Source organism: Doryrhamphus excisus, linkage group LG17 (genome assembly GCF_037039965.1).
Source record: "Doryrhamphus excisus strain RoL-2023G ecotype Guam linkage group LG17, RoL_Dexc_Guam_v1.1, whole genome shotgun sequence".
In the NCBI taxonomy this organism is placed as follows: Eukaryota; Metazoa; Chordata; class Actinopteri; order Syngnathiformes; family Syngnathidae; genus Doryrhamphus; species Doryrhamphus excisus.
This window is the reverse complement of record NC_136373.1, coordinates 6,647,680-6,852,636: the sequence shown is the minus strand read 5'-3', so window position 1 is coordinate 6,852,636 and position 204,957 is coordinate 6,647,680. Positions and strand designations below refer to the sequence as shown.

The following is a 204,957-nucleotide window of genomic DNA, read 5'->3' as shown; positions in this document are numbered from 1 at the left end:
ATGCTTGAAGAGGACTTATTTGCAAATGAGATCACGGTTTTTGATCCTGAAGCTCAACCTGACCGAGTGTCATCAATGGACATAAAACCCTCTATGTCAGATATTGAGAACCTATTTGGAACATTTTCTGAAGAACTTGTGGAGACTTCAGCTGGTAGAGAAATCCATTTTGAATCAGTATCACCACACATAGATAATGAGCGTTTATCAGGTTTAGTTCCATCACGATCATCACCAGAGAAACATTCTCTGGTGATCTCTGGAGCGCAGCCTTATGTGTGGGATGCTGAAAACTTATATGGCCAAATTCCACAAAGGCATGCAGATATCACTGTGTGTGATGCAGACCCCATAATTGAATCCGGACCATCTGCACAACCAGAAACCCTTGTATGTGATATAGATCTCAGTGCGCTGGTATTGTCACCAAAGGAAAATATAATACAGGAGGAGATATCTGGACCAGGCCCAATGCCATCTCTTGTCCAAAAGTCTGTCAAATCACCATCATCTGATGATGAAGTACATACTGAGGGCCTGCCTGTACCGGCAACACCACCCAAGAGACCAATATCTCCACATGAGGAATTCAAACAATCTCCATACCAAGAGACCGCTGTATCAATGTCAGCGTCACTCCTAAATAGCGAAGAAATATCTGAGGATTTAGCTGGACTTCTGTCGATGTCAGTACAAGGAACCTCTGTGTGCAATATTGTGGATCTATCCAGACCAGTATCACTATATGGAAATATTACTGACTGTGACATAGAAGAACTCTGTGAATCAGTGCCATATCTATCCCCAGTCAACAGTATAACTGAACCAATATCATCAATACACATCATAACCAATGCATCTGATCTCGAGGAGCCACCATTGTTACCATTCCAAAAGGGCACTATGCCTGATACAGATGACCTACTTGAGCCTTATGGAATGAGAACTGAATCTGATACAGAGGACCATTCTAAAAAAGTCCAAGATACAAAGAACGCATCTGCCCAAGTACCATCACCTCGGCTAAAGACTATTCTGTCTGATACAGAGGACTTACCTAAACCAGATACAAAAGATGCATCAGTCCAAGTACCTTCACCAAGAGTAGTGATTATTCCAACTTATACAGAGAACCTGTTTCAACCAGGACCAAATACAAATGACGTATCTGTACAAGTACCAACACCACAAGAAGTGATTGATGCAGAGGACTTATCTGAACCGGGACCAAATACAAAGGATGTATCTGTCCAAGTGGCATTGTCACACAAAGACAGAGGTGGATTATCCGGAACTATTTTATCAGCAGAGCTGAAGTATGTGGCATCAGATTCAGAAGACACGTTGGGGCTTGTCTCAGAGGACTTATCTGAACTTCTGCTTTCTGCTGACACGTCATCAGATACAGTGAACCTAGGTAGACTAGTTCCACGTATTCAGATCCCTGAATCTGATTCAGAATACCCGTATAAATCAATAAACAGAACTGTATGTGGGACTGAGGACTTATCCAGACCAAGAACTGCATTTGGGTATTTAATTGATTCATCGTCAGTGAAGGAAACCTCAGCATCTGATTCTGATGACCTCTTTCATCCAGTGTCACGAGCTGAAAGAAAGACCCATTTGTCATTCTGCAAAAAATTTCCGACACCACTCCGAAAAAAGACAACCATGTACGATACAGACAGCAGTTTTGAACAAGCCCAAAAACTGGATGGCATTTCTTCGCCATCCTCATACAAGGAGACTCTAGAGTCAGATACTGAGTATATTTCTAGTCCTGTGCTATTCCAACCACGCAAAAGGACCAGGGTATATGATAGTGACAAGCTTTATGACACAATATCAACTGAAGATTATTTCTATGATTCTATAACATCATCATCATCCAAAGACACATTAGGGTCCGATAAAGAGGACTTACCAGGACCTGCCCCACTACCGCAAAGACCTGTTTTTCATATTCCACGACCAGACACAATGCCACCACCACAAGATGAGAGGAGAAAGAAAAGACGGGCATTTTGTCTTAGGGTCCCCAATCAAAAGGAAGTAAAACACCAGTTGAGTTTTCAACCATTCCTGTGCAAAGGTCCTCAGGCACCAAACCTTAAAAAAGGTTTTTGTGATGAGTTGTTGAAAATGGAAAGCAAAGGGACACAGATTCCTGAAAAACCAGACCCGCTTACTTTGTCTAAAGCCTATTCACAAAAACAATCGAAGGGGAAGCTACCAAAAATGATCAGTTCTACTTCCCCCCCAAATGATCTCTTGTATCCTAAACCGAAGAAGAAGCATCAGAGTATTAAAATCGAGACAAGTCCTATGTGTGGATTAAGCCCTCCTTGCAGGCTCAGAAGAAGGCAGTTTGTTGCTCAACAACTAACATCATCCTCGACAAAATCATCGAAGTCATCAACAGACTACCCACAAGCCAAACAAGGAACAAGTATACAACCTGCATCAAGCCCAGTGGCTGTGCTACATGAAAAGATCTTTCTATCTTCTATACCTCGACCAGAGCGACCAAATCATAATCGAAAACTCACAAGACGGGCTTTTACCTACAGGATCCCTAGTAAGGAGACGATAATTTCTCCATATGCTGTGAGGTCAGTCGTTTTACCGTTTCTGCACAAAGCCCCAAAGGTACCAAAATCAGGGAACGTCAACAGAGATAAACATTTTGACTATTATGGGCCTTTACCGCCAAATACTCAATTTGGGCCAATGCCACCAGCACATCGAGAAAGAAAAAAAACAACACGACCATCATTTTCACTCAAGATCCCCGAAAATTCACTAGTCGCACGGGTCCAAGGGTCTCAAACCTTTGACCAGTCTCGTTCAACACATTACCCTGTTCTGCACCAAACTTCACAATCACCATTTGAAAGTGTCCACTTTCCACCCATCGGCAATCTATACCATAAAAAGAAGTCTGTTGGTAAAAAATCAGACCAGCCCATAAACCAAACACGGACTAGAGCAGGCTGGTGCTCGGATACCAGAATGACAGAACTAAAGCCATTGCCCAAGACCCATCCACTGTCTCCATATAAGACCAGAGGAGCTGTTCGAGAGTTCAGGAGACCAAAGGTAGAGACCAAGACTGTGGGCATTAATGCACAAGCAAGGGAAGGACTTTATGTTGGTCAAGACCTCATTCCTCTCAAAACAAAAACAGGATCAAGGAGTCTGGGATTTGCAAAAAAGGAAGTAGCGTATGGATCTGACAAACGTAGTCAGTACAATCCCAAAGGAGGCGTGATAATTGATAGAGAACTCATATCACTGAGACCTAAGAGAGAACCAACACAACATATGGGAGGGTCTGACTTTCGGGCTGCATTCAGGACCAGAGGAGAAGTTGTTGATCAAGACATAATTCGACTGAGAGCTAGCAGTTTGCGGGTAGCAAAAGAGGTCGGACCAGGATCTGAACTACAAGCTCCACACACAAGTTTTGATCCCATGAGATTTAAGGCAGAATGCAGGCGTCAAGGAAGAAAAACTGAGGCAAAATCTGTGATACATCCGTACAGATACAGGGAAGGAATGCCTGCCGATAATACCATGCCACTGAGACATAAGGCAGAGTTCTTGACAAGTAGGACTACACCATCAGGGAGACCCATACTTGGCACTGGCAGCGGTAGAAACGCACCTTTGCCAGAAGCTAAGAAAACTTCAGATATGGAAAAAGTAGGTCTTGAGTCCTCAATGATCATGTGCTCCAACTGTGGCCATACTGCCTCTATGACTCAGTGCACACATGTGATGATGGGATGTCCAAAACGCGGTACAGGGACGCCTCAGGAATGCGTGGGTCCATTAAATAGCGAGAATGCTGCTAGGCAGACACTGAAATCCAAATCCACGTTCCCCACCCCTCACAAAATGTTAACACACAAAGTGGGTTCAGTGGAAAGTGACACATTCAAGCAACTTAAGTACACACATTGAACTGTGCAACGACTGAACCCTCAAAAGCACAAACGCCAAATACCACATACCTCATTTAGAACTGTTTTGAAAGGTGATATTATTTATTTTCTGATATGCATCCTTTTTTTGTATCATTTAGAGATTGTTGCTGTGCAAATAACCACATTTACACAATGTGTTGATAGAATATTTCCATATGTGCTGGACATGTTAAAACCAATTTTGCATTTTTTTATTGTCAATAAAGTGTCATGATTATTGTTTCATATTTTGACTGGAACTGATTTAATTTGGCCTCGGATTAGGAGGTGCTGAGTCAGGATCTCATATCAATGTTAATGGTAATGGTTTTATTTCATTTGAACATGCATCAGATTACAATTGTGTGCATCACATAATCAGTTCACAGTTCCACATGTCCAAAAGGAGTAGGAAGAAGCAAAGCTTATTAAATCCTACCCCTCCATCTGGTACTGTTACATTTGTTCACTTCCTGCTTTCCTAATATGTTTGTTATTTTTTGTTTTGTTTTTTTTTGTCACGTACCGAAGTACGAGGTGATATGACCATCCAATGACATAATGGGTACCATAGTAAGTGTCAATATAGTGATATATATAGCACATCATGACTGGTTCAAGACTCTTCATCCTTGTATTTAGCAAAGTTATTTTAGCAAAGTTATATCCTTGTATTTAGTATTGTTTCTTGAATTGGCGCATTGTTTGAGTTCCTTACTTAATCCATTCCATAGTTTGATTCCACATACTGAAATGCTATGGCTTTTTAACGTAGTCCTAGCATATAAGTGTTTCAAATGTACTTCTTCCCTGAGATCATATTTCTCCTCTCTTGTAGAGAAGTATTGGATGACATTTTTAAGGAATTGGTTATTTTTAGCCATATGCATTACTTTAGCTGTTTGAAGATGAACTATATCAGCAAGTTGAAGTATTTGTGATTTTAGAAATAAGGAGTTAGTATGTTCTCTGTAGGCGGCATTATGAATTATCCTTACTGACCTTTTTTGCAGTACATTTAGCGAGTGAAGATTGCTTTTATAGTTATTACCCCATATTACCACACGATCAACAAATAACTAAATTAGTACAAAATTTAAGTCCAGACTCTCATCTTTAATTTAAATCTACCATTGAGGAATTACAGCCATATAATCTCCACTTCTTCATGGGAGGCGGTTGTAAACAGAACAATCACATGGGCCGACATGTGGGGGATCAGGGCAACTATGACTGTCATTTTACTCTTAGCATATTTCCACAGCCTTTCAGTCAAGCTTCAGCTTCCATGTTCAGCTCCTGTGTTCATTCTAAATTTTGATTTTTGTACTGTTTCAAAACATCATTTTGAAATGTTGGAAAATATAGCTTTATTCATTCATTCATTTTCTACCGCTTATCCTCACAAGGGTGCTGGAGCCTATCCCAGCTGTCTTCGGGCGAGAGGCGGGGGTACACCCTGGACTGGTCGCCAGCCAATCACAGGGCACATATAGACAAACAACCATTCACACTCACATTCATACCTATGGACAATTTGGAGTCGCCAATTAACCTAGCATGTTTTTGGAATGTGGGAGGAAACCGGAGTACCCGGAGAAAACCCACGCATGCACGGGGAGTACATGCAAACTCCACACAGAGATGGCCGAGGGTGGGATTGAACTCGGGTATCCTTGCTGTGATGTCCGCACGCTAACCACTTGACCGCCGTGCAGCCGTAGCTTTAATTAAAAATACATTAATTTAACATGAAAAAATGACATTACTTCACTGGCTTGACATTCCTATTGCTTGTTTAAATAATAGCGTCAGAGAGAGAGAGAGAGGCAACCTAGGTCATTGTGTGTGTGTGTTTGCGTGTGTGTGCGTATGTTAGACCGAGTACTTTAGGTTGATCCCAAAACAGTCACTGGCCTCAGTGTGCCCTTGCTGAGTGCACAGAAAGGAGCATCCACAAGGAGCGGGACAAAAGAGGCGGACCAGGACAAGAGAGGATCCGAAAAGAAGCTTCTACTTCGCCGCAGACTCTCCACCTCAGGTTCGGTCTTGTTTCTATCATCTCCACGTTTTCACAAAACTTATATCCACGTTGCATGTGCGTGCTTTCATCTTGTTGTGGACTTTTATACCATTATGACGACAAGACACAAAAATCACCCCCCCCCCCAGTGCACTTGTTGTGCCGCAATGGTGCCGTGCGCGCATCCTTGCAAGTGCAGACGCTAAAGCAGCCTGCCATCATGTCTTGCACGGTGCGTGGAGGTGGAACATGTCGAACTCCTGCCAAGGTATGATGCGCTTGCTGGGACTGACAGCAAATAAACGAGATCAGTGTACGATTGCGCGTTGTTTTAATCAAGTAAAAATAAAAAAAAAATCGTTTTAAAAAAATACTCGCCATGAGTAGTTCACGGACAACCTGGTTTAGGGAGTACCAATATTAGGGCTTGCATGTAATCCGATCATATTCCAGATAGGAATAGCTTCACTGCGAGCTATTTTTAACCACCACGTTGTTCTCCTACATTGTTGTGTAGTCAGTGTAACACTATGGACGTGTCAATGTATGTCAGTTGACATGCTGCATCATTGGAGCCCTGACACAACACACATATAGACATCCGTGTACTTGTTTATGTTTTTGTATTGGAAATTACCAATACTAATATTTACGCTTTTTGGTTTGTTATGTTTGGGGTAGCTGTATATGAGTGATTAGTGGTGAGACCTGCTGGGGGAGGTTACCAGGATCGATGCTCCTATCGGTAAGGGCATTTGCACTCATGCCCTTAAGCAAGGCACCCACATTAGGTACTGGTTTACTTAATGTTATTAGCAGTGATGCATTACTTGTGTTGTAAATTCGCCTGTGGAGTTGTCATGTCATGCCCAAATCTAAACTTTTTAATGATTTTAGATTAAAATAGCGTTTTTCTTTTTTGTTGCTTGTAGATCATGTGAGGGGGGATGGAGCACATATGGTCTTGTGACGTACGTTAGTCGTTGCAGTGTGTGCGTTAGGATTATGATCAAGGCGAGCCTCCATTTAAAGTGAACACAAGCCTTTTATTTTCGCCTCCACGGAGACCAACTAAAACATCCACGGGGCGATGAACGCCTTGACCGCCGCGACCTGCGTGCTCGCAGCTGGCCTCGGTTGCTTCCTGTACCGCAGCGATGTCTTACTGTGGCTGCTCTCTCCGACAGAGCCCCCCCTTTCCTCCATGCCCGAGCCGGGAGCTTCTCCCCGGCGGAGTCCGCAGGGAGTTCCATACAGCGACCTCCAGCATATCGTCAACGCCGATGGATTGCACCTGTTCTGCCGCTCCTGGGAGCCCACCGGCCCGCCAAGGTTGGTCAGTCAGTGGAGGTTGAAAGAGGAGGGGCGAACGTGTTGCCTTGGTGTCGTCTTGCATAAATGCAACGCTTTGATGTCTTTTTATATGTGCCTTTTATCTCATTTGTGGTGGTGCAGAACACAGGTCACAGTTTGTTTGGAATAATTTGTGCATAATTTGATGTCAACATGGTAAAAAAAAAAGCATCTATCTTATAGTTGTCTTATTTGTAGATTGTAGAAAGGTATATTTCTTCTCTATGTAGAGTATTTGTGTAATTTACCAACATCCTGACAATGATATCTGTATGTATAGCTATCTATCTACCCAATATGATCCAAGATGGAGCTCTTGATTTATACCTATCTTGTCAGGAAGTTGGTATCATTGTATCATACTGTATCATCAATCAACCAATACATAGATCTTATACCAATCCAGTCGCATAGCTAGTAAAAGAATGGTAAGACAACCGTGTAATCATAACATTGGGAAAATATAATTCTCTTTGAAGTTCCAAGACACATTTTACATTTTGCCAACTTTGGAAGCATCTGACAGGCCGGATTCAAACACTCTATGGGTCGGATGTGGCCCCCAGGCCCCAGTTTGCATATACCTGATCTAAACAGACAGCACACCTGTGTAATCATAACATTGGGAAAATAGAATTCTCTTTGACGTTCCTAGACACATTTTACATTTTGCCAACTTTGGAAGCATCTTACAGGCCGGAATCAAACACTATATTGGTCGGATGTGGCCCCCAGGCCCCAGTTTGCCTATCCCTGACCTAAACAGACAGCACACCCGTGTAATTATAACATTGGGAAAATATAATTCTCTTTGACGTTCCTAGACACATTTTACATTTTGCCAACTTTGGAAGCATCTGACAGGCCGGATTCAAACCCTTCATGGGTCGGATGTGGCCCCCAGGCTCCAGTTTGCCTATCCTTGACCTAAACAGACAGCACACCCGTGTAATCATAACATTGGGAAAATAGAATTCTCTTTGACTTTCCAAGACACATTTTACATTTTGCCAACTTTGGAAGCATCTGACAGGCCGGATTCAAACACTCTATGGGTCGGATGTGGCCCCCAGGCCCCAGTTTGCCTATCCCCGGTCTAAACTTGTGCACATGGCTCACACAATGCATTTGACCACACTCAAGAAAACCATGTGACCACCACTTGTAATAGATTAATGTTTCTAATCTGTCAACCCAAATTACTGCAGTTGCCCTTTTTGCCCAAGTGTGCATATGGCTGCTGTGGCAGGAAAAAGGAAACACAGATGTCGTACATAAACTCATGTCATTAAATGCGGTGTGACAGCACAGAAGATATGACAGAATGTGAAGGCCCACAAAACATCTGGAGTCAAGAAGATATGCAGAATCTTTTTTTTTTTTTCCCACCGCCTCAGCACATTGTTGACTCATCAGCTGAAATGATGTCTGGGTAATTACATCATCAAGCATGGTGTTTGCATGTGTGGGTTCATTCTGCTGACGTATAGATAATACACCAATATAACATACAGTACCTACTCTATGTCTTTATGTTGGAGTGCAGATTCTGTAAGCTCAAATAGAAACAATCTGTTCCATTGTTAATTATTGTTATAGAACCATAATTAGCTGGTTTGCATGGGATAATATTGTATTTTTTAATATTAGTTTTAAATAAATGCATATTGATCAAATTTGACTAAATGAAACATTTTCAAGCATAATAATGATTAAATGACCTCATTTATTCATTCATTTTCTACCGCTTATCCTCACGAGGGTTGCGGATGTGCTGGAACTTATCCCAGCTGTCTTGGGGCAAGAGGCGGGGTACACCCTGGACTGGTGGCCAGCCAATCACAGGGCACATATAGACAAACAACCATTCACACTCACATTCATACCTATGGACAATTTGGAGTCACCAATTAACCTAGCATGTTTTTGGAATGTGGGAGGAAACCGGAGTACCCGGAGAAAACTCACACATGTACGGGGAGAACATGCAAACTCCACACAGAGATGGCCAAGGGTGGAATTGAACCCTGGTCTCCTAGCTGTGAGGTCTGCGTGCTAACCACTCAACCGCCGTGCAGCCTGATTAAATGAGCTAAAATACAAATAGTTTAAGGGATGAAAGAATGGTGATGTAAGTGTAACCTACATTGGCCATACCGGACTTGATTGTAGGGGGGGTACTGTTGCGGACCTATTCCAGGTAAAAGTCAACTCTGAATCACCGGCGTCACTTTTTCTGTAATAATATTAAAAAACATATGTAGAAAGTCGTAAACTATTAAAATTTTTTTGATTTCTTAATTCATCACGGTCGTGTCTGGAACCAATTAATCGTGATTAACTATAGTTGTTTATTCTTCGCCCAAAGTCAGCTGAGATAGGGTCCAGCATACCCCTGCGACTAATGAGGTGTTATATCTTGCAAACTAACCAGCAATACAATGAATGTCAATTCCCCCACCCCCCCGTTGGCAGCAAACATTTGATTCCCAGGAAGCTTAAAATAACTAAATGCCTTAGATGCCAATTCACTTTCATGCAAGCATGCAAGTCAAAACTGTTAGATGTCCTTCGTTTATTGCGGTCAATTGTTTCCAGGCCAGTGGTGTATCAATATTGCTGAAAGCAGTAGCCCTGTTTACTTCTGCTTATGCATTCTTTTGTCTCCTTTCTGTGTGTGTGTGTGTGTGTGTTATCCAACACTGCTTTAGAGAGTATATTGATTCTCCCATTGGGCGCTTTAGTCAGCATGTAAGGAAATTCTCAGCTAACCATCAAAGGTTTTAAATACAGAACCGGTTTTTAAACAAAACAGAAGCTATGCAGTCAAATTTCACCCTCAGTTCCACCCTTACCACTTCCAGGTGTGTGAGTGTATTTTGAATATATTTCGATATATTTTTCGAATATATAGAATAATAGGGTTAACTCGCGAATACATGAACCGTAATATGCATTTGTCATTTTTCGACACTGAGATTTCAGTACGGTACAGAGGCGTACCGAGTTCCCATGCCGAAAACATTCATAATGAAGTTAGAGCTGCAATGATTAATCGATTAATTGATAATTCATCATCATCCAATTAATCAACCATTTTGGTAATGAATTATACTGTAAATATGCTGATTTCAGCCTCTCAAATCTTACCAGTTTCTAATTTCCGTAGTCATTCTTCATGTTTCAGGGAAAACCAAAACAGTCACACACATCAGCTTTGACTTTGGAAAAGAGCAATCAACATTCTTGCCTCTGTCTGATATCCTGCAAGGCAAACCACTGCAACCCGCCAAGTGTTATAAAGTCCGGCCCACTACTTGCTTCCACAATCCACAGTTTAATAACCTTGAACATACAAGCTGGCATGTGACACACAACCTAACCTACCCACGCATGATCTTAAAAATACGATTCATGCTGGAAAAACCCTCCAGTGTGGCTGAATTACAACAATTCTGCAAAGATGAGCGAACCCAAATCCCTCCTCAGCACTGTAGAAAACTCATTGTATGTTATCCCAAATGCTTGATTGCAGTTGTTGCACACACGTCTTAATTGTTTCATTATTATCTTCAACACTAAAATTGTAATGAGATGTGCTGGTAAGTGGTTATAGGGTGCAATTTTTAGATCACTGCCATCCGCTAGTTATCCTATACGCTTGATTGCAGTTGTTGCACACACGTCTTGATTGTTTCATTATTATCTTCAACACTAAATTTGTAATGAGATGTGCTGGTAAATGGTGATAGGGTGCAATTTTTAGATCATTGCCACCCGCTAGTTATCCCAAACGCTTGATTGCAGTTGTTGCACACACGTCTTGATTGTTTCATTATTATCTTCAACACTAAAATTGTAATGAGATGTGCTGGTAAGTGGTGATGGGGGGCAATTTTTAGATCCCTGCCATCCGCTACTTATCCCAAACGCTTGATTGCAGTTGTTGCACATGTCTTGATGTGCTGGTAAGTGGTGATAGGGTGCAATTTTTAGATCACTGCCATCCGCTTCTAAATGCGATCCAAGCTGTAAGAGAAACCAACCAGTCAGGGTAATGAATTGTTCTGTCCAACAACAATTAGGGAAATTGGAACTGTCACAGCACATCTAATTGTGTAAACGTCACATACTATATTTGTACTGTTTTGGTGGCAGGCATATATTTTGTTCCGTATCAATGCACACTTGGACTCAAGAGTGTATGCAGGTCAAATACTGACGTGTGTGGAGTGTAAATATTTTTCAGCTGAGTGTAGCAATGGACATGTGCTGAATGTTCAACACACAATGGCAGCACGCTATCAAGATGTACGTATGGGTGCCATGTTTTAACCTACTTTTTTGAAAACATAGTTTTTTTGTTATTTGGCTACATTTTCCCTCTTATGATATGGATTATGTTTAGGATTTTTTTGTGGTGTCTGTAGGAGGGTTATACTTAGCAGGGACAACAAGCAGAAATATGAACACATAATGCTTATTTTACTGTGATGCACCTGGATTCATTTCACATATAAACACTGAAAATTGCCTATTTTCAATCCAAAGCCACTGTTACACTTGGATTTGGGCTGGACCCCAGATGCAGAGGAAGGAGGCGGGTCTGTAGGTAAAATGCAGTCTTTTGGGGGCTAAACAACAAAACGATATAGGTGCAGAGAGGGTTGCCAAGTCTGCTGGTCTCACCACAGTTTTGTATACATGTTGATGCATGCCTTATAGACGTTTTATATATTATGAACATAATCTATGTATAACTACTCTCTAGTTTACAAGTTTAAAGGTTCATTCAAGAATTCTCACAAATTGAAGTATGCTTCAATGTTTTTGTCTCTCGTTGTTTGACTTGTTCACACCTTAAATAGACACGAGTGGTTAAAATCTTGTTAAAGCAGCGTGTCACTTGAAGGACATAACAATAACATAACGAAAAGCTGCTGCATTGATTTCATTCCAACGATACCTCATGAAGACCAGAACAAAAACCATGGTATTATGTTATCATCTTTGAAAAACATACATAAAACCGGTTGAATGAGATAAGTGTTGTAGGTCACCAACCTCTGAAAGGCCTCTTTCACGAGAACCAGGAAGTGGGTCAAAGGTACCAAGCTGGAGGGGGAGGAGCCTGAGCAATGATTGACAGAGCCACTAACAGATGTCCAACTGAGACTTTGAAGTGGTACGTAGTGTGGTCAACAAGTCATATGTGCACGTCTAGCGCGTCTAGCTCATGGTGTGTAAAGGGGTCAATTCTTATGCTGACTGACTGACTGGGGTTAACTTCCTTCCCTGTTTTGAGTTTGTGTTCCCCCCCTGCTTGTTTTACTCTTTAAAGAGTATGGCCTCCACAAGGTGCAGGCCAGTGGATGAAGAAGACAAGATGATTTGTGTTTTTTACAACTGCAGCCGCAGTATTGGGTGAATGTCTCACTTTACTGCAGTATGTTTTCTAAAAATTATTTACTTTTGTGCATGACACTAAGCAGACAAAGATGTGGGTGAGCTTCTCTGTACCTGGGAGACATGAGGGAGGAGTTTGTCAATGTTATGGTGCTAGAAGAAGCCCTAAACAGTTATTGAGGTGATAGATGTGGAGTGAAGCTGCTGCATACTTGTTGTTGATATGTGCACTCGGCCCTGAGGGACCCCACAAGTGACTTAACGGGATTTAGTGGCTCTTTCCGTGAAATCAGTGAAACCATTATGTGTGACATCAGATGTGATCGGACAATAAATACAAAAATGTACATGCCGGTTCAGATGGTTACATTAAATAGTGGTTGCTGGTTGCATTGAAATGTGTCTGACACTCCGAAAAAGCTGCCTTTGAGGTTTTGGTGACGTGTCTGCACTGTGCACCTGCCAGGCAATTTACCACCGTGCAGGGTGCGCTTCGCCTGCGCCAAGAATAGACCAGGTCGGATTTTTGGCGTGCTGAAAATACGGACACCATGCCCATCTCGGCGCAGTCCAGTCTACCAAATTGGCTGTGCTGGACAATGAGTGACAAGGTGACAATGTGTATGATGAGTAACTTCCTGCGTGTATTTTTCTTTTTTTTTGTGCATTCCCAAGTCATCTTCAGGCAGCCTGCAGAATTAGGTTTCAGTCTGTGCTTGTTTGGACTTGCTTTGCATTGAGGAGATGCCAGCGGGTGACCGGTCTCTGTCGTTGTTTTAACAAGGCTTTTTATACACAGTGCTCTTGGGCAATGTAAACATTATCAGACACCAGTGGAGTGGAAAGTCATTGTTCTGGAAACAGGCACTTCTTTCTATAGCGTGTGAATGGGTGTGAAAAATCAGACCACTGTGACATGTTGCTTATCTGCTGTAATCCAACCCAACCAACCTGATAGACCTGACAGGATCATCCGGGTACCAACGCTTGATGGACTGTCGCAGCAGCGGTCAGGTGACCGGTCTGAAGAAGACTGAATATAGCGGTTTAAACATTCATTCATTTTCTACTGCTTATCCTCACGAGGGTCGCGGGGGTGCTGGAGTCTATCCCAGCTGTCTTCGGGCGAGAGGCGGGGTACACCCTGGACTGGTCGCCAGCCAATCACAGGGCACATATAGACAAACAACCATTCACACTCACATTCATACCTATGGACAATTTGGAGTCGCCAATTAACCTAGCATGTTTTTGGAATGTGGGAGGAAACCGAAGTACCAGGAGAAAACCCACGCATGCACGGGGTGAACATGCAAAAGTCCACACAGAGATGGCCGAGGGTGGAATTGAACCCTGGTCTCCTAGCTATGGGGTCTGTTAGCTAACCACTCGACGACCGTGCAGCCCCCAGTTGAAACATGTTAAATAATAACATGTTTATAATAATGTATAATAATAAAAAAACAATGAATATCACAGATTGAATACATATTCATGAATCAGACAAAATGAACTTATTCAAACTATTGTTTTCTAAGAAAAAACAGAATTGTATTTAACTGTATTTGACTCACCATCCATACTGTACATACTTCCTCCCATCAGCACCCCACAACACTTTCACCCTGTTTTGGTGTGTTCCCTTAATGCTGTTGCTGAATGCATTTCAGCTAATTGCTCACTGATTGAGACTCCAAATGTTTTCTTCTCTGCACTTTGGGGTTTTATTTTAGAGTGGAGGAACGTTCAGGCAATTCACAGCTTTTCGGCTCTTTATTATGCACTGGCAAAGTAAGACTTTGAAAAACCTTGTTTCAGAGCTGCTGGAGTTTGCATTAATTAGTGAACTTTTAAAGGGGACCTATTATGCTTTTTCCACTTTTCTAAGCTATAAATGTAGTTAGAATGTTGTATTCTCGTGTTAAACGATGCTAAAGTTTCAGATAATGAGGTTTGTGCATTTGGAATCGAAGTTTGGGATGGCTCAAAACGCTTGGTTTCAAAAGGTGTCATAAAACTGTCTCTTTGTGATGTCACAGAGAGGCTTACCTCCTTATATGGGCATGTCTGTAAGCAGATAAGCACTCTACCCTCCCCAATAATTGCCCATACAGTTGCAATGCTTAATAAGATTATATTCTGTATTTATACGCAACAATTGACCCCATTCTTGAATGTATTTTATTCTCTCCTTTCAGGGCGCTGGTGTTCATCGCCCACGGGGCTGGGGAACACTGTGGTCCCTATGACGAGATTGCAGAGACACTAAAGAAGGAGATGTCCCTGCTGGTCTTTGCACACGACCACGGTGAGCCACTAATTAGTGTACTGTACTGTTCTGTTCATTCTTGCATATATTTACACCTACACTCACACCCAGGCACAAATACACCATGACGAGCCTCCATGACGTGTGCTTACATTCCAGGGAAACACAGCTATCTCCTAGTTGGGTAGGATAGTCCACATTTTTCCCTTGGTCTCATACTTTATAGCAGTGAGTTTAAGCATGTAAGGCGGGCCTAAAAAATTCAGGGGAGGTGCTGCAGCTTGAGAAAAAAAAGAAAAACATAATTTTCCAACATAATACATTCCATGATGTCTGTGGCATGATGCCGTTCACTGGACTAACAATGCTGGCCTTTTTTAGGCCTGTGTGTAGGCCTCCAAATCAAATCCTCAAATTATGCAGACACCCACTGACTATTGCACAATGTGTATTTGGTCCGCTTTAGCACATAGACCAAGCCATGTGCAATGAACTATGACAACATGACAACTAGTTATTATCTCAACTACCCGAGCGCATGAGCACCCGAGCAGTCAATAATAAATCCACAAGGTATAATTACAACCCTCCTACAAGTAGAAATATGCTTACATTTCTACCTCAAACTTTCCATTGACTGTCGGTGTATTTGCATTTGATAATTTTAGCCATCTTTGGCATGGTTGCTCTTAAAAAAACTTTGCTAGTATGAATATTTTTTTTTTGGTCCATAAACGTCACATGACTCCACTTTTTGATTCGTTTGTTCACGAAAGCTCAAACAATAGCATTCATTCATTAATTTTCTACTGCTTGTCCTCACGAGGGTCGCGGGGGGTGCTGGAGCCTATCCCAGCACCCCTTCGGGTGAGAGGCGGGGTACACCCTGGACTGGTCGCCAGCCAATCACAGGGCACATATAGACAAACAACCATTCACACTCACATTCATACCTATGGACAATTTGGAGTCGCCAATTAACCTAGCATGTTTATGGAATGTGGGAGGAAACCGGAGTACCCGGAGAAAACCCACACAGAAATGGGGGTGGAATTGAACTCATGTCTCTTAGCTGTGAGGCCTACATGCTAACCACTCGGTCACCGTGCAGCCTCAAACAATAGCAAATTTGACAGAAAACAACTTTCTGGTGACGTTGCTATGATACTGGAGAAGAATGTCATGTCATTATCATTAACGAATAATGCCCACTCACACTCGGAGAAGAAAATAGTGTTAACCTTTTTATTGAAAGCCTGTCAAACCTAACTTCCCTTTTCTATTTCGCTGTCAAGCAACATCATTTATTAAAGCCTGCAGCATGCACGCGCTACAAAACAAAAGCGCATTTTTCATCGAGGTCTGCGAGTAGAAAATAATGGGTAATCACTGCAGCTGCGGATTGATATTGATTGGTGCGGATTGACGTAAGGAGCGTTGTACGCATTAAAAGCACACAAGATGAAGAAGGTGTCAGATGCATGTGATGAGAATGTGAGCTCACTGGTGTAACTGGATCATGGGTTGCCATGGCAACCGGCATCACCCCTCAGTTTCTTCTGCTGCATGTGCCTCTCTACCATGTATGCATGCACACATACCTTCATACAGGTCCGTGTGCACACTTTTTAGTGCATATGTACCATATAGTATATCGACCCCATTAATTGATGGGTATGTCGATTAATAGTTTTTTGTTTGTTTGTTTTTGGTAATGGCAATCCCTGCAAATAAACAAAGCTCATATGAGACTTTTTCTTCAGAGATGTACAGTCGTCAGTCCTGAATAGCATTGTCCGTTTTCCTTTCAACGTCTGGAAAAATTAGCCTCTTTTCTTTTAAGAGGTGTTTCCTTGCCTCAGTCACCAAAGCTCATGACGAGTCTCGCACATGTGCGTTGACATATGACATCTGGGAATTGGTGCTACAAAAACGATACTGACTTGCCTTGTTTTTTTTTTGCTGCCGCAGTCGGCCACGGTCAGAGTGAAGGAGACAGGATGAACGTCAAGGACTTCCAGGTCTACATCCGAGACTCATTGCAACACATCGACCTGATGAGGTCTCGTCACCCTGACCTGCCTGTATTCATTGTGGGCCATTCCATGGTAAGGGGCATGTTTTTCTACACTTTAGTGGGGTATATCTAAAGCAGGGGTCTCAAACTAGCGGCCCGCGGGCCAAATGCGGCCCGTGAGATGCTAGTTTGAGGCCCCCACTTGATACCAAAGTTTAATGTTGAAATGACAGCTTAAAGCTGTGTGCACACCGGACACAATTAACATGATTTTGCCCCGCCCATACTGTTACCCTACCCTGTTACCCCGCCCTGTTTTGCTTTGGATTAGCAATGAAGCTAAAGGCTTGTGACGCTGGGTACAAATAAATGCAGGAAATGATTTGGAATAAAACGGAAAATACACGTCAAGATAAAGCATCTCATCAAACATGTTAAAGTTATGACGCTGCTCCCAGATGGAACTGAGTACGATGCTAACTTGCTAATTGGGTAAAATTATTAATTTTCATTAATGTTCATGTTAAAGGTTAAATAACTGTTACTACTGTACATTTGAATCTGAAAAAAATAATTTCTCTACCAACTGTATGTGGTTTCTTACGTTTTTCTTAAGTTTTATTATTATTTTACTTATTAATGATTGATTGATTTATTGTCTTTATTCTTAATTTGTTTATTTATTTTTTTATCTTATTTTGTGTATAGAAAAATAAAAATTAAGATATTTGAGAACAGTGGAATGTTTTATCGGATATTTTGGTGTAGAAAACCGGAACCAAAGTACTGAAAAAGTGTAGGGTATAGCAGAAGCAAAAGCATTGAAGATAGTTTTTTTCTTGATTTTTTTCCCAGTTTTTAATAAATGCGTTTTGGTTTTTTTTGAAAACCTGATGCGGCCCGGCTTCACCCAGAACCTAGCTCCGGTGGCCCACAGGTAAATTGATTTTGAGACCCCTGATCTGAAGTATATCCAAGTTTACTCATGACATTGCAACCAGTCTCGCCTCAGTTTTCCGCATTTCAATCCCATTCCTTTGAAACCAAAGTTGACCAGGCCATATTCAAGGCTACTTCATTGTTGCTGTAGTGTTTTAATAACAGGCTTCATATTCTTCCAGCTTCCAACTGTTTGTCTGTGCTCTGTATCCTGTTCCTGTTATCTCAGACTGTTTTGATGTATTTCTTTTCATCAACATGACACACACAATAGAGGACAATGAAAAAACACCTGTGGAGTTCAGCAGAATGTTTGCAGAGATAACGCTGATGGGATTTTTCCTCACACGGCTGCTATTCACTTCAGTTAAGGAACTTCTCATTAAAAGCAGGTGGAGAACCGCACTGTATATGTATTACAGCAAGCAAACATGACTATACATGAGCAAACAAGCGTGGGGTGTCCCAGCTTTGTTGACCGCTTACAGACAAGAGACAAACACAGAGGTTGGTAGTATGACAGAGTAATGCATACAGTAATAGTGGTACAGAACAAATAGTAGCGTATATACAGAGGAACCTAAAAAGCTGAAAGCCACGAGGTTGTGCAAATCCAATGCAGATGTCAGGTCCTTTGCATGAGTTTAATGAGGTGTCATGTTGGTTAAATGGGCTGAAATTAACATCAAACCGTGTTTTATCCACAATGCTGTTTCTTGTGTTTTGATATTCAACCTCAATATACCGGGATATGAGTTTTTGATTCATATCACCCAGCCCTAGTAGCCACTAGAAGAATAAATGGCTGAATACAGTACAATATATTACAGCATTGCTCAGCTGTCAGTACTGAGCCTAAGTAGCAAAGCAGCAATCTACCAGGGGGTGTGCCCCCACTGGTGTGCCCCCACTGGTGTGCCCCCACAGGTGTGCCCCCACTGGTGTGCCCCCACTGGTGTGCCCCCACAGGTGTGCCCCTACAGGTGTGTCCTCACAGGCGTGCCCCACAGGTGTGCCCCCACAGTTGTGCCCCCACAGGTGTGCCCCAACTGGTGTGCCCCCACAGGCGTGCCCCACAGGTGTGCCCCTACAGGTGTGCCCCCACTGGTGTGCCCCTACAGGTGTGCCCCTACAGGTGTGCCCCTACAGGTGTGTCCTCACAGGCGTGCCCCACAGGTGTGCCCCCACAGTTGTGCCCCCACAGGTGTGCCCCAACTGGTGTGCCATTACAGGTGTGACCCCACAGGTGTGCTCCTACTGCTGTGCCCTCATAGGTGTGCCCCCACTGGTGTGCTCCCACTGGTGTGCCCCCACTGGTGTGCCCCCACTGGTGTGGACCCCCACAGTTGTGCCCCCACTGGTATGCCCCTACAGGTGTGCCCCCACAGGTGTGCCCCCACAGGTGGTCCCCCACAGGTGTGCCCCCACAGTTGTGCCCCTACTGGTGTGCCCCCACAGGTGTGCCCCCACTGGTATGCCCCCACAGGTGTGCCCCCACAGGTGTGCCCCCACTGGTGTGCCCCCACTGATGTGCCCCCACTGATGTGCCCCCACAGGTGTTCCCCCACAGGTGTGCCCCCACAGGTGTGCCCCCACTGATGTGCCCCCACTGATGTGCCCCCACAGGTGTTCCCCCACAGGTGTGCCCCCACAGGTGTGCCCCCACTGATGTGCCCCCACAGGTGTGCCCCCACAGGTGTGACCCCACAGGTGTGACCCCACAGGTGTGCTCAATGCCACTGCCTCCTGCCACAATATGGACAGAAAAAGCACAGGAGCAAATGGCAGGAACAAAACAATAGGAAGAGCAGGGAGAACTTGTAAAATGATACCTGTTTTGTGGCTTGTTATTACTAAAAGAACATGCATATTTAAGCAAATTTAAAGCATTCAGAAGACACATTCAAACACATGTAAAAATGGCTCCATCAAGTAGGAATGGCAATTCCCAACTCATTAATCATTCTGATCTTGTCGCCTATTGATCAGCCAGCAAGCAAGGCTTTTCCATGAACCATATTGTGCGTGTGCGTGCATGTGTTTGTGTTTTCAGTGATTGCCAAGATTGGCATGCAAGCAAGCAGACCTGTGAGTGTTTGCTGCCTGCATCTTTACCAAGTGAGAATTTCTGGCGAGAACTACTTAGCTGCTCTTTTCAGTGAGAGAGAGAGAGCAAGCTTGTCACTGGCAGCCCAGCCTGATGAATATTCATACAAGTGACAAAGACTCACATAAACAAAAGTTGCAGCCAATTAGTGTCTAGAAGGAGAGAGCTGGAGATGTTTGCACCTACATAAAACCATAATGGTGTCAATCAACGAGGACTGCCATAGCTCTCCATCTCACCATGGGTGTATCCCTTGTATCCTGTGGCTCTCTTTACATTGCTCCAATTCTCTATAGACCAAGCGCTGCAAAAAAGAAAAAAAAAACACACAGCAGGATGGAAATTCCCACCCACCTCAACAAAAGCCGGATTGTTTTATGATCCTGTTGGCCTCTCAGTCGTTTTCCCACTGCTCATCAGAACCTCTCACCTACTTTGCTTCCCACTCTTATTAGAGAACTTCCTTTCCTGTCTGTCACAGTGGAGGCTCTTATCATCTGGCTGTCTCTTTCAATCACAGTCTTTGTTCCATATTTAACTCCCCAAATGCTATGCTCAGTATGGCTTTTTCTCCTCATTTCATACCGCTCTATGCAAGTATTTCATGTGATATTGAATGAAACACATGCTGGGTTATATGAATAAGTATATGAAAGGCTGTTTATTGAGTGCCAAAAAGTCCAAAGTCCAGTCCCTGAGCCATTTTTAGCCCACGTTGCAGGTGCATACATCACATGCATTGTTTAAATTTCATGGGGGAGGCAATATTGTAAATCCTTGCATGTCAAAATGGCGGAGGAGGGGAGGGGAGTTAAATCCTTAAATCATAGATTGTGTTCTTTGGCTGCTTTTCCACTGCACTTTTTGTTTTTTTTCACTTTTTGGAGAAAATCTGGAACCAGAAGTGAGTCAGATTATGAATTATGAATGATAATACAATACTATGTAGTCGTATCAGTGTTTTCATTTGTGACCTTCATGCGTGAAGTGCCTTGAGGTAAATAAATTGTTGTGATGTGGTGCTTTATAAATAAATCACATTATCATTGTCGAACTTGACCCGAGTTCAATTCCACCCTCGGCCATCTCTGTGTGGAGTTTGCATATTCTCCCCGTGCATGTGTGGGTTTTCCGGTTTCCTCCCACATTCCAAAAACATGCTAGGTTAATTGGCGACTCCAGATTGTCCATAGGTATGAATGTGAGTGTGAATGGTTGTTTGTCTATATGTGCCCTGTGATTGGCTGGCCACCAGTCCAGGGTGTACCCCGCCTCTCGCCTGAAGACAGCTGGGATAGGCTCCAGCATTCCTCGTGACCTTTGTGAGGATAAGCGGTATAAAATGAATGAATGAATGAATAAGCCAAACACGTTTTATGGTTTTATATACAGGCTGTGACTATGTAGTAATAGGCCCATTCCTGACAACATGTAATGCTTACGAGTGTTTTGCGTTATTTTGGTCATTTTAAGAATTACCCGAACTTCTATTCATGTGTCATTGTGGATAATGAGAAAAATCCCCCCCAAAAAAGTGCAGTTTCCTTGAAAAGGGACCTACTGTGGACTTTTCGGACACATAAATGTTGTTATAATGTGGTATTCTGAGTTAAGCAATGCCAAATTGTCAGACAATGAGGTTTGTGCATTTTGAAGTGAGCCCTGAAAGAAGTTTTGGATGCCTCTGCACACTTATATGGCCTGCAGAATGCCTGCACTCAGTAAACGCGAACCTACGTATCCGGAAGTCCTCGGGAGTGCTTGGGCGTGTGACCAATCACAGCACAGTGTTCTTACCTAGCGGAGGGCCCAGGGGTTGAGTAAATTAAACAGACCGTTTGGGACGGAAGTAAGAAGTCCATGGAAACGCTGCAGAAGAAGTACAGAATCTGGAAGATCTAGAAAGCTTTCTGGTCAGTTATAGCGGGTTATAGGGTGTGTAGCTGCTTATAGGGAGTCCGTGGTTTTGCAGGGTTGTAAATTTGTATTCGTGCCGTTCAACTGCCTTGCAAAGTTGATGGTGACTTTGATATGATGGAACTTATTAAGTGATAAAGATCCTCATAGACTTCCTACGGTGGGAGTCAACGGTAAAGACGGTTGAAGGCTTTAAAACAACAGTCAAATATAGGAGATAAACAGAAGGTAAAAGTAAGATTACACCATGAAGAATAGATGAAGGGGGGTATTATTAGGCTCCAGGGCATCCTTAATCACAGTGGTTCTATCTTTTAGTATCACAGTGCAACATCAGTATAAAGGTGGTCTGGAAGCTGCATAAGCCCCTCCACAATGCAATAAGACAACCAAGAAGGCAACACCAGATCCATTTTGCCTTGCTTAAGCTACCGTTAAGTTATCAGTTACCTGTTTTTTTCCTGTACTTTATGATAGTCTGTGACAGTTGAGCTACTGTGGATTTTTTCAGTATAGGGTTTTTTTTTGTACACAGGGTGGAGCAATATCCATCCTTGTTGCCTGCGAGAGACCTACTGATTTTACTGGAGTGGTTCTGATTGCCCCGATGGTCCAAATGAACCCAGACTCAGCCACGCCCTTCAAGGTATGCTTTATTTTCCATTCTCAGTAAGATTCATGTTCATTGTAATCTGTTTTTCACAGTACTGACTATGTTGCTGTCTTATTCAGTTGTGCTAAAATAACATTGTGAGGTGTGAAAAAAACAAACAAACGAGAAACAGGTTAACTCAGGTTAAAAAAAACGTGTTCTCCCAGTCTGCACATCCCTCATGGGCCTGTTAAAAATACTGCAAATGAATTGAATCATTTCTTTGTTGTGTTGTTGTTTATTCGCTGTCTGCAGGTTTTCCTGGCCAAGATTCTGAACCATATGCTGCCTAGCTTGACTCTCGGTTCCATTGAGTCCAAATGGGTCTCACGGGACAAGAAGCAGGTGGGACATAAACAAGACGACAAGCCAGACGAATTGTTGTCTCTTGCAGCAATGACAAGTACACGGACATTGGAACACAATGGATTTGAGAAGGTCTCCTGTGGGTTTGGGGGTCATTTCTGTGTCCTGTGGACCTGTGAACTACAGAAAGGAAGAGACCACCCTGACCCCCGCATGACACAGTGAAGTCCGTCATCCTACTGTAAATGCTCTAATTATAGCTGGACATTTATTTACCTAAACTTCAAAGAGGATGGTGCATTAAAAGAAACGAGGAACTCAGCTCTGTGGGGGAGTGGTTAGCATGGAGGCCACACCCACATCCTAAAGTCCTATTTTATGTTCTTAGTCTTTAGCTTTTAACTCCAGTGTTTCCTCAGGGCGGGGGTCCTCCACACTGGGGGCACGCAGACCTCACAGCTAGGAGACCAGGGTTCAATTCCACCCTCGGCCATCTCTGTGTGGAGTTTGCATGTTCTCCCCGTGCATGCGTGGGTTTTCTCCGGGTACTCCGGTTTCCTCCCACATTCCAAAAACATGCTAGGTTAATTAGCGACTCCAAATTGTCCATAGGTATGAATGTGAGTGTGAATGGTTGTTTGTCTATATGTGCCCTGTGATTGGCTGGCGACCAGTCTGGGGTGTACCCTGCCTCTCGCCCGAAGACAGCTGTGATGGATTATTTTTATAGGAGTAAATAAATAGGTTGACGGAGTCTGTTCATGTCTTTTAAGGTGGAGGCCTACGACACGGACGAACTGAACTTCCACGGTGGGCTCCGCATATCGTTCGGCATGCAGCTGATGGGGGCGGCGGCTCGCATCGAGAGGGCCGTCACATCCGTCAGCTGGCCCTTCCTGCTGCTGCATGGTGACGCCGACAAGCTCTGCGACATCCGAGGCTCCAAGATGATGTTTGAAAAAGCTCCCAGTTCCGACAAGAAACTCAAGGTGGGAACGCTGTTTGTGTGCTTATGGACCGTTTTTTGTTATTCTAACGTGTGTGGTTCCCCGCCAGGTGTACGAAGGCGGCTACCATGCTCTTCACCACGACTTGCCTGATGTTGTGGAGTCCGTACTGAAGGAGGTAACCAGCTGGATTCGAGAGCGCCTTCCCGATACCACATTGCCGTCATCACAAGGCTTGTAGACTTAACAACCATGAAGGAAACTGACCACCACAGCTAAGCTAAAACAATACTAGAACGTTCTCCTCTTTCGGGGAGAATACTCCACTCTGTTTGCCTCTTTATAGCTCATATTTTCTAGTTGTTTCTTACGAATACTTAGTTAACTGAGTTAATCAGCTAGACTGGTTGAAAATGAGTTCACAAGTAAGTTGAAGTTGTAGTATGCTCAGGTTCGTCGTGCAATAATGACGTTTCACATCTCATTCTCCCCAAAATGATGTGAAAGAATGTTTCACCATAACATTAGACACTGCCAGCACACAAATATCATTTGTATTATAATAGCTCTAAATGAAAATGTTACCACTTTCACACAGAGATCCCGCTGCAACAAACGTAACAATAAATCCGCCTGTGCCTTTTACACAGGCAACACAGCCAATCAAAGAGGCCAAAGTTCAAGAGTTGAAAAGTGCTCCCCATTGTGTTCTTTCACCTTTAGGGTCAAACTTTAAGCACAGGCCCATATTTCTTGTGTAAAAAAAATATATATATTGCCCCCATGACTGCTGCGGACAATAGAGTTAGCTAGTTCACACGCTATCAACCTTACTCACGGTGCAGTGGTTAAGTATCTACAGGACAGACTGAGATATGCTAAGTGTTGCATGGAAGATTAGACATCTGTGTGACAGGTGCCCCATTCGCAATGTCACATGTCTTCTATTTCATATACGACTCCATGCCACTCCATGTTTTGTTTTTTTTTTAACACACTGTTGTTGTTTACAGAAAGTGCCATTGCCAGCATAGATGGCATGAGGGCATTTTACTGCACAACATTCGCATTAGGGTGCAGGATGATGGAGGAAAAGGGCAGGAAAGAGAACGAACGATGCACTGGCTGTAACCATGGCAGCACCTTTTATGTTTTTTTTTTCTTTTTAAATGTATTCCAATAATTGTGGAGCATGTGAAACAGCATGCTGTTATTGGGGCCTGATCTGTCCTAAGTTATAAATCTACATTTCTGACTCCCAAAAAGATGCACACATGTCTGATCTCGGTCTGTAATCAGCTACCGTGTCATGTATTTGCTGGTCATCAGCTGTTGCTAAGCAGAATTAGTGGGTCTCAGTTAACTAGGTAGCAGGCGGCAGCATCAAAGAAATCATTGGTCACATATCTAAATGGTCACTTGTTGCTAGGCAGATTTTGTGGGGCACAATGAGCTAGCGAGCAGGCGTAGGTGTATGGCGGTGGTATGGCGGAGTATTAGTGCCACATTGAGATTAATAATAATCTGAGATTTTGACAATGAAGTTGTGAATTTACGAGAACATACGTAAATGTTACAAGAATAAATATGTAAATTTACGATAATAACATCCTAACATAAAGTCCGTACATTCTGAAGAAAAAACTCACATGTATGAAGTCATAAATTTACAACTTTATCCTTTTCAATTTACGTCTTTATTCTCGTTAAAAAAAAAAAAAAACTTGTAAAATTCCGAGAATAAAGTCCAAAATTTCACAGGAATAAAGTTGTAAATTTACGAGAAAAATGTCATCTTTCCTCTTGCTTCAGGCAAGCTTTTATTTATAACGTGGCAGCAAAACGGAGTAGTTGAGCACATTATCATTCTCATAATATCAATACTTTTTTTCTTGTAAATTTATGACTTAATCACGTAATATCAATACTTTTTCCTTGTACATTTCCAACTATATTCTCATAATATTAAGATTTTTTTGTCATAAATTTACGACTTTATTCTCATGTTATGAGTAAATGTACAACTTTATTGTCATAAATTTCTGACTCTCGAAATCTCCGATTTTTTTGTGGCCCTAATACTCAATATACAAAATAATGCATATTTGTATGGTCATTTTTTTAGGCAGCGCTGCAGCAATATGGGATAAAAATGAAGGTTGCATATTGTGAGCCACAATTAATTACCTTTTGCAAGTGGGCAGAGGAACAGAGAAAGAAATTCATGTCACAGTTTGGTATACACACGAGTTGCTAGGCGGAATTCATGTGGTGTCATCATTGGGCCATGCAAGATTACTATTGCAACAACACACCAAAAGTAGAGTAAAAATAATCAATCTCACAACGTTCAATTTGAATATTTACATATTCTATTCAAGTACCAAGAGATGTTTCTTTTTTGGACCACAGCACCATCTGTTGGCTAGGTTGCGGCACTGCTCCACTTAATTCATGTAAGATCACTACTGCAATGTTGACATCCAATGTAATACTACTGTATACTTTTTACAAGCATGCTCTATTTGCAGTTTGCTGTGCATCTATATATTTATATATAAGTTTGTATATAGATAGAGCACACAATTCCATACAATAATCAGCATGACTGTTACTATCTATATTTAGATTCCAACAGTAGGTAAGAAACGTTTTAAGTGGGTGGGGGAAATGTTGAATGGTGCAGATTTTTTCTTTTTATTTAAATCACCATGACTTTACGACTGTTCCTTAAAAAAAAGAATGATGGACCTTGATGTGTTTGTAAATGTATTCAACTGATCTAGGCTGTGAAATTTTATTAATTCCTGTATTTCTCCGAGAATCTAAAAATGTACAATAATTTAGCATCTCCAATGAGGCATTTATGAAGCCTTTTTTGACATTATTTCTATATAGTGAGTGATTTTTGAAAGCATATAATAAAATATTGTACTATATAGCATTGCTTATGAAGAATATGGGCTGTTGGAGTTACAAATGTACATAACGTGATGTATACTGAACACACATTCAGGACAATGAACTTTTTTATACCTTATTATATCACTTGTAACTTTTTAACATGGGTTCAAAGTTAGTTACAGTCCCAAAAATGGAAAAGCTTCTCTTGTGAGTTTATTGTAACAACACTGTGTCGAATTAATCATAACATTTTGCATTTTATGATTAAAAACAATATATGTTTCTGTCCCTGGCATGTTTACCAGCATTTTGGGACATCGTAAGGATACTTTCTGTTATCTCCACTGCATGTATATGATGATGTATAGGGTATAGGCCGCTGATTGGGCCTCACTAGATTCCTGAAAATAGTTTATATATTTTCTAACATGCCTACCTGCTGTATGTTAACATGGGCCTTATATTGTATTGTTTTGTTTGGAGATTGTAGTATCTATATCGTGTTGTTTGTGCCTTATTGATATGACGCCATAACCAAGAGTGGGAGCTGGTTGGTGCAATAACATGTGGGACTCCATCAGGGTGACCAACATTGTAGAGTTAATAAAGAATAGAGTTAATAATTGGTTTGTCTGTCTGTTGAATAAACAGAACTTTTACTCAAAATATTTTGAATTGTGTTATTTTTTTGAGACAGCTACAGTGGTAAAAAAAAAAAAAAAACAACGGTAGGAATTTGGTGAGGTGTTGAAGTAGCACATGTTTTCCAGTAGGTGGTGGTGTTGCGCCGTACACTATATGAAGAGCTTGCAGGTTCTATGAATAGGAGGGCATACAGCAGCATTTCCACATGTCTACACACATAAACATGAATGAACCTAGTGATCCGCTGGAAAAGGAACAGGAAACAGCTCGCTTTTCAATTTAAAGGTTTTCATTACATTCGCTAAAAATCTATTTAAGACACTGGGGGGCATATTAGTGCGGTATGATGTATGAAAAGGCATTACTTTGTCATTCTGTTCATAGTTTGACAATGCAATTGTTTTTAAAAAAAATCAATACTGTCCTCACAAGACATATATTCAAACGTCTCGAGCTGTTTGCTGAAAACAAAAGATCAACACAAAAAACCTGTTATAAGAATTACATCCGGGCCTGTGTGTGTGTGCGTGAGTGCGCGCGCGTGTGGCCATGGCAACAGCTTTTTCCTCATTGAGTGCTGTAGAATGGGAGGATGCTAAACTGACTGTGTTGGTGCTTATATAAAAGAGAGAAGCATACATAGAATCATCAGGCACCAATAGATGCTACGGTGTCTGTCTGTCTGTCTGTAGCTAGCTAGCTAGCGCTACATTACATAAAATTTAATTAGCAGTGCAGTAAATGCATGTTGAATTGTAATAAACAAAATAGGTTCACTGTTTTTTGCATAGAATAAAAGTAAAACATTCATGATTTCTTTGTAACGACAAATAGGTTGAGATATTAAACAAACAAAAACAATTAAATTGAATTAATCATATTGGGTAACTTAAGTCAAATGTATTTATCACTGCCAATAAATAAATAAAAAGAATATTTAGCAAACGTTACAGAAGTTTTATTTTAAGTACGGTTCTACAATGATTTGTGTGCCAGTTATTTGTTCTTATTAATAGAACATTTTTTAATTCTTTTGCATGACATTCCCATTCAAATTGACAGCCATTTATCTGCGGGTGGGTCTTTGCTCTGTGCCCCGCCTTTTCTTATATACTTGTCATGTGATTGGCCCAACTGTGTGTCAGTCAATGTAGTAACGCTTCCGAGACCACGCCCACCACGCTCCCTGATGGTCTTGTAAGTAGTGGTGTACGATACCGCTAGATTTGGTATCGATTTGATACCAACTATGTCAGGAAGTATCGCCCACACTTTTTAAAATTAATGTGGCATCATAGATCTGAATCAATCAATACATTTGTATGACTTTTTTGTGATTTGCCTGTATTATCATTAATCAGTTAAAATTCAGGAAATAATTTGGCCAGAGTTTACAAGTCTATGTAATTCAATAGGACAATAATTACCTTGTCGGAAACAGCAAAAAACACAAAATCACTTGAGAACATTTCACTTCTTTGTGTTTTTTTCTGAAATCAACAAAGCCCACAAAATGATCCCTCGTTTTACTTTGGTATTGACCAATATTGATACCAACGTTGATCCATATCATCGATATTTGGATCTATCCGCCCACTACTACTGGGATGGTTCATTCGTGCATTGACAAGCTGTGGAGAGTATCTTCTCTTCAGGGAAGCATCTTCCCATTAGAAGCGAGACTTTATTTTCGCTCTAAAGCGATTGGTTTTGTGTTTTTTTTGTTTTATTCTGAAAGCTCACCACTTTGTGTCGGGTTCAATACATGTAGTAACTAACAAGCTGTTAGCAAATTAGCCTGATAGCTTGTTGGCTAGCCAGCGCTCTCCCAAGTCCCACCCTCCAACAGAGTGCGTGGTCGTCGTGCGCTCGTGCGAAACTGCCGCCGACAAGCAGTACTTTTCTTTCTTTTTTTCCCTCTCTCTTTCCCCTCAACTCGATCAGCATCATCGCACATTTGCTGTAAAGCTAAACTAATACGTTAGCAAAGGTGACGCTAGCGACATTGTGGGCGCTACGTGGGGAGACGTGTCTTCTGACAGGAGGGATACGTTCGTTTTTCGCCCCCTCTGGCTGAGAGCTTGGGCTTGGAGAAGGAAGACGACGCGGTGAAGGAGGGGACTGGCTACTTTATAGCCAGTGAGCTTGATTTGCACGTAAGTTTTCTTGCAGTAGCCCCTTTTTTAACCACTAATGTTTGCTTAAACTTCTATGACCGGCGCTCGAGTGTTAAGCTAACGGTAAACCCTTGAAGGACTAGTTAGCATAGAGCTAATGTCTTGATGGATGGAACCACCACACAAACAATACACCCGCTTTCTCACTAAATCACCTCCCTGATTTCTCCATCACTATAACAAACTTTAGATAACTCTTGTCTTTTTTTCTGAAAGATACCGTCGCCTTAAACGAATTGTCACGAGTATTAGCCTCTTTGCTAGCCAGCCAGCCACCCTTCCAAATGGAAAGCTCAGGTGTCAACTGACGGTCCGGGGGCCTAATGTGGCCGGTGAATAACTTCAAACTGACCGTCTTGCATTTTTGGGAATGTAAATCTTTGTGATAGACAATTCGATTTGAATCTGAATACACATACAATTGCTTCTGTCGCCAACCTGGTGCATGTCTCCACAGTCGATTAATCTAAAGATTTATGGCTGGTTCTAATCAATACAGGATGCTGCCACCGGTGCAGCCAAATCGTTTGCTCGTCAAACCAAATATCCGGTTGCATTAGTTTGGTTTGTCATTCACAATCCTAGTTTTTACTTATAGCATGGTGCTCCTGTCATATGCAGGTCCATCTCTTATGAGTATTGTGCAGAAATTGATAGCTTTCAGAGTTTAATTGAGACAAATTAAAGGCTCAGACAGTTTTGGCAGTTCATTTGCTTGGACCAGCAGTTTACAATATTGAACTATTTTACAAAAATGTAAAATTGTGTTAAGTTTATTAACTGTAACCTATAAACATTAAAATATATATATATTTGAAATATTACACTTATAGGATATACGTTTCACTTTGAATTGAACTAATTCATTGAGTTGCACCTGTTGAAGGACTTTGACTCATGTTTTTGTAGAAGGTCCATAAAAAACCCAATGTACTCTCATTAGGATGGTTGTGTCTTCCAGCACACCTGTGCTCCAGTCCTCAGGTGAAAATGCTGACCGGAAACGTGCATCTTGTTGAGTCTTTGTAGCGAAATTGACCGCTAGGTATCCGCTCTTCCATCTCTTCTGTCTGTGAGTGACTCTTGAGATGAGCAGCTGGCAGAATATAGTTTTTCGTGTTAGCTGCTACAATAACAATATTGCTGTAGCTTGGTTAATAAAGTCATTTATGTGAATGGAATACTGCTGGTGTTTTTTGTTAGGGCTTGAGTGTCAAAATAGGTACAGTTTAAAATGATAGTAGTTTAAGATGAGTAACAGGTTTTTTCGGTGAGGAAATTTTTGGTGGAAATAATATTACTACATTGCAAATAAATTACCCGTTGAAAAACCAACACAGCCAACATTCATAATTTGCATGCTCCTGAATCTTTGTCATTGACTAACTGATTGAAAGGGGTGTGTTCAAAAATAATAGCTTGGAGTTCAATTAATGAGGTCGCTCATTCTGTGAAGAAAGATAGACCAGTGCAATACACAACAAAGATGCAGAACACAGTGCGTGTTCATAAAAAAAAACATGCAAAATTGCACTGGCAATATTTGCGAAACCGAAAAATAACCACTGACCCTAGATATCTGATGTACCACCCCTGCCCTTCAATAGTTAGTCTCATATCTAGCCAATGCAGCTTTGAGAACCCTGATCCCTCGCTCAAGTTCTAGATAAAGTGGCCGCTCCGTCAATGTCATGGCATTGCACTCGCCATCTTGCATTCTTAACTGTTCAGTTGCTGATTACTCCTGTGGTTAACTGACACTTACAGTATACATCCTGTCATCATCCACTCAAGAGTCCATAAGCCCAGGGTGACCTCAGCATTGCAAACCATGTAACTTATCACCTCTGTCCTTTTCCTCCTGCAGATTGACAACAAGCTCTGCCACTGAGCCACACACACACACACACGTACACACAACCATGAGTATTGAGATACCGGTGGGATTGACAGAACTGCTGCAAGGGTACACTGTGGAGGTGCTGCGGCAACGGCCGTCGGATCTGGTGGACTTCGCCATACAATACTTCACCCGCTTGCGGGACACTAGGAGTCAAGATGGCGCCAGTGAAGGCGGCAAGACTGGGAAGGGGGTGATGTTTGACGGTGAGCCGATGCAGACAGAGTCCAACGGAGATGAAGACGAAGATGATGACTCTGACTTTGAGCGTAAGTTTTTGATTTGTTTCTGCCGTCATTTTTCTATTTAATTATAAATAAAATGTGTCCTATTCTATTTGCATTAATATAATTTTTATTCAAATAGTAGTCCAGTCATGGGTGTTTATTTACTCTGCAGAAGCGACCAGGTGTCTATTTAAAGAAAGACACACAAAAGATTGGAAGCCTTCATTACATGAAGCATGGATGTTGAGTGGCGTGGGAACATTATTTCAGCCATGGGAATGATGTAAACTTCGGGACGCATCAGTAGTATAACTTTTTAATCAGTAGGTATTTCGGCCTTTCAACACTAGACACACTCATCAAAGGCAGTCAGCTACAAGGTGATGAAGCCTATGCCTGTGTTCCATTTCCAATCATGAGTTGGGGTACATGCATTTCATTAATGGACATTTTATTCACTAACCCCAAAAGCACGCACTCTCTGCTGGTAAAATAAGTTGAAATGGTAATAAAACTGGATTCTAAAAAATTAAATAACTTTGGGGAAAAATGATAGGGCCCCAGTTTCTATCACATCGTTTCTGTCCTGCATTACTAAATCAAAGCTACACACGCTGCATTACCTCTTTACTTCTGTGAGTGTTTTGCAGACTTGCAGAAGATGCAAGCCGTGTTGCAAGGCAGCATGACCTACATCACATCAGTGCACTGTACAGCCAGAGGATATTTTGTCAATGGGGCTCCTGCACTGTTTTCTCAATGGGTTGATCCTCTGTAATGGGCTGTGGAGTTTTTGTTTTTTGGTAAAGAGTTGAATTTCCGAGTGCTGCAAAATGCTAATATAAAATGCAGTAACTGAATTGATGATTCCAAATTGGATTGTTTAAAGGGGAACTATTTTGCTTTTCACACTTTTCTGACCTATACATGGAGTTAGTTGTATTGTAGTGTTAAACTATGCTACATTTAGCTTTTTGGGATGGCTAAAAATGCTCGGGTGTTGCAAAACTGTTCCTTTGTACTGTCACAGACGAGCGGAAGTCCTTCTAAGCACTCGGGAGTGTGACCAACCACGGCAGAGTGGGCCTTCCTGGAGGCCGGCTGTGGTTGGAATACATTAAAACAGACCATTTTTGCCGGAAGCACGAAATCCAAAGAAATACAGCTGAATAGGTAATTCTGAAAGAACCACAACGCTTTCTGTGCTAGTTATGTAGCTGCTCTATAGGAGTCCACAATTCAATATAAAGGGCCGAAAAATTAGCATAATAGATCCCCTTTAAATGTATTTTTGTTTTTTGATGACTCAGTTGTCATTTAGAATTTGAGTCTGTTTGCTTAATATGTGAGGACATGCATTATGCCCCTTATGTAAGCGAATATTGGTCATCTCTAGATTTGTACAAAAAGGTTCGGGGATGGGTAAAAGCGGGATTACACTTTTTCTCTCTGCTCACACAAGTTGGATTTGGTTGCTGTCAGACAGCTGTGAGTGCCTCACGTGTGTGTGTGTGTGTGTGTGTGTGTGTGTCAGTCATTGTTGGTGGATGTGCAGCATGTGCCAACAGACCTGTTACTATTTCCCACCATTCCCAATCCAACCAAGTCTACCGCATACTCATTAGAATCATTTTCTACATTTGAGGCTTTTTCAATCCAGTGTATCAATACTCGGGTACACAGAGCTTGAAAGTGTTGTGCTTTTGCACGAATGCTGTTGGGTCACACGTACAGTATGACATTCATGGCATGACTTATTCAGCCACACAGCCCCAGGGCACATTTCAGAGGCCAGGGTAACAACACAGGCCTGTACAGTGAAACACTTCATGTGCTCTTTCCTGCTGCTGTTATAGCCTGTAGATAAAACGCAACACATGCTCGTTCAGTAATGTGCTGCAACAAATTAACTTTAAAATTAGCTCTAAAGTCACAACTACTAGTCCCCCAAAATTGGTTAAATTGAAAGGTCAATGTAAAGCAATGATTTAATGGATTTGCACCTATGCACCCAGCCTGGAGGGCTGCACTATCAAAGATCTGCTGTGATGTTTTAGTCCTCAATTAGTTTCTTTGCTATGCTAAAAGGACTGCGCTTATTTATATAAAGGCATGTATTGTATGGACCCCCCTGCATGTGTGCTGTGGATTAATATGCTACTTGCATGTTAGCGTGTTCAAGCCTCAGGTTAAGGGTATGACCTCTTTCTGTCTACTCCCCTGACTTGTCATCTCATGCATTTCCTCCTATGTAGATACCATACTTGGTCTTGTCACACAGACTCAATCACCACCTGCGTCTTGTTTTAGTGTTGCACTAATACAGTGTTTCACTACACGCACGTGTGCCAAGGGTTGAATGCCAGAGTGGAAGAGTGTTAGTTTGCCCTTAAGTCCATCTGTTTTCTACCGCTTATCTTGTTCGTCCTAGCTAACGAAAGGCAGACAGGCGTGCATGAAAATTCAGAATGACTTGAAGTTTTGCCACTGGTTGTCATTAATGATTATGATATTATTTATTATTTCTAATTTTTGAGCTGTTTCCTCCACCACCAACCCTTGCCCCGCATACTTTAGCTTTGTGGAAAAAAGATGGCCGGGACAATGTAGTTGAGTAGCCCTGCACTTCACTATCACTGACACTATCACAATGGATGTAGCCATCAAATGTACATTATACAGTGTGCCTATAGACCACTCCTATTTAGTACAATTGTCATGGATGAGATATCCTTATTCAGTATCTGGGGAGCTCCCATGTGTAATTAGAAATGAGAGCCAAATACCTATCGCTGCAGAGTGGACATTGTTAGGTCCTTTTATCAGTGTGTGCAACAGGTGACCTCATTAGCAGGCAGCATTTGTGTATCATATGCTTTTCAGCCGCCAGGCATGTCTTACACAGTATTGTCTCCCTTCAGGGACTTGTCAGCCTGTCTTAACTGACACCGCTAAGTGGAAGAGCCCTCAGAAAGCTCATACTACTCAGTCTGGCTGCCTGAGCTTATGCACACCTCAGTGACTGTACCTGTCTGCCTGTCACCATTTGTCTTTGGGATTTACTTGGCAATGTAGGCATTACCTGGAAATGCGTTTTAAATGCAAGTCTCATATTGCTTATTGTAGCTCCCTGTGTAGAAAGAAGTCACTGACTACTGCAGTGTTTATCATTGTTTTGGTGTGGTGCTCTGTGATATGACATAAGTTGGACTCTTTCATTCTATTGTTTTTACTCATTTAAATGTCAGAACACCATTTTTCTTAAACTATGTGTCTTAAACTGGTGTGCTGCATCTTTTGTTTGGTGGAAGAAAATCAGAAAATCCACTTTCAATTTCAGACAACCCGGTTTACTTGCATTTACAGATTACATAGTTTGACCTTTGGCACTTCCTCATTCTCTTTCCCACTCGGTTATCTTCAGTGGCACCGTAGACACACGAGGAAGCGGCTGGTTTAGCTTTTTTTGGTACTTTTTTTTTTTTTGGTACATCCTCCCTTGTTTGGAATTCACACGGCCCCTTGCTCCCAACACATGTACACAAACACTCGATTGTGACATTTGAAAATTACCTTTCACCTCAGTTGACATTGACAACGTCTTTGTTTTTCTCACTGTATATCAGTTCAAGTCATCTGCTTTGGAAGGTCATGTGATGTGATGTGATGCAGGAATATAATTCAAATAACTTGCTATAACTAGTTAGTATGGACTTCTGTTGAGCAAAAAAAAGACCCTATTTCTTTAGTTTGATGCCATGGAATTGAATTTGAAGAAATTATGTCTGCATTGAAGTGCTCTGTTTTTGCATGCAGAATATACCAAGTAGGGTGGGGAGGTATTTTTTTTATGTCCCGGGATAGATTAGGATAGACACCTAGCCTTTTATGGCAGCGCTAATAAACACATAACAGGCTTGTGAAGGTCTGCTCCCACGGTGAATACTTTGCTGTTCGTGACCACTTGTATTCGCTTGTACCTAACAGGTACCACCAAACCCATTCGTGGCGGCTCCAAGTCATTAGTGGCAAGCCACCACAAATACATGAATGTCTGGGAAACACTGATCTTTAATTGGCAATAATTTCCTAACCAGCCAGCTCGACTTAATAGTGAGTTGGTTATATTATATTCATTAAGTCTAATTTTCAAATGTTATATTTTTTTTGTTTTTTTTTGCCAACTGACATTAAACAAATCATCTCATTGTGTGAAAGATGTGATATTTTTCCCATCTTCCCACCTGTGCTTCGTTCTCTTAACTGTTTGCTCTTCCTGATTCATTTACAATCACGCTCTCGCCGTGTCTGCTTTAGTCTACATGTGTTGACCTGGATATACAAGACCAATCTCATTAGATGAGTTGGCTTACAGAGAGAAGGGGTTGTTAGAGGGTTTAGCACAACTGTCTTTGCCATGCTAAGAAAGAGACGTAACATCGGGGTTGGAGGTAGGAGACTGCAGGGACAAGGACGAACATGAATGGGATGAAGCTACTCAATGAAATTATATATATTTGTTCAGAAATAAACAATACTATAAAACTCAAAAACGTTCTTTACATTAAAGCCGAACACAATGTGGTGAAAATATACTCACCGAGCCCAAGTCGCACACAGACACAACTACACGAGCATACGAAATTTGCTTATCCCTGCTACCTTCCATTCAGCCAACGTTCGCCTGCTTTGGTCCATGTTTGTAACGATTTTGTGCCACGATTGAGGTGTCAGCTGAGTACATACTTTCACACAGAATGTTCCCTCTCATGTTGACAGCATTTAATTCATCTTATGTGCGCCGTGGCTTGTTAATGTTTGTTTTATATCGGCTAAATAATTGTCTTGTCATTGCAAGAAACTATTCGTTAAAAAAGCGGCAACAGTACATAGTTTTTCCTTTGAGGGAGACTCTACCATTGTCTACCATCCTTTATATAAGTCTCATTTGCACATTGTGAACAAATGTGCTATGACTACCGTACATTTCCCATGCTGGGCGCTACAGTTTTCAGAGCACATGATGATAAGCGGTGTAGAAATGGATGGATGGATTTATTTACTGGTAACAAACTGGCGGACTTTTCTAATGGGATGTCAGCCTCTGCCGTGGCCCCCAGGCTGCACTTTGGACACCCATGGTCTCAATAATTCACCTCTCCTTATTTAGAGTTAATTTGAGACCTGTAGATTGTGTGTTTGGCACAGTCCTCATAACTGGTAGAGCCACAGTTGCCATAGAAACTACTGGCCTCGTGCAGCTCAGAGCCAGTCACTCCCCGTATATGACAGCGATAGGCAGTGGCCTTGTTTCGTATTGAGTCAGGAGGTCATGGCTACTCCCCTCTTAAAATAAATAAATCATTATGAAAGGAAAACCACACTTTTTTATTTTGCCCATCACCCTTATGTAACAATTAACACGCGTTTTCTCCTTCCTGCGAGTTATAAAAATATTTTAAAAAACTGCTGAAAAGATGCAGCCCATTACAGCATGTAATAGGATACATTTATGACACTTAAAAAGACCACTATTAAAATATTAAAACACCTCTAAAGACCTCCAAGTTTTTATGTCCATGCTGTGACCATAGGCCTGCAACGATTATTCTATTATTATTATGAAGTATCCATGAGTTTTTCAATGTAACAAAGTATGCAGCCAGAGAGAAAGCAATTTCATTTAATGACTCAACTGTAAACATCAACATCAGTATGAGGTTGAGGAGGTTTGGACTTCTTTTGTGACTGTAAATGGTCATGTAATTGGAGACCAGCCTCGCCTTGTTTATGTTTCATCCCGGTGGTTTGGTGAGAGCTTGTTGCAATTTCCTACCCACTGACGGTTCACTCATGTTTTTCCTGCAGTCACACATGACTTCTATTGGTCAGGTCTTGTGCTGTGCTGATATATGTGCAGTGGTTTCCTCTTGAAGAACAATACATTTGTTTTTATTGCCTGATAATCACAGAACTTTATTATGTCATGCTAAATACTGATCAGTGTCTGTACGGGTGGATTATCATTTTACCTATGAATTCACTGAGGTCTTTGTTTGAGCGAGTGTGTCGTAGATTTTGACTTTGCAGATTATTTTGGAGTCCTCCAATTGATATGGTATATTTTATTAATTGGGACGGTTATCATATACTATTGTCTAGTGATGCTAGAAAAATAGCTATGCTAAACCTGGTGTTTGTGTGTCAAAATTGCCCCCTTTCTTTCCATTACCTGCCCCCACAAAGTTGTAAATCAGCGCTTCCCATTTATTTTCACCCACCCTCCAGGGGACAGACATTTTTCCACCCCCTCGTTGATTTGAAATAATACTGAGAACCTTATTATTGCTCCTTTTAAAAGGCTTAGAAAGACAAATCTTTATTATTAGTAGTATCAACATTTCAGTCTTATGGTTTTTGCTCTTCCTATGAACAAGTCATATATGCACAGGAAAATTATGTTCTACATGCCGACCAACCGCAGCCTTTATGGCCCGCACTCTACAAGAAATGATGGTACACTGGTGCCTCAACACAGAAGCATTGTTCAGGTTTCATAGGCTCCAGCAAAATGAAACAAAATGTGCTCCTGGAGAGTAGATAACGGTACCCCTAGAAACACAGTCTCGTTGTATCGTGATACATCCCCAAAATATTGTGATATATGCTAAGGTCCATATCACCCCAACCCTACTTGGCTGTTTCACAGAGAGCACAGTAAAGCAACTGTCATACAGAGATCTCGCAAAAGCACCACATGAGAGCTATTGGAGTAAATTTAGCATATACGGTATTTATTTGTGCCTTTTATACAGAACAAGTGAGTATATTTTGTGCATTTTCACACATCAACATGCCAACCTACAATCAGGCTGAGAACATCTGATGTGACATATAAAATACTTACATTTATATTTATTATACGGGGAGAAGTGACTGTTACAGCTTCTGCCTGAGTATGAATATTTCATTTTATTCCTTGCCTGTGCCTTTCATAAAGTACAATGACACAGGAAAAAAAGGAGCCCAACCAATGATATCAGATCTAAAATACTCAATGTGTTTGCTTAGGTCAAAGGTCACATTGAGTTGTCTATTTCCTGAGTGTGGTGGTGGTTGTGGTGAGACGATGGGAAAGCAAATGAATGTGATATGTGAATCAGTGGAAAAAAGAATCAGAGGGGGCAGAAGAACCAATGTGTAGATGGGAAAGTAAAGTGAAGCAGAGTAAACAGGAGGGAATGTCTCCCACTATTATTCATCCCTGGAACCGTCAGTTCCATAGTGGCAACCATATAAATCTTGTTTAAGACGCCTGTGCTATACCATTACATCCCTTCACTGCTTTGTATAATTCCCAGAAAAAAAAGAGCTTGGGGCCAGAATGAGTGCATCCTAAAGGCCCTAAGATAGTGTTATGAGATGTCATGTTATGGTGTGACGTCACATTAGTCTGTTTTGTGTTGTTTTTTTTTCATGTGGTTTGTGAACAGCTGATGCAGAGCTTGGCAACAGTCTTTCAAAGTAACTCCTCTGTACTGCGTATTTAGCTTTAGGCCACCCTGCCATATTCTCTCCAGTCTGTTTTATGATTTTAACTGTTAAAAATGTCTGCAACCTCTGTCCTATTGCCTCCCACACCACCATGCAGTATTTCCTGACAGTCGGCTCGTTCTTATTTGGCTGTCTCATATGATACAAACAGCTGCCCAAAAGAGTTGCTTATTGTGCTGCAGAAATTGTCTCAATGATATAAAAGAAAAATTATTAATGTGTTGTGTCCATTAGGCAGGCTTGAATTTGCTGGGGTAATAAATGACACACAGCTTGTACAGTATACTAGCTAAACTAGCTCTTATTTGTTTCTCCTGTAGATTATTATGTCAGGGTTTCCGCTACATATAATTTTTTTCTGTATTTTTTTCTCTATTTATTTAAAAAGGAACCAAAAAAAGAGGGACAGTGCATATTCATGAACACTTGCGTGTAAATATGCCAGAATTAGCCCCAACGCTATTAAGGTCAAATAACAACATACAACAGTAAAATGAAGCATCATAATAAAATGAGTGGTCAGAGATCTGGCTCCTCTGAAGCCTAATGGTGGCGTCTTTAGTAATTGTAAACAAATGTGGCTAATATGGCGCAACATAAACACAGAAGCAAAGCTTGGGGGAGGGCAGAGCCTACAGCCACACTCATAAGGAAACCCACTCCTCTGTGACATCACAAAGAAACAGTTTTGCAACACCCTCCGAATCCGAGTGTTTTGAGCCATTCCACATTTCTTTCAGGGCTCACTTCCAAATTTGCAAACCTCATTATCTGAAACTTTGGCGTGGTTTAACACGAGAATACAACATTTTAACTGCATTTATAGGTCGGAAAAGTGGGAAAAGCATAATAGGTCCTCTTTAAATCAATTATTATTCCCATACCGAGTCACCACTAATGTTTGTTTTGATTCTCCAAGGGTGGGAAAAACCGTTGAGGCTTTTAGTATCTGAAAGATGTCTAATTGCATTCATAAGCAAAACAGATCTTCATGCATAGGGGAGATATATGAAGGGGGGGTGTGGGTTGTAATGAGAGTACAGAGAGGAGATGATTGTTTGCCATTAAACTAGCTCCATATAAAGTGTATTACAAGTTAAGCCTGGTATGAGTGTTCTTACACTGTTCTCCCTTGTTCCCATTATTCACACATTCTTTGCCCCCCCCCCCCCCCCCCTCCCAGTTTACATTACCATGCTGTGCAACTCTTTATCCCCTCTCTTTTCTGCCGGCTTACTACAGTTCATGTCTACCATCTTACTGCTTACTGCTCTCATGTCCATTTTCCATATTTACAGAGACTCCCCACACGCAGACACACATCCTTACTCTTTATCATTTTTCCCCTCCCTCCTTTCCTTTCCATCCAACAGTTTCGTTATGGCACTGTGTGGGTGTAGATGGAGGGAAGGGTAGCGATAGCGAAAGCCTGTGAGAGGGTTGTTGGTGGTGGGGGGGTGAGCTGCCACTTGTTACCAGCTAGATAGAGGAGAAGGGAGGTGAGTGTGGTTGTGGAAGGGACAGGGTAGAGGGGGTGTATAGGGTGGTGTTGTTATGGCAATGAGAACCTCTTTGTGTTAGGTTGCCAGGGCAACTTCAGGCTTACACTTAATACAGTCACCAGCACCACCCAAACACACGACTAAGGGGAGAGCACACACTTCACGATTTGGACAAACAGACTCCTGCACCGACACGACTGATAACACACTCAAGCACGTGATCATGCATATTTTCTGGATGCTATCTGCGTGAGATAGCACACGATGTAAGTTCAACACAAGGCCTGGACATAGTGGTGTGTCAGGTGACTTATTTGGAAGGTGCACTAATTCCTACTTTCATCTGTCCATGTATCGTTCCTGATTGCTTTGAGAATGCTAATGGTACGGTCTCACTGACATGCTACAATACTAAGTGTGTATTCACACTAGGCCATCATACCATACTTGGGCCCACTTCACACCTAGTCCGGCACATTTGGCTGACGTTAGTGCTCTGATCCGTGCTCAAGTTTGCCTTCCGATTGAAAGAGGTGAGCCAAGGAAGGGCGCAATCACACACTCGCCCATGCAACGCAGTCAAGTCATATAATGACTGGAATGTCATTGCTGCTTGCTGGTTACTGCATATAACTGCCACCTTTTAAAGTATAATTAAATAGACTTGAAATAAACCAAGTCAGGAAAACATCAATAATAAAGATTTATAAAAGTCATAAAAGACTATCATGAATGCTCAGTGTGTACGAACACTAGAATAATGAGACAGAATTTTTAAAAAAATCCACCGAGGTTAGTGTTGAAGTAGTTTGTAGTAATTCACTTGTTTTTGCACTTGTAAGGTAAAAAAATGATGCCACCATGGCTATATGACATTCTAATTATGGTGAATCTTGTTACTGTCATACATGTTGAGTGATAACATTGTGAAGAATTGTCGAGGGGAGCGTGTGTCTCCACAGGAGACGGGAAAGTAACGTGTATGTGAGATTATCTATCAGTCCCTCAGCTTCACAGTCCAGATCTAATGGGTTCTGACAGGCTGGTAATAAGGTGGCAGGACACTCTTAATATGTGTCTGTGTGTAGTGTGTAGTAATACCCCACACTAGCTTGCAACAGTCTCGGCCTTATCAACTCGGTGTTCGTTTACCTTGGATGTGTGTAAATTACCAGCCCTACATATACGTAAACAAGCCAATTTAAAAACACAAAAAAGAGCACTGAAATGTACTGTAAATGCAAGACAAATCTGTACACTTCTACATGTAAGCTTGCTATACACACACACACACACACACACTAGACTAGCCTCTTTATTATTCCTGATGCATATTCATTTCCAACAGTGTCCGCTCCAGGCATCTGTGTGCTATCAGGAGTGCATCAATTAAAGGGGACCTATTATGCTCATTTTTCGGCTCTTTGTATTGATTGTGGAGTCATAGAGCAGCTACACGCGATAATGCACAGAAAGCTTTCTAGATCTTCCAGAATCTGCACCTATTCCAGCTGTATTTTCTTGGCTTTCCAAAATGGTCTGTTTTAATTTATTCCACCCACGGCCCGCCTCCGGGCATGCCATTCCTCTGTGATTGGTAACACTCTCAAGTGCTCCCGAAGACTTCCAGACTACTGCCGAACCCCACTTTCTAATTGTGTCGATATAGGAGTTGATAATGAATGAACAAACCCTTTGGAGAGCTACTTGTAAAGTGGCTAGGAGCTACTGGCAGCTCATGAGACCCCTGACTAACCATGTATGAACTCAAAAGAGCGATAATGTAGGCACCACCTCTGCTCATTGTCCAACACACTTTGTCAGAGGCACTGCTGGTGCTGTGGAGCTCACAAGCCAGGCGTGAGGGCACTGTGCCTGAATCTGAAACTCCAATCACTTCTGCTCGCCTCTTTTTGTTAGCTGTTCTTCAAACCTGAAGAAATATTTCCTGAAGCGTTACCTTGCTCCATGGTAACACTGAAATCAGAGCAGCGAAAAAGTGCAGGAGAGCAGGGAGTGGGGATCTGCAGCTCGTACCTGGGCACGCCCATATATTGTAAGGAAGTTTGGAGCTTTGTGACAAATATTTTTTGATAACTGATTGTGTGTGGCAAACAACGGCTGGTCGTTTTATTGTAGACAGCCGACATACCCACAGCCGAGTGGGTGTGCCTGGAGGCGGGCCGTGGGTGGAATACATCAAAACGGACCGCTTTCGCTGGAAGCACGAAATCCAAAAAAACACAGTTGAATTGGTGAACTAGAAAGCTTTCTGTGCTGGTTATTGTGTGTACCTGCTCTATAGGAGTCCACAACAACACAAACAGCCGAAAAATTATCATAATAGGTCCGCTTTAAAAAGAGACCGCCAAGAGCAACACAAATGTTACAAATCAATTGCATTGTTCTTTCATTGTGTACACTCAATAATGCTAATTTCGCCTCTCCCTCTTGTTTGTCTCTTTGCAGCCCCACCGCCAAGCCGATTCAACAGAAGAGTGTCAGGTGAGAGTCGTGTGCTTGTGTTTGTGTGCGCTTGCATTCGCTACTGTGCGTTTGACGTCAAGGCCTTTAAGTGCAATCGCACACTGACGACTGTATTGCACACGTCATTGCGTAAGAGGCTCCATTGTGGCGTGAGAGCGCCATTGTGTTAACCATGCATGTCAAACACAATAGCTGATACTTCACTGACTATCTCCATCACCCGTTACTGTTGTGATGCAATATGTCTCCATGGGTAGGACCAAGTCTGTATGAATTGATAGCATTAATAAGTGCCAGTGCACTGAGTTCAGGGTTTTGTGTGTCTTTGCTCTCTATTTCAGTCTGTGTCGGTTGCTGCGTGTGTTCTTGCATTTCATTTTACCTGTCTGGTGTTTACATATGAGTAATTAACTGTTGTCATCCTTCATGGAGAGCTGCACTTTAATTATGCTGTCATCTGATGTTTATCTTTATGGCTGTCTCACGATCACTGTTGACCCTGCTGTCTATTCGTCAGCATTATAGAGGCTCATTGTGTGCGGTTTTAATTGGTCTATTAAACCTTCTGTTGACCACACTTGATAGACACAACGGAAAGTCAGATGTGCTAGAAGGGATGTCACAAGTAAAAGTAACTAAAAAAATTCCCACAGAAGTTTTGTTGGGCATGCCACCTGTGCCGTGAACCTCGGGGCCCGGTGTCTGCTGTGCCACGCCCCCAAGCAATGTCATGTGTTGATTGTAGACATGAGCAAAAAGCTAACATGCTAACTGGTAGAATGCTAGCACCCAGCAAGATGGCACTGTATGGCGAAAGTGTCAAGGCTGTGCGATAATGTTGTGCCGTGTGATCCGAATGCTAATATACTAACAATTAGCATGGTAGTACTAAGCAAGACAACACTAAGCAGCCTGACTTAGAGGTTTGTTTAACATAAACAAACAATATTGTTGGTCATGCTGTGTAGTTTAAAAAAAAAAACAAAAACTCAGCAATACCCTGTAATTTTGTAGCATTATTTTTAATGTTTTGACTATTCAATTCCACATTTTTTGTTTGTATTGGTATTGGATCAGCAAGACTAGGCCTAGATCCTGTTATCTTTTCTCTTGGAGCAAATGATATTGTGTATTCCAGTGACACCTCATCGAATGTTTTTATTTCCTGCCCTCAGTGTGTGCGGAGGCGTTCAACCCAGATGAGGATGACGAGGACACAGAGCCCAGAGTGGTTCATCCAAAAACAGATGAACAGCGCTGTAGACTGCAGGAGGCCTGTCGGGACATCCTTCTCTTCAAAACACTGGATCAGGTAAAATAATGCAAAGTACGCTGAGAAACCGATAGCCCTTCTTAGCCTATGAACGCAGGCTCTCATTGTGTCCTCCATCATCGATGCCAGAGTGAATCCTTTGGGATCCGACTATGTGTGGGATTTTCCACAAATCCCAGAAAAGCCACTGCCCTTGATTTATTCACCAATGAGATTTCCTTTTCCCAATTTGAAGCGCAGTGGCATCACAATGATACATTTCTGACATGTTGAACTTGCACCCAAGGGGCAGCACGGTTCTCTTGAGATGGAGATATTCTTATGAAACATCAAGTGGTTTATATCTGTTCCCTTACACACTTCCCTCTCTGGGATCAGCTAGTTTTAGCTCGCCTACTTTCAGGAACCTTCCTTTCATGATGCCATTTTCAGCTTCTTCTTCAACTCCACCGTTGCTGCTTGTTCTTTGACATTCTACCTTCTTCCGTCCCCCGATCCAGGAGCAGTTTTCTGAGGTGCTGGATGCAATGTTTGAATTATTGGTGCAGCCCCAAGAGCATGTGATCGACCAGGGAGACGATGGGGACAACTTCTATGTCATTGAGCGGTAAAGTGCATGTTTTTCCATGAATATTCTTACTAGGGATGCCCTGTTGCAATTTGTTACTTCTGATATGATACTGATATTGCAACCCTGAGTATTGTCCGAAATCAATCCGATCAGATACAGTCGCAAATCAGAGCAGGGGAAACCTCCCTAAAATAGAAATAAAATGTCCAAAAAAGGACTCGGTAATGAGTAGCTGCACCTATAAAAAAATGTGTTAGTTGAGATATTTCAAGCCTGAGCCATTCAGTTATATTTAGAAGTTCTGGTATCCAATTCAATGATTATGCTAATGTACCGGGTTCTTGTTAGCTCTCAGGCCAAATAAGGTTAATAGTGTTCACTTGAGCTTTTGGCCTGATTAGATGAATGACAAGTCCTTTTTAATGTGCATGAATTGATTTGATGATTCGTTCACTCTGCAGAGGCATCTATGACATCGTGGTGTCGGGAACATGCGTGGGTCAATATGATAATAAGGGCAGCTTCGGCGAGCTGGCACTCATGTACAACACACCTCGTGCCGCTACTATCATCGCCACCCAGGAGGGGGCTCTGTGGGGGCTGGTAAGAACATCTTAATACACAAGCATCCTATATAAACACCCATTGGAGTCTTAGGATCATGTTGTCAGCACATTAGCTGCTGTTAGTGCTATTAGCATCAAAACAGAATGCTGACTGAAATGTCTGAAATGAAGAATGAACTTCCAATTCTCCATGAATGGAGGTCCTGCTCTGCTCGACTGCTCCCTCCAGTGGCCAAACAACGGAAGATACTTTCATAATCCACTTCTGGAAATGTAATTTTTTGTCTTTGTTTTTAGGATCGTGCCACATTCCGTAGACTCATTGTGAAGAACAATGCAAAGAAGAGGAGGATGTACGAGTCATTCATTGAGTCTGTGCCCTTGCTCAAATCCTTGGAGGTTTGTTCAATGTTTGCAAGACACTGGACCAAAAATTGCCACATCTCTTTATTTGTCCACTCTCACTTAATTTCTGTGCAGGCCACAGAGAGGATGAAGATAGTGGATGTATTAGGGGCAAAGCAGTTCTCAGATGGGGAACGCATCATCACACAGGTAACCCTTTCAACAAACACTAGTAAGCAACTGACCCCACTATAGCATAAAGATGATGGCCATGTGGTTTCAGTGGAGATCTGCCTGGTAAATTATGTACTTTAGCGTATGAAGTATCATTTTATTCTGTATTTCAAAACTCTGACATTTTGAATTGTCACATCTGTCGGAAAACTGTAATGAAATATTTCCAGAAATGTGATGGGTGTACTCACTTTTGTGACATACTGTACCACATACAACATCGCTGCAGTATTACCGATATTGCAGTACATGAATGCTGTTCTTTCCTGACAGGGAGACAGTGCTGACTGCTTCTACATTGTTGAATCCGGGGAGGTGAAGATCATGATGAAGAGTAAAGTAAGTGAATGATCCTCTTATGATGATCCTCTATGTAACATACATCGCATTTTTTTAGTATCAACATGTGTCAATTCAATGCATTTGTGCATACTTGAGTGCATGAAGATACAATGTGGATTTGAGCACTTTAGCTCATTATTGGCATGTAGTTTTGACAACCCACACTCCCCATTAAAAGGTTTTGCCTAGCAACAGGAGTTAATCACGGCAGTCGGCTCAGCTTCCTAGTGGCTGTTTCGCTGTGTGTGTGTGTGAGGGGGGTGGGGGGGGTGGAAATGATGCGCTCACTGGCTGCTAACCTTTCATCCTCTCCTGAACACCCTGCAGACGAAGGCAGACCATGCAGACAATGCAGAGGTGGAGATAGCACGCTGTAGCAGGGGTCAGTACTTCGGGGAGCTGGCCTTGGTCACTAACAAGCCCCGGGCTGCTTCAGCCTACGCGGTGGGGAATGTGAAATGTTTGGGTAAGATCAAACACACTCCTCCTACTCCTGACTTTTTGTTTGTCCGTGGTGGTCCCCTTCAAGTGTTTCTGTTAATGGACTCGACTTTTTCCATGTTTCTTTCTGCATATTATATCTATTATCTATATAGTGGGCCAAAAGTAGGGTTAGTTACTTTATTATCTGTTTCAGCTTAACAATCACGTTTGGGGCTATGTTCACAGTTCAGGTCAATTCCGATTTCTTTGTATGCGACCTGACCTCTGTGTGAACAAGACAATTACCATTATTATAGTTATTATTACCATTTTGTGTATGAGTAGCACCAAACAGTCTGTTTTGAGGGAAATAAACATTGAGGTTCAACACATTAAACCTTATCAGTCAGGTGAAATCATCATCGCTGCGTCGCCTAGAGCTTGTTCCTATCGCCGCGGCGTATGAAAAGTGCGAAAAAGTTTACCAGAGTCGACCCAAAGGATAAAGCGACTCTGATTTCATCATGAAAATGATGGCTGGATGACCAGCCCCTCATCATATAGTGAAGATACTAGCATTCTATGTATGGCTAGTGGTTTCAGAACAGCAAAGCGCTCCAGTCTTTGGCTGCACGGTTGGTCCTTAAAAGCAGCATAGCGCTGTTGGTAGATTTATTATCTTTGACTCGTAACATTTTTGGGCCCCGGTCAAGATCTTGACTCAGCACAAACAGTCAATCCTATGAATGAAAGACAAACAAATAGAAAGTTACCAAAAATAAATGGCCAACATGAGCTCTTGTGTGTGTGTGTGTGCTTGTAGTGTTACGGTACCATGTGATGTGTCCAAGCAACATGAGTCGATGATACCCCGCTGACACGTGACGTAACCTATCTTACAGTAATAGACGTGCAAGCGTTTGAGCGCCTCCTGGGCTCCTGTAAAGAGATCATGAAGAGGAACATCGCCCACTATGAAGAGCAGCTGGTGGCCCTGTTCGGCTCGAGCATGGACTTGAGAGACTGAGCCTCCAACTCCACCCTCTGTGCCTTCAATTACACACACACACACACACACACACACATACAGGGGCAACTCATCATAAGCTTTACCCAGATCGTCCAAACGTTATGAGAAATTGTTTGTTCCACATTTAATTATTTTCTTATGCATACACACACAGACATGCACACACACACTGTTAGCTTTAGGCCGTAAACCTTATTTTTCCATGCCATCATGAAGCTTTCAGTAAGAACCGCATTGACCTGTATACAAGTAAGCACGCACACACACACACACACACACACACACACACACACACACACACCGATAATGGTGTTTTATAAACACATGGTCATGCTTGGTAAGACAGTCTTCACATTCACATGAGCGCTTCATAGCTCGTATGTTGCCTCAGCCAAGGACACTTCCTCACACACACACACACACACACACAGTGGGTACACAACATGAACACAAACTGCATTTGCAAAAAGTCATTCTTGTAAAATGGAGCTGACAAACAAACAAAAAAACTCTTGAGGAAAATGCAAAAAAAACAAAAAAGTTTAACAAAGAAAAGTTTTAGAAACATTTTATGAAGATACACAACAGAAGCTTTGATAAAATATTATTTAAATAAGATTTCTTCCTCGACTGTTGTTGAGTTGAGTTAGTGCTGGTGATTATTGCCGTACCACAGAAGAAGCAGCAGTCAAAACAACATCATCCCTCATTTCCCGGGACTTTGTTATGCTGTTGTTGTACACTTCATTGTATTGAAATAATTATTAATGTACTGCTATCATATATTCATTTATTATTTCATTCTATTTTATTTTGACCAAATTGATAATTTCACCTTTCACCTCCCAACACGAAATGTAAAAACAGAAACAGTTAATAAACAAAAAAATGTTAGTGCTTATTTCTCATTGATTAACCAACAATGATTTGTCCTGGATTAAAAAAAACAAAACAAAAAAAACTTTAAAAAAAGTAACAAAAAATAAAGCAAACACTTTGTTAAAACATGACTCGTTGATATCTTTGAATAAAGTGATTGTTAGTTGTTCTTAGTTGTGTGTTCATATATGAAGAGGAGATCTAAAAAAACTAACGTTGCATGGTTTGATATAGTACATCCTATTATTGGATTATTATATTTTATTTTTATTTTATTTATTTATTATATTAGATATTAACACATACACTGATAACATGTAATAGTTGTAGTTGGTCATTTAAAACACTACCAATACTTCTGCATTTATGCTAAGTAATATGACACATCGCTAACCGTCATTGACAGATGCAAGAATGAATACCTAGCTCTCCATTTCGCTACAAAGACTCAGCAAGATGCTTGTTTGCATTCAGCATTTTTTGCCTGAGGACTGGAACACAAGTCGTGTGCTGGAAGACACAGCCATGCCAGTGAGAGTAGAAATTGTATATTTATATGCAGCATGCTGCTGTTGCACCGTGAAAAAAGAAGTTTTCGTAGTGTTTTAAATCAAAACACGGCAACATACTGCAACTATTGTTAACTATGTTATCATCAGTGTGATCTTTATGAATTGGTATGAATGTGAGTGTGAATGGTTGTCTATATGTGCCCTGCCAAGGAAGCTGAAGAGCTGGAAGTTGCACTGTCGTGTATTATGAATTACTGAAGTAAATCCCAAACCATCGTGCAAGTGGACAATTTAAAAGCCCTATTTTCTTGGTTCCACCAATGATTTTACATTTTATTCGCAACTGAGAAAAAAATATTTACAAAAAGCATTTGCAAAGTATGCAGCTATGTTTAGATGAATAGTATTTCTCCTTTACAAAAAACTCGAGCTGACTCCTAAAGCATAGACTATGCGCTTTGCTTATGGTTGTTTTAAATTCAAATATAACTGCATTCAAAATGTGTTTTTTTTCTAATTTATGTTTGTTAGACTTTGCTAGAACCGGATATGAGATTTACGTCTGTGCTACGTACATTGTGTAACTTTTTTACGATAGAAACATCCACATGCACAGGCACAACTCTTTTAATAGTCACTAAAAAACACCCCCAATATATTATATATACACATATGTATATAAGTACGGTTATTTACTTTGTGTTCATAAATGTAAAAAAAAATTACCACAGCACGTGACGTCGAAGAAGCGAACGTTTCCTTAAAAAAAGAAGTGACGTAGTCCTCGCGCATGCGTGTGGCATCATATAAGCTTCCGGACTAAACAGGTTGAAATGGAGATAAACACCGTGGAAAGTTGGCGGAATGTTGCAACATGAATGGGAGCTAGCGCGTTAGCTTAGTTTAGCATGCTAGTGTGGTTGAATGATTATATCTTGGGGAATGGCGGGTGAAGCTTTATGAAGTTTTCATTCAAATTGTACCGGAACAGATTCGGAGCTTTGATGCATCAGTGAAAAGCAACACTGGCGACATCTTGTGGAACAGTGAAGTCAAAGCAATCTATGTCACATTGTACCGGAACAGATTCGGAATTTTGAAAAGCAACATTGGCGACATCTTGTGGAAGAGTCAAGTCAAAGCAATCTGTCACAGAAATCTGTGTAACACAGGCCGCCATTACAAACTTGCCAAAGTTCTTTTTACAAGCCAACGTAGTTCAATTGCTTGGTGATATGATATACACAAATTAGCCAGTTTGTTACTGATAAAGAAATGTGACGAAACACCAAAAGCGGGAGTCTGAGACGGAGTGTTGAATGCGGGAGCAAACTTTATTTTCTTCAACATGAACTTAAGCGCAAGGAGAATTAACAATGAATGATGATGATGAATTTAAATTATATGTTTTAAATTGTCATTATACAATATATGATATATGCTAAGGTCCATATCAGCCAACCTAACAAAATAAGGCACTGTAATATAATAAGCAGTACAGTATTGTATGGGTACTTTTATTTTCTTTGTCATTTTGTAAAAACAAAAGGCCACACAGACAAGGAAAAAATACACAAATTCTGCGAATATAAAGTAATAATATAAGAATATTTGTTTTTTTTAGAAAACATTATTTAAATAATTATTTTATTAGTATTTAGTATTTTCATTAAAAACAAATATTGTAAAATTATAAAATTTATATTAATAGTAATTCATCCTATTACAGCCATCCCTCATTTATCGCGGTTAATTGGTTCCAGAACTTTTAACATGAATAGAGCCCTGAAGACTTGAAATAACACCCCTATAGTCACTTTTTCACACTGTTATTGTTCTTTGTTTACATCGATATTGCTCATGTTACGGGATCGCTGCAGGGTCATAACAGACAGGCTGCTGCTAGCATAGCCTCTCCTTTCAAATGGAGTGAGGAAGAAGGACAAAGTAGCCAAAAATACTTACCACTTCCACACGTAATCAGAGGAGAAGTTATTTCATGAAGCGTAATTTTTTTTTTTTTTTTACAAAAAACGCGATGTAGTAAGGGACAATTATTTGTTATTTCTTTTCAAAGCGGCCATAACATTCCTTCATATTTCAAAACTCCAGCTAGGTGAAAAGTTTTGGTTATTCTTATCTTCTTTGGCATAGCTTTGTTAGGAAATTGAAAAAAATATGAACCTGGTCTCTGTTTCCTTTAAATACGTAAAATAAAATGAAAAAAAAACTTCTGTAATAATTATAGTGTAACAGTGGTTTCTTTGCACGAATATATTTGGACATGTTGACGTCTGTAAATTAAATTATACATATATTCTTGATAGTACAGTACACACATTTACAATTCCACTGATAAGCAATACAACTTGCATTACGTTCACCTTTTATCAGTATGTTCCTCTTATGAAATGTTCTTCATGCAGTACAGTAGTAGTACAGTAGTAGTACAGCAAAGTACTACTACTGGCATGTGTTGTAGATCTGGATCTGTTTGTTAATGTCATTGAGGATGGCTTTCATCTTGTCTTCCAAGCCATCCAGCTGACGAGCTTTCCCTTCCAGCCTTCTCTGGTTCTCCTCATAGTTCTTTTCCAGCTCTGTGGAAACAAAACACACCATGTTAATTACCACACTAGTTGGGTATTAGCATTTCAAGTCAAGTAGCAGTACCTGCTAGTCTCTTTAGCTTATTCTGGGCGTCCTGCAGGAGCTGTTTTGCTTCATCCCGAAGCATCTCTGCTTTAGTCTTTGCATCTTGTACAGCTTTGGCCTTGGTGCTGACTCGCTGCTTCACCTCATGATACTTATCTGTCAGTTGCCCGTCTAGAATCTGGACATCCAATTGATGATTTGAGTCAGTATGGCGGCAAGGTCAATACACGACCTTGATTTGTGAACACACAATATGACCTGCTTGGCTTCGTTTGCTTTGTCTCTGGCCATGGTGGCCGTCTCTTCGGCCCGGGCTGCTGCCATGCTGTTGTTGGCACGCTTGGTCTTCAGCACACTGATCTCTCGGCCCAACGTGCCCAAACGCACCATGGCCTCGCTAAGTTCCCTCTCACCGTTCGATGTCTCTGATTCAATCTGAGGAGATGATATAATAGATACAAATGTATTTTATTTAGTGTTTTGGGGGCATGCCACCTCTTTGCTAACAATATCAATGACAACTAAAAAAGCATTGCAGAGCTCCGCCAAGCGCCAAAACTAGCATGCTAACATTAGCATGCTAACACCTTACATGGAAGGTTAAATATCCAGTAGTTTGAGAATTTTTGTACTGTGGCTAATAGCATAAATGTCCTGACTTTGTTGAATGAAGTGAATCGGTTGAGAAATGTGGAATAGTGGTCGGTATGGAAAATTTTGAATTTGGGGAAAATTTTCAATTCCCAAACATTTCATGCAAATTTGTGAACAAACCCACATACATATACCGGGGTCAGGCAAAATGATCTGACACATTTGTAGGTTAAATAAAAGGTAAATAAAGTAAAGAAACAAAAGTGTGGAAGTAGTGGTACGTATGGAAAATTTTGAATTTGGGGAAAATGTATTTATTTATTTATTTAATTCATTCATTCATTTTAAATTCCCGAACATTTAATCCAAATCCGTGAACACACCCACATACATACATATACAGGGTCAGACAAAATGATCTGACACATTTGTAGGTTAAATAAAAGGCAAATAAAGTAAAGAAACAAAAGTGTGGAAGTAGTGGTAGGTATGGAAAATTTTGAATTTGGGGAAATTTTTAATTTATTAAAAATGTATTAATTTTTTTAATTTATATTAATTTATTTAATGAAAATTATTTCAGGGTCAGGCAAAATGATCCGACACATTTGTAGGTTAAATAAAAGGCAAATAAAGTAAAACAAAAAAGTGTTTTTGTTTTTGAAAAGTACATATAATGCAATTTTTTTCCCCCTATGCCATTTTGCTTTATTTCCTTATAATTCTAAAATTTTGAATTTGGGGAAAATGTATTTAATTATTAAATTAATTATATTCATTTATTTAATTAAAATTATTTCATGAATAATTTTAAAGTCCCGAACATTTCATCCAAATCCGTGATCACACCCGCATACATACATATACAGGGTCAGGCAAAATGATCTGACACATTTGACACATTTGTAGGTTAAATAAAAGGCAAATAAAGTAAAACAAAAAAGTGTTTTTATTTTCGAAAAGTACATATAATGCCATTTTTTTTCATATAATGCCATTTTGCTTTGTTTCTTTATAATGCCATTGTTTTGCGTTTCTTTGTCAGTTGCTGCCATGAATTGAACTGGTGAGAATCGCGCTTTTATTGTGAAAAGGTTTATCAAAACGAATCACAACCAGCGTTCCGTTTGCACGTCAATCTTAGTAGACATGATCCCATAATGATCTCAAAACACCATTTTTTTCAGAGCTACTTAATCTGCATTAAAACCAAAATTTTAGTTTCTTTACTTTATTTGCGTTTTATTTAACCTACAACTATTTCATATCATTTTGCCTGACGCTGTATATACAGTATGTATAAAGTATACACTATAAGTACAAGGTTCGGGTGCTTTGTATTTCGTCACCTGTGCCAAGCGAGTCTCGGTGTCATCGATGTCCACTCTGGCTCTGGCGATTGCCTTTTCTGCAGATGTCTGAGCAGTCTTGGCGTCCACCAAGGCCTGCTTCACCGTCTCTGCTGTGGTCTTCACGCCTTCAGCATGATGCCTTCACGACACACATACAGTATGGGAGAGAGCGTTATCCAACTGTCTCCCAATCCTCCCATAATGATTATAATACCTCGCTCTCTTGGCATCCAGCAGCAGTTTTTCTGCCTTGCGCACATCATCTTGCGTCTGCGCCAAGATGGCGTCCACATTGGAGAGGCTTTGAACACGTTCCTTGATCTCGTCTGCCAGCTGTCTGATTTGGAGCGGGGAAGCTGGGATGGACAGCTCCAACACGCGGTTTGCCACCGCCTCGATGTGGTCAGGGTCCGCCCCATCCTCTGAAACAAAAAAACGTCACATTCTGTTGTACCGCTTGAGGCTACGTAGGATTAAATAAGCTCTGCTTCATTCTACTCCTGTTCGGACTCACGCATGAGGAAGTCCCTGATCTGCTTGATGAGGTCTCTTAAGTCGTTGTTGGAGCGTTCCACTTTGTTTTTGGTGACTTTCGCTTTGTCCAGTGCTGCTTGAGCTTTACCCTTGGCCTCCTCCGCTTTTGTCTTTGCCTCCGCCACCTGAGCGAGGTACCACAATCAACTCGCTGTAAAAACATCTGCTAATATTTCATTCCAGAGGAGCTATATAGATGGCGTCCGTACCTTGATGAAGAGCCCCTCCACTTCTCCCATGGCTTTGTTCAGCTGCTTCTCGGCGTGTTTGGCTCTCTCCAGGGCGTTATCGGCCGCCGCTACAGCGCCGTTACAGTTCAGGCCGCCGCAGTGACGCTTTCCCTCGTCGTCACGGCAACCTACACCACCGCAGGGGCTCTCTTCACATGGAGCGTCACCGGCAGCACCGCACACCTTTTTGTGGGACAGGTACAGTGGTATGACAAAGTTTTGTAATCTGGTCATTTTCCATATTTTCCTTTTATAAATCACTGGTTGTTTAGATCAGCAATCATTCATTCATTTTCTCGGGTTGCGGGGGGTGCTGGAGCCTATTCCAGCTGTCTTCCGGTGAGAGGTGGGGTACACCCTGGACTGGTGGCCAGCCAATCACAGGCCACATATAGACATGTTTGGATCAGCAATTCCAGTTAAATATATCATATAGCCAATTGTTCAACATCATGGTCTAGGGCAGTGATTCCCAAAGTGTGGGCCGCGGCCCCCTTGTGGGCCGTGGTGGTACTGCAGGTGGGCCATAAGAGGTAATTAAAAATATGATTTATTTTTGCAAAAATATTCATTCATTTTCTATTGCTTTTCCTCACGAGGGTTACAGGGGGTGCTGGAGCCTATCCCAGCTGTCTTCGGACAAGAGGCGGGGTACACCCTGGACTGGTGGCCAGCCAATCACAGGGCACATATAGACAAACAACCATTCACACTCACATTCATACCTATGGACAATTTGGAGTGCATTATGTTCTAAACTAAATCTGACCTTCTCGTTGATCTTCTGCACGTCCAGGCCGTTAACTTTGGTCTTGAGCTCGCTCAGCGAACGCTTGTTGCCGCCATTTTTGCGGTTAAAGTCATCCTTCTTGGAAGCAATGATGCGCTCAGCGCGACGGCGGGTGTCCGCCGAGAGGCTGACTGTGCTGGGCCTGGTCACCGTCGACTCGTTGGCGCGCCGCTCCGCATGCCGAGACGTGTTGTAAGACGTACGAATGCTGTCATACGCGCCTTTGGACGAAATGGAGGAGATCAATTGACATTTAGGGTGAAAATAAAAAATGAAAGAAGGACGACTCACCTAGAAAATTAGAGTTTTTGAGAATATCCAGCTGGTGATGGAGCTGCTCTGAAGTCAGGTTCAGTTCTTTGGCTTCTCGCTCTAATGAACTCAGATCCTTGCTTGCTTCCGAGTTGCTGTCCTGGACGACGGTCAGATCTCCTTCCAGACGGTTCAGTGTGTCAGTGGTGTCACCCACCTGAGTTCTGTGGAGATATTATCCGGTTTTTAACCTGTTCTGTAACTTATTAATGCTGAGTACTACAAGTAATAAGTAGTATGCACCTGAGCTCTTCAATAAGCTCCATCAGAGTAGTAATGGCAGCAGCGGTTGCGTTCCGTGAGTTGACGATGCCTTGAGCTTGGGCCAGTTTCTCCTCTAGATCCCTGAAAGCCTTTTCATAGACTCCAGTCAGCCCGGTGGTTTGAATCTCATGGGCGCGCTCGGCCAGAGATCTTGTTCGCACCGCCAAGTCCTGGTGGAGAAGAAACCGAGATTAGGAACTGAGGATCAGACCTCGATAGTAGATGAGATCCTGCACCTGGACGATGCGATCCCAGTCCCCAAAGCACTGATGGCAGGGCTGGCAGTTGGGGAAGATGCCGGAGAACCCTCGGGCACACTGGTCACAGCGGACCCCTGAGACCCCCTGCTGGCAGACGCAGTGACCTGTCGCACGGTTGCACTGAGACGTCTCGATGCCTCGCCAGTCGCAGTCACAAGCTGGAACCAGGAGGAAGGAAGTCAACATGGAGGTAATCTATACTACTAATCTATACTTATTCTAAACAGTAATAATATGAGAAATGTTTCGAATCTCGGGTCTGTTGCTGTGTTTGCCCGTGTTGCTGACCTCTGCACTGTGTCCTGGGGTCTCCCCAGTAGTTCTCTTGACAGTCCGTGCACGTCTTCCCACCAAATCCATCACGGCATTGACACTGGCCACTAAACTGCATCAACACATGTAGAAAAGTTTTAATGTCCTCTAAAGGAAAAAGGTACCCTTATTTATGATGTACATTAATACAAAAACAGTGGAACCGCTAAAGTTCAACGTCCCTAAGATTGTGCAATATGTAATGCCGCAAAAATGTTACTTTTAAAGTGTGCATAGAACTTTTTTTCGGCTGTTTGTGCCTATTTAGGTGGTGACAAATAGCTTTTGTCAGACCTTTTACTTCCCATACACTCAAGACCTGCCGGCATCAAGCATTCATTCATTTTCTAGCGCTTATCCTCACAAGGGTCACGGGGGTGCTGGAGCCTATCCCAGCTGTCTTCGGGCGAAAGGAGGGGTACACCTTGGACTGGTCGCCAGCCAGCCAATCACAGGGCACATATAGACAAACAACCATTCACACTCACATTCATACCTATGGACAATTTGGAGTCGCCAATTAACCTAGCATGTTTTTGGAATGTGGGAGGAAACCGGAGTACCCGGAGAAAACCCACTTATGCACAGAGAGAACATGCAAACTCCACATAGAGATGGCTGAGGGTGGAACTGAACTCAGGTCTCTGCCGTGCAGCCCCCGGCATCAAGCAAATATAGAAAAAATATGACACCCCTCTCAATACTTGCTCTCAATAATGCACCTTGCACTTTTTCGTTTCATAACGTAAACGGTGCATATTTTTATTCAAGACAGCGGGAACGATCGTGCATCAGTCACTGACTAAAAAAATTCAACACAATCCCTCATTGCGTATAATCACGTGATTTAAAGTGTGATTCAAATGTTCTACTATTAAAGGGACTCGCATCAGACAAATTAAACTTGTGTGGAATGTTTTAGCTTGACTGACATATTCAGTTCATTTGGAGCTCTTAATACATACAAATATATATCATAATTTATCTTTCTATTCACCTGAGTTCAATTCCACCCTCGGCCATCTCTGTGTGGAGTTTGCATGTTCTCCCCGTGCATGCGTGGGTTTTCTCCGGGTATTCCGGTTTCCTCCCACATTCCAAAAACATGCTAGGTTAATTGGCGACTCCAAATTGTCCATAGGTATGAATGTGAGTGTGAATGGTTGTTTGTCTATATGTGCCCTGTGATTGGCTGGCGACCAGTCCAGGGTGTACCCCGCCTCTCGCCCGAAGACAAGCTGGGATAGGCTCCAGCCCCCCCAGCGACCCTCGTGAGGATAAGCACTAGAAAATGAATGAATGAATCTTTCTGTTCATTAAATACAGTAAAAGTGGTGATTAACCATGATTAATTAGTTAAAAATCTGTGTTTAATCGGATTATAATTTTTTTTATCATTTGCCAGCCCTATTTAATATTCATTTTACACTTGAATGCCACTTCGGAAAATTAATATAACACTTTCCTCCACAAAAATTGTTTTTATGATGGTGACAGTTTGACCTTGGAACTGATTATTTTATCAATTTCCAATGGTGCATATAAAATCCAGAGTCTGACCTTAGTGGTTCTACTGTACAAATAAATAAATACTGTATAGACAAACAGGAAGTTACGTATGCATTTGAGAGTCCAATCAAATCATGCTAACAATCAGGGTTTGGTTATGCTACCTCGTTACACAACGACGTGAGTGAGTTGTGGGGGTCACAGCCACATTGATCACAGCCTTTGCCGCTAGCCAGGTTCCAGTGTCCAGGGGCGCAGTGGTCACATGTCAGCCCAATTACGTTTGGGAGACACTGGCATTGGCCTGTGGATCGCTGGCACACACAGTCTTCCCGATCCATACACTGGCTCCGGTCCGTGCCCAGGAAATTACAGATGCATTCTAAAGGGATGGGAACACCAACATGTCAACATTGTACTTTTACCAAGTCAACAAGGGACTCACTTCTGCAGTTGCGCCTGGAAGCGTCTCCAAAATAGCCGCTTCTGCAGATGCCGCAATCGGGTCCTTCCGTGTTGTAAAGGCACTTCCTGCACTCTCCGGTGCGCCTGTCGCACGAGTCCGCATCTGACATGTCTATGTTGTTGTTGCACTGGCACGGCTGACAGCGCCCACCGGGCTGGGAGGGGTTGCCATAGTGACCGGGGGCACATTCCTCACACCGGGCACCTGAAGTGAGAGATCAGTCAGTATTCCACGACTACCTTTATTGTTAAAACCAAAACGTCGACTGTATATAGTACACTATACCCAAACAACATTAAAAATAATTTCTTTTTTATAGTTTTCTAAAAAGTTTTACTTCACTTCCAATCTAATATCTCCCCTCACTCCAAGAGTTGCAACACAATTACATGCCACACGGTGCTGCGTTTTGTGTGTGTGTGTGTAACCAGTGCCAAATACTTGACATATTTGAGTCTGGTAGAAAAGGAGTACAGGAGGAAATTAGAGAAGGTGGGGAAAGATGACAGACCTCTGAGGAGAAAGGAGGGAAGTTGGACCAAGGACAGTTCGATTCTTCAATGGAAAACGGACAGGTTCAAATGTGGGTGTAGAGAACTACAATATATCCCACTGGACATCGTCTGGATATATTTATTTTTCTTAAAACTTTCCAATACAAAACTGACTCTCCCTTGTGGTAGAGTTTTATTTACCATCCAACCATGTCAGTGGGGTACAATGGCATGAATATGTTGTGCTGAGGTTCAGAAGGTGGTCTGGAGATCCTTAAAGGGACAGTCCATGTTACTACATAGTGCTTAACACGGCCAATCATAGATGAGAGAAGCTGACTTTGCCATGCGTGATATAAACTGGTGATAGTGGTGATCCACTTACGCTTACAAATGGTCAACCTGGAGCGTTTAACAATCCCTGTACCGATAATATAAGGGAGGGAGGAAACGATGACAGGTTACCACCAGCTTAGTGAGGTTTAGTTACATTCCTGTATTCCCAGGTCACAAAACTACCCACATTGTCAGAAATCATCATAAAAAAAGTTTACCTGTGTATCCCTGCTTACAGTTGCAGACAATTTGCCGGTTGCGGTTGTCTTGGTAACAAGAAGCAGCAAAATGGCGCCCACTGGTGGGGCTGTCCGGACAGGGGCATGGGCGACACGAGCTACTGCCACCAGGTGCTACCCCCAGAATTGGGTTACCATAGTAACCGTTGGCACACCTACGGACACAACAAAATCGATATAAGAAGACTCAACTTTCCAACATTCCATTAACAGCTCTTGGAATCAAAACGCTTCATTCAACAAAAAAAAAGACATTTCCTGTGACCTCCAAGCCGGATCACGGTAACTCCCGGTTTATCGGTTCGCATACTGTATATTCCCGATTTCCAGTAAGAGATCACCTGTCACATTTGTCTCCTCCGGTGTTGTCCCTGCAGTTAACGCAAGCGCCGCTCCTCTGGTCGCACTCATCAGCGTGGCCGTTGCACTGGCAAGGTCGGCAGTTAGGGAAGCCCCAGTGACCCGCTTGGCATCTGTCACACTGCTGCCCAAACGCTCCGGGGCGACACTGGCACTGTCCCGTGTACGTGTCACACAGTCGGGTCACCGAACCTTCCAGGCTGCAACCACAGGCTGCACAGCGGGAGAACGAGGCGGGCTTAATGGCAATGGTTTAATTTCATTTGAACATGCATCAGATTACAATTGAATGCATCACATAATCAGTTCACAGTTCCACATGTCCAAAAGGAGTAGGAAGAAGCAAAGCTTATTAAATCCTACCCCTCCATCTGGTACTTTTACAATCAGTAACTGTTACATTTGTTCACTTCCTGCTTTCCTAAAATAGCTTAAGTTTTTTTTTTTTTTTTTCTCCCCCGTACCGAAGTACGAGGTGATATGACCATCCAATGACATAATGGGTACCATAGTAAGTGTCAATATAGTGATATATATAGCACATCATGACTGGTTCAAGACTCTTCATCCTTGTATTTAGCAAACATCAACTGCTTGTATTGTTTCTTGAATTGGCTCATCGTTGTGCATTGTTTGACTTCCTTACTCAATCCATTCCATAGTTTGATTCCACATACTGAAATGCTATGGCTTTTTAACGTAGTCCTAGCAAATGAGTGAGTATAGGATGCATGATGGAGAAATATTTGCTTTGACTCACCAATGCAGCCTGAGGGTCCGAAACCGTATGTCCCAAAAGCACACTGCTCGCAGCGTAGACCGATGACATTGGGTCTGCAGCGACACTGACCTCCGCGGACATCGCACACAGAGCTGATGGATCCCTGTGGGTGGCAGTTACAGGCTGTCGGGGGAAAAAAGGCGGCGACATCAGATAACTAAACTACAGTGCGTACTAAGTACAATATACAAAATAAGTCAAGTAAGCGATTTTTCACTTACGCAAAGCTCCGTCGTTAATAACAGCCGACATGCTAGTGATCAACTTAGCGCAGGTGTCGCTCATGGGGGGGCGAGTCACACTCTTGGCCCCCTCGTGACAGCGATACCGCTCGTACATCTGCTTTCTTGTGTTAGATGCCAGATCCCCGGCATTGAACATCTCCAAAGAGGAATGACGAGGCATCAAGGCAATCTGGAGAGCCAAGAGAAGAGTAATTAGCACAAAGGACAGACTGAAAGGAAAGGGAGGGGGGGTGGAATTATCCTCACAGAGTCCACCAGGAGGACAGCGTTGGCCGCGCCGTTAAGGACATTGTTGGCGTCCTGATAACGTCTGAAGTCAAAGCGGATGGTGTAGGTCACACCTCTCTCCAGACAGACAGTCTGAGAAGGGACCACGAATCTGAAGGACAAAAATAGGACAACGACTAATTCCCTGATATTTATGATATTATTTTTTTGTGACAGTTATACCATTCATAGTTACATTATTACTATTATAATCATAACTGTTATGCACCATAATCTCTAGACAACCTACGTATTATTCTAATTTTTTGGCTCTTTGTATTGAGTTGTGGTCTCCTATACAGCAGCTACAAGCGTTCTAGTGTTTCCAGAATCTGCACCTATTCAGCTGTATTTCTTTGAATTCTGTGGTTCCCGCGAAAACGATTTGTTTTAATGTATTCCACCCACGGCCCGCCTCCAGGCACTCTGCTGTGGTTGGTCACTCTGTTGAGTGCATAGAAAGACTTCCGGTTTGTGCCGCCAACTTTATAGGAGTTGATAAACGCCAATTTATCTTTTTTCAAATGTCCTCTTTTAACATGCAGCCGTATGTGTTGGATCCCGTATCCGATCCGGAAGTGGAGACGGTACAATCCAATCCAATCCATTTTATTTATTTAGCACATTTTATAAACAGAGTTTCCAAAGTGCTGCACAGACTAGTAACATAAAAAGTTAAAATAAAATACAATAAATAAAGGTACAAATTGAATTTAATCCAGAACTAAAAGATCAAATAAAATGATAAATAATAAAATAGTAAAATAGATGTTAAAATATTAAAAACAAGAAGCAAAGCAAAAAAGTTTAAAAAATAAAGCCAATTAGTTAGAAAATTAAAAGCCAGAGAATAAAAGTGGGTTTTAAGACTTTAAGAGACTTAAAGCTTTCGATGTTGGGGGCCTTTTTTACTTGGGAGGGGAGAGAGTTCCATAACCACAGAAAAGGCTCGGTCCCCCCTGGTCTTAAGTCTCGTCTTGGGCACCACAAGTTGGAGCTGGCCCTCGGACCTCAGTGACCGCGCTGGAGAGTAAATTTGAATGAGGTCCGAGATGTATTTGAGGACCAGCCCCTTCAACGCCTTAAAAAAAACAATAAAATCTTAAAATCAATCCTAAAGCGAACAGGCAACCAATGCAGGGAGGCCAGAATTGAGGTGATGTGCTCCCCCTTTTTGGTTCCTGTTAAAAGCCGTGCCGCAGAGTTCTGGACTAACTGTAAGCAGGAAAAGGACTTTTGGCTAATTCCAGAGTAAAGTGCATTTTAGTAGTCCAGACGTGATGAAATAAAAGCGTGCATGACTGGCTCAAAGTGTCGCAAAGATAAAAAAGATTTAATTTTAGATAAAAGCCTAAGATGATAAAAACAGGATTTTATAACTGCATTAATTTGTTTATTGAGTTTACAGTCCGATGTTTCTCAAGAAAAGAGGTTACTTCAAGATGTCTCGCAACAGTAAGATTTAGCATTTTAGCATTGGTAACATATAATGTGTTTTGCAGGACTGTGTGTAAAAAAAAAAGTCGTGTAGAGCCACTAATTGTGGTGGGAAAAGGCTATTAGCAACCCCGCGTCCTCTATGCTATAATGCTACACAGACTAGCGCTATTTCTCCATGACTTCAACAATTGTGGCCCATTTTCACAAACCTTGCTCCAGCCGGCAAAGAGACAACAAGTTTGTCGTCATCGGGAATAGTGTTCCCACAAGGGCTGCTGGTGGGGATTGGTCCTGGTCGAATCACGGTTATCCGTACCTCTTCCCAGTCTCTTGGCATCTGGAATAGGGATGAATGTGAAAAGAAGGCATGGTTGGCATTTGGAACTTTCTACAAGGAGTGAAGCATGCATACCTGTGATTCATAGCGGATGACTAGGTCGTATTCCATGGAATAAGCAATGTTATTAATGAGGAAGTCCAAAGTGCCTCCTTCTGGTACTCGAGCAAACCCAGAAGCTGTCCATGTAGCTGGGCGGCCTGCCTGGTGCTCCCTGGTCTCCAGTGTGCAGCCCTGATACGTACATCAAATCTAAATACTGTATATTCTGTCATAAATATCATTATATTTGTCGGAAAACTCACCTGACCCATTTTGGCCAACTCAGCTTCATATAAAAAGTGGTCCAGAGCCATGAAAAAATACCCAGACTCCACCTGTGTGCATTGGCGTCCTGTCATGTGACTACGGCAGCGACATTGGCCACTCTCCATGGAGCATCTATGGTGAACGTTTTACATAACGTTTTTACATTGACTTTCCAAAACCACTATTCACTTATTTTCCAACAATCACTCCACCAATAATGTCACTTTAGATTAGAAACATCTGGAGATTATAAAACTAAAAATGCCAAAATGTTCCACCACACAATTTTATTATGCATTCCAATACCCATCCATTCATTTTCTATGCCGGTCTTCCAATGTATAAACATCACTCACTGATTATCCAAAGCTGCTCCGATGTCACATTCACAGCCTCTGCAGCCATTCAGGTCCAGGCTCAGACCCCAGTGTTCTGGCTAGGATGGATAAATATATAAATAAACGGATGGTAATGGTTATGGTTTAATTTCATTTGAACATGCATCAGATTACAATTGAATGCATCACATAATCAGTTCACAGTTCCACATGTCCAAAAGGAGTAGGAAGAAGCAAAGCTTATTAAATCCTACCCCTCCATCTGGTACTTTTACAATCAGTAACTGTTACATTTGTTCACTTCCTGCTTTCCATAATACAGTTTAAGGTTTTTTTTTGTTTTTTTAATATTTTTTTTAATAATGCACCTTGTACCAAAGTAGGAGGTGATATGACCATCCAATGACATAATGGGTACCATAGTAAGTGTCAATATAGTGATATATATAGCACATCATGACTGGTTCAAGACTCTTCATCCTTGTATTTAGCAAACATCAACTGCTTGTATTGTTTCTTGAATTGGCTCATTGTTGTGCATTGTTTGAGTTCCTTACTCAATCCATTCCATAGTTTGATTCCACATACTGAAATGCTATGGCTTTTTAACGTAGTCCTAGCATAGAAGTGTTTCAAATGTAGTTCTTCCCTGAGATCATATTTCTCTTCTCTTGTAGAGAAGTATTGGATGACATTTTTAGGGAATTGGTTATTTTTAGCCTTATGCATTATTTTAGCTGTTTGAAGATTAACTATATCAGCAAGTTTAAGTATTTGTGATTTTAGAAATAAGGAGTTAGTATGTTCTCTGTAGGCGGCATTATGAATTATCCTTACTGACCTTTTTTGCAGTACATTCAGCGAGTGAAGATTGCTTTTATAGTTATTAGCCCATATTTCCACACAATAAGTAAGATATGGTAGAACCAGAGAGTCCATTTGTATTTGCTGGTGCGTGTCCTTTCTGTTGTTACCAAACAGCATGATTTTAGTTTTACTTAGTTTCAAGGACAATCTATTATCATCAAACCATCTTTTTAGTGTGACCATTTCTTCTCTGACCTTTCAAATGATTTCATCTGTACTCCCTCCGGAACAGATAGAAAACAGATAAAAAAGAAGAGAAAGCATGAGCACCATGACAACATGAAGCCTCATCTCTTAATAAAAGACGAAAACATGAGTCACACCACTGAAGTCAACCCTGTAATCTGAAAAGCTAACATTGACAGCATTGTGGTCTATCATCACTGTCTGCTTCCTGTTATTTGACACCGTCATGGTGGATGATGCAGTAACAACACTTTATTGTGTGTGTGCAACTACTTTAACTTTTGCACAAGATTTTATACATTCTACTTTTCCGACCCGGGTCGGGGCCTGCCCATTTTTAGACCGGCAGAAACCCACACCAAGCAGAAAAGCTTCAAATCCGTGCACTAAATTTAGACCCAGGCAGAAGCTCACATTCCTGCCTGGACTATTCCTGGTTAAGTGGGACAAGACGGACAGCGAGACAATCAGGACTGTGTGTTGTCCGTCAGTAAGGATGAGGTTCTCACCAGACATTGGTCACAGCTGCGTCCGGTAACAAGACGCTTGCAGAAGCAGTCTCCGCTGACGGGGTCGCACTGGGTGTTGCCTGACACCGTTCCTCTGTGGTCACAGTGGCAGGCTGGGGGAGGGAAAAATAAGGCAATTATTTCACACAATAAATGAAAGATGTAACCATCAATAATCCTTTTGAAAAAAACAAATATGCTCATATTCCCATTTTTAAAAACCCAAATATTACCCCTGGGTTACTCTTTTTCTAACCAGAATATTCAAAAGTAATTGTGGGTCTTTGACAGGCAGGGCTCTAATTTTGGCAGGCGTGGCGCCAATGGAGTGTGGCCGGCACACTTTGCAATTTTCGTGAGCAGCGCAGTTTGGCGCACCCACGCCTCTATCACTCCCACCAAGTGGCAAAGAAGGAGAAGAAAAGGCATAACAACCAGATGACCATTGATCTCATGGTTACGTTCATGGTAATTCCAGTTGTTAAATGAAGTGAAATATAAACCACAGAACATGTAGTGTAACTCAGTGCTGCATTTGTGTGTGTTATTTATGTATATACTCACGTTGGCAGCCCTGAGGGTTGTCGGCACTCAGGCCAAAATATCCTGTCTTACATTTGTCACAGCGTTGGCCCTCAACGTTGGCCTTGCAGCGACACTGACCGGCCACCATGCCCAGTGATGGCTCTGTGTGGCTGTCGCACATGCCGCCATTCTCCGAACCGTCTGGGTCACAATCGCAGGCTGTGGGATACACAACCAATGCATTTAATAATACACAGAAGAGGGTTTTAGACATATGTACAGTATATAGTACTGTATACACTCACATATGCAGACTCGAGGGTCCCGGATGTCTTTGAAGGGGTCTTTGTAGTGAAATGGTTTACATGTTTCACAGTTTCTTCCCATGGTGTTGTGTTGACAGTCATCGCACACTCCTCCGCTGATGCTGCCAGTGGCCAAATACACCGCCATGTCAAAATGGCACACTGAAGAGTGGCTATTGCAGTTACACTCTATGGAGAAAAAAAAAAGACATAAACGGCAACTGCTTGTATTGTTTCTTGAAATGTCTCAATTTAGCGCAATGTTTACCGTATTTCTTTTTTTTTTTTTTTTTAGTTTGTGGCAATTTTTTTAATGTTTCAGTATTTGTTTTGAGCTATTTGCCAATACTAAGTGAATGTAGATATAGGTTTTCATTCATTCATTTTCTACCGCTTATCCTCACGAGGGTCGTGGGGGTGCTGGAGCCTATCCCAGCTGTCTTCGGGTGAGAGGCGGGGTACACCCTGGACTGGTAGCCAGCCAATCACAGGGCACATATAGACAAACAACCATTCACACTCACATTCATACCTATGGACAATTTGGAGTCGCCAATTAACCTAGCATGTTTTTGGAATGTGGGAGGCACAGGGAGAACATGCAAACTCCACACAGAGATGGCCGAGGGTGGGATTGAACCCAGGTCTTCGAGCTGTGAGGTCTGCGCGCTAACCATTCGACCGCCGTGCAGCCCTATAGGTTTTCAATAGCTCGTAAATATGACTAAACACACACAAAATAGTGTAAAATAATACAAATAAAATGAATTTGTAGCGGCACGGCGGTCAAGTGGTTAGCACGCAGACCTCACAGCTAGGAGACCAGGGTTCAATTCCACCCTCGGCCATCTCTGTGTGGAGTTTGCATGTTCTCCCTGTGCATGCGTGGGTTTTCTCCGCGTACTCCGGTTTCTTCCCACATTCCAAAAACATGCTAGGTTAATTGGCGACTCCAAATTGTCCATAGGTATGAACGTGAGTGTGAATGGTTGTTTGTTTATAGTATGTGCCCTGTGATTGGCTGGCAGTCCAGGGTGTACCCTGCCTTTGGCCCAAAGACAGCTGGGATAGGCTCCAGCACCCCCCGCAACCCTCGTGAGGAAAAGCGGTAGAAAATGAATGAATGAATGAATTTGTTCAGTAAAAATAAAACAATGTAACAGTTCCGTATGTTGAGTACACTGACTTTTGCAAGCATTGGTGTTGCGTCCCTCAGCAGGTCTCCACGGCATGTCGTTGTAGAAGTCGTCACAGCGCTCACAGTTTAAACCCTTGGTGTTGTGGTTGCACACACACTTGCCATGAACCTGAAAAAGAGATGGATTGACTTAGGTTAAAGCCTACAGAATGAATGTATGCACACCTTGGGAAGAAAACATGAATCGTGCCTGACCATGCCTTCTATATCACCCCTGATGCCATCGATGGGGGCGCACTCGGAGGCGTGTCCGTAGCAGAAGCAGTTTCCACGTACTACCAGCTCATAGATGGCGTAGTAGTACTTCTCTTTGATTTCAGGTCTGGGGTCCAGCAGGTTATCTCCCAGTGTGTGAAGCTTGGTGAAGTTCACCCTTAAATTGGTTATTTTCAACTGGTCTGTTCAAGACAAAAAAAACACTATTATTATAAGGCCCCTATATGACAGATAATGTAAACACATGAATGCTCAATAACCCCCATTGTGGCCGGGAGGGGGGGGGGGGGTCAGGGCCAACAGAGCATGACGGAGCTGAGTGTGTGGCATTTGGACAACAAGTTAATCATCTGCTGAGGCCTTTAAAGTTAAACTAGAGTTCAAATCCCAAATTAGATGTCAAATTGTTTCCACATTGTCAGCAACAAGCCCAGCCCAAGACATTGTTTTAGAATATTCCATAAATAAAGTAAATAATAAAGTAAACCATTGAAAGAAAATTGTACCTTGACTCAGGATGTCCGATATTGGCTTTTATTTTTTTTTGCCAAAAACGATATTGTCCAACTCTCAATTTCCGATACCGATATCAGCCGATACGTCTAACATGACATATCTCCTGCGGTAGAATGAACACATATGTGTTGTATACAGGACTTTTTTAATATCGTTTTTTATGATCGTGAAAAATCAGATACCGATATGAACCAATATTGCATTTTTATGCTGATATCGAGCTGATAATTATGGGTACCAATATTTATACCCTTTGACTTCAACTCATCACACTTAGAAACTACAGTAAAGTCTTGTTATATCGATATTCTCGGGAGTCGGAAAAAATACTGATATAACCGGACTATCCATATATCCGATCCTGCGCCGAACTGCATTAAAAGTGGGCAATAATGCACTCGACATTGTTCTATACTATAGAACAATGTCGAGCAGCTTAAATCAATCTTTGCTTAAGGATTTCAATACCAAAAAAGAAATCGGCGAACGGCTGCTTCCAGTCAACTTTATTTTTCACACTTCCACCACCAGAGCACAGCACACACACCGATTCCCGCACTTCCTGGTTCACAGGTCATGCTCAACCCGCCCCACATAGCTGGCCAAACACATGCCTGCAACAGAAGAACCAACTGCAGCATGTACATATGAAAAACAGTGATTATTGCAAGCGATAAAAAGATATCTGAATACAACACAATTAAATACATGTATTTGTACGCTTGTGTCTTCGTTGAAATAGGTGTGTATGCTATGTCAGTTGGTTCTTCTGTTGCAGGCATGTGTTTGGCCAGCTATGTGGGGCGGGTTGAGCATGACCTGTGAACCAGGAAGTGCGGGAATCGGTGTGTGTGCTGCGCTCTGGTGGTGGAAGTGTGAAAAATAAAGTTGACTGGAAGCAGCAGTTCGCCGTGTTCTTTTTTGGTATTGAAATCCTTAAGCAAAGATTGATTTAAGCTGCTTTTGTATCGATATAAGCAGACCAAATTGGTTGGCGGGAGATGAAAAGGGCATCGTAGTAACCGGATTATCATAATAACCGGGTATCATACTAACGGAACTAATTATATCATAAAAGACTAGAAATTTGCCGGGAAATGAAAATAGTATCGTAATAAGTAGTAATTCGTTATAACCGATATCAATATAACGAGACTTTACTGTATATGGACAAATTATTGGGATGGACACGGGACTTCCAAACTGGTCCCATAACATTGGCAGCAATATTGTTCAAAATGTCTTGCTAAGACTAAATAATTTTAGGAATAATTGTTTTTTGTTTTTTTTTTAATGTTCCCAGTTGTGCAAAATGTCCTGTTTAATGATCATCAAACAGTGATGTATGTTCTTACGTATGAGTACGAGTATGTATGAGTGCAAAACGTAAGAGTAGAAAAAATATGTAACATTTTAAGCAGGGACTGAAGGGTCAGGGGTCACTTGTTGCCAGATATTTGCCAAGGAGACAGATGCAGCTCATGTGCAGGCTCTGAGTGTTAAGTTAACAACACATCTTTGTGGGAGTCAAACAGCTGCTTTTACCATCTGTGCACGGAGGATGCTGTGTGTGTGTGTGTGTGTGTGTCTTATTGATGTGTACTAATAATGTGACATTATGTTTCATAGCTGGATAGACGAACAGACAAATGAAATCGATGACCTACTCTGGATGTTTGGACTGTATGGATCCTCAATCCTTATAGCTGGATCCAACACTCTGTAGATGACCTAGACATGCAGAAACCAAATATATAAAGTTTAGATCAATAATCACCTTAACCCTTAGATGCACGAGTGACTGGACCCCACACTCTTCCATAAGTGGGTCAAAAATAACCCATACAAGAACCAGGCCCCGACCAGCCCTGGGACCCGAGTGATACGCCTCCGCCTGAGAGTGGGGGTGACGAGGCGGACCCATCCAACCGTGCAATACTAGCCGCTATCGCTAGCCTGCGGAATGAAGTCGCACAGATTAAAAGCGATATATGTGCCTCTATAGAGGCACGTATACAAGTTGTCTACGCCGAAGTCAGGGAGGAACTGGCTACGATTAAAAAGGAAAACCACGCGTCCATCACAACACTGGAAAGAGCTGCGGCCTCCCGCGAGAGGACTGTTAAGGAGCTGGAGAAGACGGCTACGCTCCACTCCGACGATATCACTAATCTCCAGCGCCAGGTAACACGACTCAATTCTGAGGTGGGGAAACTAGCTGGAAAATGCGAGGACTTGGAAAGCAGGTCTCGAAGGCACAACATCAGAATTGTCGGGGTTCCCGAAGGGGGCGAAGGATCCAGGCCTCGAGACTTCGTAGCCGGGATGCTAAAAGACATGCTAGGGCTGGATGAGAAACCACTCATCGATCGAGCACACCGGGCCCTCCGGAGAAACGCCGACCCACGAGAGCCGCCTAGACCCTTCATCCTGAGGCTACACTATTTTCATGAGCTTGAGGACATCCTACGGAGAGCTAGAACGGCGAAACAACTTCATTTCCAAGGCAAGAAGATCCAAATATTCCCCGACTATCCGCCCACCGTGGCTAAGCGGAGGGCGCTGTTCAATCGAGCCAGGGAGCTACTACGCGACAAGCCCGGCGTCAGGTATGGCCTGCTATATCCTGCACGACTCCTGGTCACATACAACGGCACACAGACTTCCTACATTGACCCTAAAAAAGCTGAAGAATACGCGGAGTGTCTGTCCGGACCAGGGCCATCGGCTGCTGCGGAGGACAGATAAATCGTGGGCCTCAGGAATACCTTAGTTAGCTTTGATAGCTGACATTAGCACGGTACCTGATGCCGGGAGAAAATGACTCAAGATAAACATGCACACAAGCATTGCTGATGTTTCACTACATGATGGTAAGAAGAAGCACTGTGTGCAAAGATGAAAGACTTGGTCTACTGTGCTGCACTAGATATCCTCAGGCATGTATAGCAAGAATGTATCCTGGTGTTATTGCTGGCTCCCTTTCATATGTTTAACTGCATTTATTATTATTTCTACTAAGTTTCAGAGCTGGCAGAGCATTTTAAGTTATTAACAGGCCACCAATAGATGTGGAAGTAACTTTAGTTATTAGTTTTTTCTGTTTTAACTTCCCTAAGAAGACTCGCGCCATTCATTTTGAATTGGCTAGAGTAGTTTCTTTTGTTTTTGTTGTTAATATGGTGTTCAGGTTGACCTGGGGAGGGATAGTAGCTTGGGAAGGGCAAGAGGACCTACTTTCTGAAAAAAGTTTACTGATAGGAGTGACATGAATGACAATACTAAGGGTAAAAAGACCCTTACCTTTTGCAGCTGGAATGTACGGGGAGTTAATAACCCAGTTAAAAGAGGGAAGGTTCTGTCTCATCTGAAAACACTGACCTCGGATATTGTGTTTTTACAGGAGACCCATTTGAATAATAAATCACACGGCAGACTCAGAGCAAAGTGGATAGGCGAGATTTACCATTCGACTTTTTCTTCCAAAGCAAGGGGGACAGCAATCGTAATTAGGAAAGGCACACCCTTTGTGCAGAAAAAAACAATAGCTGATAGAGAGGGACGCTATGTTATAGTGATTGGAGAGATTCGGAATACCCCATTCACTCTGGTAAATATATACGCGCCTAACATAGATAACCCGATATTCTTTCAGAAAGTCTTTGCGTTGATACCAGATATTTCACAGACTAATCTTATAATTGGAGGAGATTTTAACACCGTTTTAGATACATATCTAGACAGATCCTCAACAAAAAAGTCTCCCAAAAATGCTTCAAGTGAATTCCTAAACACATATATAATTAATACTAATATTCTAGATATTTGGAGGATGATGAACCCCTCAGGCCGGGATTTTTCTTTCTACTCATCAGTGCATAATTCTTATAGTAGAATAGACTACTTTCTGGTCGATGCCAAACTGGCACCTTATACAGTGGATGCTCGGTATCACAGCATTGTGATCTCAGATCACAGTCCACTCTCCTTCTCAGTCTGCTTAGACCATATGGATAAGCCACACACTTCTTGGAGGCTGAATCCTTATTTGCTTACAGATAAAAAATTCCGAGAGTACTTAAAGGACCAAGTTTCATTGTACTTTGAGATGAATGATCTCCCAGAGACATCTCCCTCTATTCTGTGGGAGGCATTTAAAGCCTATATTAGAGGTAGCATAATTTCATTTGAAGCTTCAAGGAGAAAAGAAAACATATCCAAATTAAAAGATCTAGAAGAACAGATCAAAACGTTGGACCAGGAAAATGCGCGTTCTCCATCTGCATCATTACACAGAAAAATAACAACATTAAAGTATGAATATAATCAAATTATGTCTGTGAAAGTAAGCAAAGCATTCCTGTACACTAGACAAAGGTTTTTTGAATTTGGTGATAAACCACATAAATTATTAGCTCGGCAACTCCGGAAAATGGAAAGTGATAGGACAATTCATAAAGTAAAGGCCCGTGATAACACTATCCTTACAAAACCCAAAGATATTAATAACAGGTTTCTTGACTTTTATACTGATTTGTACACTTCTAAATCCGCGTCAGAATCTGAAATCATGAATAAATTTTTAGACGAATGTGAGCTGCCGAGGTTGACAGCTAAAGATTGTGAATCTTTGAACGCAGAACTTACAATCAAAGAGGTCCAAACTGCTATTGCCTCATTAAAAAGTAATAAAACACCAGGTCCTGATGGCCTCCCTGGAGAATTATATAAAACATATAAGGAAAAGCTATCCCCTTACTTATTAAAAGTATTCCAACATGCTCAAGAAAGCGGTGATTTGCCTCCAACACAAACTGAAGCTGTAATCACCGTAATTCATAAAAAGGGAAAAGACCCTCATGAGGTTGGTGCTTATCGCCCTATTTCACTCTTAAATGTGGACGGGAAGTTATTTGCCAAAATACTAGCAAACAGACTAGGCCCCCTGCTGGGGAGGTTAATCCACCCAGACCAAACGGGTTTCATACCAAACAGACACTCCACTTTCAATTTGAGACGCCTGTTTAATATCCTTTATACAGAGAGACTACCACACACTGACCTAGTCGTTATTTCGCTAGATGCCGAAAAGGCTTTTGACCAGATTGAATGGCAATATCTATTCGAAGTTCTCAAGAGATTTAATCTCGGAGATAGATTCTTGTCACTGATTAATCTGATTTATAAAAGTCCTACAGCACAAATCCTAACTAATAAAACATTATCCTCCTCATTTAAGTTGCATAGGGGGACGAGACAGGGTTGCCCCCTCTCCCCCCTAATCTTCGCCCTTGCTATTGAACCACTAGCGCAAAGCATTAGGCTTGATGCTCGGATACATGGATACACAGTTAAAGAAACAACTAGTAAAATATCACTATATGCGGACGATATCCTTCTTTACTTAACTCATCCTCAGGAATCTATTCCAATACTCCTAGATAAAATTAATCTGTTTGGTACTTTTGCAGGATATCGGATCAACTGGACAAAAAGTGTTTTAATGCCGGCTCGTACAGATGTTCTGACGTCCCTGTCTAATCTCCCATTCAAAATCTCCCTAGATAAACTCACCTACTTGGGGATCGAGGTGACAAGAGAACACACCTCTCTCTTCCAAGAGAACTTTCCGCCCTTAATTGAGAGTCTGCGCTCTAGATTGCTCTTTTGGGATGCACTTCCAATCTCAATGATCGGAAGAATAAATGCAATCAAGATGGTCTTTCTCCCACAGATATTATACCTGTTCCAAAACATTCCAATATTCCTTAAAAAATCTTTTTTTAAACAATTAGACTCCATAATTACACCCTTTTTGTGGGGACATAAATCCCCTAGAATCGGTAGGAAATATCTCTACAGACTGAAATCTGAAGGAGGATTAGCTCTCCCAAATTTTCTGTTTTATTACTGGGCCTCAACACTCAAGAATTTTATTGTTTGTCTAAACACCACGGAATCCCCACCCAATTGGCTAATGATGGAACAGGGAGACTGCCATCCACATTCACTAGCCGCAATTCTTTTAGCACCAACCCCGATCAGTAGATCATTGTACAACAATAACCCCCTTATCCACAGCATGATTCGCATTTGGAAACAAATTAAAGCCAGTTATAACCTCAATTCTATATCCCCTGCCCTACCCATAGATAGAAATCCCACTTTTGCCCCATCTGGTCTGGGAGGAAGCTTTGCTAAATGGAGTCAGAAAGGTATAAAATGTGTTGGAGATCTATATATACAGGGTATCTTTGCCTCATTCTCTCAACTACAGCATAAATTTGGATTGGAAAATAATTCTTTCTTTCAGTATCTGCAAATTAGGGATTACATACGTAAACATATGGAGGACTTTCGGAATGAGTCAAAAACATTAATAAATGATTGCCTGAAATTGACAATAGATGAACCAAAATTGATAACACGCATCTACAAAGCCCTCCTGTCAATGACTCCCTCTCCAGCTCATATACATAAGCATAAATGGGAAAAAGAACTTGGCGAATCGATTACAGATGATCTCTGGGATAGTGCACTTGAAAAAATTAATACATGCTCGCATAATGCCAGACATTGCCTTATTCAATTTAAAATTATATACATGCTCCATTTTTCAAAGGTAAAACTACATAATATATACCCAGATGTCTCGCCTGTCTGTGACAAGTGCAAATCTTCGGAGGCAACTCATCTTCATAGTTATGCACTTTGCCCCAAAATATACTCTTTTTGGTCTGGTGTTTTTGATATAATGTCCAAGGTTTTGGGGATTGTGTTAAAGCCAGAACCTCTGCTCATCATCCTTGGAGTTTCTGAATCCTTCCAAATGCTAAATGAGGCACAACAATGTTTCATTTCATATGGTCTCATTATAGCGAAAAAACTGATTTTAATGCTGTGGAAAAGTGTAAATGTACCATCAACTAAGATGTGGCTAGATGAGCTGACGAACACACTCCATCTGGAAAGAATAAGGTATATCTTGAAAGACAGACTTCAACATTTTGAAACATCGTGGCAACCTTTTGTTAAATATCTGGTAAATACAAATCAAGCTCAATGATGAATGTAACATGCACTTCAAGATTCAAGTGAGGTTTTATATAGGTCCTCAACAGGGATAGGGGGTGGGTGGGCTGGCAACCTGCTTTGTTGTATTGATGTTATGTTTGTATATTATGTTTTATGTTCTGAGTTTGTATTTTGTATATTTGTGTTAAAAAAAAAAGAAAAACCCAATAAACATACATGGGAAAAAAAAAAAAAAAATAACCCATACTAGAATCAATGTGTTTTTAAGCCAATTTTGCCATTTTGGTTAGGAATAATCACTTGTATGATATTTAGCATCATATTTAGAACCACACAAAAATGATTTCATGTTAGAAACCTCTTAATTTTTCACTTTTTTCCATCTTTGAAAAAGAAAATGACCCCGTACAACAATAGAAAATGTGAGGATCCATTGTGTGTTGCATAAAGGTAAGTTAAAAATGTGAATGTCATGATATCAAAAACATGTTTTTTGAGGAATACCTGGAATATGAAATGATAACAATTTTTCATTACAAAGATATTTCAAGAAAACAACCTGACTGGGTCATTTTTGACCCACTTATGGAAGGTTGGGGTAGTAACACAAAAACAAAAAATTCTTAAAATGTATAAAAGGTAAGTTAAAAATGTGAACGGCATGATATCAAACATGTGTTTTTTGAGGAATACCTGGAATATGAAATGATAAAAAATTGTCATTACGAAGATATTTCAAGAAAACAACCTGACCGGGTCATTTTTGACCCACTTATGGAAGGTTGGGGTAGTAACACAAAAACAAAAAATTCTTAAAATGTATAAAAGGTAATTTAAAAATGTGAACGGCATGATATCAAAAACATGTTTTTTGAGGAATACCTGGAATATGAAATGATAAATTACGAAGATGTTTCAAGGAAAACAACCTGACCGGGTCATTTTTGACCCACTTATGCATCTAAGGGTTAATGTAACGCAAACTAGTATGAAAAATGCTAAGGTACTCAGCACTGACCTCTCCCTCTGTGGACGGCTCGATGTCGGAGTACCGCGTCTCACAGATGACATCGTTGATGCTATGCAAAGGACCCTGTGGTACGTCGGGAAAGTTGGCGGCGCAGTCGTGGGAAAAGTAGCGGTAGATCTGCCAGGTCCGCCCAAAGTCGGCAGACCGCTCGATCAACATGGCTGCTGGACGGAACGTCTGCAAAAAAACAATTATTCGAGCAATTTTTTGGCACGGTTCAATACAATTTTAAATAGTTTTGAAGCTATGTACCTTGAAGGTCATGATGAGGTGAGTGAAATGAAACTCCGCCTCCAGGTCCAGCTGGAGATACACATTTGACTTTCCTGTAACACAGTGGGTAGAGATACGGCTGTGACAAAACACGCTGCCGTTGACCGTTGCTAAAATGCTAAAAACAACAATGCTGCGTGAGTTGTTACAAAACACGCTGCCGTTGACCGTTGCTAAAATGCTAAAAACAACAATGCTACGTGAGTTGTTACAAAACACGCTGCCGTTGACCGTTGCTAAAATGCTAAAAACAACAATGCTGCGTGAGCTGTTACAAAACACGCTGCCGTTGACCGTTGCTAAAATGCTAAAAACAACAATGCTACGTGAGTTGTTACAAAACACGCTGCCGTTGACCGTTGCTAAAATGCTAAAAACAACAATGCTATGTGAGTTGTTACAAAACACGCTGCCGTTGACCGTTGCTAAAATGCTAAAAACAACAATGCTACGTGAGTTGTTACAAAACACGCTGCCGTTGACCGTTGCTAAAATGCTAAAAACAACAATGCTATGTGAGTTGTTACAAAACACGCTGCCGTTGACCGTTGCTAAAATGCTAAAAACAACAATGCTATGTGAGTTGTTACAAAACACGCTGCCGTTGACTGTTGCTAAAATGCTAAAAACAACAATGCTACATGAATTGGTATTCTCTTTATTATTAGCCTTGCATGCTAACACAGTCAGTGACCTTTCCAGTCAATACATTTCTAAGTCAGATATTACTGCGACTAAAAATAACCACAATTGCTCTTCTCTACTTTCTTCCAGTGCGTGCCAGTGATGAAGACAACACAATGATGTTCTTCATGTCCGTCTTACCATTCTCCGACTGCCACCACGACTTCTTGCGGTGAGGTTTGAAAGTGGTGATCACGTTCTCCATGCGGTGATTGATGGTGTTGTAGACAGGGTCGTAAGGCCGCCGTGAATCACAGTCGAAACACTTCTTTTCGTCCTGTTTAGCAAGAAATGTTAAGGTCTTCTGGGGTCAATGAGGAGGTAAGAATAACAAAATGTGGCAAACAGGACACTGGTGCTAATTCAGTAATTTGTCTAGTAAGAAACTTCTTCCAGGTAGTAGTAATTATAGTAATACATTATTTGTATATACTATACATAATAGTATATAGACAAGCTAATATTAGCATGCTAGCAATGCAAACATGCTAACATTAGCATACAAACACATACCATAAACACTTATGGTATGTGTTTGTATGCTAATGTTAGCATATAGTTGACATATACAGTATGTCTAGCTATGAAAATGTCTAAAAATGCTACTATGCTAATGTTAGCATTCATTTAAAAAGGCTTTTTTAATTGGTAGTACTTCATTTTGACATTGTTTCTTAAATGGGACCTATTGTGCTAATTTTCGGTCCTTTGTATTAAGCCCTGGACTTCTATAGAGCAGCTACACGCGATAACCCACACAGAAAACTTTCTAGATGTTCCAGAATATGCACCTATTCCAGCTGTATTTCCTTGGATTTCCAAAATGGTCTCTTTTAATATATTCCACCCCACGCCCACTCCACTGTGATTGGTTCCTGGGTACAGCTTGTACCCGGGCACGCCCATACAAGAAAGTCACCAGCTGGATGAAGCCGATTGACTTCTCAGAAGGCTCACTGTGACATCACAGTGGCTACCACAAACTTCTTTCAGGGCTCTCCTCCGCTTGTACAAACCTCATTATCTGAACCTTTGGCATACTTTAACACAATAATGCAACATTCTAACATTTGTAGGTCAAAAAAGTATAACAGGCATAATAATAATAATAATAAATGTGCATCAGAATGCTCTTGACCTGACCTGCAAGTGACTGACGATGCAGTAGGGCTCCTTCCTCCTCATCCCACACGTGGACGAGGCCTTCAGGTTCTTCTCTCGTCCGACCAGAAGGTCCCCCGTTGCCGGGTAACAGCTGCCATGGGCACAGCCGTGGCTGTGGTCAGGTTCCTGGCTGGTGGCCACAGCCAAGACTGGAGGTGGAAGGGAGACAGGAAATGAATCAGAGTGAACAGGAAGCAGCGGTGCAAAACCTGATTAGCTGATAGCGGCCAATATACCTCTATAGTAAACACCCTTTCCAGTTAAGGAAGAGAAAAAAAACACTAAACACTCTGAGAAAGTTAAAAAAATGCGGTATTCCTTTTGTTATGGAAAAGCGAGCTGTTGCAATGTGTTTCCTCGTCGAGCATCACAGTAACATTTTTGCGTCTAGAGTGAACACGTAATGTCGACAGGATTAGAAACACCTGCTGTGGACTTGACAGAAGCACCCGTGGGTCTGCACTTTCCTCACAGCACATTTCCTCATAAAAACATCATGCAGACATACTTGACACAGCTGGACTGTGTCGCGCCTGCTGTCGGTTGTCATGAACGTTTTATTTTAGAGGTTTTATTTTACTGCAACACATAGAATTAAACTGTAAAATGAACCTAAATGTTTGCCACATCAATTATCAATGATTGAAAGTTTTTTTTCGGAATAGAACGACATAAAACCTACAATGCAAACCTATAAAGTCCAACACAATACGCGCCGTGATTATGGTTCACTTCCCAATTCTTCTAATTTCATATTAATTTTCCCACAGGAAGTAATGTAAAATCCGTTACATGAATTGAACTGTACAGGCAAGGGTTCAAATAGAACGCTTATATCACGTTTTGACATAGAGTGATCATGTTTTGAGCTGCATGTGACTTAACATTTGATCCAATTTAAGTAAGTTTGATGAAGTGTAAAGTTACTACAGCTTCTTCTTGGACATTGTACCGCAACAGATGTTCGAACTCCGATAAAAAAAAATAAAAATAAAAAAAACACTTGACAAATGACGCTGGGAACACCAAGGTACATTGGATTGCAAGGTGTATAGTGCGCATAGAGCACTTAATGTGCACAATGTGCATGTGTCCTTTCGAGAAGACAAAGGTTGTCATGTTTTCGCATTAATGATCTCGTCACACGAAAAAGAGTAAACCAGCACCCGACTGTGACTTTGTGGCCAAAATGCTAACCACTTGTCCACCGTCTCAATAGTTTTGTCCACATATTTGACTCTCAGTGTTGCTCCATGTCAGATTTCACTATGTTTTGGAAATAGATGAATGATGTCATGTTTTTTTTTTTTTTTTTTATAGAACAAGCCAGCCCGTCACCTGCTTGGCAGAACCGAAATCACTTCTAGTGTGTATTTAAAAGTAGCCCGCAGATAAGTGCTGCATGCAGTGTGAAAAGGTTGTGCAAAGTCTACGTGTGATGGCCTGATTGACAGAAGTGATCTAAGGAGATCCTCTCATACAGACACAGCGGCTCCTCTCTTTCTCAGCTGTCATCAAACATTCCTCCTTGCCTTCACGCCATTTATGGTGGCAGAGAGTACCTCATCCAAAATACTTTCATTATTATTGTTCACACAGTGGCACTGAGTTCGGATTAACCTTCCTAAACTTGATTAAACTCCACAACTCCATCAATCCAGTAAAGACCTTAAATATATTTTTAATTAATTTAAATTTAGCAAATTAATTTATAGGGTTTATTTTGCTTCATATTGTTGCTTAATTCCTTTATAATTGTTTAATTTAATACATGTTTGGTCCACTTTCCTGCCTAAACAGAAAAAAAAATCATTAGAATTAACCATGTGACATTAGGGAGGTCTTTCCATAATTACAGACAGGAGTGTTTTGAGATAAAAGTGACAAGATACACTATACACAACATCTGCTTCATTCCCCAGTCTCCCTCCTCACACACACACACACACACACACACTTGAATGGATATCAGTAGATAGCAGAACAGATGTCAAGTCACTTCCTTACAAGAGCCTTGTCTGCTCAGTTCCAACGCACTAGTATCACCGTGTAACGCACCATCTGCGTCTATACCTTTAAAACCAGCGCACTGACCAGCCAGTGTCGCTTTACAAATGTCAGCTTTAAATAGATTCTAAATCTCACTACCGGGCAACAGGAAGGATTGGTGTCAGAAAGGCTTTTCTATTTTTTATTACGACTTCCATCAAGGATCTCATATCAGTTTTTGGTTTATTTGCCTACTACGCTCTATCACAGTTTTGTGGCATATTTAAGTTAATGTTACTTTTTTAAAATTTAATTTAGCTTTTTTTCCCAAAAATAACTAAAATACAAATATAAGGTATTCCAAAGATGCATTTAAAGATGTTGATGTAGTATTTGACACTCGACACTAGGTGTCAGTAATGTTAATGTTACTTTTTAAAATTTAATTTAGCTTTTTTTCTCAAAAGAATTAAAATACAAATATAAGGCATTCCAAAGATGCATTCAAAGATGTTGATGTAGTATTTGACACTCGACACTAGGTGTCAGTAATGTTAATGTTACTTTTTTTTAATTTAATTTAGCTTTTTTTCCAAAAGAACTAAAATACAAATATAGGGCATTCCAAAGATGCATTCAAAGATGTTGATGTAGTATTTGACACTCGACACTAGGTATCAGTAATGTTACTGTAATGTTTGTAAAGACACACAGGTTTAACTACGAAAATATTACATTTTGAAAGTAATGCTGGCTGCACGGTTAGAGTGTGGTTAGCATGTTGGCCACACAGTCAGAAGATCAGGAAGATCTGGGTTCGAATCTCTGCTTGGGCATCCCTGTGTGTTCTCCCTGTGTGTGCGTAGGTTTTCTCCGTGTACTCCGGTTTCCTCCCACATTCCAAAAATGTGTGTCCATGGGTTGAAGGAGAGAGGATGTGGCGTCAACATGACACATTCCACTATTACCAGCCAAGCAAAAGACAAGGAAGCAATCAGTCAGCCAACTAATGAAGGTAAATAAAGTGACTATTTATCTCTTGAATATAAAGCCCTCGCCATCAAGTAGCTACTTTTCAAGCCAAGCATGGAAAAGTCAACATCCCCCTGCTGTTCCCTAATTAACGTACATGCCTCTTTGCTCAGATGGACAACCGCCCAAGTGAGCAAAACAAACAACCAGTCATGCTCTACTCCCATCTCATTGTCTTCATTATACTACCGGTTTCTCTTCCATTTCTGCCCCCTTGTTCACCATTTTCATTTCTGTCGTCCTCCTCACTTATAACGATTATCATCTACTTTAAAGCTTTTCAACAATCTTGCAGATGCAGGAACCTGTTGCTAGGCAGAATTCATAGGGCTCAGTCATAATCATCCCAATAGTAAATTGTAATACAACAAACCAAGACATTAACAGGAAGTAATAGAAATACACACACTAAGGATCCAAAAAACTCCCAAAACAGCACTACAAGATTACATCATCATATTCTAAACAACAAAAATGTGTACAAATGTATAAGACAAACTTAGGACTGTAAACACAACAGGATCATTGCATCCCGAAGACCACAATCTGGCACCTCATGGACACCACTTTGTTGTTTTGTCATCATTTCTGTTATTTCTTTCAAATCATATTTCTCACCTTCTTTATGTGCCACTTGCAATTTTTTTGGTTTCCATTGAGTTCATCTGAGTTGCAGTATTGAGGTGAATAACACTATTGAATTTAAGAAACTGCTCATGTCAAAACAGGAAGGTGGTCATGGTTGATGCAACAATAATTGACTTTGGGGACAGTCAGAGTTATCCCTTTAATTTGTCATTTATATACATTTATTACAATTGTAATACTATATAAATGTATTTTTGGCTGTCTGGGACGGATTAAGCATCAAACAGGCACATCAGTACTGCTCACTTAGTATATGCAACCACTTATTTGCGACTACTAGCCATACTGCATTGCTTGGACAATTGATCAAATTTCATTCATTCATTAATTTTCTACTGTTTATCTTCACAAGAGTCGCGGGGGTGCTGGTGCCTATCCCAGCTGTCTTCAGGCAAGAGGTGGGGTACACCCTGGACTGGTCGCCAGCCAATCACAGGGCACATAAAGACAAACAACCATTCACACTCACATTCATACCTATGGACAATTTGGAGTCGCCAATTAACCTAGCATGTTTTTGGAATGTGGGAGGAAACCGGAGTACCCAGAGAAAACCCACGCATGCACGGGGAGAACATGCAAACTCCACACAGAGATGGCCGAGGGTGGAATTGAACTCGTGTCTCCTAGCTGGGAGGTCTGCATGCTAACCACTCGCTCACCGTGCAGCCCTGATCATTAATTTAACAAGACAAAATGTATTGATGTAGTTTTTTTACATTACAGAAATTACAGAAATGTCAAAAAAAATATCAGTGTCCTATGGTACAAAAGCAAATAACTGCAAAAAAAACATTGGCGCCAACTGTGGCTGTAAGCAACCTCTTGATGTCTCATTTGAAACACCTTTTAGACAGCCTGCTAAAGCACTTTTTCCTCCAGGTGATTATTCCTGATTAATGTCACTGACCCAGAATGGCAAAATTGTTTGCTAATGTTTTGCCGTAGGAGAAGCGGTAAAATGCACAGCAAGGTGCCAGCAATGGCACACTGGTTCTCAGAAATGAGTGAGTCATTTTACATTACCGGTTTTAGTAATAGTTACATCACTAGTATGTATCTTAGGTCCAAAGTGAGCAGGATAAACAGTCAAGATGTTTAGTTTATCAGAGCTCTACTCCGCTCTGTCCACCTGTTGCATGATCCCATGTTTCCTCTCAGACGTCTCCACCGTGACACAGGAATGCGGCTCTCATTCAGCTGTCTATCTCGTGCCTCGTCTTGTTAATGTAACACAGCATGTAACTGGGCAGACTCACTGACATGCTCTGTTAGACAGATGGACGCCGTCAAACTCACTAACAGCTGAGCGGAGCCAGAGTCCATGTCAGACCGGAACTTCATGTCTGATAAATGACATTCAAAACCAGCTTTTGATTAGGGTGGAACTTCTATAATGGAGCAGGACACTGCACAGCAATGTTGTAATGACGCTAACGAGCAAAATGCTCAGCCAGCCTTAATAGCGCAGATTAATTCATTCATTGCAAACAACGGTACGGCAAGTGTAGTTAATTGTAGTTAAATGTATCAAATGTTCCACTTGAACTGATTTTTAATCACAACCTTGCTGTGCATTTTACCGCTTCTCTTATGGCAAAACATTAGCCAACAATTTTGTCTCCCATTCTGGGTCAGTGACATTAATCAGGAATAGTCACCTGGAGAAAAAAGTGGTTTAGCAGGCTGTTTAAAAGGTATTTCAAATTTTAAAATGGATTTTTTTGCAGTTATATTTTTTTACATTTCTGTAATGTTTTACTGAAAAAAAAACTACATAAATACATTTTATCTTGTTAAATTACTGATCAGCGCTGCACAATGGTCGAATGTTTAGCACGCAGACCTCACAGCTAGACCCGAGTTCCATTCCACTCTCTGTGTTTCAAACGAGACATCAAGAGGTTGCCTACAGCCACAGTTGGGTTTTTTTGCAGTTATTTGCTTTTGTCCCATAGGACACTGAGATTTTTTTTACATTTCTATAATGTTTTACTTGAAAAAAAATACATAAATACATTTTATCTTGTTAAATTACTGATCAGCGCTGCACGATGGTTGAGTGTTTAGCACGCAGACCTCACAGCTAGACACGAGTTCAATTCCACTCTCGGCCATCTCTGTGTGGAGTTTGCATGTTCTCCCCGTGTATGCGTGGGTTTTCTCCGGGTACTCCGGTTTCCTCCCACATTCCAAAAACATGCTAGGTTAATTGGCGACTCCAAATTGTCCATAGGTATGAATGTGAGTGTGAATGGTTGTTTGTCTATATGTGCCCTGTGATTGGCTGGCGACCAGTCCAGGGTGTACCCCGCCTCTCGCCTGAAGACAGCTGGGATAGGCTCCAGCACCCACCCGCGACCCTCATGAGAATAAGCGGTAGAAAATTAATGAATGAATGATCAACTGTCCAAGCTATGTTAAATGTTGTTCCCCTCCAGTCCTCAGGGAGGCAGTAATGAGCATTACAAACGTAAAGTTTGCCACTCACAGTATCAATTTCCCCGAGGACAAGCTGACCACTGTCTTGAAACGTGACATTATCCTAGCGACTGTTATCATGCTTAACAATAACCTTTGCGTGGCAATCAATGGAAATGAAGCATGCTACTTCAAGTACACACTATACTCCACTGTTAGAATAAATGACACAAAGGCTTTCAAGAATTCACATGTCAACATCATTCAAATATAGATGACCTTACACAAAACTGACAGCTGGCCGGTGTTTACAAGTCAAGACTTTATTAGACCTCGTGTGTGTGTGTGTGTGTGTGTGTGTGTGTGTGTGTGTGATTTCATTCCCATGTCAGTATCACACTGTAATTGCTGCTACTCTGTGATGAGATAATTGCAAGTCTCCAGGTGTTTAAAGGCAGCCTGTCATTAGCTTTGACCTCTGGCTGACAGCAGTAAAAAAAGGTCGGAAAACAAAATGTCAGCGACAGAGAGCTGGAAAGAGTTTTTCAATGAGATCAGATCCATTTTTCATTTCATCCCCCCCAACCACTTTAAACTCCTTCTTTTCAGCCACAAAAGCTCCTGCCAACAAAATCCCAACTCACCGTCCCTTTTCATACAAACCAACCTGTTCTGTTCCCTCCCTCTTGCACCCCCCACGCCTAAAGCATCCCCCCCTCCACTTATTCTTTATCCCACAGCCTTTCTTGGCTCTCTCTCTCTCTCTCTCTCTGCCCATAGACACTGCTTTAGTGGGCTTTGCTGCACCATTGTTCTGCTAGCTACACATTTCCGGAGGCTGCCGCTTTACAAAGGGCCTCTGGGACACACTCACCTGATAACACCCCTTGCTAAATGCCAACCTTCACCTGCACACACACACACACACACACACACACAAACCTGCAGGAAATATGAATTAGTGAGGATTTGCTTTGCCTCAAATAGACTTGGATCTGCACATCCCAGAGAAACGAAGTGAAAATAAAAAGAGGAGCTGCATTGTGCCACTAATACACACACACACACACACACACACACAATCAGACCGACACACACCAATGAACCATCTCTGACCCCCAGGGTTTGGGAATGACCTGTGACCTTTTAGCTTGTCCTCTAGACGCATCTGAAGTCTGAAAGTGCATCTAATAGCAGTGTGGGAGGTTTAGACTTTTCAGAGCAGGGGTGGGCAAACTATGGCCCGGTGGCCACTTACGGCCCACCAAGCGTTTGAATCCGGCCCGCCAGTTGCTTTGCAAGTATTTCAACTTTTATCATACAAACTGGCAACATGACTTGTAAGTCTTATTTAGTAAAAAAAAAAAAAAAATCAACAACAAAAATGTTCTCAGCCTTACTCTAGAGCAGCGGTGGGCAAACTACGGCCCGGGGGCCACATGCGGCCCACTAAGCGTTTGAATCCGGCCCACCAGTTGCTTTCTAAGTATTTAAACTTTTAACATACAAACTGGCAACATGACTTGCAAGTATTATTTAGTAAAAAAAAAATAACAAAACTGTTCTCAGCCTTACTCTAGAGCAGGGGTCGGCAACCTTTACTATGAAAAGAGCCATTTTACCCAATGCCCACTGAAGAAAAATAGCCTGGAGCCGCAAAACATATAGTATGTTTAAAACAACATTGGAGGGAATTTGGGGGTATCAAAGTAGTTCAGATAAGAAAAGACGAGTTGGAGTACTCTTGCTAGTTTTGGAGATAAACTTACATAAATGTATGTGTAAACTACTGTAAACGTAAAAACAAGTTCCCATGCCGCTGTTTTTAAATTATCTCGAATTTATTTTTTAGATTTGTAGGTAAGTATTACTTGTTTTTCTTCATGTACTGAACTGGATAGCAGTCAGAACTCACTCAGGATGCATTCATGGTCTCAGACAAAGTTGGATTTTTTAAAACTCATTACAAAAGATGTGCATTTTCTCCACTCGGGTGTTAAAAATATTCAAGCATCGCAAAGGGAGCCACAATAAAGAGGCTGAAGAGCCACATGCGGCTCTGGAGCCGCAGGTTGCTGACCCCTGCCCTAGAGCAGCGGTGAGCAAACTACGGCCGGGGGCCACATGCGGCCCACTAAGCGTTTGAATCCGGCCCACCAGTTGCTTTCTCAGTATTTCAACTTTTAACATACAAACTGGCAACATGACTTGCAAGTCTTATTTAGTTACAAAAAACTGTTCAACAAAAATTATAAGCATAAAATAGTGTGTGTGTGTGCATGTTAAATATATGTTGGCCACCCAGGACAATTTTGTCAATGCGGCCCACGAGTCAAAATATTTGCCCACCCCTGCTCTAGAGCGTCACAGCAGCGGTAGGCATACATTTTCTTTTATTTCCAAAACTATTCTAAAAAGTACTAATAAAGCTAATAATGACCAGAATGCTTTAAAAAAAATTCAGCAGGGAACTGGTCCGGTCCTGGTGCTTTCTTATTGGGCATCTGCTGTAGAGCATCATGAAGATCCGTTAAAGAAATGGGTAAGTCTACGTTTGTCACCTGTTGTTTTAGTTTGAGGTGTATATATTTTTTTTCTAATAGTCCCTGAAGACAGAATTAATTCTTCCAGGAGGTTTAAACTGCTTTTAAATTAATTGTACATTTTTTTCCCAACTGTAGAAATTTTTTTATGGAAAATCCTACTAAATATCTGCACATTTATTTGATTACTGTCTATATTTAAATGAGACGACTAAGTACTAAAACTACTTATTGTATACAGTTTATGTATATTACCACAGTTTATATTACCAGCATACACACACACACAAACAGCAGCATTGTAGGCAATGCGTACAGTGAGTGTCTCTATTTGTGGACCCAGCTGAGCTCTTTTTAGAGGCCCATAAACAGAAGGTAACGCCACCCACAGACAGCGAGGGGCGACCCGCAGACCTGCAGGCTACCAAAGGCCCTAAAAAAGAAACATGGGCCATCTTATCTTCATCTTTGCAAGGTCAATGAAGCGTAAATGTTGCTGGATATCCTTAAGGAGCAATGTGACTCTAAAATAACCTTGAACTCTTTTGATTCTAATTTGTTGACTTTTGGGGAGTCACAGCAGCTTGAGAAAAGTTAAGACTTTTTTTTTCAACTTTCAAAACTGCGACGTTAACTTCAGATACAATTACGATTTCAAATTTTAATGTGATTCCTTAAAGTAGCCAACCACAGGCAAAAAATGATGTATATTTACAGACATAGCTTCATGTTATTATTAATTTTTTGCTGTGTTTGTTTAATTATGGGCCCGCCAGTGTTAGCCTGTTTGAAACCTAGTTTTGATTAAGTATTTGATAAGTATTGTTGAATAAACACATTATTTCATGCTGCCAGGATAACCACCTGCTGCAGTCAATGAAGTCGATGTGTTAAAAATTCCAAAATACATTCAACACTGTTGGCTTGTTTTTGTACAGACAACGTAAAAAGACTTGCCTCCAAGCAAAGTCAGTGACCTGGAGACAATCATTAATGTCTCCACTGAATGGATGACTTCTAAGCATTTGTTAAGGACCAGTAAATATGGATGGACTTCAAAAGGGTGTGCGTACACACTACAGTGAACTCACCGCACAGCAAGACGAAGAATGACGCTTGCATCCTTGTAGCGGCACACAAAACCTGTAGAAAGTTAGAAAACTTACTAATCCACGCTTAACACCAAAAATTATTATACATTAATGATTACAATTCAAACTTAGCTTCTTGTGCTCTTTTAATGCGCAACTAGTGTTCAAAGTGGCGGCACTCACCGCTTGGTTCCCCCCCTCAGATGGTAGCTCCCGTGTCCGAGCTTGCTGCTCCCTGTCCGGATCCACTTGCCGAGCTGCGGGCAGACACAACAACAGGAACCGGGTAGTGTATTTCCAAGCAAGTCTCCGCCGAGTGTACGTAACCCGGACCGGGCTTCTACGAGAACGAGGGAGGGAGGAGACACGGGCAGTCCTGCTGTGGGGGAGTTCGTGTGTCGAGCCCCCCCTTCGAGCAAAGACTGGCTCTCATGGTTTAGCATGTAAGGGAACCACATGAAGTAACATCATCAACACGTGACACTTTTCCACTTTACCATAAAAAACTCAACACATTTCAGGAGCATAAACTGTACCGTCGGGGTTCCATTGTATTTATTCATGTGAGTCAGTTTGCATTTTAACCAGAACTACAGTAGATTAAAAGTACCGCAACCTTAGTGAGGAAGTGGTCTAGAAGATGGATGGATTAAAAGTAAATAGCAATTCTTAACCACTTGTGGATTTAAGTAAAACAATTTTTATATGTATCACAAACATCTTTAGAACATCTTCAGGGGAAAATGTAAGTTACTTAAAATATCTTAAACTCAAAAACACATTCTAGGGCCTCCCTTGAAGTCCTCTGGCACACCCTATTAGAAACACTACTCATGGGGCCTTATTGTTGATATTGCATAAATAATCTTGCACATAACCTTTTTATGCAACTTTTCCATTGAGGGCTGTGTACAGAAAATTGAAAGACTGCAGAGGGCACTTTCTTTATAGCTTTCTTCTTAAAAATCAATCCTATAGAGTAAAAACAAGCTACTGACCCCACTGATTTAGGAATAAGTCACAAAAGCATCAATTTTGTTGTTGCAGTTTTATTGCCCATTGTTTGAATTATATTTAAAAAGAAATGGCACAATTTCCAACAACAAAAAAGTCTGGTTACAGCTCACATAGCCTTTGGTAATATTGTGTTTTTATTCACTTTTTGCATTGCTGTGTGTAGTTCTTTTGACACCACAATTGTGTTTCTTCTTATCAAAGTGCACAAAAATCAATCCAATAGAGTAAAAACAAGCTGCTGACCCCACTGATTTAGGAATAAGTCACAAAAGCATACATTTTGGTTTTGCGGTTTTATTGCCATACTAACTATTGTGAAACGATGCGTGTTATGTTGGAATTACATACTTTTATTGCATGTTTGAATTCTATTTTTAAAAAAATGGCACAAATATGTCCAACAACAAAAAAATGCTGGAAAGCACATGGTTACAGCTCACATAGCTTTTGGTAATATTCTGCGTTATACGTTGGTAGTGTATTGTGTTTTTATCCACTAATTGCATTGCTGTATGTGTAGTTTTGACACCACAATTGTGTTTCTTTTTATTAAATTGCACAAAAATCAATCCTACAAAGTAAAAACAAGCTGCTGACCCCACTGATTTAGGAATAAATGACAAAAGCATAAATTTTGTTGTTGCGGTTTTATTGCCATACTAAATATTGTGAAACGATGCGTGTTATGTTGGATTAACATACTTTTATTGTATGTTTGAATTATATTTTTAAAAAATTAGCACAAATATTTCCAACCAAAAAAGAGGCTGGAAAGGCACAAGGTTACAGCTCACATAGCCTTTGGTAATATTCTGTGTTATACGTTGGTAGTGTATTGTGTTTTTATCCACTAATTGCATTGCTGTATGTGTAGTTCTTTTGACACTACAATTGTGTGCAACATTGTCGCTAATATAGTGTGTCTCACACAGGAACACTACAATTGAGTACCATCTAGTAGCTCAAACGTGACATGATACAATGGCGACTCAAAGGATAATTAATAGCAAAATTTGTTATCGTGACAGGCCAAGTATAGTTAAACTTCAACCACACTCTGAATCCAGGTACATTTTCATAACAAATGAGCTGCTGCGGTGCATTCTGGGACTTGTAGTAACCATGAAAGGGTTCTGACACAACCTGGTTGCACCTAATGTTATGGAGAGTAAGTGTACACAGTACAAGATGAATGTAGTTTGTTTAAAAAAAGACACTTTTGTATTATTTCTTTTTTCAAAACAATTTCCTTTCCCCCAGAGGTGTCCTTCATAGGTCTTTGTGCATCCAGAAGATGGACACTCCCTTGGCGTCTCTGTAAGGCGTTTCTGTGAGCGACTGAACCACAGGTGATACGCCTAATGGAGGAGGGTTGAAGGAGAGTGGAGGTGGTGGAGGAGGTATCGCAGATGTAAGAGGTGGTGGAGGAGGACACGGAATCATCCCTTTTTCGACTTCAGTATCCCTTTGTTTCTGCAGGGTAGGCACTCTATTTGGTACAGTGGAGAACCTGAGAAGCATCTCCATGGGAACGAATGACGCCATGGCACCCGCACTCTGCACCGGCGTGGACAACTTGTACCCCAGGTGGGTGTAGAAGTGCTGCTTATCATGGGTAGTCAAGCACAAACGTTTGAACCCTCGGCTTTTGGCATAGCGCTCAGTGTCCTCCATCAGAGTTCGTCCGTAGCCTTTCCCTCTCTCCGCCTTGGACACCACCACCGACTCCACAAACAGGCTCCCACTATGACCTATGACCCTTGAGAGGCGGGCGTGCCCAAGCAGCCTCTCCACCTGTCCAGGAACCTGCAGGAGCAACACCAGGTGGATGGGGAAATCCGGACAGGATTTTTGCAGGGAGTGAACACGGGCGGCCTGGCTCCTCTGCCACTCGGCATTGACCAGGTCTGCACAGGGAATCAGCAGATCTGGACGCAGGTGGATGGGAGTAACGCAGATCTTCTCTGCTGGTTTAGAGTCTGTTTGTGTCTTTGCTATATGCTCATCTTGGACCAGTGAGGCTTCAGAGACTGTCTGCAAAAGTAGGTTCACGTTGAGGCCATCTCCAGTCACCAGCAATCCAGACTTGGGCCTGCAGTGATCAGAGTCCATTTAATGTCACAAAATTACTTTCATAAACCAGATATTCAAAGGAAAACACATGCATTCTGACTTTAAAGTGCATACTTGTAATATAAGTGGAGCAATAATAATGCACAGCATCCTGCAATATACTGTGACAAGATGCATGCCGCCACCTGGCGGTCTAGAACTGCATTACAACTGAAGAGTGCTGCGGATTTGAGGGGAAATAATACGTTTAAAGGACAAAATGTTTAATCTTGGAACTATGTATCAATAATAACTCATAACTCACTAAACCAGCGGTTACGCTTTAACAGTACATGTTCACATGCCGTAGAGCCGTTCAGTAAAAGTACCTGCTACATTGCCATGCTAACTTTCAGTAAGCAGCTTAAAATAACAAATGTACGTTTGTTAGCAACGAAATTACATACATTGTTCTGTCTCCCACTCGTTAGCCGGTAGCGTTCTCACCCTCCTCTTGACAGCTGATCTACAGTTGATTTTACTTGATCATATAGTTTTAACTGTACAACTGGTCTAGGATCGGTCGATCCATCACCTGGCACTGCCACTCATTGACATTGGCTAAACTGAAGCTCTTCCAGGCACCGTGATTCGCGTCTGCTACCACGCGTATAGGAGTAGTATTGCACCTATATGTTGCTAACTGGGAAACTACTACTATTGTACAGTGTTTTTCTATTATGAAGCTTCTTTTTTTTGCAAATATTATATTAAAATATATATTTACATCAGCCTTCACTTTTATGTAATTTGTATGTATCTACGGTACAAATACACGCAACAAGACACGAGCAGCAAAGACTTTTAAGCGTAACCGTTGGCGGGAAAGAAAGATACGTGTATTAACTTAACGTCACGACTAAAGTTGAAAGGGTTTATAGAGATCGTCTTTGTTTCGTCCAAATGTAAAACACAAAGCGGAAGTGATGCAGGTCACATGACCGCTCCATCGCGGAAGTAGCCCGTCGTTTTGTGGCTCGTCCCCGGCAGCAGGATGTTGCCCTAAACAAAAGTGAGACATATATTCCGCAGAGGCTGACTTTGAAACAGATGCGCTAAACTGCTTTGACTTGTCTCTTTACATAGAAACACACACATATATATTAGAAATTACTGCTTTGTCGAAATGGGACCCGGATAAAAGAGAGAACATTCCAGAAGCACCGTGGACTGCGGGGTTTCGAGTGCGGCCTGCTGTCGCCAAGAAGCTCAAATAGCCGGCCGGAGGACGCACATCAAGTCACCGGCCATTGTGGACAAAGAAAACATTGGAGTGTTTCTACATTTCTCATCCCGTAAGTACAATATTTATATTTCAACATGACATTAGCCTCTTGTCCTTGGCGTTAGCTTTTTGCTGTTGCTCAAGATGGTTGGTTAGCTTTAGCTTAGCGTAGGCTAATGATAATAATAATGCGTTCGCAGTGATTAATTGCTCTGCTATGTTGACTAATTCAGATATTTGCAATATAGTTGTATTGCTACGTAAAATCCAATGCGACCAAACTACATATAGAATTTAATGCGGCGAATGTTGTAAGGACGGTACGGTTATCTCCCCGGTTACAACCGTTCAAATAAATTACTGTTTGTATTTATTATGTCATTCTACGCTACAGCAAAGATAACACAAGCACGCATTTTGGCCTTAAACTATAATTGTTTTGCTAACTTGCTAAAAACAACCTAGGCGACAACATTTGGAATATTCTTGGCAAGTGAAATGAACACCGCCCATGCATTTAGACACATTATCTAACATTATCTAGCAATTGTTAAGATTTTGTTTACTGCTTCCGCATGTTCCCCATGCACCTTGGTTGGCGTCATCAAACTCTAACCGATTCAAGGAATAAACTGTTTTACAATGACAGTTTCACATGCAGAAGTCACATAAATACAGTTAAATGATTTTAAATTTAACGTCACTTCTACAAAATATATAATTGACAAAGACTACTGTGAGACAGCGAGATCCATATGGACACCACCTTCATTTTTGCGTTATGAGTTGTTTCTTAAATTGAATAGTGTTTCTTACCTTCTTTATCAAAATGCCAGCATTTGCAACATTCTGTAGTTTATTAAAGACCTATTATGCAGCTGTGATTAATAAGAAAAGCATAGATTTGTGGTGTAACTGTAGTCAACTGCTCATGATGTCATAATGCGCAACAAAGCTGGGAGACGATGGCTTCTGGGTTCCATGCTAACGCTCTGGTAACACGGATGTTTTGTGATTTTCTATGTAAACTGAAAAATACTCTATACCGGGTGTTCACTAACCAAGGTTTGAGTGTATATTTCGTTTTTGTTTAGTAAAGGATGGTTTAAATATATATAAAACGTTCATACTGTTTCACCTCTGGATTGGGATTACGGAGTCATTTGTGATCGCTTCAACATAAAATTATTGTTTGTTATTGTTTTTCTATTATTTTGTTCACTTGTGTACAATAAACGATATTAATTCCAACGTGATCGTCTGTCTGGACATTAGACCGCATAATTGCTTGGATTCCCCGCAACAGAAGTTATGTGGTGGTCTTTTGGTAGAATACTCGATTACCAAAATATCCGATAGCTGCAGCCCTAACTGTATTAGGTCCGCTTTAAAAAACAAACAAAAAACCTCATTTTTAAGGTGTGGCGGCTTTTGTTTTGTCGTGGCAGTGCGCCCGATCAATTACATGTAGAGGAAGCCTTGTATCACATTACAACAGTATTGATATATGATACTGCGGTATTGGACTAGCTAAAATATAGCCACATTGGTATTATTGAGACGCAGAGACAGTGCACACTTGCTGGTCATTGCATTATTGTGTATCTCTTTACCCTGTGTCTTAGGTTCCCCGTCTCCCCATCATCATTCCTGATTCTGTTCTGGGAGATTTCAGACCAGTATCATCGCCAAGATAGCTGGGCCAGGCAGGAAGCGGCACACCTCAGATCCAGACCCCAGCAGCGGCAGCGGTAGTGATTCCAGCGACGGACGGCCTCTTAGTGCCAAGTGTCTGAAAATGTCCTCCAGCGGTGGTGGTTCTGGGACGGTGGGCCGACGTGGTGGGGCTCAACAGCAGCATAGGGGAGGCGGTGGCCACGGAGCAGAGCTGTCCTCCTCCAGTACCAGTAAAAAGAAGCAGAAGGACAGAGCTAACCAGGAGTCCAGAGAGGCCAAGAGAGCTGCTGCTGCTGCTGCTGCTGCAGGAGTGGATGGAATTCTTGCAGAGGTCAAAAAAGGTAAGGAGTGCAAATTATCTTAAAAAAAACAAAAACTGCAGCAGCAATACCAACGTGTCTCACAGGCTTAGCAGCTGTGTAACTTCCTTATATATATTTGTGGTAGAGCTTGTTCTAAATAATTTCGACTTCAAAACTTTGCTGGGCATGGTGAATCCATCATTTCTAGCAGGTTTTTAAAGCTGTTTTTTCTGTTTTTTCAATGTGATAAGGTTGCTTTTCCTTTCACGGGGAACGCAACAGGAGCACGGCAGACATCACACACATTCCTCATATTGGAGTCTGCCTCGAGTTTTAAGATGATGAAAATGATTTTGTAATACACTGGATTCGAAAATTCCTGTGAGTTACTGCTTATTCCTTGCTGGCTTCTTCCACTGCAGACGTGCTAGCCTGTTAGCTTCAACCGAGCCTGCGGGCTGCTGCTCCGCCCCTCCTCCCTCTTCCCTCCCTCAGCTCAAGATACAGCTCAAATCGAATTTATATCTATATCAACAATATGGTTGATTTTGATGTTGTGCTTCAAACAAATAAACTGGCGCATGCGTAGAAAGTTTGCTCCGTTGTGTGCACTGGGATTTAAGACGGTATGGCAAGAGAGCTAATGTGACACTATGAATTACAACCAGCTAGAAAGGATTGAGTGTTGTTCCTGACATTTAGAGGGGGGTGAGAGAGGGCTGAGTGAAACTAGAGGCTCCACAGTTGTGTTGCAGACTAAATACGTACAGCAGCACGCTTAAGTTCTCAAAGTTGAGGCGCTGTATATCGGAGGGGATATTTCACTTGGAATGACTTCCATTGCTTTGGACTCACTGTGAAAAATGGTATTTTTGTTGTTTGTTGTTTATCTCCATGCTAATTTTTCTGTGCACAGCTTGAGCATGTGAGTTTGCAGTGGCATGGCCTGAATGAGAGCGAGCAGGTGCACCGCATTCACTGCCTGCCTTGGAGCGTAGTTTATTTGTTTTAGTTTATTTGTATTCAGGCAGACAACTTTATGGGCAGCGAATGTATGCATTGAGCTTAATATAATTGTTGTTTCACTTTAAATCATAATTGCAATACTGTCATGATTTTCATGCATTCAGTGTTCAATCTGAATCATAATTGTAAGATGGATCTTATTCCTATAACATAATTCCTGTCAATAAGGTTTATTGTGTGTCTTGAAGCAATGGACCCATGGATTTTGCTATACGTCAGCACCAGCAGAGGGCATAAGTAATTTGGAACCGGCTAGTTAGCCGCCTAAAAGAGCTGCAAATCAAATGAAACCAAGAAATGGTAGCATGTATTGCCACTGTTAAACAGCGAGATAGTTGAATGTGAATCTACTTTAAACTGGAAATATTTGTTGTAAATATTCTTGTTGTAGATGTATTTGTGGACTGGAAACAAAACGCCAGTGAAGTGATCATCAGGCTACGTTGCGGCGAAAGTGTGCAGAGGATTGAGGATGTCAACACAACCTTCACTGATACTCACTGCCATGTGCACTTCCCAGGTATAGCCATCTTCTAAGTCACACAAACAACAACTAGAATAGGAATGGAACGTAAGTCAAAGTGATTTATTTTCAGATGAGCGTCAGTGGTCCTGCTACTTACAAGAAGAAATAGAAGCCTCTTGTAGTAGAGTCCAGTACAAGGAGAAGGGAGGTTTCCTGTTGCTCATCCTGCACAAAAAGATTCCTTTTCACACTTGGCCTTCACTGAAAGTAAGCCGACTATATATTTGACTAAGATTGCCAGCCCTTCATAAGGGAGAAACTTCATGATACAATCTTTTATCTTCATCCTGTTTATAGTCCAACAAGAAGGAGAAAGAGGCTGCACCCGTCGAGACCAAAAATTTCACTGGGGCAGAGACAAGTCCTATTGCTTTGGCGTCAACAGAGCATCTCAAGACCACCTCACCGTCTCAACCTCAGGCTTCCTTCTCCCCTGTACACGGTGCATCACGCTCCAAAGCTCAACGCGCCGTCAAACGGCACCTGAAAAACAAACAGCCGTGTGACAAAACCTCCATGGACTTTGCAGAGGCGCCGACAACAGGATCATCTGGCGATGGCACATGTTCTTCACATAAAATTGCCTCGGTTAAGAAAGGCAGCCAGCAGTCTCGGGAACCCAGTGCTAAGCGTGCCACTGCACATCCTACTCAGATCAGCAAGGAAGACAAGTCTACTACTGAAAGGGACACGCACTCAGCCCAGACCAGAACCTCACACGCACACCCGCCTGCTGTGGAGCAGTCACAAACAACACACAGAGGTGGAGACAACAGTGAGGATAGATTAAGTAGCGAGCAAGAGCATAAACAGGGATGTGATGTTGCTGCTGCCAACCATTCCAACAAGACTCAGGTGAGTAAAGATGCCCGTTGAAGCATCACACCTGGAAACTTATTTGTAATATTGCTTTTTAGCAAAGTGTCTTTACATTGGCGGAACTTAGATCAACAACGACTCTTTATTGGTTAAATTTTGAACTTAATGGCCTGTGCATGCATATTTTGACACCATGCAGATGTGCATTTTTGCAAATATCCGTATTCTTATGGACATTGCCTAAGGTATGCAAGCTGTAGTTGACTATTGCACCCAATGTGTTTTTCTATTTAGGTGACAGGGAAACAACAAGACCCACCAATCACAGGGGGTAAGTCCAGAACTCGGGATGGTGAAAAGCAGCCAACAGCACCTCCTGTAAGCACAAGTGACTCCCTCAAAACTTTGGCCTCAAACAACCTCGCAGACTCTCCAGAAAGGAGACTGGACACAAGTGTCTCTGAGCCACAGACAATGTCTGTAGAGGAAGAATCACAGCAGGATACTCAAACCCACCAGCAGCTGGATTTAAGCGGAACAGAGTCAGGGCCAGCCAAACGAGAGCCATCCGAAGCAGGTCTGACCCAGATGCAAGGCAGTTGTGATGGAGAGGAGAAGCGTGACCAGTCCAAAGAGGAGCCACCACTCTTAAAGCCACAGGAAGGTTAGTCTTGGCAATGTCTCTCTAACCCTCCTGAAAATGAGTGTGATGATATAAATATTAACTCACCACAGCGCCAGAGCCGCTGGTAAACGTGAAATTTGTGAAGAACGACTCATACGAGAAAGGCACAGACTTGATGGTGGTTAACGTGTACATGAAGGGCATCTGCAGGAGCACAGCTAGGGTCATTTTCAGGGAGCAGGACTTCACTCTCATCTTCCAGACAAGGTACCGGATTGAAACTTTCAAAGAAAATCACAACGCAGCCAGCGACAAAGCTTCTTTTGTCTTTCATTTTGTAGCGATGCTAATTTTCTTCGGCTTCATCCAGACTACGCACCAAACACAGTCTTCAAGTGGCAGGTCAAACTCAGGTAAATGTGTAATTTGCACAAAACCCCATGATGATGAAATGAAAGCATCTTTTACTTGCTGGAGGCAAGAGACTGTGTGTGTGTCTGTCCTGTGCTTGCTGTAGGAACCTGATACAGCCTGAGCTGTGCAGCTACTCCTTTACTGCGTCCCGAGTGGACATCACTTTAAAGAAGAGACACAGCCAACGCTGGGAAGGTCTAGAGGCCCCTGCCACACAAGGTCTGCTGCCAGGCTTCTACTTGTAGAAATTTTTTTTTTTTTTTACAAAAGTAACATGAACAGCAATCTCACATTGCGGCTTTATGTGGTTTCCATGTGTAAAAAAAAAAAGAAAATCAATATCCTCTCCTCTAACCACAAGGTCCATTGTCCTCTGTTTAAGGTGCAGTGGGTGGCGCCAAGGTGGCTGTGCCCTCGAGCCCCACCTGCATGGAAAAGAGCCAACCAGGCAGCAGCCAGCACAACCTACCAACCAAGGAGGAGCCTCCCAGGGTTGGTGAGGAGAAACCGAAAGCCCCCAAAGCGCCACCCAGAGTAGAGGAGAGCGGTCTGGAAACTGTGGCTCCTCGTACTGTCTCTGAACATGTCGCCATCACCAAGCCAGAGCCGACTGTAACGGCGGTGAGTCGGCAAATGTACATTTGTGACCAAATTCTGTTTTAATTTTTGGTTTATTTTTGTAAATCAGCCTAAGCCGACTTGCATGGTGCAGCCTATGACCCATGCACCTCCCGCTAGCAATGAGCACCATGAGGAAGAGGAGGAAAAGAAGGTGTGCTTGCCCGGGTTCACAGGATTGGTCAACCTCGGAAACACTTGCTTCATGAACAGCGTCATCCAATCTCTGTCCAACACCAGAGAGCTCAGAGATTATTTTCACGGTACTTTGATGACACTTGTTTTAACTGAAGACACACAGAAGGATACATTCGTCAATATTTACAGTAATCTCACCACAATGTTTGGTCCAAAAGAAAGTGTTTTATTCCGTTTGGTCTCCATGTAGATCGAGGATTTGAGGCAGAAATCAACTGCAGTAATCCGCTTGGAACAGGAGGCAGGCTAGCCATTGGCTTTGCTGTGTTGCTTCGGGCACTGTGGAAAGGCACGCACCATGCCTTCCAACCCTCAAAGCTGAAGGTACCATATCATCAGTAGTAAATTCACAAGTGACAAATTATCATTGTTGTCACCCTCTGCTTTGGCCATGCCCAACATAGGCAATTGTGGCCAGCAAAGCCAGTCAGTTCACTGGCTATGCCCAGCATGACGCCCAGGAGTTCATGGCCTTCTTGCTTGATGGCCTCCATGAGGACTTGAACCGCATTCAGAATAAACCGTACACTGAGACGGTGGACTCTGATGGTCGCTTAGATGAGGTAATGAATCAGGAATCGTCCAAAGTTGTGGCCTTTTTGCTCAAACTTGTGTTCCTTGCAGGTGGTGGCGGAGGAGGCCTGGCAGAGGCACAAGATGAGAAATGACTCGTTCATTGTAGACCTCTTCCAAGGCCAATTCAAATCCAAGCTTGTTTGCCCCACATGTTCCAAGGTAAGGTCATAGTACTTTTTACGTTCATACTTCAAAGAAAGCAATCACTATTCAGTAATTGTTTTTTTCTCATTCTCAGGTGTCTATAACCTTTGACCCCTTCCTATACCTGCCAGTCCCGTTGCCACAGAAACAAAAAGTGCTCTCCGTTTTCTACTTTGCCAAGGAGCCGCATAAGAAACCCATTAAGGTGAGAATAGAAAATAACTATGCCAAACGATTCCAGCAAAGGACCTTTCTTGAAAAAAAATTTGTGTGACTGTGTCAGTTCTTGGTGAGTGTGAGCAAGGAGAACTCCAGCACTGCAGAAGTCCTTGAATCCATCTCCAGGAGTGTTAGAGTCAAGCCTGAGAACCTCCGACTGGCAGAGGTTAGAACTCTTACATTAGAGGTGTACACCACTGAATTGACCTACATTTGGTTGATTTTTTTAGCATCTTTTAGTGCTTTCATATTACAACTTTAACACTGTGTGATAAGTTTGTAGTAGGATTGGACTAAGCTTGTTTTCTTTGACTCAGGTGGCAAAAAACAGCTTCCAGCGCATGTTTCTGCCCTCCCATTCACTAGACACTGTGTCGTCCTCGGACATGTTGTTCTGCTTCGAGGTGCTTTCCAAAGATATGGCCAAGGAGAGAGTGTTTTTGCTTCGAGTGCAGCAGGTAACAAAAACACATTTTGATTAAAAGATGATTTTCTGTGTCAAAAGGTAAAAGGATCTTGTTTGCCCCACCCTCAACACAGAGACTCCAAGTCCCCAACATCCCCATTTCAAAGTGTGCCTCCTGCCTTAAGCCCCCGGTGTCTGAGGAAGATAAGCTGAAGCGATGCACTCGCTGCTATCGCGCGGGCTACTGCAATCAGTGAGTTGTATGCCACATCACGCCATAAATGAGTTCCATTCTCTAATCCCATTATCCTATCCTATCATCCCAGACAGTGTCAGAGGACCCATTGGCCCAATCACAAAGGTGTGTGTCGACCCAACACTGAAAATGTGGGTCTACCTTTCCTGGTTAGCGTACCAGAATCCCGACTGTCCTACAGCCGCCTCACTCAACTATTGCATGGTTACTCCAGGTACAAAAAAGCTGCAATTTACCAATACTGAATAATAGAGTAATAATATTGGAAAATTGGAATTTAATTTGCAAGAGAAAATGTAGATGTCTGATGGGGTATATTAGTCATCTAAAATTGTGCTTTACAATTTGCTTCTTATTTAGCAGTTGTTAAGGGTTGCGGCCTAATTTTACTGACTCTACTATTATGCCATTCACCTCGGACAGGTTTTCGGTCAATGTATTCCAGCCTCCTTTCCAGTCTGGCAGGACATCCCCCGAGCCATCTCCTATTCTCCCGATGCCACCGACAGGCTCTCTAGGTTCAGGAGATGAAGCCATGGGTGGTGGTAGTAGTACTACGGTAGAAGCAAGTGATTGTGGACCCGAGTGTGGCACTCCATTGCTGGACTCCCCGACGGAGCACACCCGGGCCTCACCCCTCACCTCTGGGGACACAGCTTCCCTCGCTTCCTCCAAGACGTCTCTCTCAACAACACAGACGTCAGACTCTGGATTCTCTGAGTCCATCTCCTCTACTTCCTGCTGCTCTCTGGACACCCATGTTGAAAAAGAAACCTCTTGTGAGAAGGCAGTGCGGCCCGAAGGTAATGGATGCTGTTGTTTTTGTTGAACAAATCTGTATTTATTTTCATTTTCCTTCCTTTTTGTTGTTTCCTTTTTCCAGCTGCAGTAACAGGGTTTCAGCAAACAAATGAGACGTCTTCAGGGCATGCTGGTCAGTTCTACATCGCTGTGCTGGATTCAAACAACAAGGAACAAAGGCTGGATGAAAAAGGTAGGAACTTAACTTTGAATAATCTGGATTATGTCTGTTATATATTTTCTTCCCATCCCCAATCACCTCTGCAGAAGACATGCTGGTCGACCTTCCGGAAGACGCAACGCTGGAGCTGGTGTGGAAGAATAACGAGCGGCTGAAGGAGTACGTCCTGGTGAGCTCCAAGGACCTGGAGTACGAGGAGGATCCAGGATCTCTGAGCGAGACGGCCCGAGCGGGACATTTCACCCTGGAGCAGTGCCTCAACCTCTTCACCAGACCAGAGGTGCTGGCTCCAGAGGAGGCATGGTAGGGCTCTTCATATTTTAATTACCTCATTGAGGTGTGTAAACATTACAGCAGGCACAGCAAGTTCTTATGCTCACTACATCAAAATATATTTTTTTCTGGCTTTTTTCCTCACCCAAAGGTACTGTCCCAAGTGCCAGCAGCATCGTGAGGCCTCCAAGCAGCTGCTGCTGTGGCGTCTTCCCAACATCTTGATCATCCAGCTCAAACGCTTCAGCTTTAGGAACTTCATCTGGAGGGACAAGATCAACGACATGGTGGACTTTCCTGTCAGGTGAATATTTGATTAACTCATTGATCGCTCGCCATTTTGTGATATGATGGCAGAGAAAATAACGCAGAGCATTTTGAGAGGTCAGATTTTTTTCTAGGTGGCATTTTTGTGATGCAAATGCATTATGCTTTTGAACACATGTTTTTTTGAGAAGCCAAACTCTTTACTTAACTGACCCCAGCAAATAGCTGGAACAATTTTCCTTGGCAACAAAATCCGACCAGAACTCAGCCCAGGACTACAGACGTCTTTGGCACTTACAATTTTGCGTGCATTCCTTGTAGCAGCTTTGATTCAGTTCCTCATTTTGTCTTGTAGGAATCTAGATCTCACTAAGTTCTGCATTGGCCAAAAGGATGAAATGCAGCAACCACCTATCTATGACTTGTACGCGGTCATCAACCACTACGGGGGGATGATTGGTGGCCACTACACTGCATATGCTCGCCTGCCAAGTGACAAAAACAGCCAGCGCAGTGATGTTGGTGAGTTCATCTAACGTAGCACTTCACTTGTGTTCCTCTGTTTGTTTCCAACCTACCACTTGTCCTCAAACAGGCTGGCGTCTGTTTGACGACAGCACCGTCACGATGGTGGAAGAGAGCCAGGTGGTGACTCGCTACGCCTATGTCCTTTTCTACCGACGACGGAATTCACCCGTGGAGAGGCCGCTGCGCTTTCTCAGACCGGTCGGAGCAGAGTCCCCCTCTTCTATGGGAGCTACTGCCAGTCAGGTGAGGGCGGCGAATTGAGCTACCGAAAGTCTGTGAATGATGGGGAAAATGACCCCACCCAAAAAGTGTGTTTTTTTTTTTCTTTAAGTCGGCTCAGTTTATGTCAACAACAACAGTGTTCTTCTTGTTATTAAAGAAGTGGCTGCTTAAAGGGGAAGTTGCTGGAACTACTCTCCTCAGCACCAAAATCTGACCATACCTTGGCTCAGGACACAAAGTAGGGAGTGAGTCGCTGTTGACGGACTTCACTGCTTATGGGGGTGTCATACAGCTTCATGTCAAAAAATCGGAACTATCCCTTTAAAGGTGTAATTTCCATGATTAACGGATCATTGGTATTGTAAACAATTGTAAACCACAGTAGCAACATAACTGCTGGTTAGTTACACCGCATGGACTTCCTGTTCAGTGCTTAGCAAGCTTCAAAACAAAAGTAGCAGCATTAACTTGTGTTCTACCACAGCACCTAACAAAATACACCCAATTAGTTTTGTCACATTTTCGCATGTACGAAAACTTTATTGTGGTCAAAATAACCTTCTCATCTCCATTATTAGTTAGTATAATAATGATACAATAATAATACAAGTGAAAAATATTACCATTGGACATGGAGTAGGTGTAGGATTAAATAAGCGTTCCTTCTACCTACTCCTTTTTGGATTTGATGAATTGTGCTGGTGTATGTTCTTTAATGTAACTAGTTAACAAATGAAACCACGATCAGAGGTTCCAAAATACTATCGCACACTCTCATATTTCTGGTGAAATTCACAAGTAAATGTCCACGCAATGGCTACTTTAGGCCTTGATTTTGCTTTTGTTGGCAACCACATCAGTCAGCCAGTTGGAAGGGCGTCAAGAGTTGTACTGTGTCCTGTGAATACATATTGAATACACTTTAGCTAGTGCTATGTTTTATGTAAAGTTTCTGGGTGTCTGCTGTTTGGGGTATATGTTATGGATAGAACCTTACTTCAGCCATCTCATATGCTGAACGAGGTTGTGTCTCATGGGAAATTCAGCTCATTATTCTTTATTTTTTCTCTATTGGCCCTAAGTGGAAAAAGTTTGGTCTCTGTGCCCCGTGATTGACTTGTTCCTGAACAACAACCCTGTACAAAAGAATCAAGAAATTGCATTTTAGTTTGTACAGTTGGCCTTTGTGAAACTCTGAACCACAGGTTCCATTTCCTCTGTGCTTCACTTGTTTGCTTTTATTCTTTGTTTTAAACAAGAAAGGTAATGATTGTGTCACATTTTCGACTCGTTCAAATTAACAGTTGATTATTGAGCATTACTTTTCACAGCCAATCAAGGCATTTTCTTCAAGTGCATCAAGTCATAATGACAGTATTTGTTAGACCACTCCTTTCTCCCAGAAGCTGACACCAGTTTCCGGCAATCGCAGGCTTCTCTAATATGGCGGGAACTGGAGGAAGAAGAGGAAGAGTTGCTTGATGAAAGCCCACATGGAGTATTCCGCTCTGGTCTACGGCGGCAACAACAACAACAACAAATGCACAGGACAGGAGATGAAGATGAAGACAGAGGAGCGGAAGGGCGCCACAATCATTGCAGTCCTGATGACGACCGCGTGCGTTATTTTGTCATGGGCACCCTGGCCGCCGTGTTTGCCCTCTTGGTGAATTTGCTGTATCCTCTTCTTTACAAAGCAAAGTGGGCCTGAGCTGCAACAGTCATTGGGTTGGTGGCTCTGCTGCCTATTAGCTCAAACAAGGAAGTCAAATAAGCCGTTTAAGTTCTGATAGTGCGTGGACCCTCAAAACTCTGTATTCCATCTAAACTCTCCAAGAGGATAGGATACGACAATTTAACAAGAACCCAGGATCTGAAGTTGACATCAGCTCATCTCCTCCTGTTTTTTTTTTGTTTTCTGTTGACTAGCAAAAATCCTTGTTTCCACCACGAGGTACTGCATCACTCAAACAGAATTCATAGAAATTACATCCTGGATCGATGGTTGAGTTTTGAGGCATCAAAGTACTGTACTCTTCAGAGTGGCTCCCAGTGCTTCCCAAAATAATGGGGCGGGCGAGGCAGGGAGTACTTTTAGTGTTGACCTGCCAACATGTACACATTTATTGTACTAAACATGCAGTTTAACTCTTGAATACCGTTGTATGCTTCACAGCTCTCCCATTTTCCTGGTTATAATTTTGAGTTCACATAAATATAAATTTCTCAATAGTATCTCAAATTGGGGGGCGTGAAAACATTTCTGTGCCCTGCAGGGGCAGACATTAACTGAGAACCACTGGTCTCCCCCCAGTAGGATGGATTGCAAATCAACCCTTTATAGTATACTCGGGGAGAACATGTGGACGAAGTTATGATTGTTCGAAAATCAGCACATGAATATTAAGTTTTAATATGTGGTCTTGGCGACATGTCCTGTTATGCAATTTTTGCAGGTTTTATCAGACTTAATCAGAAAGTCTTATGTTAACTTCTATATATTGGACTTAGTCAAAGTGTGACTGGTGTATGTACATTGAATATAGGTCAGCAGAAACATTAAGGATTTTAGTATAAAATGTACGTTATAGGGCAGGTTTTGCTCAAACCAAGCCATTTTATTCATTGAGTCTGCACACATTTTTGGCATATTGATGTAATAAATGCAGGTCTGTATTTGTTATTGTTGGTTTATGTATGTACATCATATATATTCAGTCTGATTAATCCAATTTGTAATGTAAGTCTGCTTTAAAGTTGAGATGTGTTTAAAGGGGATCTACTAGGCTCATTTTCGGCACTTTGTATTGAGTTTTGGGCTCCTGTGTATATATATATATATATATATATATATATATATATATATATATATATATATATATATATATATATATATATATATATATATATATATAAAGCTTTCTAGATCTTCCAGTTTCCGTACCTCTTTCTGCAGTGTTTCCATGGACTTCCATGGACGCTCTGTTTAATTTACTGCACACCGGCCGCATTTACTGAGCGCAGGGAATCTGCAACTCGTCGCATTGATGTCAGTAGAGCTCGTTGTTAGAAAAAACTCTGTAAAACCGAGCGTGCAGAGCCATCCCAAACTTATTATGCAGGGCTCACTTCCAAATGTGCAAACCTCATTATCTTATGCTTTTGGCATCGTTTAACACGATAATACAAGATTGTAACAATTATAGGTCCCCTTTAATGTTCACAAGTGACTTACTGGAAATGCTTTATGTAAAGGTTTTCAAAGTGTGGCATAGTCGGCGTCCCTGCAGAGTATAATACAGTTTCCCACATTTTGAAAACCACTGTTTTATGGTGTTTGACAAATCTTTTTTTTTGCCTTTGTCAAATTTGTTTCTGTTTTTAAAGCACTGTTTGTTTTTTTATTATTACTTTTTAATTGTATTTTGATGGTGGAAGCCACGGGAGCATGTGTATTACACAGATATTCAATTTAATAATGGCCGGTTATGTTGTCTTTGGTGGAACATTGAAGTTATTTGGCACTCTTAAATGTCTAGGTGGGATTTTTTTTATTTTTAATAATTTAAACAACAATTGTGATTGTGTAGATAATGCTGGTCTCAGGGATTTCCCAATGGAGTCTAATCTGATTTGCCTTTAAATGTACACACATAGAATTACATAGTCTACATATGCAAAACCATATACTGATGGATGAGCACATGCATTGTGTTATACTCCTACATTGAAATATTTCTTCTAATATATGTAAAATGTTGTACTTTTCAGAATAAAATGTCAAAATTAGTCATTAAATGCATTTGTATGAAGTAATTTTACACCCTCAACATGTAAGGTGATTATTATAACCAACTTGATTTTTGTCAATGCTGGTTTGTTTTGCAGGCATCGAGCCAGTCGCTATTCGAAACTGACTTGGACTCTGAAGGACCGCCCACGTTGAACGCGGAGGTGACTTCCGGTGTCTTTGCGCACTCTGGAGATTGTGAAGCGCCATCCTACAGCAACATGGAGGATGTGGACTAATCCGTAACACAAATGACGCAAACAGACCACACATTGGTTCTCTCACATTGATTTGGGCCACAGAATGACTGTAGTGATTTGGATTGGAGTGACGTCTGCTTCATACTAACGTGGACAAAAGTGTCGGGACATCTGGCCAGAGGAACACCTCTAGATTTTCCCACAATATTCTACACCAAGCCATCGCGCCCTAAAACAGTCCATTTGTCAGTTGTCCATTTAATGTAATTGATTGGCTGACAAATACACACATACCAAATTGTGATCACAAAATCCATACATCTACAGAAGCTGTTTTTGGAGAGAAAAAATAATAATTAAAGGGGTGTGTCTACAGGCTTTTACTCATCAGTGCAGCTTGTAGTTTGTTCATCAAATCAAAATTGCTGACCCAGCCTCCTTGATCTTTGAAGAAGAAATTTTAAGTTGAAAGCTTGTTGTACAGTAATGTGGTAAATCCTGTGTTGTAAGTTTGCCCCCCCCCCCCCCCCCCCCACTCCCCCAAACAGTTATCCCCTGGTTAAGTTGTGTTACAATTGTAGCTAAAAAAAAAAAAAAAAACAAGTCAGATGGGTGCTGAGCAATTTTTTGTAATTGAGGGCGCATTTTCTTTTTATATTTTGTTGCTTTATTATCTTAACTTTGATTTTGGTTAACTTTAGATATTCAAATCCTGTGGATGCAATTGTGAAAGGATTCAGTGTACGCTGAAATGTGCATGTTTGCATGTTCTTACATGTTGTAAAACCCAGTCCTTGTTAAAAACAAAAACTCTCCGCTGACATATTTGCTAGGTTTCATTCTATGTTTTCTCCCTGAATGGTCTGTTCTTGCCCCTCCTTTCCTTTGTAATGGGACTGCAGATGAAATAAAGCAGGGTTCTTTTTGAATTCTGCTGTGGATACATGTAAATGATTAATATAAATAAAACATAATTTGGACATTTAATTACATTGTGTGATGTTGCTGGTTAATTTATTACTGGTCGTATATCAATCAGGATCAAAGGTAGTGACAGTTATATTACAGAGAATCATGATAAGTTTGAAAAATAATTGTGTACAGTTTGTTTTATCCATGATTTTAGATATTAGGACAGTACCAGTCTGGTGAAATCAGTTCAATGTGTTTTTTTATATATCAAATAAATTTAAATAATTGTACTTTAAAACCATTTTATATGTTTTTATATATTCCATTTTTATGTTTTTAATTACTTTATTTACACACAAACTTATTTAATGCCATGGACAGTTCGAAATGTACGGCCTTACCTCACCTCATAGTGGCGCTCAAGACGCTGTGTGGTATTACCTCGTAGAAGAAGAAAACGGTAAAGCGCCTCCAACCAAAGACTATACAGCAAAACCACTCGACATCCGCTTCCGTCGGGTTTGGCCGCCATGATAGAAAGCCGAATCCAGAAAAAATATATTGAAAACATGCACTCGGCACACTGCTCAGCCATTAATTGCTCGAATAGTCGGTCCAAAAGAGCATTTTTGTCATTTTTCAGGTTACACGGAAACAAAGACAGGTATTTATAACACTGGTTGTTGTAAAGAAACAGAATATTTTGCTACGTCTTTTGCTTTCTATCATGGCGGACTTTCAGCTCTCTACCATACTTCACCCTGTTCGGTTCATTTCCGTGAGAGTCACTCATCCTGTTGTTAACTCTAGAGTCTTTGCTCAAACTAGGAAGTGAACCAGACGGCTTCAGGTAGCAGGTAATAAAGTTATTAAGTGTTTTGTTTTATACTCGTAATCTTCGGGTGTACTCATGACTGACATCGACGGAAATAACAGCCATCAAGGCGAAGACAACGACGAAACAAATTGCCGGATTGTCCCCAGGATAGATAACGACCACGACGTTCCACCGGCTTATCTTGCCAGTCATGGACGTAGTAAAAAGATAGTCTTACATGTGGACTTGAACAACACCATTCTGGTGTCAGACGCCGTGACTTGCCAAGGGACGATTGCTGCCCTGGACTATTTCATGACGACTGTCACTTGGGGGAAAATGAACAAAGGTAAGAACATTTTTGTCCTCGGTGCTTGATTAAAAACGCGACATTTTCGGGATGTGCTGAGTCAGGTGTATATAATATATGTATTGGAAATACACTAAACTGTTTAAAGACGACATATTTTTTACAGAATACCGCTCCATAATCAATGTATAGAGAAGTTATAAGAAATGGAAAATTGTTGACACTATATATTTTCCTGTGGAATGAAAACTATGCCAAATGGAAGTGGACATGGGGCTTAAACTGCAACGTTATTGTCTCCGCTGTGCTAATTTTACAAATGCAACAGTTGGTAATGTAGTACATGCAGTGCCGTATTATAAAGTTAACTTCTGAATGGCAGCATTGATGGCAATCCAGGGGTGTAGATGTAATACAAGTCTTTCTACAATTTTGGCAGACAAATGTCGATTTTTTTGCTGAAAGTTCCCAATTTCCCTTTTTCAGTTTTTAATTCCCCTTTAGTTTATTATGGAATTTAAATGACATATGAAGTGTTAACTTGTTAAGTTGACTGGTTCAACATTCATAGAAAATGGGCCTATGTGACAATAACTGGAGGATATTGTACTCCAACCTTATAAACGTTATATCATATCATTCATTCATTAATTAATTCATTCATTTTCTACCGCTTATCCTGACAAGGGTCGCGGAGGGTGCTGGAGCCTATCCCAGCTGTCTTCGGGCGAGAGGCGGGGTACACCCTGGACTGGTGGCCAGCCAATCACAGGGCACATATAGACAAACAACCATTCACACTCACATTCATACCTATGGACAATTTGGAGTCGCCAATTAACCTAGCATGTTTTTGGAATGTTGAATGAGGAAACCGGAGTACCCGGAGAAAACCCACGCATGCACGGGGAGAACATGCAAACTCCAAACAGAAATAGCCGAGGGTGGATATCATATCGTAAACAAACAAAATATCTCTGCATTTGCAGGAAAATGGGAATGGCTGAGTGACTCTCCTTCCCTGCTCCCACCATGTGATGGCGCTGTCAGCTACTACTCTCAGTTTGGATCTACTCACGGCTTCACCTCTGCAGCAGGCCGACGCTTTCACGGGATTCTGCAGGAGCATCTCAACCTGCTCCGCTGGCCTGAGGGCGTGAAGGTGAGCAATGTTGGAGACAGAACACAGTTAACTTTCAAGTAAAAAGTAAGTATAAACAAGTAAAAACTTAAATTAAATGACATTTTAACTGATGGTGGCGTTTTTAGGAATTGTAAACAAATATGGCTTTCCCTTACGAGCAATTGCTCGCAAGTAAACAGGAGCAGAGCTTTGGGGAGGGCAGAGAGCTTTTCTGGCTGACAGCCACGCCCATATAAGGAAGTCCGTCCATTTGTGACATCACAAAGGAGCAGTTTTACCACACCTTCTGAAACAGAGCGTTTTGAGCCGTCACAAACTTCTTTCAGGGCTCACTTCCAAATGCGCAAACGTCATTATCTGAAATTTTGGCATCATTTAACATGAGAATACAACATTCTAACTGCATTTATAGGTCTGCACTTTATTTAACAATAGAACATGATTGAATGTTATTGACTTCTGGGTGTTTTTTAACAAGGTAGTGAAGCGGCGATCACGTCACATTGTTTCTTGTTTTTACACAAGTAAGTTTAACCACAAGTAAGAATTCAAATGATGGGAAAATAGACTACAAAAGCTTTTGTTGCTCTTCCATTGTATGTTTTATACACCAGATGACTGTATACTGACTGACTCCCCGCAGGGAGACCGAGAGTTGACGATAAAGGCTGAGGATGGACGACTTTACCACTGGATCGTCCCTTCCTTTTTCCAACTGCTCAAAGACCTGACCCAGCAAGGGACCCAGTTCGCCGTCCACTTCCGTACATTCGGAAGCGACCTACCTCGTGTGCTGAGTGCTGTATCCAAAGCTCTAACTCAAGGGGCTCATCCTCTCTTTCCTGATCTCCCTGAACTGAAGGTGAGAAAGTGGCATTCAATCACAGCATTGCCTCGTGATGATTTAAACTGTCACTCATAATTTGCAAACCAATTTCAACAACATGGGTTAGAAAATAAATCAGTTCATTGAATTTCCAATGGAAGGCTGCTATTGCTGGGAAATTGGAAATATGAAATTTGGACATATTTTGGATTTGCAAAGGATTCTGAGTGGGAAAGAATTCAAGACAATCAACCTATAAAATGCAGGAAACTGGAGCAAAAACTTCCAATATGATGAACCATTTCCACGAACCAACATCCACTACTTTTCACCGAGTGCAAGGTAAGTAAACTTGCATTTGAATGCATGCTTTGTCTGTCAGAGGTTGCTTTTGTTTAGCAATAAAGGAAGCTTAAGTTCCGTGCTTGCGAGCATTTTCCTTTAAAAAGAACAGGCCTTTATATTATTGAGTGCTGTCAGTGACAGGAAGTAGCGTGTGCACATGACATGTATGTTTCTGCTCACGACATACTACACCAGAGCGGAATGTGTTATTGTTTCTGTGGTTTTTCTGCTGTGTACGACCGCTGCTACTTCATTATCGCTTTGTGATTTAATTCAGTTTTTGATTTAATAATAATTTAATTGAATCGAGTGAAACAGAAAGGCTGACATAGATCCGAGAATAAAAAGTTTGTGTTAACAACAAACCCGAGTGGAAACACTGCAACATGTTTTTTAGTAGTTTAGTATCGTTAGTGTGTGTGACTGGCAAATTATGTTGACTAATAATAATGATAATAACTCTGCTTTCCCCTTATTTATAGAGCAGGCGTGCTGCAGGCAATTCCAACACTAAAGCTGCTAAAGCTAAATCATAATCTGCCATGAAAATATATTGTGTTTGTTGTTGTTTTTTTTTTAAATAAAACATTTTTTAATAGACTTCAGTGTGTGTATCAGGACTTTGTAAACATTTTTAAGAGTATTCAACAATATGGTAATGGTAATGGTTTTATTTCATTTGAACATGCATCAGATTACGTTGATTGAGTGCATTACATAATCAGTTCACAGTTCCACATGTCCAAAAGGAGTAGGAAGAAGCAAAGCTTATTAAATCCGACCCCTCCATCTGGTACTTTTACAATCAGTAACTGTTACATTTGTTCACTTCCTGCTTTCCATAATACAGTTTAAGGTTTTTTTGTTTTTTTTTAATAATGTCCTCGTACCGAGGTACAAGGTGATATGACCATCCAATGACATAATGGGTACCATAGTAAGTGTCAATATAGTGATATATATAGCACATCATGACTGGTTCAAGACTCTTCATCCTTGTATTTAGCAAACATCAACTGCTTGTATTGTTTCTTGAATTGGCTCATCGTTGTGCATTGTTTGACTTCCTTACTCAATCCATTCCATAGTTTGATTCCACATACTGAAATGCTATGGCTTTTTAACGTAGTCCTAGCATAGAAGTGTTTCAAATGTAGTTCTTCCCTGAGATCATATTTCTCCTCTCTTGTAGAGAAGTATTGGATTACATTTGTAGGGAATTGGCTATTTTTAGCCTTGTGCATTATTTTAGCTGTTTGAAGATTAACAATATCAGCAAGTTGAAGTATTTGTGATTTTAGAAATAAGGAGTTAGTATGTTCTCTGTAGGCGGCATTATGAATTATCCTTACTGACCTTTTTTGCAGTACATTTAGCGAGTGAAGATTGCTTTTATAGTTATTAGCCCATATTTCCACACAATAAGTAAGATATGGTAGAACCAGAGAGCAATAAAGAGTGTGGAGTGATTTCTGATTGAGAACAATTTTTTTTTTGTTCAATATTGAAATATTTCTGGTCACCTTATGTTGTATATTTGTAATATTTATTTGTATATATTTGTATATATAGTTTTCAAGCTCATATTTTCATCTATTGGGATCCCCAGAAATTAATTTTTTTTCACCCTTTCAATGTCTACACCGTCTATTTATATTTGCTGGTGATGTTACCAAACAGCATGATTTTAGTTTTACTTAGGTTCAAGGACAATCTATTATCATAAATATTGTGATAATGATATTGATTGTGATACACGGAGCACATAACAACACATGAACAAAACACGGAATGTGGGCTAATACTTGATAATTTGGTTGTATATTTGCATATGATTGATTTGAACAGTGCTCCTTGTCCATTGATATTTACTATAATAAAAACTGTCTACAGTTGAGTGAGCCCAGCCCCTATCTGAGAAAATACAGTATGTGATGTACAGTCTATACTGCAATATTATTGGATACAAACTTACTTCTCTGTGACTCTTCTTTCTCAGTTAAGCGTGAACAAGACTCCGGGCAAAATCCGCTGTAGCGCCAAAGGCGTCCTTCTGACCAGGGGCGAAGAACGTCTGTCAAGTCGTGATGGCGAGAGAGGCCTATACGAGTACCTCAGCACCACAAGCGGGTTAGGAGGATTCCGGGACGACTATGAATGGTACCCAGCACGCCCGGCGTGTACAATGACGGCTTCCTCCATGCGTCCTTTTTTACAATTTCCATAATGTTTCCATCCAGGTGGCTGACAAATAAGTATTCCATCCGTGGTGGGAAGCCTTTGTGGGTAGACCCCTTTGACGACAACGTTCAGCACATCTTCATAGATGACAACATCCGACAAGATGATGAGGACACGGTAGTGCATCCAAAGGTAAGCATGCTTATTTTAGCCTAACTTGAACCCACATATAATAAGCAGGAGGTCCTTTTTTTTTTACCTCATTAATTATTCATGTAACTTTTTGGTAAGGAAAATGTCAAGTCCCATTGATGGCAACAGCATGTAACTTCAGACTCAGCTAAACAGTAAACTGCTGACTTGCCGTTTTTGCATTGGCTCACCCCCTTGTGTAAACATTTAGATGAAAGCCGAATATGTGCAATTATGTTTTAGTCGTTAAGAGCACTGAATGATGCTGCTGAGTCTCACACTGAGACTAATGAGCAGAATCATAACAAAAACAAACATACACCATAATCTCCATTACATTTTGCAGGCTAAGGGAGAATCGTATAATATTTAGTTGGATATTAGATAAAATTGATGCTGATGCTGGACTTCTTTTTTTCCATTTTTGTTGAAGACATTTAATTACTCAGTAAATGCATGCAGGAAATGTAATGACACAATTAAATTTTAGGCTTTAAATATGTGAGCCTGCTTATCTTTCATCTTCTCTTCTCACCCAATACTACTTCTAACACAACTTGCTGAGGATTCTACTTGTTTTGGAATAAGAATTCCACAAAGGCCAAAGAAAAAGCAATGCAAACGTCAGGAACTGCTGAGCTCTTGTGATACACGCTGAAGATAAATTGTTATGGCCATAGTCTGAACTGGACCAGGTATTGATCGGTAATTTGTGGTGTTTTAGAGCAGGGGCCTCAAACTCAATTTACTTGGGCACCACTGGAGCGAGGGTCTGGGTGAGACTGGGCCGCATCAGGTTTTCCAAAAAAAAAAAAAAAAAAACGCATTTATTAAAAACAGAAAAATGAATAAACTTTGCTTTGGTTCCGATTTTCTACAAGAAAAGCTCTGATAAAACATTCCACAGTTCTCAAATATCTTACTTTTTATTTTTCTACACAAAATAAGATGAAAAATAAATAAACAAATCAAGAATAAAGAAAATCAATCAGTAATAAATAAATAAATATAATAATAATAATAAAACGGCAAATAATAAAAACTTAAGAAACCACATATAGTTGGTGGGTAGACAAATTATTTTTTTTCTGATTAAAATTAACAAAGTATTATTAGAGCCCTGTAGACATGACAAAACACGACTATAGTCACATTTATACTCTTTTTATTTACAACATATTGCGCAACTGCAGGGTCTTGAGACACATGCTAACTCACAAACTAGAGAGCTAGCAACCTAAACGGTAGCCTTCAAGTTATTTCCTTTAAACTTAAATAGCCAAAAACTTACCACTTCCACACGGATAGGGAGGATAACTATTAACAGTTATTTAACCTTTAACATGAGCATTAATCAAAGGTAATAATTTTTTCTGGGTACATGATACCATACAGCATCCATATCAAACTTGTGCGGGCCGCACTAACATTAAACTTTCATATCAAGGCGGGGGCCTCAAACTAGTGTCCTGCGGGCCACATTTGGGCTGCATGTTTGAGACCCCTGTTTTAGAGCATCCTTGTGAATTTCCATGATGATATTTTAATCCGCATCTGCAAAGTGTCTTACAAAAGGTGTTGTGTGTTGTGTGTGTGTGTATTGTCCAGATTTTCTTGGAGCCAGGCTCCGCCAACACTCGCACAGCTTGCATCTCTGAGCTTTACGATATCGCCCTCATCCAGACTGACCTCCTCAAAGCCATTTCTGAGCCAGACTACTTCACCCGGCGTGTTCGCATCTGCCAGGAGAACTATGCAAAAAATGTCCAGCAGGGGTCTAGCTAGGGCACAGCTCAATGCCTCCCTCACCGCTTTACCTCCGATGTGATCCCAATGAATGCCACTTGAACTCAGGGGTGTTAGAAATATGGATTGTTGTAATGGTACACTAGAGAAGGTGAGTTTCTTCCTTCCATAATGATTTGATGATTAGATGGCATCTAAAAGAACTAAATACATTTGAAAAGTGTTCTGGACTGTATTTATTGGATGAACTAATTATAATGCAGAGTATGACAAACATCAGTTAAATATATCATACAATCCACCTATTAGCCAACAGAATAGGGCTTTTCAAAACGTGACAGAGTGAGCCTCCCGTCATACATTTGCCTCACCACTGCCATGGAAACATATTTTAAAAGACAAAGTTTTGAATAATTAGTCACCAAATGAACCAAGACTGCCCGAGACACTGAATAATGCAGCCATGCAAGCAATAATTGCTCGACTCTTTGCGGTGGTAGCTCAGTAATTGGGGTCAAAGGACGCCTCCAAATGTTGACATTATTTGTGCAACCCGTAGCTTTCTTGTGGGGTCACTTGAATGCGTCATACTTGTATGGTCTGCATACAATATTAGAAACAAAGTCACAGACTCGGGTATTTAGAGTCCGCGTATTTAGTCATATGCTCAATGTTGAAGGAACTGAGACTGAGCAAGCATGTGGGATGCATCCGAATGCTTTTATTCCACTTTTTATGATTGACCCCAATCACACCCGTATTTAGATACAGTGGGATTACACTAGTGGTGGTTGGAATAATTATCCCTAGACGCCAAATACTATAAGATGACATGGTCAATATCGTCTTATATTTGTTTCCAAACATTGATTTTCTGTTTTTTGTTTTTGTTTGTTTATTCAGTGAATTTTGTCTTTTGACAATATGCAGGATGTTGTATCTGTGAAGGCGTACAATGTGATGTGGATCAAAATTAGAATTGTTGAATGAAAAAAAAAAATGAAATCTTAACATCCCAAAACCCGTACGACAAGATATGTGTTCATATGTTAGACCAATTAAGTAATATGTGCTAAAATCTGAAATATTTAAAAAATAACCTAAATAATCTGCCAACAGAACTTGACTTTTGACATTACTTTTGCTTATTTTTAACACATGTTACTTAAGTTAAACAAATAGATGTCATATTGTAAATGTTTTTGCCGCAGAGTCTGTACTGTACTGAAGCCCATTGTATTTAATTCTGTTTTTCTCAGGTACATTTTGAAGACAATGCAAATATTTTTAAAACACTGGGTTTTTGTATTTTTGTTCATTATTATTATTATGTATCTTTTATTTTTCTTATTTTATTTGTGTGCTTTTTTTATTATTAACATTTTTATTAATGATGCCATGAGTTTGTTCTTTGTTGCTTGAAAGGTTTGTGGTTCCCCCCCATGATGTTTGCATACCAAAGGTCAGTTCCAGTACACATTGCTTATTTAATGATATTGTATGCTTCCCCCTTTTCCTCATGAAAACATATATGAATTGGTGTTAAATAAACATGAACAACATATTATCGGATGTGTGTGATGTCATGTGGGGGTTCATTTGTGGGTTTTTGGTTTTCATGAAGAACATACTGAATTTCATCTGCCTTGCATTTAATATTTATATTCTGTATATGTGATTTGTCCAGACATTCTAAGAGAAATAGGAAGCGGAAAGGATCACAAGGAAAGCTTTAATAGCCAACATGAGGTATTTTCCATGATATTCCTAGCAGTATTCCTGTTTAATGAGTGATGGATGAGCTAGATGATACCTAATGATGCTGTTGAGCATAATAGGATCAATATGCATGTTAGTGTAAATTATTAATTTAATACTAATTATTATTATTACAAACATTATTATGACCATGTTTTTTCAACCAATCAAATTTAATAATAATAAAAATAATAATTAAACAATAATAATAATAATAATAATAGTTATTATTATTACTACTATACTATTTTAATAATAATTAAAATAATAATTAGACATTATTATAATAATAATTATTAATGTTATTATTTTAATTATTAATAAATTTGATTGGTTGAAAAAACATGGCTCCCATCAAGCACCATATCTTTCCAGAGAAGGGCAGGACTTAGCAGCTAATTGTCCATAAATCATAGACCATTTGTGTAATGCCCAAGGGGCGCCACAAACTGCAGTGCTTAGTCTGTCCACACGAGGGCAGCAAAGTCCCGCCTGCATAGTAAGCTACTTGTGCCGACAGCATCTCTCCTTTCAGGTGCTTTCCCTGCTGCTATTGGAGGCTAAAAATGACAACTTTTGTGTCTTTCCACCACATGTGATGACAAATATTCAAAGATATGCGTGTAATGTGTTTGCTTGTGTCTTAATTTGCCACTTACCGACGGTGGCAGGCACACTCGACGCTTGCGTCAGTTGTGCGCACTGACGCGCAGGAGAGGGAGATAGAGCTAGAGGAGCTGGATGTTGTTGAAGAAGATAGTAACTGTTGGATGATGCCGCTTCACGGGAATCGGAATACGGAACGCTGTTCTCTTCAGAACATGACGTGACTATCACAGTACCTGTGGACTACGTCGTCTTTGGAGCGCAACAACACCTTTGGATGGTCTCTGAAAGGTACACACTTTTCTCACTCAACTTTACACCTCTTTTGTTAGCTAGCACATTAATAAGGAACATGTTCTCTGACCTGGACTTGGAGTTAAGAGCTGGTTTGAGCACATGGTCACTGAAGGATACATAAATGTTTTCATTTATCTTCAAGTTGAAGCCAGTAAAACTGTTGTTTTGCATTGATTATATCATCTCCAGTATAAAATACTGCCCTGTTACAAATATAAGAATTAACAGTATTGTTAGCTTAATGGCTTGTTTTATTAAAAAATAAAGTACACATAATATTGTGTGGGCTTTATAAACAATGTTTTTTTGATTCTTTAGTAATCAGCAGTAGAACATCGGTTAATTTCAGGAAAATATCAGCTAAGTCGATAATAATCAACTTTCACTTTGACACAGATATTTTTTCTTTTGTGACAACTCAAATATCTACACAACTACACCATAATATTGTTGTTTTACATTAAAACAACAAAGTATTTACAAATATAACACCATGAACTAATGACAATTTTCACATTTGAAACTGAACTATATGTGTGTGCTAAAATTGCCATACACGTTTTTACCGTGCACATGATCTTATCAGGGGTGGCACGGCGGATGAGTGGTTAGCACGCAGATAGCCTCACAGCTAGGAGACCAGGGATCAATTCCACCCTCGGCCATCTCTGTGTGGAGTTTGCATGTTCTCTCCGTGCATGCGTGGGTTTCCTCCCACATTCCAAAAACATGCTAGGTTAATTGGCGACTCCAAATTGTCCATAGGTATGAATGTGAGTGTGAATGGTTGTTTGTCTATATGTGCCCTGTGATTGGCTGGCTGGCCACCAGTCCAGGGTGTACCCCGCCTCTCGCCCAAAGACAGCTGGGATAGGCTCCAGCACCCCTGTGAGGAAAAGCGGTAGAAAATGAATGACTGAATGATTATCAAACGCACTTCTGCCACCTTGTGGCCGTCTTTCATGGCTTAAAATTGACTCTGCAGTGAAATGCATTAGTGGGGGGTTGGGTCATCACCCATTTTTGCCTCTGGTGTAAAAATTGGACTGTCAGGTGTATAAAAACAAAGGTACTGAATGACTTAAAGGTTTATGTTATGTTTATCATTTTAAATATCTTTGGGTGTTGGTGTTTTTCCATCCAAGGTACATGATTTGGTGGTTTTGGGGTCTCGTAATAAATGGCCCCGTTGTACATGAGAGCGTGTAGATTTGTTTGCTTGTCATTTTGCCATAATGAACCAAAAGGCTGATCTTTGGCATTGGATTAGGGCGCTTTCTGCTTCTGTAAATGGCTTAATCTGATGTATGTATATGACAATGAAAATATATATGTAAGATTATCCTTTTTTTATGCAATGTTTGTCATTCCACATACAACAAATACAAAAATTATCACAACACTTCTTTGTCTTTTACAGTTAAGTGTAATCGTAGCATCATTCAGTGTCCATGATAATGCATTTTTTGTTATTTTGGATAAAATAAAATAAAAATATCTTCATCTTAATGGATTAAGGATTTATTTTCTCGTGGAGCTCACGCTGGGATTAATGCCAAAGGTTGCAGGGCAAATCATTGCAGCTGCTTTTTCACGGACACATGGCCGCCATCTGCTCCTCTTTGCAGCATCTGGATCACCAGCCAGGAGAAAGATTCTGAAGGAACATGAGATCCACCTTTTCCTGACCCACTGTGATATATTTCCAACATATGTGCTCATTAGCAGAATGAGCATCACACAGCTGACATCCGTGACACTGTCTAGTGTTTTTTTGTTTTTTTTCCGGGCAGCATTTTCTGTGGTGTGTTGATGGTCCTCATTGTGTCAGTAAAAATGTCACCTTCAGTCAAGTCTACAGGAAGGCTGGCTCGCCTCTCGGAAGGACATCAACTGTCTGGCGGTACTGATTTATGACGGAATGAGATGATTTTTGCGGTGTCTTGCAAGATGTTTAAAGGATTAACTCCTCGAGAAATATACCAGGGATAATAAAAAGGAGATAAAAATTATTGTCCCTCAGGAATCTGTACTGACTCTTCGGTCAGCATTAGCTCATAAGTCAAAATCAGTAATAACAAAACGTTGTTTGTCTATAAATCTGGAAATAGTTACAGCTGTTATTTTGTCATCCAAATCTTTTTCTGATGTTGTTTGTTATTGGGCTGCACAGTGGACGAGTGGTTAGCGCGCAGACCTCACAGCTAGTAAACCGGGGTTCAATTCCACTCTTGGCCATCTCTTTGTGGAGTTTGCATGTTCTCCTGTGTGCATGCGTGGGTTCTCTCCGGGTACTCCGGTTTCCTCCCACATTCCAAAAACATGCTAGGTTAATTGACGACTCCAAATTGTCCATAGGTATGAATGTGAGTGTGAATGGTTGTTTGTCTATATGTGCCCTGTGATTGGCTGTGGCGACCAATCCAGGGTGTACTCTGCCTCTTGCCTGAAGACAGCTGGGATAGGCTCCAGCACCCCCTGCGACCCTCATGAGGATAAGGTAGAAAATGAATGAATGAATGTTTGTTATTGTTTTGTAGAAGTTTAGCTAAAACCAGCCCATGTTATACTGTTGGTTTATAAAGACCAAAAAAGGCTAAAAACAAACTTTTTTTTTTTTAATTTTCAATGTCTATGTAGTTCTAGAACTCAATATTCTGTGGTTCTTGAACAAAAAAAGCTCCCAAAACTCTGGCAAAACTCTCTTTGAAAATGGCAGGCAGTCAATGAGTTAATATGCAGACTTGTTTCATTCATTCATTCATTTTCTACCGCTTTTTCCTCACGAGGGTGCTGGAGCCTATCCCAGCTGTCTTCGGGCAAGAGGCGGGGTACACCCTGGACTGGTGGCCAGCCAATCACAGGGCACATATAGACAAACAACCATTCACACTCACATTCATACCTATGGACAATTTGGAGTCGCCAATTAACCTAGCATGTTTTTGGAATGTGGGAGGAAATCGGAGTACCCGGAGAAAAGGGGGAGAACATGCAAACTCCACACAGAGATGGCCGAGGGTGGAATTGAACCCTGGAACCCCTGCCTCCAATATCGGTCTCGGCCCCCAAAACCCACATGGGTCTGGCTGTAGTCTTGATATTGCTTAATCACTTATATCACACATGTTGCAATGTAAAAAAATGAAACCTTTGCCATTTGCAGTATAGCATGGTATCTTAAAATGCGATTATGTGTGTGTTTTCAGGGTCATCCCACCCACACACACACACACACACACACACACACACACACACACACACACACACACATACAGAGTACACAAGCCGACACTACACTACAGACACAAGCTGCGTGAATGTCTATGGTGGAATGGAGCCAATTTTGTCATCAGAGGATTAAGTGGGATGCTTACAGTGGACAGTTTGGAGCTGTTTGTTCCAAGCTGCCAGCGCTGACTTTTACACTTGTATGAAAGATGTCTGAACAAGAGAGAGAGCTCTGCAACACAGAGACAATATATGACAATATATATAATATATGCACAGGAGATCATGTTGAGTTTTTGCACAAGAAGGCTTCTGTGCATGGTATCCTATGACTGGGATGATTGGCTGTGATGTATTAATCAGTATTATAATCATTTCTCATCTTGCTGAATAATTACATTCACGTTTACATACACTTGCTGGAGTATTGCAGTTTTAAGTTCAATTTTACTGAATGATTATTCCCATTGGTTGAACAGTGAGCTTCAAATTAGAAATAAATGCATGTTTTTTTAATTTTACAGTACGTATATGTTAATATTAATATTCCAGAATTCAGTATTTAACCTCAGAAAATTACGTTGTTTTTTTTTTACTTAAAAAATACTACCAAGTATTACAGAAGCAATTTTAAGTTCCATTTTACTGAATGATTATTCCCATTGGTTGAACAGTGAGCTTCAAATTAGAAATAAATGCATGTTTTTTTTTAAATTTTACAGTATGTATATGTTAATATTAATATTCCAGAATTTGGTATTTAACCTCAGAAAATTACGTTGTTTTTTTTTACTTAAAAAATACTACCAAGTATTATAGAATTTTCTTTATTAATATTGAATTGTACCTTTGTCGGGTGGCACGGCGGTCGAGTGGTTAGCGCGTAGACCTCACAGCTCAGAGACCAGGGTTCAATTCCACCTTCGGCCATCTCTGTGTGGAGTTTGCATGTTCTCCCTGTGCATGCGTGGGTTTTCTCCGGGTATTCCGGTTTCCTCCCACATTCCAAAAACATGCTAGGTTAATTAATTAGCGACTCCAAATTGTCCATAGGTATGAATGTGAGTGTGAATGGTTGTTTGTCTATATGTGCCCTGTGATTGGCTGGCCACCAGTCCAGAGTGTACCCCGCCTCTCGCCTGAAGACAGCTGGGATAGGCTCCAGCACCCCCACCCCCGCGACCCTCATGAGGAAAAGCGGTAGAAAATGAATGAATGAATATTCTATTAGAACTACTTAAGCTAATATATGAAAAAAATACTTCAAAATTATGACAATTTGAAAACATACCGTATGGCTGAAAATGATTGAAAAATACACTTCCATTGAACCCACATCTGTTTGAGAAGACAGATGATGTAATTGATTGCATAATAGTTGATTCCTTGCAAAGTGTTTGCAGAAAGTGTGTTGGCATTCAGCCCTGTCTCTCTATGCAGTGACTCAATCGTCTGCGGCTTCTCTTGCCCTGCAGGAGCTTCAACTCTGCTGTTATGCAGCTATGCCCCTTTTGAGCCAGTGACAATATGGCAAGAATGCGTTATATATTTATTCAATCAATGTAGCCAGAAAACAAGTTAATACGAGCTAGGTTGCAATGCACATCATTGGGATATTGACCACTCTAAAAAAAATGATAGAATTTAAATAAAATGCTTGCCCCCTGAGTTTATTTAGCTGCATTGATCAACCACTTCAGCGTTATTTTATCCGAATATATCGTAATATCATAAAAACTAATTCGGATTTCCACACCTAGTAAAAACAATACTTTAAACAATACAATAATTTTGCTATGCTAAGAATAGGATGATGCACACAAAGAAATGACTTTAAAAACAACACAAGGAATTATGAATAATTATTTAGTGCAAAGAATTAATTTAACAGTGAAATAATTATCTGGTATTACTTCTAAAACCCTCATTAGACTAATTGGGTGTCCCTAATTGTACTCTCTTTTGTAATAATACAATAAATATAGTACATTGTAGATACTAATTGATTTTACTCCATGTAACAACTAGTGTTGTCCAGCTAAAAAAAAAACAGTGGTCCCAGAGGGTCAGATGACCAGTCAGCTGAGACGTCCTGCTGCCCGGTTGCCAGGCAACCACGGCATGCTGAGGCTGCAGTGATAAAGAGTAAGGTTGACCAAATGTAGCAGACTGGTGAGTCCCCACGTGGCCTTTTTGTGGCCCTTGCTGCAGTTTCACACCAGTTAAGACCAGACGGTGAGATGCACCGTGACTGACAGGGTCTCAGTAAGGGGCAGCAGAAGAAAAAACATGTTTACACTCTGAAAGAAGTGGAAAAAAATCAAAGATTAGATTAGGACTACAAGGTTCAAGTGACCCAATTCCTGTTTTTTTTTTTTCTTTCTCATGTGTCTCAATTCGGAAAGAAGACAATAAATCAGAACTGGCTATTAAAACCTGCCATGTTGTTGTCTGCTGTACATGAACTGTATATGTGTGATGTATTGAGTGTATATATATATATATAATGACCTAAAAACCGACTTTTGTGATTGATGGTAGTAGTTAGCAGGACTACACAAAAGCTGTTTCACTAATTTGTGAAGTATATGGACATACATTGCGGAGGTGACAAATAGATGACCTCATTAAACGACAGTTGTCAGCAATAGCAGATTAGCATGACCCTTCTGTGACCCTTTCATCCATCTTTTACTACATATGCCGCCTAGCCTCAGTAGTAGCCAATGTAAAAGCTGACACTGGGGCTGGATGCTCCAATTGGAGAGTCCGTGGGGACGTGAGATGTTGCCTTTTTCGTTTTTTTTTTTTCGACACTTTTATAGTAAAACTAAAAAACATATTTTTAAATATTGTATGTATGTATGTACATATGTATGCATGTATTGACACTTTTATGATAAAACTACAAAAAAAATCCATGTATGTATTGACACTTTGGTGGTAAAACTAAAAAATGTTTTTTTAATATTTTAAAAATACCTTGTAATCATATGACTTATTGACACTTGCACAGTGTAAAAAAAAACAGCATAAAATGGCGGTGTTTGAGGGTGGTGATATTTTTGACAAAAAACGTAAAAGGTTAGAATGTCGTTTTTTTTGTTGTTGTTTTTTTCAACTTGCTTCTAATGACTTTTCTGGTCAAAAAAACAGCGGAAACCTCACACACACTCAACAGGGGCCCCAGAAGCATCCAAAATGGCATAAAATGCCAGAGTTTGAGGGCGGTGATTTTTGACAAAAACGTAAGGGGTTAGTATGTTGATTTTTTTTTTTTCTCAACTTGCTTCTAATGCCTTTTTCTGGTAAAAAAAAAAAAAAAACAGCGGCAACCTTACACACACTCAACAGGGGCCCCAGGAGCATCCGAAAATTGCATAAAATGCTAGATTTTGAAGGCAGTGATTTTTGACAAAAAACGTAAGGGGTTAGTATGTCGGTTTTTTTTTGTTGTTTTTTTCAACTTGCTTCTAATGCACTTTTCTGGTAAAAAAAAAACAGCGGAAAACTTACACACACTCAACAGGGGCCCAAGGATCATCCAAAAATGGCATAAAATGCCAGATTTTGAGGGCGGGGATTTTTGACAAAAACGTATGTTGTTTTTTTTTTGTTTTGTTTTTTTCAACTTGCTTCTAATGCCTTTTTCTAGTCAAAAAAATAGCGGAAACCTTACACACACTCAACAGGGGCCCCAGGAGCATCCGAAAAAGGCATAAAATGCCAGTTTTTGAAGGCGGTAATGTTTGACAAAAAACGTAAGGGGTTAGCATGGCGTTTTTTTGGTTTTTTTCAACTTGCTTCTAATGCAATTTTCTGTTAAAAAAACAGAGGAAACGTTACACACCCTCAACAGGGGCCCCAGGAGCATCCGAAAATGGCATAAAATGCAAGATTTTGAGGGCGGGGATTTTTGACAAAAAACGTAAGGGGGTTAGTATGTCGTTTTTTTTTTTGTTTTTTTCAACTTGCTTCTAATGCCTTTTTCTGGTCAAAAAAACAGCAGCAACCTCACACACACTCAACAGGGGCCTCAGAAGCATCCAAAAATGGCATAAAATGCAAGATTTTGAGGGCGGGGATTTTTGACAAAAAATGTAAGGGGGTTAGTATGTCGGGTTTTTTTTGTTTTTTTTTTCAACTTGCTTTTAATGCACTTTTCTGGTCAAAAAAACAGCAGAAAACTTACACACACTCAACAGGGGCCCCAGGATCATCCAAAAATAGCATAAAATGCCAGAATTTGAGGGCCGGGATTTTTGACAAAAAATGTAAGAGGTTAGTATGTCGTTTTTTTTTTGTTTTGTTTTTTTCAACTTGCTTTTAATGCACTTTTCTGGTCAAAAAAATAGGGGGAAACTTAACACACACTCAACAGGGGCCCCTGGAGCATCGGAAAATGGCATAAAATGCCAGATTTTGAAGGCAGTGATTTTTGACAAAAATGTAAGGGGTTAGTATGTCGTTTCAAAAAAAAAAATTTTTTTTTCCAACCTGCTTTTAATTCACTTTTCTGGTCAAAAAAACAGTGGAAACCTCACCTCACCACACAGGGGCCCCAGAAGCATCCAAAAATGACATAAAATGCCAGATTTTGAAGGCAGTGATTTTTGACAAAAAACGTAAGGGGTTAGTATGTCGCTTTTTGTTTTTTTTTTTCAACTTGCTTCTAATGCACTTTTCTGGTAAAAAAAAAAACAGCAGAAAACTTACACACACTCAACAGGGGCCCCAGGATCATCCAAAAATGGCATAAAATGCCAGAATTTGTGGGCCGGGATTTTTGACAAAAAATGTAAGTTAGTACGTCGTTTTTTTTTTTTTGTTTTGTTTTTTTCAACTTGCTTTTAATTCACTTTTCTGGTCAAAAAAACAGTGGAAACCTCACACACCCTCAACAGGGGCCCCAGAAGCATCCAAAAATGACATAAAATGCCAGATTTTGAAGGCAGTGATTTTTGACAAAAAACGTAAGGGGTTAGTATGTCGCTTTTTGTTTTTTTTTTTCAACTTGCTTCTAATGCACTTTTCTGGTAAAAAAAAAAAACAGCAGAAAACTTACACACACTCAACAGGGGCCCCAGGATCATCCAAAAATGGCATAAAATGCCAGAATTTGTGGGCCAGGATTTTTGACAAAAAATGTAAGGGGTTAGTATGTCGTTTTTTTTTGTTTAGTTTTTTTCAACTTGCTTTTAATGCACTTTTCTGGTCAAAAAAATAGGGGGAAACTTAACACACAATCAACAGGGGCTCCTGGAGCATCGGAAAATGGCATAAAATGCCAGATTTTGAAGGCAGTGATTTTTGACAAAAATGTAAGGGGTTAGTATGTCGTTTCAAAAAAAAAAATTTTTTTTTCCAACCTGCTTTTAATTCACTTTTCTGGTCAAAAAAACAGTGGAAACCTCACACACCCTCAACAGGGGCCCCAGAAGCATCCAAAAATGACATAAAATGCCAGATTTTGAAGGCAGTGATTTTTGACAAAAAACGTAAGGGGTTAGTATGTCGCTTTTTGTTTTTTTTTTTCAACTTGCTTCTAATGCACTTTTCTGGTAAAAAAAAAAAACAGCAGAAAACTTACACACACTCAACAGGGGCCCCAGGATCATCCAAAAATGGCATAAAATGCCAGAATTTGTGGGCCGGGATTTTTGACAAAAAATGTAAGGGGCTAGTATGTCGTTTTTTTTTTGTTTTGTTTTTTTCAACTTGCTTTTAATGCACTTTTCTGGTCAAAAAAATAGGGGGAAACTTAACACACACTCAACAGGGGCTCCTGGAGCATCGGAAAATGGCATAAAATGCCAGATTTTGAAGGCAGTGATTTTTGACAAAAAACGTAAGGGGTTAGTATGTCGTTTTTTTGTTTGTTTGTTTTTTTCAACTTGCTTCTAATGCACTTTTCTGGTCAAAAAAACAGCGGAAACCTTACACACACTCAACAGGGGCCCCAGGAGCATCCGAAAATGGCATAAAATGCCAGAGTTTGAGGGCGGTGATTTTTGATAAAAAACGTAAGGGGTTAGTATGTCTTTTTTTTTTGTTCGTTTTTTTTTTTCAATTTGCTTCTAAAGCCTTTTTCTGGTAAAAAAAAAAAAAAAAAAAAAAAAGAAAAACAGTGGCAACCTGACACACACTCAACAGGGGCCACAGGAGCTTCCGACAATGGCATAAAATGCCAGTTTTTGAGGGCGGTAATTTTTGACAAAAAACATAAGGGGTTAGTATGTTTTTTTTTGTGTGTTTTTTTCAACTTGTTTCTAATGCACTTTTCTGGTCAAAAAAAATAGGGGAAACCTCACACACACTCAAAAAGGGGCCCCAGAAGCATCCAAAAATGGCATAAAATGCGAGATTTTGAAGCCAGTGATTTTTGACAAAAAACGTAAGGGGTTAGTATGTTGTTTATTTTGTTTGTTTTTTCCATCTGGTAAAACATGGTAAAACAAAAAAACGTGTTAAATAATTTGAAAATATAGCAACATTGTAATAATATGACTTATATATTGATGTTGGTTATATTAAACAAAAGTCAATTAAAGTAATTAAAGTATGTTTTGGTAAAAAAAAAAAAAGTGTCACATTTACGACATATTGTACCCGATACTGAACAAAATCAGATCAGCAAAACAGTAACAGTCTACTGCAGTCTGGATTCTATGCAAACATTGTCATAGAGTCACCTCCATCCACCCACATGCAGAACAACAGATATCAGAGTCCTTAGGAGCACTAATAAGATTTTTTTTTTTTTTACTCAAAATGCTGTGAAGCCGAAACATAATAATCCCTTCATATAAGGGACAGTGAGTCAAGCTTCACTGATGATTTGAATTTGATATCAAGCAATTTATTTTCCATCCAGATAAGACTAGAAGGGGGAAAGTAGCACTGTGCTTTACTTGTGTTATATAATCCAGCATGTCTGAATGTCATCACACTGGTAGGCTCTGGGAGATTTGTGTCCCGTAATGAAAGAGATTTGGTGCAAGCATCTTCATACTATCTGCTATTAAATGTGTCCACATGATCCTAGAAGATATTTTTGGACAGAGAATGGAAGTCTGGAGTCATATTCTACATTGCTCCAAGCGTAAACACCATGACAGGAGGAGAGAGAGACAGAGGGCAGACTTCAGCCGTCTGCTTTCCGACTGAACCTTTTCCAACTTTCTGCCACAGGTTGAGTGTGACCATGGTAACCAGTCAAATAGAACATGGAATTTACGCAGAAGCTCACAAAATATACATGACAAGTAACAAAATACAGTGAAATACATAATTTCACATTGCAAACCATTTAGTCAACGCCTCTCGGACTGGCTGATTCATGTCAACATAAGCAATTGTTGACATTCTCTAATTTCGTAGAACTATGCCACGGCAGCAAGGTTTGCAATTTTTGTGAGCGGCAAAGTCCGGCGCAGCTCGGCGCACCCACGCATCCTTCTCTTCCAGCGCAAATGGCAAAGAGGGAAAAGAGTGTATTGTCACCAGTGTGTAATCGGAACCAGTTGGCATCATACTTTCAGCTGCCATTGAGTTGAGTTCTCATTATGCATGACGGTTCGGACGATTCCATTAAATAGTGGTTGCTGTCATTGTTTTTTTACAATGAAATGTGTACGACACTCGGAAAAATCTGCCTGTGAGGTTTAGGTGACGTGTCTGAACGGTGCTCCACTTTACCACTGTGCAGGCTGCGCTTCGGCTGCGCTTCGGCTGCGCTTCGGCTGCGCTTCGGCTGCGCTTCGGCTGCGCTTCGGCTGCGCTTCGGCTGCGCTTCGGCTGCGCTTCGGCTGCGCTTCGGCTGCGCTTCACCTTGCTTCGCCTGCGCTTTGCCTGCGCTTCACCTTGCTTCGCCTGCGCTTCACCTTGCTTCGCCTGCGCTTTGCCTGCGCTTCGCCTGCGCTTCAGCTGCGCTTGACCTGCCATGAATAGACCAGTTCGGAGCGAGCCTCTAGGGCACTTTGGTGCACTGTTTTGTCACAATGTTGTGGCGCCAAGCTGAAAATATGGAACGCTGCCACGCCCATTGCGGTGCAGCCCACTCTACATAATTACCAAAGTGGTTGCTCACAGTAGTGCAATGGACAAAATTACCACTGCATGGGCTGTGCCACACTGCGCTACCTTGCACTGCGGCACAAATGAAAATAAATGTACAGTCAATCCATGTGATCAGCATTGGACAATGTCACTCACGGATGATCGGCATAATACCCTGATTTAGGTATCCCTACTTTTTGCCAGAAATCCTTGACCAAGGAGGAAGAAACCAACTACAGTGTTATGCAATTCACCTATGTATTATGCATGATGAACTGCATCAAATTTTCAGTCCCGTCTTAACAGAATAAGTCAGTGTTGCTTTTTAGGTGGACATATTGTATGGAAAACAGCTTCCATGATGAAACAAAGCAAGTTATTTAAAAGTAAAAATAAAATACATGATTTACCTGAATTGCTCTATCTAGCTCACAGCAGTTGACACTTTCTGTTTGGAGAGACTCCCCAGCGTTTGTGCAGTTGTGGGAAGTGAAGTATAAACATTTCTGACCTTTGTGTTACACAACATGTCTCAAGTGTGTGTGGCACACTTCCTGTTTGTAGATCTGCTGCCATGACTCAGCCGACAAGGATGTCTCTTTACGTATCAATGTCATGGGGACTTATTATGCAGTTAGTAAATTACATGAATTGTTTTGGGTGTCCAATTGTCCATAGGTATGAATGTGAGTGTGAATGGTTGTTTGTCTATATGTGCCCTGTGATTGGCTGGCGACCAGGCCAGGGTGTACCCCGCCTCTTGCCCAAAGACAGCTGGGATAGGCTCTAGCACCCCCTGCGACCCTTGTGAGGAAAAGCGGTAGAAAATGAATGAATGAATGTTTTGGGTGTATCACTGATAGTGTAGTCATTGTTGGAAAATAAGTGATACCGGCATATGTTGTGTTTTCGTGCTGCTAGCTGGTCTTTCATGCTAGTAACTGGTCTCCAGACTCAACGTTAGCGGCACAAACTATGCACTCGGGAGTGTGACCAACTACATCGGAGTTAAAACCAACTGTTTTCATAGGAAGCACAAAATCAAAAGAAATACAGCTGAATAGGTGCAGATTCTGGAAGGACTCGAAAGCTTTCTGTGCTGGTTATTGTGTGTTGCTGCTCTATAAGGAGTCCACAACTGACCACTGTCGGCACAATGGAGGTGGCGTTCGAAAAAACACTCCTAACTTCTTTCACAGCTCACTTTCACGACTTACAACATTTATAGGTCAGTGGAAAAAACACAATAGGTCTCTTTTAATATGCAGGTCAGTTACATTTCCCATTCCCTAGAAACACCAAAAACCTATATTACAACAATATTCATGAATGAACGATTGTGCTATCCCGCCATCTCTGCCCTCCGATTCTCCCTTTTTATCTCATGAGTACAACCCTTTTTTTTTTGCACATGAAAGCAATCTTTGTGAATAAGAGCAAACACCCTGGAAAAGGCGCTGTAAGCACACATTGATACACCAAAAGAAGCTTAGAGGTTTTAGGAAAGAGGTTGAGCTATTTTGAGGCGCTCACAAACTTTTCCAAGACTAAATATAACAGCAGGGATGAAAGCTTCCAGCCGAATAAGATGCACTACAGGAAGCCCAAAAGAAAAGAAATGATTTTTTGACATCTTGAGAGTTCCCAGCGTGGCGCTACAAGATGTAGATTATTGTGCTATTTCTGATGGCCTCCCTCTCATTCTATGTACAGTATATTTTTAGCATAATACAGTGATGATATTGGGCTGTAAGGTGATGGAGTGGCTAGCACGCAGACCTGACAGCTTGGAGACCAGGGTTCAACTCCACCCTCGGCTATCTCTGTGTGGAGTTTGCATGTTCTCCCTGTGCATGCGTGGGTTTTCTCCGGGTACTCCGGTTTCCTCCCACATTCCAAAAACATGCTAGGTTAATTGGCGACTCCAAATTGTCCATAGGTATGAATGTGAGTGTGAATGGTTGTTTGTCTATATGTGCCCTGTGATTGGCTGTCCACCAGTCCAGGGTGTACCCCGCCTCGTGCCCCAAGACAGCTGGGATAGGCTCCAGCACCCTCCACGACCCTCGTGAGGAAAAAGCGGTAGAAAATGAATGAATACAGTGATGATATGGGGCTGCACGGTGGTAGAGTGGTTAGCGCGCAGACCTGACAGCTAGAAGACCATGGTTCAATTCCACCCTCGGCCATCTCTGTGTGGAGTTTGCATGTTCTCCCCGTGCAAAAACATGCTAGGTTAATTGGTGACTCCAAATTGTCCATAGGTATGAATGTGAGTGTGAATGGTTGTTTGTCTATATGTGCCCTGTGATTGGCTGGCATTCCAGTCCCCGCCTCTCGCCTGAAGTCATCTGGGATAGGCTCCAGCATACCCCCGCCACCCTAATGAGGATAAGCGGTGGATGGGTATTTGTCCTGATGCTTTCCAATGGGTAATCATGTTCAATGCAGCTCTGTACTGAATTTGCAATAGTGATAACATTCTAACAATGGTTCATGTGTTGCCATAGTAACCACCGCCACAGGGGGTGAGGGGGTGGAGTCTGGTGGTTTATAGTGTCTAGAGGTCATTTGCATGAATCAGTTTGAGATTCATTTGCATCCGGTAAAATAAAAAAAAAGAAAAATGCTCATCATCCTTTCATGCAGACTTCAGAAGTATTATGGGCTGTTTTGTTTTGCCAAATACTCAGAGACAAGATTTAGTTATCAGTTAATGCCATGTTTCTTTGTGTTCTTTCAGGTTGGGTCTCAGCGAGGGACCTTTTTCAAAGCTCAGCGAGTTACACACTACACGAGTCCTTCAGTATATGGAGATTTCGCCTGATTAAGGCTCGTTTTTTGGACAACCAAAGAAGTCTTTTTTGGATCATATTGTGATTTTTGTGGGAGTGAAGAGTACATTCAAGTCCCAGTAAGCAGGATCCACTGAATGAAGGAAGGAAGGAAGGAGTGAGGCCAGAGAAGAAGTGATGGGCAGATGACTGAGCTTCTCCAAAACTGCTGAATGCACAAAATATTTGGATAGGAGGAATTGTGACGTCTGCCACAGGAGTGAGTTTCACATTCGAGCTCCCTACCTTTCTCCTCCATATTCTTCCTTGCGTTATAAGTTATATTAAGATCGTTGTTTATTGGTTAGTCCATAGGAAAAGGCATCATACTTAGCAGATGGATAAGGTTGGAACATCTTAGTTGGTAATGGTAATGGTTTTATTTCATTTGAACATGCATCAGATTACAATTGAATGCATCCCATAATCAGTTCACAGTTCCACATGTCCAAAAGGAGTAGGAAGAAGCAAAGCTTATTAAATCCTACCTCTGCATCTGGTACTTTTACAATCAGTAACTGTTACATTTGTTCACTTCCTGCTTTCCTAATATAGTTTTAAGGGTTTTTACTTGATTAATTTTGCTTTTTTTAGTTTTATTTTTTTTTAGTTTTTTTTTTTGTCACGTACCGAAGTACGAGGTGATATGACCATCCAATGACATAATGGGTACCATAGTAAGTGTCAATATAGTGATATATATAGCACATCATGACTGGTTCAAGACTCTTCATCCTTGTATTTAGCAAACATCAACTGCTTGTATTGTTTCTTGAATTTGAAGTTTAAGTATTTGTGATTTTAGAAATAAGGAGTTAGTATGTTCCTCTATTAGTTAGTAATATAGTAAGTAATATTACATGGAAATGTTGTTGTTAATAAACTCAATGATGCTAAACTCTTTAGTTTGTTAGCACAGTTATGCTAAAAAGTCACAAATGTGAATAGATGTATCACCCGTGTCACAATCCCTCCACCTTGCCTCCCCAGCCTGGTGTGTGATGCTGTGTCCCTTCCTCTCACTCCTGGAGACATGCCCGTGCAGGAAATGGCGGTGAGCCCTGTCAAGTCCCTCTACTGGGAGCAGTTTCCCCCCATGTCCCAGCGTAGAGTCTACAGCACCCCCGTCTACCACGAGGGCCTGCTCTACGTGCTGGGCGGCTGCAGTGAGACTGGCACACCCCTGGACAGTGTGGAGGTCCTGGATGTGGAGAGTCAGACTTGGAGCCAGCTGCCACCACTCCCTACGGCTAGGGCTGGGGCTGCCGCCGTGGTACTGGGGGGGCAGGTTATGGTGATGGGGGGCATGAATCAACAACAGACCCCTTTGGCTTCAGTGGAAATGTATCACCCAGATGAGGGCAAGTGGGAGCCAAAAGCCAGCCTGGGGCAGCCCTCAATGGGTGTCACCACCGTGCAGAAAGGTAAGAAAAACACCTTTTATGTGTGTTTTTTTAAAATGTGCTGTTAAATCTTTCACTTTCATGGCAAACGCTAACAGAAGACTAAAAGTCATTGCTTGGTTACCAACACTAATTAGACGTTTATTTTGCACCATGCAGCATTGAGAAGCCTCTCTGTGTGTTTCCCCTGAGTCAACTCCGCTTGCTTGTAATTAAAACCGAGTGATGCCGAGATCAATGTCCACTCACAAAAGTTGAGAGGATGGTGCTCCTCTCAAGTAGTCCCGAGATTCTTATTATGAATACAGTCCATATGTTGCATGCAGTAAATTCCATAAGTACATTGTCAAAGTGCCACAGTAGATCACTTTACATAGTGGACATTCTGTTCATTCCTGAGGCATCTGCACACTGTCTTGGTTTCTCTCTGTGTGTGTGTGTGTGTACGTGTTAGCTCGTTGGAAGTTGTGAGCATGACATTTGAGTGGGAGGAAGGAGACTAGAGGATAAACTGTTTATGTGGCATCGTAGGAGCGATGACATCCCCCAAAACAATATAGTAACGACTGTATATTTCTGTACGTGCGTGAGTGGATTTAGTACCTGAAAATTTTGTCGCCTTGTTTGTAAATTACATTTTGAGAACGTTAAAATAAAGTCAAACCTTGGTTACCATCATTAATCCGTTCCACACATTACGACTCAACTGAAACATACTGTAAACTGATGAATTTTTCTCAGTCACCAGTTTGAAGGTATAGCATGGTATGATAAAGTTATGGTATGATAGACTCCATCATACCATCCTACGGTATGAGAGGAATTGGACGTGCATTAGCATCAAGACATTCATTCATTTTCTACTGTCTTCCGGCGAGAGGCGGGGTACACCCTGGACTGGTCGCCAGCCAATCACAGGGCACATATAGACAAACAACCATTCACACTCACATTCATACCTATGGACAATTTGGAGTCGCCAATTAACCTAGCATGTTTTTGGAATGTGGGAGGAAACCGGAGTACCCGGAGAAACTAGGGTCTCCACCGTGCAGCCCCCGGCATCAAGCAAATATGGTTAAAATACTCTCAATACTTTGCAGTATGTACCTTGCAACCTTTCGTTTCATAACGTACATGCTGCATATTTTTATTCAAGACAGCGGGAACAATCATGCATCAGTGACTGACTGAAAAAAATTGAATTGAGTACCCGTAGAAAACCCACGCATGTACAGAGAGAACATGCAAACTCCACACAGAGATGGCCGAGGGTGGAATTGAACTAGGGTCTCCGCTGTGCAGCCCCCGGCATCAAGCAAATATAGCAAATATATAAAATATGACACCCCTCTCAATACTTTGCAGTATGTACCTTGCAATCTTTCGTTTCATAACGTACATGGTGCATATTTTTATTCAAGACAGCGGGAACGATCGTGCATCAGTCACTGACTGAAAAAATTGAATTGAGTACCCGTAGAAAACCCATGCATGCACAGAGAGAACATGCAAACTCCACACAGAGATGGCCGAGGGTGGAATTGAACTAGGGTCTCCGCTGTGCAGCCCGCGGCATCAAGCAAATATAGCAAATATATAAAATATGACACCCCTCTCAATACTTTGCAGTATGTACCTTGCAATCTTTCGTTTCATAACGTACATGGTGCATATTTTTATTCAAGAGAGCGGGAACGATCGTGCATCAGTCACTGACTGAAAAAATTGAATTGAGTACTCGGAAAAAACCCACGCATGCACGGGGAGAACATGCAAACTCCACACAGAGATGGCTGAGGGTGGAATTGAACTAGGGTCTCCGCCGTGCAGCCCCCGGCATCAAGCAAATATATATATATTTAATTGAGTATATATATAATATGACACCACTCTCAATACTTTGCAGTATGTACCTTGCAATCTTTCATTTCATAACGTACACGGTGCATATTTTTATTCAAGACAGCAGGAACGATCGTGCATCAGTCACTGAGTGAAAAAAATTAATTGAGTACCCGGAGAAAACCCACGCATGCACGGGGAGAAGAAATCGATAAGATCTATTTATTTGTTAAAGACAGCTGGGATAAGCTCCAGCCTTCCTGCTACCCTTGTGAGGATAAGCGATATAGAAAATGGATGGATCGATTAATTTATTTATCTCTATTGTACAGAATGAACAAAAAAATGGAGAGCTCGGAACTGAGCTCCTTTTGAAAAACCCAAATATGCTCATATTCAGTTTTTTCACTAACCTGGATATTACCTTTCTTTTTCCAACCAAAATATCGGGTCATATCGACATCTATTGAAAGGAACATAATGTGTTCTGTACATGTTCTATTCGAATGGAATCTTGCGTCTTTGGCAGGAACTACTTGTGTATGGGGGCACTGGTGGATGAGACGGAATAGTGTCAAGTACTGGTGTCAGTACCGGCATCACACAAAGGTGTTCATTATCCACCGTGCCGGTGAAGAAGAAGAAGAAGAAGAAGCACAAATGCCATGCATAGTCATGATGGTGCACATAAACCAGAATATTGAACTTCAACTGAATATTGACTGCATTTAAATGTGGTGACTGAAAGTACTCATGCACCACCCAATCCCCCCCCCCCACTTCTCCCCCAGGGGAGCCCGCCCCCACTATTTGAGAACAGAACCAAACATGACGAATCTGAATGCAACCTCAGGGTTGTGTGATTGTTGCATTTTTGGATTCGGTGTGTTTAAGTTCAAATCCACAAGGTGAAATTTGAAAGCTCTGAGGCTTTCGTGTTGTTGACACGTTTGGGTGTTTTGCCGTAGCTCTCTGTGCAGTGACTACCAGTGCATTACAATGAGGTTGTGCTGCAGATCACTGCAGTAAAAACACCCCCTCAAATGATTATGATTACTAGCTGAGTTGAATGGCAGAAGTAGAGGCCCTCAGAGTGTCGACACAAATCAGCGAAAATACAAAACTACAGTAAATGCATGCTGTCGTCAAAAAGTGCATAAAAATAAGTAAATAAGTGCATTTCAGTATGTGGAATCAAACTATGGAATGGATTGAGTAAGGAACTCAAACAATGCACAACGATGAGCCAATTCAAGAAACAATACAAGCAGTTGATGTTTGCTAAATACAAGGATGAAGAGTCTTGAACCAGTCATGATGTGCTATATATATCACTATATTGACACTTACTATGGTACCCATTATGTCATTGGATGGTCATATCACCTCGTACTTCGGTACGGGACAAAAAAATAAATAAAATAAAACTAAAAAAAGCAAAATTAATCAAGTAAAAAACCTTAAAACTATATTAGGAAAGCAGGAAGTGAACAAATGTAACAGTTACTGATTGTAAAAGTACCAGATGGAGGGGTAGGATTTAATAAGCTTTGCTTCTTCCTACTCCTTTTGGACATGTGGAACTGTGAACTGATTATGTGATGCATTCAATTGTAATCTGATGCATGTTCAAATGAAATAAAACCATTACCAAAATTTGAGAATTTTGTGGTATTAGTGGAGTCAGTGGAGTACTCTTGCTAGTTTTAATGCAAAACTTACATAAATGTACGGTATGCACAAACAAGTTCCAATACTGCTGCTGTTTTCTTTACCTTGTGAAATAGCGTGCTGAATAGCATCCTGTCTGCTCATTGGTTGGTTAATAAAAGCAAAGTATGCACGATACTTATCCGGTCAACAGATTATTTGTGTATTGTTTTCATATTTATTGTTATTCTCTGTTATCTAACGGGGACAACAGATGGAAACTAGCAATTGCGCAAAGTACCAATATCCATCATTCCTCCCTGACAAACTTAACACAATTTTTTGCCGTCTCAATAACTGAAAGTAAATCTTTACAGGGTGGTGAGGTGAATAATGTTGCCGCTGACACTTTTAATCGCTGTTGATGTCATGTTTACATGCTGTGTGCCGTGCGCTGACGATCTAAAACATGACACCCACACTTTATTGTAGAGCCTGCGGTGGTTTCAGCCTCCTACTGGTCGTGCCAAGGGATTGTTTGCATGTGACACTCTACTTCAATCATCATCAAACATTTGAACGTTATATAGTTGTATAGTTGGGCAGTACTGTATTATATTTACATCTATATTATCTGCTAACCGCAGTGAATTATCTTTTGTTTGAAATCCTACTAAATTCTCCCCAGTCCAGACTGTGTAAATATACGTATTTAACCTTTAGGCCAGTTTCAGTGGTGTTTTAAAATTAATTGCACTTGCTCAGTGTCTCATGGGCATTATAGCTCATTTGCAAACAATGTATGCATTGCTGCATAATAAGTGTGCAGTATATTATGCAGTATATTGCTTGTATTGCGGTTAAGTAATAGTATGCTGATTTGTTGCAGCTAAATTGTTCGGTGGCTTTTCTTAATGAAGGATCAGGAATGTATTTCATTAGGGGGTCCTACATTTTCACAACATACAGTACTATACAGTATATAGTATAGGAGTATCTGTGTGGAAGGGACTGGTCGCCAGCCAATCACACGGCACGTATAGACAAACCTTTCACGGGGAGAACAAGCATGCAAACTCCACACAATGTCAATCATTGTGTTTGTTCGCTCCTCGACTCACTTTGCGTTCCCCCCCGTTGTGTTCCTCCCTTGCTTTTGCATTTCAAACTTATCACGTAATCAAGCAAGCGTTGCCGTTGCTTGGCAACAGGTGTGTGTTTTTAGATGAATCAGAGCGGGCAAAGACAGATTTGTCACAATGTGCCAAGCACACACTCACAATGACAGTTCATGTGTGTAGTCGTACTTCAGTCCGTATTTGCATAATTTTGTCGCTGGCTCAGCTGAGGTGCCGTGAGACATGAAATGTGGTGAGAAATGACTGCACACGCCCACTGTGCCAACACAATGTACACTTTGGGAGAAGACACTTCCTAATTGCTACTCTAACAAATCAAATTCTTCTTTTTCTTGTCAGCAGTCACATGACTCTTGTCTTGTCTTTTGTCCCTGCAGTTTAAGATGTAAAAAGAAAATAAGATATTTTAATCTTCCTCTTGTGTTAGCTTTCTGGTATCACCTCTTATGTTACCTTTGTCGGTTTTGACCCTGTATTAAATCAGCTATAAAATACACTAAAAACAATAAGTTACAATCAAATTTGGTTCTCATGTCTTGGTTACCTTCTTAGGCTTCCTCATCCATGAAAATATTGGTTTTAATACTTTTGGTGTAGGCATTTTTTGTCACTATACCCCTCAATTTTAATTTCCAAAAATGGTAAAATGAACCTCAAAAGAATCATATTAATAAATTGAATTCTTTTGTTATTTGGCTATTACTGAGAGCTATAGATATAGCTATAGATATCTCTTAAAGAGTCTTGAACCAGTCATGATGTGCTATATATATCACTAAATTGACACTTACTATGGTACCCATTATGTCATTAGATGGTCATATCACCTCGTACAACAAAGAACCTTAAACTGTATTATGGAAAGCAGGAAGTGAACAAATGTAAAAGTACCAGTTACTGATTGTAAAAGTACCAGATTTTACAGATTTAATATAAAAACATTTCCTATTCCACATCTAAAATTGGTACGTGACAAAATAAAATTAAAATATATTAAATATATAATTAAAATAATAAACAATATTATTAAAATAAAATAATATAAGAAGTGTAAAAAATATATAAAAATAATATAAAAAATGAATGAATTCCTACTCCTTTTGGACATATGGAACTGTGAACTGATTATGTGATTATGTGTACTTATGATTTCAGTTGTGGCTCAAATTATTGCTTTATAATCATATTATTATAACCGGGTCGAAACCGACCCTAACAATACAGTGGTCATAATTTCAACCAGACCATTTTAAAATGTAGTAAAATTTTTTTTTTTGGTTTTATTTTGTTGAAATAGAGTTTCCTGGCGAAATCAAAAAGCCTTGATGCAATAAACAAATGTTATGTGATTCTTTTTATGCATTAAAATTTAAAACGGGTCGGTACCGACCCTAACACAAGAGGAGGGTTAATTAATAGGGCACCCCATGGCGTGTACTTTCACATAACTATGTATTTGTATTTAGTATTTTGGTTTATTTTGGTTTTATTTTGGTTTCAGTTACTTGTGCAGACCTGCATTGACATTAGGCACATTTGATGCAGCACAAGGGCGGCATCAAGCATTCTGCATATATGGCCGTGATAAAATATCACTCCCTTCTCAATATGTTGCTGTATGCACCTTGAGTCTTGCTTCATAACTCGTTTCATCTTCCACCTGCGCTCCAGTGACATCCTTTAGCCGCGCTTCCTGTTTAGTTTTTAAAATAAAGCAGTTCATCAACTGCTCGTGTCAAGAGAAGCGTCGGGGGTCATTCGAGCCAGTGACGGAGCGGAGAACACCTCAAATGAGCAAACACTGTCACCTCTACCGCTACATCTTTGCCTCCAGGCTGTTGGGGGTGAATCACAACATCCCTCGCTGTGGCGTGCCCAAGGCTGCAAGCCCCTCCAAAAAAAGAAAACCATGTGTGACTCAAAATGTAATTTAGAGCTAATTTCCATGAAATTGCAGGATGACGTCCACTAACACACGCTGAATTATTGTTCAATATGTTCATAATTAAACAACCTTGTTATTCAATCTCTGTATCAAACACAAGAGAGGAACATCACCAAGGCTGCCTGCTGTGAGGAGTTTGGCAGGATGGGATGTTATCTGTGGAAATCTGTTTTACACTAGGAGAGAAGCATTGAAACAAAACATTGTGTAACATCCCGTGTATTTGGGCGCTTATTTATTATGTATGCTGTCTTTATATTTTATTCGCTGCACATTAGCTGTGCAGGAGAATACGATAAATTACATCCAAGGTTTTATATCCAAACCATAAACTCTACTGTTGAAGGGATGGAAATTGGCACATTCATTCATCCATTTTCTACTGCTTTTCCTCACAAGGGTCGCTGTCTTCGGGCAAGAGGCGGGGTACACCCTGGACTGGTCGCCAGCCAATCACAGGGCACATATAGACAAACAACCATTCACACTCACATTCATACCTATGGACAATTTGGAGTCGCCAATTAACCTAGCATGTTTTTGGAATGTGGGAGGAAACCGGAGTACCCGGAGAAAACCCACGCATGCACGGGGAGAACATGCAAACTCCACACAGAAATGGCCAAGGTTGGAATTGAACCCTGGTCTCCTAGCTGTGAGGTCTGCGCGCTAACCACTCGTCCACCGGTACAAGGTACAAGTCAATATTAAAAAGGAAAATTCTATAATACTTGGTAGTATTTTTTAAGTAAAAAAAAAAAACGTAATTTTTTAAGTAAAAAAAACAACAACATAATTTTCTGGGGTTAAATACTGAATTCTGGAATTCTGGATGGCCGAGGGTGGTATTGAAACCTGGTTTCCTAGCTGTGAGGTCTACGTGCTAACCACTCGAACACCGTGCCGCCCCACAAAGGTACAATTCAATATTAAAAAGGAAAATTCTATAATACTTGGTAGTATTTTTTAAGTAAAAAAAAAACAACGTAATTTTTTAAGTAAAAAAAAAAACAGCGTAATTTTCTTGGGTTAAATACCAAATTCTGGAATTCTGGATGACCGAGGGTGGTATTGAACACTGGTCTCCTAGCTGTGAGGTCTGCACGCTAACCACTCGACCGCCATAAATTGGCACATTTACTGTGCAATTGGGAATTTATTGCATCTATCAGAAGCATCATTATCAGAAGGGAAAAGAAGCTGCCAGGAAGCCAAGTTTCTACTTGCACTTGAACCCAACATTGTTCACCCTTTACGGCCACCATACTTGAACTTCTTCACCATTTCCACCATCTCATATTTCCTTGCATTAAATCTTGCTTTGCACCTCCTTTCATCTCTGCTTGGGTATAATTTAATCTGTGTTTTCCCTCCGGTGGTGAAATCTTTTTATCCCCCCCAGGGGAATGATGGTAATGTCAGCATGACCCATTGCAGGAAGTCACTCTGTACAAGCTTTGGTAGTGGATCATTTTTAAATGCATTCTTTTTTTTAACATGATGGAATAGACGAGAAGAGTTATCAGGTCATGTCCTCTATTGATGGGGTTCATCGTTCCAATGGTATCTGCTTGCTAGCCAGCTAACTATACTGATGAATTGTAAGACAAATACAGCATCAGTATGCATAAAGGGTACATTTACATTAAGGATGAGCCGGATGCTCGTTATAAACAAGTACACGTTACAGATAATGCATTTAGGATGATTAGTTACGGGTGCAGAGTTTGGCACAGAAATAAAAGAGGCAAAGTACGCACCCCTGTGGCAACCTAGTGGAAGATCAGTCTTTCCGTATGTCGTGGAAAATTCCTGTAAGAAATAAACTGCTCAACGACAGAGTGAGGTGTGCATAAAAATAGCTGTTATAGCCTAACTTTGAGGTGCTGATTTCATATTCTTGTGTGCTGATACGTACCTTCCAGGTACTTATAAACAACAAAGACCCAAAACTACAGTAAATGTATGCTGTCATCAAAAAGTGCATATGAATTTTAGAATTTTGTGGTATTGGTGGAGTACTTTTGCTAGTTTTAATGCTAAACTTACATAAATGTACAGTATGCACGATGCTCATCCGTTCAACAGATTATTTCTGTATTGTTTTTATATTGTTATTTCTCTGTTATCTGATGGGGACAACAGATGGAAACTAGCAATTGCGCCAAGTACCAATATCCATCATCCCTCACTTACAAACTTAACACAATTTAACACAATCACAACAAAGACACATCAATAAGGCAAATTTGTCTGGGGATTTCACAGACAAATTTAGACAAATCTTACCTTCATTATTTTGACTGTAAAATTGGAGATCAGGAAAATCCTGGTCCCCACACATCTGTCCTAAATGCATGATTTAACGAAAGAACCAGCCTTTTTTATTCCCACTCCCATTTCTTCAATGTCACTTTCTCATTCCCACAACAAGCAGACAAAAAAAAAAACACTGTCAGTGACAGATGCACAATCGTGCCCGCTGTGCTGTTAAAAAAATTGTGTATTTTATGAAACAAATTTAAGATTGCAAGGTGTATACTGCCACGTATTGAATCTGACAAGTCATTATCTTCTGAAGACAATGTTTCTGTTTATTCAAGAGTGGCAACGAACCCCACTGGATCACACAAAAAGACCTGAATGATCTTGCCTGTGATTTGCATTCATCTAAACAACAGTCAGAGCTCCTGGCATCCCGGCATTAAGTGGTGGAACCTGGCTAAGGCTGATGTAAGGATCACCAGTTTCAGGACACGGAACAAAGAGTTTGCTTCATTACTCAACATGGAGAACAGGTTGTGCACTACTGCACAAATGTCTCTGGCTTCTTGACCTTAATTGGTTTCTCACACAATCCCTCAGACTGGCGTCTTTTCATAGACTCTTCTAAGCGGAGTCTCAAGGCTGTGCTTCTGCATAATGGGAATAAACACCCCGGCATTCCCATTGTCCACTCAGTCTATCTGAAGGAGCTCTTTTAGAATCTGTTAACTATGACCAGTACCAGTAGACTTTCTTTGGTGACTCCAAGATTATTGGTGTCATTATGGGTAGAAGGACTGTGGATGTAGGAGTACTTTCTCGCCTGGTGAACACCTCTTCATATCAAGCATTTTTCGTATCAAAAATTTTGTGAAGGCCATGGACAACAATGGAGCTGCCTTCCAACACTTATGCACTCTGTTTTCAGCTCTGAGTTCTGCTAAACTCAAAGAGGGCATCTTGGTTGAATCTCAGATCCGAAAGGTCATGAAGGATATGAATATGTGGAGCTTCTCACCTCAAAGGAACTGAGATCATGCGGAGCCTTTAAGTCAGTCTGTGATGGCTTCCTTGGTAACACACGGGTACCAGAGTGTATTGAGGAGTTGTTGCAATCTTTTGGGATGCCGAATGTCACTTTCTCCATTCCCACAACAAGCAGACAAAAAAAACACTGTCAGTGACTGATGCACAATCGTGCCAGCTGTCCTGTTAAAAACACTGTATTTTATTAAACAAATTAAGAAGGTGTATACTGCCATGTATTGATTGAGCAATAAATTGCTTACTCCAATTTTTTTTATTCCCACTCCCATTTCTTCAATGTCACTTTCTCATTCCCACAACAAGCAGACAAAAAAAACACTGTCAGTGACTGATGCACAATCGTGCCCGCTGACCTGTTAAAAACATTGTGTATTTTATTAAACAAATTCAAGATTGCAAGGTGTATACTGCCACGTATTAAGAGGGGAGTAATAATTTTATGCCAGTCATAAATGCAGAATGGGACAGTCAATGCAGGTTTGCACAGCACTGTTTTCAGCTCCCGTTAATGCAATAAATTGCTTAGTCCAATTTTTTTAGTCCCACTCCCATTTCTTTAATGTCACTTTTTCATTTCCACAACAAGCAGACAAAAAAAACACTGTCAGTGACTGATGCACAATCGTGCCCGCTGTCTGGTTAAAAACACTGTGTATTTTATAAAACAAATTTAGGATTGCAAGGTGTATACTGCCACATATTGTCATAAATGCAGGTCTGCACAGCGCTGTTTTCAGCACCCATTTTTTTATCCAATTTTTTTAGTCCCACTCCCATTTCTTCAATGTTACTTTCTCATTCCCACAACAAGCAGACCAAAAAAACACTGTCAGTGACTGATGCACAATCGTGCCCGCTGACCTGTTAAAAACATTGTGTATTTTATTAAACAAATTCAAGATTGCAAGGTGTATACTGCCACGTATTGAGAGGGGAGTAATATTTTATGCCAGTCATAAATGCAGAATGGGCCAGTCAATGCAGGTTTGCACAGCACTGTTTTCAGCTCCCGTTAATGCAATAAATTGCTTAGTCCGATTTTTTTAGTCCCACTCCCATTTCTTCAATGTCACTTTTTCATTCCCACAACAAACAGACAAAAAAAAAAACACTGTCAGTGACTGATGCACAATCGTGCCCGCTGTCTGGTTAAAAACACTGTGTATTTTATAAAACAAATTTAGGATTGCAAGGTGTATACTGCCACATATTGAGAGGGGAGTAATATTTTTATACTAGTCATAAATGCAGGTCTGCACAGCGCTGTTTTCAGCACCCGTTTTTTTAAATTCAATTTTTTTAGTCCCACTCCCATTTCTTCAATGTCACTTTCTCATTCCCACAACAAGCAGACAAAAAAAAAACACTGTCAGTGACTGATGCACAATCGTGCTAGCTGTCCTGTTAAAAACACTGTATTTTATTAAACAAATTTAAGAAGGTGTATACTGCCATGTATTGATTGAGCAGTAAATTGCTTACTCCAATTTTTTTTTTGGTCCTACTCCCATTTATTCTTTTGCATTTTGAAACTCTACTTAGAACCTCGTTAAGATCCAACAGTGCAAAAAGTAAATTCTTGCAATTTTTCAACTGCTCTTAAAATTTTGATCAGAACTGTATAATACATTTCGGAAATGTCACAAATAAACATCCTCTCTCCAGTTATTTATCATTCCACAGCTGTCACACAGACACCGTCCCACCTCTGTTATGACTCCCATGCTACCTCAGTGGCATTTATACAAGAGAAAGCAGGTGAAAAAAAGTGGGATAAGTGCCAGCTTTTACAGGAATTGTCAAAGGCGCTTATGACAACAGCCGTTGTAGAAGTTTGGCAGCAGTTTGAAAATCCACTTCACCTGAGCACCATGTTCTTCAAAGAGTTTCATTTCTTACAAAGAACTCCCGCTTGAATGGGATTTGTGCTTCTTTGACTGAGTGGATGTACGCAAGGCCGGTTTTGTTTATTCAAAGATTTTTGAGAAGTTTGTAGAACTTATCATTCTGCTTCCGAGTAAAGATGGCAATGCTTTTTTTCTAGATGTGTAATTATGCGTGGCATCATGTCTTATTCATTTGCACTATGCATGTACCACAGCTGCACTTATTTATAGCAGTGGTTGTAGCATAGAGATGATGTCTTAGCTATCTTTCAAGAAATTTTTGCAGAGCAGCGTGATTCATAAAAACACACAAATGCACATTACAGGGCTGTTTAATGGACTCATGTGGTCTAACAGTGAATCAAATATAATATATCCTCATTGATATGAGTCAAGACTGGGGGTGCTCCAGCCGATATCAGTGAAAAAGGACGATATCGATATCGGACGATACTTCCTTTAACCCTTAGATGCACGAGTGACTGGACGCTACATTCTTCCATAAGTGGGTCAAAAATGAGCCATACTAGAATCAATGCATTTTTATGCCAATTTTGCCATTTTGGTTCGAAATAATCACTTGTATGATATTTAGCATTATATTTAGGACCACACAAGAATGATTTCATGTTAGAAACATCTTCATTTTTCACTTTTTTCCATCTTTGAAAAAGAAAATGACCCCGTACAACAATAGAAAATGTGAGGATCCATTGTGTGTTGCATAAAGGTAAGTTAAAATGTGAACGGCATGATATCAAAAACATGTTTTTTGAGGAATACCTGGAATATGAAATGATAATTTTTCATTAGAAAGATATTTCAAGTAAACAACCTGACCGGGTCATTTTTGACCCACTTATGGAAGGTTGGGGTAGTAACACAAAAACAAAAAATTCTTAAAATGTATAAAAGATAAGTTAAGAATGTGAACGGCGTGATATCAAAAACATGTTTTTTGAGGAATACCTGGAATATGAAATGATAACAATTTTTCATTACAAAGATATTTCAAGAAAACAACCTGACCGGGTCATTTTTGACCCACTTATGGAAGATTGGGGTAGTAACACAAAAACAAAAATTTCTTAAAATGTATAAAAGGTAAGTTAAAAATGTGACCGGCATGATGTCAAAAACATGTTTTTTGAGGAATACCTGGAATATGAAATGATCAATTTTTTTTCATTACGAGGATATTTCAAGAAAACAACCTTACTGGGTCATTTTGACCCACTTATGGAAGGTTGGGGTAGTAACACAAAAACAAAAAAATCTTAAAATGTATAAAAGATAAGTTAAAAATGTGAACGGCATGATATCAAAAACATGTTTTTTTGAGAAATACCTGGGATATGAAATTATAAAATTCTTTCAATTTTTTCATTTTCATTTTTTCAAAACAACCTGACCGGGTCATTTTTGACCCACTTGTGCATTTAAGGGTTAAAATGGTGATCCCCTCCCGCGATCAGCATTCAGATTAAGCATGTCTGCCGTGTGTGGGACTTCCTGTGTTCGTGAGAGTGATAAAAGTTTTGCACACTACAAAAAGTTTGTAAAAACAGCTCTCAAACGGAAAAAACATATAAAGACCATATAGATTTTGTACGTGTGTGTTTTGGGCTTCACCCTTAGAATGAATAATGGAAGAGGCCCGGTGGAATGATTAAATGCTCTCTCTTCCCACCACTTTCTCATGATGCAGCAAGGCCAAGCGGTGCATGCCGGTGAAAACACTAGATACTGCACATTGGGTTATCTTCTTATACTGGTTTTTGACTGATATTTTATGTATAATCCATGAAGTGCTCAGGTTATATTAGCACAATTCCTTCCACAGCTTCTGAACAATAGATGCACCCTGGTGTTATGTTAGCAGCATATTGAAAATCTCATAGATGCACAGTCAGGATCTTATTAAATGGTGGTTTATATGCTAAGCTGTCTTTGACTGTTTGTCCCAATGGAGACTTTGTTGCAATCATATTATGTATCTATGGGTCATAATTTTAAACCATATGTTTTCACAAAGCTTACATTGTAATCATCCCATTTGACATTTTTTTTTTAAATGTGAGTCCACCCACATTTCAGTAAGCATTTTTACAACAATCTCCATATAGTAAAGCAACATGGGATGCAATTAAATGCATTAATTAAATGCAGAAGTCAAAGAGTCTTTAAATATGAATGAATTGCTCTGAAAAACACAAGCTATATAGGAGGAGAGGGGAAGGGCTGCATGTATTAAATATCATGAATGTGTGTGGTATTCCTTCATTCTCCCGTCACAAATTGTTGGCTTTGGCTTGTTCGTACGGGCTCCAGAAACTGACATTTAGCATTTGGGAAGCTGTTGTAATGAGCTAAAAGCTTATGGTACTTTTTGTGGCTGGAAAGCTGCAACTCTCTTTAGTGAGTCAATAAAAGCTGCTTCCATTTGCAACCAAGTTATTACCATATACTTGTTTTTTGGTTTGTTTTTGTCATTTTTGTTGGCTTTCCTGCCAGTAACCTTAAAAATACTTGAGTGATGAAGTGTTCCCAGACAAAACACATCACATTCACCCTAAATTGTTAAGAATTTATGAAAATGTGATAATACAGGTAAAATGTACAGCATACATGCACCACTCTTTCAAAAAAGCCCACAATTTTTACATGTTTATGTCTGTATGCGGCTGCACGGCAGTCGAGTGGTTAGCACGCAGACCTCACAGCTAGGAGACCCGAGTTCAATCCCACCCTCGGCCATCTCTGTACTCAATTCAATTTTTTCAGTCAGTGACTGATGCACGATCGTTCCCGCTTGTCTTGAATAAAAATATGCACCGTGTACGTTATGAAACGAAACATTGCAAGGTACATACGGCAAAGTATTGAGAGGGGTGTCATATTTTAGACATATTTGCTTGATGCCGGGGGCTGCACGGTGGAGACCCTCGTTCAATTCCACCCTCAGCCATCTCTGTGTGGAGTTTTGCATGTTCTCCCCGTGCATGCGTGGGTTTTCTCCGGGTACACCGGTTTCCTCCCATATTCCAAAAACATGCTAGGTTAATTGGTGACTCCAATGGCGGAGACCAGGGTTCAATTCCACCCTCGGCCAGCTCTGTGTGGAGTTTGCATGTTCTCCCCATGCATGCGTGGGTTTTCTCCGGGTACTCCAGTTTTCCTCCCACATTCCAAAAACATGCTAGGTTAATTGGCGACTCCAAATTGTCCATAGGTATGAATGTGAGTGTGAATGGTTGTTTGTCTATATGTGCCTTGTGATTGGCTGGCCACCAGTCCAGGGTGTACCCCGCCTCTCGCCCGAAGACAGCTGGGATAGGCCACAATGAGGATAAGCAGTAGAAAATGAATGAATGATTGACATGACTGATATATATATGATTGACATTTCACATTGTGATTGGTGGTCATTGAATGCACCATATATAAATTTATCAGCCTCACAGCTGTCATATCGATGACAGGACACAGCAATATTAAAATATTGCTCTTAGCCTTCATAACAATACCTACAAAGTAATCTCTTACCACAGTTTGTCACTCCACAAATTGTATTGGAAGGTATGAATACATACAAAGATGTCTGGTGGGATACATATTGGTCACCTACGATGATGCATTTCTAGTTTAGGCACCCTTCACAATTGATCACAATGTCATATAAATCTGATCATTGCCATGTCTTTCTGATGCTTTTATCCCCATCAACCTTTCTGTTGCCTTCATGGATGTCATATTTGATCTCACGGCTCACTGCTTTACCTTTTGGCTGCTCAGTTTTTTTTATATATAGTTATTGAACCCACAATGGTCCTCTGCTTGACTGCTTAAAAAACCCCAAGACACATTTAAAGTAGGTGAAAGTGTGCTGTCTCTCCGCTAACCGCCTCCCACTTGTTTGATCAAGCTCGGTTGTACCATCACCTTGTAGCATTACGCATTACGCATTTCTAATTCCGTTAAAAACAATCTCACCTCATTTGAGATTAGCTTATGAAGATAAACGGCTTCGATGGCTGCCTGGCGAGAGGATGTCTGCTCCCACAAAGTGCACACACGCTCAATGCCGGGGGAGGCGAATTAAACACATGCACGCACAGCAAAGCAGGAAAGGACATACAGTACACACAGAAAACACGCAATTTAATACATGGAAAAACTACAATGTTGACTGCTGGATGCATGCTGAGGAGAAAGGTCATATTCAGCAATTGGCATGTACATTAAATGTACATCCAGAGTTCAGCATCATAGATTTTGGTAATGGTAATGGTTTTATTTCATTTGAACATGCATCAGATTACAATTGAATGCATCACATAATCAGTTCACAGTTCCACATGTCCAAAAGGAGTAGGAAGAAGCAAAGCTTATTAAATCCTACCCCTTCATTTGGTACTTTTACAATCAGTAACTATTTGTTCACTTCCTGCTTTCCTAAGACAGTTGAGTTTTTTTTGTTTTGTTTTTTTTATTTTTTTTAATAATGTACCTCGTAAGTTTTAAAAAAAAATTTAAATGTTAATTTTTTTATTACATTTGTTTCACATTAAATATGTTTAAACATTTTTAAAGTTTTTTTTATTTTATTTTATTTTTATATATTATTATTTATTATAATTCATTCATTTATCTTCTACCTCTTTTTTGTTATATTTATTATATTATTATTTTATTTTAATAATATTATTTATTATTTTAATTATATATTTAATATATTTAATTTTATTTTTGTCACGTACCAATTTTAGATTTGGAATAGGAATGTTTTTATATTAAATCTGTAAAACCAGTGACAAGACTTTGAAAATATTGTATTGACCCAAATATTGTGTCAGGCGCCTATTTTAATTGGAAAACACAGCAGAGATAGTGGACAAGCACAATAAAAGTTGGCAATTATATGGTTTATGGTGTGTATGTGGAGACGGCAACAAGCACCACTGTCTGTATGAATCTCTTCTTCCTTTCCCTCCTACTCATCCTTCCATCTTATCTGAGCTTTATTACAAAGTCCTATTCCGCTCTTGTTTTATGTGCATTAATGAGCCATCCCTGTTTGCAGGGGCACAGCTAGAAAGACAGCGTGGCATCTGGAAACATGTTCCCTCAAGACTATTGCTATTCATATACCAAAATATGGTAGTCACTACCGCAGCAGGGAAGTCAGCAGAGCGTGCAAAATATAAAACCATATCTCATACTCCAAGGGAAAGTTACAATCTAATGACTGTATTTTGGCCGGAGGAAGGCACTTCTTTGCTGTAGTAATTACTCTATCACCTGTTAACCATGCATGCATAACTCAATGGAGACCTCAGAGTGTCATTGCATGTGTAATTCACAGATTTGCATTCATTATAAATGGGAGTGCTATAATAAGGAGGTAATGTAGGGCAGCATATAGATGGAATCCCGCTTCCACATCTTTACCTTGTCTTCTTGGCACACCAGCACATCGAGTAAAGGAAGACATCCACAGATCCTTTTAGAACAGCTGTGAGGGTTAACATGAGGATTATTCAACCAATCAACTGAGCGCCTTTCATTGCCTTTAAATGCGCACCAGTTAGCACGTACACATGTAATCTCTTCCTAACAGTCCAACACTGTGCTGGGTGCACTTCACCTGCGCCAAAAAGAGACCAAGTTGGAGCTAGAGAACTCTCAGCGCCAAAGGTGCGCTGTTTTGTTACAAAATTGTCACTGAGCCAAGCTGAGAATGTGGACACCTCCCATGGTGCGCCGACACGCCGAACTCGGCGCAGTCCAGTCTACCAAATTGGCTGCGCACAGTGGTGCGCTGGACTAAATTACCAATGCATCACAGCCAGTGTGTGTACATTGTATTGTGATAACTCCGCCCACTACATTATGCAAATGATCCGCCCAGCAAGTATTTGGAGTCAGTCAACAACTCCAACATGGCACCACTGTGTAACCATGACAATGGAAAATAAATGCTCTGAGGCCATGTCCGTATGAATGCGGATATTTTTGCACATCTGGTTCCAAAAACATTTCTATCCACACGCCACCATTTGGAACCAATTTCTATCCACACCAAAACACATACACAGGCTGTCATGCGCAGTCCTGGATCGTTAAGGCAATTTTAACCAATCAGAGTCTGTCGACGGATCAAAACAACAAAACAGAAAATGGGTGAAACATTCATTCATCACTTTCTACCACTTATCCTCACAAGGGTCGCAGGGGTGCTGGAGTCTATCCCAGCTGTCTTCGGGTACACCCTGGACTGGTGGCCAGCCAATCACAGGGCACATATAGACAAACAACCATTCACACTCACATTCATACCTATGGACAATTTGGAGTCGCCAATTAACCTAGCATGTTTTTGGAACGTGAGAAGAAACCGGAGAAGACCCACGCATGCTTAGGGAGAACATACACACTCCACACAGAGATGGCCGAGGGTGGAATTTAACTCGGGTCTTCTAGCTTTGTGGCCTGTGTGCAAACCACTTGACAACCGTGCAGCCATGGGTGAAACATGTTCATTATTTAAGTAATGGTAATTTAATTTGAACATGCATCAGATTACAATTGAATGCATCACATAATCAGTTCACAGTTCCACATGTCCAAAAGGAGTAGGAAGAAGCAAAGCTTATTAAATCCTACCCCTCCATTTGGTACTTTTACAATCAGTAACTGTTACATTTGTTCACTTCCTGCTTTCCTAATATAGTTTAAGGTTTTTTTTTCGTTTTGTTTTTTTTGTTTTTTTAATAATGTACCTCATAAGTTTATTTTTTTAATGTTAAAAAAAATATATATTTTTTTTATAATTTTTTTTAATAACATTTTTTTTTAAATTTTTTTATTTGTTCACTTCCTGCTTTCCTAATATAGTTAAAGTTTTTTTATTTTTATTTATTTTTTATTTTTATTTATTTATTTTTGTCACGTACCAAAGTACAAGGTGATATGACCATCCAATGACATAATGGGTACCATAGTAAGTGTCAATATAGTGATATATTTTGCACATCATGCTAAAGTGTAGCAGATGTTATCACTACAATGCTGTGAAGTCTAGTTCATCAAAAACCTCCACATGCATGTGGATGAGAAGCCAAAACTCATGGAAAAATATGCTGTATTTGTGTGAACCAGGCCTGAGAACCTACTCTAAACCAGCCACAATAAAAAAAATGGAGGTCATTTGTAGTGATGTGGCTCAGGTGTGCCACCTTGACAACAGTCCTGGTTACTTTCACTTTAAAAAGGATTTATATGGATAGTGCTGGTGGTGTGCTTGATGGCAGCTGAGCTCTGCGACGGCTTGATTCATTATTGATTGCTTCCTATTCTTGGAGCGACTGCTGCAACAATGTTTGAACTAAACGTGCACCCGGTGCTAAGGTGTAGGTATGGCATCTGTCAGAAGGAACCTGACTGAAGAACGGATGGAGGGAGACGTTAACTCTAATTGGACTCTGATATGAGCTTGCACACTTTTATGACTCTTTGTCGTTTTTTGCTCTTTTTACCCATGGTGGTTATTTTCGGTGAGGCGGTTTGTGGCATTTCCCTTTTATTGCCACTAGTGGTTCAGATTTTGTGACATCCTTATTTTATACACATAACAAAAGAATCTAGATGCGTTTTGAACTATTTACTCTGAGCGATCAATGCCAGCAGCTAGTATGTGTAAAAATCAGATTTATGCCCTTGGCCACAAAAAGAAGACTTTTGTGGAAAAAAAAATATACAAACTCCTTCTCAAGGTGTCCCACTACCTCGGGCAGCTTGTGACACGTGTTGTCTATGTGATGTTTACGTGCATATGAATTATTATTTATTTTGGAAGATACGTATATATTTTTCAATTTCCAGACAGGCAAGTTTTCCAACTAGGGTCCTTCCAACTCAACTGCTCATCATCCCAACTCCACACGTAGACAAAGGAAAGAGTAATACCTTCCAACAAGCTCCTCTCGCTTGAATGATACATGCTTGTATTTACCATGCTGCAAATCATTTGATATTAGGCCCTTTCATCTCTTACCTAACAAACAGGCATAGGCAAGTGTGTTCATAAACATTCCAAATGAAGTACTTAGTTGTGACAATGAATCCTATCTTGGCTGTAATAAGCCGGATGGTTAGAGAAGATGTTGAATTATGGAAACTCGGGATGGGAGCTTGCTGTCACTCATTCAGTGAGACAGACAACGACAGTTCCTCCTGCACTAAAAGTGATACACGGTTTCTGCATGAGCCTGAATCCGATCTGTGGCCGATCGATGGGAGCACCCCAATTATAATGTCGACTACAGTAAAGTCTCGTTATATCGATATCGGTTATAACGAATTACTGCTTATTACGATACTATTTTCTTTTCCCGGCAAATTTCTAGTCTTTTATGATATAATTAGTTCCGTTAGTACGATACCCGGTTATTATGATAATCCGGTTACTACGATGCCCTTTTCATCTCCCGCCAGCCAATTTGGTCTGCTTATATCGATACAAAAGCAGCTTAAATCAATCTTTGCTTAAGGATTTCAATACCAAAAAAGAACACGACGAACGGCTGCTTCCAGTCAACTTTATTTTTCACACTTCCACCACCAGAGCACAGCACACACACCGATTCCCGCACTTAGCTGGCCAAACACATGCCTGCAACAGAAGAACCAACTGACATAGCATACACACCTATTCCAACGAAGACACAAGCGTCGATATAACGACACATATAGCGACACAATATCGATATAACAAGACTTTACTGTATATTGGGTAATATGGTAATTCCATGGTTTTATTTCATTTGAACATGCATCAGATTACAATTGAATGCATCCCATAATCAGTTCACAGTTCCACATGTTCAAAAGGAGTCGGAAGAAGCAAAGCTTATTAAATCCTACCCCTCCTTCTGGTACTTTTACAATCAGTAACCGTTACATTTGTTCACTTCCTGCTTTCCTAATATAGTTTAAGTTTTTTTTGTTCTGTTTTTTTAATAATGTAACTCGTAAGTTTTAATTTTTTCAAAATGTTTAAAAACAATTTTTTTAATAATTAAATTTTTTTAACATTAAAATTTGTGTTTTTTTTTTTACATTTTTTTAAACATTTTTTTGTATGAGATGATATGACCATACAATGACATAATGGGCACCACAGTAACTGTCAATATAGTACAGTATACGTATAGTATATATAGTATAATACTAGTGTAAAGGTGAATATAGGTGTGTTATTTCATCTCTGGAGGGCTCTAAAACTGCATTTGGAAAAAACTTGAAAGAAAACTTCATATCTTGAATCAATAAAAGGTGAGCCAATGAATTCATAACATCATGTTGTCTTCATACTAATGCCCCTTTGTCACGGAGTCCATCACCACAATGGAGAATAATATCTTATTTTGGTTACTGTAACATAAATATGTCAATATGAATGAAACAGTAAGAATTAATAGCCTTTTTTGCAAACTTCTGATTTGGGAGTTCTGTGTTGAATCAGCGGAAGAGAAATGAGATGTGCAGCAAGTTGGCTGTCAAACTATTTCTCATTTTAATAAGGCAAAGAGTGTCTGGACCTTGAGTCGTTCTTCTTTCCACCGTTCAGGGGCTCAATTCCGTTTAGCTTAGCTGATACCAGCGGTTATGCTGACCTCACGTTTCGGAGGTTTCAAGGTTAAATCTCTGCAATTTCTCACAAAAATAATCTCATTATGCGAAAGGTTCTGGATTTGGTCAAACACTTGAATATAATAATCTGACTCTCCAAAGCCTCATGTTAACCTCTACTCTGTCAGGTCTTTTCACACGCCCTTTTTTTCCCCAATCCATTTTGTGGTACATTTTTGCCCACAAGGATGTAATTTGCCAGTAATTTTCCTTAAAAAATGTATTGCATGGCTGAATAGCTTTGTGGCACTGCAGCGAGTTTGGAGTACAAGCAGTGTGTCACGCTAATTGCTCTTCATTTGAATAAGATAAAGGTCTTCTCTGATTTATGTAAAGTGGGAACAAAAAAAAAATACTTATAACTCAGAGCCCTCAAATTGAGGTGACATATGATTATTAAAGGTTTAAATGCAATCACGATACATTTTATTACTCGTTTGAACACAGGATGTTGGATTTTGAAGTATTTTTTCCAATAGAAAATACTGTATATGAAAATAATATTCATTCATTGATTCATTTTCTACTGCTTATCCTCACGAGGGTTGCTGGGGGGGGTGCTGGAGCCTATCCCAGCTGTCTTTGGGCGAGAGGCGGCGCCAGCCAATCACAGGGCACATATAGACAAACAACCATTCACACTCACATTCATACCTATGGACAATTTGGAGTCGCCAATTAACCTAGCATGTTTTTGGAATGTGGGAGGAAACCGGAGAACATGGAAACTCCACACAGAGATGGCCGAGGTTGGGATTGAACTCGGGTCTCCTAGCTGTGAGGTCTCCGCGCTAACCACTCGACCACCGTGCAGCCCCGGTCACAAACATCTGCCGTGAAAACACCATGCAATGCCAATGTTGACTCATTGGTGAATACAAAGAGAAATAATCATGGGTATGCTGGAGCCTATCCCAGCTGTCTTCAAGCGAGAGGCGGGGTACACCCTGGACTGGTGGCCAGCCAATCACGGGGCACATATAGACAAACAACCATTCACACTCACATTCATACCTATGGACAATTTGGAGTTGCCAATTAATCTAGCATGTTTTTGGAATGTGGGAGGAAACCGCAGTACCCGGAGAACATGCAAACTCCACACAGAGGGTGGGATTGAACTCGGGTCTCCTAGCTGTGAGGTCTCCACGCTAACCACTTTCCCCACTGTGCAGCCCAAAAATAATATAAAGACCCAAATATAAGACAACTAAGCAATTAAGGGAATTAGAGTAACAGCAACAGGGACAATGAATACAGACGACTTTTCGATATGCGTTGTTGCATCATTGTGTTGAAGTGTTGGATTTCTTTCTCCGTCCAATTCATTGTGGCACTGCCCTGTCATCACATGCAACACATCTCAAACGCAGCTGTCAGGTCTGCACAACAGAACACCTCAGAGGAATTTCACAATGTGTCTATGTGTGAGGACGTGTGAAATGTAAAGCTGTCGCTTCAAGTTCATGTCTTGTACGATGTCACAAGGAGGACAGGCCTCCTGCGCAAACATCACAGCTGTAGTCTCTGCATATCATCATCATCATCACATTTGTCACACCGGTTATTGTCAGCCAATTGGACCGCGCTTTGATTACACAGGGCTCAGTCACATTGCATATGCTAGCAATCAGTGAAACAGCAGCTTTATTGAGCGGCGGAATAATAATATCAGCATCAATTTTGTCTCTCTTCTGTTCAAAATTAGTCAGGTGTCAAATTGGCATTGACGTGAAAATTAATTTAACATTACTCATATGACTTGCATAATTAAAAACCTTTAAATAGGATTATTGGTACCATTGAGAAGGAGGAAACGACAAATAAAACAAATAGAAAAAAATTGTCAATAGGCCAACATTTTATTATACACTCCTGATTTATGATACGATCAGTCATGCTCAATACTATATATTTTTCATGTTGATAAATTATCTGAGTCCCTATATTCCCAAACCACAGAGCGTGTGAAAGGGTTGCTTGCTGCTTCCTGCTGCCTGCTACCAGAAGTAATAAACGGGAAAAGTTTTTGTCAAGTTCAGGCCCACAGTGACAGGAATGGAAAGGTCAGGTTAAAAACAATGCTCATATTTCTTAGCAGTGGACAAGGAAAATGTTGGTTTATAGGAAGTAAACAAATTGAAAACTACATTAAAAAAGATTATTCGTATGATGCAGGCTTTACACAGATGAAAATAAATGGTCTTAATAAAATAATTTAGAATAATGATAGATGGTACTGAAATATTATCATGAAACCTAACAAATTAACGAAATAACAATATAATTAATCCACATTTATATAATAATTAGGGCTGTCAATCAAGTAAAATATTTAATCGTGATTAATCACATTTTGGCCACAGTTAACTCAGAATTAATCACATTTAATCTCAGATAGAAATACGTTTTTATGTATAATAAGTAGGGGGAATCTCTTTGTGGTAAACGATTGGATATGCAATTACAATCATAATTACATCAAATTTTATGTAAAAGGATATCAATTTTGGACCGATGGGCCATTATTTAAAACAATACAGTCAGCAAGCATTTTTTTATATGTTCCGCAAATACAAAATGTGAGCAAGTGAGACCTCTCACACTGACAAACAGCTCAAAATAAGATTTGTTTGTTTATGATACGGTTGCACGTCAGCGCAGTGGTTCAATTCCACATAGTATGAATGTGAGTGTGAATGGTTGTTTGTCTATATGTGCCTTGTGATTGGCTGGTGACCAGTCCAGGGTGTACCCCGCCTCTCACCTGAAGACAGCTGGGATAGGCTCCAGCACCCCCTGCGACCCTGGTGAGGATAAGCGGTAGAAAAATGAATGAATCAATGTTTATGATACTGGTTTTAAATTCGAATTGTTAGTTTTTCTATCATGGAGTTCCTGATGTGAAGCAAATCCATCAGATATTTGACATTACTGCTAAAAGTCAACGGATAAGTTTTATTATACGACAAAGTGACATTTATGATGTGATTGACACATGCAATCGACCCACACTAACTTTGCGATCGACCAGTAGATCTCGATCGACATAATGGTCACTCCGGGAATACAGAGAGACAGATGATAGATGGAGAGGTTTAATGGCTGAGTGGGTGAACGGGGGTCTTAGTTTCACAACTTTTAACAGTTCTCTTTTGTCTGCACTCTGTCTCTCTCTTGTTGGAATCAACATTCCATCGAGAAATGCTGGATATGACCCTTTATCAACCGAACAAACAACAAATCCACAATCATTCCTGTGCAATCTGCAGACAAATCGTCTTTGGTTGTGTTCATCAACCAGGTGATGATAGAAAGTTGTTATCTCATTGCTGCCTCAGGTGGTCTTTTTATTTGTATCCTCTTTCTTCCATATTCTCTTTTGTTGAGCCACTAAGTCCTCCCCGCCCCACTCTCACTTCTCACGGCATGCAGAGGATTTGAAAGGACTATTGATTGAGTGAAGAGGAAAATAATGGTTGCGTTATACACACTATACACTAATCCGGCAAACAGAGCAACAATAGAAAGATAAAAAAAAAACGCGGGAAGTGATAAATGAGAAGAAACAACACCTTCATAAATCCTGCTGGAGATTAAAGCTGTTAGGTCCACCGCCCCTGACCATCCCACTGAAGCACCGCAGGGAGTCTTTATTGATCATGTATTGACACATTGTCACGGGGATGAGTGCATTGGCCTTTAATTCTCACTGTGGGATTTCACCTTTGATTTGTCTAAAACAGAAAAGAGACTTTCTTACGCAATACCATACAAATGTCTGAAAACAGTCAGTATCTGGCGGGACTACTATCGCCTCAAATATCGTAAACGTCAATGCAGAACATCCCAAACATGATCAGTGGGTGAAATGTCCAAATGGGTTGTCGTCTTAAAATAAACCACGCCCACTTCCGGTTCATTAACTGCCCACTTTGAGTACAGATACTGATACAGATAGCAGCTCATCCTAGTTCCTAGGATAAGGGAATCTTAAAGAACCAAATCATAGAATAAGAACCAGATTGTTTATTCCTGACAACAATACCCTGTATGCCTACAAGTAAGCGGGTCTTATTACAGCGCAGTTGCAAAAAAGCACCCATCTTTTCTTTGCCCGGATGTTTTTATACACTCAATATTGTGTAAGAGGCTGGAGTCCTGGACCAATCAGCTTTCGCCACTGCCCTTGCTTGAACCGCTTCTTTCATGATGTTTCTGCTTTCGTTTGTTCGCAGAGGCATCAAGGCATCTAGAACATTCTGCTTTTTTTTTGTTGCAAAGCAAGCTGTCATATGCGTACCCGATGTTTCCACCTTAACTGTCAGTTGTCACGTTAGTCTTTTTTTGTGTGGGTGCATGTAGAGGATCTTACTTTTGTCTGTATTTGTGAGACTGTGTTTGTTTTAGCTTTTATCTTTAGCTAGCAAAATTCAGCAAATACCTTCGCTACCCGACTAAAGCTAGCATTAACTGTCAAGTTCTCAAGTTCCACTCGATGCTTTGCTGTCTTGATTTAGTCAAGTGGGCAACATGTGACACAAGTATATATAAAGTTAATTTTAAAAGAAGTGTGCGTTTTTTGTCTTTTAGATATGGTTGAGTGAAGATGAAATGGCAAAATAAAAGGAAAGCAAAAGAGGTTGAGTAAAGGACAAATGGAACAGTCAATTAAGCAAATAGTGTCCATCAAAGTGGAGTTATAAATAGCCACAAAGGGGGCGGGGTGGAGGGGGGCGATGGTATAGGACGGAGACAAGAGAGAAGGGATGCTAGTGATGAAAGATGCTGTGGGATCAAAGCCTCTTTTGAGTCTCCTAAACCAAGGCTTTGGAGGAGAAGCAAAAACATGACAAAAAAAAAGAAACGAAAAAGACGCTTCACATTTTTCACTTTGCTGTGACTCACATCGGGCTGCCTCTCGGTGATAACGGATTTGGTCGGCAAGCACCAAGTGCCGTCAAACAGCCGCAGTGTAATAAGTCTGCAGGTTACGCCACGGTTGCTATGGTGACTCCCCGGGTGACAAGCAGAGAACAGAGCCCCACTTTCCTTAATTAGAGGAGATTGCGCATGATTACACCAAGACTGGGCCAAATCATGGGCACAGTGAGTTTCCAGGTATCATTGTGGGCGCACACATGGAGACGTTTTTCAATTTTAAGACAAAATAAAACAAAATGAATATTTTCTTTTAATATGAAACATATGGAAAATTAACTTCCCGCTTCCTTGTGAGCAAATGTTGTGTGCTACAAGTTGTGTGCATGCACGGATGTTGGGACAGTTGGAAAAACAGCAGTGTAGGAGTTTTTTTCTTTCCGAATGGAATCTTTCCGAATGACCTTTCCGAAAACAATGGTATACATAGAAAGGAATATTCCAATCTCTTGTCTACATGCGCCGCTATAATCAACCAGAATAGTCAATGGGGCATACGCAGTAAAACGTAAACACCAACATCACGTGATACCGACTTCCTCGAGTTTTTCTTTCGCTTGTTGGAATAACTCCGTATTGCCAGTTTTTCCTTCGTCCAGTCTTGAAATTAAGTTTGAATCAAAAAAACTTTCTGCAGCAGTCCAGTGCCGATTGCTGGCCTCCATTTTTAAAACTGAAGAACATCTCGAGCTGCGTGTTACGTCATATCTGAGCATGCGCTGAAATAATGGGAAAAGATAAAATTAAATCTTGCTAATATTTTATAATTAAACTGGGGTCATGCTTTTTATAGATATATATTTTCTTTTTTAATAAAACTGAACTTGTGAATGGCGTATAGAAGGGTTTAGATTCTGTTCCACAGATGGCGGTAATGCACACGAAAGCTGCTTGCCAACCGCCAATAAACAACAGAAGAAGAAAAACACCACAAAGAAGAACGCACCCTGACAACTTTCCGTTTGAGCAGGTACAAGATACCTCAATCGGATTGGAGAAAGGAATATTCCACCCCCCGTGAATCCGATTATATATTCATTCGGATTGGCACTTTTCTTTCAGAATGAGGTGTATACTGTAGAAATCCTCCCCCTGAGGACTCTGGGTGGGTTTCGAATAGAGGATAAGGGAACCTTAAAGAACCAAATTATAGAATGAGAACCAGATAGTTTATTCCTGACAATACCTAATACAGACATCCGGGCTTATCTGCAGTCCCTGTATTCCTACAAGTAAGCGGGTCTTATTACAGCACAGCTGTAAAAAAGCACCCTTTCTTTCCCTATACACTCGAGGCTGGAGTCCTGAGGCTGGAGTCCTGGACCTATCAGCTTTCGTCACTGCCCTTGCTTGAACTGCTTTCATGGTCATGCGTGTAAAAGTATCTATGTGTTTGCTTTTATCTTTAGCTAGCAAAATTGAGCAAATACCTTCAATACAAAGGTTACATTCTTTCCGTTTGAGCAAATAAACCGAATGCAATTGGAATATTTGGGTCCATGTATACGTGGCTACTGGTGACTTACCTCCGCTACTCGGAACCTAGTAGTACTGTTTACTCACGTAAACGAGTGACCAAAAAGCAGTTTAACAGCTGCTATTTATGGAAGGCTTATCACACCGTTCCACCTTAAGTGTGTCCCTTTGCAATTACGTTATGCTCTGCTTGTTCTACTCCCCGGTGAGATGAACAACAAAAACCCGCTAAAAGCTTTTCAGGGAAAGCCTCCAGTTCCTTCTCAGCATAAAAGACGTTCTGATGGTGAGATGATTTTGTGTACAGCAATCTTGACTGGGATGCTCACACTCAGTCTGAGTGACAGATTTATTAGTGCTGAATATTCCTCACAGTTTGAGCAACAGTTCTCCGGCTGTGTCATCTGCCTGCGTGACATCTCACTCTCGCTTTGTGACTCACTTTGTCACATTTGGACAGTCACAACTCTTAATGGACCGCTAATCCGGAACTTGGCTAGCTCCTTCCTTCCTTTCCTTCCTTCCTTCTCTCCTTCGATGTTCTGCCCCGCCACTTCTTCAACAGGCTTACTAGTTTTGCTTATGCAGCATTTTAGCTGGCTCCCTACGTTTTAACTTCAGACAGGGACTGACACTGCAGTGCTGGGGTGTATTTCGGAATTTTACTGTCAAACCACCACTACTGGGATTTAAACTGGCATCTTAATAATAATATATACACACACACACACACACACACAGTATAGGGGCTGCACATTTAGGCTAAGTCAGGGGTCGGCAACCTTTCCTATCAAAAGAGCTATTTTACCTCCTCATAAACAATTCATATACAATATCTTATACATTTTCAAAAGTTTATACCTGATGCCTGAAGAAATGTGCAGCGACTTGTGCACATCCAGATCGAATTGCGAGGCTCTCATGATTTTGATTGACTGCCAGATTTAGAGGGAATTTTGGGGTATCAAAGTAGTTCAGAGGAAAAAAAAAGCGGAGTTGATCGATTACTCTTGCTAGTATCGGATCTTGCTAATATAGAAGGTTCATTCATTTTCTACTGCTTATCCTCATGAGGGTCGCTGTCGGTGCTGGAGCCTATCCCAGCTGGGTGCACCCTGGACTGGTGGCCAGCCAATCACAGGGCACATATAGACAAACAACCATTCACACTCACATTCATACCTATGGACAATTTGGAGTCGCCAATTAACCTAGCATGTTTTTGGAATGTGGGAGGAAACCGGAGTCCTCGGAGAAAACCCACGCATGCACGGGGAGAACATGCAAACTCCACACAGAGATGGCCGAGGGTGGGATTGAACTCGGGTCTCCTAGCTGTGAGGTCTGCGCACTAACCACTCGACCGCCATGCAGCCCGATATAGAAGATAAACTCTGTTTACATTTGTTGACAAACATGTTTACCCAACAAGTTCGGGTATTAAATACTTGAGCATTACGAAGGGAGCCACAACAAAAAAGCTGAAGACCCACATACAGCTCTGGAGCCGTGGGTTGCAGACCCCTGGGCTAAGTTATCAGTTATTTTCTGTCACACGCCTCTATCATCTGAATCATGGAATTCCACCTGATTGGACACACCCAAGATGCACTCCCAGCAGTCACCTCTCTGAAAACACACACAAAAAACGGACAGACACACAAACAACTCTAACAATATTGGTTGTTGTTTTCATTTTGTGAGATAATGCGTGTTTATTTTTTTAAATGGTGACCCGCCCTTTATTGTTTCAACTGCACTATTACACATTCGTAATTTTTTTTTGCTGTGAACAAACAGTAACTTTTATAAAGACACCCTGTTCAATTGTGCCAAAGTAAATGTGATGCACTTCAAAGTACATAACCTTCAATATACGTATTTGTGTGTTGTCCCTGCAGATGGCAAGGTTTACGCACTGGGAGGTATGGGAGCAGACATCACGCCACAGGCCATGGTGAGAGTTTATGAGGCAGAAAAGGACCAGTGGCAACCGCTCACCTCCATGCCCACGCCGCGTTATGGAGCCACGCCCTTTGTAAAAGGAAATAAAATCTATATCATGGGTAGGATGTTTTCCCCCTACATATATATATATATATATATATATTTTTTTTTTTTAATATAATGTCTCACTGTGGTGAAAAGCTTTGAGGCTGGCGATGTGATCATCCGTCAGGCAGTTAAAAGCACAACGGAACAGTTCAGTGTTGTATAGTTCAGTGCAGCAAATGCGGCACGGAGGCATTGCTTGTGTCAGCACTCGTGCTTTGAGTGGTCTGCTGCCAACTGAGCAGGGCCTGCTAGATGGAGAGCAGTAACACTTGATGATGTTAACTGATGGTAGTTGAAAAGCTGCGTCAGAAATATTCCAGGTGAGTATAGAGAGATACCGAAGTGGGTGTCACACTACACTCTAAGGTAGTAGGAGGTAGAAATCCTAATCAGTGCTGCAGCATGTTTCCATAACTTATTGTGTGGAAATATGGGGTAATAACTATAAAAGCAATCTTCACTCGCTAAATGTACTGCAAAAAAGGTCAGTAAGGATAATTCATAATGCCGCCTACAGAGAACATACTAACTCCTTATTTTTAAAATCAAATACTTATAATACAAGCAGTTGATGTTTGCTAAATACAAGGATGAAGAGTCTTGAACCAGTCATGATGTGCTATATATATCACTATATTGACACTTACTATGGTACCCATTATGTCATTGGATGCTCATATCACCTTGTACTTCGGTACGTGACAAAAAATAAAAAAATAAATAAAAATTTATAAAATTAATTACATTTTTATTTTATTATATTAGGAAAGCAGGAAGTGAACAAATGTAACAGTTACTGATTGTAACTGGAAGTGGAAGTACCAGATGGAGGGGTAGGATTTAATAAGCTTTGCTTCTTCCTACTCCTTTTGGACATGTGGAACTGTGAACTTATTATGGGATGCATTCAATTGTAATCTGACATGTTCAAATGAAATAAAACCATTACCATAATCTGAAGCTTTTAGTCTGTGACATATTTGACTGTAAACCTTCCCACTCACTCACAGCTTTGTCTCACGTCCTTCCTTCCCACCTTTTATGTCCAATCCAAATGAATGATGGTTCCTAGTGGTGGTGTCACGTCATAGTAAATGCCCAGCAGGCTTTAGGCTAAGATTAATACAAGTAAGGAAATGAAAAATTGCCAAGACACGTTAAAAAAAAAACACTTTGCTGTGTGGAATAAAACATTAAATTTTTCATCTGAATTATTGATGGACATTTGAGTTGAGTGATCATACATTAGATCACTAATTTCCTAAATTAAATGTTCCCCTGTTGTGCAACATTATTGAACCGCACCAACAAACTCCACATGATTGACAGCAGCCTGTGCAGCAGCATGTCGAGTGTCCATCCTACTGGGATTGTTGAATCATTGGATTCAATTATTCATGCAATACATTCCAGCCTTGACTGTAAACTGAATATTCATCCCATCCTTACTCCCAGGCGGTCGTCAAGGAAAGATGCCGGTGACGGCACTTGAGGCGTTCGACCTGGAGATGAAGAGCTGGACACGCTACCCCTGTATCCCGAGCCGGAGGGCTTTTTCATGCTGTGCTACAAATGAGCGGAGCCTCTTTAGCCTGGGGGGGCTCCAGCAGCCGGGGCCGCACAACTTCTACTCCAGACCTCACTTTGTCAGCACCATGGAGGAGTATGATCTGGATCAAGGTAAGGGATCAGCTTTTCAGAAGGGTGTCCCAGTAAAGCACCGTTTATCTGCAGCGGCCATACTGTTCCATTTATGTGTCAACCCACAAGAGCAGTCAAATATTGTTGAGTCATGATGGATAGATTATTTTGTTTCTTTATTCCTTATCATGGGGGTATGGAAGCCTGTTTCCGCCACTGAAAAAAAAATTATCCCAATGGTAAGTCAAAATAATGAGATAAAAAGTCGAAATTATGAGATATAAAGTCAAAATTATGAGATAAAAAGTTGAAATTTTGAGACAAGAAAGTCAAAATTATGAGATAGAAAGTTATAATAATGAGATAAAAAGTCGAAATAATGAGATTTGCCAAGTGACGTAGACGACTGTGAAAAAGACGGCACCTGCGGCACATGCGCAGTTGGTATCTCATAATTTTCGACTTTTTTAATCTCTAAATTTTGACTTTTTATCTTGTAATTTTGACTTTCTATCTTGTAATTTTGACTTTCCATCTCATAATTTTGACTTTTTATCTCGTCATTTTGAATTTCTTATCTTGTAATTTCGATTTACCATTGTGACAATTTTTTTTTCAGTGGCGGGCCAAATTAATCCAATCTATCTAATAGATCTATCTAGTAATTTTGACTTTCTATCTCATAATTTCAAATTTCTTATCTTGTAATTTCGATTTACTATTGTGATAATTTTTTTTTTTCAGTGGCGGGCTAAATTAATCCAATCTTTCTAATAGCTCTATCGAATCTATCTATCTCGTAATGTTGTCTTTCTATCTTGTAATTTTGACTTTCCATCTCATAATTTTGACTTTTTATCTCGTCATTTCGAATTTCTTATCTTGTAATTTCGATTTACCATTGGGATATTTTTTTTTCAATGGCGGGCCAAATTAATCCAATCTATCTAATAGATCTATCTAATCTATCTATCTCATAATTTTGACTTTCTATCTTGTAATTTTGACTTTCCATCTCATAATTTTGACTTTTTATCTCGTCATTTCGAATTTCTTATCTTGTAATTTTGATTGACCATTGGGATAATTTCTTTTTCAGTGGCGGGCCAAATTAATCCATTCTATCTAATAGATCTATCTAATCTATCTCGTAAATTTGACTTTCTATCTTGTAATTTTGACTTTCCATCTCATAATTTTTACTTTTTATCCCGTAATTTTGAATTTCTTTTCTTGTAATTTTGATTTACCATTGGGATAATTTTTTTCTTCAGTGGCGGGCCAAATTAATCCATTCTATTTTTGTGCAAAGACACTGCCGTTAAGTCCCAATGATATGCTGGTACAAACTATGCTTAAATTGGGGGATTATTCATGGACTGAAATGTTTTTAAAATTTGTATTCATCAAGATTAACCAACTAAATTAGACATTTTTTTCTCCTTGTGTCTTTGGGGGATATTCAGACAGATGGTGTTCAATAAATTATGAAATTACAAAATAAAATGTCGAAATTTTGAGATAAGAAAGTCGAAATTATGAGATAAAAAGTCATAATAATGAGATTAAAAAGTCGAAATAATGACAGATTTTGACTTTGTATCTCATAATTTCGACTTTTTGGGGGGAGCTTTAGAATTACTACAGATTTGCACCAACAGGCCAAATTAATCCAATCTATTTCAATACAAACACACTATAGTTAAGTCCCAATGACATGCTGGTACAAACTATGCTTAAATTGGGGGATTTTTCTTGGACTGAAATGTTTTTAAAATTTGTATTCATCAAAATTTAACCAACTAAATTAGACATTTTTTCTCCTTGTGTGTTTGGGGGATATTCAGACAGATGGTGTTCAATAAGTGAGCTGATGATACGAGGGTTATGTGTTCCCTCACATGTGAAAAAAGCCTCCAGAATTTATGTGCAGAATAAATTCCTATTCACGGCGATACTGGCATTCCTTCACGCTTTCCTCTGCCTGTTGATCATGTTAGTACATTGATCATTTTTGCTCTTGTCCGGTTTAATGTGCACAGCTTCGAAGGATAATAAGCCTTGCACAGACTGGTGCTCTCCCACCCACTTTTTTTAACCGTATCTTTGATACTTGAAAGCTGTAAACACAACATTGTACTTTGGAATGCAGCATTGTTACACTTCATATGAGAGGAATGCAATACCACATCATGAATCATTTTCAGGGGATGAGAAATGTATAAAGCTGTACACTGACTACTCAAAAATTGTGAAACCTGAGTAAACTGTGTGCCGTTTGGTCAGGATAATCCGCCTCATGAACCGGCAATTTTGCAGTACCTTTTGAAGTACATTTTGTGATGTAATATTCAAAGAAACTAATAACCAAGTCCTTTCTTGGTCACTCGTGAAAGTAAACAATTTCAACAGGCTAGTGTGTTACCAAATGTTACCAATATGATGAACTAGTGACCTTATAACAAGGCAGGAGGGACAATACTTCCATTACTCAGCATGGCACACCATCAGCAGCTAAACGAGAAGAGCTGCAATTGAGCAGTGGAGAGAAAAGGTCAGAGACACAAAAAGGATGCCGTATTTGGTGGATGTTAGTCCTCATTCACCATTAACTTAATGACGGTGGATACTATATTGTATGTCATCCAAAAAAGTACCGGTATATCAAAAATTATGGTATATTTCTGTGAAAATGTGCTGTTTCACTTGAAGAACATGCAGTAGAGTAGTAGGTTTTCAGGTTAATCCAGTGAGTATTACTTGAGGTTTAAGCCACATTATCCAGTGTGAAAAACAATTTGATGATGATTATACTCTTTAATGGAGGTTGGAGCCATCCTTTCATTTGTTGTTACTGAGCACATTCATTACATGCGTTTTTTGTTTTTTTTTTTACAATGTTGTAATCAAGGTGATTTGCATTTAAATGTTTGTTTTCCCCTACGTTGGCTTTTGGTGCTGGTTAAAAGCAGAGCAGCCTGCAGAGTGGACCAATGCTTCACAGAGACTCATAGGAAAATTTGGAAAAAATAAGGAACATTGAAGATGGGGGCTATTAGAGTTTGTGTGAAAATGACTTGCTTGTAAAGGCTGTCTTTGTGGACGTGGCGGGGACCACAGTTTGCGCCGTAATTGGCTGCATGTGGCGATGACTTTCATCATGCCCTTTCCCCTTTGTGGCACTAGTCTTGTTGTTCATGTTGTGTAAAAATGTGCTTACTTGTGCAAATGTATGCTGAGGTTTTTTTTTAGTCCCACACTGTACTCCTCTATAGGAGCTTTGTTTGGAATTCATATTTTTTCCCTTCCCCTATCCTCTTGTTCCACATCCTTCATTGCCCAATCGTTCTGTCATGTCTACCCCTTGTCTCACTAAAGCATGTCGTATATGTAGACTACCGCTCAAAGGTTTGGGATCACTTGCAAATGTCTTTGTTTTCCAAAGAAAAACACATTTTCATGCATTTCACAAACATTTTTATCCATTTTGCAAACAACTGATAATGGTAATGGTTTAATTTCATTTGAACATGCATCAGATTACAATTGAATGCATCACATAATCAGTTCACAGTTCCACATGTCCAAAAGGAGTAGGAAGAAGCAAAGCTTATTAAATCCTACCCCTCCATCTGGTACTTTTACAATCAGTAACTGTTACATTTGTTCACTTCCTGCTTTCCATAATACATTTTAAGGTTTTTTGGGTGTTTTTTTTTTATTAAAATGAATGAGATGATTTTCAAAGAAGGATGTACATTTTTGCATAGAGGCCTACTATCAACAACTGTCAGTCCTCTGCATCAATCTCCTGGTATGGCTGCTAATCCAAGTTCATCATTTTATAAGGCTAATAGATTATTAGAAAACCCATCTAAAACTAAAACTAAAATCTCTTACCATGCTGTTAACTACTCCCTTCAGAGAGCAGCACAAACTGGGTCTAACAAGGACAGAAAAACGCCGCGCAACTGTGCAAGAAGACAAATATCTGAGAGTGTGTAGTTTAAGAAAAAGACGTCTCACAGGTCGTCACCTGGCAGCTGCACTAAATAGTAGCCGTCAAACACCAGTGTCAGTATCAACAGTTAAGTGGCGACTTCAGGATGCTGGACTTCATGGCAGGACTACCAAGAAAAAGCCATATCTCAGACTGGCCAAAAAATTTTCCAAATGATCCCAATTTTTTGAGCGGTAGTGTATTTATGGACTAATAGAGGCCTATCTCTCTCTCTGTTATTATGGTTTTTTTTTGTTGTAATTTTGAGCCATGGTACAGAGGAGTACTAGACTACAAGAGTAGATATAGCCCCCATACTACCTGGTTGTCTTTTGCCTTTTTTGTAACTAAGCACTGTTTGTAATCATTAAGCATCGACACTCATGTCCACTGTCCTGCACACACATCATGTGGACACACACACATGCCGAGAAGCTAATGGGCTCTGGCCCTTGTGAGCTGTGTGTTAGTGACAGTAATTGAGCTACATTGAGGTCCGTCCATGTTCTTATGGATCTCATGGATGCGTCTTAGTTTATGTCAAGAGAAGATGACAGATATGGACACAACATGGTGACAGGAGAAAAAGGACCTTAAGAAGGCAGGACTGAAACAATAGGCTTCATTTTGCATTGTGTGACTTTTAGACGGAGGCATGTTATCAATTTCGCCACAGCCAGCTGATATTATCCTGCGATTAGCGGCTATATCACATTTGATTCTGCTGATTGCGTCTTCTGTCTGCAGAGTCATTACAGTGTGCAAATCGGTTAGAGGAGAGACTGCGGAGGTACAAAATGTATAAGGCACTCCCTTTTTTTACTTGCTCGAGGTTGTCACATTTAGGCAAGGCAAGGGTGGTTTATTTATAGAGCACCATTTATGCACAAGGCAATTCATAGTGATTTGCAGAAAATTCCCAAATCATTCCATAAAACAAAGCAACCCCACCCCCCACCCTAAAAAAAAATATTTTATTTTATTTACTGGTTCTACTATATCTTACTTATTGTGTGGAAATATGGGCTAATAACTATAAAAGCAATCTTCACTTGCTAAATGTACTGCAAAAAAGGTCAGTAAGGATAATTCATAATGCCGCCTACAGAGAACATACTAACTCCTTATTTCTAAAATCACAAATACTTAAACTTGCTGATATAGTTCATCTTCAAACAGCTAAAATAATGCATAAGGCTAAAAATAACCAATTCCCTAAAAATGTCATCCAATACTTCTCTACAAGAGAGGAGAAATATGATCTCAGGGAAGAACTACATTTGAAACACTTATATGCTAGGACTACGTTAAAAAGCCATAGCATTTCAGTATATGGAATCAAACTATGGAATGGATTGAGTAAGGAAGTCAAACAATGCACAACGATGAGCCAATTCAAGAAACAATACAAGCAGTTGATGTTTGCTAAATACAAGGATGAGGAGTCTTGAACCAGTCATGATGTGCTATATATATGTATCACTATATTGACACTTACTATGGTTGTAACGATCGCGCCCTCCTATAGAGGCAACGAGGCTACAACGCAAAAAGGAAGGTCACGGGGGGGAGCGGATATCAGCTGTAAGAAAAAAAGGAAGGACTGTCGAAAATGTTGGGTTGCCACACCATGGCAGTTTAATTACACCAAAAAAAAAACGCATGTCATCCCCTCCCAACCAACTAACTAAACATCCCTCCCGCCAACAAAGACAATAATGAAACACCCAAATTAATCCCGAAAGTTTACCCCCCACCCCGCAAATGTCCCAAAGTTCCCGAAGAGTCAGTGCTTGTCTGTAAAACAGAGGTGAAAGCCGCAGTTCCACTCACGGACGCGCATCTACTTCTCCGTCCGATTCCTGGGTCCGGAACCTTGCCCACAGTCCAATTGCTCCAGCCGGGAGGGAAAAGGGAATCCCGTCAGGTGTCTCTTGACAAAGTTGGCCCTCGTGGCTAAAACGCCGGCTCTCAGCATCCATTCGCATGTGTGACGTCACAATTTCTCTCTTCCTCCAACCACCCCGGCGCGCTGGAAGAGCCTCCTTAAATACGCGCCCCCTACAGGCGCGTCTGCTCACTGCAGTCGCTCTTGCAGATGAGGAGGATGCATGATAACAACGATTATTCACGTATATATGGTCCTGTACCTGTTCCCCGTACACAGATCATGACAGTAGCTTTTCTTACAGCTGAGTATCTTGTAGCGACGCACTTATGGACCCCACTACCTCAGCTGATGGACTTCTGTGGCCATTACATGGTACCCATTATGTCATTGTATGATCATATCACCTTGTACTTCGGTACGAGGTACATTATTAAAAAAAAAAAAAACTTAAACTATATTAGGAAAGCAGGAAGTGAACAAATGTAACAGTTACTGATTGTAAAAGTACCAGATGGAGGGGTAGGATTTAATAAGCTTTGCTTCTTCCTACTCCTTTTGGACATGTGGAACTGTGAACTGATTATGTGATGCATTCAATTGTAATCTGATGCATGCTCAAATGAAATTAAACCATTACCATTACCAAAATAAGCACAGAAGAATAAAAGTTTTTTCAGCCTGGATTTCAACATTGCCAAGGTTGAGGATTGTCGCACATCTTCTGGAAGACTGGTCCAGATTTTGGCAACATAAAACAGAAACGCAGCCTCACCATGTTTCGGTCTAGCAGAACTAAAAGTGAGACTTGGCCTGCATCACCTTGAGCAGAGCTTGCCTCACAGACTCAGACTGCAGATGATCGATTCCACTGTTTGAAATGGTGTGGAAAATATGAAAATGCCAACTTGTTGTTGTGTACACAGGCAATATGAGAACGATGACTCCACCGACCCACCGCCGCCTTGTCGCTGTCACGGGACCAGAAGTGAGCCAACATAATATATGAATATTTGGCCAGGCATGAGTCACCTCAGTTGACATTCTCCTGATATTTTGTTGTCTTCATAATGCCTTGCAGAAGTAATTCCAATTTTCGTAAGCGGAAGACAACGGACAAATGCACATTTTTTTCTTCTATGATTTGGAGTCACGGGGGTCCATCTGCATACCTGTTACCATACCACAGCGCCACCCATAGGTGTGTCTTTTGTTTAGCCACGTATACATGGACCTAAATATTCCAAATACATTAGTTTTTTTTGCTTAAACAAAAAGAATGTAACCTTTGTATACACCTCATTCCAAAAAAAAGTGCCAATCCGAATGAATATATAATCGGATTCACAGGGGTGGAATATTCCTTTCCCCAATCCGATTGAGGTATCTTGTACCCGCTTAAACGGAAAGTTGTCAGACTGCGTTCTTCTTTGTGGTGTTTTTCTTCTTCTGTTGTTTATTGGCGGTTGGCAAGCAGCTTTTGTGTGCATTACCGCCATCTGTGGAACAGAATCTAAACCCTTCTATACGCCATTCACAAGTCCAGTTTTATTAAAAAAGAAAATATATATCTATATAAAACATGTGCCGAGCTTAATTATAAAATATTAGCAAGATTGAATTTGATCTTTTCCTGTTTAAATTTATCATTTTGCTCAGATATGACGTAACACGCAGGTTTTTGATCCAAACTAAATTTCTAGACTGGACGAACAAAAAACTGGCAATACGGAGTTATTCCAACAAGTGAAAGAAAAACTTAGGGAAGTCGGTATCATGTGATGTTGATGTTTACATTTTACTGCGTATGCCCCATTGACTATTCTGGTTGATTATAGCGGCGCATGTAGACAAGAGATTAGAATATTCCTTTCCATGTATACCATTGTTTTCGGAAAAGTCATTCAGAAAGAAGAAAAACTCCTCATGTAAACATGTTTAATTGATGCGTTCCCATTGGGATGCAACTATATAAAATACGGCACAGTATGAAGAAATGAGCTTTGAAGTCGGTCAAACAGGTGAAATATTCATACAAGAGTGTAAATAATAGCAGCTTCTTCCTCATCTCTTGCTCTGATGTTGATGTGAGAGAGGAAGCGGTGAGTCATTCTTTATTTGGCTCAGCAGCAGACTTAAGTGACAAAAACACAGACCTGTGACAAATGAATCCCGACTTGAAATTTTATGGGAAAAAGTGACCTCGTAGACTGAGGGATGCACTAAGCGATTAGTCAGCATTCAGAGCGTTTTGTCATGATGTCTGGAAGGAACGGAAACGTGTGTGTTTCGCTTTTTTTATGAATCAGGAATCAGCAAAGGGGGCTAATAATCCAGGCCATAATTAGCTTGTGTTGCAGAAGAAGTCCACCAAGAGCTGAACTCAACTACATGTCACTCTAAGACAGGGGTCTCAAACTCAATTTACTTGGGGGCCACTGGAGCTAGGGTTTGGGCGAGACTGGGCCGCATCAGGTTTTCCAAAAAAAAAAAAAAACGTTTATTAAAAACAGAAAAATGAATAAACTTTGCTTTGGTTTCGATTTTCTACAAGAAAAGCTCTGATAAAACATTCCACTGTTCTCAAATATCTTAATTTTTATTTTTCTACACAAAATAAGATGAAAAATAAATAAACAAATCAAAAATAAAGAAAATCAATCAATCAGTAATAAATAAATAAATACAATAATAATAATAAAACGGCAAATAATAAAAACTTAAGAAACCACATATAGTTGGTGGGTAGACAAATTATTTTTTTCAGATTAAAATGAACAAAGCATTATTAGAGCCCTGTAGACATGACAAAACACGACTATAGTCACATTTATACTCTTTTTATTTACAACATATTGCGCAACTGCAGGGTCTTGAGACACATGCTAACTCGCAAACTAGAGAGCTAGCGACCTAAACGGTAGCCTTCAAGTTATTTCCTTTAAACTTAAATAGCCAAAAACTTACCACTACCACACGGATAGGGAGGATAACTATTAACAGTTATTTAACCTTTAACATGAACATTAATCAAACGTAATAATTTGTTCTGGGTACATGATACCATACAGCATCCATATCAAACTACCATTAAACTTTCATATCAAGGCGGGGGCCTCAAACTAGTGTCCTGCGGGCCACATTTGGCCCACGGGCCGCGTGTTTGAGACCCCTGCTCTAAGACAAAGCAAACATTACACATGAGAAAATGTTCGGGTATGCATAGGAGATCAGAAGGGACTGGAGTGAGGTTCCCACTGGCTGGTAAATTTAACATGCCAACATATTTCCATACAACCAATTTGGGTGCAGATAGTGCTGGTTTTTTCGGTTCATATAATGATGTTGGAAGGCTGCTGTTTTTGTTGATGGAATTGAAGATTAGCTCTGAGCCTCAGGAACTTATAAAGAATAAAGTAATTGAAAAAAGTGGTGTTTCTAGTTGGAGTGGCCACTTGGCCAGGATAAAGTGAGATGGGTTCGTTTTGAACTAGAAAATGTTGCAGAACGGATTAAATATTGTGAACATACTACAACACAAACTGAAGAAAGAGGAACGAGGTTTGAATGAGAAAGTTAGCCTGTCAAAATATGTGCGTCAGCTCAATTTTGGTACCTTCGGGGCTGGTGTTTTTAGTCACTATGTTGATATTGGCAAGCTGCTGTTTCTACTGAATGTACGGATTTAAGTATTAGCTCTGAGCCTCAGGCATCATATAAAGACGAAAGCCATTTCTAGAAATAAGTGCTGAATTTAGTGGAGGCGATATGCTTATGACAGTGCAACTGATTAATGGCCATTTTTACTTATCGACCTTGCCTGTGTGTGTTGACAAAGTGTAAGCCAAAATAAAGCCATTAGGGTGTGTTTACTCTGCTGTTCCTGAGTTGCAGTAATAGCTTCAAATAGGATTAACTGATAAAGGATCATCTTTCACGACATGCACACATCGCTCAGGTGTCGTTCTCCCAATCCTCCAAGGCTACTTGGAATACACTCTCAATCCTCTCAAGACATGCATATTAGTGCATTGATTACGCTGTGATCGATAAAGCGTGAGCTATTAATCACACCCGCATTGCAGCAGTTGTCTCCAGCTGTGCACAATAGAGAATGTCTATAGAAGTCTGCCTGTCTGATGGCATAAATTGTATCATCAGAAATACAGTCAGTGAAAGAAAGTATGACAAAATTGGAAAACAATTTAATTTGCAATGAATTACAATTAAAAAAAATTGTACTTTATTTGTTCCTTCTTAATATTATTTTAAAAATGTAATATGCTGGAAATGCATTTATTTATTGTATTTTCTTGTAAATTTGAAAAAGTGTCACTTTCTTCTTTTAAAAGTGTAACATGTTTTGTATGTATTTTAGTTATTTCTTAGATTAATTTCTTAATGTTTGTAATTTTTCTTGTAATATTATAACTTTATGTTTTTAAACAAATAAACACATTTATTCAAATGTTTTTTCAAATTAAATTGCAACAATACCGGGTGTTCCGATTGATCAACCACAGATCGTTATCAGCCGATATTTGGAATATGGTGCTTAATGTGTATCTTTTTGACAAACTCTGTTTGTCTTTATGCTTTCTATTTCGATACTGTGTTTTTTTTTCCTGAGTGTGTCTTATTGACCCTGGTGATGTCTGCAGAGTGCTGTGACAAAAACAGGAGACGGGAGAGGATTGATTCACAGCTTTAAATAAACGTGCTATCCTCCAACAGCTGAGTCCAACAGACACATTTCTGCCCCCACACATTACAAAGACTGGGAATATGTAGGAAAAAATATGAATATATATTTGATTCTCTGCTGATTTTGTAAGTTTACCCCCTTACAAAGAAATGACTAAAACAGAGAGTGTCAGACTGGAAAGAAAATCCACAAAAAATAAAAATTAATTAAACAGATACATTAATATGTATTTGATTCAGGGAATGTCAGGAATGGATGTTGCGTGGAAATCGAGAACAGTACTTCTGGATTGACAGTCCAGGATGGTGGCCACCCTTTTTAATAAGGGTGACTTTAGGGTATGTTCTAACTGAAGAGGGATCACAATCCTCAGCCTCCCGCTGTTCGGCTGTGGTGTTTTTGTGTCCTTGTTGAAGCTTGTTGCTTGTTACTGCCGTTGTGTTTACTCCTCGTTGTCGTTCTCTGTTGGCAGAGGAATCATTTGCTTCATGGTGGACATCAAAATTTTGAGTGTTTTCAGTAGGTCCCCACTAGTTGTGGGGGTTACAATATAAGACAACACACAAATGGCAAAAAATAACATAATTTTAACATTTATAAGAATTTTGATTTTTGACTCTTTGAGTGTGAATTGCTAGGTCACAAATGCTGAATTCCGAATGTGTAAATGTTTATTCCTGGACATCTAAATATTATAAAACATCATGATGCTGTGGTGCTTGATGAGGCTTTTATTCTTCATTATATAGCTATTGTTGGCGCTTACTTTTTTTTTACTGGTTCCTCTTAACTTTCCTTATTAGCTACGGCTGAATAGCTGATCTTTTGCAGCCAGCAAATATAGAGAACCGCACCTCGACTTATCGAGAAAACTTTCCCTGCCATTGCCTTTCTCGCAATTACCTTGACTAGTGATGCAGAGCAAATTGTATGAGTGCAGAAATGTAAACAGCTTTTTGCACGCACAGATGTTGAATGGAAAAAAATATGTTTTTCTTGTTGATGAAATATTTGATTTGTTGTAGCAGTAATGGTGTTTTACTGCAGGGAGTTAGCGTGGGGGACCATTTCATAACCTGCAAATCAAGTCTTGATTCTAACAAACTCAATTCTGTTAGGTGGGATAACAGCCTACCTGCACACAAGATGCTTTATTTCACAAATTCATCCCAGAAAGTGCCAATAAAATCGGGAAGAAAAAACATTGTATTGGGTTTGGATGAACCTTTGTTTTGTGTTCAATACATCACTGTGGTGATTGGTTCTATTAGGAGTGAAAGAAAACAACTCTGAAAGAAGAAATTGAAGTAGAATTACTCCCACATTCCAAAAACATGCTAGGTTAATTGGCGACACCAAATTGTCCATAGGTATGAATGTGAGTGTGAATGGTTGTTTGTCTATATGTGCCCTGTAATTGGCTGGCGACCAGTACAGGGTGCCCTTGTCAGTATAAGCAAAATAGAAAATTAATGAATTAATTTTTAGGATAGTAACATTCAAACACATGTTTGGAAAGTGAAACATGTGTTTGTTGTTAATTTAATTAATTTATTAAAGTTAACTTTATTTTGTGATAAAATCTACTGTTTCTTTTGTCCTGTGTGTCACCTGTTGCAGGTATATGGATGAAGCCAAGTCGAATGTCAAGGATGCGGGAGAAGAGGGCTGACTTTGTAGCAGGATGTCTAGGAGGACGGGTCATTGTGGCTGGCGGTCTAGGTCAGTACTGTTTTTCTCATTCAGTTCTCATTTTGGTTTTTGCCGCCAACCCACTATCACCATGATCTTTCTACAAATAAAGTACTGAGAATGCAAATGGCAGCCAAGGGATTGGTATCGGCTGATATCAGTGAAAAGGTACCGCATGCAGACATGCAGCACTTTTAGTGCAGGAAGAATTTTTGTTGTGTGCGGGACTGCGTCAAACTCCTGTTGATTTGTGTCGAGTGAGCGTTTGATGTCATAATGATATTGTATCTCCTATCCACGCACAGAAGACGGAGTCTGATGTGCATCTGCACATCAGAAGGCAGCAGATACCTGCTTTTCATTCACATTTTCAATTAATAATATACTACAAATACATGCACATGCACACACTAAACACACACTCTGAATGGAAATTAATTTTCTATTTGCTTTTAATTTTCTCCTTCACTGAGCTACATTTCTTCAAGGAACTCCCGTGTGAGCAATCGTTACAGTTAATCAGAGGTCAGATTTTTTTCCGCACTCCGCAATGACATGCTTATTAAGCAGATATTGACTCTTTGTTTTGCAACTGTAAGCAACATTGCTCATGCAAACTGGTACAAGCCCAATTTGAATGTTATTTCATCCTCTGTGACTCTCGGGAGACACACATACACACAGACACACACATGCTATTAACTTCATCTGTATTAAATGTGACATGATGTTTTGTGAAGCAAATCAAATATTTATTTGCTGGCAAAATGAAGTCATTTTTGATTGCGAAAGAAAAAGTATATATTTTATAGTCAACATTTTTTTTATTTAGAAAAGACAAATTTTTATTGTACACTTCTAAATAATACATAATAAAATAATGGGTTTATATTCCTTTATGGAGATATACTCACATTATTACTGGAAGTAAATTATTAACTGTATAATATTACTGAAAAATTAGCGATATAGGGTGGGAATATTATTGTGAATAAACTAAAATAAAATCTAATATTGTGAAAATAAAGACAAATTATTATGATGAATTAATAGATAATAGATAAAAAGTAATTTCCAGAAATTAAGTCATTTACAAATGTTATTAAAATGGTTTGTATTCCTATAATTGAGTGAAAGTCATACTATTACAAAATCATATCGATTTAATATGATGAGAAAAAAAGTCTTATTGTTGCTATTTATAAATGTAACACTTGGGATGAATCTGTGTTTTGGAGGAAAAAAAAGATAAAGGAAGATTGTTTGAGATAAGAGGCCTTGAAGAGGATTGAGCGAAAGAAAAAAGCGTGGGGGGCGCGACTCACATAAGAGACGATATGAGAAACAGATGAGCGAGAACCCTCGAAAGAAAAAGAACAGCAATGCCAAGTATAAAGAATAGAAGAAAAATGCAGGGCGTATGCAGAGTGAAAGGAAAGCAACAAAGGAAAGATTAAGCAGCATAGTGAATGAACGTGACATATGTGGGCCGACATCAAAGTCATGACAGCAAGCCTTTTGAGCCGCAGGAAGGAGTGTGTGATGTGTGTGTTTTTTTTGTACAAATAATAAATAATAAAAGCATCACTATCATTTAACCATGTGATGCCAGTCTCCATGGAAACAACCTGATGCTTGCGAGATGTGCAACACCAGCCGCCGCTGCACAATAAGTCATTTGGTAACATTTCATCTTTAAATAGGCCCTCTGGTTCTTGACTTTAATTGAAGTGAATACCTTGTAGAGTCAGTCTGGCGGGTAGGTAAATGTGCCATTGAAGTAATGAACATTTAATGAATATTGCGCTACAGTACATTTGCATTTAAATGTCTTTCTTCCTGCAACTTTGCTTTAAAGAAAAGTGAGTCAGCGTTCAAATTGAGCTATTCCTCACTTAAATTGCCTTATTTTCCATTGAATTTGGAGCCTTTGTGGGATGACTTGTTGACTATAAACTAAACTTTTCAACACCACTTTGGAAAAGAAAACTAAATGTTTGATATTTATTTAGGGTATTTTGTGGAGTGTGCAGAAATCCTCCCCCCGAGTACTCTAAGAGGGTTTCGAATAAAGAATAAGGGAATCTTAAAGAACCAAATCATGGCATGAGGGCCAGATTGTTTATTCCTGACAACAATACCTAATACAGACGTCCGGGCTTATCTGCAGTCCCTGTATTCCTACAAGTAAGCGGGTCTTATTACAGCGCAGCTGCCAAAAAGCACCCTTCCTTTCCCTGCCTGGTCTTTTATACACTCAAGATTTTGTACGAGGCTGGAGTCCTGGACCAATCATCTTTCGGCACTGCCCTTGCTTGAAGTGCTTTCATGGTGTTTCTGCTTTCGTTTGTTCGCAGGGGCATCAAGGCATCTGGAACATTCTGCTTTTCCTTTGTTGCAAAGCAAGCTGTCAAATGCGTATCCGATGTTTCCACCTTAACTGTCAGTTGTCACGTTAGTCCTTTTTTTGTGTGGGTGCGTGTATAAGTATCTTTTGTCTGTATTTGTGAGACTATGTGTCCTCCCCCCTGAGGACTCTAAGTGGGTTTCGAATAAAGAATAAGGGAATCTTAAAGAACCAAATCATGGCATGAGAACCAGATTGTTTATTCCTGACAACAATACCTAATACAGACGTCCGGGCTTATCTGCAGTCCCTGTATTCCTACAAGTAAGCGGGTCTTATTACAGCGCAGCTGCCAAAAAGCACCCTTCCTTTCCCTGCCCGGCCTTTTATACACTCAAGAATGTATAAGAGGCTGGAGTCCTGGACCAATCAGCTTTCGGCACTACCCTTGCTTGAACCGCTTTCATGGTGTTTCTGCTTTCGTTTGTTCGCTGGGGCATCAAGGCATCTTTTTCCTTTGTTCACAGGGGCATCAAGGCATCTTTCCTTTGTTTCCTAAGCAAAATTGAGCAAGTGTAATCATATAAGCAGCGGTATGTTCCTATCTCTGCCTTGCAGGTAACGAGCCCTCACCCTTGGGTTCCGTGGAGAGCTACAACCCAGTAAGGCGACGTTGGGAATACGCGGTGCCCATGCCCACCCCCCGCTGCTCGTCTGCTCTCCTGCAGACCCCCGGCATGCTCTTCATCATTGGCGGAGTGTCGCAGGGGCCGAGCAACGCCGTGGAAGCACTCTGCTTACAAGAAACAGTGTGACAATAACGCAACAGTTGATGATTTATTCTTGGAAAGAAGCCACATCACACAACGTGGAGAAGGTGTTACCCACATGATGGTACACACGTTTTGTTAAAGACACCAAAAAAGGCATCTTTAGTAGATATTTGCTGACGGAGCTACACGGACAAATGCAAACACAGCCTGAATTGTTGGGATCGACGGCGAGACAGTTTGTCTTCTCTGCAGAAGATGCACAAAAACGAGCAAAAAAAAAATAGACACACATAACGGTGTACTAAGAAATCACATGCCTTTGAACTGTTGAGCATTTTTCAGAATAAAAGCAGGGTACTTTTGTGGATATTCTAAAAGGAACATAGGGCCATATATGAGTCACGCTCTCTGCTGCTGCTGCTGCTGCTGCTGTGGCATTTTTTTTTCTCTTTTCTCTTTTTTCTTAAAGTGGTTGAAGGCTCTAGTTTCTGTTTGGAGGTTAGCATCGCAGAGGAACACAGTTTCAACGTCAGAGGATGTCGACAGCCTGGATGAGCAGCGCCTTTGGGCAAGGCAAAATTTGTTATGATTCGCTGCAAAATGGCTCCTTTAATAGTAAAGGTTGCCGACCCCTTGTAACGGCCTTTGTTAGGTTTCTGATGGACAAAAGAATGAAAATAAAGTTCTTTTTCCTCCACTTCTGCACCCCTCGTCAATGCCAATCACGTTTTGTGGCAAAGAGAGGAAGTGCTACCAGAGCTGGGGATGCAACTACGGAAGCCCGGGAGGAGCAGAAGTGAAAGGATAAAATAAGCACACATGCAAAGAAAGCAATGAAAATAGAGTCAACAAGATAAGAAAAATAAATAACAAATTGAGAGAAAATTCACACAATAACTAAATAATAATAAATTCACGCATTTAGAAAATAAATAATAAGTCAATTTTTAACTTCGTTACACTCTGACTTAAACAGGAACCGCATTTTGAAGAAAATTGCAATTGCAAATATATAATACATCATGCCACTGTGCATGCCTCAATATAATAAAGTAGAACCATGTGATCGGTAATAAATCAAAAGTTATAATGAAATATTGTAGTGGTATATAATTACAACCACCACTGCTGAAATCACAGACAACATGCTATATAATGTTACTGTGTTATGGTATAAGCAGCCATCTTTACACAGATGACAATCAAATGTTGTTGTTTTTTTAACATTTTTTATTGATTTTTAGGCTGCAGCATTATAATACAACACATTCAACGGACAACTTTTATTCCCCTCCCCCTTGGTTTAATGAACGCAAGAACACAGTGAATTTATTACCTCAACTTGACACGTTTTGAAATAGAAATCATGTCAAGGTGATGCAACCTGGGCAACCTTCTGAAGTGTGAAATTACTTTGAACAAGACACTTGTTGGCATTGTTCCTTATTTATGGACAGGCGAGCCCGCCATTTTGATCCGTTGCATCACTCCATCTTTGTCTTTTTCCCGATCCAATATGTAGTACATAGTAAATTCTCCCTGCCTCTCTCACGCACCCCCCCCGGCACTTCACCGGGCCCGCTCCACTTTTTGAGAAACACTGCCTTAGTGAGCGTGTTGCAGCTCAGATAGAATGCCAATTGGTTCTTTGTGGTCGTACATAATGTTTATTATTAGACCAGCCATCTGGTGGTTGTGCAGTGTCCCCCCCCCCCCTCTGCTTAAAAGAATCCCTCAAAAGAGTTGTATTGAGTAGCCCTGATCCTTTCCTTTTGTGTGTGTGTGTGTTGTTTTTAAAAGCCACAGTGGGTCCATGTTCCATCCATGTGGGGTTACTCCTACCATTGATGTACAACTGTGATTTTCATAGCCAGTGGAGAATAAAGGAGAGCTTGAGGATGATTCATGTGTAGCAAGTTGATAGAAGCCAATTACATGCTGGGGCGTTTAGGCGGACCACGGGAGGATGATGTTGCACACAGGGCTGCATCGACATCAACGTGCATGTAAATATAGACAAGTCAGAATGAAACACAAACCCACTCTCATGACAGGAACTTCAGTATACATTTTGTGTTAGTGACATATTTGAATGTTTGAAGCGGGTTCAACCTGGGACGAGTATGCACATATTTGATATTCGTGAAAATTGGTATACATGGTGGGAGGAAACCGGAGTACCCGGATAAAGCCCAAGCACACACTGCCACCTATGGTACTGGAGTGGAGTTGTTCCAAGGACATTTGCTATTGTATTATATTACAATAATACAATGGGGATACTACCTAGCACACACACACACACACACATCTAACCACTCTCATTTGTGAAGACATCAAGTGGAATTGAGTAAGGTGATGCATTGCAGCATTTTGGGGTGGGGGGTGGGGGGGTGCCCAAGTGTTTTTTTTTTTTTCGTTTTTTTGCATAGGGCCCAGCATTTCTGGCCCCTGCAATGCAGCAAATGGTTCCCCAGCATATCATCATATATCATTACCTACACCAAACAGTCAGCTCTCAACTAAAAAGGACAGACGGAGAATGTTGATGCATATGTGATGTATCAGCGTTTTTGCCTGTGCTGTTTTATTCTTTCATTTATTTCTTGCACATTTATATGTTTGTGTCGGAAAAAGTTCAGTGCAGGTAGCATCGATATGTTCCTCTAACATTTTTGGTAAAAAAAAAAAAGACCATGATTTCATAGATGAGGATGTTTTTTTTGTGTGTGTGTGTTATTTTGTGTTGTGGATTCAGGTTGTGAGGTGACACGTTTAGTGTGATGTTGTTGAGATGTGAGCTCCTGGTTCCTAAGTGCTTAATTTATAAGGGGGGTGTAACGGTACGTGATAATCTCCGTTTCAGGGTATCTCAGTTTGAAGGTTTGACAGTTAATTTTATAACAATAACACTTGGAAAAGTGCAGCATTAATAATTCCATCTTGTAGCCGCGCCGCACTACATTTATTTTATCCACTTGTCTTTAATGACGGAAGAGGTTTTTCAAGCTTGGCAGGAGTCATTATTACTTGTTGACAACGATATCGAGAGGCAGTTACATGTCCTGTGCATCAATTTTAATATGAAAAAATCAAGCATACATGTACCGATACACCCCATGTTATTTTCATGTTTGGACACATTTTGGGAAATAAGAACAAAGAGTCATCCTATTGTGATTTATTTCTCGTGCTGTACTGTGCTTTCTACAGTGATGAACATGACGGCTTATTGCTTTGTGCACAACAGTGAAGTGTTGCTTTGTGTGTGTGTGTGTGTGGATGGAGTTTTCCAAAAAGGACATAAGTGAGATCATTCTACTATTGTTTATGTTGTATTACAATGCTTTCCTGCCAATGTACTGTGTATTATAATGATATTTGGTCATTGTTGGTACACTGAATATTTTGTCATACCGAAAAAGTACCTTCACTTTTAAGAGCTATTTATAAATGCACAAACCCCCTTAAGCATCACCACCAAAAATATCTCCAATATTTTATTTTTTATTAATTCAACTTGTGCCCACTTAAAAATGTTACTTTTCATCATATTTTGGTCAAATACTGAAACATGAGAATTCAAATCCACTTTTTTGAGATCCAAAGCAAACAATGTGTGTTGAATATGACAAGTACAAGGTGTCAAAAGTCATAAAAAATCCTAAAATAATTTCTCTTTATGATAATAATGCTCATCATATGATGTGTCGGTGCTTGCTGTAATAACAGGTGAATGTGAAACTACATTGTGTTGAACACAACGTGTCAAGGCTATGTATTTAAAGACGGCAGTCGACTTATCACTGCAGTGTAGAAAATTATACGTTTCGTCAGTTTGTCACTCAGGTTGATGATGATTATGATTATGATTATGATGATGTGTATAGGCAGCCGGTGGCAGACTTTGGTTGTCACAGCAGTGCAGTAGTTCAGTGCCTATGCTAAATGTGAGGCAGTGCCTCCAGTCTGACTCCTGTTCTATAATAATAAAAAAATAAAGCTTAAAGCTGTTTAAAGCTTTGTTTTATTTCTTTTCCCGTCTGTGTTACCTGTGAAAATATTTTCAAAAGTGTGCAGTTTAGAGTCCTGTGATGAGCTCAGTTATTTTTTTTTTATGCATGATGGCACACAATTGTCACCAAAACAATCTACATGCAAATGCTGCAAAGTGAGTCTCCACCATGCAAAATGCATAGAAACATATTATGTTGAAGGTCATCTAGGATAATAGTTTTAGGACATTGTCCCTGATTTTATGTTACATCGCAGTCAATGCAGGGGAAGATTCATCTCTTATACAGTATGTATCAAGCACTTGTTGCTAGGCAGCAAATGTGCATAATAGCGTCAAGTTCACTATGTTGGTTCACGGGTAAATGCCTGAGGTAGGAGAGGCAGAAAGAGTCACAGAATGTCTTTTGCATAACTGTAAAGTGGTTTGGGAGTTACAGTATGAGTTCAAAAAATTATGTTCAATTTTAGCTTAAAAAAATTGTTTTTTGCTCATTACAGTCAATCGTTATCTGCTTAAAATTCTATGAATTTTGAGTTGTGGGCTCCTACAGAGCAGCGAGACACAATAACCAGCGCAGTAAAACGGTCTGTTTTAATTTATTCCACCCATTCTCTGATCGGTCACACTCTCAGTGGCTCCTGAGAACTTCAGGAGTGCTGCCGAACCCCACTTTTTTTTTATTTTGTCAGTATAAGATATGATAATAAATGTGGTGAAAATGCAGTCATTACATGGGGTACCACTGATTGGGGTGGGAAAAGGCTATTAGCAACTCCAGACATCAGTGAGCTTGTAATTTGCATGCATGCAGGAAACACTCACTCCCCTCCATGTATGCAGACTACAAAGACTCTGAAACCGGAGCGTTCAGAGCCATCCCAAACTTCTTTTAGGGCCAACATCCAAATGTGCAGACCTCATTACCAGAAACTTTGGCATTGTTTAACACGAGAATACAACATTGTAACTATGTTTATAGGTCAGAAAAATGGAAAAAGCACAATAGGTCCCCTTTAATTTATAATGAGACCGTATGCTGCCATTAGAAACTAGTTTTATTTTCTGTTTTCTTCTTCCAGTTCAGTCAAACAAGGAAGCCAATACAGAAAGTAACCATGTACTTGACACAGCACCAAAAATAGATACATGTTTATGAAAGACAAACCTAAAAAATATCCACCCTTGGAAAATATCTGAAAATAGTGACTTTATCTCCATCACACCTTAAAGGATTAATTATTTCCCATATTACATGAATCATTTCAAAAAGGTTCTAATTAATGTTCATAATGATGCTTCCATTACTCCTGTAGTAAATGTCATTTAGTTAGATTTTGCTGCCATCTGGTGGTCAGAATTTTTTACTACATGCTCAAATGTGAGTTTACAACGGCCTTGACTGACGGTACTTTATTCAGTTTTGATTTGTGCTTATTTTATGCGCCATTTAGGGGAAGGGGTGAACGTTAAAAGTGAATTTCAATATTTATACATTATATAAACAACATGGCCAGGGGGTTACCATCAAAAAAAGTAATTTCTCGAGTGTAATGCTGTTGCCAGTGAGGATTTATTGACTGACAGGATGTGATGTCATCGCTGAAAAGAGCTTGGCGGTATTGATTTCAGGTACATGGGTATTGATTTCAGCCTTAAATCAAAGTTCCCAACTGTCTGCTGGGAAAACTGGATCATGACTGGGAATGTTTTTTTTTTCCTATACACATTTTTACCATTTAAAATGGCTTGTAACAAGGATAATATCATTTTCTTTGAATCCCCCATTTAAAGTCGAGGCTGAATACTTCCAACAAGACAATGACCCTCATGCTAGCTGATGCTAGCGCTCTCATGCTAACTGTTTTTCTCTCTTTAGAACGCATAGAAAAAGGGTACAAGAAGCGAAAGTTTGCTAGTATGGGACAACTCTGCCTCCAAGCGTTGGACCTTCTCCCGCAGCGGTTGTAGCGCCGATAAAAAGGAAGCAATGTGCCATTTAAATAGACCGCCTGATTAGTGCAGCTGCGCACTGTGGCTTCCCATGATATGTTTGGGGGAGAGCTGGCCGTCGGACTTTTGGCTTTCAACAATAGCCGGAGCTGAGTCACCAAAATCACCCCATTCCAGATGCTAGCTCCCTCATGCTAACTGTTTTTCTTTCTTTAGAACGCACAGAAAAAGGTAAAAGAAAAGAAAGTTTGCTAGTATGGACACATTTTTAATTATTACCAACAGAACCCTATCCTATTCCTCAACCCATTAAAAATACCACTGTGGTATTTATATTACTTTCGCTCGTAGTAGCACCTAATAACAACCTTTTAGAGAAATGTCATGGTGAAGTGAGGATAAATAACACCAGTCACTGCAACTGTAACTATTCACACTCAGTGTGCCAAGAAACGCACCGCAGCAATGCTCTTGATGGTGTTGTCAATCATAAACAACTTGAAGAAAGTGGGGAGTAACCACGTCGCTCTGGGAGGATTAGTGTCTGTTTACTGTGTTGGTAAGTATATATACAACATGTCTGACATAGTGTTAGAAGAAGCACAGCGTACGCTTGAACTCCTGTTACAAAGAGCCTAAGGAAATAGTAATCATGTGAAACTTTTATTGCTGGCTAGTTTGTGAAATGGCTGAGGTGTTGAATATCAAAGTGCATGTTATGTACATACATCCAAAGATTCTTCATAGTCACACAAAAGAGATGACAGATAACCCAGAGCCTTGCATGCATTTCCAAGAGACGTAACCTCCTGGACCCTGTCCAGGCATCTATCCACCCGATGGGACTCATTTGTGAGCAATGATATGTAAACAAACTATTGTGCGTGATGCATTTCTGCTGCATAAAAGTATAGGATTAAGACTGCTATGTGGCCAAAATAGATGAAAGGATGGTAAACATGGAGACGGAATTTCTTAATTGCTACATTATTACCCGACCACTCGAGGGACTATATGATTCGTTCGAGTCTATAGCTAAAAGAGGGGTCCCAGTTGTGGAGATTTTCCACAACAGACGGCAAGTGTGATATTATTGTTATTATTAATAGTGCTCCCATGTGACCACCAGCAGGCATGGATACTGTAGCTTGCCTACAACTGGGGGAGTATCTGTGTTTGTGTGTAACCTTGTGGAAAGTAATATTTCATGGACTGAGTCAATGAGCAAGGCCATGGCAATTTAATGCAATCATAGCTTAGTTTTCTCCTGCTTATTTTCCTGTCATTGCAACAAACATGTAGTACTTTTTTCAACGTTTTTCCTTGTAATATTCATAGTTTATGCTCATAATGTCTTTTTAAAATGGTAATTTTTGTATAGGGTTGCGGGTATGCTGGAGCCTATCCCAATTGACTTCGAGCAAGAGGCGGGGTACACCCGGGGTTACATTTTTTAGCAAAAATGTTGGTTAACTAAAAACACAGCGGACATGAACTAAGGTACCACTGTACTTTATTTTAGTCATTATTTTCACAATAATGAGCTGCATGGTGAAGAGTGGTTAGCGCACAGGCCACACAGCTAGGAGACCCAAGTTCGATTCCACCCTCAGCCATCTCTGTGTGGAGTTTGCATGTTCTCCCCATGCATGCTTGGGTTTTCTCCGATTTCCTCCCACCTTCCAAAAACATGCTAGGTTAATTGGCAACTCCAAATTATCCATAGGTATGAATGTGAGTGTGAATGGTTGTTTGTCTATATGTGCCCTGTGATTGGCTGGCCACCAGTCCAGGGTGTACCCCGCCTCTCACCCGAAGACAGCTGGGATAGGCTCCAGCACCCCCGCCACCCTTGTGAGGATAAGCGGTAGAAAATGAATGAATTAATATTACTTTACGGGCTGCACAGCGATCAAGTGGTTAGCACGCAGGCCACACAGCTAGAAGACCCGAGTTCAATTCCACCCTTGGCCATCTCTGTGTGGAGTTTTCCCTGTGCATGTGTGTTTTTTTTCCGTGTACTCCGGTTTCTGGTATCAATGTGAGTGTGAATTTGTTTATATGTCCCCTATGATTGGCTGGCCACCATCCCCTGCGACCCTCGTGAGGATAAGCGGTAAAAAATGAATGAATATTACTTTACTTGTCTGAGTCCGACTTTATACAAAACCAGTATTCACAGTTGTTGAGTGAAATGGGACACACGCATGCTTTGCAGTTGGGTTTACATTGGCTTCATCTGTGTTTGTTTGACAAGTGAGGAATATGCAGTCGGCTCAAAGGGTGAGCTGAAAGATGACCGTGCGACTGTAGAACAGCTGAAGCAGAATGCCAAGAGATTATTTAATAGAAAGCAGCTATGGAAAGTAAAGAAGATGAGAAGGGGATGAAAACAGAGAGCTGAAACTCAGTTAATGTTCTATAGACCCAAAAAGTCATGTGATGAAAGTCACCCACTGTCCTGTTTTGATTTACAGCCAGCGATTGAGTTAAATTAAAACAAAAGGAAACGGTTAGCGCTTGAAAAGAGCAAAGCTACGTCCTATAGTGGGTGTGGCTGTTTTGTGTGTTTTACTTTTTTGCCTTCTCTGCAGGGTGGTGACACACCTGACAGGTGCTCCTATCTTCTCCTAATCCTGACATGTGTCAGACACACATGCGAATTGCCACACTAGCCACGTTTACATGGACCCAAATATTCCAATTCCATTCGAGTTATTTGCTCAAACGGAAAGAATGTAACCTTTGTATACACCTCATTCCAAAAGAAAAGTGCCAATCCGAATGAATATATAATCGGATTCACAGGGGTGGAATATTCCTTTCCCCAATCCGATTGAGATACCTTGTACCCGCTCAATCGGAAAGTTGTCAGGGTGCGTTCTTTCAGCGCATGCTCAGCTGCAACGTAACACGCAGACGTCTCTCCGGTTTTGAAAATGGCGGCAAGCAGTCATCACTGGACTACAGCGGAAAGTTCATTTTTGATCCAAACTTTAAAAGAACTGAACGTTCAAGTTGCTGCTTTTAAAAAAAGCATAGCAACTGTCCCAACAACCGTGGTAATCACACTCTCGTCCACCATCTTCGTTGAATCATGTGATGTTGTTTACGTTTTACTGCATATGCCCCATTGACTATTCCGTTATAGACAGGAGATTGGAATATTCCTTTCCATGTATACACTGTTTTCTGGTACGTCATTAGGAAAGATTCCATTCAGAAAGAGGAAAATCTCCTCATGTAAACATGTCTACAGATTCAAATAGAAGCAATTTGAAAGCTATGCCCGTCTGTCTGGTGTGAATTCAGGGTTAACGTCAGATCTTCACACAGGTAGTCTGAAAAATCATCATTAAAGGGGACCTATTACCAGCTACACATGATAACCTACACACATGATCTTCCAGAATCTGCACCTATTCAGTTGTATTTCTTTGGATTTTGTGGTTCCAGCGAAATCTGTCTGTTTTAATGTATTTTTAATATATGTACTTTATTCTCTGCTGTTTGTGATGCAAAACAAAAGCTTTGATTCTGTCCTGAAAGTGAACGTTTTAGCTCATTGTCACTTAGAATTCAGGCTAAGATTGATGCAGCACAGTGACCTTGGTGGTCACATAAAGCCGATGCAGGCGCATCTCAACCACTGATTGCAGTGTTGATGCCAGGCTGTTGTTAAGTAAACAGAATACAGTTCAAGAAGGTTTGCATGCTGCAGGGCTTTGCTTTGCTTATTTATTACATGAGTGATACATTTCTGGCCCAACCAATGCATGACTCAGCTTGAAAGTAAATCTGAATATGAAACGATGCAAAGTTGAAAACTGCTTGTAGTACTGAACACAGTGCTTTTGAGAAAAGTACAGTCAACAAGGCTGACACATTATTGTTATGTTTATTGCAATATTTGCATGAATCACCAACTTCACACAGTTCATTAAAATAACAAAAATACATATAGCAACTTCTACAGCTTTAACTCTGAGTAAGGATACAATTTAGAGGGTTGAACAGATACAGATCAGATAGTGGTCTACTCGCTCATCATCTTCTTTTAGGTCCAAAATTATTTTTTCTCTTCTGTCTGCAGCTGCTCCAGCCCATGTTCCGTTTTAAGCCAGGCCTTCTCCATATATTCTCTCACCTCCCCAACAGTAGACCTCTTTTCTGCATCCAGAGCCAAGAGTTTTCCAAATAACTCCATTGCTTCTGGAGTGAACCTTTTCCACAGAGGTGGAATGTCATCCTCTGTGTTGGCACTGTCTCCCAAATTGGACCAGTCAACAAACTCCTTATAGAAGTCATCTGAATCCAAGCAACGGTCCCATGGGAAGTACCCCGTGAGGATGCAGAATATAACCACGCCAAAAGCCCATGTGTCCAGACTTGGTTCCACACTCAGCGGAGGAGCGGTGACTTCTTTCTGGCCCTCCAGTAAAGCAACGGTGCAAAGCTCAGGGGCCATGTAAGGAAGGGTCCCTGTAATGTAGCTGATCAGAGTGCCCTTCTTCTGGGCCAGGCCAAAGTCTGCCAGCTTGACCTGGCTGCAGTGATGATCCAGCAGAAGGATGTTCTCAGGTTTGACGTCTCGGTGGACAAGGCCCCGGCTATGGATGAACTCCAAAGCGCTGGCAATCTGGAGGACACAACGTTTAACGGAGGACTCAGGGATGCCCACCTTAAACGGAGAAAGTTTATAACTAAAGTTAATAACTACACAGAAATATGACACACATGCCGACTTTTATGTGCAAACTAGGGATGAGCGAGTACACCACTATCTCTATTTGTATTTGTATCTGTACTTGGAATGGGCGGGATAGAAACCGAAGTTGGGTAAATGTGTGGGGTAGAAACTGGATGTGGGCGTCTTAAATCTGCACATTATTTTAAGTGTGAAATTAACATGGTTGCTTTATTTATTGTTTATTAACCAGCTATGTGCATACTGTGTATGTGTGTAAGTGGTTTGTCCGGCTTAGTTTAGTTTTTAGAATCAACTCTTCTACAATTTCAGTTACGATGTATACAAAAAATGAAAAAAAAGCCTTTTTAGCAAATGAATAGCACGTACATCACAGAGTCTTTTTTTTTTGCAACGATCTAGTTTTTGTATTGATATGATAATAAAAGCACCACAAGCGACTGCTTGCCTGCATGCAGCCAAAGTTCCTCCTCCGCTAAAAGTGCGACATGGTGACAAATCTGCATTAAATTTTGCACCAATTTTTGCAATTAGACAACACGCACTTGGAAGTACAAAAATTAATTATCCTTAGCGGATAACAACCAACCTCACCTTAGGCTGAATGACAGCAAACAGGTCCCGCCCAATGACGAGCTCCTGGGCAAAGCAGTAGTGTTCATTTGACTGGAAGGCGATGCCAAAGAGACCCACAATGCAGGGGTGGCACGACAGATGCAAGGAGATACAGTACTCTCGCAGGAAACCCTGTAGCTTTGTTGAAGTCTTGGGCATTACTTTCAAGGCCATTGGAGTCCCTGGGTAGCATCCATACAAAATAAAAACCCTCGATTGACCAGAGTCAAGTCAAAGCAAAGTTCTACCTCGGAAGCGATGTGTGACCAGCAGCACTTTGCCATACTTTCCTCTGCCGATCTCCTTGATGACGTTGAAGTGTTCTTGGATCTCCAGTTTACTGAGGCTCTGGGCCGTCAGCTCAATCAGCTCATCAATCAGGCTGCTGTCAGCCAGGCCTAAATCAATCATTGCTAGCTCTGCTTACAAAAAAAAGAAAACAAAAACATTTTAAACATTTGAACATTACAGGAGTACTGCACTTTTTGTAGCCAACAATTAATCAGAAATAGTAAACAATCTTTCTAAAAAATATCTATCTAATTTAAGCACATTACTTCATGCTAAATTATGTTGTTGAACATCTCAGAATTCAACATGAAATGCGGGCCCGAAGCATTGGAATGGAAAACAGTGACAAAGAACATTGTGACTTATAAATGTTTTTACGACTTACAACATATAATTGTATAATATCTGTTGACATTGACATGCTAACATGTCATTAAAACAAAACTGTTAAACTGTTAAAACATTTATTGTACTGTGCAGTATTTACATGTTTTATGACATATAATGGTAATGGTAATGGTTTTATTTCATTTGAACATGCATCAGATTACAATTGAATGCATCACATAATCAGTTCACAGTTCCACATGTCCAAAAGGAGTAGGAAGAAGCAAAGCTTATTAAATCCTACCCCTCCATCTGGTACTTTTACAATCAGTAACTGCTACATTTGTTCACTTCCTGCTTTCCTAATATAGTTTAAGGTTTTTTTTTTTTTTTTTTTTTTTTTTTGTCCCGTACCGAAGTAGGAGGTGATATGACCATCCAATGACATAATGGGTACCATAGTAAGTGTCAATATAGTGATATATATAGCACATCATGACTGGTTCAAGACTCTTCATCCTTGTATTTAGCAAACATCAACTGCTTGTATTGTTTCTTGAATTGGCTCATCGTTGTGCATTGTTTGACTTCCTTACTCAATCCATTCCATAGTTTGATTCCACATACTGAAATGCTATGGCTTTTTAACGTAGTCCTAGCATATAAGTGTTTCAAATGTAGTTCTTCCCTGAGATCATATTTCTCCTCTCTTGTAGAGAAGTATTGGATGACATTTTTAGGTAATTGGTTATTTTTAGCCTTATGCATTATTTTAGCTGTTTGAAGATGAACTATATCAGCAAGTTTAAGTATTTGCGATTTTAGAAATAAGGAGTTAGTATGTTCTCTGTAGGCGGCATTATGAATTATCCTTACTGACCTTTTTTTGCAGTACATTTAATGGATAATTATACAGGTATTTATATATGTCATGGAGAAATTCAACGAGAAAACCGAACAACAAAGCACTAAAAATAGCCTATTCGCTGCTTTTACCTGCAAGATGTAAATTCTAAACTGTAATATCCATTGATTTGTCTTACCTGAGAGAGATCACAAACCTTGTGGCGGAAAGAGTATATGGGAGCCAACAGTGCCTGTGCTGTATGTTCTTCACATCCACTCCTGCTGCTTGGATGAACATGCCGGTGGACCTGAGAGCTTTCCCCCTGCCCAGCACATAGCTCAACTCTCAGTGGCTACAATGAGAACATCTGACACTTTGACAACTGATTACAAACTGTCTCTCCAAAGGGCACTTGTGCTTACTCTCATACCAACACACACATACGTACATGCACGCTGTTGGAACATAGTTATATTTTGTTGTGAATGCACCCAGTAAAGGCTTTAGTAGCTAGTACATGGTGATATGCAATTATGCAGGGACAAATACTGCATTTATATTAATGTGTGCAGTTCCATGCATGATACTGCATAGAATTAGCATTGCAAATCAATATGCAGTGATGTTCATGGATAGAGGTTTTTTTTGCGATATGGACCAAAAACTCATATCCCGATATATTTAGGGTGAAACCTCCTCATCAGCACACTTCTGTGATGTCACTTGACAATAATAATAATAATAATAATACAAAACGTATGAGAAATAATAAGATGGGCTGCAAGACTACTATGGCAGGAATCAAATACAACTTTATTTATAAAGCGTTTTTCATACATGAAAAAAAAAAAATTAAAAAGACGGTTTGGCAAAAATAGGTTATCTTAAAGATTATTTTAAGTCTGAAATTCACATAGATCGATCAGAAATTGCTATATTTCTTATTCAGCTAAATGTGTACTGTGTATGTGTGTAAGCGACCCTTGAGACTTTATTATTTAATTATTTTTAACGAGATGTGAGAAGTTGGTGATTCATGCAAACACAGCAAAAAGGGAAATAATCAGTCATCAATAGTCAGCGTTGTTGAGTATATTTTTCTCAAAAGCACCGCCTTCAGTACGACAAACTGACTTTATATCAGAAGTCAAAGCAAAAAACACCGTCAGCAACTGTCTTGTTAAATGCACCGTGTACATTATGAAGTTTAAGACCTACCGAGAGGGGTGTAACATTGTCACACGCTGATGTCATCCATACATGCAGGATGCTTGATGCCGCTCTTGTGCTACTGTATAAGTGTACCTAATGTTGTGACCAGTTTTTTTTAATATGGGTGCCAGACCTGCTCCAAAGTTTTACTATCAAAATACCAGTATTCATTGTTAGAGAGGAAAAACATGTTATCATATGCCCCCCAAAATTTCCATAATAGACGACCTTCATAGCTAGCATAGCTTAACTAACTCCATTTCAAACTCGCATATCACTGCATGTCATTCTCATGAATCATCAGAGTTTAAATGCAGGCCTTCTCAATAACACTAAGAACATGTTGATTTAAGACATTACACTTGGAAAGGTAGAAAAGGATCCCTCTACAGCACAGTGGGAATGTTGCCCTGATGACCCCCCGAGTCGGACGACATGCATGCCCTCATGCGGTGGTTACGCTCACACAAACAAATCCCCCTGGGGTGTACTGCTTACAGCTTTGGTTGCAGCTTAATGGAGTGTTCTTGGCTACACACACTGTGTGTGTGTGTGTGTCACATTTTGTGTAAAGTCATTCACCACCGCGACCCTTGGGATCTATTCTCGGTCCATGGGCGTCAACACGTATGGCACAAAGAAAGAGATACGTTACTAGGATCCCGGAGGCGGAATCATCAGATGTCACTTAACAACGCTAACTCTGAGCTTGGTTTGCAAACGTCAGTTATTTTTTTCCACTTAGGAGTGTTTATGAGCATGACGGACAGATGCATTGACATTATACTGATTTCGGAAAGTTGGGAAACATTTTTCTTCACTAAGGATCAGAGATACTGTACTGTACATACCACCTCGTCCAAAAGTGTCCTGCATCACATGTGTCTGTACAATGTTTTGACTAGTTTGCACACACTCGATTTCATTGGAACGTGTGAGTGAATGAGAGTGGTTTGTACAAAGGTGAAATCCTTCTCATACCACAAAGTAAAATCAGGACACATTCCAAGGCACTTAGCATAAGCACCTGCTGTAGAAGTGAAAAGGTCCATTTAGCACCACTGATGCGTCTCAGAATAGGACTTGGATGGAAGCAACCGAGTCTAGCCATACAATTGCCATTTACTCGCTAGCAAATTTACATGCAAAACCTCAACAAAAACGGGAAAAATATAACCAAAAGCAGACATAAGGAACACGTCTTTAGCTTCCTCTATTGGTATAACATTTTCGGACACTTTTGGGACAAATCTGTCACAATGTGCATTGTTGCCTGTGTGACAGTTTTGTTTTGTTTTACTTTGTAAGCCTTAGTTCCTGCTTTCATGCTCTTATTTTGTATTATTTCCTGTATTGGTCTGTCCTGTTTCTTTCTCTCCTATGCGCACCTATTTGTAATTGTTGATTGTTGTATTTAGTTCTTTGAATCGGAATCAGAATCAGAATCAGAAAAGGGTTTATTGCCAAGTATGATCAAACACATACTAGGAATTTGTTTTGGTGAAGTAGGTGCAGACACATCTATTAAAAAAGAATGAAAAATACAAAATATACAGAATAAACAGTATAAATATATGTACACAGTCTGTTTTTTGTTTGTTATTCCGGAAGTGCAGTCTGATTGTTTGGTTGGTGCGTTGACCATTTTACGTGCTGCAGGCCAGTGATTCTCTTTATCTACGCTCCTATCTTAAATAGAATAAAATTTTTTACTTGCACTTGGTCCTCATTTCTGCATCCTGGCGTCGCATCGAAACGCTGACATGTCGCACCGTGACAAAATCCAATCAAAAGTTGTTATGCAACAAAGACAAAGAAGCATTAAGTTATACATATGGTGTCAATTGTTATTTGTCTATATGTGGCCTTTGGTAGGCTGGCCACAAGTCCAGGGTGTACCTGAAGACATCTGGGATAGGCTCCAGCATGCTCATCACCCTTTTCAAGAATACACAGCAAAAGGGGATGCCATTTTCAAGAAAAAAATGACAATATTTTCAAGAAAAAAGTACATTTTCAAAAAATATATATATTTTTCAGACAAAAATGCATCCCTTCAGTGCTCCACTAATGCTTGGAAGGTCATGCTGACACGTAACTGTGTTTTCATTTGTAGGCCAAATGAATACAATAAAATCAGGAAGTGATTTTGGCTGGCTTTTACAGAAAAAGGGAAGCAAAAGCAGGCTTGGTGTCAAGGTGTTACCTTTTTCCGACAGTCATCTTCCTTTTTCTCATATTGTGAGTACCGGTATAATTCTCCAGAGAAGAGAAGGGTGCTTTACCATGAATTGATGCATTCACACAATACTACGTACACTGTATTGATATTACATATACTTTTTTTTAATTTGGGGGTGAAGAGAGAAATAGATAGAAATAGATATTGTTTTAGGTAACTACAAATTATTTTAAGTAGGTTACACAAATCTGCAAAAAGTTCATATTAATCAAAAATTACAAATTAAATAAACTGAAAAAACAGATAATGCAACTGGCAATCAACATTTGTAAGTAGAACTTTAGAAATTTAATTTAACTATATTTATACCAATTAATTATTTTGAGCATTCAGATTCACAGTGTCTTAAGTTGTATGTAAACTATGTTTTTAATTTAATCTTACTTAATATAGCCATAGTTCAAATTAATCAAAACATATTAGTTAAAAGTACCCAAAATGTTAAATAAACTTGACATAATTAAGTTATTGGAACTTTTTTAAAGAACTTTGAGTATGTATAACTTCATTTATTAAGTGCTTTGAACATTCGAGTTTACAGTGTATATTTACATGTATAATATAATTTAATGAACAGCTATTAATAAGTAATATATTTAATATATTGCTTGCATGTATTTTCTTTTGTACAAGCTTTCAATGCAATACTAGTTACTATCTTCTATACTGTAGGCTAATAAAGTATACATTTATATTTTTTGGTTGTAGAAAATCCTCACACATTATGAGGTTTAACCAGCAGGGGGCACTCTAACATAGGTGAAATATTTTTCCATTTTTACCCCCTTTTAGGTATGCATAACAATACCATAAACTAACTTTATTCAAGATAACTGTCAATGTTTCAAAAGCATCAGTGGAAAGAATGGAACAAAAACAAATATCTCTTCCACCCAGAGTTTTGCTATCTGATCATGAGACCACATACTTCCTATTTCTCGTAAACCCAGTGGTGTTTTTTTTTTTTTTTCTAGAAACCCCTCAGTCTCACCACAGCCCACATTACTTCTTCTCCACAAAGTGAAATGTCAACGTGTGTGAGTGTTTATGTGCGTTCCACTTAAGGTCACAGCTTTCACACGCAGCACGATCATCATTTGTAGCGACGACGACCATAACAATAATAATGTCTCTATTGGTAGCTGACATAATGATTGACTCAATCATCTAATAGAATATGATTTAAAGTTTGACTTAACTAAATGAACATAAATGCAGTTTAAACGGGAATGTGTTAGCTTGACATTGTGCAGCATCTCATTCCATATGGACAAGACGCTGATAAGAGAGGGAAGGTGGCTACTTTGGAATCTCCAGAATGGAACCTCTGGAGGGTCTCAGGCTACACCCTCATTTTTTTTAGGAATTTGGTCTCGACCTATAGTGCATTGCTCAAAACCGAACTGATATTCTGCAACCATGATAATATTATTGTAGCTTATGATCACATTTTGACCTTTGACCTTCTTATCGAGATTGAAATCCCAGTTTATTAGAGGGAAATCATTACATGTAATAAACACTCATACTTTAAAATAGCAAGGTCATGTTCCAACATGAAGCAAATTTTTATTATTGATCTCCAATCAGTGATCTACTGGAGTCACGACTTCCCCAAATTATTCCCCGACATTATTCATTCATTCATTCATTTTCTACCGCTTTTCCTCACGAGGGTCGCGGGGGTGCTGGAGCCTATCCCAGCTGTCTTCAGGCGAGAGGCGGGGTACACCCTGGACTGGTCGCCAGCCAATCACAGAGCACATATAGACAAACAACCATTCACACTCACATTCATACCTATGGACAATTTGGAGTCGCCAATTAACCTAGCATGTTTTTGGAATGTGGGAGGAACCGAACATAAACATTCCAAAAAAAGTAAATATTATTTATGTCTTAATTGTTTATGCCTTAAATGTATTATTTTCTGTTATGTTTACTATAAATGTGTGTAAAAGTGATTATAGGGGTGTTATTTCATGTCGAGGGGTCTCTAATAATGTTCATTCATTCATTTATTAATTCATTTTCTATCGCTTATCATCACGAGGGTCGCGTGGGGTGCTGGAGCCTATCCCAGCTGTCTTCAGGCAAGAGGTACACCCTGGACTGGTTGCCAGACAATCACAGGGCACATATAGACAAACAACCATTCACACTCACATTCTAGCATGTTTTTGGAATTAGCGCGCAGACCTCACAGCTAGGAGACCAGGGTTCAATTCCACCCTCGGCCATCTCTGTGTGGAGTTTTCCTGTTCTCCCCGTGCATGTGTGGGTTTTCTCCGGGTACTCCGGTTTCCTCCCACATTCCAAAAAAATGCTAGGTTAATTAGCGACTCCAAATTGTCCATAGGTATGAATGTGAGTATGAATGGTTGTTTGTCTATATGTGCCCTGTGATTGGCTGGCCACCAGTCCAGGGTGTACCCCGCCATCACCCAAAGACAGCTGGGATAGGCTCCAGCACCCCCCGCGACTCTCGTGAGGAAAAAGCAGTAGAAAATGAATGAATGTTTTTGGAACGTGGGAGGAAACCGGAGTACCCGGAAAAAACCCACGCATGGACGAGGAGAACATGCAAACTCCACACAGAGATGGCTGAGGGTGGAATTGAACCCTGGTCTCCAACTGTGAAGTCTGCGCACTAACCACTCATCCGCTGTGCCGCCCCAGCTGACATTAATGACATTCAATTAATTTTGTAAGCAACATCATAAACGTTACATAAGGTTGATTTAACACAGTGACATACTTGGACTCAACTGTGTGTCTCACAATAAAAGAGAAACACTAACATTAACACATTCACACCCAGAAGACAAGTAGTAAGTGCATAAATATTACATTTAGGGCCACTTTTTTCATGTTAGCTAGAAGAAATGCCAAAAACTGTCAAACTGGGTTGCTCCCCTCATGCCGGGTTGCCTTGGCAACACACAAGTATGACTCCCAGCCAAATTCTGCAGTGAGGATGGAGTCCCACAGCATGAAAACCTAGCTAAACATACAGGCCCTCACTCTTTCAGCAGACATAAGACATCTGTTTGCGTACTATGTGCTGTATTTTTATAACCACGCTAAATAAGTCCACATATGGACAAATATTCTTGGACAACGAAGAATATGCCCCTGAGGTTTGATGTCTTGTGGGAAGAAAAAAAAAGTCTCCTGTGATTACCGTCTTCAATGGGAGGAGGGATGGTGGGAGAAGCTGAAGAGAGTCCGCAAAACGTAAGACCGAAGTTCTGATGGCAGCCTTTCGGTGTTGCTGAATTTTTTAACTAAATCTGGCAACATTCCAACTCCCCTTAATGACATAGCGACAAATCTAGCAACTTTTTTTGGTGTCATTAGGGAGTTTTTTGGTATTTGGGGACTTAACAATGAAAGCACGTATTTTGATAATGTTATGGTGTTGCTCTTCAAAGTATTATTTCATGGTGAGTTCTCGTTTTTATGTCAGGGAGGTCCGTCAGCTGTTAAAGATGAAAGAAATCTTGAAAAGGATTCTCTCCTTTGTGCTCCTAAATTTGATATGCCATCACAATTGAGAGACAAACGTCTGAGCTCCATGAGACACACTCAAACCTAATGACCCCCCCCTCATCACATGCCTTCAAATTCATGTTGACCCCAATTTCACCATGCCCTTCCAGTTCTCTTTGGGAGTCCCTGCATCAGCTGTAATGGGATGTGACGGATGTTTGAGGGAAGCGCTGTGAGAAAACGCTACTTTGTATGGTCTGGCGTCTGGACTCTCCATGGGAAGGAGAGCCGGGTCCGGCCTCCAAGCCTCCCTTCTCCCTCTGGGGGTCTTTCTCCACTTGCTCTATGGCTCTTCTTCCCATTTACCTTCTCTTGTTTGACAACATTCTTGCCCGGCTTCTCCTCCCTTCTCTTACTCTCCGCTTCATACATTATTCCCGACAATTGTCTTTTGTTTCTCAGATCTGACAGGAGTCCGAAGCATGGAATGCTGCTGGCAGCCCCCCCTCCTTGCATCTCTTCTGAAATTCCCAGGCTGGGTCATTGTGGGTGGGATTGAGCGATCGGAGAGGTCATAACCAAGGAAGTGAACTAGGAAGTTTTTCCAAGGGTTTGACTTTTTGACACATCCAGATTGTGTGGCCAAAGAGCCGTGATGCATTCAAGTGACTTGTAGTCACCAGTTAACCATAAGTAGTATACTACTTGTCCTCAGTGGGGTAACGAGCCTAGCTGAGCTGACTTTTGTGCACCAGTCAATCACATGTGTATTGATTATGAAACATGATCATTATTTTAAATAAATTAAAATTTGCAATAGTCTAATGCTAATTCTTGTTGGTTAAATGTGGAATGAAGTAAAGTGAGGGTGCACACACACACACACACACACACACACACATACTCAAACATTAGTGATGACTGGATTGGTGGCTCCAACGGTCAGCACCGATGAAAAGATCTGTGTGTGGCAGTCGCTGCCATTCCAGGGTCTCGTTTTTTTTTTGCTCCTGAGTCTTTTGTGTCTCTTCCAAGCAGAGCAAGTTCAGTCAGCCACAAAGGGAGTGGCAAGAGGAGGGGAAAGTGAGGCTGAACGCTTCTTTCTTTGTTGCACTTCAAAGGCTACTCGGGTGCCAATCATTCTGTTTGGGCCAACAAAAAGTCTTGAAAAGTTTTTTTCTGACATGCACACATGCTGCGTTGAGAGTCAAGAGGAGAATTTTTAAGGAGATGATGCCAGACTTGGATGCAACAGTGATGTTCAAACATGACTGAATGAGTGTAGTTGATACAAAAGGGAACATGGAAGTGTAAACCTTCTAAATTTGAAACACTTATATGCTAGGACTACGTTAAAAAGCCATAGCATTTCAGTATGTGGAATCAAACTATGGAATGGATTGAGTAAGGAAGTCAAACAATGCACAACGATGAGCCAATTCAAGAAACAATACAAGCAGTTGATGTTTGCTAAATACAAGGATGAAGAGTCTTGAACCAGTCATGATGTGCTATATATATCACTATATTGACACTTACTATGGTACCCGTTATAAAAAAATAATAAAAGTAAAATAAAAGTAAATTAAAAGTAAAAAAAAAAAACTTAAACTACATTAGGAAAGCAGGAAGTGAACAAATGTAACAGTTACTGATTGTAAAAGTACCAGACGGAAGGGTAGGATTTAATAAGCTTTGCTTCTTCCTACTCCTTTTGGACATGTGGAACTGTGAACTGATTATGTGATGCACTCAATTGGAATCTGATGCATGTTTATATCAAGAAAGTGTCTATTTGAAATGAGACATCTGAGACATTCAAGCAAGCATATCTGAATAATAAATAATACATATAGCAACTTCTGTCAATCAATCCAAATCAATTTCAGACCTTTTGCATTCAAATTTGCATTACTCTAAAACACAAACATATTTAAAAAATAATACAGATTTTTGTGCTAGGGGTGTCACAGATCACTACGGTGACCACATTAATTTGCAACAATGTGTGCATGAAGTGCTTGACCCCAATGAAACCCCTCCACAGTGTTGTTTGGGAAGTAAATCAAACCACCACTGACAGGGTGAACGGTGCAACAATCAGTTGAAGGCTTAGCGAGAGCGAAAGAGCGAAAAATTAGAAGACGAGCTGAGAGGATTGGGGGGTTGGGGGGGGTGAGGTGAATGGAACAAGGCTGACAGGACAGCCTGAAGATCATCCAGAGATAAACTAATGACAGGAGAGAAGGAGGAGAGAAAACAAATGATGAGAAGACATCAATGTTAAACCCTTTAAAGTGTGGGAGCAGAAACTGGAAGATTGGGGGGGGGGGGGGCTTAGCCCCAGGGATGACCTCAGTTTTAAGGGTCATTAAAACAAGAAAATGAGCACTAAATGTTAAGTAACAATTATTTTTAGGTGGTAGAAATCTATTGATTTAATGGAGCTGAGGCCCTGGGTTTCTAACCTGATGATTGGGTTTGGGTCACTTTCAATACTGACCAACAAGCCTGCACCCAAATCCTCCCCCTGAGGATTCCAAGTGGGTTTCGAATAGAGGATAAGGGAATCTTAAAGAACCAAATTATAGAATGAGAACCAGATTGTTTATTCCTGACAACAATACCTAATACAGACGTCTGGGCTTATCTGCAGTCCCTGTATGCCTACAAGTAAGCAGGTCTTATTACAGCGCAGTGGCAAAAAAAGCACCCTTCCTTTCCCTGCCCGGTCTTTTATACACTCAAGAATGTATAAGAGGCTGGAGTCCTGGACCAATCAGCTTTCGTCGCTGCCCTTGCTTGAAACACTTTCATGGTGTTTCTGCTTTTGTTTGTTCGCAGGGGCATCAAGGCATCTTTTCCTTTTTTTCGCAGGCGGAGGGGGGGGGCTTAGCCCCAGGGATGACCTCAGTTTTAAGGGTCATTAAAACAAGAAAATGAGCACTAAATGTTAAGTAACAATTATTTTTAGGTGGTAGAAATCTATTGATTTAATGGGACTGGGGCCCTGGGTTTCTAACCTGATGATAGGGTTTGGGTCACTTTCAATTCTGACCAACAAGCCTCCACCCAAGTTTGTGGTTCCTTTTGTAGAAATCCTCCCCCTGAGGACTCTAAGTGGGTTTCAAATAGAGGATAAGGGAATCTTAAAGAACCAAATTATAGAACGTCCGGGCTTATCTGCAGTCCCTGTATGCCTACAAGTAAGCGGGTCTTATTACAGCGCAGTGGCTGTAATAAGTACTGTCAGTTGTCACGTTAGTCCTTTTTTTGTGTGGGTGTGTGTATAAGTATCTTTTGTCTGTATTTGTGAGACTATGTGTTTGTTTTAGCTTTTATCTTTAGCTAGCAAAATTGAGCAAATACCTTCACTCTCAATAGCCCGTTTCTTCTTAGAGCAGGCAATGATTGTTTTCCCATCCTCATTGTGTCCAATTATTCAAACATCCATTCCTAAAGCAGCAGCCATACCCCCATTTTTACAATAAATCCAATTAGCTTATCTCTATGGATCTAAGATAACATGCTTTAAATTCAGCAAAAGATTTACGTATTTCTTGTTGCCTGCCTCATTGATCCCCCGCCCCCATCCCATGTATTAATTTATGACTCCATAATTGGGTGGGATTCCTTGAAGCGTTAATGTGTGTGCATGCGAAATGAAAATCTATAGGATTTAAAAGAGGTGCCCGTGTTTGTATTACATGAATGGCATGCTAATGATGGTGGTGGTGGTAGCGCCGCTGCTATCCATCTCATCTGAGTTTGTCCCCAAGTGACCAAGAGGCAAGGGGTTGATTAATTAATGAAATCACTGCTGGTCCATTCCCAAATCATAGAATTTATCCCTCAAATGTTACAAAACTGATTAGCTCTTTAACATTTTCATTTTATCAAAGTATGACATCTAATGAAGCCAGTAATACATTTAAACATTTACACTGCAAGTATGTGATCGGTATTGGTATCGGCCGATTTCACTCCTGGATTATCGGTATCGGCATGTTAAAATCCTGATCGGAACATCCCTAGCCACGGCTATTTGTACATCGTTTGGTCTCTGTGACCTGAAAAAAGTTTGGGATGGCTCAAAACGCTCGGTTTCAGAAGGTGTGGCAAAACTGACCCTTTGTGATGTCACAAAGTGGCAGACTACCTTATATGGGCGTGGTAGTCGGCCAGTAAAGCTACTCTGTTTACTAAACAAACTGTTAAATTTGCTGACATAATTTAGATAAAATCTACTTAATCACAATTCCATCATTAGAAAAAATTTGAATTTTGTGGGGGATGGGTGGGGGTGGAGCTTTCCCTATGCTTATCGATGTATATGTGCATTTCAAAAGCTAGGAAATATGAGTTGCTGTAATTGTGTGCGTAAAGAAAAGAGCACGTGGGTGTGTACTTGTGAAGAGGTCATCATAATGAAGAAAGATGGCAGTCTTTGTACTTATGATGGAGCCCCAGATGATTGACAGATGAACTCACGCACACACACACACACACACACATGAATACGCCAAAGCATGCACTCTTACACTGTCACCCTTCACCCCATGTTGTAAGGAGCATGGCTGATGCCAAGAGTGATGAAGCTGACACACACACACACACCATGCTCACCCCCCGTGGGGCAAACAATCCTCTCTGCCTAGGCCACATGGTCCCCAAAGTGTTCACATCAATGCCCCTCTACCCCCCACCCTGTTAGCCCCTCCTTCAAATGTCCTCAATGAACCCACGAGTGTGCGTGCATTGCCCGCCTTCTCGATGACAGCCACAATGTCTGAGGATCACTCAAAGCTTTTGAGGGGGAGGGGGTGTGTCTTTCTTTGTGTGTGTGTGTGTGTGAGGATAAATTAAAAAAAGAGGAAATAATCACCCACACACAGGGGCAACCCCACTCTATAAAAAGGCCAGGATCTGGTGGTACGGAGGAACCGGGGCTTCCTCAGCTGCAGAGGATGTAGTGCCTTGCCCCTAACTCACCAAGGGTTTAAGACCCGATGGCTACCCTCATCTGGTTTAGCCCGCCTGTCCAAACGGAT

General features: G+C 40.6%; 8 protein-coding genes across 18 annotated transcripts; 5 read left to right on the top strand and 3 right to left on the bottom strand.

Moving 5' to 3' along the window:
* Positions 1–5,844: 5,844 nt before the first annotated feature.
* On the top strand, positions 5,845–26,069 carry mgll (monoglyceride lipase). Of its 5 annotated transcripts, none has more exons than XM_058084786.2 (8): positions 5,845–6,012; positions 7,182–7,326; positions 14,952–15,061; positions 16,994–17,130; positions 22,538–22,648; positions 22,910–22,999; positions 23,734–23,949; positions 24,017–26,069. In XM_058084786.2, exons 2-8 carry the CDS (start codon positions 7,199–7,201, stop codon positions 24,146–24,148), a joined length of 924 nt encoding a protein of 307 aa, XP_057940769.2. In that variant the 5' UTR covers positions 5,845–6,012; positions 7,182–7,198; the 3' UTR covers positions 24,149–26,069. The 5 variants fall into 5 exon arrangements, with proteins under 5 accessions (XP_057940769.2, XP_057940773.2, XP_078653711.1 ...); XM_058084790.2 differs by lacking the exon at positions 5,845–6,012 and adding an exon at positions 6,066–6,262; XM_078797585.1 differs by lacking the exon at positions 5,845–6,012 and adding an exon at positions 10,059–10,098 and having other exon boundaries at positions 6,386–7,326.
* A 2,993-nt stretch (positions 26,070–29,062) lies between these two features.
* Positions 29,063–49,048, top strand: prkar2aa (protein kinase, cAMP-dependent, regulatory, type II, alpha A). Its single transcript, XM_058084783.2, has 11 exons — positions 29,063–29,612; positions 31,501–31,802; positions 43,286–43,321; positions 44,479–44,615; positions 45,077–45,183; positions 45,609–45,750; positions 46,011–46,112; positions 46,194–46,268; positions 46,566–46,631; positions 46,962–47,100; positions 47,960–49,048. Exons 2-11 carry the CDS (start codon positions 31,556–31,558, stop codon positions 48,082–48,084), a joined length of 1,176 nt encoding a protein of 391 aa, XP_057940766.1. The 5' UTR covers positions 29,063–29,612; positions 31,501–31,555; the 3' UTR covers positions 48,085–49,048.
* Positions 49,049–50,807: 1,759 nt separating this feature from the next.
* On the bottom strand, positions 50,808–88,546 carry lamb2 (laminin, beta 2 (laminin S)). Of its 2 annotated transcripts, XM_058084771.2 has the most exons (36): positions 88,318–88,546; positions 88,135–88,186; positions 78,390–78,559; positions 77,388–77,523; positions 76,542–76,615; positions 76,278–76,466; positions 69,892–69,955; positions 67,688–67,890; positions 67,481–67,601; positions 66,295–66,483; positions 66,029–66,208; positions 65,465–65,577; positions 63,921–64,000; positions 63,561–63,696; positions 63,331–63,489; positions 63,128–63,255; positions 61,458–61,590; positions 61,188–61,380; positions 60,946–61,089; positions 60,167–60,398; positions 59,805–59,980; positions 59,636–59,671; positions 58,736–58,960; positions 58,455–58,672; positions 56,758–56,854; positions 56,446–56,627; positions 56,189–56,379; positions 55,925–56,109; positions 55,613–55,854; positions 54,823–55,026; positions 54,594–54,738; positions 54,294–54,501; positions 54,077–54,218; positions 52,392–52,568; positions 52,152–52,311; positions 50,808–52,078 (listed from the first exon to the last, which is right to left on the bottom strand). In XM_058084771.2, exons 2-36 carry the CDS (start codon positions 88,163–88,165, stop codon positions 51,942–51,944), a joined length of 5,400 nt encoding a protein of 1,799 aa, XP_057940754.2. In that variant the 5' UTR covers positions 88,166–88,186; positions 88,318–88,546; the 3' UTR covers positions 50,808–51,941. The 2 variants fall into 2 exon arrangements, with proteins under 2 accessions (XP_057940754.2, XP_057940755.2); XM_058084772.2 differs by lacking the exon at positions 59,636–59,671.
* A 1,280-nt stretch (positions 88,547–89,826) lies between these two features.
* Positions 89,827–91,880, bottom strand: naa80 (N-alpha-acetyltransferase 80, NatH catalytic subunit). The gene is made up of 2 exons (XM_058084818.2): positions 91,671–91,880; positions 89,827–91,243 (listed from the first exon to the last, which is right to left on the bottom strand). Coding segments are annotated over exons 1-2 (825 nt in total). The 5' UTR covers positions 91,673–91,880; the 3' UTR covers positions 89,827–90,420.
* A 325-nt stretch (positions 91,881–92,205) lies between these two features.
* On the top strand, positions 92,206–107,543 carry usp19 (ubiquitin specific peptidase 19). Of its 5 annotated transcripts, XM_058084812.2 has the most exons (27): positions 92,206–92,558; positions 94,114–94,506; positions 95,885–96,013; positions 96,090–96,226; positions 96,317–96,874; positions 97,133–97,169; positions 97,266–97,502; positions 97,574–97,730; positions 97,805–97,876; positions 97,981–98,096; positions 98,260–98,498; positions 98,566–98,758; positions 98,884–99,017; positions 99,098–99,256; positions 99,318–99,428; positions 99,508–99,618; positions 99,697–99,798; positions 99,950–100,090; positions 100,173–100,291; positions 100,365–100,508; positions 100,718–101,097; positions 101,178–101,288; positions 101,363–101,579; positions 101,701–101,853; positions 102,172–102,338; positions 102,412–102,587; positions 103,999–105,126. In XM_058084812.2, the coding sequence occupies exons 2-27, from the start codon at positions 94,287–94,289 to the stop codon at positions 104,275–104,277; spliced, it is 4,599 nt and encodes a 1,532-aa protein (XP_057940795.2). In that variant the 5' UTR covers positions 92,206–92,558; positions 94,114–94,286; the 3' UTR covers positions 104,278–105,126. The 5 variants fall into 5 exon arrangements, with proteins under 5 accessions (XP_057940795.2, XP_057940794.2, XP_057940792.2 ...); XM_058084811.2 differs by having other exon boundaries at positions 97,133–97,502; positions 98,266–98,498; XM_058084809.2 differs by having other exon boundaries at positions 92,207–92,558; positions 97,133–97,502.
* A 452-nt stretch (positions 107,544–107,995) lies between these two features.
* On the top strand, positions 107,996–116,590 carry LOC131136992 (uncharacterized). The gene is made up of 6 exons (XM_058084409.2): positions 107,996–108,634; positions 109,585–109,757; positions 110,383–110,601; positions 112,910–113,070; positions 113,151–113,283; positions 114,892–116,590. The coding sequence occupies exons 1-6, from the start codon at positions 108,379–108,381 to the stop codon at positions 115,066–115,068; spliced, it is 1,119 nt and encodes a 372-aa protein (XP_057940392.2). The 5' UTR covers positions 107,996–108,378; the 3' UTR covers positions 115,069–116,590.
* A 795-nt stretch (positions 116,591–117,385) lies between these two features.
* klhdc8b (kelch domain containing 8B) lies at positions 117,386–182,586 on the top strand. The gene is made up of 7 exons (XM_058084711.2): positions 117,386–117,684; positions 131,723–132,033; positions 132,804–133,237; positions 163,005–163,169; positions 164,614–164,838; positions 177,013–177,114; positions 180,050–182,586. The coding sequence occupies exons 3-7, from the start codon at positions 132,847–132,849 to the stop codon at positions 180,244–180,246; spliced, it is 1,080 nt and encodes a 359-aa protein (XP_057940694.1). The 5' UTR covers positions 117,386–117,684; positions 131,723–132,033; positions 132,804–132,846; the 3' UTR covers positions 180,247–182,586.
* A 7,446-nt stretch (positions 182,587–190,032) lies between these two features.
* On the bottom strand, positions 190,033–193,612 carry LOC131136963 (serine/threonine-protein kinase SBK1). Of its 2 annotated transcripts, none has more exons than XM_078797867.1 (4): positions 193,175–193,612; positions 191,744–191,914; positions 191,475–191,677; positions 190,033–190,853 (listed from the first exon to the last, which is right to left on the bottom strand). In XM_078797867.1, the coding sequence occupies exons 2-4, from the start codon at positions 191,904–191,906 to the stop codon at positions 190,242–190,244; spliced, it is 978 nt and encodes a 325-aa protein (XP_078653993.1). In that variant the 5' UTR covers positions 191,907–191,914; positions 193,175–193,612; the 3' UTR covers positions 190,033–190,241. The 2 variants fall into 2 exon arrangements, with proteins under 2 accessions (XP_078653993.1, XP_078653992.1); XM_078797866.1 differs by having other exon boundaries at positions 193,157–193,611.
* Between the last annotated feature and the right edge of the window lie 11,345 nt (positions 193,613–204,957).

What these genes read in the sequence shown, in the direction of transcription:
- mgll (XM_058084784.2), top strand. Translation starts at nt 7,085, where the DNA reads ATGAACGCCTTGACCGCCGCGACCTGCGTGCTCGCAGCTGGCCTCGGT. An exon ending in GGTCTTTGCACACGACCACG is followed by an intron (nt 15,062 to 16,993) that starts GTGAGCCACTAA and finishes TTGCTGCCGCAG; the next exon opens with TCGGCCACGGTCAGAGTGAA. An exon ending in GTTCCGACAAGAAACTCAAG is followed by an intron (nt 23,950 to 24,016) that starts GTGGGAACGCTG and finishes GTTCCCCGCCAG; the next exon opens with GTGTACGAAGGCGGCTACCA.
- prkar2aa (XM_058084783.2), top strand. Translation starts at nt 31,556, where the DNA reads ATGAGTATTGAGATACCGGTGGGATTGACAGAACTGCTGCAAGGGTAC. An exon ending in AACTTCTATGTCATTGAGCG is followed by an intron (nt 45,184 to 45,608) that starts GTAAAGTGCATG and finishes TTCACTCTGCAG; the next exon opens with AGGCATCTATGACATCGTGG. An exon ending in GGGGAATGTGAAATGTTTGG is followed by an intron (nt 47,101 to 47,959) that starts GTAAGATCAAAC and finishes CCTATCTTACAG; the next exon opens with TAATAGACGTGCAAGCGTTT.
- lamb2 (XM_058084771.2), bottom strand. Translation starts at nt 88,165, where the DNA reads ATGCAAGCGTCATTCTTCGTCTTGCTGTGCG. An exon ending in CTGTAAGCAGGGATACACAG is followed by an intron (nt 59,672 to 59,804) that starts GTAAACTTTTTT and finishes TTATCGGTACAG; the next exon opens with GGATTGTTAAACGCTCCAGG. An exon ending in CAAAAACTCTAATTTTCTAG is followed by an intron (nt 55,855 to 55,924) that starts GTGAGTCGTCCT and finishes TTTCGTCCAAAG; the next exon opens with GCGCGTATGACAGCATTCGT.
- usp19 (XM_058084809.2), top strand. Translation starts at nt 94,287, where the DNA reads ATGTCCTCCAGCGGTGGTGGTTCTGGGACGGTGGGCCGACGTGGTGGG. An exon ending in TTTGCCCCACATGTTCCAAG is followed by an intron (nt 99,429 to 99,507) that starts GTAAGGTCATAG and finishes TCTCATTCTCAG; the next exon opens with GTGTCTATAACCTTTGACCC. An exon ending in GAAGGCAGTGCGGCCCGAAG is followed by an intron (nt 101,098 to 101,177) that starts GTAATGGATGCT and finishes TCCTTTTTCCAG; the next exon opens with CTGCAGTAACAGGGTTTCAG.
- LOC131136992 (XM_058084409.2), top strand. Translation starts at nt 108,379, where the DNA reads ATGACTGACATCGACGGAAATAACAGCCATCAAGGCGAAGACAACGAC. An exon ending in TTGGGGGAAAATGAACAAAG is followed by an intron (nt 108,635 to 109,584) that starts GTAAGAACATTT and finishes CTGCATTTGCAG; the next exon opens with GAAAATGGGAATGGCTGAGT. An exon ending in GCTGGCCTGAGGGCGTGAAG is followed by an intron (nt 109,758 to 110,382) that starts GTGAGCAATGTT and finishes GACTCCCCGCAG; the next exon opens with GGAGACCGAGAGTTGACGAT.
- klhdc8b (XM_058084711.2), top strand. Translation starts at nt 132,847, where the DNA reads ATGCCCGTGCAGGAAATGGCGGTGAGCCCTGTCAAGTCCCTCTACTGG. An exon ending in GGAGTATGATCTGGATCAAG is followed by an intron (nt 164,839 to 177,012) that starts GTAAGGGATCAG and finishes CACCTGTTGCAG; the next exon opens with GTATATGGATGAAGCCAAGT. An exon ending in CATTGTGGCTGGCGGTCTAG is followed by an intron (nt 177,115 to 180,049) that starts GTCAGTACTGTT and finishes TCTGCCTTGCAG; the next exon opens with GTAACGAGCCCTCACCCTTG.
- LOC131136963 (XM_078797867.1), bottom strand. Translation starts at nt 191,906, where the DNA reads ATGATTGATTTAGGCCTGGCTGACAGCAGCCTGATTGATGAGCTGATT. An exon ending in GGTCACACATCGCTTCCGAG is followed by an intron (nt 191,678 to 191,743) that starts GTAGAACTTTGC and finishes GATGCTACCCAG; the next exon opens with GGACTCCAATGGCCTTGAAA. An exon ending in TTGCTGTCATTCAGCCTAAG is followed by an intron (nt 190,854 to 191,474) that starts GTGAGGTTGGTT and finishes TCTCCGTTTAAG; the next exon opens with GTGGGCATCCCTGAGTCCTC.